General features: G+C 41.4%; 1 protein-coding gene across 1 annotated transcript; it reads right to left on the minus strand.

The window, feature by feature from the left end:
• Window positions 1-67,907: 67,907 nt before the first annotated feature.
• On the minus strand, window positions 67,908-242,335 carry cacna2d3.S (calcium channel, voltage-dependent, alpha 2/delta subunit 3 S homeolog). Its single transcript, NM_001085711.1, is given in 13 exon segments — window positions 67,908-69,238; window positions 75,401-75,514; window positions 82,149-82,238; window positions 97,211-97,285; window positions 100,785-100,935; window positions 101,023-101,083; window positions 102,709-102,840; window positions 118,606-118,768; window positions 132,428-132,487; window positions 155,312-155,428; window positions 198,531-198,542; window positions 241,490-241,571; window positions 242,037-242,335. Coding segments are annotated over 13 exon segments (1,185 nt in total). The 5' UTR covers window positions 242,156-242,335; the 3' UTR covers window positions 67,908-69,229.
• Window positions 242,336-265,869: the final 23,534 nt, after the last annotated feature.

Raw genomic sequence — 265,869 nt, forward strand, 5'->3', positions numbered from 1 at the left:
GAAGAATATTAGTACTGAGAGTGGGTCATTGGTCTAATGTTTTTGGTGGGTCCCTGGTCTAAGGCTTCTGGGTGGGCCAATGGTCTAAGGTTTCTGGGTGTGCCCCTGGTGTCCTAGTCGGACACTGAAGGCATTGTATCAAGCAGTTAGATAACATTTGAGGGAAAGATCCCCAAAATGACACCATTCCTGTTTAGGAGGAATTATTTATTTTTTTAATTTTAGTAAAGCTTGCTGATTTGGTTTGTTTAGTAATATTCAATGAATAAACAATGGTGGGAATATTTGGGTATTGACAGCAAAGGGCGTAAAGTCCTCACCAGCCCATCTACTACTGTAACGCATTCATCGCCTTTTGTTCTTGGTCACCCAGATCCCACAGTGTTGGGTTACTCAAGGATATCAAGGCTGACTCATGTGTAGGACATCCAGCCAATCAAGCATCAGGATTAGAGGCAAACCATCCTTTATGAGTCCATTGTTGGAAAATCTATAGACAGTATAAACTCAACTATGCTTTAAAACTACAGCAGAAAGATCATTGGACTGGCCTCTGGAACATCACCGATAAAAGTACAAAGCACCAGATTGTATAAGATATCTTCCGTAAATATGCCAAGAATGGGCAACTTGCAGTTCTCTAGCTTCAGGTTAGACATTCCAGCCAAGCCTTCCTGCCTTGCCTCCCTACCCATCCAATCCTGGCCCTGGAGTTTCCATACATTCAATACTAGGATTTAGTTCTTAGAATAAAATAAAAACAGCAAGGGGCACATTTACTATGGGTCGAATATCGAGGGTTAATTAACCCTTGATATTCGACCATCGAAGTAAAATCCTTCGACTTCGAATATCGAAGTCGAAGGATTTACTGCAATTACTTTGATCGAATGGTCGAACGATTAAATCCTTCAAATCGAACGATTTGAAGGATTTTAATCCATCGATCGAACGATTTTCCTTTGATCAGAAATTGCCTAGAAAGCTTATGGGGAAGGTCCCCATAGGCTAACATTGGTGCTCGGTAGGTTTTAGGTGGCGAAGTAGGTGGTCGAAGTTTTTTTTTAAAGAGACAGTACTTCGACTATCGAATGGTCGAATAGTCGCACGATTTTTAGTTCAATCTTTCGATTCAAAGTCGTAGTCGAAGGTCGAAGTAGCCAATTCGATGGTCAAAGTAGCCAAAAAAATACTTCGAAATTCGAAGTATTTTTCATTCGAATCCTTCACTCGAGCAAGTAAATGTGCCCCCAAGTGTTTGTGAAGTATAAACATTACCAGTAGAAAGCAATATCATAAGAGCCCGATGGACTTCATATTGGATATGAGAACATTATTACCAAATGTCCATGTATTTGTAGCAGCAGCAAAGGAATAGGCAACTTTCTCCATCTGCACCTGTACTTTTTTGCTTTTGCTTGAGGGCTGTGTACTGTCTCTTCCAGCAAAGAGCCTGTTGACTCAATGCCCCCAAATATTGTATTCATTGTATATAGGGTCTCACCCCCTGTATGTAGGGTGAAATATAAAGAGTGGGGAAAGATTATCCACTTGTTTACCGAAGTTGCCAAAAAATGAAATCTCCCAACCATGTGGTGTGCCCAATTGGGATGTTTTTATTGATTGATCCCTGAGTCCATTGATAAGATCACATGGAGGGACCATGCAGATGAGGCTCTCAACCAACTGGATTTTCTAGAAATCTGCTCTGGGTTTTATATGGATCATGATTGTGCCGGTGATTCCTCACTTGTTTAGGTCCAAAGCCCCCCTGAACTTGTTTATATTGATGCACAGGAAGATTCAATCTGAGTTGTCCAGATGTCAAATTACGATTGTCAACATGGTTTCCATCAGTTCCTTTAAGGGAAACATTCATTTGGCACAGAAGGATTAACAGGAGCCCCTTCTGTTCTCATTGACCCTAATGCACTTGAACAGGGATAGCCCTTAAGGCAATGGATTAGCAGAAGACTGACATTTTAATAAACAAGAATAAAATTTGCCAGCTGTGTTATATCCAGTGTACGGCACAGCTTTTATTGCACAGTTGTATGATTCTGAGATCTGAGAGCCCCATCCCAAACGTCACCAATATGCACTTGCACTTTATTACTATCCTCATTTATATAATACCAGCACATATATGTTGCATTTTATATAGACTGTTCATTATTTACATTAGTCCCTAACCCCAGTGGAGCTTACAATCTAAGGTCATACACTGTTCGCCAACATTTAACCCTCCTGTATAGAAACCAGAGTACCCAGTGGAATCCACTCGTACATGAATGAGAATTTTCCAAATATGGGTCAGAATTAAACTGGGAAACCTCTGTAAGATGGCTCAATATATGGGGATGAGCCAACACTCAAATGTCACCATCTTGTCCTACTGTATAACCCTACTTCTGAGATCTAACAATAAGAATAGCAGACCCTACAACTGATGGTGAGCCCAAGAGTTTAGGGGGGACAGTGAAGCCAATAAAGATGTTCAATTAAAAAAAAAAGAAAATTGTGATAGAGGTCATCTTTCACATATAGTTATTCCACTGTCTCCTGAACTATAGTCAGGGCTGGATTTACATAGTGGGCGCCCCTAGGCCACTGCTATTCGTCGCCCCTGTCCCCTCCTCAATACGGGTGTGGTTAGTCAACATGCCACCACCTAAAATCCTGCTGCCCTAGGCCCGGGCCTTGGTGGCCTTTCCACAAATCCAGGCCTGACTATAGTCATCTATCCACATATTCCTACAATGCGCAGGGCCCAGGGCAGTCAACCCTATCTGCGCCGCCATGTTCCTCTATATTTATCCTTGCCTGGCACTGTTATATTCATGATCTGCCCTTCCAAATTATGGGCTGTCATCCAATGATCCATTCCTATGGGAAAGGAGACTGGAGAGTGCAGAAGAGAGTGCAGGAGATTAATAGCCCGGAGAACCAGCGATTTATCGCTAGCGATTAATCTCCTGGTGTGTCACTGCCCTTAAAGCTAATACTAAGGGAATTATTTATCAAAATCTGAATTTATCTAATTTTTATCTGAAATATTCTCCAACCAAATGCGCACGGGTTATTTCCCCTTATTTATCAATACATTTTCGCGAAAAATTCGAGTGCGGGAAAAAAATATAAAATCATGAAAATCGGCCAAAAATCGAAACTTACAAATTATTGATAGAACACCGCAAAATCTTTGGATTTTTGCAGATCAGGACATCTTCAGGACTTCTTCCATTGACTTATATAAGGTCTGAGATGCCGGATTTTCAGATTCTGACTTTTCCCTTCCTCTGGTTATAATAAATCATGGAAAATTCAGGGGGGTTTACACAAAAAAAATTGGATTTTATAGTAAAAAAAAATAGATTTTTTTAGTTTTGGCCATTTACAACACTGGAATAGTGTAATGGTGCGGCCTCTTGCAATAGCTCTGATATTATAGCACATGGTCTGTACATTTAAGAACAAACTCTCATCATTCCCTCTTACCCTAATTCTTCATTATATGATATCTACTTATCTAGTGGTTCTGTTTATTTTTCTCAAGGTGTTTGGGGACTTTCCGTGGGAACATTAAGGCATCTCTTGAAATGCAACTGCTCTTTTATACGGAATCTTACCCATTTCCAGCTAGAAGAGGCACGATCCTTAAATATTTCTCTAGCATCGCATTACTTTCCGTTCTATAATGTAGAAATTAAAGACAGTTCTGAAAACAAAGTCTGATTGAGTCAATTAATATGAAGTACTGTTGTAGGCCAGCAAGTCCCACCACTCCTCGTTAACTCTTGTATAGAGGGGTCAGGACGCTCTTGCAGTCTGAATGCATACAGTCTTAATCTGGTCAATGTTCCCTTGAGCTTTAGCCCTAAATAGAAAATAAATCAACAATTGGTTGATTTAATGTTTTACTTGTCCAGGGCAGACCTTCATATAACTGAGACCTGTGCAAACAGTCCACCACCATCACCAGGGATCCTCCACCCAAAAACAGGTTTTCTTGCATAACGGAAAAAGCTTCCAAGTCTAAACTTGAAACTCAAATGAAACATTTTTATTTGTTTTATTATGTTAAAAAATGTTTTGGGTAGAGGCTCCCTTTGCAAACTATACGATGGGGCTAAAGAACCTGTCAATGACAGTTAAAAGCTTCAATCGTTCGAGGTAGACAAGTGATACGATATCAATGGAAGTTTGAGCTTCTCATTGGCCGATTTGTATTTCTATACAATACAGGTGTAAGCTTATAGTAAAATGAGCAGCACTGTTGTTCCAACTTGTAATATGTGCCCTGGATGAGACCTTCATTCTTACAGAACAAGCCCTCACAACAGTGTGGAGACAGGGTAGAGCCCACAGTAATAGTAAAAGTACAGGCACCAGTGGTTCTTACAACAATAACTGAACTGGTTTATTAACAGAGATCCACATGGGAGAGCAGCAATGCCATACAGAGCATATATATGTATATTGTATGATACACACATACTCACAATGCAGACCAATTGCAGAGTTGTCCCTCTAATAGAGCTTGTTTTCTCTGGGGACACTTCTTACGGGATACTCAGGGGGGATCTATCCCAATCCATGTTGCCCTGTCTCTGGTTCCCCTAACAAGGCAACAATGCCCTTGGGATCTACTCCCTTCTATCACTCCTTGAGGGAGCTCAAAGCTGCTCAATATAGGTAGCCCTAATCTGGCATTCTCTCTTTTACAGGATCTAGCTACCCCTTACTAGTCCTGACTAATGATGGCTCCATGGGAGGCTTAAATCCACTTAGAAGAGGTTCAGGTAACAACCCTGACCGAAAACCTCTGGCAGAAGCCCCTGAAGCCACATGGCTAAAGCATTATATATTATACTTCCACCTTTTGGCCAAACCGGGGTAACTATGACCCAGGAAGTGGGGGGTTACTCCCTTCCGTAGACTAGAGTCCCCTTTGGGCACAAGCTTTAGGGGAAGGCAAAGTAAATGGGGATATAATCATAAGATCCCTACACAGGTATGGAATCTGTTATACAGAAAAGTTCTGCATTACTGAAAGGATGTCTCCCATAGACTCCATTATAATCAAATAATCCAAATTTTTTTAAAATTACTTCCTTTTTCTCTGTAATAAAACAGTATCTTGTACTTGATCCCAACTAAGATATAATTAATCCTTATTGGAAGCAAAACCAGCCTATTGGGTTTATTTCATGTTTATATGATTTTCTAGTAGACTTAAGGTATGAATATCCAAATTATGGAAAGATCCATTATCCAGAAAACCCCCAGGTCTCAAGCATTCTCGATAACTTTTCCCACGCTTGTATATATTTATCTTTACTTGGAGCAATCTGCCAAGGGGCCCCCATGTGGTGCCATGTATTCCAAGAACATCCCAGATCAACCAGCCAAGGCCCCAACCACCTTATAGTATTGGCTCCCTGGGCTGGGACCAGCCTATAATCAATATGAACTTTTATATCGCTAGACCAACCTGTATCAGAGGATTCGAATTTTCAAGAGGCGGCCTGTAAGCAATTAGAGAATTCAAGCAGTCACATGGCTAGAACAAACAGTAGAGAACCTTCTCTCCAGGCTGAGACAACGATGTCTATTTAATCCCATTGCCCACGTTGCAACTGTCACTTGTGTGGTTTTTACTAACCAGTAAAAATGGCCACAATCAAGTCAGACGCAGCGTAACATTTATATAAAATATTTGAAAAAAATCTGGTTGTAGAAGAAATAATAACCCAACTACGAAGGAACAGATTTACTAAGATTCTAATTCAAATTTTGGAATATTTTTTTTTGGTCAAAATTTACAAATTTGAATTTAAAACCACCATCTTAAATTTAAATGTGAGACTAAGCACGACCCTGGAAACAGTTTTGATTAGACTATTCTCCACCTAAAACCTGCAGAGTTCATGTAGAAGTCAATGGCCGACATCCCATGATCTATTAGAAGATGTTGATAGTAGTGATGACAAAATTTTTTGCCAAGTTTCTCTTCTAAAACTATGCCCCATAGACTCCAATGGGAGAAAAAACAATTACGCGCGTCAAAATTTGACGCACAAAAGTCACATTTCTTTCCGAAGGAAAACTCGATTCAAATGCAAATCAAGTTTTGGGGTCGAAATTATTCAATCAAATTTTAGACGTAAATTTTTTTCAGAAACAACATACCATTCGAAGTGTGGAAAAATTCTAATTTATTAGAGTTTAAAAAAATGCACATTATTCAAAAATTTTCCCACACAAAGCAATTTATTTTTGTTGAACTTTTCAACCCCTCACGTAACAATTAAAGGGGCAGATGTATAGATGTATCAAGGGTCGAATTTCGAGGGGTTAAATCCCTCGAAATTCGACTGGGGAATAGGGAATTCGGGCGAATTTACGCGCTGGCGAATAGTCGAATGGGCGAATAATCGCCCGGTGAATAGTCGCACGATCGAATATTCGATCGAAGGAGATCCGTTATCTGGAAACTTGTTATCCCAAAAGCTCCAAATTACAGGAAGACCGTATCCCATAGACTCCATTATAACCAAATAATCCAAATTTGGAAAAAATCCTTTTTCTGTGTAATGATAAAACAGTACCTTGTACTTGATCCCAACTAAGATATAATTAATCCTTACTGGAAGATTTAAAAACAGCCTATTTATTTAATGTTTAAATTATTTTTTAGTAGATCCAAATCTGGAAAAGCCCAGGTTCCGAGCATTCTGGTTAACAGGTCCCATACCTGTATAATATTATCTGGAACATAACACTGGTTGATTCAGATACATTTGAACAGGTATGGAATGCGTTATCCGGAAACCCATTATCCAGAAAGTTCTGAATTACGGGAAGGCCATCTCCCATAGACTCAAATTTCATTCTAGCCGGCGGGAAGGAAGGAAAGGCAGTTCAGGGAGATTAGTCGCCCCTAAGAAGAGGAGATTTGTCACCAGGCAACTAATCTCCCCGAATCTGCCGTGTCTATCTGACTTTAGAGGTAATTTGCACCAATCATTTGTGTTTTATCTGCTTTCATTGTGCTGTGATTATTTAACTTGATTGCTTTTTGTCAGTAACCAAAATATTAGGAAATTTGCAAATCTTGACCAACCTGTAGCCCATTGGGCTATTAGAAATTCACAGGAGCAGATCAACCTGCAGCCAGTGAAACAATTACAATATCTTACACATTTAGGCCAAAATGACAATTTAAAAAAAAAATCTGTCATACTTTTTGACATCAAGTCGACCTTGGAGTTCCAGTCTTTGGTCAGGGACCCCTTACCTGATACAAGACTTGCAAATATTGGAAAATATTTCTATAAATCTAAATGCCCCTTGGTTGCTTTGGGTTACTGAACCAGGACATTAAGGGGCAGATTTATCAAGGGTTGCATTTTGAATTTGAAAAACGTAGAAATTCGAATTCAAAAAGACCAAACGAAATTAAAGTGAAATTTTTTTTTGGCGGAATAGGTCCATTTTCGATCGAATTAGAATCGAAGTAATAGCGCATTCGAATTGTACAAGTGGAAGTTTTTCGATTTTTCAAAGCCCACCAATTGACTCCAAATATGTTCTAGGGGGTCCCCCATAGGCTAAAACAGCAATTCAGCAGGTTTTTGATGGCGAATGGTCAAAGTCAAATTTTTAAAGAGACAGTGATAAATTTCAAAATTCAAATTTTTTTCAAATTCAAATCAAATTTGGACTATTCCCTAGTCGAAGTACATAAGAATTAGCTTGAAATTTTAATTTTTTTCAAATCTGAATCGAATTTGGACTATTCCCTAGTCAAAGTACACACAAATTAGCTCGAAATTCGAATTTTTTTAATTCAAATTTTCACTTCAACCTTTGATAAATCTGCCCCTAGTTGTTGGTAAAACGACTTAAAGGCAAGTTGTTCCCTAGAGAGTAGAAGCAGCCTGTCCCCAGATTTCACCTAAACAAGCGGCAGATGGAAACCCTCTCCATAATTATAAACTAACACTTCTCTCTGGATGAAATAATTCCAAGGGAAAATGTTCCATTTCAAGCAACTCACAAAGAAATCTTTCATTTTCCTAAGAATAAATAGTTTTTATGCCTTTCCTGCCTAATTACTTAATAAAAGTCCAAGAACATTTATGGCTTTGCAGCTGGGGGGGGGGGGTCTGATACATATAAACTGTCGGCTTGTATTTGATGGAATGCAAACTCCATAAATTCGACAATTTTTTAGCCTGAAAAACACGGATTAGTCCTTATTGCATTTATTCTCCCATAATAACGAATTCAGTAATTGTGTTTCATCACAAATAAAGCAGCAGAATATTTATAGTCCTGGCCATGAATGGAATGACCGGGGGCAAGATGTTAAGTGTCACATCATGTTCCACATGTTTCTAACGCCGCTTCTAAAGGCTCTGGAGGCGATTAAATATAATGAACCATCTGCGATGAACTGCAAATATAATCCATTGTTCTCTGGTGCCATTTCATACAGATGCCATTCCATGTTCCTCCCCATGTGCAAATATCTGACAGTTTAACAAATAATCAATACTCATGGAAAGTGCCATCTCATTAAACACAAGCACTGGGTTCCCTTTAAAGGGGTGGTTCACCTTTGTATTAACTTTTTGTATGTTATAGAATGGCCAATTCTGAACAACTTTTCAATTGGTCTTCATTATTTACTTTTAAAAGTATTGAAATTATTCTTCTTCTCCTGACTCTTTCCAGCTTACAAATGGGGGCCGCTGACCCCATCTAAACATAGTAACATAGTAAGTAAGGTTGAAAAAACACAACCTTTTAGGTTTTTTTTTTGTTTGTTTTTTTTAAATCCACCTAACTGCCAGTTGATCCAGAGGAAGGCAAAAAAAAAAACCCATCTGAAGCCTCTCCAATTTGCCTCAGAGCGAGAAAAAATTCCTTCCTGACTCCAAAATGACAATGGCACCAGTCCCTGGATCAACTTGTACTATGAGCTATCTCCCATATCCCTGTATTCCCTCACTTGCTAAAAAGCCATCCAACCCCTTCTTATACCTATCTAATGTATCAGCCTGTACCCCTGATTCACTTCCCAGCTCTCCCTGTAACACCCCTTTCCCTCCTCTAATCTCATTGGCTCCCTCCTGTCTGCTGGGAGGAGCTACTGGTGAATAAATCATCCGACCCTTCCTTGTACCAATCTAATGTATCAGCCTGTACCACTGATTCACTTCCCAGCTCTCCCTGTAACACCCCTTTCCCTCCTCTAATCTCATTGGCTCCCTCCTGTCTGCTGGGAGGAGCTACTGGTGAATAAAGCATCCGACCCTTCCTTGTACCAATCTAATGTATCAGCCTGTACCACTGATTCACTTCCCAGCTCTCCCTGTAACACCCCTTTCCCTCCTCTAATCTCATTGGCTCCCTCCTGTCTGTTGGGAGGAGCTACTGGTGAATAAAGCATCCGACCCTTCCTTATACCTATCTAATGTATCAGCCTGTACCCCTGATTCAGGGAGACAATTCCACATTCAAGGAACCTCTTTTCTTCTAATCGGAATGGGTGACCTCGTGTCAGCTGGAAAGACCTACTGGTAAATAAATCATTAGAGAGATTATTATATGATCCCCTTATATATTTATACATAGTTATCACATCTCCCCTTAAGCGCCTCTTCTCCAGAGTGAACATCCCCAATTTGGCCAGTCTTTCCTCATAGCTAAGATTTTCCCTTTACCAGCTTAGTTGCCCTTCTCTGTCCCCTCTCTAATACAATAATGTCCTGTTTGAGTGATGGAGACCAAAACTGTAGGGCATATTCTAGATGGGGCCTTACCAGTGCTCTATACAGTGGGACCCCCTCCTCCCGTGACTCTCTGCCCCATTTAATACAAGTCAAGATCTTATTTGCCCTTGATGCTGCTGACTGGCATTACTTGCTACAGACAAGTTTATTATCTACAAGGACTCCAAGCTCCGTCTCCATTATGGATTTGCCTAGTGCAGTCCCATTAAGGGTATAAGTGGATATTGTTACATCCCAGGTGCAGGACTTTACATTTATCAACATTGAATCTCATTTGCCACTTAGCTGCCCAGATTGCCAGTTAGTCAAGATCCTGTTGCAAGTGCCACATCCTGGATGGAATTAATTGGGCTGATAGTTTTGTGTCATCTGTAAACACTGATACATTACTTACAACACCCTCCCCTAAGTCATTAATGAACAAGTTAAATAAAAGTATAATACATAAACATAAGTGCTCTGTAAGGCTACACATGTATTGTTATTGCAACTTTGTATTACTCATCTTTCTATTAATGCCCTTTCCTAGGCATACCCTAGTCTCTTATTCAAATCAATGCATGGTTGCTAGGGGAATTTGGACCCTAGCAACCAGACGGCTGAAATTGCAAACTGGAGAGCTGCTGAATAAAAAGCTAAATACACAAATAATAAAAAATGAAAACCAATTGCAAATTGTCTCAGAATCATACTTAAAGTTAAGTCAAAGGTGAACACCCCCTTTAAAGGAAAGGTTAAAAGTAAGTAAGATTTATGAGAAAGGTCTATATAAATACACCAGTAAACCCTCAAAGTAATGCTGCTCTGAGTCCTCTGTCAAAAGAAACAGCACATTTCTTTCCTTCTATTGTGTACTCATGGGCTTCTGTATCAGACTAACTGTTTTCAGCTTAAACCTCCAGGGCTAGGGCTTGAGCATGCTCAGTTTGCTCCTCTCTCCCTCCCTGCTGTAATCTGAGCCCAGAGCTATAAATGAGCAGGGAGAGACTCAGGCAGGAAGTGATGTCACACCAAGCTAATATGGAAGCTGCTATCCTAAACAAACAGAGATTCTAGAGCTTATTACTTGGGTATAGTAAAGCCTTCTACAGAATAAATAAAGCATTCTATTTTGCACTAATGCAGCTAATCTATTGGCAATTCCATGCCTCAGTAGCTTTCCTTCTCCTTTGAATCATATTCTATGTTATGTACAAAGTCTGTTCCACTCCTCTGGGTTTAAGCACAGTCGGCCAGACAGCACACTGGTGAATGGATACGTGGGGATTTGGGAAAGAGGGCAGGGAAACTGCTCATGTGAGTACTGACAGCAACACATTTACAATAAGGGGCAGATTTAGCAAGTTCCAAATTTTTATCAGTATTTCTAAAACAAAAATCCAAACAACTCCGAATTCCCAAATGTACCTTATTTATCATTCAAAAAATAGGTTCGGGCAAACTTCGGACCTTTGCCCGACTTTTCTGTAAAAACTATGAATTTTCTGACTTTTTGGGGCAAAATCCCAGAAATCATCGGATATCGGTACTAACAGCAGCGCAGACACTGGGACCTTCCCCATTGACCAATACAGGACCTCGAGAGCTTTGAGATGCCGGGTTTCAAATTCTGAGTTTTCATACCATCGGACTTTAATAAATCCTGACAAATTCAGAATTTTTTTTTTAGGTCCGAAAAATCTGAATTTTTCGGTTTTCAGGTATTCTGAGCTTAATAAATAACCCCCTTAGTCTTTTGAAACAGCAGAGTCGGCAAATGTCAATAATAAGACCAAGTAATGCCCAATGAGAATAAAAATATACAGGTATGGGACCGGTTTTTGTTCTTTCTCCTTTTTTTATGTTGTATGATATTAAAATGGGTGTAATTATTGTAAACTAATTGTAATGGAACTTGCAAATAAAAATTAAAGAAAAAAAAAAGAATGCTCAGGTCTTGAGGTTTTCAGGGTAAGGGGTGTTTCCGTAATTTGGATCCCCATACCTTAATTCTATTAAAACATAATTTAAACTTTAAGGGGGTCTTTATAAAAATCTGCATTTTTCTGATGATTTAATTAAAAAAAGTGAGACCAAACTAGAATCCACCAGCTTTATTTTTTATTAAAAAAAGACAATATAATCGGATCAGGGAAAAACTCGGTAGAATCGAGCAAAAACTTGAATTGTCCATTTTTTTCAGATTTTTTTCCCAAACTGCTCGTTTTTTTCTGGCTCAAACTCTGAATGTTTCAGATTTTTGCCTAAAAAGTTTGAAATAGTAATAGTAATTTCAGCGCAGACCACAGAAACTTCCAAATAGGATAGGGACCTCTCCAATTGACTTATATACAACCTCGGCAGGTCTGAGATGCTGGATTTTCAGATTCTGACTTTTTGCAGCCTTGGCTTATAATAAATCCAGAAAAATCGACCTTTTGTCCACTAAAAATTTTGAGTATTTTGAGTTTTTAGCATTCGGAATTTAATAATAAAAAAAACCTAAATAGCAGCAGCTTTTCAGTGTTCTGGGCTCTGTCTCTTATTTAAGTTTCAGAAACATTGTATCTTTTTCTGGCTTCAGTGCAGGAGATCAAAAAGAAACTTTTCAAAGTAAACCCTGGGACTGCGGGCTGAGCCGTCAAAATCGGGACTGTCCTGCAGAAAACGGGACAGTTGGGAGTGATTATGTCACAGGCAGGGTCATGGCATAACAGGGAGATGAAGTGGCCATCCGCGATTCTCCGAATGCTGCATCAATCAAGGGTAACTGGGTTCAGAAAACTGGGAAGGCCAGAGTCGGACTGGGCCTGCGGGATACCAGGAAAAAACCCGGTGGGCCCCGCCGTCCCAGATCCACACCCTGGTTTTCTTACTTGCCCAGTTACGGCAATAAGCAGTAGGTGCGCTTGCATACATGCGTGTCTGGATTTGTTCCCGGACGGAAGGCCCTGAGGCAGCATCCCCTAGGGTCCGGAGGGGGGCCCTAAAGCAGAAACCCCGGTGAGCCTCGGGCCTCCCAGTCCGACCCTGGGGAAGGCAGTTCAGACCCGACAGCCCTTCTGAAAATCGGGCTGTACGGGGCAAAACCAGATGGGTGTCAACCCTAGATATTTATCACTTTTTCTTGTGTCTTCTCACTGTCGCTTTTTTGGTATAAATTTGTGAGATGAAATTAGCAGAGATTTCCAAAGAAACCAATAGGCTCATCAGCGCTTGTTTCCTCTTGTGTTGCCTTAAACATTATGGAAGAGTCCTGTGCGGGTCCATTTTTTGGAACCCGTACCCGCAATCTGCAATCCACAAGCCCGACCCGCAACCCGCATTCTTACCTGCCTGGACCCACTACCCGACCCACAAGTACCTTATCCACAACCCGGACCCGGGACCCGCTGACCATCAAGAATCAGGAAGTGCTGTCATTGTAAACCGGAAGTGACATCATCGGAAGTAGGCGTGATCAGAAAAAAATAGTAAAAATCGCTTTGGACAAGACCCGCGACCCACAAACCCGCATATACCTGCACCCGGAACCTCTACCCGCAACCCGCAGTTTACCCGACCCGCTGCAGGATTCTACATTATGGTCTACAGGAAACGTTTGCCAGAAAAATGTTCTCATTTTCACACTGAAGAAAATTCAAGAGACAAATGAGAAATAGCTAAAAACAGAAAAACAACATGAACAACATTGTGCCTTTTTCTGAGGCCTGAGCTGCACCAAGAATAACTGAGAGGTTTTACATCTTTCTTGTTATGAAACAGAGCCCTGTTATTTTTCATTTTAGTTGTCATTTTTTTTTTGTCATTTCCTTTTTTTTTTATATATATATATAAAAAGCATGAAATTCTGCAAATGAAATGGAAAACTTGCAGCCGCGGCGCTGGAGACGGATGACGAATCCTGAGCGATTCTTCTGCTTCCAACCGCGGATATAAAACATCTCAAACTGAGCTGCGGTCGAGCGTGAATGAATTGCCGGAAAAACTACAATAACTACTCGGAGGGAATGCTTGAGGCCATGGAATGTGGCTCATCCCCGCTGCTCTTCATTGAGTCGGCCCTGTAATATCTGGAGGAATTCACAAGGGGCCGCCAGTAATCCGCACTTACCTGGGGTGCACAGAACTCTATAAAGATCCATCACATTCTACAAACTACCATGGAAGTCATTACAGGACAATCAAATTGCTCATATGCGTTTCATTTAGTGGTAAAATCAATTTAAAGTCTGCCATAAGGAAATATATCATTTTAAACATGTGATCTGACATAAAGAGGTTGTTCCCCTTTAAATTAACTGTTAGTATGATGTAGAGAGACAATTTGCAATTGCTTTTTATTTTTTATTATTTGTTCTTATTTTTCAGCAGCTCTCCAGTTTGCAATTTCAGCCGTCTTGTCGCTAGGGTCCAAATTCCCCTAGCAACCATGCACTGATTTGAATAAGAGACTGGAATATGAATAGGAGAGGCCTGAATAGAAAGAGGCAACAACAAGACATGTGTAGCCTTACAGAGCATTTTTTAGATGGAGTCAGTGACCCCCATTTGAAAGCTGGGAAGAGTTAGAACAATTCAAATAATAAAAAAACTATAAAAAAGAAAAAATGAAGGTCAATTTTTATAAATTGCTTAGATTAACCATACAGTTAACTTATAGTTAACCCCTTTAAAACACATTAATCTCCATACAAGACAGGTGAATTAATCTTTAGGCCACACCAAGCTGCAAGCACTGGCAGAGCAAAAGAATAATTTAAGAAGCCTGTTAAAACTGCCTCATGGATCGCTTTTTGTATACTAGTTTTATTATTATTTTTACAAGACTTTACTTCCCCTTTAAAAGGGTGGTTTAGCTTTCAGTTAAACATTAGTATGTTACAGAAAGGCCAGTCCTAAGCAACTTTTCAATTGGTCTTGATTATTTTTTTTTTTTTAATTATTTGCCTTTTTCTTCTGATTCTTTCCAGCTTTCAGATTAGGGTCACTGACCCCATTTAAAAAACAAATGCTCTGTAAGGCTACACATTTATTGTTATTGCTACTTTTTATTCCTCATCTTTCGATTCAGGCCTCTCCTATTTATATTCCAGTCTATTATTCAAATCAATGTCTGGTTGCTAGGGGAATCTGGACCCTAGCAACAAGATTGTTGAAATTACAAACTGGAGAGCTGCTGAATAAAAAGCTAAATTACTCAAAAACCACAAATAATCATAAATGAAAACCAAATGCAAATTGTCTCAGAATATCCCTCTCTACATCATACTAACAGTTTATTTAAAGGTGAACAATGCCTTTGAGAGCAGCTATGGGAGAATATTGACGTTTGGAATTAATCTCAATTTCTTAACATTTTTTTTTTGAGGATTAGGGACCCACAGGGCTAACAACCCTACTGGTCCATTTCTCTATTTGTCTCTGGAATGTTATAACTAATAACTGTCTATAAATATAGTAGGTGGGAGCACATGGATTTTCCTTGTGAGTAGTGATGGGCGAATAAATTCGCCAGGCGCAAATTTGCAGCGAATTTCCACTTTTTGACATCGGCGAATAAATTAGTGAAACTGCTGAGAAAATTCACCTGCGAAAAATCGGGCTCGTCAAAAAAATTTGGGCGCACATCAAGATTATTGACTTTAATGCATTTGGACAAAATAGGTGCGCCTATAAAAATTGTCGCGGGCGTCCAAATTGACACGCATCAAAATAATTTTGGTGCCCATTGACTTCAATCGCAAATTTTTCACCATTTCGTGAATTTCACGGGTAATTTGCAAACTTTTCAGGCAAACGGGACAAATTCGCCCATCACTATCTGTGAGCCCTGCCTGTTCTACAGGGTGGATGCAACTGGAGAGCCTGGAAAAAAAGACCCCAATAAGGAAGATTGCCCAAAGACAGTCAACTCCATAGATAAAGCCGGGGAACAGGGACCCCCTGAAGAAGGTGTTAGTGCCAGAAGTATCCCCTGTACTAACGCACCTCAGAGGTATAAGACTGAAGGTATCACTCCCAGGTGATAATCTGCCTAAAGTGAATAGACACACAGCTGGGGACAAGTTGACCGTTAGCCTTCCAAGTGACATATCCTATGTGGCATCCGTGCCCAGTGTATATATTAAAGGAAAACTATACCCCCCAAACAATGTCAGTCTCTATAAAAATATATTGCATAAAACAGCTCATATGTAAACCCCTGCTTCTTCTTATTTATTTTTATAATAAATAGAAAATTTCCATTTTAAAAAATAAGGGCCGGCCCCTGGTATAGTACGATTCACGGTGCACACAAACATACCAACAAACCATACTTGTTAGGTCACACGAGCCAATTAACAGGCAGAGTTCTGTTGCTTCAACACTTCTTCCTGTGACAGTTAGAGCTGCAATATTTCTGGTCAGGTGATCTCTTCCTGTTACAGTTAGAGCCGCAGTATTTCTGGTCAGGTGATCTCTTCTTGTTACAGTTAGAGCTGCAGTATTTCTGGTCAGGTGATCCCTTCCTCTTACAGTTGGAGCTGCAGTATTTCTGGTCAGGTGATCTCTTCCTGTTACAGTTAGAGCTGCAGTATTTCTGGTCAGGTGATCTCTTCCTGTTACAGTTAGAGCTGCAGTATTTCTGGTCAGGTGATCTCTTCCTGTTACAGTTAGAGTTGCAGTATTTCTGGTCAGGTGATCCCTTCCTCTTACAGTTAGAGCTGCAGTATTTCTGGTCAGGTGATCTCTTCCTGTTACAGTTAGAGCTGCAGAATTTCTGGTCAGGTGATCCCTTCCTCTTACAGTTAGAACTGCAGTATTTCTGGTCAGGTGATCTCTTCCTGTTACAGTTAGAGCTGCAATATTTCTGGTCAGGTGATCCCTTCATGTTACAGTTAGAGCTGCAGTATTTCTGGTCAGGTGATCTCTTCCTGTTACATTAAGAGCTGCAGTATTTCTGGTCAGGTGATCTCTTCCTGTTACATTTAGAGCTGCAGTATTTCTGGTCAGGTGATCTCTTCCTGCTACATTTAGAGCTGCAGTATTTCTGGTCAGGTGATCTCTTCCTGTTACAGTTAGAGCTGCAGTATTCCTGGTCAGGTGATCTCTTCCAGTTACAGTTAGAGCTGCAGTATTTCTGGTCAGTTGATCTCTTCCTGTTACAGTTAGAGTTGAAGTATTTCTGGTCAGGTGATCTCTTCCTGTTACAGTTAGAGCTGCAGTATTTCTGGTCAGGTGATCACTTCCTGTTACAGCTAGAGTTGTAGTATTTCTGGTCAGGTGATCTCTTAGGCAGCACACAGACCATCATGAAATAGTGGTTCAAGGCAAGAGAAGTAAAAGCGCAAAATTTACTTAAATATATATTCCAGTTTGATAAGAATTGTTAATATGCCACTTAATATGATGTTAATAAGATAAACAATCTGTTGCTTAAGTATTCATTTTAAGGGTATAGTTTTCCTTTAATGCCACTACTATTCATTTTGTTCAATAAAATCTTTACTGAATGGTTAGGAATCACAGCATCCAAAATTCCATATTTACGATATATCCGGTGTTGTGCAATAACACCATAGATACCTTTCTCTTCGCATTGCCACCAGGGCTCATCTGAGAAAGGGAGTCCCCTGTATAATGGTGCTCTACTGAGGAGTAGCCAAATAAAGGGTTACAGAAGTTTTTCGCTGCCATGGATGGAATGGCAGATGAAATGTAAAGGGCATGGAATTTAAAATAAAAATGAAGAATACAATAAAAGCATAAATTAAATTAAGTTTTTGGGGGTGCCCCCAACAACCAGAGAGCATTTTTAGCTGGAAAGACGCAGAAGAGGAAGGGTAATAAATAAATACAAAACAAATAAAGAACAACTGAAAAGTTGCAGGTCCATCTAGAACATTCTAGTTATGCAAAAAACAAACCTTGCCTTCAAAATATTAAGTACAAGTTCAGTATGTATTACAGTGTGTAATAATTATTTCTGCAATGGCGTAAGGAAAAGTCAAAATGCAAAAAGGAAATTCAATCTGGAACATTTATGTAAATAATCTAAAAATGAGGTTACTCAGTTAATGGAATCAGATTATCTGACAGATACTGGAGAAACATACTGTATGGTTACTCTCTTGGTTCCACTGGAGAATCACTGGCATCCAAAATGCCATAGTGTAATAACACCAGGTCTTCCTCTATGCATCACCACCAGGCCTGGATTTGCAGACTCTAAGATGATAATGGTTTCTCTTACTTAGGTGCCACCTGGGTTGCATCCCAGTCCACTGGAACCAAGATTTCAAATTCTAAGACCATAGTGTTTTCTCTTACTTAATTGCCACCTGGGTTGCAACCCAGTCCGCTGGAACTAAGTTTGCAAAATCGATAATGGTTTCTACTACTTAGGTACCACCTGTGTTGCAACCCTAGCAACCCAGTCCACTGAAACCAAGTTTCCAAACTCTAAAACGATAATGGTTTTTCCTACTTAGGTGCCACCTGGGTTGCAACCCTAGTAACCCAGTCCACTGAAACAAGTTTGCAAACCCTAAGATGATAATGGTTTCTCTAACTTAGGTGCCACCAGGGTTGCATTTGCTCCCTCTCTTCAGCATTGCCCTAGTGATATCACCCCGTACTTTCTGCCCATCTACTATGGTACTAGTTCTTCTACTAATTATAAGATATATAAGTCAATGTTAAATAAACACACACACACACTTGGGTACTTTATCTCTGTAATGATTATTCTTTGCAACATTGAAATGCCAGCCAGATGACAATTGCCTAATCAGTAGACACAAGTAACCAGCACACACCAGCATATTCAACCAACCAGCAAAATTCCCCAACAAATTTCCTGGTCTGGTCTTTGAGCTGATAATGAAGGAGCCATGTAGTTCCTTCCAGCAGCATTTTCACTCCCCACAATTAGCCATTGAACTCATTTACTACCATGTCCATTTGTAATCAGAAGATTCCAATCAGAAGATGCCAATATCAGTTACAAGTTCTCAAGGCATTAGTGGTGTAGAGTTGAAAGCACATTGGATAATTGATGAGATTTTTTTCCACTTAAAATCTTGTCATTTTATTGGCCAAGTGAATGAGGCCAGGCTTTAGCTACTTACTGTGCTATCAACGTAAGCTTCTGTCCACACAACATCATGTTCCTGGTCAATGACTTTTGGACGGCTCAGGACGTGAAGGTAAGCCATGACATTTTCTTGCACATCCGCCAAGGTCGAGATCTGAGTGAAAAAACCTGTTGAGAGAAAGAAATTAACTGAGACATCTAATTCATTCTAAAGAAAACAAGAGCAGGACACAGTTTAATTGTACAATTTGTACTCATTCCATATTGAATAAATGTTTTATTATAGAAAAATAACTCTATTCCTCCCCTGGGAACGATAGAATGTTGGAAATATGTCGGAGAGGAGGTAAGCGCTGGGCTAATAAAGTAATTCAGCCACACAATGCACGGGGGGGGAACACTGTGGTCCCTTTCATTGGGGGTTTCTTACAAAAGAATTCAGTGTACAATATTCTAAATATCCCACATGGTATTTTCCTGAGATGCTTTGAACTGGGTGCCATATATTTACTCTGGTATGCAATGTTACTCATTGGCCTGAATGTTTGGCTAAGGTGATGTGACTGGAGGGACTGGTACAGACCCCTTGTGAGTCTCCTCTAACTTTATCTGTGACCTTTACCTCATTTTACATTAGATAGATAGATAGATAAGAGAGAGAGATGATGATGATAGATAGATAGATGAATAGATAGATAGATGATAGATAGATGATAGATAGATAGATAGGGATGTAGCGAACTGCCGATTTGGTGTTCGCGAACGCCGTTCGCGAACACCGGCAAAAAATGCGAACGTTCGCGAACAGTTCGCGAACTTCGAACACCCGCTAAAATCGTTCGATTCGAACGATCGAAGGATTTTAATCGTTCGATCGAACGATTTTCATTCGATCGAATGCTTACAATCGTTCGAACGAATGGAAATCGTTCGATTTTTAGCGGTCGAAGGAATTCGAATGGTCGAACGATTTGTATTCGAATCGAACGCGAACTCAAAATGCGAACGTCGAGCGACGTTCGCGAACATTCGGCGGACGCGAACGGTCGAAGTTCGCGCGAACAAGTTCGCCGGCGAACAGTTCGCTACATCCCTATAGATAGATAGATAGATAGATGATAGATAGATAGAGAGAGAGATGATGATGATGATGAAGATGATAGATAGACAGACAGACAGACAGACAGACAGACAGACAGACAGATAGATAGATATAGATAGATAGACAGATAGAGGTAGATAGATAGATATAGAGAGATAGATAGATAGATAGATATAGCGAGATAGATAGATAGATAGATATAGAGAGATGGATAGATAGATAGAGAGAGAGAGAGAGAGAGAGAGAGAGAGGTAGATAGGTAGATAGATAGATAGATAGATAGATAGATAGATAGATAGATAGATATAGAGAGATGGATAGATAGATAGAGAGAGAGAGAGAGAGAGAGAGAGAGAGAGAGAGAGAGAGAGAGAGAGAGGTAGATAGATAGATAGATAGATAGATAGATAGATAGATAGATAGATAGATAGATAGATAGATAGATAGATAGATAGATAGATAGATAGATAGATAAGAGAGAGAGATGATGATGATAGATAGATGAATAGATAGATAGATATAGAGAGATAGATAGATAGATATAGCGAGATAGATAGATAGATAGATAGATAGATATAGAGAGATGGATAGATAGATAGAGAGAGAGAGATGATGATGATAGATAGATGAATAGATAGATTAGATAGATAGATAGATAGATAGATAGATAGATAATAGATAGATAGATGATAGATAGATAGATAGAGAGAGAGAGAGAGAGAGAGAGAGAGAGAGAGAGAGAGAGAGAGAGATGATGGTGATGATGATGAAGATGATAGATAGATAGATAGATAGATAGATAGATAGATAGATAGATAGATAGATATAGAGAGATAGATAGATAGATGAATAGATAGATAGATAGATAGATAGATAGATAGATATAGAGAGATAGATATGATTTATGACGGGCTGCCAGGGTAAGAATTTAAAGCCTTTACATTGAAACGACTCTCTCCTAATCTTAAACCTTTTAGTGTTGCTGGAGACTTAAACCATATTGAAGGGCTTCTGTGCAGACAAGGGGTAACGATAACAATATGTGAATGGGCTAACGTATTTAGACGTATTTATGGCGAGCAATTGGAGCATTATTGTACAGCTCAGAAATCGAGCTCTGCAGGGTTTAACTCACAATCATACAGTGTGACAGCTGCTAAGAACCTTGAAAGACCTCTTTCTTGGCTACTCGCTACCTTAGATATGCTCTCATTATGATATATGACTAATCAAAGAGCTTTGCATTGGGGAAATTCACTTGGACCCTCTCGGAAAGAGAAGAAATTCATAAATAAAATATATGGACAACGGTGTATGATGACCCCATAAACCATTAGAATGGGACATTCAAGGAGCAGTATGAGGGTTGGACTGGGCAGGTGGGATATCGGGAAAAAACCCGGTGGGCTGCCAGCCCAGACCCGCTATTAGTGGTTCTCCCTTAACTCTGGGGCGTAACTACTGGAGGTGCAGGGGGTGCAATCGTAACTGGGCCACACCCCCTTGGGGCCCTCCGGATGCTTGTGCTGATGCAAAGCGGAAGGGGGTGGGGGGTGCGCGGCCTGACCCTGCTTAGTTACGTTACTGCTTGAAATGCCCCGGTTGCCATAGTGAGCAGGAAAACTGAAGGGGAATTTAGGGGCCCCAAAGCAGTAGCGCCAGTGGGCCCCAGACCCCCAGTCAGACCCTGAGCAGTATACACCTATAATAAGTTTTGTTCAACATTAGCACACTAGAAATGCAGTAGAGTATTTCTATCTGTTTTAATTCAAACACAATCCATATATTTGATAACGGAAAATTGTTTTGGTTTTCCATGAACTACCCCCCTCCATCCCCTGGAAACAGGGTAATTGAGATACTGAGCTCTGCATAAACAAGACCCTCCCTTTGTGAAGTCATAGTCTTTGCAATAAGGGCGAACTTATTAGATATATATATAACCTACTCCTTCGCAACAGTGAGTCAACAGTACCAGGAACAGAGACGAAATTAGAAAGCAAAAATGGTTTCAATTTCATAACCGAAAAATAAACAATAGATATTTTTTGCTTAAAGGAGAACCAAACCCTCCCCCGCACCAAAAGCCCCCTAAACTGCCTGGCATCCTTCACAAAATGTGCATTAGTGGAAAAAAAAACCCTTTTAAAAGATCTGCAGTTTAGCTCCCGGTCACCATCTTCCATCGCTTCGTATTGTCTTCGCCGAGACAAAGCAGGAGCAATTGGGCTAAATCAGGAATCGGCTTAAACTGCACATTTGCACCCAGACAAAAAAAAAGCTGTATAATAAAAGTCCTTTTCAAATCAAACATGAAATCCAATTTCTATTTTTAATTAAAGCATTCATAGCTGTTGTAAGATCATTTAAACATCTCAGCTGTCAATCAAATATTGTCTGCCCCTCCTCTATGCCTTAGGCAATTACTTTCACTTTCCATTCAGCACTTCCTACATGTCACTGCTCTCCCCACATTCCCCCCAATCTCTTCACCATTTAATTGTGTAACCAGGACATGGGGATGGACATCAGCTCCCCCATTCTGGTGCACAAACAAGATTCTGAGATGATACAAGACTTCTCTTAATAACAGTGTCCACAGAATGGCTCCTGCCTGCTTGTTATAATTATGAATTCCCAGACTGATGGAAACAAGATTCAAATAATTTATACAGTGTAATTAAAGTTCATTTTGCTTGACTAATGTGATAAAATAGGATTTTGAATAATTTTTTTTGGTGACAGGTTCCTTTTATGGTATGGGTGTGGTTCGTTTGCCTTTAAATCAATAGGCAAAAAGAGAGTATACTGGCCCTTTAAGGCTTCCAAGAGAAAATCATTTAATGGAATTCAGCAGAAAAACTATTTCAAATAACAAAAAAGAGATGTCAAGTCCCCGTACGAGTCCCACGTGATCACAAACAAGGCTCGGGGCGTCTAATACATCCATATTATTTATTAAAAAATGTCACAATAAATAAATCACTAAACCTCAAGCTCATCAGCATTTTATCAATCGCTCGGCCCAGATAAAAGACCCGGCCGCAGGAAAGCCATTAATACACAAGGTGCAGTAAATCAATAAATACACGGAACCATAAATAAATAGAAGTACTTTCAAGTCCAACAGAGAATCCAGTTTATAAATCAATTAACATATCAGTTCACTGTTATACACTCCCCCGAGCCAAAATTCATCCGCCGGATGGTTGATTGGGAACATAATGTGGAGGATTAGGGTAAAGGAAACGATGATAAGGGGGAATCAATAGCAGAAGCAGCAGTCAGTGTTGTAATGATATTGCCACATTCATAGACACCATTAGAGCCTGGGTAATAATGAACCACTTACAGCACTAAGTGGCACTAAAATCCCTTAAAAATCCACTTAAATCCAACGTACAGTAGAACTGAATAAAGGGTATGATTTTCTCCAGTCAAAAGAAGAGTTCCTACAATGCCTTGGATACTTCTGTCATTAGACTTGTTTTAGGTCTGGTAATCAAAAGAAAAGGCAAGGGGGGACATTCACTAAGATTCGTAGTTGCGCCAGGCGTAACTTCGCCACACTTCGCCAGGCATAGTTTTGCCAGCGCTCCGCAAATTCACTAAAATCCGAAGTAGCGCTCATGGGTACAAATAGTGCCCTTTGATGCACAACCGTATGGTTGCCACCGTTTTTTTTAGGGACAAAACTGTCTGCTTGGTTTTCCAAATTAGGATAACCAGTCAGGATTCCCTATGATTGACGCGTTGATCAGCCAATCGCTTATTGCCTTGTCATAGCCACACCCCTAATGTCATGACCTGCCCCCACAGTGTCACATACCCGCCCCCATTGTGCCATGGCCACGCCCCCTGCCCAGATTCAACCGGGCCAAAAGGAGGCAACCCTAGACTGCAGGGAAATTTGCCCCAACTGCAGTGGAGGAGTTAAATGCCCCCTACCGTCTATATAATACCGTATACCTGCCCCCTACCGTCTATATAACAGAAGCTAATTGCTACCAACGTTACCCCATTCACAGGGTCCCTTATCCCTGACTTCACTAAGGCTTGTGTTACTTTAGGGATTAGTCTTCTTACTAACACTAAGGGGCAAATTCACTAAAGCGCGAAGTGGCTAACGCTAGCGCAAATTTGCCAGCATGACGTCATTTCGTTACTTCGCCGATTTACTAACGGTCGATTTCGTAAATTCGCTAGCGAAGTGGACCTACTCTAGCGCTACTTCGCACCTTTACGCCAGGCGGATTTTCATGAACGTTAACTCTTGCGCCAGACTTGCCTTCGCCAACTGAGACCTGTCACCTACACATAAAAAGCTGCATAATGAAAGTCCTTTGCAAATTAAATATGAAACCCCCAAAAAATGTTTCATTAAAACATCCATACCTGTTATAAAGGTGTTTAAATTTCTAAACTGTCAATCAAATATTACCTGCCCCGCCTCTATGCCCATGGCATAGAGGAGGGGCAGTCAATTACTTTCACTTTCCATTCAGCAATTCCCACATGTCACTGCCCTCCTCACATTCCCCCTTCCCTCCTCAGGCTCCATAATTGTGTAGGGCACGGCACAGACATTAGGTCCCCCATTCTGGTTCATACACAAGATTTTGGGGTGATACACTATTTCCCTTAATAACCGTGTACACAAAATGGCTGCTGCCTGCTTGCTGTGATTGTATAATTCCAAGACAGAAGGAAACAAAATTTAAATAATAAATACAGTGTAAGTAAAGTTTATTTGCTCAACTAACATGATACAAAAGAATTTGAAATTATTTCTTAGGGTGACAGGTCCCCTTTAAGTCCCAAAAAATGCTGGCGACTTTTACTTTTTTAAGGGTGATAGGCTGAAAAAGAATTAAATTGTTTCCTTCCCTCCTACATTTCCTAACATATGGCACCTAAACTATACACTGGGCTCATGTGTAGGACAATATAACAACTTTATTTTATTTTATGAAGGTTTCCCAGGCTTGTGTAATGTAATGTATTTGCTGCTACATATACGTCCATTGTACTTTAACTTGGCACCGTATGCAAATTAGGCATCGCTAGCGTAACTTCGCTTTACTTGACGAATTAACGCTAGCGCAACTTCGCTACTGTTCACCTCCCTGAGCGCAAATTCGCATTTTATTGAATTTGCGCAGCGCCAGCAAAACTACGCATGGCGAAATGTGGCGGAGTGTGGCAAAGCTATTGCCGGCGCAACTTCGGATCTTAGTGAATTTGCCCCTAAGACTTATTACAAAACACTGTCATTCTAGGGGGGTATATTAAGTAAGAACCAGTAATATATTCTCAGTACAGGACAAGCCACACCAGTTTAAAGGGACAATCTTCCTCTTTTCAACAACAGCTGAATGAGTAGGGCTCGAGCTATGAAATAAATAATGAATTGGTCCCAAAGAATTAATCACCAGTCCACTGAGAAGCCCCTAATAATAAGTTTCTCAAAGGCTATTGCTTAGATAAGGGAGAGGTTTGTTTCTTTACATTAGATAGGTATAAGAAGGGATTGGATGGTGTTTAGCAAGTGAGGGAATACAGGGATATGGGAGAGAGCTCATAGTACAAGTTGATCCAGGGACTGGTCCCATTGCATCTTGGGAGTCAGGAAGGAACTTTTTTCAAATTGGAGAGGCTTCAGAAGGGTTTTTTGCCTTCATCTGGATCAACTGGCAGTTATGCAGGTTATATATAGAGTTAAAAGGTTGAACTTGATGGACGTGTGTCTTTTTTCAACCTAATTTACTATGTTACTATTAGTGATGGCCGAATTTGGGGCGTTTAGCTTTGCCAAAAAATTTGCGCATTTCCTGCAAAATTCTCAAAACTGCGAAAAATTCACTAATTGGCGCCGGTGTCTCGTTTTTGACGCCAGCGTCCATTTTTTTGATGCCGGCGTAAATTCGCTGGCAAATTTTCACGGCAGTTTCGTGAATTTATTTGCCGCGAATTTGCGCCTGGCGAATAAATTTGTCCTTCACTAGTTAATATATTTAAAGGTAGATAGGGAGCTATGAACAAAATTGCCTTGGGGGGGAATAAGGGAAATTAGTGCTTTATAATGGCAAAAAATATGCTTTTTTAAATCAAAACAATTGACAGAATGATATTTCGATACAAGCCCTCATTTGATGCAAAACTTGTTTTTAGGCGTATTTAAAAATATTGAAATACTGAATTGATCTGTCAGTATCCAGGCTCTTTCAAACTCATATCTAAAGCATTTTTTGTGAATCATAGAGTTTGTTTTGCACAAAACATTCAAATAAATCCACCCACTTCCATTATATATAATACTCCAAATTCCTCCGGCCCATTGAACTTGACTCTTCTTAGAGGCAGATATATCAAGGGTCGAATTTCGAGGTGATGGGAGTTTTTTTTTTAAACTCCCATCAACTCGAAATTCAAATAAAAAAAGACCAATCAAAATCTATTAAAAACATTGAAGTTTTTAACTTCAGATGAATTCGGGTATTCGAATCTAAGGTTTTCCGAATTCGAAACGAAGGATTTGCCCCCAAAAACTTTGGTTTTTCAAAGTCCACCAAATAACTCTAAATAGGAGGTCCCCCATAGGCTAAAACAGCAGTTCGGCAGGTTTTAGATGGCGAATGACCGAATGTATAAAGAGACAGTGCATGATAAATTTCGATATTCGAATGTCGAATTTTTTTTAATTCACTTCACTAAAGCAGATGCCTCAGAAGTGTCACAATATTAATTTAAAGCCATATGATCCAGTTTAACATCCCCTAGGATCAAGGAAGAAGATATTCCTTCATAAGGCAGGAAACAGAATAAAGACATTGGGAATTTCAGGGGATGTTATTATAATAATAATAATAATAATACTAATAATAATAATAATAATAATAATCGTAAAGGGGTGGTTGATCGTTTAGGTAAATTTCAGTAGGTTATAGAATGACTTATATTAAGAAACTTTTTTAACTGTCCTTAATTTTTATAGTTTTTGAATTATTTGCCTTCTTCTTCTGCCTCTTTTGCAGCTTTCAAATGGGGGTCACTGACCCCATCCAAAATGCAAATATTCTGTAAAGCTACATCTATTGTAATTGCTATTAGGGATCCACTGAATCCAGGATTCAGATCAGGATTCAGCCTTTTTCAGCAGGATTCGGATTCAGCCGAGTCCTGGTGCCGAATCCAAAAAATCATGTCATTTTTTGTCACACGGTTCTCTTTACTCTTTCCTCCCAAAAATAGAGGATTTGGTGCATTCTTACTTGTTATTCCTCATCTTTCTATTCAGGCCTCTCCTATTCATATTCCAGTCTCTTATTCAAATCAGTGCATGGTTGCTAGGGGGATTTGGACCCTAGCAACCAGACTGCTGAAATTTTAAACTAGAGAGCTGCTGAATAAAAAGCTAAATAACTCAAAAACCACAAATAATAAAAAATGAAAACCAATTGCAATAGTCTCAGAATATCCCTCTCTACATCATTTAAAGGTGAACAATCCCTTCAATTCCCTTCTGAATGGCCCCATATTGCTTTTTATTGGCTAGTGAGTATATGGGTGTATCTGTGTAAGTGTCTTAATTAATTATAAAAGAACCTCAATTTTGCACTTTTTGAGGGACATGGACAAGTGTATTGCACCAAGCAGGGGATACAAGTAGGTGCATTGTGTATCGGCACAATTAACAGGCTGTTTTCTGTGCCAGGCATTAATGAGAATCAATAATCAATGAGTCAGATCGTTAGTGTTGCTTCTGTAGCTACTATGGCTTGTTTCGTTTGCGTGCATGAATATAAGGAGACTATTTCGGCCTGGGTAAGCTCAGTTGTGAAGTGTTTGCTGCGAGTGCGAGGATCCTTTGCTTATTTGTTTATTCTCTATATACATCAGAGACCTTTGCATTGACTTTATTTGCACAGCTTGGAAACATTTTATAGCAGAATGATAAAGCGGGAAGCAGCCGTGATTACACTCGTCAGGCACTTGATGGGAATGAGCTGTGTTCAATTAAGGATCGGAGGGCAATAGCCTCGTCATTTAACTTTCCAAACTCTTCACGCTTGCCGCAGGTCGGGAACAAAAGAGAACGCTGATTTTGCCAGCCGTTCCGCTTTGGATTCTTTTCTACGTGTTGATGGGTTTAATGTGTTTAAAATGGGATTCTATCATGCGTCATTAAGCACCTTTCCCCAAATGATATGTCCTACTTCTGCATCGCATTTAGAGCGAGCTCTGGGGCTCTGCAGTCTCCGCAGTGCCAGAAGAAAAAAAATGGAGGAACAAAAACCAAGGTGGTCGTTGCTCCCTCGCGATTGATTTGCCGACACAAGGACTTTGCTGTCCAAAAGGCACTCGAGCAGAAACCTTGCAAACTGTCACCCACCATGTTGTTCACTCAAGGGGGAAATGAACCACAAGGAACAATTGATTTGAGGACCATGGACCTTTTAGGCAAGAGCGCGTTGGGCCCAATCAGGACTGCACTGCGGCAGAAAGTGTAAATGAGACCTGGTGCTTATGATTTGCTAGAGCTACACAAACATGAAAGGAATATGTGGTGCCGTCTTGAGGCCACAGACCAGGTTCGTTGGTTGCCGTTTTCTTGAAGCCTTAAAGAAGAAGATTTACCGAAGCAGTTTATTGCCAATAGATTAGCCACTCTCCCTGTTTGTTTAAGATATCAGCTGCCATATTAGCTTGGTGTGACATCACTTCCTGCCTGTGTCTCTCCCTGCTCACTCATAGCTCTGGGCTCAGATTACAGCAGGGAGGAGAGAGGAGCAAACTGAGCATGCTCAAGCTCTAGCCCTGGAGGTTTAAGCTGAAAACAGTTAGTCTGATACAGAAGCCCATGAGTACACAATAGAAGGAAAGAAATGTGCTATTTCTTTTGACAGAGGACTGAGAGCAGCATTACTTTGAGGGATTACTGGTGTATTTATATAGACCTATCTGATAAAGCTTACTTACTTTTAGCCTTTCCTTCTCCTTTAAACCCAGCAAGTGTTTCTATCAGTGTCGGCCTTGATAATGTCAGAATAAAACCCATAATAGAAATAGGGTTGGCAACTTTTGGTTAAATATGGGCAGGGCCGAGACGCAATAGAGGGGGGACGTGATGCTGCGGAGGTGGGTTGTGACATCAGGGGGCTGGGCTATGATGTGGAAATCATCGTCAATCAAAGGGAATCCTGCCCTGTATTTCTTTGATGTGTTTCGCTAATTTTTCACCATTATGCATATTTTCTTGTAATTTCGCAACTTTTTTGGAGAAACGGTACAGATTCATCACCTACAATGGTGTTAAATGAAAAGATGTACAAAACTCGGGGATTTCATTTTGTTCAAAATATAGTTTTAAAGGTAAAACATATTTATACCTGTGTTTTATCTTCCCTTTTTATTTTCCAAAATTAAGTACATTTTGAAGACATGGTTTACTTTGTGCCCATAACATTCCTTCCCTGTATATTTATATATATATATATATATATTTATGTTGCTCTCCGACCCCTTAGATGTTGCTCCCAGTGGCCACAAAGCAGGAGCTTCTTATTGAATTCCTAGCAAGGCAAGCTTTAATTGCATAAAAACCAAATATACTGCCAAAAAGACCCTCCTCTTGGCTTTAAGTCCACATAGGAGCTACCAATGCCCAAGCACAACCATTATTTGGAAGCCCCAAGAACATTTGCATGTTTATGTTGCTCTCCAACATTATTTTACACTTGAATGTGGCTCAGAAGTTAAAAAGGATGGGGACCCTTGACTTAGACAGTACAGTATGAGTGTATAGCTTATTGTGTGCCCAGAACATTCCTTCTCTGCATATTTGTATTTATACATATGGGAGGAGGAGGTGCCATATTGATTCCCTTAGACAGTACAGTATGAGGGTATAGCTTATTGTGTGCCCAGAACATTCCTTCTCTGTATATTTGTATTTATACATATGGGAGGAGGAGGTGCCATATTGATTCCCTTAGACCGTACAGTATGAGGGTATAGCTTATTGTGTGCCCAGAACATTCCTTCTCTGTATATTTGTATTTATACATATGGGAGGAGGAGGTGCCATATTGATTCCCTTAGACAGTACAGTATGAGGGTATAGCTTATTGTGTGCCCAGAACATTCCTTCTCTGTATATTTGTATTTATACATATGGGAGGAGGAGGTGCCATATTGATTCCCTTAGACAGTACAGTATGAGGGTAAAGCTTATTGTGTGCCCAGAACATTCCTTCTCTGTATATTTGTATTTATACATATGGGAGGAGATGCCATATTGATTCCCTTAGACAGTACAGTATGAGGGTAAAGCTTAGTGTGTGCCCAGAGCATTCCTCCTCCGTATATTTGTATTTATACATATGGGAGGAGGAGGTGCTATATTGATTCCCTTAGACAGTACAGTATGAGTGTACATCTTATTGTGTGCCCAGAACATTCCTTCTCTGTATTTTTGTATTTATACATATGGGAGGAGGAGGTGCCATATTGATTCCCTTAGACAGTACAGTATGAGGGTATAGCTTATTGTGTGCCCAGAACATTCCTTCTCTGTATATTTGTATTTATACATATGGGAGGAGGGAGGTGCCATATTGATTCCCTTAGACAGTATGAGGGTATAGCTTATTGTGTGCAGACTTTTCATATTTATACAAACTGGCAAAACTGCCACATGTTACAACCACTTACCTGACTAAATCATCTAATTAATCTAATTACAGAAGTATGATAAGCTTGGTATATGGGTTCTTTAATTTGGAGAACCATGCCTTAAGGAAACTAAAAAAACATATACATCTTAGAATAGAATAGTTTTGCAATCAGAATGCAGCAAGTTAGCCACTTAGTTATCATGAAGTACACTATGGGAAATGGCATTGTAATATAGTGAAATTTCCGGGTAACGAATTGCCAGATAATAGATCCCATTTCCATACTGTAATAACTTCAATGAGGTGGGACTTGTTAGAATTCTAATTAAAATTTAGACAAACAATTTTCAAGACAGTCATCTTGATTGGTGTGTACGTCACTTGCTGCACACTGCCATTATGGAATAGTCTAAAATTTAATAAATATATTTTATAAATGCACTTTTTGTTTAAAATTCCATGGACTGAGTAATTAAAAATTCTAAGCTACCTGGGTCCAACATAGTTTGAGCACAATTCTCTAAAATATCTATTAATTTCTCGAATTAAATTTTACTACTTTAATCCCCAACAAAACGCATGTATAAAATAAACACATGCTCACCTTTATTGGCGCAGGCCATCCATTTTAAATTATCAGCGAATGCGACTTCTCTTCCAATGAGGTAAGTAAATATTCGGACCTGTACGAGGAATGCAAAAATACAATTTTGGACTGGTTTTTTTTTTTCCAAACATTTTGAAACCCGTTGAAATATTTCCTGAAAATGTAACTAAACCACCAGCCCATCGCTGCGTGTTGCGTTGCTAACTGCGACGATTTTATGGCCGCTCATCTTTTAACAGAAGCAAAATCTATGAACTCCCAGGGAAAATATGCATCAAGCTTGAGACATGGGATTTCTTTCATTAGTTCAATCATCTGGTTTGGGCATTTACTGTGTATTAGAGTAGGCATTTAACTGTCATTTCCCTGTTCCATTCTATGGCCTTAAGTAAAGGGTTGGTGTGTGAATGGGTGGGCATGATGAATGTATTATACATGGAATTGGCCCTATATTTATCCTACCATGTGTTCTGGGGTATTATACATGGAATTGGCACTGTATTTATCTGCTGTGTGTTCTGGGTATTATACATGGAATTGGCCCTGTATTTATCTGCTGTGTGTTCTGGGTATTATACATGGAATTGGCCCTGTATTTATCTGCTGTGTGTTCTGGGGTATTATACATGGAATTGGCCCTGTATTTATCTGCTGTGTGTTCTGGGATATTATACATGGAATTGGCACTGTATTTATCTGCTGTGTGTTCTGGGGTATTATACATGGAATTGGCACTGTATTTATCTGCTGTGTGTTCTGGGGTATTATACATGGAATTGGCCCTATATTTATCCTACCATGTGTTCTGGGGTATTATACATGGAATTGGCACTGTATTTATCTGCTGTGTGTTCTGGGTATTATACATGGAATTGGCACTGTATTTATCCTGCTGTGTGTTCTGGGTATTATACATGGAATTGGCCCTGTATTTATCTGCTGTGTGTTCTGGGTATTATACATGGAATTGGCCCTGTATTTATCTGCTGTGTGTTCTGGGGTATTATACATGGAATTGGCCCTGTATTTATCTGCTGTGTGTTCTGGGTATTATACATGGAATTGGCCCTATATTTATCCTACCATGTGTTCTGGGGTATTATACATGGAATTGGCACTGTATTTATCTGCTGTGTGTTCTGGGGTATTATACATGGAATTGGCCCTATATTTATCCTACCATGTGTTCTGGGGTATTATACATGGAATTGGCACTGTATTTATCTGCTGTGTGTTCTGGGTATTATACATGGAATTGGCCCTGTATTTATCTGCTGTGTGTTCTGGGGTATTATACATGGAATTGGCACTGTATTTATCTGCTGTGTGTTCTGGGTATTATACATGGAATTGGCCCTGTATTTATCTGCTGTGTGTTCTGGGGTATTATACATGGAATTGGCTCTGTATTTATCTGCTGTGTGTTCTGGGGTATTATACATGGAATTGGCACTGTATTTATCTGCTGTGTGTTCTGGGGTATTATACATGGAATTGGCCCTATATTTATCCTACCATGTGTTCTGGGGTATTATACATGGAATTGGCACTGTATTTATCTGCTGTGTGTTCTGGGTATTATACATGGAATTGGCCCTGTATTTATCTGCTGTGTGTTCTGGGGTATTATACATGGAATTGGCCCTGTATTTATCTGCTGTGTGTTCTGGGTATTATACATGGAATTGGCCCTATATTTATCCTACCATGTGTTCTGGGGTATTATACATGGAATTGGCACTGTATTTATCTGCTGTGTGTTCTGGGGTATTATACATGGAATTGGCCCTATATTTATCCTACCATGTGTTCTGGGGTATTATACATGGAATTGGCACTGTATTTATCTGCTGTGTGTTCTGGGGTATTATACATGGAATTGGCCCTGTATTTATCTGCTGTGTGTTCTGGGTATTATACATGGAATTGGCCCTGTATTTATCTGCTGTGTGTTCTGGGTATTATACATGGAATTGGCCCTATATTTATCCTACCATGTGTTCTGGGGTATTATACATGGAATTGGCACTGTATTTATCTGCTGTGTGTTCTGGGGTATTATACATGGAATTGGCCCTATATTTATCCTACCATGTGTTCTGGGGTATTATACATGGAATTGGCACTGTATTTATCTGCTGTGTGTTCTGGGGTATTATACATGGAATTGGCACTGTATTTATCTGCTGTGTGTTCTGGGGTATTATACATGGAATTGGCTCTGTATTTATCCTGCTGTGAGTTCTGGGGTATTATACATGGAATTGGCACTGTATTTATCTGCTGTGTGTTCTGGGTATTATACATGGAATTGGCCCTGTATTTATCCTGCTGTGTGTTCTGGGTATTATACATGGAATTGGCCCTATATTTATCCTACCATGTGTTCTGGGTATTATACATGGAATTGGCCCTGTATTTATCTGCTGTGTGTTCTGGGTATTATACATGGAATTGGCCCTATATTTATCCTACCATGTGTTCTGGGGTATTATACATGGAATTGGCACTGTATTTATCTGCTGTGTGTTCTGGGGTATTATACATGGAATTGGCACTGTATTTATCTGCTGTGTGTTCTGGGGTATTATACATGGAATTGGCACTGTATTTATCCTGCTGTGTGTTCTGGGGTATTATACATGGAATTGGCACTGTATTTATCTGCTGTGTGTTCTGGGTATTATACATGGAATTGGCACTGTATTTATCCTGCTGTGTGTTCTGGGGTATTATACATGGAATTGGCACTGTATTTATCCTGCAGTGTGTTCTGGGGTATTATACATGGAATTGGCACTGTATTTATCTGCTGTGTGTTCTGGGATATTATACATGGAATTGGCTCTGTATTTATCTGCTGTGTGTTCTGGGGTATTATACATGGAATTGGCCCTGTATTTATCTGCTGTGTGTTCTGGGTATTATACATGGAATTGGCCCTGTATTTATCTGCTGTGTGTTCTGGGGTATTATACATGGAATTGGTACTGTATTTATCTGCTGTGTGTTCTGGGGTATTATACATGGAATTGGTCCTGTATTTATCTACTGTGTGTTCTGGGGTATTATACATGGAATTGGTCCTGTATTTATCTACTGTGTGTTCTGGGGTATTATACATGGAATTGGCCCTGTATTTATCTGCTGTGTGTTCTGGGGTATTATACATGGAATTGACCTGTAATTTAATCTGCTGTGTGTTTCTGCTTGCTGTGTGTTCTGGGTATTATACATGGAATTGGCCCTGTATTTATCTGCTGTGTGTTCTGGGGTATTATACATGGAATTGGCCCTGTATTTATCTGCTGTGTGTTCTGGGGTATTATACATGGAATTGGCACTGTATTTATCTGCTGTGTGTTCTGGGGTATTATACATGGAATTGGTACTGTATTTATCTGCTGTGTGTTCTGGGGTATTATACATGGAATTGGTCCTGTATTTATCTACTGTGTGTTCTGGGGTATTATACATGGAATTGGTCCTGTATTTATCTACTGTGTGTTCTGGGGTATTATACATGGAATTGGCCCTGTATTTATCTGCTGTGTGTTCTGGGGTATTATACATGGAATTGGCCCTGTATTTATCTGCTGTGTGTTCTGGGTATTATACATGGAATTGGCCCTGTATTTATCTGCTGTGTGTTCTGGGGTATTATACATGGAATTGGCCCTGTATTTATCTGCTGTGTGTTCTGGGGTATTATACATGGAATTGGCCCTGTATTTATCTGCTGTGTGTTCTGGGGTATTATACATGGAATTGGCACTGTATTTATCTGCTGTGTGTTCTGGGGTATTATACATGGAATTGGCCCTGTATTTATCCTGCTGTGTGTTCTGGGGTATTATACATGGAATTGGCCCTGTATTTATCCTGACGTGGGTTCTCGGTTATTATACATGGAATTGGTCCTGTATTTATCCTGCTGTGTGTTCTGGGGTATTATACATGGAATTGGCCCTGTATTTATCCTGACGTGGGTTCTGGGGTATTATACATGGAATTGTCCCTGTATTTATCCTGACGTGGGTTCTGGGTTATTATACATGTAATTGGCCCTGTATTTATCCTGTTGTGTGTTCTGGGTTATTATACATGGAATTGGCACTGTATTTATCTGCTGTGTGTTCTGGGGTATTATACATGGAATTGGCCCTGAATTTATCTGCTGTGTGTTCTGGGGTATTATATATGGAATTGGCCGTGTATTTATCCTGCTGTGTGTTCTGGGGTATTATACATGGAATTGGCACTGTATTTATCTGCTGTGTGTTCTGGGGTATTATACATGGAATTGGCCCTGTATAAATGTATTCTGTATTTATCCTGCCATATATGTTTTTGCTATATATTTCACAAATATTTCAATATTTAATCACATTTGCAAAAAATAGTACTTGAAATAGTCTAGAAAACACAACTGGTACTCCAAAATAAATAAGGAAAAATCTGCCCCTAAATAAAGTTACAACAAAATACAGAATGCTCGAGACCTGGGGTTTTCTGGATAATGGATCTTTCCATAATTTGGATAACAAATAAAACATTATAGGCTGGTTTTGCTTTCAATAAGGCAGTAGTCCCCAATTAGTGGCTCGTGAGTAACATGTTGCTCCTTAACCTCTTGGATGTTGCTCCCAGTGGCCTCAAAGCAGGTGATTATTTTTGAATTCCAGACTTGGAGGCAAGATTTTGTTGTATAAAAGCCATGTGTACTGCCAAACAGAACCTCCTTTATGCTGCCAGTTCAAATGGATTTAACAAATAGACAATCACCAGCCTATTTCATACCCCAAGGAACATTTTTTTATGCTTGTGATGCGTCTCAACTTTTTTGAATGTGGCTCATGGGTAAAAAAAGGCTGGGGACAATTGCAATAATGATTAATTATAACTTAGTTAGGATCAAGTACAAGCTACTGTTTTATTATTACACAGAAAAAGGAAATCATTTAAAAAAAAAACTGGATTATTAGGATAAAATGGCGTCTATGGGAGACGGCTCTTTCGGGTTTCTGGATAACGGATCTGATACAATTATAGTTTTACAACTCGATTCTATTTTTTAAAAAATCATATTTCCTTTTTTCCCTTGGAGGAAGTTGTCAGACAAGAACAATTTACAAATTAAAAAGTACATTAATATGAGAGTTTGCGTGAAGTGTTTTCCAATAGAAACAAATGAAATCCGTTTCTGTATTGACTCGAATACTAAGATTCTAAAGTCACAAAAGTTGCCGTTGATGAAAAAGCAATCCAAACGGAAGAAGCAGAACCCTTCATCTATTTTCTGCTCCGATATGAACTGACATAATGTTTCTCATTTCAATTTTAATAGAAATCCATTTTTTTTCACCTAACGTTTGGGTCTGAAAGCGCCGTTGATTCCCGGCATGGACGGAATACGTTGTATTATGATGATAAAAGTCAGAATTACAGCTGAAGCTTGAGTTACAGGCAGCAGCCGCTGGAATCAAGTCAGGACTAAGAGGGATGGGGACGTTTTTGACTGAATGTAGAGAAAATTTTAGTGCATTGAAAAAAAATATGAAAAGAAATGTAATTGCCTCTGAACTTTCTGTGCTATTTTCTAGAATTACCTTTGGCATTTTGAGGCTTTTTTTTAATGCACATAAAAATCCCCTGTATTTAGAAACAGATAAAAGCAGCCTCACTAATGCACTGCAAATACATTCCTTTTCGTTATTGCCATTTTTAATAGAACCCATTGATGGAGGACACGTATTATTTAGCAACTATTTATCAGGCTTTCCGTAGCCAGGCCAAGATATCACAAACATCACAGAGGGCTTGTTATCTTCCCCGGTATCTAATGGCTACAGCGCGCCAAGAAAAACGGATGCCGTTTGATGTGCGCATTCTGTGCCCAATTAGATAATTTCCATTTACAAACCTTTACAATTTCTACGCAATTTACTGTCAGCGAGAGGAATGTGCCAAAAAGTCGACACAAATCTGTTTCATCTCCTTTAAATGGAGAAGAATTTTAATTCACTTCATTTCCTGTGATCAATGTATTCTCGTTTCATTGGATTACATTGGGACAGAGATCCAAACAGAAAAGAACAATTGACTTCATGTATCGGCTCCAGCTGTGAGTTTCATTCACTGACAGGCGGCGATCTTAACTCACATGGAGTCTTTTGGCCCCTGAATAGAATATCACTGATATGGGGGTCTCATATCCCCTGTAATTGACTGTCACTGTGATCCCCATCAGCAAAAAGCTTTAATCTGCAGAGATGCTGTGCGTCTGTCAGTGCTACAATCTGATCATACTAAAGACTCATTACTGTCCCTGTCCTCTGCTACATCATTACAGAATGATAGCTAGAATCTCAGCTGCCATAAAGCAGGACAGGACTGCTGCTTACAATGGGGATCAGATAGGATCTGTGCAGCCACTGGGACAGAATGTTCTGTTATACAGATAGCTAGAATCTCAGCTGCCATAAAGCAGGACAGGACTGCTGCTTACAATGGGGATCAGATAGGATCTGTGCAGCCACTGGGACAGAATGTTCTGTTATACAGATAGCTAGAATCTCAGCTGCCATAAAGCAGGACAGGACTGCTGCTTACAATGGGGATCAGATAGGATCTGTGCAGCCACTGGGACAGAATGTTCTGTTATACAGATAGCTAGAATCTCAGCTGCCATAAAGCAGGACAGGACTGCTGCTTACAATGGGGATCAGATAGGATCTGTGCAGCCACTGGGACAGAATGTTCTGTTATACAGATAGCTAGAATCTCAGCTGCCATAAAGCAGGGCAGGACTGCTGCTTACAATGGGGATCAGATAGGATCTGTGCAGCCACTGGGACAGAATGTTCTGTTATACAGATAGCTAGAATCTCAGCTGCCATAAAGCAGGACAGGACTGCTGCTTACAATGGGGATCAGATAGGATCTGTGCAGCCAATGGGACAGAATGTTCTGTTATACAGATAGCTAGAATCTCAGCTGCCATAAAGCAGGACAGGACTGCTGCTTACAATGGGGATCAGATAGGATCTGTGCAGCCAATGGGACAGAATGTTCTGTTATACAGATAGCTAGAATCTAATTAGTAGGGATGTGTAGCGCCTTATGAATCAGGGTAGGATTGTGCTCATTAATAGTTATCATTAATTCTATAAAAAAGCTAATTATAATTGTGACCTTGTATTTCAAGGTGAATGGTAGTCACCCCACTGGCACTAACAGAAACTTTTCCAAATCGAGTGAATATTTCCATTTTCTGCTAAATTGTTTTTTTTTTCTCTCTCTCCTTTGGAAACCAAATTTATCCTCTCCTTAGTTTTATAATCCCATTATTTACTGCTTTGTTCTCTTCACTTTTATTATCCATTTACTTTGGAATCCTCACATTGCATCATTTAAACATGTTTTATCTTTTGTTCCCAGTTGGTTTATTTTATGTCCTAGAGAAGTTTGTCTTTATTCTGGCCTCTAGCTCGGCTATTATCTCTCCCATAATGACTCGCTCTGCTGGGGCCGAGATGTTTCTGCTTAATGTTTGTAATGTGGGTGAAACACATAAATATTCTTTTCTAAATCTGGAACTCGGGATGAGGGTAAAATGTTCCTTTTGTGTGAAAAAACTCATGTCCGTTATTTACAGTATTTGGTTCAAACATTACTGAATCCAAAGTCTTAGTTAACGCTGATTAGGCTCCAAACAGCCCTGAATGTTTACCCTAAGTTTGCTCATAGTCTGTACAGAGAGATCCCATAAAACAATGGCAGCATAGGTATTCCCTGTACTAAGCACAATTCAGCAGGAACAGTCCCCTAAGTTTGCTCATAGTCTGTACAGAGAGATCCCATAAAACTATGGCAGTATAGGTATTCCCTGTACTAAGCACAATTCAGCAGGAACAGTCCCCTAAGTTTGCTCATAGTCTGTACAGAGAGATCCCATAAAACTATGGCAGCATAGGTATTCCCTGTACTAAGCACAATTCAGCAGGAACAGTCCCCTAAGTTTGCTCATAGTCTGTACAGAGAGATCCCATAAAACTATGGCAGCATAGGTATTCCCTGTACTAAGCACAATTCAGCAGGAACAGACCCTAAGTTTGCTCATAGTCTGTACAGAGAGATCCCATAAAACTATGGCAGCATAGGTATTCCCTGTACTAAGCACAATTCAGCAGGAACAGTCCCCTAAGTTTGCTCATAGTCTGTACAGAGAGATCCCATAAAACTATGGCAGCATAGGTATTCCTCTGTACTAAGCACAATTCAGCAGGAACAGTCCCTAAGTTTGCTCATAGTCTATACAGAGAGATCCCATAAAACTATGGCAGCATAGGTATTCCCTGTACTAAGCACAATTCAGCAGGAACAGCCCCCTAAATTTGCTCATAGTCTGTACAGAGAGATCCCATAAAACTATGGCAGCATAGGTATTCCCTGTACTAAGCACAATTCAGCAGGAACAGTCCCTAAGTTTGCTCATAGTCTGTACAGAGAGATCCCATAAAACTATAATAACATAGGTAATACATTGTACTAAGTAAAATTCTGCTGCTGTTGACAGTAAAATCTACTGTATTGGCTATAGAGAGCCAGAGCATTACATGGTTCCAGTTTATGTTATTCAAAATTTAAAAAAAAAAAAAAGGCTGGCAAAATGGTCCATAAATAAATATAAATGTAATGCAGTTATGCAAAAAGAAGAATAAATAACAGTAATATTCAATTTCCCCTCCTTCAAACATGTCATTCAAATGTAATCTCCGGATCATGGCTGCTCAGTGAATAAACTAATCCATCATTTCCTCCGTTTCCAGCAAAATGTCCAAAGCCTATAAAATGGTTCTGACCAATCACTGAGCAGCACAACCTTGGCAGAGACTTCTACAAACCGACTGCCCTCCCGAAAAAAGGAGCTTTCCACCAGTTCAAGTGATATCAACCTGTCATGTTTATAAGTGTTGGAATGAAAAGGGTAATCGTTGGGTTTAATGGTGATTCCACATTATCAGATGCTTTTTGGAGACCTTTTCCAATCTTAAAAAGTAAAGGCAGAAAATATAATTTAGCCATAACTCAACTCTCCCATCACTTCCATAAATGTTCCCTTTTTTGCTACATTTCTTGCCTAAATAATACACAGACATATAGAGACCCAGAAATTGGTCACAATTAGCCTAAAACCCTACATTTTCCCAAATCCCTTTTCTTGAAGTCATTGGGTTAGAACACAAATCCCAACGCTCAATTAACGTCACATCTCATGATTAGTGATGGGCGAATTTGTCCCGTTCGCAAAACACGAATTTTGGCAACATTGGACATCCATTAAAATCAATGGCTGTCCATTAATCGTCCCCAGCATCAAAATTGGAGCTGGTGTCTGAACCATCACCAGCGGCAAAAAAAGTTTGATGTCGCCTGGCGTCAAAATATGTTCAACACCAGTGAATTCGCAAATGTGTTTTCCAGCGGCAAAACATGCGAATTTGCAGCAAAATAAATTCGCCCATCACTACTCATGATACCGAGCAAGAGCAGGTAAAAGTCGGTCACTTCCCAGGCTTTTTCTTGTGCCCATTGTTTCATAAGGTATTTAAAGGGGAAGTTCACCTTCCAACACTTTTTTCAGTTCAGTTGGTTTCAGATTGTTCCCCAGAAATAAACCCTTTTTTGCAATTACTTCCTATTTTCTATTTGTGAGTTTATCTAATACTGAAGTATAAAGTTTCATATTTCCCTTTTGCAGATTTCAAAATTTTCCAAACAATCATTATGGAACATGTTTTCCTTCTTATGTGTTTGCGAAGCATCTCGGAGGGGGGTCAGCGACCCTGTAACTGATCCATGAGTTGATCCATGTGTTTGTCGCTGCTGAGCAGAATCCCTGAGTGACATTAAAGGCAACTGTTAGACTTGATACAATAGTTACACTTATATTCCCCATAGATCCTACTGAGAAATGGACCAACTAATGGATCAGCCAATTGGAACAGGACCTGCACCTGCAATTACTTTCTATTTTCTATTTGTGACTGTGTATCTAATACTGAAGTGTAAAGTTTCATGTTTCCCCTTCTTATGTGTTTGTGAAGCATCTCGGAGGGGGGTCAGCGACCCTGTTACTGATCCTGAGTTGCCCCAGACTCACGAAACCAACATTCAACTTAAAGGGGTGGTTCACCTTTAAGTTAACTTTTAGAATGTTGTAGAATAACCAATTCTCAGTAACTTTTCATTTGGTCTTCATTATTTATTTTTTATCCTTTTTGAATAATTTACCTTCTTCTTCTTCTGACTCTTTCCAGCTTTCAAATGGGAGTCACTGACCCCATCTAAAAACAAATACTCTGTAAGGCTACAAATGTATTGTTATTGCTACTTTTTATTCCTCATCTTTCTATTCAGGGCCTCTCCTATTCATTTAAATCAATGCATGGTTGCTAAGGTAATCTGGAGCCTAGCAACCAAAATTACAAACTAGATATCTGATGATTAAAAAGATAAATAAGTAGAAAAAAAATCCACAAATAATACCAATTGCAAATTGTCTTAGAATATCATTCTCTACATTATACTTAAACTTAACTCAAAGGTGAACACTTTCATTTTGAGAAAAACAGTTAAAAATAAAAGATGGAAAGCAATTGAAAAAAAGTCTTTATTTCTGGTGAACAATCTAAAATCCACTGACAAAAGTGTTTGGAAGGGGAACGGGCCCTTTAATTGCACTTCCAAGGTGGACACCAATCCGTCAGATAATAAAAAAAAGAACAATGAGAAGAGATTATTTAGTTCAGAGCAGTAAATATTAATAAATAGAGGACCTGGCTCATAAGTGATTCACAACAATGTCTTATGGAGCAATTTCATATTTTTTGTCACGTAAGGCAAGCGTATGGGGCCAAACTGTCTCTGTTGTGTGAAAGGTCTATTATAGGTCCGCTGGAAACATACAGATTGCCATAGACGGTAACGGAGGGCAAGATATTCCAAATCACAGCAAGTTAGAACCATCAGAAGGTTTTGTCTGCTGTTGTTGTGAGTTGTGTAAGGTCTGAATCAGCACAAATAAGATGTTGCGTTGCTCTAGTTCTTATGGATTTCATCTCCAGTCCCCTCTGTTACACACGGAATCCCCTTATTTACTGCCCTTTGGCTTCATATCTCACTTGCCAGACCATGGCTGATTCTGATGGAATAATTGGCTTTCTCCCATATGTTGGACAAGAAAACCTTGGATACAACCTGCACTAACTGCCACCCCTCTGTATATACCAATGCTCTGATTGGTGGCAAGGTAATCTAACTCTGTGAAGATTCTAAAGTCTGATTGGCTAAGGCTCGGTCTGGCCCTGAGGACCATATAAGTTGCTCTTTAAACATCTGGTTATCTACGGGTTGGTCTAGTCTTGTGAACATTACAGTGATCTTATTAACTACAGCAGTGCTTGTTAGAATCTTAGGGTTCAAGCCTCCCTTCCAGGGCAAAACTTTGTTCAGACCCTCCTCTAAGTTCATAATCTTACTGATATATTGACTTATCATTCATTCATCATTGGTTCCCTTCAAGGAGAGCTAATAAGCATTCCATGCCAGTCTCATACTAATTGACTTTTTAGTTGGCCTTTCAGAGTATCAAATAGACATTCTACACAAGACCCACCCTAAACAAAGCCCTACGACTACTACAGGTTGGTCTAGCCCTGGCCATATGAAGGCTGCAGACAAAAAGTTGCTCACATTCCTCTGACAGAAATGAAAAGCTAAAAATGTTTACTTTTGCCTCTTTGTATGCACCTGCCCTGTGTTGTAACTAAAGTGCGCCGGGCCCCCCTGCAAAAAAATCTTCAGACGGGCACAGCACACTCCCATCCCCATCCTCCCGGGTATTTCCTGTCCTGCCTCCGCCCACTCACCCGCCCCGACTCCTCCCACTCAGTGCTGACTTGAGTCCCCCTTCCTCGCGCAGGTAAGAAAGCGGCTGGGAAGGAGGGGGTTTTCTTATTAGCTACAGAGACAGAAGACCAAGCAGTCCGGGCCCCTTTTCCCTGGGCCCCCCTGTGACTGTGGGGTCTGCTTCCTCTATAGTTACGCCCCTGCACCTTCACTTCTCCAGGGTTCCCTTCTCTTCCATTCACAAAACTCCTGTGAGACGTTTACCTGGTGGTCTAGTGAGGGTGCAACAGGGACACCCGTGTGCTGAACAGTAATGGTGCTCGCGAATGCGCCTCTTTCGGGTTTGATGCGGTGCTGCGTCTGCCGTTGTCGCACATTGGTACGAAATTTAAATATTTAAAGGGCTCAGGTTGGTAACTCATTGCCCAACATAAGGACCATTTACTTAGTTCCTGGGTGCGTTTTCTCTAGTGTTTCTGCTCAGTTTTGACCCTGCCTGTCCCTGACTTTGTCTAATTCTCTGCCTGTCCGGACCCTTGCTTGTTATTGTCCACCCTCTCAGATCCTGTTCTGTACTGTGATATCTGTGTGTTTTGACTTGGCTTGTGACCCAGACTACCCCTTTGTCTCCTGAATATGTACCACATTGTCTGACTGTTACCAACCTGGCCTGGCTTTTGACTAGGCTTTCCATTCCACTACTTCACACTTGGTTCTCTTGCTTGCTCAGAACTCTCTCCTTGGGCCAATCTTGGGAAATCTACAAAGACATTTATGCAGAGGGACAAGTACAATATTCTGGAGTCCCCCGACTTGAATATCATGGAAAATCTATGGGATGATTTGAAGCAGACTGTCCATGCTCGGCAGCCATCACATTTAACTGAACTGGAGAGATTTTGTATGGACCAATGGTCACAAATAGCCACATCCAGAATCCAGACACTCATCAAAGTCTATAGGAGGCGTCTAGAGGCTGTTACATTTGTAACTAAGTATTGATGGAATATCTCTGTTGGGGTGCCCAAATTTATGCTCCTGTCTAATTTTGTTATGATGCATATTTTCTGTTAATCCAATAAACTTTATGTCACTGCTGAAATACTACTGTTTCTATAAAGCAAGTTATATATTAAAAGGAAGTTCAGCCAATGATAAACAAAACTCCAAAGAATTAAGGGGGGTTCCCAAACTTTATCATATGACTGTATTTGCTAGAAAGCTTTTATGTTATAATTTATGCCAAGTGCTATAGTCCTGGGCACTTTTAAACGGAATACCCTGCAGTATTTTGTATTTTTTCTTGCAATGTGTGTGCATCTCTAATACATTTGTAATAATTAACATTTTTTCCCCCAAAGCTATTTTTCTCCAATTATGGCTCAGCTGTTAATAGAGCAAAGAGTCATTAAGAGATAAAATGGTCCAGACGTGACATCCGTTACAGAACTGGAACAAGCTCTTTCCCAGGACACTACTCGGCGTTCTTATTTATCCACTCTGAAAAAATGAAATATGACTTTGGAATCTGGAAGGAATACCTGATCCTTCGGTGAAATGAAGAAGAGCGAAATATTTAATAGACCGCCCTAATTAGCCACAAACTGTTACCTGACTTCTATCTGTGAGTGAAACTGAACGGACTGCGGAGGCTACAAATTAACCTTCCCATGTTCCAGCTAAGAGTGAAATTACAAGCCGTAATTAGACCATTCAAATTGCAGTTGAATAGGATTTTTATTATCTCCTTATTAAATGCCTAATACCCCCTGGGAAGAGGCAGATTGGCTGTGGTTGATGAGTTTTGCCTTGTCCCAGGCTCTTTCTGGCTCACATTTATATCAATTTCATGACAGACCTGATCGGCCGCCCCACTAGGGAACCATTGTATATTACACAGCTGTTTTGTGCTTCAGGCAACGCAACTGCCAAGGTTCTACCTTGTGTTAAAATTTCTACATTTTGAAAACAAATCACACGCCCCAAAGACCTCCACATACCACAGCAAAGTTCAGGCAGATATAGATAACAATGGGTACAACAAAAGAATTTAGGATATTTTGGATTTTGTATAACTTTGGGGTGCAATATTTTGAACGCTTGGAACTTGGGGTTCAGTGTCACAATGGGCCAATTAGGGTCAACCAGAAAACCTGAGTTTAAAGGCGCATTCTCTCAACAGTTTGTAGAAAGTGCTTAATTAGTAGGCTTATATAGAGGCACATAGACCTATGGAAGGGCCAGAACTGCTCCCTGCAGCTAACTCAGGCCTGATATTAGAGAAAACAACATGGGGCAGATTCACCAATGGGCAGATTTTTGCCAGCGTCAGCCTCACAACCTTGCACCACTTCGCCAGACGCAAATGCAATATGAATATGCTAATTCACTAAAATGCGAAGTTCCGTCCCGGGCTGCGAACGCTGGCGACTTTTCGCTATTGTTACTTCGGCAGTGCGAGTATTTCTTAGTGAAGATGCGCTAGTGTTCATTTGTGCCTACCGAAAATTGCTAGTGATCTTGTGCTTAGGTCAGTTTGCATAGGGCGGGTAATTTAAAGTTGTATGGACGTCTTTATTATAAATGTTGGTGCAAATACTTGAAGTGACCACTTTTTATTACAAATGTCCAGGGAAACTTAATAAAGACAAGAGAGTTAATATAATGCCCTACACACGAGCCCACTGTAAAATTAATGTTCCATATGTTATAAAATGTGTGGAGAAAACCGGTTACCCAAGAAAAGTTTGTTAGGACTTTTGCGCTAATCCTGCTAAAAAAAAAAGAAAAGTTGCCAGCGTTTTTTGAACTTTAATGCATTCCCAGCAGACAGGATATGATGTAAGTGAGGTGGCGAAGTCAACTCTGGTGAAAGATGTAGCGTTCAGTAAAATCTGCACTTTAGTGAATTTGCGGAGTAACAACCGTTCACCAGAGCAAAAAGTCACCTGGCGATAGAGTGGGAATGAACGCTAGCGACGATCCCTATCGCTAGCGAATTGGCGCCTGTTAGTGAATTAGCGATGTTCCCTGCGGGTGGCAATCCGATGAAATGTCGCTAGCCACTGTGCCCTTTAGTGAATCTGCCCCATTGGCTGGGAGGGGTCAGGTATGCAAGAGAAAATGGAGGGGTTGTGGAAGGGGTTTTGGTATAGGTAGGTGAGCTAGTGGGGGTATTGATAAGCCAGTTAGGTGGAAGAGTGGGCATCCTTGCTTTGTGTGCCAGCACCTCTTGGAAAGGACTGATGAGAATTATCCATGGCTGTGACCCACCAGGATGTAGTAATATGCCGACTTTTTCTTGACCCGCACCCAACCCTTACCCACCCACTCCCAGCCTGACTTGGCAGGTCCCCTCTATTTATAGATCCATCCCGACCCGCCCATCTCTGATGTCACAAAAGGATGAGCTCAGGCTCTGACAGGGCAGACGGGACAGCGGGGGAAAAAAACGGTGGACCCCCAGCTCTTGTGTGCCCCACGGACCCAGACCCGCTCACTGCACTTCTTCCTGCCACAACCTCTCTTCTTTGGGCCACTCGTGGCAAAAACAGTGCACGGGCCCAGGCCCGAATTTGTGGTGAGGCTGCAAAGGCCCAGGCCTAGGGCAGCAAAGTTTTAGGGGCAGCATGCCACCCAGCCGCATTAGGAGCTCAGCGATCCTGCACTGCGCTCGAGTGAGAGGGTGTGCGAGCAAGGACCGCAAGGCCTCGGATGGTGGGCGATAGGACCGCGAGGCCTCAGGCGTCATGGATGCAAATCCGACCCCACTCCGACCCTGGATGCGCTTTTATAAATAAAGGCTCGGAGGTGTAATCTGTCAGTATAACGTCACAGGCGGGATGAGCATAAGAAAGAGCTCAACCCAAACCCACCTCTGATTTGGAAATCTAGTACGGATGACAACCTGAACCAGCCCTACCCATGGATTTTAGGCTGATCCACACATCACTAACACTCTGGTAGCCAATCAGACTATAGAACTTTCACAGAGTTAGATTACCTTGCCACCAATCAGAGCATTGGAATATACAGAGGGGTGGCAGTTAGTGCAGGATGTATCAAAGGTCTTCTCATCCAACATATGGGAGAAAGCCAATTATTCCATCAGAATCAGCCATGGTCTGGCAAGTGAGATATGAAGCCAAAGGGCAGTAAATAAGGGGATTCCGTGTGTAACAGAGGGGACTGGAGATGAAATCCATAAGAACAAGAGCAACGCAACATCTTATTTGTGCTGATTCAGACCTTACACAACTCACAACAACAGCAGACAAAACCTTCTGATGGTTCTAACTTGCTGTGATTTGGAATATCTTGCCCTCTGTTACCGTCTATGGCAATCTGTATGTTTCACACAACAGAGGCAGTTTGGCCCCATACGCTTGCCTTACGTGACAAAAAATTTGAAATTGCTCCATAAGACATTGTTGTGAATCACTTATGAGCCAGGTCCTCTGTTTATTAATATTTACTGCTCTCAACTAAATAATCTCTTCTCATTGTTCTTTTTTTTATTATCTGACGGATTGGTGTCCACCTTGGAAGTGCAATTAAAGGGCCCGTTCCCCTTCCAAACACTTTTGTCAGTGGGTTTTAGAAAAATAAAGACTTTTTTCAATTGCTTTCCATCTTTCATTTTTAACTGTCTTTCTCAAAATGAAAGGGTTCACCTTTGAGTTAAGTTTAAGTATAATGTAGAGAATGATATTCTAAGACAATTTGCAATTGGTTTTCATTTTTTATTATTTGTGGATTTTTTTTCTACTTATTTATCTTTTTAATCATCAGATATCTAGTTTGTAATTTTGGTTGCTAGGCTCCAGATTACCTTAGCAACCATGCATTGATTTGAATGAATAGGAGAGGCCCTGAATAGAAAGATGAGGAATAAAAAGTAGCAATAACAATACATTTGTAGCCTTACAGAGCGACTCCCATTTGAAAGCTGGAAAGAGTCGGAAGAAGGTAAATTATTCAAAAATAATAATAAAAAATAAATAATGAAGACCATATGAAAAGTTACTCAGAATTGGTTATTCTACAACATTCTGAAAGTTAACTTAAAGGTGAACCACCCCTTTAAGTTGAATGTTGGTTTTGTGAGTCTGGGGCAACTCAGGATCAGTAACAGGGTCGCTGACCCCCCTCCGAGATGCTTCACAAACACATTAGAAGGGGAAACATGAAACTTTACACTTCAGTATTAGATACACAGTCACAAATAGAAAATAGAAAGTAATTGCAGGTAACGACGAAGCGCCTAACGCTAGCGTGAATGCGTCAGCGCATGGCATTTTCGTCAAAACGGACGCTGGCGTAAATTCGCTAGTGTTACTTTGCATCCTTACGCCTGGCGAATTTGTGCAACGGACGTAACTACGCAAATTCACTGACGGGCGAATTATTCTGAACGCTACCTTTTACACCAGACTTCCTTCGCCACCTCAGACCAGGCGAAGTGCAATAGAGTAGATAGGGATTGCTTCATAAAAAGTTAAGTTAAAAAGTCCCAAAAAATGCTGGCGTTTTTTCATTTATTATGGGTGATAGGCTGAAAAAGATCGAATTTTTTTTTGGGGTTCCCCTCCTTCCCCCCTACATTTCCTAACTCATGGCACCTTAACTATACAGTGGGCACATGTGTAGGGCAAAATAAACATTTGCTGTTTTAAAGGTTTCCCAGGCTTGTGTAGTGCTGCTACATATACCTCCATTGTAACTTCAATTTGGCGCCGTATGCAAATTAAGCATCGCTAGCGTAACTTCGCTTTGCTTGGCGAATTAACGCTAGCGCAACTTCGCAACCTTACACTTCCCCTGAGCGCAACTTCGGATTTTAGTGAATTTGCGTAGCGCTGGTGAAAATACGCCTGGCGAAGTGCGCCGAAGCGGACGCTGCCGCAACAACGAATCTTAGTGAATGTCCCACATAGTGTCTTTGTATCCCCGAGTACAAGCAAATCAGTCCAAAATGAAGAAATTGTTCCTTAATTAGATCTGTCTGTATTGGCAAGAGCAGCGCCATATTATGGGATTTTTAGAATAACATATTTCAGTATAATAGACTCAATAATTGTTTAGCATTTTACAAATCAGTTCATGAATATCATGCAGAAAAACAGAAGTGCATATGAATGCTTTGAAAGCGGATCTGTAGTAATAATCTCCGTGGGGCTGGGATGTTTGGGAAGCTCGATTTAAATGAGAAAGTTAACGGCGACAATGAAGCGTATTCCCAGAGCGTCACGTTATTTTCCATCCGTCCAACAAACGCTTCAATAATAGCTTTCAAATCGAAATGACTAAAGCACGAGCCAAGGATATGATTTGCAATTTGCATTTTCCACAGACTTGAAAAAAAAAAAGCAAATTAAAAGAATTAGAGCCTCAAGGAAAATGTGTTGTCAAATTATTAAGTGTTTAGCAGACGCTATAAAGAGAGAGGTGGCACAGAAATAAGGAGGGTACTGTCTCTTCTACCAAAGTCTGTAGAGGAAATATAATAATAATATAATCTTTAAATAGGGACTTATGCTAGAAATGCTGTATTTTATATACTGAACTTACTGTAGCAGCCCTATAACAGCAATGGTGCAGGGCTTCACGGGTGCCCCCAGCAGTTCCCCATCTCCTGATCTTGTTAGTGTGAGTCAGTGGCACTGCACATGCTCAGTGGGCTCTGGGGAGGAGCTAAGATTAGGAATTATGGGAAATCATCAAGCAGAGAGTGATGTCACATCTGTCAGAGAAGCTGATTAGTGATGGCCGAAAAATTAGCGAATTTCGCACAAAATTCGCGAAAAGGCGAAAAATTCGCGAAACTGCACTGGCGTCTCATTTTTTTCACCGGCGTCCGTTTTTTCGAAAAAAAAAATTTTGACGCTGGCAAATTTTTGCTGCGAATTTTCGCGGGCGTTTCACGAATTTATTCGCTGGCAGCGAAACGCCAATAAATTCGCCCATCACTAAAGCTGATGATACAGGGCTGATTATGAATCAATTCTGATGCCAACTGCACTGATTTCTATTCTACCTGAATCAACCTTGTATATTGTATATATTTGCTGTATATAGTGACTTTTACATTGTATATACTGTATATAGTGACTGTTACATTGTATATAGTGACTGTTACATTGTATATACTGTATATAGTGACTGTTACATTGTATATACTATGTATAGTGACTGTTACATTGTATATACTGAATATATCGACTGTTACATTGTATATACTGTATATAGTTACTGTTACATTGTATATATAGTGCATATAACGAGTGGCCCCTAAGCATAGGCAAGTGACAGCAGCACAGAGCATGTGCAGTGAATCAGCAGAAAAGAAGATGAGGAGCTACTGGGGCATCTTTGGAGACACAGACTTTACTGCTAAAGGGTTCTGGGGGCCTTGGTGTACCTGGTGGTCTAGTGGTGCGGGTGGTCTTCATGCGCCAATGTGCAAATGGTGCACAATCGCCAACTCAGGCTTTTGGCGCAATCCTTGCATCCGACGGCATCACGTTTGGCGCGTTATCCAAATATTTAAAGGGGCCTCAGCGAATATTTCATTGCCCAATGTAGGTCTATTTCTAATACTTCCTGGATGCGATTGTTTAACCTGTTCTTGACCTTGCATATCCCTGACCTTGTCTAAGTTTGCTGACTGGCCTGACTCTTGCCTGTTGGATTACAATTCTGTACTGCGCTACTGGTGTGTTTGACCCATCCTGTGACCTCGAATACACTCTTGCCTCCTGATTTGGTACCACTCTGCCAGATTGGTATTGGCCGGCCTGTTCCAGGACCACACTCCTAGTTCCCTAGTTCCCTTGTCTGCCCAGAACTCTCTCCCTGGTCCTCTCACTTTAAGAGCTGATGGCATCCAAGTAGGCGGAAGTGTGAGCTGAGGCCGGGACCTTGGGGTTTGGGGACCTGGATTTTGGTTACTATACGTAACACTTGGGCTCGTATAGAAGTCCAAAACATAAGGTGCTGCATTTCTAGCCTACTTTTTTGAGCTTTAGTTCTCCATTAAACATTCTCTAAGGTCTCCCTAGTACATACTTGGCATAGTCAGCTTTACACTAACCAACCTAAATAAGAGTGAGTGACAGAGGGAATTAGACAGAGAGATCCCTTCCTTTTAGTGGAAGGTCCGAACTGGGAATCAAAATAGGCCCTGGCATTCCAAGCAGCCCCCCCAGCAGCCCAATAAATAGTGACCATCTATGGGAACTTACAGCATCCCTTTTGGCATTTGCCACAACTCACAGATTGCCAGTCCGGGCCTGAGTGTGGAAAGGATAGCGAGTAAATGCTGACAGTTGGGAAGGCGACCTATAATCATTGGCTGGCACTTTTGTTTTCCATGATCATGTTCAGCACCTGAAAAACTCTCTGGTCCTGAGCTCAATTGTTATATAGTAGTGCAGAGTTACAAGTCTAGTAAAATAAAAAATGTTTTCTTTTTGGCACTGGACAGACAAGAGGCTTAGGAAGTGTCCTCTCTGCCCGATTTGTTTGAGTCGAGTTTACAAGAGACCGGAACAAACGGCAGATCCTGAACATTCCCATCAATTTGGCTCCCGGTACAGAACAGGCAGAATTGATTCGCAAACGGACAGACATTTTGCTGCAAAACATCAGCTCTGGTTTCTCTCGCCGTCAACAGATTAATACAGTTAATTTGATATATTAACTTTTTCCATGTTCCCATTATTCATTTAGGAAATTCGATTTCTAAATAGCAAATGCTTCCAATTCCCGACTAGCAGTAGGAAAGCGAATCCACTGACTGATAGGTGATCGTGTTACCTCTCGGCTGCTGGTTCAGTCTTCAGGCGCATGGAAGACAAACTTCCTACAGATTTACACAAATAAAGACTCCAAATCCTTGGAACGCTGGACAAGTTTCATGATCCCGCACTGCATGGAAAAAATTCCAGAGTACGATCTAGAGAATCTAGAGAATGGTTCATCACTGATATTGGGCTAATGTTTTATTTCGGCATTTGAGAGTGGGGTGTCATTTTATAGGTCTGGCCCCTTCATTCAACCAACACAGACCTATTATTATTATTATTATTGTTATTATGATTATTATGATTATTATGATTATTATTATTATTATTATTATTATTTTTAAGTGCCCCTCTTGGATGTGTTCCCATTTACTTAAGCAAACAGAATTTTTCCATTCACACCATCTGGAAGTTTTTATTTAGCCTTAGTCTTGTACATGAACTATTTACAAATGCTTCTCAAATCATAATGTCAATACAGGGATAGGACCTGTTATCCAGAATGCCTGGGACCTGGGGTTTTCTGGACAATAGATCTTTCTATAATTTGGATCTTCAAACTAGAAAATCATGTTAATATTAAATAAACCCAAGAGGCTGGTTTTGCTTCCAATAAGGATTACAGTAATTATATCTTAGTTGGGATCAAGTACAAGCTACTGCTTTATTACATGGGATCCGTTATCCGGAAACCCGTTATCCAAAAAGCTCCGAATCACAGAAAGGCCGACTCCCATAGACTCCATTTTATTAAATTAATTCAAATTTTTAAAAAGTATTTCCTTTTTCTCTGTAATAATAAAACAGTAACTTGTTCTTGATCCCAACTAAGATATAATTAATCCTTATTGGAAGCAAAACCAGCCTATTGGCTTTATTAAATATTCAAATGATTTTCTAGTAGACTTAAGTTATGAAAATCCAAATTATGAAAAGATCTGTTATCTGGAAAACACCAGGTCCTGAGCATTCTGGATAACAGGTCCCATCCCATACAAATTTTTAAAAAATTTGGATTATTTGGAGACCTGTATTACAGAAAAAAGGACATCTTTTTTAAAAATTTCAGTTATTTGGAGACTCCATAATTCAGAGCTTGCTGGATAATGGGCTTCTGGATAATAGATTCCATACCCGTATTATAATATTTAATTATTCGTCGGTATAATTAGTTACTACATGAACATGAAGGAGTAGCGATGAGCTGGATCTGACCAAAGAATTCGCAAAACTGCAAAAAAGTTTTCAAACAACGGCAAAATACTTGCAAAACACATTGCAGCCAATAGGCTTCAAAAAAAAAAATTCTCGCAAAAAAATTCTACACAGCTTTGCAAAAAAATTTGCAGATGGCAAAGTGCGGAATTTCGCCGCCAATCCATGCCTGGAAAAAAATTCATTCATTGCTATCAAGGAGCCGTCTCCATATGTTACATTTTGGAGGAAAAAAAACAATGGTCAATGTTCTCCTGAAACTCTGTCCTTACAATTCATATTTGTGGGACAGATGGGCAAAATAGTCTTTTGGTGCATTCAAAGCTCTGGGCTTAAACTAACAAACATCTTAGTTGTGGCAGATTTTCTGAATGGCTTAAATGGCTGCCCCCATGGCTACACAGCAGCTTGTTTATATAAACTATAGTAGTACTTATCTGTTATCTACTGTGTATCCTGTGCTTGAATGGCTGCCCCCATGGCTACACAGCAGCTTGTTTATATAAACTATAGTAGTACTTATCTGTTATCTACTGTGTATCCTGTGCTTGAATGGCTGCCCCCATGGCTACACAGCAGCTTGTTTATATAAACTATAGTAGTACTTATCTGTTATCTACCGTGTATCCTGTGCTTGAATGGCTGCCCCCGTAGCTACACAGCAGCTTGTTTATATAAACTATAGTAGTACTTATCTGTTATCTACTGTGTATCCTGTGCTTGAATGGCTGCCCCCATGGCTACACAGCAGCTTGTTTATATAAACTATAGTAGTACTTATCTGTTATCTACTGTGTATCCTGTGCTTGAATGGCTGCCCCCATGGCTACACAGCAGCTTGTTTATATAAACTATAGTAGTACGTATCTGTTATCTACTGTGTATCCTGTGCTTGAATGGCTGCCCCCGTAGCTACACAGCAGCTTGTTTATATAAACTATAGTAGTACTTATCTGTTATCTACCGTGTATCCTGTGCTTGAATGGCTGCCCCCGTAGCTACACAGCAGCTTGTTTATATAAACTATGGTAGTACTTATCTGTTATCTACCGTGTATCCTGTGCTTGAATGGCTGCCCCCGTAGCTACACAGCAGCTTGTTTATATAAACTATAGTAGTACTTATCTGTTATCTACTGTGTATCCTGTGCTTGAATGGCTGCCCCCATGGCTACACAGCAGCTTGTTTATATAAACTATAGTAGTACTTATCTGTTATCTACTGTGTATCCTGTGCTTGAATGGCTGCCCCCATGGCTACACAGCAGCTTGTTTATATAAACTATAGTAGTACTTATCTGTTATCTACTGTGTATCCTGTGCTTGAATGGCTGCCCCCATGGCTACACAGCAGCTTGTTTATATAAACTATAGTAGTACTTATCTGTTATCTACCGTGTATCCTGTGCTTGAATGGCTGCCCCCGTAGCTACACAGCAGCTTGTTTATATAAACTATAGTAGTACTTATCTGTTATCTACTGTGTATCCTGTGCTTGAATGGCTGCCCCCATGGCTACACAGCAGCTTGTTTATATAAAATATAGTAGTACTTATCTGTTATCTACTGTGTATCCTGTGCTTGAATGGCTGCCCCCATGGCTACACAGCAGCTTGTTTATATAAACTATAGTAGTACGTATCTGTTATCTACTGTGTATCCTGTGCTTGAATGGCTGCCCCCGTAGCTACACAGCAGCTTGTTTATATAAACTATAGTAGTACTTATCTGTTATCTACCGTGTATCCTGTGCTTGAATGGCTGCCCCCGTAGCTACACAGCAGCTTGTTTATATAAACTATGGTAGTACTTATCTGTTATCTACCGTGTATCCTGTGCTTGAATGGCTGCCCCCGTAGCTACACAGCAGCTTGTTTATATAAACTATAGTAGTACTTATCTGTTATCTACTGTGTATCCTGTGCTTGAATGGCTGCCCCCATGGCTACACAGCAGCTTGTTTATATAAACTATAGTAGTACTTATCTGTTATCTACTGTGTATCCTGTGCTTGAATGGCTGCCCCCATGGCTACACAGCAGCTTGTTTATATAAACTATAGTAGTACTTATCTGTTATCTACTGTGTATCCTGTGCTTGAATGGCTGCCCCCATGGCTACACAGCAGCTTGTTTATATAAACTATAGTAGTACTTATCTGTTATCTACCGTGTATCCTGTGCTTGAATGGCTGCCCCCCATGGCTACACAGCAGCTTGTTTATATAAACTATAGTAGTACTTATCTGTTATCTACCGTGTATCCTGTGCTTGAATGGCTGCCCCCGTAGCTACACAGCAGCTTGTTTATATAAACTATAGTAGTACTTATCTGTTATCTACTGTGTATCCTGTGCTTGAATGGCTGCCCCCATGGCTACACAGCAGCTTGTTTATATAAACTATAGTAGTACTTATCTGTTATCTAATGTGTATCCTGTGCTTGAATGGCTGCCCCCGTAGCTACACAGCAGCTTGTTTATATAAACTATAGTAGTACTTATATGTTATCTACTGTGTATCCTGTGCTTGAATGGCTGCCCCCATGGCTACACAGCAGCTTGTTTATATAAACTATAGTAGTACTTATCTGTTATCTACTGTGTATCCTGTGCTTGAATGGCTGCCCCCATGGCTACACAGCAGCTTCCTTCACTCTCCCTTCACACTCCCTTCCCAGAGACTATTATCCCACTGTTACTATAGACACCATCTCTCCCTACTATACCTGCTATCCCACAGTCACACTCCCTTCCCAGAGACTATTGTCCACTGTTACTATAGACACATCTCTCCCTACTATACCTGCTATCCCACAGTCACACTCCCTTCCCAGAGACTATTATCTCACTGTTACTATAGGCACATCTCTCCCTACTATATCTGCTATCCCACAGTCACACTCCCTTCCCAGAGACTATTATCCACTGTTACTATAGGCACCATCTCTCCCTACTATACCTGCTATTCCACAGTCACACTCCCTTCCCAGAGACTATTGTCCACTGTTACTATAGACACCATCTCTCCCTACTATACCTGCTATCCCACAGTCACACTCCCTTCCCAGAGACTATTATCCACTGTTACTATAGACACATCTCTCCCTACTATACCTGCTATCCCATGGTCACACTCCCTTCCCAGAGACTATTATCCACTGTTACTATAGACACCATCTCTCCCTACTATACCTGCTATCCCACAGTCACACTCCCTTCCCAGGGACTATTATCCACTGTTACTATAGACACCATCTCTCCCTACTATACCTGCTATCCCACAGTCACACTCCCTTCCCAGAGACTATTATCCACTGTTACTATAGACACCATCTCTCCCTACTATACCTGCTATCCCACAGTCACACTCCCTTCCCAGAGACTATTATCCACTGTTACTATAGACACCATCTCTCCCTACTATACCTGCTATCCCACAGTCACACTCCCTTCCAGGGACTATTATCCACTGTTACTATAGACACCATCTCTCCCTACTATACCTGGTATCCCACAGTCACACTCCCTTCCCAGAGACTATTATCCCACTGTTACTATAGACACCATCTCTCCCTACTATACCTGCTATCCCACAGTCACACTCCCTTCCCAGAGACTATTGTCCACTGTTACTATAGACACCATCTCTCCCTACTATACCTGCTATCCCACAGTCACACTCCCTTCCCAGAGATTATTATCTCACTGTTACTATAGGCACATCTCTCCCTACTATATCTGCTATCCCACAGTCACACTCCCTTCCCAGAGACTATTATCCACTGTTACTATAGACACCATCTCTCCCTACTATACCTGCTATCCCACAGTCACACTCCCTTCCCAGAGATTATTATCTCACTGTTACTATAGGCACATCTCTCCCTACTATACCTGCTATCCCACAGTCACACTCCCTTCACAGAGATTATTATCCACTGTTACTATAGACACCAGCTCTCCCTACTATACCTGCTATCCCACAGTCACACTCCCTTCCCAGAGACTATTATCCCACTGTTACTATAGGCACCATCTCTCCCTACTATATCTGATATCCCACAGTCACACTCCCTTCCCAGAGACTATTATCCACTGTTACTATAGACACCATCTCTCCCTACTATACCTGCTATCCCACAGTCACACTCCCTTCACAGGGACTATTATCCACTGTTACTATAGACACCATCTCTCCCTACTATACCTGCTATCCCACAGTCACACTCCCTTCCCAGAGACTATTATCCACTGTTACTATAGACACCATCTCTCCCTACTATACCTGCTATCCCACAGTCACACTCCCTTCCCAGAGACTATTATCCACTGTTACTATAGACACCATCTCTCCCTACTATACCTGCTATCCCACAGTCACACTCCCTTCCAGGGACTATTATCCACTGTTACTATAGACACCATCTCTCCCTACTATACCTGGTATCCCACAGTCACACTCCCTTCCCAGAGACTATTATCCCACTGTTACTATAGACACCATCTCTCCCTACTATACCTGCTATCCCACAGTCACACTCCCTTCCCAGAGACTATTGTCCACTGTTACTATAGACACCATCTCTCCCTACTATACCTGCTATCCCACAGTCACACTCCCTTCCCAGAGATTATTATCTCACTGTTACTATAGGCACATCTCTCCCTACTATATCTGCTATCCCACAGTCACACTCCCTTCCCAGAGACTATTATCCACTGTTACTATAGACACCATCTCTCCCTACTATACCTGCTATCCCACAGTCACACTCCCTTCCCAGAGATTATTATCTCACTGTTACTATAGGCACATCTCTCCCTACTATACCTGCTATCCCACAGTCACACTCCCTTCACAGAGATTATTATCCACTGTTACTATAGACACCAGCTCTCCCTACTATACCTGCTATCCCACAGTCACACTCCCTTCCCAGAGACTATTATCCCACTGTTACTATAGGCACCATCTCTCCCTACTATATCTGATATCCCACAGTCACACTCCCTTCCCAGAGACTATTATCCACTGTTACTATAGACACCATCTCTCCCTACTATACCTGCTATCCCACAGTCACACTCCCTTCACAGAGATTATTATCCACTGTTACTATAGACACCAGCTCTCCCTACTATACCTGCTATCCCACAGTCACACTCCCTTCCCAGAGACTATTATCCCACTGTTACTATAGGCACCATCTCTCCCTACTATACCTGCTATCCCACAGTCACACTCCCTTCCCAGAGACTATTATCCCACTGTTACTATAGGCACCATCTCTCCCTACTATACCTGCTATCCCACAGTCACACTCCCTTCCCAGAGACTATTATCCACTGTTACTATAGGCATCATGTTTCCCTATAGTCAGAGGGGTATATTTATCAAAGATTGAAGTTAAAAGGATGAACTTTCACTTTTACCCATTGATAAATAGCCTTTCAAAAATCCTATAGAAATATACCCCATAGTCCCTTCCTAAAGGTTGCTGGAGCTACTGCACAAGCAAAAGGTACATTTATAGGTGTTTATCTGAGTAACCGCAGATGTCTGGGGCTATGCAGGGCAGACACCCTTATAAAAAGCAACTTTGCACACCAGGTGCATTAACTCATTTCTAGGGATATTAAGGTACATAGAAATCTAAGAGTTGTCAGGAATACTTGGCTACGCACTCTTCAACATGCCAAAAGCTGCCAATAAATCTAATAAATGATAATTACAAATAATAACGTCTTGGAAATTGCTTTATAGTTCACTGTTGAGGCTTCTCCTGCCAACGTTCACTCCTGGAAGATGGAATGACCTTGGTCACGCTTGGGTAGTCACTTCTCTACACAACGGGACTCTGCTCAGTGCCCAGACAGGGCGGTTTTACTGCTTCATGTACTTCTGGAAAGGGAAAATGCCAACTGAACGATTCATTATCAAGTCCAACTTGGCAGAGTTCTACTGATTTATTAGTATACAAATTGCTGTCCAACATCAGTAAGTAGTGAGTCCTATGTTCTCCTCGTTGCATTTAATGCAGAGTCTGTGTGTGAAGCTCAACATCTCCACATTCCTAAATCTATTGTAAAGAAAATACGTTCGGCAGAAAATCCTATTTTCCCACAGTTATTGATATTTCTTCGATTTTTGGACAACATAATTGCATGATTTTTCTAACGTATAGGGGGTTATTTATCAAAGTCTGATTTTTTCTGGTCGTTTAAAGGGAAAAAAATTGAATTTTTCAAGATTTAAGAAACCCCAATGGTGTTAAAAGTCTGAATAAAAAAGTACTCCAACTCAGAGCTGCCGAGTTGTATCATGATTTGCGCTGGGTTTCCTTCAATAATCCAAAGATATTGTGGGTTTCAGGAGTCAAATTCAAAAAAATCTCCGGTTTTCTGTGTCAAATCTGAAAAATTTGCTGCATCCAAAAACAAATACAAAAAACAGTTGATTCCGATTTTTTTCACGATTTTATGGAGTCTTTTCCCACGCAAGAAATTTTTGTGAATATTTATTGATAAATAAGAGGGAAAAGTCTGTGTGGATTTGGTCAGAGTGGTTTTAAGAAAATAGTGAGAACATTTTTGGATTTTGATAAATAAGCGTCATAAGTACATGCTGGGGGGGACAGTTATGAGAATATATTTGTATTATAGGAAAGAATCCATATCTCCTCAGTCATAGGATTCACATCCTCATAACACACATATATTGGTAATGAGATCACGTGCTTCCTAATGATACCAAACAGGGCCAGCCTAGACCCACCAGTTAGGAGGGATAGTTCCAGGGGGATTGGAACATTAGGGTTGCCATCTTTTCATTTTGGGGAAAATGACCAGGAAGCAGGGCCGATGACATCGGGGATGGGCCAGTGATGTAGGGGGAGCATGTTGGTGATGTCAGGGGCAGGGCTGATGATGTCAGGGGTGGAACTGATGATGTGGCTATCAGCGATTGGCATCATTAAATTAAATTCATCTCCTATTGTCTTTTACAAGATTTTAACATGATTACATGATTTTTAAGCAGTTTATGAGCATAATAAAAGGTTTTGTTTTGCCTTTAAAAAAAATCGACCAGAAAAAAAATTGAGGCTTCATAAATAGGCCCCTAAGGACCACATTTATTAAAGTTCAAATTTTGTTGTCTGTCTTTTTGTCTCAAAAAATTTGAAAAAGTCACAGGAAATTCTGACTTTTTCAGGATTTATTATGCCACAAAACTGCAACAAATTCAAATCCAAAAACAGTCCAGTGAAAACTTGTCAAAGTCCTGTAGAAGTCAATGGCAGGCCTCCCTTTTACAATTGGAAGATGTGTCTCGTCTTCATGATCTTCGGGCATTTTGACTCTGGTTTTTCGAGCAACAATTCGAAAAAGTCGGACGATTCGAATTGTCTCATGATTTTGTTGCAACTTTTCCCATGCGTGCTTTTTTTTCATTCCGATTTTTTGTAAATTAAGGAGTCTGGGATTTTTTTTAATAAAATTGAGGAAAAAAACCAAGTTTAAATAAATAACTATTGTATTGTAAAACTGGCTCTGGTGCTTATATCTGTTGAGTTTTTAAAGAATAAGTTGCTTCAACGCATTTCCCTGGTTTTACATTTCCCCATATTTTCCTGGTCCACCGAAAAATCAAAAAATGGGGTCCTACTGTTGCCCAAAAAAATCTATTTGACTTATTGAACTCAACTTTGCCAGAATTCTACAGTTACAGACTCTCCCACTGATGGCACCAACCAGTGGAGTAACTAGATATTTCAGGCCCCCAAAATGTATAGAGGTGAGCAGTTTTATTAATATTTATTGGAATTGTATATGGGGCCCCTATTCCTCCTGGGCCCCCCTGCAGCTGAATGGTCTCCTTCCTCTGTAGTTACGCCCCTGGCACCAACTTATCTTAAAACAGATGATATTACACAGTCACTGCCCCTTTCACTTGGCACTAGGGTTGCCAGAATTTTAGAAAGTTATTACTGGCCAGTGGTGGTGGCGGGAACAAAAGGGGAGGTCCGTGATGCAAAAGGGGGCAGAGCCACATAATATGCCGCAAAAGGGGGTGGAGCCACATAATATGCTGCAAAAGGGGGCGGAGTCACACCGCGTGATGGCCAGAAGGCCAAAAAGGTAAGTTTTGAGCGAATTGGGAGCGGCCCAAGGGCTTTTTAAAGGGTATTACAAATTTACCGGCAACTACATTGTCGGTAAATTTGTAATACCGGCCCTGGCCTTGGCAGGTGTGTTACTGGCTAGGCCGGAAAAATACTGGCCGGGTGGCAACCCTACTTGTCACCAATATAATCTTATCATTCACATTATCCCACAATTACTGCACCATACCCAGGAACAACGTTTACAAAATTGAGCGATGTCTGAATTTTGTCCGAAATGATATAAATATAAAAATCCTTTTTACTTTTGGCTTTTACTGGAAGACATTATAGGAAATACCATATAAAGAATGAAATGTAGGCCCTGCGCTCACCCTTGCCCCCCACAACACCCTGATATAAGAGCAGTAAAGTCACACACTTATTTGTACGGTTATGGAAATGCGATTGGCTCTGGAGGGCGAGGATTACGCAGGAGATTAGGGCAGGATTTAGGCAATAATTTTAAATGTGGTTTAAATTTCCCAGATGGAAAGCGAAGTCCCTGCAGACACAACGTGATCTTTACAGTAAGGGCGCACTTTAAACACACAAATACCCTTGAACAGATGACATTGTATGTTTGATTTGTGGCCCCTACACTGATCCCACATTAATATTGTTTCCAGACTTTGCACATTCCATGAAACCATCACCCCAATGCCATTACTGAGGGCCAATCTCAGGTAACCGCGCTCACTGCCTGTGCCATAAGGTCCTGCTTTATAGGTGACTTGTTTATAGCCGGCACTTTGGGATAAGGAAACATTAAAAGTTTTTGTGATTTATAATGTGCCAACACAAGTGCAAGAGGCACCAATGTTATAAAGGTAACCAAACCGCAAAGCTGCTCAGCACTACTGTATGACACACGGCAAAAGCAACAGATTTGCAGAAATAGGTATAGGCAGGAGGCGGGGACAAGAAATAAACCTTTCTACCAATCATGTCATCCCTGTGGGACTCAAGCAATAAAAAAGAGAAATAAGTGATACAATGTAATCAAAAGATAAATGTAGAATAAATATTTGCAAAAAGGGGATCTTCACCAAAAAACATTTAAGCAATGTCCCAATATCCATTCTGTCTGCCCCTTTCTCTGCACTGCTGCCTCTGACTCCTGATACAACTTCCCAATATCCATTCATTCCTCATTCTCACTGGGTTTATAGTTCTGTGTAACTGTCATTGTGTCTGTCCCTTTCTCTGCACTGCTGCTTCTGACTCCTGATACAACTTCCCAATATCCATTCATTCCTCATTCTCACTGGGTTTATAGTTCTGTGTAACTGTCATTGTGTCTGTCGCTTTCTCTTCTCTGCACTGCTGCTTCTGACTCCTGATACAACTTCCCAATATCCATTCATTCCTCATTCTCCCTGGGTTTATAGTTCTGTGTAACTGTCATTGTATCTGTCCCTTTCTCTGCACTGCTGCTTCTGACTCCTGATACAACGTCCCAATATCCATTCATTCCTCATTCTCACTGGGTTTATAGTTCTGTGTAACTGTCATTGTGTCTGTCCCTTTCTCTGCACTGCTGCCTCTGACTCCTGATACAACTTCCCAATATCCATTCATTCCTCATTCTCACTGGGTTTATAGTTCTGTGTAACTGTCATTGTGTCTGTCCCTTTCTCTTCTCTGCACTGCTGCTTCTGACTCCTGATACAACTTCCCAATATCCATTCATTCCTCATTCTCACTGGGTTTATAGTTCTGTGTAACTGTCATTGTGTCTGTCCCTTTCTCTTCTCTGCACTGCTGCCTCTGACTCCTGATACAACTTCCCAATATCCATTCATTCCTCATTCTCACTGGGTTTATAGTTCTGTGTAACTGTCATTGTGTCTGTCCCTTTCTCTGCACTGCTGCTTCTGACTCCTGATACAACTTCCCAATATCCATTCATTCCTCATTCTCACTGGGTTTATAGTTCTGTGTAACTGTCATTGTGTCTGTCCCTTTCTCTGCACTGCTGCCTCTGACTCCTGATACAACTTCCCAATATCCATTCATTCCTCATTCTCACTGGGTTTATAGTTCTGTGTAACTGTCATTGTGTCTGTCCCTTTCTCTGCACTGCTGCTTCTGACTCCTGATACAACTTCCCAATATCCATTCATTCCTCATTCTCACTGGGTTTATAGTTCTGTGTAACTGTCATTGTATCTGTCCCTTTCTCTGCACTGCTGCTTCTGACTCCTGATACAACTTCCCAATATCCATTCATTCCTCATTCTCACTGGGTTTATAGTTCTGTGTAACTGTCATTGTATCTGTCCCTTTCTCTGCACTGCTGCTTCTGACTCCTGATACAACGTCCCAATATCCATTCATTCCTCATTCTCACTGGGTTTATAGTTCTGTGTAACTGTCATTGTGTCTGTCCCTTTCTCTGCACTGCTGCCTCTGACTCCTGATACAACTTCCCAATATCCATTCATTCCTCATTCTCACTGGGTTTATAGTTCTGTGTAACTGTCATTGTGTCTGTCCCTTTCTCATCTCTGCACTGCTGCTTCTGACTCCTGATACAACTTCCCAATATCCATTCATTCCTCATTCTCACTGGGTTTATAGTTCTGTGTAACTGTCATTGTGTCTGTCCCTTTCTCTTCTCTGCACTGCTGCTTCTGACTCCTGATACAACTTCCCAATATCCATTCATTCCTCATTCTCACTGGGTTTATAGTTCTGTGTAACTGTCATTGTGTCTGTCCCTTTCTCTGCACTGCTGCCTCTGACTCCTGATACAACTTCCCAATATCCATTCATTCCTCATTCTCACTGGGTTTATAGTTCTGTGTAACTGTCATTGTGTCTGTCCCTTTCTCTGCACTGCTGCTTCTGACTCCTGATACAACTTCCCAATATCCATTCATTCCTCATTCTCACTGGGTTTATAGTTCTGTGTAACTGTCATTGTGTCAAGTGAATCTCAGAGGCAGTATTTGTGCATCTCGCAAGACATTGGCACTTTCTTTATCCAGCCCATAAGTAACTGCCCCCTAGTGGTGAGAATCCACACAACTCATTCCTGGGTTTCAGAAAATGGGTCATAGATGCATAATGGGCAAAATCTGGAAGCAATGAGATATTTCTAGACATACAGTATCTGCTCATTGCAGGCAATTGTTTTCCTTTTTGGTTTTGTTAAATCTGATTATTTTTTCTGCTGAAAGCAGAGCAGTCTGCACATCTGTTAGATATATCTGACCCTCCGCACGAAAACTTATAATGGTGGGGGTAAAATAAACTGAATACTTCATGCTGTATTGTGTCTCTAATTAAATGAAGACATACTAATTTTTCTTGCTGTTTTGATTTTTTTTGCACGGCCAGTCCCGGATTTAATCAAATTTACCTTCACACACTCCATGTGGAGAGCTGAACCCTCTTGGAATACACTTGTGTAGGTCTCAGGTTCTAATACTGGAAGACTCTCACCTGCTTCGGGTCAGCTTTCTTTTTCTATATCAGCAGCATAATCAGGGTATTATTAATTGCCTCTATGTGGGGTGGGTAAGTGGAGGTACTCCTGCTTTATCCTGTCTCCCAGCATCAACATTGCCAGCACTGATTCTGTGAGCAGTTAGCACTATACTAAGCACTCAGATGCCGCAGGATATTACAGAAACAACAGGGCCAGGCATGGATTGGCGGCAAAATTCTGCACAAAAAAAAAAAAAAGAAAAACGCCCATTGACTTTAATGCATTTGTAGTGAGAAAAAAATGGTTCTACGTAAAAAAATGTTGATGCCTATTGACTTCAATGCGTTTCGCCTATTTTTTTTGCCATTTTCCCTCATCATTAGCATCGGAAGTGATGTAGGTGCAAGCGATGTCATTCAAATGCAACGTCATTCAGATGCAACGTCATTCAGATGCAATGTCATTCAAATGCGACATCATTCAAATGCAACGTCATTCAAATGGACGCATCCACACCTGAGGCTACAGATTCCATGCTGTATACATCACTCTGCTGATGACCATGGGCATGCAATATCAGATGTTTGACCGCAAATCATCCAAAATTGACAGATGGAATGCTGAGGATGGGAAAATAGGGAGCAGAGGTCAGAATCTGTTCTTGAAAAATTAGGGGGGGTTGACAGTTTTGCACTTACACCCCCCAAGATCAAGAATTCAAGACTTGGAAGACCACGTAACGGGGACAAAATTCAGAACTTCTAACATGGATTGGAGGACAAGTTCCCCACCTTCACATGGCATATTATACAGTTAGGCTCATAAATATTTGGGCAGAGACAACTTTTCTTTCTAATTTTGGTTCTGTACATGACCACAATGAAGTTTAACTGAAACAACTCAGATGCAGTTGAACTGCAGACTTTCAGCTTTAATTCAGTGGGTTGAACAAAAAGATTGCAGAAAAATGTGAGGAACTAAAGCCTTTTTTTAACACAATCACTTCATTTCAGGGGCTCAAAAGTAATTGGACCATTGAGTCAAAGGCTATTTCATGGGCAGGTGGGGGCAATTCCTTCGTCATTATCAATGAAGCAGATAAAAGCCCTGGAGTTGATTTGAGGGGGGGGGTGTATGTGGAACAGACAACATGAGGACAAAGGAGCTCTCCATGCAGGTGAAACAAGTCATCCTTAAGCTGCAAAAACAGAAAAAACTCATCCAAATAATTGCTCCAATATTAGGAGAGGCAAAAACTCCCTGAGAAAGAAAGAAATCACTGGTGAACTCAGCAACGCAAAAGGACCTGGACCTCCACGGAAGACAACAGTGGTGGATGATCTCAGAATCATTTCCATGGTGAAGAGAAAGCCCTTCACAAGAGCCAAACAAGTGAAGAACAGTCTCCAGGAGGTAGAGTCTCCATATCCAAGTCTACCATAAAGAGAAGACTGCATGAAAGTAAATACAGAGGGTGCACTGCAAGGTACAAGCCACTCATAAGCATCAAGAATAGAAAGGCTACATTGGACTGCTAAAAAACATCTAAAAAAGCCAGCACAGTTCTGGAAAAACATTCTTTAGACAGATGAAACCAAGATAAACCTCAAGCAGAATGATGGCAAGAAAAAAAGTATGGAGAAGGCGTGGATCAGCTCATGATCCAAACAATAGCACATCACTCTGCTGATGACCCTGGGCATGCGATATCGGCTTTTTGACCACAAATTATCCAAAATTGACAGATGGAATGCTGAAGATGGGAAAATATGGGGTGGAGGTCAGAATCTGGTAACTCCTGAAAAAATGGGGGGTTTGACAGCTTTTCACTTGCACCCCCCAAGATCAAGAATTTCCCCTATATTGACTCGGAAGACCACGTGACTGGGACAGAATTCAGAATATGGTTCTAATATGGATTGGAGGACAAGTTCTCCACCTTCACACGGCATATTATATATTGGCATAGATGAAACCTGAAGAACTACAGCTCCCAAAATCCCTCTTGTTATCACTTGGTTGGCTGGGGGGGGGGTGTGGGAATGTAATTCTACAACAGATGAAGTGCTTAAGCCATTGCCCTTTTTTTCTCATTTATTGCACCTCCGTCATTTTAAATAATTTGCAGAGTGGCGGATTAAGCCCCTTTAATGGAGGCCAGATAATAAATATCAAACAGATATGCCATGAAGTATGTGCCTGATGTTAGAACATGCGGCATTCATTACCCCACTCTGGATTTGCATATAATTGAATTAAGTGACGTTCCTCTGTCGTGCAGATTAAAGCCTGTAAGGAATAACCCCATGATTTCATCCGTGGCCCTTGCGGATATTTGGAATAAATCACGAGCGCAACATCGCTTGCAAAATACAAAGAAACCATAGTGTCCAAGTGTCATTCACTCTTTCCCACATGTTGTAACTGCTTTACAGGAGAGGAAATGATGGAGGACCCAATGTTTAAATGAGAAATAAAGCCTACAAAAATGGTGACTAGAAATGCTATCATTTATAAACGGAATTTACTGTACCACCCTAATAGTAATGCTGCCAGCCTTCACAGTTGCTCCCTTCCTTCTGATCTTTTGTGGGTCAGTGGCACTGCACATGCTCAGTGGGATTTGGGCTGGTGTTTAGGGGTTGTGGGAAATAATCAAACCATTATCAGAAAGTGAGGTCAAATCTGTTACAGAATTGGATGTTTCAGGGCTGATTCAATTCTGATGCCACTTTGTATCAACAGATTGGGCGAGAGGGGCAGGAAAAGATAAGTCCAAGGGTGGGAAAATGATGTTAAAAAGCAGGCGAGTGATGTCAGAAGGGGGTTATGACAACATCCTGTGATTGGTTGAATTGCATGTCAGTCATTGCAGAGTCCAATCTGGGGTTCAGACTTCTGCATTCCAGACCAGTAGTTCTGAAGCAAAGAACCCATGTAAAACTAAACTGTATGATCCAAAACTGGACAGGTGGCAACCCTACACACAGGGGCAGATTCACTAAAGGGAGAATTGCTTCGCAGATATCGCGCCACTTTGCCAGGTGCAAATTCAATACCACTACTCTAATTCACTAATAATGACTCAAGTGCCAGTGAGTCCCGAAACGCATTAAGCCCCACAGGAGAGATGCTGCTGTAATTTTTAATGGATTTATAATAAATTTTGACTTTTTTAACATATTATTTTGACTCTGCGGTGCTCCGTTCCTCTGCATATATTGTGTGTTCCAAATTGTATCACTTATGTGTGATTGTCGGGGTGGAACTCTAGACTGACTGTGTCTATTCAGCTCGAGATCCTTAGATGTAATATCTGGCAGGGAATATAATAAACACGTGGAACACTATTATGAGAAAGTTGTATCCTTAAATCTTCCTTTCTCTCTTGCTTTCAGGCCAACCTTTTTGTAAGGAAAGATAACTTATGTTCTCTATCTCTCTTGGCGCTGTAACAATAATGGCACATTCACAAGACAAAGGGGAAGAAAAATACGATGAATTTGTGGGTTTTCTATGGCAGCAATAACATTCCTTGTTTAAGTTTCTCAGAACACTTTGTAATATGTCCCAGACAATAGGGCTGTGGGGACATTTAATTTACTGGACTAATGTTCTGCCGTTGCACAGTCAGCATGTTCCGGAGCCAGGGACACAGTTGTGTAGAACCTTTGTTATATCCTGCGTGATGGACGAGGGGGGAAAAGATTTATTGTCGCCAAGGTTGCCCCCAGCGGAGTTACAGTATCTGTTTCTTCTTTGGCGTTTGCCACTGAGTCTGGTTTATCTCATGAACACCCACAAAGGGAAATGAGTTATATTGGCTATATTCTCTATAAATGCAGTTTAGGTCGGCCGGGTCACCTTGCTTTAGGCTAAACACTCTGCATAGAAAACGAATGGCGTCCAATATAGAAAGAACATAATTCGCACCAAGGACAAATATACTACATTATATCATGTACATGACACAGATGTACAGAGTATCCGGGATCTGTCATCAGGAAAGCTCCATCATATTGCAATGAATTTTTAAGGCAAATACAATACACAAAAGCTATGGATATCCTGTAAATTATATCCTTATAAATGATGCTTTGTGCTTAGAGAACTCCTCTGACTGTATACAACAGGGGGTACATATTTATAATGCACGAATAACATCACTGAGCACTGATTATAACTCATGACATCATCTTGTATTTTACTAAAAGAGGTACAGTCATATGAAAAAGTTTGGGAACCCTTGTAATTTTGCTAATTTGAATGCATGTAACTGCTCAATACTGATTACTGGCAACACCAAATTGGTTGGATTAGCTCGTTAAGCCTTGAACTTCATAGGCAGGTGTGTCCAATCATGAGAAAAGGTATTTAAGGTGACCAATTGCAAGTTGTACTTCTGTTTGACTCTCCTCTGAAGAGTGACAGCATGGGATCCTCAAAGCAACTCTCAAAAGATCTGAAAACAAAGATTGTTCAGTATCATGGTTTAGGGGAAGGCTACAAAAAGCATCTCAGAGGTTTATTAAACTGTCAGTTTCACCTGTAAGGAATGGAATCAGGAAATGGAAGGCCACAGGCACAGTTGCTGTAAAACCCAGGTCTGACAGGCCAAGAAAAATCCAGGAGCGAAATATGCGGAGGATTGTGAGAATGTTACAGACAACCCAAAGATCATCTCCAAAGACCTGCAAGAACATCTTACTGCAGATGCAGGTGTATCTGTACATCGTTCTACAACTCAGCACAATTTGCACAAAGAACATGTGTATGGCAGGGGGATGAGAAATAATTTAGTTATTTGCTCATAACAAAAGTGCTTTGAGGAAGAACACGACATTCCAAGAAAAACACCTGCTACCGACTGTCACATTTGGTGGAGGTCCCATCATGCTGTGGGGCTGTGTGGCTAGTTCAGGTGCTGTGTGGCTATTTCAGGGGCTGCGTGGCTAGTTCAGGGACTACTGAGGCCCTTGTTAAAGTCGAGGGTCGGGTGAATTCAACCCAATATCAACAAATTCTTCAGGATAATGTTCAAGCATCAGTCACAAAGTTGAAGTTAAGCTGCAGGGGTCGGATATTCCAACAAGATAATGACCCTAAACACACTTGGAAATCTACAAAGACATTTATGCAGAGGGACAAGTACAATATTCTGGAGTCCCCCGACTTGAATATCATGGAAAATCTATGGGATGATTTGAAGCAGACTGTCCATGCTCGGCAGCCATCAAATTCAACTGAACTGGAGAGATTTTGTATGGACCAATGGTCACAAATAGCCACATCCAGAATCCAGACACTCATCAAAGGCTATAGGAGGCGTCTAGAGGCTGTTACATTTGTAACTAAGTATTGATGGAATATCTCTGTTGGGGTGCCCAAATTTATGCACCTGTCTAATTTTGTTATGATGCATATTTTCTGTTAATCCAATAAACTGTATATCACTGCTAAAATACTACTGTTCCTTTTTTACTATTAAGAGTAAGTTGCTACTTTGAAAGCTCAGCCAATGATAAACAAAACTCCAAAGAATTAAGAAGGGTTCCCAAACTTTTTCATGTGACTGTACATTGTTCCCTATACATTGAAAAATTACTAAGAATATGTTAATGGTTGGAGTTCCCCTTTAAAATGAGAGCAAGGGTGTAACTATAGAGGAAGTTGACCCTGCAACTGCATGGGGGGCCCAGGAGGTAAAGGGGCCCCACGAGGCCCTACTTAATGAGCAATTTCAATATATATTGGTAAAATAGTTCACCTCTGAATATGTTGAGGGCCCTAAAATGAGTTTGCAATGGGGTCCAGTAACTAGTTTCACCACTGCATGGGAGAATACAGTGGTTTGGATGTAGGTTTATTTGCTGTGTATCCAAAAATGTTTCCTACAGAGGATGATAGATTTTTGATTTTCTTTGCATACAAAATCTGTGGGTAATTAGATTAACGATGGCGTACGATGACTATCTGAAGAACACAACCCACAGATGAACGGTTTCCTACATCTTGTCTTCTCCCACCCATACTCCCTGCCACTCACTGTGATATCCTTTAATCAGGCTCCACAATAAATGAGATCCAAATATTCTCTGTTCAAAATGATGGCACATAATTGTCTGAAGAACATCAAACGCCTCCGTGGTGACATCACCCCCAACACATTCATTTCTCAAGCAACATTGGAAATTGGTAAAACCTGGTACAAACGAACAAAGCTCCCCGAATCAGGCAATGGTTATATTTAATTACAAACAAATACAAACGCTATAAACATGTGCCACGAAAGGCAAAACATGTTTCCAATTCTGGAAAGCGAATTCATTGGGTTCAATCGTTATTTCCATTAACAATGTTTTAACTCATTGAGCCAACTCGAATGCCAGGGAAATTACAGCAAGTTCCCCTTAAAATCACTATTTATAACAAAATAAACTGCAATGTTCAAGATTTGCGTGCTCAGGGACTCATGTATATGTATTCTAAAATGTTCTTGGCTTCTATCTATAACTTCTTCATCATTCACTAAAAAGACGTGTTTTGTGCATGAGGCTCAAATACTTCTAGAACCAAATAAAATAAAAAAATTACGACAAATTGCAAATCATCTCAGAATATTGTTTCTATTTCAAGTGAAGTAACTGTTTAGGGAACAGTTCAGAAAGTGTTTCACAACGACTATTTAATGGGGGTTAGTTATCAAAGGTCGAATTTATGTGAATTTTTTTTTACTCTAATAAATTCGAATGTACTCACAACTCGAATAAATTTGAAAGTCTAAAATTTGATCCAATGGGAACGATCCGAAAACTCATTTAGTATTCAAATTGAATACGATGTCAGGACGGCTGGTCATTGGACCTCTGCCATTGACTTGTAAATGAATTCGGCAGGTTTTAGGTGGCGAATATTCAAATTAGAACTGTTTCCATGGTCGAAGTGTGATAAATCTCACATTCGAATTGGGGGATTACAATTCAAATGTTTGAATTTTGACACCAAAAAAAGTTCGAAAATTCAAATTTGAATTGACTATTCGACCTTCAATAAATCTGCCCCTACTGTATATGTCAAAGGCTAAAAAGAAAATAATAAAACAATATACTAATATATTAATAAATAATAACAGGAAAAGGGCAAATATTTAATAAACAAAAACAAATTTAGAAGAATAAGAACCAGTTGCACATGGACTCAGAATATCACAGTCTACATAAAAGTTTCTGTTATTTGGGCTGCCCCTTCAAGAAGGTTTTGCCCATTCAAAACCTGCCGAATTCCTGTATAAGTCAATGGGAGAGGTCCAGTGACCAGTTTGAAGATGTAACTAGCCTTCCTGACATTTGAGGGTTTTTTTCAGAGAAAAAACTTGAGTTTAGTCAAATTTGATTTGAGTTTTTTTCTTAAATAACCTTCCAATCGAATTTCAGGTATATTCTAATTCATTAGAGTTAGAAAAAAATTTGGAATTCGAACTTTCATAAATCTGCCTCTTAGAGGCAGATATATCAAAGTTCGAATTTTGAATTCATATGAGTTTTTTAAACTCTATTAAATTTGATTTTATTCTAAATTCGATTGTGGGCTTATTGTTAAAAAAATGGAATATCTAAAACTCGGAGGAATTCTCTTGACCCGAAAACTCGAATCGAATTAGATTCAAATTCGACCAAACAGGATTCGAGTTTTTTCAGGAAGGCTACAAACATCTCCAAATTGGTCAATGGACGTCTCCCATTGACTTATACATTAATTCTGCAGGTTTTAAGTGGTGAATAGTCTAATTTGAATTCTTAAAGGGCCAGAATTTAATAAATCTCGGAATCAAATTTTAATTTTTAAAAAAAAAATTCAAATTCAAAAAATTTGAATCAAGCTTGGATAATTCCCTAGTTGAATTTGACAGTTTTGACCATAAAAAACTAAAAAATTCAAAGTTAGGAAACGATTTATTGTGCTGCATTGATATAATTGATATGATTTTGTGCAATGACTCCCAGAAATGTGGTCAAACAAAAAAATATATCAGAGTCGGCATATGGCCAAAGACTATTTCAGCAATCTGCACCACTTCTGTTGTTAAACTATGGTTACAAGAAACCCCCCTGGATCATAAATGTTAACTTTACACCTGCCCCAAAAGCTCACCTCCCAACTGACCAGATGCCCAGATAAACCCCCCAACTTCCCCCCCCACATCCTGTTGAGTGAGTTTGTTACACATAAAATCAGTTTTATGGCTCCTGTAGAACCCAACTACAGTACACTTCTAAGGAAACCCTTTGATATGGAAGTTTGGGTCAGGGTGTGACTTGGAATGTAAGCTACATGGACAACTGTTTTCTTATTAAGTACACAGTAACATATACAAGAAAATGATACCAAAGCCAATATAGCAATTTCTTACAATTCTATGGGGGGAATTCATAAAAGTGTCGGTAAAATAAGTAACCCAGAAGTGGCGGTCGTACATACGGCAAATTGACAAAGGCAGATGTTACCGTCTCTGAATGTCTCGAAAGTCTGATAATTTTCTAATATGTCATTTTACCGAGCGTTTTCAAAAGACAATTTGACCGACATTCACTGTTTCAAAGGTGTCTTACTCGTCGGAAAATTAGCGGGTAAATGCTCTGTGAATTTGTTGGCTGTTACTACGACACTTTCTACAACAATTAAAAGACTTTTTTTTGTTCCTGACACTTTTGTGAATTCCCTGTGAAATTTCTGTTTGATTCATATCTTCCTCTAGACTGGGCCTCCAAAACGGACCTTAATATTTAGCATTTGTTTCTGTCTCATCAATGACCTTTAAGGTTTCAGTTTAACATCCAACTTTCTCTTATTATTATGTTTTTCCGTAATTATTATCCCTGAAGTCTTTTCTTCATTTGTCACTAACTGTAATCCAGCCATTCAGTCACAAATCCATACTCTATAATATTTAGTTGACAAGGCCCAATTTATAAACCCAACCACGCCCCATTACACTACACTAGGGGCCGATTCACTAAATTCGAGTGAAGGATTCGAAGTAAAAAAACTTCGAATTTCGAAGTATTTTTTGGGCTACTTCGACCTTCGACTATGACTTCGAATCGAAGGATTCGAAGTAAAAATCGTTCGACTATTCGACCATTCGATAGTCGAAGTACTGTCTCTTTAAAAAAAACTTCGACCCCCTAGTTCGGCAGCTAAAAGCTACCGAAGTCAATTTTAGCCTATGGGGAAGGTCCCCATAGGCTTTCCTAAGTTTTTTTGATCGAAGGATATTCCTTCAATGGTTGGATTAAAATCCTTCGAATCATTGATTCAAAGGATTTAATCGTTCGATCGAAGGAATAATCCTTCGATCGTACGATTGCAGAATTTGCGCTAAATCCTTCGACTTCGATATTCCAAGTCGAAGGATTTCAATTCCTAGTCGAATATCGAGGGTTAATTAACCCTCGATATTCGCCCTTAATGAATCAGCCCCCTACTCTTTGTTCCAACCCCCAATTGTGGGGTCTGTAAATCTAGACCATTGGAAAGTATTTATCTGTCTGGACTGCCCCCTGGAATCAGGACCCTGAGAGGATTCTCTCCTGTCCCCATTACAGTGGCCCTTGACAGAAATCTTTGGAATTTCTGTGCCTGACATGTAGTCATTAGCATTTAGCTTGGCTACATTTCAGATCCCTCATTCCGTGTCCATTCATCTAATTTGTATTATTTCACCAATTTAAACTCGGTATAGGCTGTTCCACAAAACCGTCTTTAACCTTGCTAAACCTTTCATTACCTATGGAAGCCTGAGTGATATGTATTTTTAGGGTTTGTAGCAGATCAGACGTTGTTCTGTCAGATTTGGTTCCACGCGAACTCTAAGAGGGTTATTTACTAAAATCCGAATTTTTGTGATTATTCAAAAAAAAAAAAAAAGTCCAAGCAAACTAGAATCCACAATTTGACCTTATTTGTTATTAAAAAAGCACAATTTAATCAGATCGGCGCAAAACTCGATAAAATCCCTAATTGTATGAATTATTATGAGGTTTTTCCCAAATCTCTCCATTTTTTGGCCTTTTCCCCGAAAGAGCCCAAAATAGTCAGCTTTTCGGGCTAATTCCAGAGCAGACCACAGATAATTTCCAAATAGGGTAGGGACCTCTCCCATTGACTTATATACAAGCTTGGCAGGACTGAGGTGGCAGATTTTCGGATTCAGACTTTTTGCAGCATCGGACTTAAATCCCGAAAAATGTGAGTTCTAAAAAAAAACCTGAAAAATTAGAATTTTGCACCAAAAAGCCTGACCGGACTTTAGTAAATAACCCCCTAGGTACATAGATCTTTCAGGGTTTCAAAACATTTCAGATGCAACACATGAACAGACAAAACAGCAAAAGAAAAAAACGGTGCATAAAAGTAATTGATTGGGTTGGGTTTAGGATTTAAAGTTTCTGCTACTGGAAAGTGTTAAACCACTAGAAAGAACTTGCCTCCGTCTCTGTCTGTATTACATATGGCTTTCTCTAATCGGCAACAGATGTCCTTATCTTCCATATTCTGTCTTTTTAATCAAGAACCAAATCCCCTGCTTCCACCTTGTGGCCATATAGAAAGAAAACCTACTCACCTTTCTGTCCGGCCAGTTGTACTTGGCAAATATGTTGTCGTATGTGTCAACCGCGCCGTCGGTAACAAGCATTATGGCTTGACTACAAATACTTCCTTCTCCTGAATGGTTGAACTGCAAAGACAAAAACTCAAGTGACCCTCGCATTCTTTTCCAAGTCGATTCATAGTCATTAAAATACATGTATTGGACTAAGCAGGAATGAAGGAGGTATATACAACATTATTCATAGTGCAAATGGCTTTATTGTAAGTACATTCCTATTCTTTTTGTTTAGGCCACAAGATGTGCCTACGGATGCACACAATATACAAGTATGGGACTTGGAAAACCTGTTATCCAGAAAGCTCCGGATAGCTACGGGAAGTTCATCTGACATAGGCTCCATTTTAATCAAATAATTCAAATTGTACCTGCTCTCAACTAAAATATAATTAATCCTTATTGGTAACTATTGGGTTTAATTAACATTTAAATGATTTTTTTAGCAGACTTAAGGTGTAGAGATCTACTGAAAAATCATTTATACGGAAAACCCAAGGTACCATTCTGGATAACAGGTTGCATATCTGTAGAATAGTGGGGTAAACATATTTTCACCTTAAAACAGGACACCAAACGTCATGGTAGTTTGTGATCCTTCTAGATCAGCTGTTAGCTCTACAGCCAATCTTCTCTACTCGTATGTTATAAAAAACAACAACCCAGAACGTCCTGACCCATTCCAAAATTTTAGGAAAAAGTGCTAAATGAAAGGGGTTAAGAAACAGAAGGAGAGAGACAATAAATTGGGGAGCTAAATTAGGGAGATAAATTCAGAGGAACTGAGAGGGGAAATGTAACACTGAAGGAGGAAAATGAGGGAAGGAAGAAGAGAAAAGAAAGCTGACAAAGGAGAAACATACAAAGCAAGTGGCAATGAGAAACAAAATCCAGAACAAGACAAAGAAAACAAGAGAAAACCAGAGAGGGCACAGCAAAATAAAGATATGGGAAATGTACATGGGACACACTGTACATGGGAGGAACATGTATCAAAAGTTTCTAGGTGGGCCTCCAGTTAGGCAGCCTAACGTAAAGTACCTCATCCAATCTAAAAAATGGACTCAAGATCACTTTATGGACCCAAGATTTAGAATCATTATGTATATTAAATAAGTATTTTCTTTTAACTATTATCTATTTCAGATGTTATTTTATTGCATGAAATGTTATTATGGAGGCCCACCTTAGACATGATGGTAAACTATATTTTTGTTCTGACCCATTATTTGAAAACTCCGGGTCTATAACTAGGGCAACACAGGTTAAAATGTCATCCAGCAAGTTCCTATCAGATGCAGATTGGTTGATATTATGGAAGGCAGATATAGTTTAGTGTTCTGGAGGCCAGGTCATTAAAGAGTTAGGAGTAGGACACTACAGCATTAAAATGGACATCCTGCCAAGTTTTCCAAACAGCACATTTCTTTCCTTCTATTGTGTACTCATGGGCTTCTGTATCAGACTTCCTGTTTTCAGCCTAAACCTCCAGGGCTAGGGCTTGAGCATGCTCAGTTTGCCTCTCTCCCTCTCCCTTTTCCCCTCCCTCCTCCCCTCCCTGCTGAGCCCAGAGCTATGAGTGAGTAGTGAGACTCAGGCAGGACGTGATGTCACAGCAAGCTAATGTGGCAGCTGCTATCCTAAACAAACAGAGACATTGTTTAGAGCTGTTTATTTAGGTATGGAAAAGTATGCTAAAGAAAAAAAATGGGGTTCTAGCTTGCACTGCTGTGCCTAATCTATTGCCAATAAACTGATTTGGTAGCTTTCCTTTTCCTTTAAAGGGGTGATTCACCTTTTGGTTAACTTAGTATATCATATAATGGCTAGTTCTACACCATACCAAAAGAATGACGGCACTCCATTCAAGGATAAGGCAGGTTTATTACAGACCCCACAGGGATCTCAAGCCCATATAATAGCTAGTTCTAAGCAACTTTTCAATTGGCCTTCGTGTTTTCTTTTTAATAGTTTTTGAATTATTTGCCTTTTTCTTTAGATTTTTTCGTTTTCAAATGGGGGTCACTGACCCCATTTAATAAACAAATGCTCTATAAGCTTACAAATGTATTGTTATTGCTACTTGTTGTTCCTCATCTTTCTATTCAGGCCTCTCCTATTCATATTCCAATCTCTTATGTTAATCAGTACATGGTTGCTAGGGGAATTTGGATCCTAGCAACCAGATTGCTGAAATTGCAAACTGGAGAGCTGCAGAATATAAAGCAAACGACTCCTTTAAGGCAGCCCAATCCTTCAAAAAAGCAAGAGAAAACATGTCCTTAAAACTCTAACAAGCACAAAAAGTTTTACATTATTTGAAAAAGTCTTACAAAACTCCATCTCCAAGCGTGGGGTGGTTTCCATAAAAATAATACAATGACAAATGTTTTATGATGAACTACAATTAGACTCAAAGTGATTCATCAGATTCTATGAGCCAAATTCAATACTTCCTGACATTTATAGCATTCGGGTGCGATTAGCAGTCTTTGAAATGTCACAGAATTCCATTTAATTGACTAAGAAAAAAAAAATGTAATCACGGCAAAGATTCCATTCCTCACCGAAACATGATAATTGCAGTTGCCACATGATCCACGAGATATAATAAAAATTGCCCAAACCAGTCTATATTGTTCAAGCTCTTACTAATACTGAATACATTCATGCTTGAAAAGACTGAATATTTTTAGATTTGGAATATATTAGTGTCCACAGATGAAAGTTGAAACATTGCAATTGCAGATCAGTAGAAAGGTGGCGTCGATCCAACCTCCTTTGTTGATGATGTGATTTACCCGTTTCCAAAAAAAAATAAAAGCCTGCACACACTACATGGCAGCGTCTAGCAAGGGCTGCCATTATTTTGACATCTAACGAGGAAAGATATTTAATCTGAATATCATTATTACAAATAAACCCTTGTTCTGACATCTAAAAATACTACAAACGACAGAAAGTGAAAATGTTACAAGAGCAGCTCAGCTTTAGGGCAAGGCCAAACGTGGCGTTTTTACGCTGCGTTTTTAAAAAAGCTCCGTCGGGCGTAAATACGCATCAACTGCACTACCACTGAAACTAATGGAAATGCACTATGGCAATAATAATAATCCACCATGGGACACCAGTATTGGCGTTTTTCAGCAGAAACGGCAATAGGTCAAGAAGCTACCAAATCAATAGACTCTATGGGATCTGCAAGTAATTACGCAGCATATTTTAAATATGGCGTCCAAATTCTCGCAAGATAAATGACAGATATACGTTTTTACAGCATATTAGGCCGGTGACTTAATTACGTTGCGTATTGGCGATTATTCCTGCTATTTCTATTTCTATTTCCAGCCAGCGAAATTATGGGGAATTAAAAGTGCATGTTGGGAAAAGAAACCTATGTGCTGAAGTGAAAAACGCATGTTGACGGTCGAGTGTGGTCTCAGTGGTGTATATACGCCTGACCACGTCTGGCCTTGCCCTTCAGGCCCAAAATATTCTCATAAATATCATTAAATTTAGTAACAAAGCAGAGTTGGGAAATAAATTGCTGCCGCACAATCGTATTTATAAATGGCCCAACTGTGGGTTTCATGTCACATTCAGTGTGTTTACTTTTTGCATTACTCTCTGGATAACAGAAGCACTCAGAAATATTTATATTTTATTTAAATATCTGGAATGGGCACAATCTTATGATGTGACTGATATCCCCAAATCCCAGTCGTGGATATTTTGGTATGGACTCGAGGGGTTACATCGGTCTTCTTCAGCCTCAGCTCGATCAATTTATCTTTACAGTACTCTTTACAGTTATCACTTTTCCTCCCGAATAACTCCGGATGGGGAGGCGGGGCCATGAAGATCGGCGATTCGCCAATCGTTGCATCAATCTCCACGACTCCTGCCCGGTTTTACTAATTTGGAAAAATGGTCAGGCAGTTTTGACCCAGACAGCCCTTTCAAAAACTGGGCTATCTGGGTCAGCCCAAGTGTTTTATTAATGCAACTGCACCATTATATTTTATTTAATGTAAACTCTAAGCACAATACAGGGGCAGTAGAAATAGAGGAATATACTATAAGAAAGTCCTATAAAGCAGTCCCTCTTGTTCTTTAGTCTCCTGCTATGGCTATATAAGTTGTACTCAGATTAGCAGAAGTATTTCTAATACAGTTTGCTTCTGGAGCATTCAGCAACTTTCCTCAGTCAGCTCATGAGCTGACACTTCATAAAGGTTAAATTTACACTCACTGTTCTTCTCTGAACCAATGAGTGTAATTTACTAAAGGAATAACAATTACTCTAACCCAGAAACTTGTATACAAACTGGGAATTAAATGTTTCTCCCATAGAAAACTCTGTTTTACACCTTTAGAGTGATGACTTACCTGTCTCTCATTTACTGTAAGTACTTCCTGGTTACATCACAGGACACTCCCCCTCACTCTCTCATTTGCAGTAAGTACTTCCAGGTTACCTCACGGGACACTCCCCCCCACTCTCTTATTTGCTGTAAGTACTTCCTGGTTACCTCACTGGACACTCCCCCTCATTTTCTCATTTGCTGTAAGTACTTTCTGGTTACCTCACAGGACACTCCCCCTCACTCTCTTATTTGCTGTAAGTACTTCCTGGTTACCTCACAGGACACTCCCCCTCCCTTTCTCATTTGCTGTAAGTACTTCCTGGTTACCTCACTGGACACTCCCCCTCACTTTCTCATTTGCTGTAAGTACTTTCTGGTTACCTCACAGGACACTCCCCCTCACTCTCTTATTTGCTGTAAGTACTTCCTGGTTACCTCACAGGACACTCCCCCTCACTCTCTCATTTGCTGTAAGTACTTCCTGGTTACCTCACAGGACACTCCCCCCTCACTTTCTCATTTGCTGTAAGCAGTTCCTGGTTACCTCACGGGACACTCCCCCTCACTCTCTCATTTGCTGTAAGTACTTCCTGGTTCCCTCACAGGACACTCCCCCTCACTCTCTCATTTGCTGTAAGTACTTCCTCTTTATATGCTATTATTCCTTTTCCTGTGCTTTTTGAACTGAGGCCCAGCTGCTTCTCTGTATTTCTTCATCCACTCCTCCAGCACTTACATACCTCCCTCTGACCCAAATCTGTGCAGACAGTCGTGCATTTCAGGGCCAGCTTCCCTAGCGCTGCATTAGGCCAGTGGCTCTGAACCAATGAGTGTAATTTACTAAAGGAATAACAATTACTCTAACCCAGAAACTTGTATACAAACTGGGAATTAAATGTTTCTCCCATAGAAAACTCTGTTTTACACCTTTAGAGTGATGACTTACCTGTCTCTCATTTACTGTAAGTACTTCCTGGTTACATCACAGGACACTCCCCCTCACTCTCTCATTTGCAGTAAGTACTTCCAGGTTACCTCACGGGACACTCCCCCCACTCTCTTATTTGCTGTAAGTACTTCCTGGTTACCTCACTGGACACTCCCCCTCATTTTCTCATTTGCTGTAAGTACTTTCTGGTTACCTCACAGGACACTCCCCCTCACTCTCTTATTTGCTGTAAGTACTTCCTGGTTACCTCACAGGACACTCCCCCTCCCTTTCTCATTTGCTGTAAGTACTTCCTGGTTACCTCACTGGACACTCCCCCTCACTTTCTCATTTGCTGTAAGTACTTTCTGGTTACCTCACAGGACACTCCCCCTCACTCTCTTATTTGCTGTAAGTACTTCCTGGTTACCTCACAGGACACTCCCCCTCCCTTTCTCATTTGCTGTAAGTACTTCCTGGTTACCTCACTGGACACTCCCCCTCACTTTCTCATTTGCTGTAAGTACTTTCTGGTTACCTCACAGGACACTCCCCCTCACTCTCTTATTTGCTGTAAGTACTTCCTGGTTACCTCACAGGACACTCCCCCTCACTCTCTCATTTGCTGTAAGTACTTCCTGGTTACCTCACAGGACACTCCCCCCTCACTTTCTCATTTGCTGTAAGCAGTTCCTGGTTACCTCACGGGACACTCCCCCTCACTCTCTCATTTGCTGTAAGCACTTCCTGGTTCCCTCACAGGACACTCCCCCTCACTCTCTCATTTGCTGTAAGTACTTCCTCTTTATTTGCTATTATTCCTTTTCCTGTGCTTTTTGAACTGAGGCCCAGCTGCTTCTCTGTATTTCTTCATCCACTCCTCCAGCACTTACATACCTCCCTCTGACCCAAATCTGTGCAGACAGTCGTGCATTTCAGGGCCAGCTTCCCTAGCGCTGCATTAGGCCAGTGGCTCTTCTGGCTGTCCTGCTGATATGACTAATGATGCCAGTGAGTGGCCATGTTGCTACAGGAGTGATTATGGCTGTAGCCCTGGAACAGGTATGATTGTATAATATCCCAGCAGAACATGCAGGTTGATACATTGGCACTGGATCAAATCTAAGTTCAAGATCTGGAAACCTGTCCTGGAATCATCTGATGATCTCATGTAGTCACCACCATAACTTTGTGTGAGTGATCAAACTCTCTGTGCCCCATACTGGAGGCAAATCCAATGTGGGACTAATTATTTGCACGTTGTGACTTATTCTGAATGGTAAATGGGCCCAATAATGTCCTTATCAATAGTCAATGATATCATGATATTTGCTCTCATCGAGTCAGCTGACACATATGAAACCCAATATAATTGAGTTGGTGTGAATGGAAACTACACACTGGTACTTACCTCACTTAACAAGTCAAAAGCCTCACTTAAGGCAATATTCAGCATTCCAATCCCTTTCGCATACAGTTTGTCCAAGTGTTCCCTGAAATGCTGAAATAGAAACAAAACATAAGAACCGCAGCTGGCATTGAATAAAAACACAAAAGAAATGTTCTTTATTAATGTGTTTAAAGGTGAGGGGGTCAGAACAGTAGGAAGTTCATGTTTTCTCTTGTTACAGCCTAGTTATATGTTATATTACAGTACAAGGCCGGACTTACAACATATACATAATGTGACATCAGAACACAAAGCTCACTGTTTGCCGAAAAGCTCTCATTTTGCCCCCTGTCCTATACCATCATTGTGCAATGGAAGATTTTTCAAGCAAGCCCAGAGAGGAGCAACACCTGCACAGGAGACAGTTCTACATGCAGGTAACCCAACCCAGGAGGAGCAAGTGACATCAGCAGGTATAGAGGGATCTATGGGAGGGTCATAACCCAAAGGGTCACTCTTGGTCTTACCAACTCTATGACATGGGGAAACAGTTTAAACCTAACTTTATATATATATTAAAGTACATCTCGCCCATGTCAGACTCTTGGCTCACACACAAACCAAGGGCAAAAAGTGTCGGACTGACCAGGAAATCTCCCAGCGGGTCCAGGTGTCAGTGATCCCTCCTGCTGCTAAACATTTGCCCCATGGTCATTCCCTATTTCTTTATGGGGAAAAAGAGGCTTAAAGGAGAACTAAAGACTAACTAAAGAAGTAGCTAGAAATGTTGTTCACGATGTTTTGTGCTTCTGTACCAGCCCAAGGCAACCACAGCCCTTTAGTAGTAAAGATCTGTGTCTCCAAAGATGCCCCAGTAGCTCCCCATCTTCTTTTCTGCTGATTCACTGCACATGCTCTGTGCTGCTGTCACTTACTGAGCTTAGGGAGCCAATCACAATATACAGTACACATAGAATAGAAATGTCACAATATAAGGCTGATTAGTAATTAATACACACAATTACTACATGGCAGCACAGAAACTAGTGCAATTAGCATCAGAATTGAATAATCAGCAAACCTGTAGCATCAGCTTATATTACAGCCAGGGAAGCTCATTTTCTGCTGGATAATTAGTGACGAGCCCTAAGCTTAGCTTCTCAACAGCCAATCAGAGCCCACTGAGCATGTGAGTGTCACAGACACTTTCCAAGATGGTGACCCCCTGTGACAAGTTTGAAGTCCTGGATCATTGCTGCTATTGACAAGCTCAAACTTTAGCCTCATGCAATAAATTCACTATATAAAATAGGACATTTTTAGCCACATTAATTTTTAGGGTTTAGTTCTGCTAAAATAATGGATGAACAAAGTATATTAAATCGATATAAAAGACTAGGAGAATAAAGAGGTTGAGTGAGGAGAAGAGGAACAATAGTTTGGGCTAAGATTTTCTGGTGGGTCCATGACATCCCAGTCCGACACTGAGGGCAGAGATACATAGTTTACATAAGCCAATGAAAGGAAAACAGCAGGTCTTTTACTTCCTGTTAACTAACATGTGAGTTTAGATTCATGAAAGGTCACTTTATAAATGATTTACAAGTTGTCTTTCAGATCATATGGTTTTTCTTTAAAAGTCCATCTTAAAATGAAAGACAAAATCGGGACATTTTAATAAAAATCCTGGGCTGCGGGCTGAGCTGTCAGAATCAGGACTGAAAACAGGACACTTGGTAGGTACAGTATGTGTTTGGACTGAGGCAAGTGCTTCTCTTCAAATCATTTGCCTGATAAGTGAGAACCTCCCAATAGTCTTGGTTTTTACGGGACACTACTGAGTCATGAACCACAAATGGTGAACCAATAAGCTGCTAATAAGCTTCTACAGATCTCAATTTTGGAGTTTACCTTTGTGCTACCAACAGAGAATCAAGATCACAAGGCAACCTGGAAACAGAATCCACGGCACAGACGAAATAAGGAGAAGTCTAGAAAGTGAATATGGGAGTTGAACATTCCCATGAATCCTTCATTTTATGCATCCACATGCTGAGGATGGCTGTATTTGAAATGTTTACTAATAATTATTTAAATTTTATTCCTGTTGGAATATTTAGGGGCAGATTAATTTAAGGTTCAACAGTTAAATTACAATTTGAATTTTCCAAAAATTTTTTTGTTCAAAACTCACAAATTCGAATTTTAAACCACCAACTCAAATTTGAATGTGAGATTTATCACAACTCAACCCTAAAAACAAATTCAGCTATTTGCCACCTAAAACCTGCCGAATTCCTATAGAAGTCAATGGCAGAGGTCCGTTGACACATTTGAAGATGTTAATAGTCTTCCGGACATTTGAGTTTTTTTCAGCGGGAAATTCGAATTCTAATTTCGCTCAAATTCAATTTGAATACGAATCAAATTTTTGGGTCGTTCCTATTCGTTCAAATTTTAGACGTTCACATTTTTTTTATAAATAGCCTCCCAATCGAGTTGTGAGTACATTTGAATTTATTAAAAATTCACAGAAATTCAAAATTTGACCTTTGATAAATAACACCTTAATGTGATATATGAAACAGAGAAATACTATACACCGCAGATATACGCTCTCATAAACATGGCCGACGTATGCAGAATGTCCATTTGCCTTTCTAAATATGAAAGTGGAAAAGCAGATTGGACAGAGACAGATTTGTTTATCTAATTAAGGACTAAAAAGTACAAACTGCAATGTTCTCGGCCTGAATGTTCATCTGTAATTAACTGCACCACTCACTGCACAGCTAAAGGGTAAATCCACCATATAATAATCCGAAAATAGGCAGCACAATGAGGATGTTTTGTTTATGATCATTGAAAATTCTCTCTCTGTATATTTGTATTTATACATATGGGTTTAATATGTATTCCCTATTATAAAGGAACATTTTCATATCATATTTTTTAATTTCATCTCATGTTTTTTTGAAATATAATTTGTGTTCATTTTTTGGAAATTATCAAAATGATTAAAATTTTTTTGCTAATTTACATTTGTTTTTTTAACCTTAAATTGTTCTTCTTTCAGAGAAATTTCCATTGATGCATGTAGCTACGGAATATGAAGCAGCCTTATACCCTGAATACAACTCTACTACCCATTGGTACAGGTATGGGACCTCAAATAACTGATTCCAGTACAAACAAAATGTAACAAAATAACTGCCTTTTGCACAAATTCTGCATGTAGAGAGACATGATGTCTGGTGAGTTTAATAGAGTGATCTCTAATACATCTTCTAGGCAAAAGGAGCCCCCCTATAAGATATATTGGATGTAACTGTCAGTGAATATCTGACACCCAACTGCTGCATGAAGAGAGAATGAAGAGAAACAGATGCTGAGAGAGGGATAGTGAATATAAACTTGATTATTTCAGAAACAGTACAGAATATTTAATTGATTATATTTAGAAAACATATCAGTATGCTGAAGCTTATATTAATTTTTCATTTTCGCGATAGTTCTCCTTTAACAAAAAGCTGGCTTTTTCATTCTACTGCACCTGCATTGGCCCTGGGATTGTGGAGATAGAAAAAGTGGAAGAAGAGGATCTCTCCGTGGTGCTTATTGAATAGGACCTGTCGCTGGTGCAGTTTTATACTAACAGTAGCACCGAGCCAGGATATCCGGTAATTGAATACAATCATTTAGGTTATTTCTAGAGATGTCGCGAACTGTTCGCCGGCGAACTTGTTCGCGCGAACATCGGGTGTTCGCGCTCGCCGGAAGTTCGCGAACGTCGCGCGACGTTCGCCATTTTGGGTTCGCCATTGTTGGCGCTTTTTTTTGCCCTCTCACCCCAGACCAGCAGGTACATGGCAGCCAATCAGGAAGCTCTCCCCTGGACCACTCCCCTTCCCTATAAAAACCGAAGCCCTGCAGCGTTTTTTCACTCTGCCTGTGTGTGCTGAAGAGATAGTGTAGGGAGAGAGCTGCTGCCTGTTAGTGATTTCAGGGACAGTTGAAAGTTTGCTGGCTAGTAATCGTTTTGATACTGCTCTGTTATTGGAGGGACAGAAGTCTGCAGGGGTTTGAGGGACATTTAAGCTTAGGTAGCTTTGCTGGCTAGTAATCTACCTTCTACTGCAGTGCTCTGTATGTAGCTGCAGTGGGCAGCTGTCCTGCTTCTGATCTCATCTGCTGACTGCTGCAATAACAGTAGTCCTTGTAAGGACTGCTTTTATTTATTTTTTGTTGTTTTACTACTACTACTACTACTACTATAAGAGCCCAGTGCTATTAGTCTAGCAGTGTTGGGGAGTGGGACTGGTGTGCTAATCTGCTGCTCCTAGTAGTTCAGCAGCACCAACTTTAATTTTTTTTTTTTAATATTCATTTTTTTTTTATTTTACTTTTTTTATTTTACTACCGCTGTAGTAGTGTATAAGTTGACCTTTTAGGCATTATTTGCCCTGTAGGCATTATTTGCACACTGTTTTCTTCAACCCGCCATCTAGCTGTGTGACCTTGTTCACATTCTGTCTAAATATCCATAATATTACCGTCTCCAGAAAAAACACCGGAGTGACTTTTTTCAAGCAGCCATAATATATTTTACGTAATCCGTATCCACCGCTGTAGTAGTGTATACGTTGACCTTGTAGGCATTATTTGCACACTGTTTTCTTCAACCCGCCATCTAGCTGTGTGACCTTGTTCACATTCTGTCTAAATATCCATAATATTACCGTCTCCAGAAAAAACACCGGAGTGACTTTTTTCAAGCAGCCATAATATATTTTACGTAATCCGTATCCACCGCTGTAGTAGTGTATACGTTGACCTTGTAGGCATTATTTGCACACTGTTTTCTTCAACCCGCCATCTAGCTGTGTGACCTTGTTCACATTCTGTCTAAATATCCATAATATTACCGTCTCCAGAAAAAACACCGGAGTGACTTTTTTCAAGCAGCCATAATATATTTTACGTAATCCGTATCCACCGCTGTAGTAGTGTATACGTTGACCTTGTAGGCATTGTTTGCCCAGTTTTTTTGGCCGCAGCCACTGAAGCACAGAGGCCAGAAAAAATATGCCATATAAATGCTGAAAATAGTAATTTTTTGCCATACGTTGACTCAACGTATATGGCAAAAAATGACTATTTTCAGCATTTATATGGCATATTTTTTCTGGCAACTGTGCTTCAGTGGCTGCGACCAAAAAAATGCATATTTTCTGCATTTATATGGCATAATTTTTCTGGCCTCTGTGCTTCAGTGGCTGCAACCAAAAAAATTTATATTTTCAGCATTTATATGGCATAATTTTTCTGGCAACTGTGCTTCAGTGGCTGCGACCAAAAAAATGCATATTTTCTGCATTTATATGGCATAATTTTTCTGGCCTCTGTGCTTCAGTGGCTGCAACCAAAAAAAATTTATATTTTCAGCATTTATATGGCATAATTTTTCTGGCAACTGTGCTTCAGTGGCTGCGTCCAAAAAAACTGGGCAAACAATGTCTACAAGGTCAACGTATGGCGAAAAATTACTATTTTCAGCATTTATATGGCATATTTTTTCTGGCAACTGTGCTTCAGTGGCTGCAACCAAAAAAATTTATATTTTCAGCATTTATATGGCATAATTTTTCTGGCAACTGTGCTTCAGTGGCTGCGACCAAAAAAATGCATATTTTCTGCATTTATATGGCATAATTTTTCTGGCCTCTGTGCTTCAGTGGCTGCAACCAAAAAAATTTATATTTTCAGCATTTATATGGCATATTTTTTCTGGCAACTGTGCTTCAGTGGCTGCGTCCAAAAAAACTGGGCAAACAATGCCTACAAGGTCAACGTATGGCAGTTGTTTAAAGAGAACAGTAGATTACTAGCCAGCAAAGCTACCTAAGCTAAAATGTCCCTCAAATCCCTGCAGACTTCTGTCCCTCCAATACAGAGCAGTATCAAGCAGATTACTAGCCAGCAAGCTTACTATCATCTGTCCCTGAAATCACTAACAGCTCTCCCCCTACACTATCTCTTCCAAGCACACACAGGCAGATTTTTCAGATACATTTTTGCCCTTGATCCCCCTCTGGCATGCCACTGTCCAGGTCGTTGCACCCTTTAAACAACTTTAAAATCATTTTTCTGGCCAGAAATGTCTTTTCTAGATGTTAAAGTTCGCCTTCCCATTGAAGTCTATGGGGTTCGCGAACCGTTCGCGAACCGCTCGCATTTTTGCGCAAGTTCGCGAATATGTTCGCGAACTTTTTTTCCGACGTTCGCTACATCCCTAGTTATTTCATGTGCAGCTTTTGGGTTTTTTGCCCACGTTAAACTGCCACTAGTTCACGTAACTACACGTAAATTGCTTTGAAAATCCTCTGGTCCTCACCTGACCAATATTATCTCTCCTTCCTCTTGTATTAATGGTTTGGAATGCTGCTTGTGCCTGTGGTTAATCTAATTGTTAATGAATTGTTCAGTATAAAAATAAAAACTGGGTAAATAAATAGGCTATAGTTAGTTAGGCAAAAATGTAAAAACCCATGTGCCCCCCCCTCTCAAGTCTCTAATTGATTACTGCCTGGTAACCAATCAGTGGAAAGCAAGAGAGCTGAAAAGCAGGAAGTAGTGTTCTGGCTATTATGTTACACATCCACTCACTCCAGCCTTTATACATTACATTTTTGCCTAACTAACTATATTAGAAACATCTTTTATTTTGCACAGCCTATTTATTTACCCAGCTTTTATTTTTATACTGAACTGTTCCTTTAAATATGAGATAAAGTGACATTGCTGATGTTGAGGAAAGATTAATCAAAATCTAGGATACAATCTGGTTACAAAGATGACTCCCAAAAATAGTAATATCCCCAAGCAAGGGGGTAATTTATCAAAATCCGTTTTTTTCTGATTTTTTAAGTAGAAAAGTCAGACCAAAGTAGAATCCACAATTTGACCTTATTTATCATTGGAAAAAATTGACAAAGTCGGTTCGGAAAAAAAAACCGCAAAAATTTTTTTTAGTGAAATCGATCGAAACCCCCACATTTTTCAGATTTTTGCCCGAAACTCAGAGCAGACCATGTTATCTTCAAATTTGAAATGGACCCTTTGCCACTGACTTCTACACGACCTTGACAGCTTGGAGATAGACTATTTTCAGATTCAGACTTTTAGAGGCCTCAGGGTTTAATAAATCATGAAATAATTGTGTTCCTAGTGAAACAAAAACTATTTTATTAACGTTTTTTCCATTCGAACTTTAATAAAATCAGGTAGCTGATTATACTGTAGCAACCCAGAGGTATAGCATCCCAAAAACAGTAATGATCCAGGCCCCCAGCAGCTCCCCATCTCCTGATCTTGTTAGTGTGAGTCAGTGGCACTGCACATGCTCAGTGGGCTCTGGGGAGGAGCTAAGCTTAGGGGTCGTGGGAAATCATCAGTTATAAAGTGAACTTCATCTGTAATAGAAGTTGATGCTACAAGGCTCTGAGCTCTAACGTAGAATGAGTTGGTTGTAATGTGAAGGTCAGTCAATTACTGCTTAGCCTTGTATTGCGACTGTTATATAGTGTGTATATATTTATATATATATATACTGTATACTGTGACCCAGAACATGTGCTGAGAATTAGTCCTGAGCAATGTGTCCCCATTTACTTTGCCGAGGAATTTGTGAAACTGTCAAAACATTTGCAAAACACATTGAAGTCAATAGGCAATTGTCACTTGCGACAATTCTTTTACGAGTGCGACAATTTTTTCTCACTCCAATTGCATTAAAGTCCATGGGCGCTTTTCTTGTGGTGACTTTTTTTTCGGAGTCTTTTTAGTCCAAGCGCATTAATGGGTGTTTTTTCTTATGGCAACCGTTTTGCCTCATCGACAATTTTGCCTTCGTGACTTTGCCTTTGTGAAATTTGTGTGGATTTTGCCATTGTAAAAAATGTAGAAGATGTAGAAGTCTCGAATTTGACAGCAAACGTATGTCTGGCGAAAACAAATGTATCATCACTAGTGGGAATCGGTAGAAGAGAAAATGGAGGCTAGTGGGGCATCTTCGGAGATCTTCACTGTTATAGGGTTGGGGTCACATTGGACCGGTACGGAAGCCCATGTGTCCATGTTGCCTAATGCTCCAAATCTTCCACATTTGCTCCTCGTCTGAGCATACCAAGTACAACCAAATTGGACTCAAGTGTGGATTGTGCTCAGACCCGGATTTGTGGCAAGTAGTGATGGGCGAATAAATTCGCCTGGCACAAATTTGCGGCGAATTCCAGCATTTCGCCACCGGCAAATAGATTCTCAAATATCCCATGAAAGTTCGGTGTTGAAAATTCACCCGCGTCAATTACCAATTTTCACAATTTTTTGGTGAAAATGTTCGAATGGCTCGATTTTTTTTAGCGAAACCCTTCGAATTGCTTGATTTTTTAGTGAAAAGGTTCGAATTGCTCGATTTTATTGTGAAAACATTTTAATTGCTCGAATATTTTTGTGAAAACGTTCGAATTTCATGATTTTTTTTGTGAAAACATTAAAATTGCACAATTTTTTCGTGAAAACGTTCGAATTGCACAATCTTTCGCGAATTGTTTGCCGTTTTGAGAATTTGGCAGGAAATTCACAAATTTTTTGGGTAAACAGGAGAACTTCGCCCATCACTAGTGGCGAGGCAAAATTTTAGGGGTGGCAGACTGCCCAGCCGTATCCTAAGAAGCACAGGGAAGCCGCAGCTCCCCAGTCAAACGGTGTGTGCACTGCAGGGGCCGATGTGCGTAACCAAGCAGGCACTAGGACCTGGAGGCTTAGAAGGTGAATTGCCCTTTAAGATGCAAGTCACCAGGAGACCTGCTTATCTTAAATTGTTACACTTGTTTCTTTGCTTATCTGAAATTGTTACAAATGTATCTAAGTGCAGCTGCCATGTATTCTGTGCTCTCTGCCAAAAGCCAATTAAGTTTTAGAAACGTTGTATCTTTTTCTCAAGTCTGTGCAGCAGGTCAAAGAGAAAGTCAGGACATTTCAGTAACAATCCGTGACTGTGGGTTGAGCTGTTGGGACAGTTGGGAGGTATGGCCTAGGGGTGTTGTAAGTGTAAATCCGGGCCTGATTGTGGTGGGGGAAATTCTGTTGGAAACCAGAGAAATCAATAGTCCTATGAGACGAAAAATGGAAGGTCCTGCCATAGAGCTTCTCGCCTCAGTATCTCAGTGGAATAGAGGGGCAGGCGCTCTAGGAACACATTAAACAAAACTCTTCTATTTGTTGGCAATGCAACACTGTATACAAAATAGATTTAATGCTCTATGAATAGTGATTGGCGAATTTGTCCCGTTTCGCTTCCCCAAAAAATTAGCAAAATTCGAGAAACACAAATTTTGCCACCCGCGTCAATTTTGACGCTGGCATTAAAGTCAATAGGCATCTGAATAATGTTGAAGCGCATCGGTTTTGACACGCGCAAACTTATTTGACGCCAGCAAATTTTCGCGACAGTTTAGTGAAAGTTCGCGGACCTTCACCGCAAATTTGCACCTGCCGAATTTATTCGCCCATCACTACCTATTAATGTTAACGAATCCATGTTTGTCGTTTGCGGCGTGACAGTCGCCAGCTGCTTCTCTGAGACAAAGGACGAGTTCATGAAATTCCTTTTTTTCCTTTGTTGTCTCTCCATCATTTATTCCTTATATACATAAATAGATATTGCAGCAAAGTGAAGGTAATTGTCAGCGGTGCGGTAAGATTCATAATATTGACGTTACCCATCAAACACTGCAGGTAACGAGTTCTAACAGGGGATTCAGCTAAAGATTGTCAGTTTATGGAAATGCTTGTGTGGGATTCAGTATCACTGTGTAACTTGTCGCCGATATAGAACTAAATGATGGTGATGATTCAGTAGAACACAGAATAAAAAGATGAATTAAACAAGGAAGAAGGGGCCTGTGTGCAGTGAGGGATGTTGTGTTAGATCTATTCACCATCTGTAACACAATGAATATGTCCCGTGTTTGCGCTGCCGGCATAGGCAACATCTGGCGAGAGAAATGCGAGTTTGCGGGGGGTGTAAACGCAATTGCAATATAATCCAGCCATCTTGTCATTATACCAATTAATGTTTATTCAATGGGGCAGTAGCACTTAGAGCAACATTTTACAAAATTGTAAGCTCTTGTGAGCAGGGACATTTTTGTTCTGTAACCCTTCTTATATTAATGTATTAACAGTTTATTATTAATTAATGTAAAGTGTTGCGTAACTTGCTGGCACTATATAAATAAATGATGGTGATAAACTAGATTAAATGGGTCGCCAGGTTATGCTTAGTACAGGGAATACCTATGCTGTCATAGTTTTATGGGATCTCTCTGTTCAGACTATGAGCAAACTTAGGGGCTGTTCCTGCTGAATTGTGCTTAGTACAGGGAATACCTATGTGCCATAGTTTTATGGGATCTCTCTGTACAGACTATGAGCAAACTTAGGGGACTGTTCCTGCTGAATTGTGCTTAGTACAGGGAATACCTATGCTGTCATAGTTTTATGGGATCTCTCTGTACAGACTATGAGCAAACTTAGGGACTGTTCCTACTGAATTGTGCTTAGTACAGGGAATACCTATGTACCATAGTTTTATGGGATCTCTCTGTACAGACTATGAGCAAACTTAGGGGACTGTTCCTGCTGAATTGTGCTTAGTACAGGGAATACCTATGCTGCCATAGTTTTATGGGGTCTCTCTGTACAGACTATGAGCAAACTTAGGGACTGTTCCTGCTGAATTGTGCTTAGTACAGGGGAATACCATTGCTGCCATAGTTTTATGGGATCTCTCTGTACAGACTATGAACAAACTTAGGGGACTGTTCCTGCTGAATTGTGCTTAGTACAGGGAATACCTATGTACCATAGTTTTATGGGATCTCTCTGTACAGACTATGTGCAAACTTAGGGGGCTGTTCCTGCTGAATTGTGCTTAGTACAGGGAATACCTATGCTGCCATAGTTTTATGGTATCTCTCTGTACAGACTATGAGCAAACTTAGGGGCTGTTCCTGCTGAATTGTGCTTAGTACAGGGAATACCTATGCTGCCATAGTTTTATGGGATCTCTCTGTACAGACTATAAGCAAATTTAGGGACTGTTCCTGCTGAATTGTGCTTAGTACAGGGAATACCTATGCTGTCATAGTTTTATGGGATCTCTCTGTACAGACTATGAGCAAACTTGGTGGACTGTTCCTGCTGAATTGTGCTTAGTACAGGGAATACCTATGCTGCCATAGTTTTATGGGATCTCTCTGTACAGACTATAAGCAAATTTAGGGACTGTTCCTGCTGAATTGTGCTTAGTACAGGGAATACCTATGCTGTCATAGTTTTATGGGATCTCTCTGTACAGACTATGAGCAAACTTAGGGGACTGTTCCTGCTGAATTGTGCTTAGTACAGGGAATACCTATGCTGCCATAGTTTTATGGGATCTCTCTGTACAGGCCATGAGCAAATGCATAAGGTGCTGTAGCTATGTTTGCATAATCCCAATTTTGATGGCTTTTGACTGTCACGCCTCAATTCAATGAAAACATTTCAAATGGGGGTCACTGACCCCACCTAAAAAACAAATGCTCTGTAAGGTTACACATTTATTGTTTTTAATACTTTTTATTACTAATCTTTCTATTCAGGCTTCTATTCACACTCCAGTCTCTTGTTCAAATCAATGCATGGTTGCTCAGGTAACGTGGACCCTAGCAACCAGATGGCTGAAACTGCAAACTGGAGAGCTGCTAAATAACTCAAAAACCACAAATAATAAAAAATGAAACCCAATTGCAAATTATCTCAGAATATCACCCTCTACATCATACTAACAGTTAATTTAAAGGTGAAGAACCCCTTTAACAAGTTCCCCACTTATATCTCCAAACAACTGATGTTATTAAAAATGCTGGTTCCCCCTTTTTTTGCTCACTTGACTTGTAGTCACCCCAAACTAGTCTCCGGGATCTCCCTGTAGCCATGGGACATGATTCTGTACACAGTAATGTATATCAGTGAGTTCAGGTGCTTTTGGCAATCGCAGAGTTAAATTAGCGACCGGAATTGAGCCATAAAAGCTGCTTTTCTGTCCTTTCTTTAGACTGGCCTGTGTCTATAAAAGCTGGAATAAAGAGCAGATAATGGGAGCTCACACATTATGTCTTATCAAAAAGCATCAGCCTGACATGAAATAAAGTTCATCCGACATTCGGAGACGGCGAGATTGTGTAAGAAATTGAATTGAGGGTCATTTTGTCGTTCACTTTCAGTGTCAGGTCAAGTCATTTGAGAGAAGAAAGAGCAGCGGATTCAGCAGCGTTTCTATGGCAGGAGCAACAGCAAAAGGAAAATGGATTTTCAGCATAAGAATATGGAAAGTGCTCTACGACACTGCTACTTTATTGACTGTGTTTCATCATAAGCTGTTCAAACAATAACTTATATTTACATGAGACATGATAATCATGAGAGTCATTAAGGTCATTTATTTTCAGGAGCATCCTTAAATGTAACCTGCCCCTTCTATAGATACTGTATCTATTGATTTCACTGTACAGAATCCTTTTATGATACTGTATCTATTGATTTCACTATACAGAATCCTTCTATGATACTGTATCTATTGATTTCACTGTACAGAATCCTTCTATGATACTGTATCTATTGATTTCACTATACACAATCCATCTATGATACTGTATCTATTGATTTCACTATACAGAATCCTTTTATGATACTGTATCTATTGATTTCACTGTACAGAATCCTTCTATGATACTGTATCTATTGATTTCACTATACAGAATCCTTTTATGATACTGTATCTATTGATTTCACTGTACAGAATCCTTCTATGATACTGTATCTATTGATTTCACTATACAGAATCCTTTTATGATACTGTATCTATTGATTTCACTGTACAGAATCCTTCTATGATACTGTATCTATTGATATCACTATACAGAATCCTTTTATGATACTGTATCTATTGATTTCACTATACACAATCCATCTATGATACTGTATCTATTGATTTCACTATACAGAATCCTTCTATGATACTGTATCTATTGATTCCACTATACAGAATCCTTCTATGATACTATATCTATTGATTTCACTATACAGGATCTATATCCTTCTATAGATACTATATCTATTGATTTCACTATACATAATCCTTCTATGATACTGTATCTATTGATTTCACTATACATAATCCTTCTATGATACTGTATCTATTGATTTCACTGTACAGAATCCTTTCCTAAACACAACCTGGTCCTTTCATTTCTGTAATGCAACTGTGGAGCTGCCATGTCTCCCTTGCACTTGTACTTTGCTTCTTTGTCCAGTGGGGGGAGCTCCTGCTGCAACAAATTGTATTATTTTTACAATCTGGCACAAACTATCAAGATTAAGGGAATATAAGAACCCTTAAAACCCTTTGTGGAACGGGGTCGCTGATCTCCTATACTGTTTGTATAGTGTGTTTAAACACTTCCATGGACCGTACATGATACAGTGCCTATATCCCTGCAGCTATGATGGTTATCACATAGCCAACATTTTTGAAACAGAAAGAGGGACAAAACCATAAACATTTTTACCATGCCATTTTTGTGCCCCCCTCCCAAATTAAAATGTTAATTTTACAAAATTTGGCCGGTTATGAAAGTTTGACCACATGTCTGTGGTTGTTATGTGTTATTACAGTTTTGCTAATAAAGGTGAATTGCCCTTTAAGCTGCAAGTCACAGTTTCCACCAAGAGTCCTGATTATCTTGAATTGTTACTATTGTTTTTTATGCGTATCTTAAATTGTTACAAAAGTATCTAAGTGCACCTGCCACGTATTCTGGGCTCTCTGCCAAAAGCCAATTACGTTTAAGAAACTTTGTATCTTTTTCTGTCTGTTCAGTGCAGGAGATCAAAGAGAAAGTCTGGACATTTCAGTAACAATCCGGGACTGTGGGCTGAGCTGTCAATATCGGGACTGTCCTGCAAAAAACAGCACAGTTGGGAGGTATGCTATCACTGAGGAAAGGTGGCTGCTATATAGATATGGGATCTGTTATCCGGAAACCCATTATCCAGAAAGCTCCAAATTACGGAAAGGCCGTCTCCCATAGACTCCATTTAACCAAATAATCCAAATGTGTAAAAATGATTTCCTTTTTCTGTGTAATAATAAAACAGTAACTTGTACTTGATCCCAACTAAGATATAATTAATCCTTATTGGAGGCAAAACCAGCCTATTGGGTTTATTTCATGTTTATATGATTTTCTAGTAGACTTTAAGGGGACCTTTAGCTAAATACTTAATCTCCAATCAAAGGTGTGGTTGCGGTTGGGGTAATAGTTAGTGATGCACCGAATCCAGGATTTGGTTTGGGATTCGGGCAGGATTTAGGTTTGTCCGAATCCTAATTTGCATATGCAAATTTGGGGCAGGAAGGGATACCACATGAGTTTTCATCACAAAACAAGGAAGTAAAATATTTTTCCCCCACTTTTTCCTTTCACTCCCCTAATTTGCATATGCAAATTAGGTTTTGGTTCGGTATTCAGGTGAATCTTTCACAAAGGATTCGGGGATTCGTCCGAATCCCAAATACTGTAGGTTGGTGCATCCATAGTAATAGTAGTTTTTTTCTTTTTTAAATGCCCCCCCGCCAGTGCTAGACTCCCCAACACCTCGAGGGAGCTCCTGGTTCGAGCAGCCATGTTGGGGCACACGCATGAACATAATGAACGAATGCTGCAACTGGGAGTTCCCTCTAGGTGCCGGTGGTAAAACAAAAATGACTGTTACCCCTAACCGGAGTGTGGGCTCTATTAGGCCTCAACTACTATATTTAGCCAACAGGTGCCCTTTAAGGTATGAAGATCCAAATTATGGATAGATCCATTATCCGGAAAGCCCCAGGTCCCGAGCATTTTGGATAACAGGTCCTATACCTGTATTTGGGGTTGCACCAACATTTGTTTTATCTTCTTCATCTGAGCTCTTACCTCCTTGTTGTTCCTGTCTGCTTGCACCAACGTTCCGTTCAAACACGGCTCCACATACTGGATTTCTGTGTTGTACTGAAACAGGAAAAAACAATTGGGAGATGCAGAAAATAGTACTTCTCAGTTACTACATGTCCCACCCAAAATATTAAGGAATGCAGCTTACGTGTCACTTTTTATGTCCTTTGTAAAACAATCAAGTGATCCTTCTCTATCTAACTGTGCAGAGAAAGTAACCCAAAATCTTACTGAAAAGGCAATTTTTGCACGACTTTTCTGAAATGAAAATGTCTCCACTTTTAAGTAGGTTTAAAATAAAGATGCCCTATATTCAACTGTAATTTGCAATGTAGAAATACCTATAGACCTTGTATACAAAGCTCCAGCGACACAATTAACACTGGCAGGGCCCGGGTGCAGGACATGGCTCTATACCCCCCTCCAGATCAATTTTTGCACCTGATTTGTATGTGTGGGAGGCTCTGGCAGGCCCCAAGGGGGTGCGGGTCCAGATAGAGTCCTGCAATGGGTCGGGTACCCGTGGGTTACCCGCAAAAAAAGCGTGCACCCTGCAGAATGAGGGGAGGATTTTCAGGTGCGGGTCTGGTCTCATCTAAATTTCCTATAATCTTATGTAATATTGTCTATATTTTACTCCTTTTAAAGTTTTACAAAACGTGTTTCTGTCCCGCCTACTTTTGACGATGTTACTTCCTGTTTGCAGCAACATCACTTCCTGTTTGATGGTGGTCTGCGGGTCGGGTTGCGAATAAGGCAGTTGTGGGTCCGGATCGGGTAGTGGATCAAAGTGGAAAAATATGCGGATTGCGGTTAGGGTCACGGGCTGCGCGTTGTAGGTTTTGGGTCGGGTCCGGGTCTTAGAAATTGGTTCCACACAGGATTCTAGGTCCAGGTGCAATTGCACCCCTGGTAGTTAATAAGTGTCAGCCTCTGCTCAATTAGACCAGTATAAAAGCACCATAAAAAAGCCTTGCAATAGTATGATGAGCCGTGCTTCCCAAAGCCATGCCTCGTTGTTCTATAGGTTTCACGTGCCCTAATTAGCCAGATTTTTTTAAATCATAACATTTTAGAATAGCAGCTTTGTCCTAAATCACAGCATGACAAATTCTCATTGTTATTATGTATCTTCATCATAACGATTCCAATAATTATTCACAAAGTAATTCAAGATTAATAAGGGAGATATATTCTTTTTTCCCCAAGCAGGCATTTTCCATATCTCCGAGTTAATGATTTGTATTCAGAAATGTCATTTGCACAAAGTCGGTAGTTTAACGGCGGGGCTTTAACTATTTAACCATCACGGCATTGATTTATATAGGAAGATGCATTGAAAAAGGCAGTCATTTCAGTCTATAAGTGGATTTAGAGGGAGGCAATAAACATGATACATACACATATAGTAATTCGCTTATAAGGGAATGTATTTCATGGTTCTAGCTGTTTGTATGGTGCACAATTAGGTACAATTAATTATCAAAATCACTTATTAATGTTTTAAAGCCTGGGAAGATAAGAACAGATATGGATGAAATGAAACAATACTCAAAACCTTTTGTTTATTTTTCTCATTCTGAAACCAAGTCGCCCATTCTGTGAATCACAGTCCGACAACAGAACCAATTGATTGTGCCAGGTGGGAATTGTTTTGCATGTGCCAGTTAGGTACAGGTATGGGATCTGTTATCCGGAAAACCCATTATCCAGAAACCTCCAAATTACGGAAAAGCCGTCTCCGATAAACCCCATTTATTCCAAATAATAAACAATTTCCTTTTTCTCTGTAATAATAAAACAGTAACTTGTACTTGATACTAAGGGGCAGATGTATTAAGGGTCGAATATCGAGGATTAATAGTGCTTCTCCCGGCAGAATTCTGCACTGAAATCCATTTCTCAAAAGAGCAAACAAATTTTTTTTATATTCAATTTTGAAATCTGACATGGGGCTAGACATATTGTCAGTTTCCCAGCTGCCCCTGGTCATGTGACTTGTGCCTGCACTTTAGGAGAGAAATGCTTTCTGGCAGGCTGCTGTTTTTCCTTCTCAATGTAACTGAATGTGTCTCAGTGAGACCTGGATTTTACTATTGAGTGTTGTTCTTAGATCTACCAGGCAGCTGTTATCTTGTGTTAGGGAGCTGCTATCTGGTTGGGGGGGGGGGAAAGGGAGGGGGTGATATCACTCCAACTTGCAGTACAGCAGTAAAGAGTGATTGAAGTTTATCAGAGCACAAGTCACATGACTTGGGGCAGCTGGGATATTGACAATATGTCTAGCCCCATGTCAGATTTCAAAATTGAATATAAAAAAATCTGTTTGCTCTTTTGAGAAAAGGATTTCAGTGCAGAATTCTGCTGGAGCAGCACTATTAACTGATGCGTTTTGAAAAAAACGATTTTTAGTTTGAATCATTCGATTCGCAGTCATAGTCGAAGGTCGAAGTAGCCAAAAAAACACTTCGAAATTCAAAGTATTTTTTCTTCTATTCCTTCACTCGAACTTAGTGAATGGGCCCCTAAGATATAATGAATCTTTATTGGAAGCAAAACCAGCAAATTGGGTTTATTTAAAGGCTATTCTAAGAAATTTTGCAGTGTGTACATTCATTATTTATTTATATTTAATTCCAAGATATTAAGGGATACATGTACTGTTAATATGAATGAATTGTGTTACAACAGCGCCACCTGCTGGTCAGTTTCCCACCAGTCTGACCAGCAAGTAGTCAAGGAAGTTGTCAGGAGAAAGAAAGAGGCTGATGTTCTTCTGCTAAGGAATAAAATAAAAACATTTCTCAACCAGCAGGTGGCGTTGTTGGAACAAAATTCATTCATATTTACAGCACATGTATCCCTTAATATCTTGGAATAATACAAAAGTGCTTAGAACAGCCCCTTCATCAATTTTACATTCACTTATTTTAAAAGTTTACTTATCCTTTAATGTTTACATGATTTTCTAGTAGCCTAAATATATGAATATCCAAATTACAGAAAGATTCGGAAAACCCCTGGTCCCAAGCATTCTGGATAATAGGTCCCATACCTGTTTTTCTCTTGTCAAATAAATAAATATCAATAAAAACTGACTTGAAGTAGGAAAATGAACTCTTCTGTGGTTTAATAGGGCCGTTAAACATATTAAAAAGTTTGTGAGAAACAGGAACTTATAAACATTCTTTAGAAGGGGCCAAATCCAAAGGCTTGATAGGACTTAATGCCAGTTCCAGACCTGCTAAACCTCACAGCAGTCTGCAAAGGTAACCAGTGACTTGTTTATTTTCCCTTTTAAATGTCAAAGTGCACCCAAAGAAGGGGAGATTTAGCCGAAAATAGTCAAGCATGTTGCTGGCTGGGTTGTTCCATTTGTGTTTTTATCAGCAGGTAATGGAAAAAGGTCTAGAGGAGGTCAACGCTTCCCTTAAATGAAAATCAGTGGAAAGTAGGAAGGAAGTGGCATCTTGGGGCCAACAGCGGGAACATGAACAAGCCTAGTTAAAAGGTTACAAAAGCAAAAGAATAAAGTCAAGGAACACAGGCCACTTACAGCGATTATGTTGAAGAAGTCATCATCTCCGAGGGTGTCCAGAATAGAAGACACAGTTTGCTTTGCAATTGTCAGACGAAGACCTTTCATGCTCCCGCTGACGTCAACTAAAATAACTACATCCTTCGGAGAGGTGGCTGCTTGAATGTACCTAGATCAAAATGCAATGGAGAAATCATTCCTTTGTATTATTTAAGGGAAAGAAGAATAGAAGAAATGTTTGACTGCAGTAACCTACCATTTACGGTTTCGGCAATCAAACGCTATAACTCCGTTTTCATCCGGCTCCCATTTGATACCTACAGGGAAAAAGAAAGATCTTTACAAGCAAAAGGAGACTGCTTAAACCCAAGGAAGGTAGAGCTCTGTGTTACCCAAAGAAAGACTCCACAGGTTCCAAACAACTCTTGTACTACAGACTCTCAGTTGAGGTTGGCTATGATTTTTATGCCATTTATAGGATTAACAGTATTGGTTATCATGCAAGAGAATACCGGGAAAAACTTGTAAAGAAGAGCAGTCGCAAAGTTTTCTGTTGAATAATAAAAAATAGTGTTTTAAAGAAAAGTTATCTATGTGGTACTCGTAGGGCAGTGAGGCATAGTGTTTGCCCTCAACTTACTGGAGAAATGCCTTAGAGAAGAGACAACAAGTTGCCATGGATCAAGATCTCTTGAATGATAACTATGGGGACAGGGTCAAGATAACTATGGGGACAGATGGTCAAGAAAAATTTGTCCAGGGAAAGAGAAAGAGAAGCCCAAGAGGAGTGTAGGGACCCGTAGGGTCCATTGTTGAGCACATGTTGGAAAATTCCCTGTTGGACTGAGCTACAGGGTTTCCCAGGGGCTGGACAATGGGGCCAGAGCCCTTGTGCTGGTGCAGCAGGGCAGATACTGGAGGATACCACAAGGTGTCGCTAATGCACCACTTTACTATAAAAGGGAGAGCCATGTGCTCAGACAGCCATTATTTATTAAGTTTTGGTCTTACTGCTGAGTTGTTATTTCACTGAGGAGAAAGTGAATCTAAACCAGCAAAATCTAGGCTAAAGTGGAGTTTGATAGGCCTGCCAAGGCTGAGGCAGGATCCTCCAATGCCTGGAAGCTCAACCATGCAGGTTTTGAGTCTGGAAATGTTGGTTTGTGTGCTCACACTACGGAGAGTGTTGGGAGTTGTAGTTCAACAATGGAAGTCTAAAGTGCTCGCGCTATAGTGCTGGGAGCTATGTCTGGAGGATAATACAAGCTGCATATGTTCATGGAATGGATTCATCGCTGTGGATGCTGCTCCAGCTCTGGGTGAGCCTGCCCGTCTGAGTGAATCCCCAGGGTAAGTGATGCCAGGGGAGGGTAGAAAAAGAGAGGATCCAGCATATTTCCATTTGTGACATGGGCTTTGTTTATGCCTGCCACGAGGGAGCCAATACTAAATCCGGAGGGAGAGGTATTTGGGCTGCTAGTGCTACTTGGGACCTTTTGTACTCATTGGGGATAAGGGACAGAGACTCTGATTCTGCCAATGGAGTAGTGCGGGACTTTGCCTGGCATGGAGGGCCAGGAAAATGCACAGGCTCCCAGGGAAGTGGGTCATCATTGTATGATGTAAATGTCGTTTTAGTTACCCTTTAATTTACACTTCTTTAGATAAAGTTGATGTTTTTTGTTATTCCTAATGGGCCAACCACAGGTTTATGTTTCCCAGTACCTTTCACTGAGCAAAGGGGACATCAGTAACAATTATGTGATGTACAACTTGGCACCAGGGGGGTGGCCAAAAATGGGTTACAGGAGCTATACGGAATGTTTCCAATGGATGTTACACCATATAGAATGTTAGCTTTGTTACAAGGCTAGCAGGAGATAATCCAACTAGTTCAGTGGAACACCAACAAGATGACAAACTATCCCTGTAGGTTCTTTACCTGGATACTGCCGAAAAAATCCTTTTGCACTTCCGAAATATTGCCATATCAACGATGGGTCACGTTCAAAGTTGTCCACAAAAACCTTGTTTAACGATTCAGACCAGTAAATGCCATTGACTATTTCTGGATCTATGAAGAAACAGAGAACCAAAGTGAAGTTCAGCGTCGGAGCAATAAAAAAAAACAGCTTTAAGTTGGAACTAAACCACTGGATATTTCCGTAGGATTAAAACTGGGCCTAAGATGGTGTAGGACACAACAACCTGCCTTAATTCAATAACTAATGTTTAAATGTTGGTCGATGGTGTTTTGCTTTAAGGCTACAGGTTGCCTTCCCCTTTAGTCATTTTTTTATAAATTAGAGAGAGCGGACAGAATTTGGAAAAGCAAGCGAATCAAAAGGGAACTGAGTGCAACGAGATACTCCCTGTTGGTGGGATCAACGGCTGAATGGATTTACCAACATGACTGTTTGAAAGCTTCATGATTCAGGACAGATTTCTACTAAAAAGTGAGTTGCTTGGATCCAAACATATTTGTAAAGCAGTTTTCGTTGGCCAACTTTATCTGCCCATGTGTTTCCAGCATAAGAACTTGTTTATTATTCAGAGACAAATTGGTCAATGAAAGAGTAAATTTGAAGAACACAGCAGCTCATGGTTACAGAATAGACATAGGAATGGAATGAAAGATCAGGGACGTGCGAAAATAGATAATCCCAAAGTTAGTGTTGGGGGGGGCGTGTTGTATAGAAAAGAAGGCAAGTTATCCTTGTAGTCCCTGGTAGCCATAGTGAACTCAGCTGTTGCTAATATGGCCACAGGTGCTGCGTATTGGCCATTGGTCTGCCTTAAAATGAACAGATACACTAAAAAATTAAAGTGTTTTGAAGTAATGAAAACATAATGTAGTGTTGATCTGCACTGAAACGACTGGTGTGTTTGCTTCAGAAACTCTACTATAGTTTATATAAACAAGCTGCTGTGTAGCCATGGGGGCAGCCATTCAAGCACAGGATACACAGTAGATAAATATACTATAGTAGTACTTATCTGTTATCTACTGTGTATCCTGTGCTTGAATGGCTGCCCCATGGCTACACAGCAGCTTGTTTATATAAACTATAGTAGTACTTATCTGTTATCTACTGTGTATCCTGTGCTTGAATGGCTGCCCCCATGGCTACACAGCAGCTTGTTTATATAAACTATAGTAGTACTTATCTGTTATCTACTGTGTATCCTGTGCTTGAATGGCTGCCCCCATGGCTACACAGCAGCTTGTTTATATAAACTATAGTAGAGTTTCTGAAGCAAACACACCAGTTGTACCAGTGCAGGGCAACACTACATTACATTATCATTCCATTAAAACTAATTTTTTGGTGTTACTGTTTGGTGTTAAAACCCCTGCTCTGCTCGGACTCCCTGCCCATTATAAGTCAAGTGTGCTTGGGCCTAGGTGCTCCGTTCGCTGCAACTGATGTTCCTTTGACTCCTGCTCCTTTCCTCTGTGTTACTTCTTGGTTCTGACTCCATCTTTTCCCTCACAATGCTGCTCCTATTATCTGTTTCTGACCGGGTTGTCTGACTACGTCCAGATCTTTCCTTACTGGCTCCATCCCAGTTCATCTCCCTTGCCTGTCCCTGTGGAAATACCAGATTCTCATGCGGTAAATCCTCGTGGCTCCCAAGTAGCTGAGGGCCAAGCCCAAAGCCAAAGGTGTCTGTTAAAGGCAGAAGAGCCCCACTAGACAGACCTTCTAAAAGTTTGGGTTTGTCATATGTGACATTTCCCTAATTCTTGTTTTCTGAGTGTCCTTCTAATATCTCATGTTCTCTGTTTCCACTTGTTCTTCTCAATATCTTTAGTTTTCTCATACACCTTTTGTTTCCTAAATTTTCCTTTCCCAATCCCAACACCCCCCATCTTCCCATTTTGTTTTTGGGCCTTACCAATAAAAATCGTACTTGATTCAGATCATTAGGGATGAAATGTAAACAGGAGGCCTCCTACTGATTCCATGTCTGTTTTATATTGTAATTCTATTTTCTATATCTGGTTCCATTTCTTTCTGTCCCACTTTTCTTCTCTTGTGATGTTTACCTTGTCATTAAAGGGGACCCGTCACCCAAAAAAAATATTCCAAATCCTATTTTATCACATTAGTCAAGCAAAATGAACTTTAATTACACTGTATAAATTATTTGAATCTCGTTTCCTTCAGTCTGGGAATTGATAATTATAACAGGCAGGCAGGAGCCATATTGTGGACACTGTTAGTAAGACAAGTCTTGTATCATCTCAGAATCTTGTTTGTGCACCAGAATGGGGGACCTGATGTCCATCCCCATGTCCTGGTTACACAATTAAATGGTGAAGAGATTGGGGGGAATGTGGGGAGAGCAGTGACATGTAGGAAGTGCTGAATGGAAAGTGAAAGTAATTGCCTAAGGCATAGAGGAGGGGCAGACAATATTTGATTGACAGCTGAGATTTTTAAATGAGTTTACAACAGCTATGAAGGCTTTAATTAAAAAAAAGAAATTGGATTTCATATTTAATTTGAAAAGGACTTTTATTATACAGATTTTTATGTCTGGGTGACGGGTCCACTTTAAGCTCCCCTACAGGCTTTCTTTTAAGCAATGTTTTCCCCAGCTCTTTCTTCTGCCATGTTTTTTTTTCCCTATCCCTCTAAGCTGTTTTTAATGTTCTTTTTGAAAGCGGGGAGCAGACATCTTTTCACACTGTTCTCAGTGATGACTGATAATTTTCAGAATTAATCCTTCAATGAATCTTTGGAAAATAACATAAAATTGTCAATTTCATAAGAGACTGCAAGTGAATACAACATGTAGCAGTTTATATTATCTCACGGAACACATTGGAAACTACAAGAAGGTTTCTCAAAGTAAATCATTTTTAATAGAATTTTAATTTTGAACATTTAATACAATTTAGATTAAAAAGGACATTATGTTTTTGCAATAATTAACAATATTTTTAATTTCTTTAAGTCCAGTTGAGGATAAAATATTTTTTCTCCACATTTTGTTTGTACATGTGTCTTTTTTTTTTTTTTTACTGTATTTACTACTGAATTGTTTAAATTTTCCTACTCTAAATAATTATTATTTATGGCAAAATGATTGTAAGTTTTCAAAATATTGATTTGAAAAGTTGGGGAAAAAAAATAATTAAATATAGAAGTAAAATAAGTCCCATTGTATTTACTGTGCTTGGCTAACAATATTTCACATTATTAATCATTAAAATTTAAATTGTTTAGGCAAAATATTTGGCCATTCCAGCAGATTCAGTTCATTCATTCTGTTACTGACTCACTCGGCACTAACTCAACCTTTAACTTGGAATTCTTTATTTCTCCACCATGAAGTGAAAGCCAAAAGATAAAATCCTTGGAAAATGGCACTGGTGCAAATGGTTTAAGCACATGGTTTAAGTAAACTTTGTACAAATGACCAAATATTGGGCATCAAACAGGGACTCGAATTGAACCAAAAATATCCAAAAAACCTCAGATCTGGGAGGTTTCGCTGAAAAACTTGTTGGCAAGAACAGATGAACAATTGTGCCCGCTAAGCAGCTTCTGTTGGGATTATATAACGAAGTTTGTGCTCCAAGAATTCTGACAACGCCTCCACCTGCTGAGAGCACCTCCTTAAAGCAGAAAAAACTTGGGGGGTTATTTTTAAGGGGCAGATTTATCAAGGGTCAAATTTCGAAGTAATAGGAGTTTTTTTGAACTCTTGAAATTTAAATAAAAAAAGACTAACCGAAATTTATTTTAAAAAATCTAAATTTTTTTGCGGGTGAATAGGTTGTTTTCAATCATTCAAATCGAATTAAGATCTGATTCGATCAAATTCAAAGTATTTTAAAAAATTCGGCAGGTTTTAGATGGCAAATGGTTGAAGTCGAAGAGACAGTACGTGATAAATTTCGAATTTCACATTTTTTACAAATTCTAATTGAATTTGGACTATTCCCTAGTCGAAGTACACAAAAATCAGCTCGAAATTCAAATTTAACTTCGAATTTTCACTTCGACCCTTGACAAGTCTGCCCCTTAAAGTCTGAATGCTAAAAACTTGTAAAATTTTAGGATTTTTTACTAGAAAATCAGAATTTTTACTGGGAAGAAAACCCCTCATTTGAGATTTATTAAAACCAGAGGATGCAAAAAGTCAGAATCCAAAAATACTTCGGGGCCCATTCACTAAGTTCGAGTGAAAGAATAGAGGAAAAATAGTTCGAATTTCGAATGTTTTTTTTTTGGCTACTTCGACCATCGACTACGACCTTCGAATCGAACGATTCGAACTAAAAATTGTTTGAATATTTGACCATTCGATAATCGAAGTTCTGTCTCTTTAGAAAAAACTTCGACCCCCTAGTTCGCCACCTAAAACATACCGAGGCCAATGTTAGCCTATGGGGAAGGTCCCCATAGGCTTGCTAACAATTTTCTGATCAAAGGATGATCCTTCGATCGATGGATTAAAATCCTTCGAATCGAACGATCATTCCTTCGATCGAACGAATTGCGCTTAATAATTGCGCTTCGATATTCGAAGTCGAAGGATTTTAATTCGCCAGTCGAATATCGAGGGTTAATTAACCCTCGATATTCGACCCTTGATACATCTGCCCCTTCATCTTCAACCTGTCGAGGTGCTGTAGAAATAAATGGCAGAGGTCCTATTTGCAATTTGAAGATATTATGGTCTTTGCTGGGTTTTGTATGATAATCCGAACATTTTGAGCTTTTCCCGTGATTTTACAAAAAATTCTGATTTTTTTTGTGTGACAATCCAAAAAGTTGCGGTTTTTACCGATCGGATTTTTTTGGTGGTTTTTCAATGATAAATAAGGGTAACTCATGGATTCTAGTTTGGTCTGACTTTTTTTTATTTAAAACATGAGAAAAATTCGGATTTTGATAAATAACCCCCTGGATGTTTCTCAAGCTGAGAATTCAGACTCCCATGCAAAGCTCACTAACCATTCTAGAGAGGCCCAAGATTACCCTGTGCTCCATTACAGAACATATGTAAAGTTGCTCTCCATTTCTCTATTGTTTGTAGGCACCTGTAGACTTGCGTAAGCATTCAGTGTTGGAAGGTTGAAGCATTGGGTGTTGACTATGGAAGACAAGTAGGCCCGATGTTTCGATCTGATCTTTACTCTACAGAATATTTCACTGTTACCACTGCCTTTGGTTCTTAGTGTAGACAGGAGGAGGTGCTTGAAGTCGTAGATTTAGTGGGCAGTAAGTAGAAGAAGGAAAACCACGTATGCCCATGATATATCTGTATGCAGATTCATTTTGTACCTCCTTCACTTTGAATGCCATTCTACTTATAGCTCAACCTCATGGTATCCTGCTGAACACAGGAGTGCATCCATAGAACAGAGGTGAGGACCAAATAGAAATATGTGGGCAAAACCAAATAAAGTCAAGGGAATGCACAGTTCAAGCAATGATGAAGCTTAGACCAATGCATTAGGGCAGACATCCATGGCAGAGAGAGGTCAGATGCCTCGGAGGCAGAACCTTGCCCTTTCAAAACCAGTGGCACCAACCAATTAAGTGATCTCTTATCAGAAGGGTATTACCTTGTGGGTCTCAGACTATCGAGGGACATTGACTGAAATACAAGTCAGTTTTGTGCAGAGGGTAAAAGGGTTGAATTCTGTGGTTACGTTGTATTTCTGCCTCCACTTAACATCCATGTATTTTCCACATTCCCTGAAGCTTTTGATGGGAAATGAAGCCAATGAAGAGAGGAAACGACTAAAGGAGATCAAGCCTATTGATTGGAAAGCAATTCTGGAGGTGACAACATTTCCATGGCTTGTGTTTCATAATCATGGGCAAGTTTGGTAGCAATATAATGTCTGAGGTTTCACTTCATGGACATGTGGCTTATTTCAGTGTCACCATGAAAGAATTCTAGTTTTTACAGCTGCAACCTATTGTACTCCAATGTACATTTAACCTGTGGAGAAGAAGTAATTCTTCCTGAAATCTCTCCATATTCTCCCCCGTGTCCTGCCGTCTCTTAGCAGGAAGAAAAGAAATACAATTCCTGTGATGTTCAGGTTATTTCACAGCAAAATAACCGCGCTGGTTCCCTGTAATTTCATGCACCAGTTCTCTCTGTACATGAAACACCAGTCTCTGCCTTCGCCTACACGAGGAATGCGCGTCTGCTCCAGATGTAATGCGCCAATTATGACTTGGACGGCTTCACGAAAATCTACATTTCTGCATAGACTGCAATGCATTACAACTCCAGCTTGCTTGATCTTTTTCTACATATAAATCACTAAGTGGAAATAAGGGATAAATGATAAGGCATTTGGATACTAATCTACTAAATCCAATACCACAGTTGGCTAATGTGCCCAGATTAAATTCCGCTGCTGCTCCGACTTTGTCTGACAGGGGAAGGTCCATATGAAACCGTTTTAACAGAGAGAGTGGAAATCTGGAAATTAAATACAAACGTTGCTAAAAGAACAGGGAAAAGTCCCAGAATGCAATTAGTAAAAATGGCAGCTTGAAAAAATGTGCCCATAGAAAACTGCTGATCAACCACACACTTTAGTGCTTGGTTCTTAACTACGTTTATACATTTATTGAGGGTCTATTTCTTCTCATCTCCTAACACCAATATCGGCCATATTGGATTGAATCTGGAACGTTCTGCATGACACCCAAAAGCCTGGGTTGTTCCTCAGCCTAGCAACCTTGGGGATCTAATGGCCATTGCATATTCTATTAAAACTCTTTGAGTAACATTAATGGTAATTAGTAACCCATGACCCAAGTGTTAAAGTATAGACCAATATCACTCCCCATTTAGCCTATTCTCCTAGCCTTGTGTGATGCAACACAAATAAGATAAAATGAAGTCACCATAGAGCGAATCAATTGGCCAACCACATGCCAGATTAAGGATATCCACTCATATGGATCCCGGCCAACAATCGAATCATAATATAGTTTGAAGGAGACCCTTCAGGGGAGAATAGATATTTCTATAGTCATTTACTCATTTAGGTGTGATTTTCACGAGATGCCCCAAGTTGCATTTGAATGGAAGTAGTTACCTATTCAGCCCCATTGAAGGATGAAGACGATAACAAACAAGAGCGGAAATCTATAGGAACCATCATATAAAAACAAAAGCAGTTGTCCCAAGTTGCAAGGCTCCATTTTATAAGATGTTGTTTCCTCCAAACAGCAGTCGGCCAGAAAGTGAGCTCCCAAAGAGACAGCCTGAGAGGAACAGACAAAATGACTGTAATTTCTACTCATTTTTGTCAGGTTGTCGAGTGCAATTTCCAAGTAATATATTGCCATAAAAAGACTCCAGGTACTCTGTGGTTTTGATATGAAGAACCTTCCAAAATCCAAGTCCAACATTTCATTGACATATTTCTCTGAGATCATCTTGAATACTGTTTGAGCCGGGGTAGTGCCCACCAGGAGATTAGACACTCTCAGTAGCCAGTTGTTAAGTAAGGTATCCCAAACCCAGGACAAACCCAAAGGTCCCACCTCGACTCATGCTTCCGCCTATAACAGCTGCCTTTCACTTTGGGAGGAGCCCTCAGCTAGTCGAATGCCGCCAGGTCTTAAAGTGAGAGGACCAAGGGGAGAGTTGTGGGCAGGCAAGGGAACAAAACGTGGAAGAACAGAGAACAAGGAGCATGGTTGTGGAACAAGTCGGGGACCAAATTGGGCAGAGCAGCACAAAATCAGGAGACAAAAGAGTAGTCAAGGTCATCGGCCAGGTCAAACACAAACAGTAGCGCAGTACAGAATTGTAATCCAAAAGAGTAGCCAATAAATGGGCTAAGGTCAGGACAGGCAGCAAACTAGGATTGGTCAGGGACAGACAAGGTCAGGAACAGGCAAGGCAACTAGAAATGGCAGCCAGGAACTATAGAAAGTAGATCTACGTTGGACAACATGAAAAGGAAGATGTACCTTTTAATATTTGAATTCCGCGACAAGCGCAATGACATCAAACGTGGACGATTGTCAAAACCTGGAAGCGGTTTGAGCGCGCGACAAACTAGAATCGTCCCCACCACCCCCTAGACTACCAGTTATTTTCAGACCAGTTACTCAAGGCAAGGTAAGGTGGAAACCCACAAATCAAGTGTTGCCGGAAAATGAATTTTGCCATTCTGTTATCTTTGCCCCGGCACAAATGTTTATGGTCTGTTTCTATTTAAGGAGCTCTGGGTATTTTTTCTGTGCCTATTTTTTCCAAACAGCCCCCAGTGGATATTCTTGTTGTGGTCACTTCTGACTGGTACGTGACATTTGCACCAGATTTACCTTGTAGGTTCCAGATTTCTGAAAGGAGGGTGGAAGAGTTTTCTGGGTACTGTTGATATTACTTTATAATACACAAAAGCCATGAATATCTTGTAAATGATATCCTTATAAATGGTGACTAGTGATGCCATCAGTTATAAATGGTGAGTTCTGATGTCATTTCTGTCACATGACTCAAATTTGTGTATTATAATAAATAAAGTACCCCCAGTTGTAAAATATGAAGATATTAGAAGTTACCTCGGAGTTCCATGACCTGTATGGTCATGAAACTCCTTGGTAACTTATAATATCCTTATATTTTACAAGAGGGGCTACTTTATTCACTATATATTTAATTGGCTGATTAAACAAATAAGCCCAGCGCAGTGTTAATCTTATCCCTATTCACTGTGTTCACTTGTGTTGGACATGGTTGATCGTGGCTCCTGTAAGTAAATCTGATGCTGGAGAAACAGAATGTTCCATCAGAACCAACCCGCCTGCCCAGAGCGGTGATAAGAGACAATGTGATTCTGTTCTCAGGCCGACAGACTGATGTCTCCGACGTATTAAGCTCACGCGCCAAGACATAATCATTATATATCGCAGTGCCCGGAGTTGTTTGGCACTGAGTTAAATACAATGTAGCCCCCCAGCTCCTGTCACTAAGACTAAAGCGATGGCAGCCAAGCGTCTCTGTGCCCCCGGCAAGATGGATTCCCATTAGCGACGTTTCATACAAGTACCGTGTGGAGCACCTCTGATGGAGATAAAGAGCGAGTTTATCAAGCCTATGACTAAGTGTCCTAGTGACACGAAACGTGTTAGGCATGAGTTGTTTATACAAATAAAATATTTATATATTTACTAATTATTAGGCTGATCTATGCGCGACCTACTTGAGTGCCTTGTAGTTGGACACCTCAGAGGTTGTTTAGAATACCCGGCAACTATACCTCCCTCCCTTCCTGGGTCCACTGGCATTTATTCTATATTATGATTTGCCCACTAGGTGGCAGTATTTGAGAGTATAAAGGGGTATAACCCCGTGTGCCAATGGTCTTTCCTGGGACCTCATCTCTCTGGGAGGTGTTACAGGCACAGGGCTATTGTTTGGTCTTCATGTAGGATTAGTTAGTGATAGTAAGTTTTTCTCATAGTTGCTCTAGGAGCAAGGGGAAGATACTGAGCAGCTTTAGTAACATACATAATAACATAGTCACTATTTCAACCTAGTACATAGTAAGTTGGGTTGAAATAGTGGGGTTAGGACCCAATGATGAGTCCACAACTAGTGTAGGGACTTCAGTGGGTGAGTTGAGGAGCAGTTATGGTGCCAAGATACAAGACCCCAGGCTGAGGATCCCTGTGAACAAAGCTCTACGATATGGGAGGAATCACCCTAGGAGTGGGGTGACCTAATGTATATCTTACTTATTTCACTTCTGGCGGGGATTCTACACTGAATTATATCAAAGTGCCTGTGCATCATTTATTGGACTGTTATACTGTTAATATACAAGTTATTGCTGCAAAGAAATCCTTGTGACTGGATTCCATCCTGCCAAGAGGAGCATCCAAGGTGCCGGGAGTTGCAGGGAGTTGCTCAAGTACTTGTGGGTCAGGGGTACAATACAAGACCTGCTTCTAGTCACACAGTATAATTCACTCAAGGGTGTGCTACAAAAAAAACCAAAAAGGTTTGGCAGCTAAATGCTGAATAATGTGTTTATACACAAAGTAGCGTACACTCACTGAGTGAGCACTCAAGGAAACCAATCACTGAGTAAGAACATTCCCAGTGCATCGCTTCTGAATGGTCTCAGTACATGAAGCCAATTACTTACAATGAATTAGTTTACTCTCAGTACAAAAAGCAGCCAGGTACAGAATCTGTTATCCGGAAACCTGTTATCCAGAAAATTCTGAATTAAGTGAAGGCCATCTCCCATAGACTCCATTTGACTGAAATAATTCAACATTTTAGACAAATATTTCCCTTTTCTGTTTAATAATAATAATAAAGTATCTTGTACTTGATCCCAACTAAGATATAATGAATCTATATTTGGGGCCAGATTGGCTTTTATTTCATGTTTAAATGATTGTTTTTAGCAAATTTAATTTATCTTATTTAACTATGGAGATCCAAATTACAGAAATATCCCTTATCTGGGAAACCCCAGTTCCTATAACTGTACTGAGCGGTCGCTGTCCCTGTGCATATGTCCCAATCTCTAACTGAATGAGCTCCTATACAGGTAGGGGACCTGTTATCCTGAATGACTGGGACCTGGGGTTTTCTGGGTAATGGATCTTTCCATAATTCAGATCTTCATACCTTAAGTCTACAAGAAAATCATATAAACATGAAATAAAGCCAATAGGCTGGTTTTGCTTCCAATAAGGATTAATTATATCTTAGTTGGGATCAAGTACAAGTTACTGTTTTATTATTACAGAAAATTTGGATTATGTTGATAAATTGGAGTCTATGGGAGACGGCCTTTCCTTAATTTGGAGCTTTCTGGATAAGAGGTTTCTGGATAACGGATTCTGTACAAGAAATAAGCAGTCAGCTGGGCAACAGCAGTTACTTTGATACAGCCCAATATTACAGGACTATAAAAAAAAATCTGCCAAAGCTCAGGTCCTGGTACATTTGTGTCATATGACAATAATGTGCCCCCTACAGTCATTTATAAGGATATTATAAGCCAATGAAGCAATAAGAGCATTGGGCTTATAGAGACTGGTCCCAGATCTCTGAGGTGCCTTCTGTTACCCTTGTAAGTTACAACTGGGGGTCCGACGCTCATTGTAATTAATTGGCTGAAGAATAATGAACATCTTCCCGCAGTGAAACCTTCCTGAAGTTAAGGGGGTTATTTATCAAAGTCCGATTTTATCTCAACATTCTCTGCTACAAACTCCAATCAAATCTGGTCAGGTTTTTTGCGCTTATCTATTATTACATTTTCCTGAAAATTTACTTTGCGGGAAAAAATCTGATTTTCACGTTTTTTTTCAGATTTTTCACCCAAAAACTCTGATTTCTTATGCTTTTTTGCCCAAAAACTTCAAAAATCTCGGGGTATTGCACGAAACCCAGCGCACATCAAAGAATCAAAGGCCACGGGAAAGACTCTGAGTGAAACAAGATGGACTTGAGAGAAAACCCTATTTCTTTGTATTTTTGCCAAGAAGTTGAAAGTAGGAAGCGACTGGGCAACAACTCCCTGCAGCCCTGACACCCACAGGCAGAAAATAAACAGATTCATTAGTAATGTTGCCACATTTTCCCACAGGATTCTGGGAAGTGAGATTAGCTGGGAAACAAAGGGTTACACATCTGTGCCCCATTGGGCTCTTCTAAAATCCAAAATCTGCCGTCCTACAGTATAAAATAATATTTGTATTTGTGATAGAACTGTAACGATGTATTTATTGTATTATTGTTTTATCATCAGAACATAAAGGGCATGACAACGAAACTCAACCCAAAAATCAGATTTTTTAATTTTAGGTATTTTTTCATTTTTTTATTTTATTTCTTTCATTTTTTAATTTTATTTATTTTTTCATTTCTTTATTTTATTTCTTTCATTTTTTTAATTGTATTTATTTTTTCATTTTTTTATTTTATTTCTTTATTTTTTTTAAATTTTATTTATTTTTTCATTTTTAAATTTTTATTTTTTCATTTTTTAATTTTATTTATTTTTTCATTTTTTTATTTTATTTCTTTATTTTTTTTAAATTTTATTTATTTTTTCATTTTTAAATTTTTATTTTTTCATTTTTTGATTTTATTTATTTTTCTAGGTAATTGTAGATAATTTATAAGATACTAATTAGTTCTCTCTTGCCCCTGGATTCACGTCATACTGCTGTAGTCGTATTCAGGCACTGACAGCTTGTGTCCATCCTTAGGATTGTGCGTGGGGGTGAATTTTCCAGAACATAAGCCGTTAAAGCAATTATTTGTCCCTCGTTAGTAAATGTATTACTGGCATTTGTGTTTCTTTTTTCAAGTTGGGGATCAGACGATTTGCATTTCCCCGAAGGCCAAGGTCGTTCCTGAATACTGGAGGGTTTATCGACTTTCCTCTTTCTCTATGAGGCTCTAAGGGCTCTTACTGACGAGCGGTTGTAGCTGCGCTCCCCAGCGTTCCATTTTTCTGCGTTCAGCCGCAGGGGAGCGCAGGAATAGACGCATTTCATTTTTTCCAATGGAGCTGTACTCACACAGGCGCGTGTAGGCGCCGAACGCAGGAAAAATACAGCATGTTGCGCCTCAACCTGCGTTCGGCGCCTACACTGACTATTGGGTTCCTAGTAGTGATGAGCAAGTCGAGAAAAACTGGACCCACTACCGACCCTCGAGAACCTGCACCTGACCGGTTAAGTCAGTCCTTACATCATTAGTACTGGATACACGGGGGATATTGGGCCCTGGATACACGGGGGATATTGGGCCCTGGATACAAGAGGGATGTTGGGCCCCTGGATACACAGAGATATTGGGCCCTAGATGTGTGGGACTATTAGTGATGTCACAGTAACATTTCCAGCCTCAGAAATCCTGGCAGGTCCAAGTGTTCAGTCTGGATCATTTAACCTTCCGCCCCCGAGGGATAGAAATACTTCATGTTATTAACCCCTACTTGTCTCAGCGCCGGGATAGAAATGGACCCTTTTGAATTCGAAAATTCACGTCGACCTTTGATAAATCTGCCTCTTAATATCCAAGTTTTCCAGTGCTAAAGCCTCAATTTATGTCTGGGAAACATACAATTCACAAATAAATCCAGTTTTTAATTGAACTGCAGTTGTCACTGAAACTGGAGGCAATTGTCCGTCTCTCTGTCCAACTCCTCTCAGAGCCGAGGGACAGCCGGAGTCTCCAGACAGTAAATCAGAATGAATGACGGGAGAACGAATCCTCCGAGTGTATAAATTGTGCTTGAAGAGATATTGAAACATGATGAAGTGCGGCCATCTTTCTGATGAGGTGGCCTTTTTCAATTTGTCAGTTAGAAGGATCTATGAATATCATTAAGTCCGACTTCCCTATCGACCTCTTGCAAGAGACTGTCGGACACGATCAGCTGTTTTCTGGCAAATTAGAAATTGGTCACAACTGGTGAAATAAGATTGAAATCCCCATGGAGACGCACACTCAGCAGATACATGCAAGGGACCCCAACTCACGGGGCCACACCCAATGGACTGTCAACACTTGGTTCTTTATTTTTTTGTGAAATTATTTTTATTGAACATTTTTATTGGCATTAGGGGCAGATTTAAAGTTTGAGGTGAATTTTTCGAATTCAAAAAATTTGTACTGTCTCTTTAAAAATTCGACTTTGACCATTCACCATCTAAAAAGCTGCCGAATTGCTGTTTTAGCCTATGGGGGACCTCCTAGAACCTACTTGGAGTCTGGTGGACTCCAACTTTTGAACTTTTGAACTTTTTTCAATTCGAAATTCGACCTGTGATAAATATGCCCCTAAGCGTTTCTTTCATAAACGTAGACAATGCCCAGTAGATGAATAAAAACAAAGGAAAAAACGAGGAAACCCAAAAGAACAATAGATAACCTGATAACCAGACTTGATACAATAGTTGCACTTATATTCCCCATAGATCCTACTGAGAAATGGATCAACTAATGGATCAGCCAATTGGAACAGAACCTGCACCTGGATCACTGAGCTGCCCCACTCACACTCACACTCACACTCACACACCAACATTCAACTTTAATATTGGAAAAATGGTAAACAAATAACTGTAAGTGAACAGGCAGGGCTGGCCGATGCCATTAGACAAGTGAAATACTAGAGGTTTAAAGGGGAAGTAAAGTGTAAAATAGAATAAGGCTAGAAATGCTGTATTTTGTATACTAAACATGAACTTACTGCACCACAAGCCTAATCAAACAAATGATTTATGTTTTCAAAGTTGGCCACAGGGGGTCACCATCGTGTAACTTTGTTATACATCTTTGCAAGACCAAGACTGTGCACATGCTCAGTGTGGTCTGGGCTTTAGTTGGGAATTTAAGCTTAGGGATCGTCATCAATTTTCGAAACAGAACAAGTCAAATAATATCTGTCATAGAAGCCGATACAGCAAGACTGATTAATAATCAGAATATACAGACTGCACTGAGTCTACGTATACAAATCTCTACACAGTCGCCGGCTGCTTTACAGGGAAACAAACAAAGCTGCTTAAGGTCTATGAAGTAAAGCTCCCCCTGCTGGTTGATTGTTTCCCTGCAGAGCAGTTAGGGACCGTCTGAAGTTTCCTATCCACAGCAGTCAGAGGAAGTAAATGAAGGGAGAATTTCACTGCATACAGTCAGGTTTCTTATAAAAACGGTACACATATTTTAATTAAAGTACACTGGAGATAGGTTTCTTTTTCATTAAAGGTGCAATAAAGAGAAGATTATTAACCTTGAATTTAATCATTTTAATGCCCCAACCATCAAGGGTTGGGGATTTATCAAGGGTCGAATTTCGACTTTGAAAAACTTCGGAATTCGAAAAGTTGAATTTTTAAAGAGACAGTACATGATAAGTTTCAAAATTCAATTTTTTTTCAAATTAAATTCGAATTTGGACTTTTCCCTAGTTGAAGTACACAGAAATTAGCTCGAAATTAGCTCGAAATTCGAGTTTTTAAATTTGAATTTTCACTTCGACCTATGAAAAATCTGCCCCTAGGAATCACCTGATGCCAACAGAATGGCAGCACCCATTAGAGCAGGGGTCCCCAACATTTTTAACCCACAAGCCCCATTCAGATCGGGTTGGGGAGCAACACAAGCATGAAAAAGTCCTCAGGTTGCCTAATAAGGGCTGGGATTGGCCATTGGGACAGCTACAGGAGACTCTGTTGGGCAGTAGTGATTGGCGAATTTGTCCAGTTTCATTTAGCCAAGCGAAACGCGAATTTTGAAGCTGGCGACAACTCCGACACCGGCGACTTTTGACGTACATTACAGTCAATGGCCATTGGCTTAATTGTCGCCAGCGTCGGAATAAAAAACTTTGAAGCCGCCAAATTCGCCCATCACTATTGGGCAGTACATCTGGTTTTTATACAACTAAAACTTGTCCCCAAGTCTGGAATTGATAAATAATCACCTGCTTTGAGGCCACTGGGAGCAACATCCAAGGGGTTGGAGAGAAACATGTTACTCACGAGCTACTGGTTGGGGATCACTGGTCTAGAGAATGGGAGTCAACATTGAACATTTTGGAACCATTTAAGGTTAATGTGAAGTTCACCAATAAGAACTAGGAGGGTTTAGATTTCTTACATGGGATTAATGAGATAAGGAAGCTGAGTTTTATAGAAGAAAATCAAACCACCACTCTCTGATGTATCCAATAATCTTTATAGAGGGAGATTCTGGGGTCAAAACGACTGATGAAACATTTGAATTCAAGAGGATTAGACGGAATAAATGGCGATTATTTGGGAGAAGCACGAGGGTCCCCAGTACTGACCTTTGTTGTAGACGTTGGTTGGCACTTGCACGTCACTTAGACTGACATTCACGGGCAGATTGTTGAAGTGATCGTTGGGCAGTAACAGAAACTCTTTCCCCAGTTCTAGGAAGTTGCCGTCCTCATCTTGTTCGTTAATCAGAACGGCGTTAAAGTATTCGTACTGATGAGAGAGAGACACCGTTATATTTACATGGTTACGCCAGGGGCACAGCACATACAGGGTTAATGTTTAATAAGAGTCTCGGCACCAGATTCTCTGTGTAATGATCTCCATTCAAACTAATTAAAACTAACTTAAAACTGCCCCATTGCCCTTCCCATAATTCCTCACTCAGGGTTGGGAAGGAATAAGGACTTGCTGAGCCACATTATTGCATTCATTATGGGATTTTTTTTATTTAATTTCCATTAAACTCACTATCACTATAACTGTAAATTCTTCTCCCATATCCACTGTGAGTCTCACCTCTCTCACCTGAATCCTGCACATCACCTTACTGTTCCTGCTGAATTGTGCTTAGTACAGGGAATACCTATGTACCATAGTTTTATGGGATCTCTCTGTACAGACTATGAGCAAACTTAGGGACTGTTCCTGCTGAATTGTGCTTAGTACAGGGAATACCTATGCTGCCATAGTTTTATGGGATCTCTCTGTACAGACTATGAGCAAACTTAGGGGCTGTTCCTGCTGAATTGTGCTTAGTACAGGGAATACCTATGTACCATAGTTTTATGGGATCTCTCTGCACAGACTATGAGCAAACTTAGGGGCTGTTCCTGCTGAATTGTGCTTAGTACAGGGAATACCTATGCTACCATAGTTTTATGGGATCTCTCTGTACAGACTATGAGCAAACTTAGGGACTGTTCCTGCTGAATTGTGCTTAGTACAGGGAATACCTATGCTGCCATAGTTTTATGGGATCTCTCTGTACAGACTATGAGCAAACTTAGGGACTGTTCCTGCTGAATTGTGCTTAGTACAGAGAATACGCATTTCGTGCCATAACAAACCATCACTTTCTCAGAGCTTGGGTTAAAAAATGTAGATATACAGTAAATACATAATATTGATTTGAAGCCGCCAGATTCCAGTACATCAGATTATTGTATGTAATACACAGTCCAAGCGTTATAAATAGAGAGAGAGAGAGAGAGAGAGAGAGAGAGAGAGAGAGAGAGAGAGAGAGAGAGAGAGAGAGAGAGAGAGAGAGAGAGAGAGAGAGAGAGAGAGAGCGCAGATAGATCAGGCACAGAGTAGCTGCAGGTTTCACTGAATATCCCCCAATTTACGAATCTCTCCGGTGAATGAGAACGATTGAGAGAAAGTGGCGCTTGAGTAGGAAACTCTAATCAGACTTTACAGAACTGCTTACTCGCCGGGCTCCCTACTCCACTGAGCAGCCATTTATTAGGAGTCCAGATAATGGATTTTAAATGACTATTTTAATGGGTAATTAATATTTGTAATGTACCTTACTATTGTGATTACTTTTATGCAAATGAGCAATGATAACATTCTGGGACACCGTAAAGTCCATCGATCATCGGCTCGGAGGAAGATTTACCCTTGAAAACGCTTCCCGTCTCCCTCGCCAGGCTCTTGGGTTGGGCTCACTGTTAACCCCTTGTGGGGCCGGAACTCAGGCTGCAATTGGGACAATAGTTTTGTATCTTAGCGGAGTCGTTACAGGGAGGAAGTCAAACTTCCTTTTACTGCCGGCACTTCCTCAATCACCTCTTTCATGTTCTTACACCTCGAAACCCCCATGTAATCAAAGAGTTAAATGAGTGCACTGAGGACTGCGGAGTATGGAATGTAGAATTGGGGTTCTGGTAGGATCCATGATGTAGCATGGGGTGGGGTGCACTTAATGGGGTGCTGAGTGTTTAACTTAGGGGTTCTGTGCGTGACACTGTTTAGATTGCTTTGGCCAATGATGCCCTCATGGAGGTGCTAGCCTTATAATCACTCGACTTGCTGGTTGCCAGGGTCACTGACCCTAGCAACCAGGGCGCATGATACATTTCAGTATTTAAGGTAGTGAGACTGAGTGTTTTCTTTTACAGATGTTGCTGAGAGCTGAGCTGCATGTGAAGAAGAGCCGGAGGGAGACACATCCCTGCTGGATACATAAAAATAACTACACAATGTGCTTAGATGTAGATGGAGCCCCTTTTTCATGTTTTTCATGTTCAAATTCAAGGTGAAATTCCTTTTCTCCCAGCCCTACATCCAACCCTATTGTTGGCACCAAAGCTTGCCATCTAATGTATTATTCCCTGGAATTCCGACTGCATAACAAATTTACGGACTGAAGCTCAGCGTTGCCATCTAGTGGCCTCCCATTGACACTGTACAAACTGCTCATTAATTAGCATCGCCCCAAACTTCCCAATTCTCAAAAAACCCCAATAATAACAGAAAGTTGGCTTGGGAGGGATTATTTCCCCTAGGAATGGGGATGTGAGGAGGGGTGAGAATTTGAAGTGTTTTCTGCCTGTGATCCAACGGCCGGAAGAGCCTGATTAGAATATTTCTATGGCTTGAGCCGCGGGTCCACTAGAACATTGAGATTTATAAAAAGCTGCAGAACCACGATAAGGGGATTTATTTATAGTGGGAAGCAATAAACATGATTTTAGCATAACCTGCCGGCGCTCACATTGTCGCCAGTTTAATGGCTTTATAGCCGGGCTCAAGGGGAACTCCGACTGGCCAATTACTTTGATTTATAATGGGGATTTTATTTAAAGTGATGAGAAACATTGTGAATCTCCTCTGAGTAGCTGCGCAGAGTAAAAGCAGCACAAAACTGCGGTGTGATGTCATTCCCCAGCAAAGCCTTCCTATAGGCAGCTCCGGTTTTTAAAGGGCAACTAATCATATAGAAATGTATGTTCCTAAATTAACATTCCTAAATGCCCACTTACCCTTGGCTGGTTTTTTCCCCTGAGCAGGTGACTAAAGAAGTGGGTGGGATTAAAACACTCTGATGGAAGCATACAGGGGGAGGGACTGGGAGTCTGTGACTCAAGAAGTGGGTGGGACTAGGACACGCAGGAAGTTTCGCTGGGAGTAAATGGCTTATATTGTGTCTCCCATATTCACGCTCAGAAGCAGCGAGCGGCACCGGAGGACCAGAATAAATATAATTATTGGCTTAGATAAGAGACACACTTTGGATAGATAGGGGAGAAAGAGTTACGTCTATGGCCACCATTAGAACAACACTCAATAGTAAAAACCCATGTCCCACTGAGGCACATTCAGGAAAAACAGCAGCCTGCCAGAAAGCATTTCTCTCCTAAAGTGCAGGCACAAGTCACATGACTTGGGGCAGTTATTAAATCGACAATATGTCTAGCCCCATGTCAGATTTCAAAATTGAATATAAAAAAATCTGTTTGCTCTTTTGAGAAATGGATTTCAGTGCAGAATTCTGCTGGAGCAGCACTATTAACTGATGCGTTTTGAAAAAATGTTTTTCCCATGACAGTATCCCTTTAAATAAAGCCAATAGGCTGGTTTTGCTTCCAATAAGGATTAATTATATCTTAGTTGGGATCAAGTACAAGCGACTGTTTTATTATTACACAGAAAAAGGAAATCAATTTTACAAATTTGGATTATGTGGATAAAATGGAGTCTATGGGAGACGGCCTTTCCGTAATAATAATAATAACAGGTTTCTGGATAATGGATCCCATACATGTGTGTGTATATATATATATATATATATATATATATATATATATATATATATATATATATATATATATATATATATATATATATATATATATATATATATATATATATATATATATATATATATATATTAATGATAAAAATATTAGATCTGTTCAATACACTTGCATAATTCCACGGGAGTCAAATGAAACAAGTCTGATTGAGACCAATTGCAAGTTGCTTTGGAAAGATTCTCGTTTTTGTGCTGCAGTTTGGAAATGCGACTGTCAGGTGAGAGCTCAGGTGTGAGACTGGCAGGTGCTGTGTAGCCCGGGTTATAAATATTATTAGCGGAGTGATTGGGAGGAGAGGTGAGTTAATGGAAGGAGCACTGAAGAAGCAGCAAATAAGGTGCAAGGTGGATAACGAGGCAAGTCCTATACAAGCCAGGGGTTAAAGGGGTGGTTCACATTTAAGTTAAGTTTTAGTATGTTATAGAATGGTCAGTTCTAAGAAACTTTTCAGTTGGTCTTGATTATTTATTTTTTATAGTTTTTTTTACTTATTTGACTTTTTCCATCTTTCATATGGGGTTCGCCGACCCCATCTAAAAAATAAATGCTCTGTAAGGCTACAAATGAATTGTTATTGTTACTTTTTATTACTCATCTTTCTATTCAGGCCTCTCCTATAGATATTAGCCAGGCATGAATTTGCGTTGAATTTCCGGGTTTTGCCACCGGCGAATAAATTTGCGAATTTGCAGCGGAAATTCGCCGGCATCAAAGCGACAATTAAAACGCACGGCATTGGCTTTAATGTGCGGCGGAATTGTCATGGGTTTCAGAATTATCAGTGGTGTCCATTTTGATGCCTGCAAATTGACGTCGGTGTAAAAATCACTGCAGGAGATCAAAGAGAAATGTAGGACATAACAAAAAGAATTCGGGATTGTGGGCTAAGCTATTAAAATTGGGGCTGTCCTGCAGAAAATGGGACAGATGGGAGGTTTGGGACTGGGGCAAGAACAGGACTGAAGCGGGAACAAGAGATCTGGAGCAGGTAAAGAATTGGAGCAGGCACAGGATTGAAACAGGAACAGGACTGGAGCAGGTACAGCAATTGAGCATATACAGGACTGGAACAGGCACAGAACTGGAGCACGTATAGGACTGGAGCAGGAACAAGACTGGCACGGGTACAGAACTGGAGCAAGTACAAGAGATCTGGAGCAGGTATAGAATTTCAGCAGGCACAGGATTAGAGCAGGAACAGGACTGGAGCAGGTACAGCAATTGAGCATGTACAGGACTGTAGCAGGAACAGGACTGGAGCAGGTACCTCCCTATATTTCATCTCTAATCTCCAAATACTCTCCTTCACGAAACCTACACTCTGCTTCTGATCTTCCCTCACTTCTCCTCTGATCACTTCTGCCCATTTTCATCTACAAGACTTCTCTCAGGCTTCTGCTTTTCTCTGGAACTCTCTGCCACAAGCTGTCAGACTTTCTCCTTCCTTCCAAACTTTCAAGCGCTCCTTAAAGACCCATCTGTTTAAAGAAGCTTATTCGATGTACCTTAATTAATCATTGCTGTATCAAAAATGACAAAGTGTTTATATAATCCTAATGTCTCAATTGTACCCTAACCTTTTAGTTTGTAAACTCTAATCTCTAGGTCCTTCTAACCCTATTGTACTCTGTAATCCTTGTTTGTTATCTACCATTTATTCACTGTTTGCTATAACTGCAGTAAAGCACTGCGTATCTTGACAGCGCTATATTAATAAATGATGATGAGGTACAAGACTGGAGCAGGTACAGAACTTTAGCAGGTACAAGACTGGAGCAGGTACAAGACTGGAGCAGGTACAAGACTGGATAAGGTACAAGACTGGAGCAGGTACAAGACTAGATAAGGTACAAGACTGGAGCAGGTACAAGACTGCAGCAGGTACAAGACTGGAACAAGACTGGCATGGGTACAGAAATGGAGCAGGAACAGGGCTTGTGCAGAAACAGGACTGGTGCAGGAACAGTACTGGAGCAGGTACAAGACTGGTGCAGGGATAGGATTGGAGCAGGAACAAAACTGGAGCAGGTACAGAACTGTAGCAGGTACAGGACTGGAGCAGGTACAGGACTGGAGTAATCAGGACTGGAGCAGGTACAAAACTGGAACAAGACTGGAGCAGGTACAGAACTGGACCAGGAACTAGACTGGCATGGGTACAGAACTGGAGCAGGAAAAGGGCTTGTGCAGAAACAGGACTGGCGCAGGAACAGGACTGTAGCAGGTATAAGACTTATGCAGGTATAGGACTGGAGCAGGAACAAAACTGGAGCAGGTACAGAACTGGAGCAGAAACAGGACTGGAGCAGGTACAAGACTGGAGCAGGAACAAAACTGGAGCAGGTACAAAACTGGAGCAGGTACAGAACTGTAGCAGGTGTGGAACTGGAGCAGGAACAAGACTGGCACAGGTACAGAACTGGAGCAGGAACAGGGCTTGTGCACAGTAACAGGACTGGAGCAGGTACAAGACTGGTGCAGGGATAGGACTGGAGCAGGAACAAAACTGGAGCAGGTACAGGACTGGAGCAGAAACAGGACTGGAGCAGGTACAGGATTGGAGCAGAAACAGGACTGGAGCAGGTACAAAACTGGAGCAAGTACACGACTGGAGCAGGTACAGAACTGGAGCAAGAGCAAGACTGGCATGGGTAAAGAACTGGAGCAGGAACAGGGCTTGTGCAGAAACAGGACTGAAGCAGGAACAAAACTGGAGGAGCCCTTTGCCTATTATAGATTACCCCCTTCCATACAAAAGAATAGGAAGACCCACAACAATCTATCACAAGAGCTGGCAGTCACATAGCCCTTTGCCTAGACTCTATAACAATTTGACATCCCATCCCTTCCACTATAAAATCTGATATTAAAACACATAGCCATGTGTTGAGATGTGCCAAGTAAGCCTCAACTTCCTAATCCCATAATAACATAGGGAGAGAACAACCCACCACGTCTTCTTCTTCATTTCCATATCAGTCAAAGTTGACCAATCACAAGAGGCTTTTCCGATCGATGTCAAAGACTGCCTGTCAACAACATAGCCCTCTGCCTATTATAGATTAACCCCTTCCATACAAAGAATTCAAATACCCACACCCATCTATCACAAGAGCGGTCAGCCACAAAACCCTTTGCCTAGACTCTATGACTATTTTACATCGACCAATCCTTTCCATGATAATATCTAATACATCAGCATGTGTTGAGCTGTGCCAAGTAAGCCTCAACTTCCCTATCCCATAATAACATAGGGATAGAACACCCCACCAAGTCTTCTTCTTCATTTTCATATCAGTCAAAGTTGACCAATCACAATAGAACTTTCCAATGCATGTCAAAGACTGCCTGTCAACAACATAGCCCTTTGCCTATAATAGATTACCCCCTTAAATAGAAAACAATAGCAAGCCCCACACCCATCTATCACAAGAGCTGTCAGCCACATAGCCTTTTGCCTAGACTCTATGACAATTTGACATCCCCCAATCCCTTCTATGATTAGACATTCCAACACATAGCCAAGTGTTGAGCTGTGCCAAGTAAGCCTCAACTTCCCGATCCCGTAAGCCATAGAGAGAGAACAACACACCAAGTCTTCTTCATTTCCATATCAGTCAAAGTTGACCAATCACAAGAAGACTTACCGATCCATGTCAAAGACTGCCTGTCAACAACATAGCCCTTTGCCTATTATAGATTACCCCCTTCCATACAAATGAATAGGAAAACCCACACCCATCTGTCACAAGAGCTGTCAGTCACATAGGCCTTTCACTAGACTCTATGACCATTTTACATCGCCCAATCCATTCCATGATAAGATCTGACATTCTAACACATAGCCATATGTTGAGGTGTGCCAAGTAAGCCTCAACTTCCCTATCCTGTAATATCAGAGGGAGAGAACAACCCACCAAGTCTTCTACTTCATTTCCATATCAGTCAAAGTTGACCAATCACAAGAGGCTTTTCCGATCCATATCAAAGACTGCCTATGAACATGATAGCCCTTTGCCTATTATAGATTACCCCCTTCCATACAAAAGAATAGGAAAACCCACAACCCTTCTATCAAAAGAGCTTTCAGCCACATAGACCTTTTCTTAGACTCTATGACAATTTGACATTGCTGAAACCCTTCTATAAGAAGAACTGACATTCCAACACATGGCCATGTATGGTGCTGTGCCAAGTAAGCCTCAACTTCCCTATCCCATAATATCATAGGGAGAGAACAACCCACCAAGTCTTCTACTTCATTTCCATATCATTCAAAGTTGACCAACCACAAGAAGACTTTCCAATCCATGTCAAACACTGCCTGTCAACAACATAGCCCTTTGCCTATTATAGATTACCCCCTTCCATACAAAAGAATAGGAAGACCCACTCACTCTAACAATTTGACATCGCCCAATCTCTTCCACAATAAGATCTGACATTCCAACAGATGGCCACATAGCCCTTTGCCTAAACTCTATGACAATTTGACATTTCCCAATAACTTCCATGATAAGATCTGACATTCCAACACATAGCCATGTGTTGAGCTGTGCCAAGTAAGCCTCAACTTCCCAATCCCGTAGTACCATAGGGAGAGAACAACCCACCAAGTCTTCTTCATTTCCATATCAGTCAACATTGACCAATCACAAGAAGACTTTCCTATCCATATCAAGACTGCCTGTCAACAACATAGCCCTTTGCCTATTATAGATTATCCCCTTCCATACAAAAGAATACGAATACCCACACCCATCTATCACAAGAGCTGTCAACCACATAGCTCTTTACCTAGACTCGATGACAATTTGACATCGCCCAATCCCTTCCATGATTAGATCTGACATTCCAACACATGACCATGTGTTGAGCTGTGCCAAGTAAGCCTCAACTTCCCGTAATATCATAGGGAGAGAACAACCCACCAAGTCTTGTTCTTCATTTACATATCAGTCAAAGTTGACCAATCACAAGAGGACTTTCCGACGCATATCAAAGACTGACATTGAAGATCCCTCTCCTCCAGAAGTCCTGGATTGCCAATATCTCGGTTTGCCGAACTCTTCCAAAACCCCCAAGAATGATGTTGACGAAAATTCTAAACCATTGGACAGACCAGGGATTCAATCCCAACTGATAGCACCTGTTTTTCTGGTTACCAGGGTATCAATTACCTTAGCAACCAGGGAATAGTGACAATGAGTGAGTAGAATAGGAAAGGGGCTGAGCAATTGCCCAATAACAATATAAATAGAGTCGGCCCTCAGAATGGAGCTGAGATTTGAAGGTTAGAGGGGACAAGTATGAAGGTTCTGAGCTGAATTTCCCTGTTGTGTTGGCCGTGTAAGAATTTCACTGAATGCGCCAGAATCTTCGAAGGCTTTCGCAGACCAACAGAATCAACAGCAAACAGACGTCACATGGGTTTGGGTGACGTTTTAATGTTTTATAATCTGATCCTGATTGCTCCTGCTTTGTTATTGTCTCTCTCTGCCACATTCCCACTCCCTCATTGTACGTTAGACTGTGAGCAGCCACTAACTGTCAGCTGTGACACTGTCAGCCATTTCTCAAGGCGTGCGGGGGGGGGGGGCAAGTGCTATGATTTTAACCCCCAACGTGCACAAACTGAATGAGAAATATCAGTAGTTTGTAAATAACAGAACTGCTCCTTTGTTACTATTACGAGTAGCAACTACTGAAGGAAAGCAGCACAAATAGACAGAAATGTGCTGGAAATCATTCCTGGAGAATCCAATGAAGATATTGAGTCCCAGCCCGGCAGCTCCGCAATAAAATACTATAAAATGATTTCTGTTCAATAAACTACAATAAAAGGATTAATTACTATGTTAGTATTACTCTCTCCCCGCTGTCTGCTCTCAGTTAAAATGGTCTCTTTTGTGGGTTAATGTTCCTTTAAATCTGTTTTTCCTTTTGATTTTATTCATCAGAAATGGCCTGACCGCACTTCACATAATAGACTGCCGGGATACTGGAGCAATTTCTGTCTGTATTTTCTGCCAGATTACTCTAAAGACTCAGCTTTACTTGAGTGCCGTATAATGGCTCGTGCGTCTGAAAGCCGATCTAATGGAGAGAAACTGTTCTGGGGGATTATTTTAGCTAATAGCACATTGCAAAACAAACACATTTACACAAAGGAGAAGAAAAACACTTCTACACCCAAGGAAAAATATGGAAAATGAACTGAGAGACGTAAAGGAAACATTTTTCATAGGAATTAGTCACGGGAGGGGGGTCAACCATAGCAACACGCTGCTTATTTATGGGGGGGGGCTCAGACAACAAAATCAGGAAATAAAGAGAATGCTGGATAAATAAACTTACAGTGAGTATCTCTCGAAACAGTGGGATGTGACTGTGGAGATAGTATGAAAAGATGGGGATAGTAGGAAAAGATGGAGATAGCAGAAAAAGATGGAGATAGTATGAAAAGATGGAGATAGTAGGAAAGTATGGATAGTAGGAAAGGATGGGGATAGTAGGAAAGGATGGGGATAGTAGGAAAAGATGGAGATAGTACTGTAGAAAAAGATGGGGATAGTATGAAAAGATGGGGATAGTAGGAAAAGATGGAGATAGCAGAAAAAGATGGAGATAGTATGAAAAGATGGAGATAGTAGGAAAGTATGGATAGTAGGAAAGGATGGGGATAGTAGGAAAGGATGGGGATAGTAGGAAAAGATGGAGATAGTACTGTAGAAAAAGATGGGGATAGTAGGAAAAGATGGAGATAGTAGAAAAAGATGGGGATAGTAGGAAAAAATTGAGATAGTAGGAAAAGATGGGGATAGTAGGAAAAGATGGGGATAGTAGGAAAAAATTGAGATAGTAGGAAAAGATGGGGATAGTAGGAAAAGATGGAAATAGTAGAAAAAGATGGGGATAGTAGGAAAAGATGGGGATAGTAGGAAAAAATTGAGATAGTAGGAAAAGATGGGGATAGTAGGAAAAGATGGAGATAGTAGAAAAAGACGGTATAGTTGGAAAAAATGGAGATAGTAGGAAAAGATGGGGATAGTAGGAAAAGATGGGGATAGTAGGAAAAGATGGAGATAGTAGGAAAAGACGGGGATAGTAGGAAAAGACGGAGATAGTAGGAAAAGATGGAGATAGTAGGAAAAGATGGAGATAGTTGCAGTCTGGCTTTATATAAATAAATGATATACTGTATATGTTTGTTCCTATTTTTCTACCAGTGAGGTACCTTAGGGAGACAATAGTTAGATTAGCTAGTTGTAGGTTAGACACATGGAGATTACTGGAGGTGGAAAGAGGTAGTAGTAGTATTGTAGTGATTACACCGCACACCCGGAATTTTACTCACTTTCGCTGCTCTAGTGGTGCTGGTTATCCGTTGACCCGACAAGGCCCCTCAGCAACAGCAATTCCACAATTATGGATCCGCACACACCAGTTTTCCTGCAGTGGGGAAGCCCCCTTTATTTTATTTATATTCACCACCAATATCAACGTTTCGGTGGGTACAACCTCCCTTCGTCAGGATATCCGGAATTGCTGTTGAAGAGGTAGTAGTAGGTCAGCTAGTTGAGCAATTGAGGTTCCAACATGGAGTAAGGAAGAGGCCAGTGCCCCGGGCAGGACTTCACCAGATAGGAACCCAGAGAAAGGGGATTTAAATAATACTAGATATAACTTAAGACCCTGATGCAAGTCTTACTCCTGTTTATGGCATTTGTAAAGTACAGAGCCCTTGGCCTGAAGAGATGGAATAGTAGAGGAGACATAAGGTGGGCTTAGCGGGGTTGTTCTAGCCATTGATATATGCTTGGGGACTTGTTTACTTGCAATACTGGTGACTGTGAGTAAAGTGTGTGTTCATCTGCAAAACCAGTTGATGCTCCTCCAATGGTGCAACTACAAGTCCCCTTTTGTCTTGTGACCCTAAAGTTACTACTAAGTGTTATTGGGCTCCTCATTACAGAACATGAGCATTTGGGACAGTCCTGCTATAACCAGACACAGTCACTCTTTATTAGGAGAACTTTTTGTTTTTAAATCTTGGTGCCAAATTATTTGCAGCTCCTCCTCCCCTCTGAGGGTCCAATGAAAACATTTATTGGGAGACCCTGTCGGTATAGGGACGTTTAACCCAGGGGGTTCAGATCCATTAGAAGGAGGGTGGACGGGGGTAACAGGCAGTTTATATCATACCAGTCCCCCTGGCAGTTTGACGCTGTATTCAGTCGCTGGAATGAATTATATATAATTATATATAATGAGAAATTATTTGGCACTGCCCCTAATTTACATATGCAAATTCGGATTCAGTTCAGCCAGGCACAAGGATTCGGCCGAATACGAATCCTCCTGAAAATAGCCGAATACTGGCCTAATCCCGAACCGAATCCTGGATTTGGTGCATCCCTAGTTGCAATATACTGTATACGCCATGTGATTACTGAGCCTCTGTCCCACATCGTGTGGTGAGTCATGCAGAGCAGTGCGATTATTTGGACGCGCAGGGAAACATGCTTTAAAATTGATCCTCTCTTGGTCCTTCCCTGCTGCCGCCTCGCTGCTGACACTTTATCTGACTTTAAGACAAGGACATAATGAGATTTTGGATAAAGGACGACAATGTTTAGCGAGGCTCCCAGGGTGGGGGGCACTGAGACTGAGACGAACCATTGATCAGCGTTAATGTTCCGTATCAGCCGTAAACACTAGGAGGAACACGCACAGGATCTCATGTGGCCCCCGCTGCGAAATATTCATGATAATGTCGCCCATAAAACCCACAGGGGCTGGTCTGACTGTCAGTTGTTCCACTGGTACCAAAATCTCTCCCAACCAAATACAGTTTCATAGAGCGCAGGGAAAGTGTCTCTTTCTGCACTGCTGGTTGTGACTCTTGAAACAATACAGCAGTGGATCAATAGACCAATGAAGAAGCTGCAAAGCATTGGGGAAGATCTTTGAGTCTTGGCTTGAGGAGAATGGACTCTGCTACCTTGTCAGAACTGTGGGAGCAGAAGTCTCTTCAAGAGGTTCCTCCAAAGACCCCCCCTATATTATTATTATTCTACCCAACCCCTAATTCCAGCCCTACAATTGGTATGATCTGCCCAGTCCCCCCAACAGCAACGACACTGCCCTGTCTCGATATGACTCAGTATAAACGGCGCCAGGACAAGAGGCTGCAATTATGGGTAATGATGAGCGAATGGCATGGATTTACGGCAAAATTCAGAATTTCAGCATTCAATTTTTTTTATGAAACTGCATCGAAAATTTTCAGCGGAAAAATTTGCAGTGAAAAGACACCCATAGAAAAAAGCCCATTGACTTTAATGCATTTGGAGAAAAAAAGTCATCATAAGAAAAAACTCCCCAAATTTTAATGAGTTTGAACAAAAAAAGTCGCCATAATAAAAAACGCCCCTAACTTTAATGAATTTGGACAAAAAAGTCGCCGGAAGAAAAAACGCCCATTGAATTTAATGCATTTGGATAAAAAAAGTCGCCATAAGAAAAAACGCCCATAGACTTTAATGCATTTGGACAAAAAAAATCACCATAAGAAAAAACGCCCCTAACTCTAATAAATTTGGACAAAAAAGTCACCATTAGAAAACAAACACCCATTGACTTTAATGCATTTGGACAAATAAGCCACCATAAGAAAAAACGCCCCAAATTTTAATGAGTTTAGACAAAAAGTCGCCATAATAAAAAACTCCCCTAACTTTAATGAATTTGGACAAAAAAGTCGCCATAAGAAAAAACATACATTTGGACAAAAAAGTCGCTCTGAAAAAACGCCTCTGACTTTAATGAATTTGGAGCAATGCGAGAAAATTGTAGCGTAAAAAAAAAAAGTCCAAAAAAAAAAAGTTTTGCAAAATGTTGCAGTTTCCTGAATTTGTTTTTTACAGTTTAGCACATTTTTCGGCTAAGCAAAACTGGACAGATTGACTCATCACTACTTATGGGGTGCAAGGGTCCCCACACTAATCTCTGGGGCTCAGTCGTGTAAAGGAATAAGAAGCGTTACCTGTAAATCTGCATCAAACTCGTGTTTCAGATGCGCATCCTCGGCCGCTTCCACCAGTCTCTGCAACATAAACAATCGACTGTCAGAAAAGGGAACTGAACCCCAAAAAAACTTTAATTCATTCTACGGAGCCGCGATATTTATTTAGAAACTTACAAAAGGAAATAGTGAGCCAGTATATAATCCTCTGGCACCTCCCATCTATATACTGCACATTTCTATTTATACAGCACAACCCCCAGTTTTCATTTCTCAGGGGACCAGGGGAAAAAATGTAAAATCTGAAAAAAAAATTGAAATGTGTTAAAGGGGTGGTTCACCTTTAAGTTATATTTTATTAGGTTATAGATTGGCCAATTCTAAACTTTTCAATTGGTCTTCATTACTTTTTTTTTTTTTTTTTTTTTTTATAGTTTTTGATTTCTTCTTCTGACTCTTTCCAGGTTTCAAATGGGGGTCGCTGACCCCATCTAAAACAAATCTGTAAGGCTACAAATGTATTTTTATTGTTACTTTGTATTCTTCATCTTTCTATTCAGGCCTCTCCTATTCATATTCCAGTCACTTATTCAAATCAATGCATGGTTGCTAGGATAAATTGGACCCTAGCAACAGACTGCTGAAATTGCAAACTGGAGACTAAAATAACACAAATAATAAAATAATGAAAACCAAATGCAAGTTATATACGACTATCACTCTATACATGATAATACAATTTCATTTAAAGGGGAACAAACCCTTTAAAACAAGTTTTACTTTGAGTTAAAGTGTTAAAAACAAAGTCACAGCATTAATGTTCTACAGAACCAGGGCAAAATATGCATCTCATTAGCATTTTAAACCTCTTTATGACATTAATAATAAGATTCATAGATGACAAACAGCAATTTTTGGGTAAAAGATGAAATTTTCTATGTAAAATCCAAAAACATTATATAAAATAAGGGAAAAGCACCGATCAAATTGCATAAGAAATTGGTCCAACCAAAACTTAAAGTCAGGGTATGTTGAATTGAGGTTTCACTATAGACAGATATATAGGTATGGGACCTGTTATCCACAATGCTCAAGACCTGGGGTTTTCTGGATAATGGATCTTTCTGTAATTTGGATCTTAATAATGAGGGATTGTTCTGTGACCATATAAAGACACAAGGCTGCAGGCTGAGTTATACAGGGAACTCAGAGTATCACTCATGTATTATAAGGGATAATGTACCCCCTACTGTAAATGATAAGGATATTAGAAGTCACTGAGGGGTTGTTCTGTGACCATATAAAGGCACAAGGCTGCAGGCTGAGTTATACAGGGAACTCTGAGTATCACTCATGTATTATAAGGGATAATGTACCCCCTACTGTAAATGATAAGGATATTAGAAGTCACTGAGGGGTTGTTCTGTGACCATATAAAGGCACAAGGCTGCAGGCTGAGTTATACAGGGAACTCGGAGTATCACTCATGTATTATAAGGGATAATTTACCCCCTACTGTAAATGATAAGGATATTAGAAGTCACTGAGGGGTTGTTCTGTGACCATATAAAGGCACAAGGCTGCAGGCTGAGTTATACAGGGAACTCTGAGTATCACTCATGTATTATAAGGGATAATTTACCCCCTACTGTAAATGATAAGGATATTAGAAGTCACTGAGGGGTTGTTCTGTGACCATATAAAGACACAAGGCTGCAGGCTGAGTTATACAGGGAACTCTGAGTATCACTCATGTATTATAAGGGATAATGTACCCCCTACTGTAAATGATAAGGATATTAGAAGTCAATAGGGGTTGTTCTGTGACCATATAAAGGCACAAGGCTGCAGGCTGAGTTATACAGGGAACTCTGAGTATCACTCATGTATTATAAGGGATAATGTACCCCCTACTGTAAATGATAAGGATATTAGAAGTCACTGAGGGGTTGTTCTGTGACCATATAAAGGCACAAGGCTGCAGGCTGAGTTATACAGGGAACTCTGAGTATCACTCATGTATTATAAGGGATAATGTACCCCCTACTGTAAATGATAAGGATATTAGAAGTCACTGAGGGGTTGTTCTGTGACCATATAAAGGCACAAGGCTGCAGGCTGAGTTATACAGGGAACTCTATTGTACAAGTGTATAAAGTAGTATATTGAGGTAATATTAAGGTGAATATATGAAACATGAAGATACTGATATAGGGGATAAAGGATATATGGAAAGTACAATGGCTTCACATCTGTATCAGTATTTCCTAATATAAGAAATGATGTTTATGTTCATCCAGTTATTACTTCCCCCCATGATCTGGTTTATTGGTTCCCCATCTTGCGGCTCCTCTCACAGTGGTGAATAATATTTTTATTGGAGGAGGGTAAAGGAGAAGCGTCGGGGGAACAAGGAATAAATATCACATCATATATGTAAACGATAAACATCCCAGTGAATTACACTCACAGACTTATATTAGAGGAATCAATAGGAAAGTGTAGAAGGACATCATTGAAGCAGATCAATATTTTCCTGGATTTGCCTATAAAGCAACTGCTCAAATTAACCCTCATATTCTCTCCCTGTTCTATTGGTGAATGAGACCCCCCTGTGCTGATATTTACCCTCAACAATGTTATATGGGACAAACCGTGAGCTTTCAATTGTGTATTTTAACACATTGTAAGACAGATCTTACACTTTTAAAGGAACAGTAACACCAAAAAATAAAAGTGTTTTAAAGTAATAGAAATATCATGTAGTGTTGCCCTGCACTGGTAAAACTGATGTGTTTGCTTCACTAACACTACTATAGTTTATATAAACAAGCTGCTGTGTAGCCATGGGGGCAGCCATTCAAGCACAGGATACACAGTAGATAACAGATAAGTACTACTATAGTTTTATATAAACAAGCTGCTGTGTAGCCATGGGGGGCAGCCATTCAAGCACAGGATACACAGTAGATAACAGATAAGTACTACTATAGTTTATATAAACAAGCTGCTGTGTAGCCATGGGAGCAGCCATTCAAGCACAGGGATACACAAGTAGATAACAGATAAGGTAATACTATAGTTTATATAAACAAGCTGGCGTGTAGCCATGGGGGCAGCCATTCAAGCACAGGATACACAGTAGATAACAGATAAGTACTACTATAGTTTATATAAACAAGCTGCTGTGTAGCCATGGGAGCAGCCATTCAAGCACATGATACACAGTAGATAACAGATAAGTACTACTATAGTTTATATAAACAAGCTGCTGTGTAGCCATGGGGGCAGCCATTCAAGCACAGGATACACAGTAGATAACAGATAAGTACTACTATAGTTTATATAAACAAGCTGCTTATATAATCCCCTTTTTTTAAATTAAAAAAAAAAATCTGTTTCCTTTTTCTGTTTAATAATAAAACAGTAACTTGTACTTGAACCCAATTAAGAATAAGATATAATTAATCCTTATTTGAGGCAAAACCAGCCTGTGGGGTTTGTAGATGTATGCATTTGTAGTAGAGTTAGGATAAGAAGTCCCAAATTATGGAAAGATCTGTTAACCAGAAAATGCCAGAGGGCAGAAAAATTTGAAAAAACTTTTCGGTTCGGTTTTTGACTTCGAATTTTGACGTTTTTTCAATTCGAAATTCGACCCTTGATAAATCTACCCCTGGTCTTGAGCATTCTGCATAACAGATCCCATACCTGTATTGTGATATTTTACTTATTTTTACCTTTATAGGGCCTTAAGACAAACGCAGTATAACTAAATAAAATCAGTCTCAATACATTATCTGAATAAAAACATGTTCCACAAATAAGACAAAAAAGTTGTTCTATTCCCGCATTGGCCGAGATGAGCAGCAGCTGAAAGGTGATGGGACTGGAACGCCCTTGAGCGCCACGTTCTGGGAGGAATTGAGGGCGTCTCTCTATAAGGACAAGTGTGTTAATCAGTGATGTTCAGTGAAGCTCGGGGCTGCCACAGCCGGTGTCCTTGAGGTTAAAAGCCGGACATGGGCAGGTTAATGGCTACAAAATACCGTTTTACATTCAGTGTCAGCAAAACAGAGGAGATTAATCATCTCGGGGTAAAGAATCGTCCATTTTTCATATTTCCCCCTCAGGTCTCATATATTGAACTAACTGTCAGATAAATTTCATTTAAAGGTTCATATTCTAAGGAAACGATTATCCTGCAATGTCCAAGTTTTATATTAATATTTTTATTTCATTCTGTATTGGGCAGGTCTCTGCACCTCCATCCAGTCTTCTACAATAATAATAAACATTTGTTCTATATCTTAATCCCTCTTATAATCAGTCTCAGCGCTCACAATACTGCAGTGATATTTACCTCTTCCAATTCTCTTCATTTGCCCTACAGTCTCCAACTTGCCTACAATCTCTATCATCTCATGTTGTCTCCATCTCTCCCTACTGTCACCATCTCTCCCTACTGTCACCATCTCTCCCTACTGTCACCATCTCTCCCTACTGTCACCATCTTGCCAGATAAAGCCCTGCTGTCTCATTTTCCTTGCTCTTGACATCTTGCTTTACTGTTTACTGGTGCTTGAGGTGTCTCTTACTGCACAGTTAGTATTTAGGAGAATAGCAATGTATCTTCATTTACTGACCCCCTCAAAAACAGGATATACTGATATAAAGTCTAAATATTACATTTCATTCTCTTACATATTGTCCTACTGCCCCTATCTTGCCCTACTGTATTAATTTATGACTATTTACATGTTCTTCTACTGTTTCCATGATGGCCTATTGTCCATCTTGTCCTGCATTCTCCATCTTCCCCCACTGTCTCCTTCTTCTCTTTTTCTCTTCATCTTTCAACTGTTTTCATCTTGCCCTACTGTCTCCACCATGTCCTCTCCATCCATCCCAACTGTCTTCATCTTCTATGACTATTTAGATCTTCTTCTACTGTTTTCATCATGCCCTACTGCCACCATCTTGTCCTGCATTCTTCATCTTCCCCTACTGCCACCATCTTGTCCTGCATTCTTCATCTAGTCCTACTGTCTTCATCTTGTCCTCATGACCTCATCTTGTCCTACTGACTTCATCTTGTCCTGCATTCTTCATCTAGTCCTACTGTCTTCATCTTGTCCTCATGACCTCATCTTGTCCTACTGACTTCATCTTGTCCTGCATTCTCCATCTTCCCCTACTGTCTCCATCTTGTCCTGCATTCTTCATCTTGTCCTACTGTCTTCATCTTGTCCTACTGTCTCCATCTTGTCCTGCATTCTCCATCTTCCCCTACTGCAACCATCTTGTCCTGCATTCTTCATCTAGTCCTACTGTCTTCATCTTGTCCTCATGACTTCATCTTGTCCTACTGACTTCATCTTATCCTGCATTCTTTATCTTCCCCCACTGTCTCCTTCTTGTCTTATTGAAGCCATCATCTTACCCTACTGCCTCCATCATGCCCTCTCCATCCATCCCATGTCTTCTTCTTCTTCTACTGTTTCCATCATCCCCTACTGCCCATCTTGTCCTGCATTGTTTATCTTCCCCTACTGTCTCCATCTTGTCCTACTGTCTCCATCTTGTCCTACTGTCTCCATCTTGTCCTACTGTCTCCATCTTGTCCTACTGTCTCCATCTTGTCCTACTGTCTTCATCTTGTCCTACTGTCTCCATCTTGTCCTACTGTCTCCATCTTGTCCTACTGTCTCCATTGTATCCAACTGTTTCCATTTTGCTCTACTGTCTTCATTTTGCCCAACTGTTTTTATCTTGCCTTACTGACTTCATCTTGATTTATTGTCACCATCTTTCTCTACTGTCTTCATCATCTATCACTATTTACATCTTCTCCTGTTTGCATCTCGTCCTACTGTCTCCCCCTTGTCATGTGGTGATGGAAAGACGTGATCTGTGCCATTGTGACTCAACGCTCTGTTATAAAGAAAGCTAAGATTTAGCCATAAAGCAGAGAAGAAGTGCTGCTGTGAAATACTAACCAATGAGACATACGATAATCCCACTATGTAATCACAAAAATCAATATAATGGTTTCAAAATTAAAAAAAAGTATTTCAATATAAATAGGAAACATTGCAGCAAGCGAGAGCAATTTGTTGTTGATTAACCAAATTAGACTGTACGCAAATCTGAAAATTCCTCCGCAGGGAGCGAGCTGTTGAAGCAATTGTGCTATTAATTAAATCCACACTCTATTTACAGCTCCAGAAAGCCTAATTACACATCTTAACACCCTCTCCTTGGCTCCAGCAATCCCAATAAAAGGTCAATTTGGTCTCTTGACTGATGAAGATCAGATGGGCTTTTTCTTGTTACATTATTAAAGGAATATTTACCTATTAAAGATAAAAGAATTGACGTATTATAGAATAAGACCTGAAGGTTCTTTGGTTACATTTATGAAATGGAAAAGTGTCCAGAGCTGTGACCAGGCCCGGATTTGTGGAAAGGCCATCTAGGCCCGGGCCTCGGGCGGCAGGATTTTAGGGGGACGGCAACGAATGGCAGTGGCCTAGGGGCGCCCACTATGTAAATCCAGCCCTGGCTTTGGCTCATTTTATCTGGGATATACTTGGTCTGTCCATCTCCAGGCAGCAGTGTAATGCAAAGGGTAGAAGGGACCAGACTAAAATAACCAAGTAAAAGAGAAAAGGGTCGCTAATTTGTTTAAGGCAGTTGTGTGTAGAAAGTCCTAGGGGGACATATAACATCACTCCATCACCCTTGAGAAAGTCGGGACATGGTGAAGTGTGCGGGAACAGATTTAACAGAGATTTTAGATGAATCATTCTCTGCTAAATTGTAAGTGCAACTGTGCAATATATCTGTATTTGAATAAAGGTGCTGATACAATTTTACACGATGGGAGCTCCTTCTTTTATATTTATAAAATAACCTAGTGCTGTGCAACCTATAGTTTTTATTAAGCTACTTCTACTTTGCTCTTTAAAAAACCAAGATGATACTGATATAAAGCCTTACTGTACTTTCTTGACTGACTGTCTACATCTTACCGTACTATTTCCATCTTGTCCCACTATTTCCATATTCACCTAAAATCTCCATCTTGCTGCTATTTTATCTTTTCTTTACCCTATTGTCTCCATACTGACAGTAGGACAAGATGGAGACGGTGGGACAAGATGGACATAGGACAAGGTGGAGACAGTAGAGTAAAATGGATACAGTAGGCCAAGAAGTCGACAGTAGGGCAGCAGGGAGAAAGTTGGACAAGAGGGAGACAGTAGGGCAAGGTGGAGACAGTAGGACAAGATGACGATAGTAGCACAAGATGGAGACAGTAGGGCACGATGGGGACAATAGGGCAAGAGGGAGACAGTAGGACAAGATGGAGACAGTAGGACAAAATGGAGACAGTAGGACAAGGTGGAAACAGTAGGACAAGGTGGTGACAGTAGGACAAGGTGGAGACAGTAGGACAAAATGGAGACAGTAGGGTAAGGTGGAGACAATATGGACAAGGTAGAGACAGCAGAGCAAGATGGAGAAGGTAGAGCAAGACGGTTTCAGTAGGACAAGATGGAGACAGTAGAGCACATTGTGGACAATAGGCCAAGGTGGAGAAAGTAGGGCAAGAAGGAAACAATGCAGCACAGTGGAGACAATAATGCAAGAAGGTGGCAGTATGGGAAGTTGGAAGATTTCGTAGGGCAAAAAAAAGTTTGTTTTGCCCCAGTCCTTGATCTCACTAAAGAGAGCACTGAGTGGCAGTCACTGGAGCACCACGACGCTCAATAGAACTAAGAGTCTATGGTAGGAGAGCACAGTTGCAGATAAGAGATAGTGAGCTGATGTGATATAGACAGGCTTCTGCCTAGATAAATCCAACCCTAGATCCTGCAGAAACATTTTTATTTACTGTACAACCTGCTATGACTTGGCCCGTGTGTAACAAGCCGACCTCTCTGAGAAAGTTGGGCTTTATTTAATTCTAATTTTAGTGGTGACCCAGCGGGAGGGATAATGATTAGTGTAAATAGAACCGCATATAAATCAATGTCAATGGGATTTCTCCTAAACCTCCAGCGGAACTCACTCCCATTACAAACCCCTCTCCATCCATTATTAACCCCTTCATAAAGAATCCTCAGCCCCCAGCCTGCTCTTCCACAGAACCATTGAGTGATATGATACATAAAGATATAGACAGGGCACCCTATATACTACACTCTATATACTATATCATTTGCTCAACGCAAGTATATAGACAGGGACAGGTGTACATATATTACATTTCCCCTTTAAAGCTTGACTTTTCTGCATGATATTATTGGAGTCATCACCAAACGTAATAGAAACAAAATTCATTATCTTAAGTTTTATAAAACATTTTGATATCAACGGCTTCCACCTTAAATACAGCCGGGGAGGGATTCAATATAAAGCAATGCAGAGATATCACTGGTGGAAACAATAGAAAGGCAGAGAGAGAGGATGTTTCTGGCCAATCACAGATGATTAATTCTACAGTCAGTGCAGTTTTGTAAAGGGGAACTTCTCATTGTTCCTTGGCAATGAAACAAGTTTTCAAAGAATCCTTGGAAGGCGACTCTGCTCCCGGCTGCTTTAAATGCTGGTTTAGTGCCACAATCACTGTGTAACTTCATTTATTATGGATTACAGGATAAAGTCTCCCGTCCTACGTGTGTGAAAGGAACCGCGTTACATAAGTCCTGCTTCTCCCTGAGATACTGCGGCAAATTGGATGACTGGGTTTATTTAAAGAGAAAATTCACCTTGAAAATCACTTTCAGTATGGCATAGAGTGTAACATTTAAACACAATTTGAAGTTGTTATATTTTATTTGCTTGATGACCCATATTATCTCCTTGTATGAGCAAAGTAAGGGACTGTTCCTGCGGAATTGTGCTTAGTACAGGGAATACCTATGCTGTCATAGTTTTATGGGATATCTCTGTACAGACTATGAGCAAACTTAGGGGACTGTTCCTGCTGAATTGTGCTTAGTACAGGGGAATACCTATGCTCCATAGTTTTATGGGATCTCTCTGTACAGACTATGAGCAAACTTAGGGACTGTTCCTGCTGAATTGTGCTTAATACAGGGGAATATTTATGCTGCAATAGTTTTATGGGATCTCTCTGTACAGACTATGAGCAAATTTAGGGACTGTTCCTGCTGAATTGTGCTTAGTACAAGGGAATACCTATGCTGTAGATTCTTAGTGGAACCTAGTGGGCAATAAAGCAAAATTAAACTGATTGTAGCCCCTAGAATAAATACTTAGGGGTTCATCACAGTGAGGACAGTGAGGTTGGGGAATGCACTGCCGGGTGATGATTCAGTTAATGACTATAAGAGGGACTTGGATGATTTTTTGGACAGACATAATACAAAGGCTATTGTGATACTAAACTCTATAGTTAGTATAGATATGGGGATATATCATTTATGTGACAGTAGGGAGGGGTGTGTGTATGGGGCTGGGTTTTCATTTGGAGGGGTTGGACTTGATGGACTTTGTCTTTTTTCAACCCAATTTAACTATGTAACTATGTAACTATGTAACTATATTCTATAGAAGTCCCTGAACCCTGTTTCTGGGCTGCACATGCACAAAGTCAGCTCTTCTGAATGTTACTTGAGCTTTAACAATATTATTATTTGATGTGTGGAACTTTGGCTGCCACAATAATAATAATAATGATAATGATAATGATTATTAACGGCACAATGAGAAGAGCACTTTATGGCAGGCGTGGGGGAAGTCAGGGTACTTAATATGCAGAGCAAAGCTTTTGGGCTGTGAATGTATCTGCAGTATTTTATGTAACACAACAAGCAGGGGATGATAATTACTGAACCATTCGTGTCTGAACAGCAGCAAGGAGACCGGCACCAATTAATGGAAAAGTCTTTATTTCTGGGGAACGGTCTGAAACCAACTGAACTGAAACAAGTGTAGGAAGGTGAACATCCCGTTTAAAGTAGAAAGTCCAGCTTTTTCCAACTCACTGCAACACTCCGTTTTGCCCAGTAGGTGGAGCACAAATAAACCTGCTTGTAAACTCTGCTTCCTGTTCAAACAGTGGGCGGGGGTTCAGCCCACAAGCAGGAAGTTGGATCGTTAGAATTGTATGGATATCCGGAGTTTTACTGGTACTTTCAGTGCATTTGATCCATTCAGATATTGCACAGCTTTGTATGAGCACAATTGGGATTTCTAGTTGCTGCACAACAACAACAACATTAAAGGGGTGGTTCACATTTAAGTTCTAAGTAACTTTTCAGTTGGTCTTCATTTTTTCTTTTATTTTTTTAAATAATTTGCTTTCTTCTTCTGACTCTTTCCAGCTTTCAAATGGGGGTCACTGACCCCGTCTAAAAAACAAAATGCTCTGTAAGGCTATTGTAAAGGTTATTGTTACATTTTATTCCTCATCTTTTTATTCAGGCCTCTCCTATTCATATCTCAGTCTCTTATTCAAATCAATTCCTGGTTGCTAGGGGAAACTGGACCATAGCAACCAGATTGCAAAAATTGCAAACTGTAGAGCTGCTGAATAAAAAGCTAAATAAATGAAAACCAATTGCAAATTGTCTCAGAATATATCTACATTATACTAACAGTTAACTCCACGGTGAACAACCCCTGTAAGTCCATTACCAGTGAGTATGAGGAAGGGGCAGTTGTGAGTAGTGATGGGTGTATTTATTAGGCAGGCGAATTTGCAGTGAATTCCCGCGATTCAAAAACTAGATGCCAACACAGTTTCGCGAATTTTACACAGTTTCACGAATTTCGCTGGAAATTCTCAATTTTTTTGGCAAAGCGAAACGCCCAAAAATTCGCTCATCACTAGTTGTATTTTGCTGACTTATAAATAATAATATAATATTATAAATCATATACTAAACACTGGGAATCCCTTACCCCTAGTGATGCAGGGAAAAATTCACCAAATGGCGAAAAATTCACGAATCGGTGCCGGTGTCTCGTTTTTGACACCGGCACCTGTTTTTGATGCCGGCGCCCGTTTTTGACGGCAGCGTCCGTTTTTCGAAAAAAAAATTTTGACGCCGGCAAATTTTTGCCGCGAAATTCGCCCATCACTACTTACCCCCTGAAGCAGGGTCTTTTGGCCACAGAATCAGCCTTAATGTCCAATGACATAAGGAGAGACACAACCTCACTCCACTTCTCAGCCTCGTATATAACGGCAAGTGATTATTTGGACCAGTGAGTTTCCGCTGTGTCTCTGATTGCGCTGCCTGTTGTTACACTGAATAGTAACCACCTCTCACGTAAATGTATCGCATGTACTACAAGGGGTGACAAGCAGTGGCCATGCAGAGTCAATGGCAGGGGGCACAGGCACTTTTAGGCTGGCTGAGCCATTTGTGTAAAGTCACCATAAAAAAGGAAGAAACAATTCAATTAATGTTCCCAAACACTGAACCCGAATCCAATTTCTCCTCCCGACCAGAAACAAAGAGACTGAGCAGGTACAGTAACTCAACTGATCAACTGCCAACTTGTATCTCACTGCACAGCATGAAGGTCACACTTCTGCCCAATAAAGATTCATTAAGTATGAAATACAATATCAGCATTGTCTTTGCTCTGACCTGAGAGCTCCGATTGACTCCGGGCCCTTCAACTTCCCACAGAGAGGAGAAAGTACATCACATAAACTTCCCTCATTAGAGCTACCGACCCAGTGTTTCTGTAGGGAACTGAGAGCAGACAGTAACCCTTCCAACACTTTCCTCTTGTCTCTACATATTAGGTACCTATCTAGTGTTACCAATCCCTATTTCTGTAGGGAAATGAGAGAGAGCAGACAGTAACCCTTCCAACACTTTCCTCTTGTCTCTATATATTAGGTACCTATCTAGTGTTACCAATCCCTATTTCTGTAGGGAAATGAGAGAGAGCAGACAGTAACCCTTCCAACACTTTCCTCTTGTCTCTATATATTAGGTACCTATCTAGTGTTACCAATCCCTATTTCTGTAGGGAAATGAGAGAGAGCAGACAGTAACCCTTCCAACACTTTCCTCTTGTCTCTATATATTAGGTACCTATCTAGTGTTACCAATCCCTATTTCTGTAGGGAAATGAGAGAGAGCAGACAGTAACCCTTCCAACACTTTCCTCTTGTCTCTATATATTAGGTACCTATCTAGTGTTACCAATCCCTATTTCTGTAGGGAAATGAGAGAGAGCAGACAGTAACCCTTCCAACACTTTCCTCTTGTCTCTATATATTAGGTACCTATCTAGTGTTACCAATCCCTATTTCTGTAGGGAAATGAGAGAGAGCAGACAGTAACCCTTCCAACACTTTCCTCTTGTCTCTATATATTAGGTACCTATCTAGTGTTACCAATCCCTATTTCTGTAGGGAAATGAGAGAGAGCAGACAGTAACCCTTCCAACACTTTCCTCTTGTCTCTATATATTAGGTACCTATCTAGTGTTACCAATCCCTATTTCTGTAGGGAAATGAGAGAGAGCAGACAGTAACCCTTCCAACACTTTCCTCTTGTCTCTATATATTAGGTACCTATCTAGTGTTACCAATCCCTATTTCTGTAGGGAAATGAGAGAGAGCAGACAGTAACCCTTCCAACACTTTCCTCTTGTCTCTATATATTAGGTACCTATCTAGTGTTACCAATCCCTATTTCTGTAGGGAAATGAGAGAGAGCAGACAGTAACCCTTCCAACACTTTCCTCTTGTCTCTATATATTAGGTACCTATCTAGTGTTACCAATCCCTATTTCTGTAGGGAAATGAGAGAGAGCAGACAGTAACCCTTCCAACACTTTCCTCTTGTCTCTATATATTAGGTACCTATCTAGTGTTACCAATCCCTATTTCTGTAGGGAAATGAGAGAGAGCAGACAGTAACCCTTCCAACACTTTCCTCTTGTCTCTATATATTAGGTACCTATCTAGTGTTACCAATCCCTATTTCTGTAGGGAAATGAGAGAGAGCAGACAGTAACCCTTCCAACACTTTCCTCTTGTCTCTATATATTAGGTACCTATCTAGTGTTACCAATCCCTATTTCTGTAGGGAAATGAGAGAGAGCAGACAGTAACCCTTCCAACACTTTCCTCTTGTCTCTATATATTAGGTACCTATCTAGTGTTACCAATCCCTATTTCTGTAGGGAAATGAGAGAGAGCAGACAGTAACCCTTCCAACACTTTCCTCTTGTCTCTATATATTAGGTACCTATCTAGTGTTACCAATCCCTATTTCTGTAGGGAAATGAGAGAGAGCAGACAGTAACCCTTCCAACACTTTCCTCTTGTCTCTATATATTAGGTACCTATCTAGTGTTACCAATCCCTATTTCTGTAGGGAAATGAGAGAGAGCAGACAGTAACCCTTCCAACACTTTCCTCTTGTCTCTATATATTAGGTACCTATCTAGTGTTACCAATCCCTATTTCTGTAGGGAAATGAGAGAGAGCAGACAGTAACCCTTCCAACACTTTCCTCTTGTCTCTATATATTAGGTACCTATCTAGTGCTACCAATCCCTATTTCTGTAGGGAAATGAGAGAGAGCAGACAGTAACCCTTCCAACACTTTCCTCTTGTCTCTATATATTAGGTACCTATCTAGTGCTACCAATCCCTATTTCTGTAGTGAAATGAGAGAGAGCAGACAGTAACCCTTCCAACACTTTCCTCTTGTCTCTATATATTAGGTACCTATCTAGTGTTACCAATCCCTATTTCTGTAGGGAAATGAGAGAGAGCAGACAGTAACCCTTCCAACACTTTCCTCTTGTCTCTGTCCATATATTGTATATACAGTTGTGTTCATATAGCAGGGTGAATACAACTCCCAATCCTTATAACAGGTTTTATTTCCATCCAGACAAATACATTGGGAACACTGCACATTCTATTCCAAATCAAACCAGGAAGAAAAATGGCTGAAATGTGTTTTATTCCTTTAGAGAAAGTGACTATTAGTCCCTCATTGTTCTTTCCCAACTCATTGACTGGATCAAGTGAAAGATGTTTGTGCTGCTTTGAATGAGGGAACTAATATTGAGTTGGAGGGGGGAATAACGTCAATCTTGTTGGGGTGGAACCAAGATGTTGCTCAGTTACTGGGGTGTTTGGGCTCGTTGTCCCCCCATTTCAAGGGCATTTGCTCTTGGGCATAAGGCAACATGACAAGTATTTGGATTGAAACTGATCCATGACCCCTGGTGTAAAGGGATAAATAGACCCAACACCAGAGTATGAGAAACACCCCCGCGCCATTTCTCTTTAGGCCAATCAATGTGTTCTTTGGCAGATTGTAAGCTCTTCAGTACACCAGCACAGGGCTTTCTTGCTGATAGTTTGGCTTCACATAGTCACTAATTGTAACAGTATCACAGAGAACTTTACTCCTTCTTTCATCTTCCTGGAGCTGATCATTGGCTGAGTCTGTGCCATTTTGGCTATTCTTCTATCCATTCCAATGGGTGTTTTCATATATATATATATATATATATTGCTTTCAATCGCTATAACAGCAGGAGGGTCTCATTTCATTCCAGGCAGATGGGATGTGACTCGCTGGACGCAGTTAATTTGCATTGTTCTGGCAGTGGAGCTTCGCACTGATATTTAACCCGAACATGAGAAGCTCCAGGAGCAAGAAAAATGAAATGTAATCTCCACGGAAACAATACGCTTGACTGATGATGACTGAGCTGCAATTACCAGGTATCGGCCGTTATCTCTGGGAGCCTGACAAAGGGAAAGGAATTCATTTCTGTGTAAGTGTCAGGCGTCGCTCTGTGTTACCAGCCCCGGAGACGCACTGTGTAGGTTGGGGGTGATACTGTTCTGTGTGTGTTCAGTTCTATAAATGATATCAATCTCTTCTACACAGTAAATCTAAGCAAGTGAGTTGTAAAGGGGAACTAAAGCCCCCCAGGATTTAATAGAGCTGGCGTGCAATTCCCCATGTCCTGCCTGAACTGTTCAATAAATACAAAAATGTGCAGAGAGCAGAGAAGAAAGGAGACCACCTGAATCAGCTTCAAGAACAACAAAAAGCACACCTGTTAAAATATCATATTAATAGTGTAAAACTGCAACTATCACCAAAACAACAAAGTGCAAATGTCTGTCCCCTTTAAGAAAAACCGTTATTCTGGCTATTTCCCTTCTCTGCACAGAAACGACAGAGAGGGAAAAGAGTCGTCAGCTCCTTGTTTGACAAAAGACGCAGTAATTTAGGTGTAAATAGGAACTTACAGCTCTGATAATAATAATAATGATAATAATAATAATAACCGGAATGGAGGTTTGTGAGACAATTTCATGCTCGTCTCTTTCGCTGGAAATGTAGTGAGTCGTTAATATCAATAACCACTGGAATAAAGGGAAAATAAAGAAGGAAGAAAAACTGTAACCTTGTGATTTGACTCCAGAATTGGGGTCGCAGGGGGTCAGTGGGAGTCATTAAGTAGGAAGTTATTTAAACTTGGAATAAGCCAAAATGAATAACTTTGATATATATTCAGCTAATAAAGAGGAAATGCAGTTAATATTAGTCTATATATTCAGCTCATAAAGAGGAAATGCAGATATTAGTCTATATATTCAGCTAATAAAGAGGAAATGCAGATATTGTTCATGTATATATTCAGCTAATAAAGAGGAAATTAAGATAATATTGGTCTATATATTCAGCTAATAAAGAAGAAATGCTTGTCTTGCGGTCTCCATCTTGCCCTACTGTCTCCATCATGCCCCACAGTCTCCATCTTGTCCTACTGTCTCCATCTTGTTCTACTGTCTCCATCTTCACCTACTGTCTCCATCTTATTCTACTGTCTCCTTCTTGTCCTACCGTCACCATCTTGCCCTACTGTCTCCATCTTCCCCTACTGTCTCCTTCTTGTCCTTCTGTCTCCTTCTTGTCCTACTGTGTCCTTCTTCATCTATTGTCTCATTCTAACATTATTGTCCATATCTTGCCCTACCATCTCCAACTTACTCCTGCTGTCTCCATCTTGCCCTACTTTCTTCAACTTGCCCTACTGTTTCCATCTTCTCCTCCTGTCTCCATCTTGCCCTACTTTCTCCATCTTGTCCTACTGTCTCCATCTTGTCCTACTGTCTCCATCTTGTCCTACTGTCTCCATCTTGTCCTACTGTCTCCATCTTGTCCTACTGTCTCCATCATGCCCTACTGTCTCCATCTTGTCCTACTGTCTCCATCTTTCCCTACTATCTCCATCTTGCCCTACTGTCTCCATCTTCTCCTGTCTCCATCTTGTCCTACTGTCTCCATCTTGCCCTACTGTCTCCATCTTGTCCTACTGTCTCCATCTTGTCCTACTGTCTCCATCATGCCCTACTGTCTCCATCTTGTCCTACTGTCTCCATCTTTCCCTACTGTCTCCATCTTGCCCTACTGTCTCCATCTTGTCCTACTGTCTCCATCTTGCCCTACTGTCTCCATCTTGTCCTACTGTCTCCATCTTGTCCTACTGTCTCCATCATGCCCTACTGTCTCCATCTTGTCCTACTGTCTCCATCTTTCCCTACTATCTCCATCTTGCCCTACTGTCTCCATCTTCTCCTGTCTCCATCTTGTCCTACTGTCTCCATCTTGCCCTAATGTCTCCATCTTGCCCTACTGTCTTAATGTTGCCCTACTGTTTCTATTTTACCCTACAGTCTCCATCTTGCTCTTCTGTCTCCAACTTGTCCTACAATCTCCATCCTTTCCTACTGTCTCCATCTTGCCCTTCCCCTCTTGCTTACATACCTATATATATGGCAGCCCCCTTTACTTGTACAGTGCCCTTTGTTAAATAAGGCAATATTAAAGAATGCTCTGAAGCCTCCCTGACATTATAAGATATTACACAGTCTCTTCAGCAATTACCCTAACAACAAGGGAACATTTCTGAATGCAAGATAGTTAAAGAGATACAGACAATAACCTTTGTTATTATCTACCATAACATTATTTTTGAATGCTATTTATAATTTTGTCAGCTTTAGAAACTTCAAGTGCCAATTACTTACAGAAGCAGAACTATCAGCGAAAAACGCATGATCTACGGGTAACTTTTAATGTAGAATAATATTTTGAAAAGAAAATGTTTAGTGTTGGTATCACTTTGTGTATGAAAAGTACAAGAAGCCATATGAATATGAAAAATATGAATAACAATAAAATATAAAACGGACTGTAGTTGTGGGGGTCACTGACCCTGACAGTATTACAGCCACAGGATGGAAAGAGCCAGAATAAGTCTAATAACTGTAAAGGTGAGAACCTTGACTGAGGGGCCCCTCTGGGTCCCCCCTGTTTCACCCCTGATTTGCCCAAAGCTCTACCCATTTCCCTGCTGCCCCATTCCATTCTGGGTGTATAAACCAGGACTATCCTGCAAATATCTGGACCACTAGGGAGTATTTATGCAGAATCCCAGCCATAAAGCAAGACAGGACTGCTGCAAGTATACATATAAACATAGTCACATGACTGATTGTCCATGTTCAACAGATGGAGACACAACAATACACAGGTGTCTGGTTATTGAGCACCATTGTCTGATGTGATATAATATATCCACATGTAAATGAAAAGAAAGCAATATTCAGCGACCCTGTGTTTGCTGGGAGCACTATCCACAACACCCTTAGGCTCATAGTGTCACGCAGCCTCTCCCTCCTCCTGTTCCATTGTGAAGTGATGGATTCTACGACCCCTCTGCTTCTGTAGTAGATAAGGAACCAATTCTCTGGAAAACAAAAGGACTGCAAGTCCCAGAATCCATCACTTCACAATGGAAGAGGCTGCATGACACTGTGAGCCTAAGGGGGAGTGGGAACTTGCTCCCAGCCAACACCTGCTTTTCTTATTGCATTTTTTGTGCAAATGAAAGCTGTCGAAGTGCAAGGAGTAAAGTGCTAAATAATAATAACAAATAAGAGACATAACACTTTAAAGGGGAAGTTAAACTAAATATTAAAGCTAGACATACACAAGGTACGTTGCACTTCATTTGGGTCAGCGGCTGGTGCAAAGGGCAGAGGTCCGGACTGGGGCATAATACTTGGGGTTCAGCTCATAAACCCTGATATTTATTAATGTCTATACACGGCACAGGATTAAAGCAGCATCTGATCCCGTCACACTGGATTAAAGGAGAAGTAACTCGGAGCCTGCAGGAGTCTCTCTCCATCCGTATAATCCTTGGTTTTGGGTCACAGACAGGGATTTATTTTTTTATCAAAGGAAGAAATATAAGAAATTCACCTACTCCACAGAGAAAGGACAAATTAGCCATCCACAAATTTCCTCTATTTAATCAAACTCCTCTGTTGCTATGGCACCCTAAAGGGCCCGACGAGATAAAAGGGGGAACTAGATGTGCAATTGGCTGGAACATGAAAGTTGCGAAGGGAGAGAAAGGAAACGACTGCACCAAGTGGAATTTCAAAGATAATTGCTGTCGATTTTACAAATAGGAGGAAAATGAGGACGCAAAGTGAGTGTGATTAAGGCGAAGGTTCAGCTCAGAGTCTGAAAGCAAAGAAAGGCGCCAATTTGCTTCCAAGGCAGCGTCTCCCTGGCTGTTCCCTAATGAGAAGATGTTTATTCTGATGTTCCCCGGCAGGAGCGGTCTCACTGCAAATGCCCTAAACTGAAGAGACAGACGAGCGCAGTGTTAGGCGTCACCTGCAATTAGACACGAGGCATCAGCTGAACTAGGAACCTCCCCCTGATTCTTACACTTCCTGCTTTTGGGCTGCTCTCTTTCCCATGGTCGGGTACAGAGCAAAATCTCCCTGTAATTCTGCATCTGGGTCGCTCTCTTTCTTACGATCAAACAGGAATCTCCCACAGAATATCTGACTCCAAGCTCCCCAGCACCAGGTACAGAGTTCCAATTCTCTGTACTTCTTGCTCCTCGGCTGCTCTCCTTCCCATGGTCAGACATCAACTTCTCACAGAATTTGTGACTCAAATTTCCCCAATACTTTCCAGGGTACAGAGCTTACATTCCCTGTAATTCCTGCATCTGGGCTGCTTTCTTTCCCACAATCAGTCAGGAATCCCGAACCTCCTGCAGCTACTGTTTCTACTGTACCCACCCCTAGTGACTCCACTTACCCCAATATACAGTCATTATATCTGTCCCTTTCTCTGCACTGCTGCCTCTGACTCCTGATACAACTTCCCAATATCCATTCATTCCTCATTCTCATGGGTTTATAGTTCTGTGTAACTGTCATTGTGTCTGTCCCTTTCTCTTCTCTGCACTGCTGCTTCTGACTCCTGATACAACTTCCCAATATCCATTCATTCCTCATTCTCACTGGGTTTATAGTTCTGTGTAACTGTCATTGTGTCTGTCCCTTTCTCTTCTCTGCACTGCTGCTTCTGACTCCTGATACAACTTCCCAATATCCATTCATTCCTCATTCTCACTGGGTTTATAGTTCTGTGTAACTGTCATTGTGTCTGTCCCTTTCTCTGCACTGCTGCCTCTGACTCCTGATACAACTTCCCAATATCCATTCATTCCTCATTCTCACTGGGTTTATAGTTCTGTGTAACTGTCATTGTGTCTGTCCCTTTCTCTGCACTGCTGCCTCTGACTCCTGATACAACTTCCCAATATCCATTCATTCCTCATTCTCACTGGGTTTATAGTTCTGTGTAACTGTCATTGTGTCTGTCCCTTTCTCTTCTCTGCACTGCTGCCTCTGACTCCTGATACAACTTCCCAATATCCATTCATTCCTCATTCTCACTGGGTTTATAGTTCTGTGTAACTGTCATTGTGTCTGTCCCTTTCTCTTCTCTGCACTGCTGCTTCTGACTCCTGATACAACTTCCCAATATCCATTCATTCCTCATTCTCACTGGGTTTATAGTTCTGTGTAACTGTCATTGTGTCTGTCCCTTTCTCTGCACTGCTGCCTCTGACTCCTGATACAACTTCCCAATATCCATTCATTCCTCATTCTCACTGGGTTTATAGTTCTGTGTAACTGTCATTGTGTCTGTCCCTTTCTCTGCACTGCTGCTTCTGACTCCTGATACAACTTCCCAATATCCATTCATTCCTCATTCTCACTGGGTTTATAGTTCTGTGTAACTGTCATTGTGTCTGTCCCTTTCTCTGCACTGCTGCCTCTGACTCCTGATACAACTTCCCAATATCCATTCATTCCTCATTCTCACTGGGTTTATAGTTCTGTGTAACTGTCATTGTGTCTGTCCCTTTCTCTTCTCTGCACTGCTGCCTCTGACTCCTGATACAACTTCCCAATATCCATTCATTCCTCATTCTCACTGGGTTTATAGTTCTGTGTAACTGTCATTGTGTCTGTCCCTTTCTCTTCTCTGCACTGCTGCTTCTGACTCCTGATACAACTTCCCAATATCCATTCATTCCTCATTCTCACTGGGTTTATAGTTCTGTGTAACTGTCATTGTGTCTGTCCCTTTCTCTTCTCTGCACTGCTGCCTCTGACTCCTGATACAACTTCCCAATATCCATTCATTCCTCATTCTCACTGGGTTTATAGTTCTGTGTAACTGTCATTGTGTCTGTCCCTTTCTCTTCTCTGCACTGCTGCCTCTGACTCCTGATACAACTTCCCAATATCCATTCATTCCTCATTCTCACTGGGTTTATAGTTCTGTGTAACTGTCATTGTGTCTGTCCCTTTCTCTTCTCTGCACTGCTGCTTCTGACTCCTGATACAACTTCCCAATATCCATTCATTCCTCATTCTCACTGGGTTTATAGTTCTGTGTAACTGTCATTGTGTCTGTCCCTTTCTCTGCACTGCTGCTTCTGACTCATGATACAACTTCCCAATATCCATTCATGCCTCATTCTCACTGGTTTTACAGTTCTATGTAACTGTACTTCCCATTTGGAGTTCCAAAGGGGAAGTAAATACTATACAATACTAATATAAAGGCAAAATGTAATCCCTACAATATTAATTTTATGGGTTTTTTTTTGCCGATATGAGAGTTACTAGTGTTTAACAGGTTAACTAAACCTCCCCCATTCATTTAAACTTCAAAATGCAGGGTATCGCCTGTCCATGTCACAAAGGACTTCATGAGTTAGGTATTTTCCCCACTCCCAACCACAGTATGGTTTCCATACTCCAACAAGGCACAGTCACACATTGTAGAGGCTGAACCCATCTGCAACTTTTTGGCAACACTGACAATTCCCATCTTGTCCTATTGCCTTTATTTTGCCCTACTGCCTCCATCATGACCAGCTGTCTTAAACTTGATCTACTGTTTCATCTATTTCTATCTCTATCTGGCACTACTGTCTCCATCTTGCCCTACTGTCTCCATCTTGCCCTACTGTCTCCATCTTGCCCTATTGCCTCCATCTTGCCCTACTGTCTCCATCTTGCCCTATTGCCTCCATCTTGCCCTACTGTCTCCATCTTGCCCTATTGCCTCCATCTTGCCCTACTGTCTCCATCTTGTCCTACTGTCTCCATCTTGTCCTACAGTCTCCATCTTGTCCTACTGTCTCCATCTTGCCCTACTGTCTCCATCTTGCCCTACTTTCTCCATCTTGTCCTACTGTCTCCATCTTGCCCTACTTTCTCCATCTTGTCCTACTGTCTCCATCTTGTCCTACAGTCTCCATCTTGTCCTACTGTCTCCATCTTGCCCTACTGTCTCCAGTTACTGTCAGCATTTCCATATTGTCACCATATTGCCCCTGTCTTTATCTGGCCTTATAATTACCAACGGTTTCTATTGCTGGTGTCTTTCTCTTATATGTCCCTGTTTTCTGACATTTACCAATATTTGCTCCCCATTACAAAGAGCCCAAGCAATGAGAGCTCATTCACTCCCTGCAGAGCAAGTAAATAAGAAGTAAATAAGAAGTGCAGGTGTCTGGGTTACAATGAAGAAGTGGCAGTTGACTTCATTTTACGTATATTAGTCCCCCCCCCCCCCCCCGTGTGTGTTGGATTAGGTGCAAGTGCTCTGGCTCTGTCCCCGGATAATAGAAATTCTGCTCATGGAATATTGTGATAAAAGCTTCCCAGGCTTCTGTATATGAGCCGCGCTGGGGCACTCGAGCGTTAATATCAGAAATTGAATGACTGTACAGCAATTACTTTCTACAGCACCGCCATAATGACCCAGCGTAGAATGAAAATGAAAATTCTGATGTTTCTTGTGTTTATCAGAATCATTACGTGGGTTACACAGTCCAGTAATATCTGCTCCACCTGAAGGTTCTGACTGACATGGAGCAGCTCCCCCTCCTTCCCTAGAGGGGCGCGTGATATAAATCCCAGGGGAGCGAGTGCGTCTGAGCAGAAGTTTTGCTTTACAAGTATAAAAATAAGTTGTGGATTGTGGAGTCTAAACATGTCCGGTTATACAAGTCAGTGACAGGGAGTTTGTGTGAATAACTAATGTTTGTGCATCTGAGCAGAAAGCAAAGCTGCTGAGTGAGGGATTGGGGAGCGACGGGCGCCAGATAGTGATCATATAAAGTGCCACGTAAGGAAATCGCATTCGCTCACTCTCATTGGATATTTCTGCCTGAGCGTTTGTCACGTGTCTGTCATTCACGTGGCGAGTGCACTTGGGGCAGACAAGGGTCTTGGGGGACCCACAAAGGCTGAACCCCACTACATTTTTTACCAGAGTCCCATGAGCCCAGTCTGACCCTGACTATGGGTTACTGCCCATGTGTAAATATGTCCCTCATTTATTGAATATGAATTCAGTGATAAAAGGCTGAAATGGGATAGAGAGAAAGGAATGTGAATGAAACCCATCTACACTCATGTTGCTCCAACCTTCCATCAGAACATCCCTCAGCTTTACCTACCCGCACGGCTTCTGATTTTTTATGAAACATTTCTTCCATGTCTTTGGCCAACTTCTTAACCAGCTGCAGCCCATCGATCTCCTCAATAGTCACGTCCTTCTCAAACTCCTTGTACTTCTGCAAGAGAAAACAAACGGTTCTTTCAATTACTATTAGAACTTGTGGCTCTGGTCCAATTTATTCACCAAATCTGAATGTGTAATGTATTTGTGCAGCCACTGGGACAGAATGTTCTGTTATACAGATAGCTAGAATCTCAGCTGCCATAAAGCAGGACAGGACTGCTGCTTACAATGGGGATCAGATAGGATCTGTGCAGCCACTGGGACAGAATGTTCTGTTATACATATAGCTAGAATCTCAGCTGCCATAAAGCAGGACAGGACTGCTGCTTACAATGGGGATCAGATAGGATCTGTGCAGCCACTGGGACAGAATGTTCTGTTATACAGATAACTAGAATCTCAGCTGCCATAAAGCAGGACAGGACTGCTGCTTACAATGGGGATCAGATAGGATCTGTGCAGCCACTGGGACAGAATGCTCAGTTATTTTGTGCCCTAAACCAAGCCCTGATAACTGTCTGAGAACTGGTAGGTCTGGGCTGCATAAATGAGTACCAACCCCATGGGCAGATGAGAGGAGTATTAATGGCAGGTCCCTGAAAGAATAAATAAGAAGTGATCACTGATTGGCCGAAATGCCCAGACTGGATGGGCTGCCAATTGATATTCATGTATATGTAATTAGACAGAAATCTCTCAGTGCCGCTGATTGCGCTACAAACACATTAACAGGTGATAACATAAAACAATTAGTCATTTCCAAGCCAAACATTCCCACCAATCACATTGCGCGATGGTGGGATGTGTTTCTGTGACCTGTTTGGAATGGTAATTGCAATCAGGGAAAAATACGGATAATTGCGCGGCTTTTAATTGTGGGATTAAGTGGTTTCTATGCGGCGCTGTTTGTACACAGGGAAATGGAGGAGAGTTTTCTGCTGAGATGAAACATTGAGACCCTGCGGTTCTCTCCTGAGTAGGGCACAGCTGGTTAAACCCTGAGGCACATCCTCCCCACACCCCTATAGGCTCTCATTATATTACTCTGCACATTGATACAACACCTGCCCCAGGTGGGGCCACATTAATAACGTAAAGCTTCCCCTTGTTAGAAATAAACTGAATTGCCTTAAGAAGGTGTGAATGGGGGAGGGATGACCTGGGCTCCACCATACATTCCCCAGCACCATAGAGCATTACATGCACATTCAAGGAGGGGGATGGAAAATTTTAATATAAGATGGTAATTGAAGTGCATAAGATGTAGGACAAGATGGAGACAGCAGGGCAAGATGGAGACAGTAGGACAAGATAAAGACAGTAGGGCAAGATGGAGACGGTAGGGTAAGATGGAGACAGAAGGACAAGATGGAGTCAGTAGGACAAGATGGCGAGGGTAGGGCAAAATGGAGACAGTAGAACAAGATGGAGTCAGTAGGACAAGATGGAGACAGTAAGACAAGATGGGGACAATACGACAAACTGGAAACAATAGGGCAAGATGGAGACAGCAGGGCAAGATGGAGACAGTAGTACAAGATGGAGACAGAAGGACAAGATGGAGTCAGTAGGGCAAGATGGCAATGGTAGGGCAAGATGAAGACAGTAGGACAGATGGAGACAATAGGACAAGATGGAGACAGCAGGGCAAGATGAAGACAGTAGGGCAAGATGGAGACAATAGGACAAGATGGAGACAGCAGGGCAAGATGAAGACAGTAGGGCAAGATGGAGACTGTAGGACAAGAGCGAGACAGTAGGGCAAGATGGCAATGGTAGGGCAAGATGAAGACAGTAGGACAGATGGAGACAGCAGGGCAAGATGAAGACAGTAGAGCAAGGTGGAGACAGTAGGGCAAGATGGAGTAAGTAGGACAAGAGGGAGACAGTAGGGCAAGATGGCAATGGTAGGGCAAGATTGAGACAGTAGGACAAGATGGCGATGGTAGGGCAAAATGGAGACAGTAGGGCAAGATGGAGACAGCATGGCGAGATGGAGACAGTAGGGAAAGATGGAGACAGTAGGGCAAGATGGAGACAGTAAGGAAAGATGGAGACAGTAGGGAAAGATGGATACATTAAAGCAAGACGGAGACAGTAGGGCAAGATAGGGACAGTAGGGCAAGATGAAGACAGTAGGGCAAGATGGAGACAGTAGGACAAGATGGAGACAGTAGGACAAGATGGAGACAGTATGGCAAGATGGAGACATTAGGACAAGATGGAGACAGTATGGCAAGATGGAGACATTAGGACAAGATGGAGACAGTATGGCAAGATGGAGACAGTATGGCAAGATAGAGACATTAGGACAAGATGTCCATGTTTGGCTGAATAGGGGAGTGGCTTGTGCAAGATGATGGTTAATTGATTTTCATGGTTTCTAATGGTCTCACTCTCAGCAGGGACCATCCCATTTCAGCATTCTCTCCAGCAACTATTAAGCAGATGTATCACGTGACCCAAGACCACCTTTTTTTTTTTTTTACAGAATCAGGACTGTGCACAGTGCACTTTTGCAGTAAAATACACCCACACTGCTAGAATTTGCCCAAAACATTTTTTTAGCTTTTTTTTGGAAGGGCCCATGATTTATTCATAGTGAGTATTATTTCCCCTTTATTCAAGTAAGTATAAATTAGCTGCACATTCTGAAACGGGTTCTACATATAAAACTTGAAATCCGCGTTGCGATACCCATGTGTCAGCCCCCCCAACTGCCAGTTACTTGTCCCTTGTAAGGGTAACCAGACCTTCATTATGTCCCATTTCTGATCTGTATCTACAGAATAGACACTCGGATTGAGACATCACAGAGCCCAGAGACACCTGCAAGTGCCCGGCGATTGGGAGAGACGCAAATCCACGTGTCCCAATAACAAAGAGCAAATTAATTTTCGGGGAGAAAATGAGATCTGTGTGTTCAATCAGACTGAACATGAAAGAGGGTAATTAGATTCATGCCGGGCTCGTCGGCTCTGTCTCTTATTTAAATATAAAACCTGCAGGAACAGCAGCGAAACGGAGGAATAAAATGTCTCGTATTTGTATTCGTGTCAGCGCCCGACTCGTCGCTCTTCCCTTAAAATGATAATCCTAATTGTGTGTATTATCCTCATCTCTCTGCCTTTTGTGCCGCTCTTAGAATTTCCCTCCCGCTGAACAATCCCCCCCGGCACCATTACAACAATCAGAACCGCGAGCATTTGGGTAAGGTCATGGCTTCTGCCGAAATTAGCCCCCCGCTCCTCCACCAATGGGGAACATTTGGCAACAATTTAGCAGAAGCTCATTTATGGACCTGTCTTTGGTTGGAGGGGAACTGAATTCTGCTACATTCCTTCAGAACCAGCAGTTTAGAAAGGGACTGATCCAATCGTATATTCTTTATGCCATAACAAACACACAGTGTACCGTTTAACCATTTTAATTGATTTTATTTAATTTTGGAATACAATAAAAAAGTTTTACAAAAAAAAAAAAAGAAAGGGACTGATTCCATATAATTTATAGGGGCGTGGGGCGTATTTTATGGAGATTAGAAGCAAGAATAACATTCCCATGTGCAATGGCTGCAGTGGGTAAAGGCACCACCAATGGGCTCTAGAACTGTCTGTTGCGTCTCAGTATCTGCCATTCTGATGGGAAAGTCTGGGTTTGGCAGATGCCAGGGGGCAAATTCACTAAGATTCGTAGTTTCGCCAGCGCTCCGCAAATTCACTAAAATCCGAAGTTGCGCACAGGGGTAGCGTAAGGTTGCAAAGTTGCGCTAGCGTTGATTCGCTAAGTGAAGCGAAGTTACGCTAGCGAAGGTTAATTTGCATACGGCGCCAAATACAAATTTCAATGGAGGAATACGTAGAATCACTACAAATGCCTGGGAAACCTTCAAAACATCAAATAAATTTTTTTTTTGCCCTACACATGTGCCCACTGTATAGTTAAGTTGTCATAAGTTAAGAAATGTAGGGGGGAAGGAGGGTAGCCCCAAAAAAATGTTCGATCTTTTTCAGCCTATCACCCATAATATAGAAAACACTCTATTGCACTTCGCCTGGTCTGAGGTAGCGAAGGAAGTCTAGCGTAAAAGGTAGCGTTCAGTACACTGCGCGCGTTAGTGAATTTGCGTAGTTATGTCCGTAGCGAAAATTCGCAAGGCATAAGGATGCGAAGTAACACTAGCGAATCTACGCCAGCGTTCGTTAGTGAATTTGCGAAGTAACGAAAATGCCCAACGCTAGCGAATTGACGCTAGCGTTCGGCGCTTCGGCGCTTAGTGAATTTGCCCCCAGGAGAGCAGTGTCAGACTGGGCCTCCAGGACAGTAGGAAAAAACCTGATGGGCCCCACCAGCCCAAGTCCTCTCCTATGGTGTGGGCCACTCCCTCGGCAATCTCATCACAGTGGGTTTTGGGTTTGAAGCAGTTTCCGACTGGGGTGAGGTGGCAAGTGCGGGTTCCTTCCCTTTTTGATGATTGATTTTAAAAGGTAAATAAGTTATTTTTATGCAGTACATCCTCTGGTTTTGTACGTGGACTGGATGTTTATGCCAACTGGGCGCTCGATTTAATGTGTAACATGGAGTGAGCTGCAGTAAGACGGTTATTTGTCTGCTCCCCGTATCAGGTGGCTTCCCTGGTGGCCCCCGGACATTCCAGTCTGACACTGCAGGAGACACTACCTGCCCGGATGTATAATGCCAATGGAACTGTTCAGTGGAGGAGGAATATGGGGCTGAGGCTGTTGCCATGGTTTGGACTCCTGGTTCCAGGGTACAATGACATTCCTGACAATTCCGTGCTTCCTACTTTGTGGAACAGTTTGGGGGACCCTTTCCTGTTTCAGCACAATAATGTCCCCCATGCACAGAGCTGGGTATCTACAGAATGGATTTGCTGAGATGGGAAGAATCTGACTGCACAGAGCCCTCAACCCAACTGAACCCCTGTGGGATGAACTGGAACCCCGACTGTGAACCTGATCCCCAACATCAGTGCCCAACCTCACTATTATGGCTGAATGGAAGCAACTCCCAGCAACAATGTTCCAACATCTAGTGGGACCTTTCCAGAAGCACCAGAGCAGTTATAGCAGCAAGGGGGGGGGGCTAACATAACTGAACCCCTGTGGGATGAATTGGAACCCATAATGTGAGCCTGATCCCCAACATCAGTGCCCAACCTCACTCTTGTGGCTGAATGGAAGCAAATCCCAGCAACAATGTGCCAACATCTGATGGGAACCTTCCCAGAAGCACCGGGGCAATTATAAATCCATGGGGGGGGCCCAACTGAACCCCTGTGGTATGAGCTGGAACCCCAACTGTAAGTCAGGCCTGATCCCCAGAGAGAGAGACAGTATAGGAGTAGAGTGTGCTCAGTAGAGTCTAATATAGTGTGTGTCATTCCACTGGGGGAGTGTTTCTCTGTTCCACACACATGTTCCACACACACGTTACACACACATGTTCCACACACATTTCCATACATGAAATAATGAATGAGTTCTGGATTAAAGATGCAAATGATATGTTTCCTGTTCATGTAGAGAAGTAATTGTCAGCTTTGTGGTTCTCTGGATCTCAGTTGCACAACTGGGAATGTGGGTCACACAGATGTGCCGCTCCGCATACAACACACGGATATATTTATAGAACAAGGGGATGGAATTGGACAAGCTCCTATAATAAGGCAAACTCCTTCCATCTCACCTTAATTAGCATCTGCTCAGAATTAGGGAGGGAAGGTGCCGGGGGCCGTGGATATACAAGTAAATACATTTCTGTGGAATATTTATGAAGTGAGATCCGGTGAGGACGGTGCAATTTGCACATTATAACTTGACTTCTAGGCCTGATCACATGGGGGAAAATGCTAATTGATTTCAACATTCAATGAATTGATTGATTCGATAAAGGACACCCACTTCCAATATATATGTCCCATCTCCATAGGAACCAAAAAAAATTGATGTTGTTCTAAAGTGCCAATCTTGTAATCCTTCTCATGGCACCCAGTCCTTCCTTGAATCTAATGTATCTGCCAGTACAGTAAGGCCTGTTTCCCACCATAAGATGAAACCTCCTTTCTTATAACAAGGGGGAGCCTCTTGTGTCCTCTTGATCAGTGATCCCCAACCAGTAGCTCATGAGCAACATGTTGCTCTTCAACCCCTTGGATGTTGTTCCCAGTTGCCTCCAAGCTGGTGCTTCTTTTTGCTTTAGTTGCATAAAAACAACATGTATACTGCCAAACAGAGACTCCTGTCAGCTGCAAGTCCACATAGGGGCTACCAATACCCAACCACAGCCCTTGTTTGGAAGCCCAGGAAACTTTTTGAATGCTTGTGTTGCTCTCCAACATTATTTTATACTTGAGTGTGGCTCATGTGTAAAAAAGGTTGGGGACCCCTGCTCTAGATCTACCATTGAAGAACCGCACATGCTATTGTATGTTCTCTTGATATGTTCCATATTGTCCGGTGATGCTTGGCATCATGAGACACAGCTATCAATATCCACTTCCAAGCTTTTGTGCAGTATTTGAAGATAAGTGAAAGAAAACTTTTGGAGGACCATTGTTGCACTTCACCTGTGAGCAACATTCAAAATGGAAAAAGGAGTTCGGGAGCCACAGTAGCATGAAAAATGTTCTTGGGCTGCTAAATAAGGGCTGTGATTGTCTATTTGGTAGCCCCTGTGTGGATTGTCAACCTACTGGAGACTCTGTTTGACACTACATGTGCTTTTTATGCGACCATAATTGCCTCCAAGCCGGGAATTCAAAAATAAGCATCTGAGTGAGAAACATGTTGCTCATGAGCCACTGGTTGGGGATCATGTCCTTAGACTTTCACGCCAACGCCAATCCAAGTTGGGCATTGTGCTCACTGATAAACCTGCCCAAACTATTTACCCTCTCAGACAGTGGCTCTTTCTCATCCCATGATGCAACATTTTGGAAATGTCACCTGATCTCCCATCCAACCTGTCCCACTAAGGAACAAAGTCTCCTCAATCTGTAAAAGAGAAAACAGCAGGCACTCACAGATATACAAACAGGTTTGTAAAAAGAACTGTAGCCCTGCAGTTTTCTATGCAAATACATTTATTACCTTGTTTTGTGGATTAATAGTCACTGTTATTCAGAGCTGCAGCAGTGTAAATATTAATGTGAATCAGGAGACTACAGATCCCAGAAGGCCGTGCTCTGCAGAGGAAGTGGGAGAAAGGAAATCCTCTAGATCAGTGCTGTCCAACTTCTGTGGTACCGAGGGCCAACATTTTACTGGCCTATGTGGAGGAGGGCTGATAATGGGAGTCAGTGTTGGCCACTCCCCCTTTTAAACCACACCTACTGTAAACCACACCCATATTACCACAATAACTTTTATGATCATATCCCCATTAACAGTGGTAGCACCCCAAAAAACCAAATGGTTGGTGCTCACTGCCCATAAATCCATATGCCTCATCCTCCCCTGTGGATAATACAACAACCCCCCCAACACATGATTAAACACCTTAGGGGCCCTTAACAACAATTTCCAAATGCGAACAAACCTCAAGAACAAACCCCTAACAGGCTTACATTCCACAGGTAGCGTAGGGCAAGCAGAGAATGGCACACACAAGCAGCACTGGGCAAGCAGAGAATGGTATAGTCATTACACTACTATATCAAGTCATACCCTTGGGTAGGCTACAGAACTGAGAACTTTATTCAGGCCACAAAGTAGATAAATACAAAGCCTTTCACGTTTCGTGCCGGTAAGCACTTAAAACTAAACTTTCTAGGTTCTTACATTGGCATCTTTTCTATAAGTATATGATTAGCCACAGCTCCTCTATCTGTAGCCAAGATTGACTTTGTTCAGTGTCGGACTGGCCCACCAGGGTACCAGGAAAACTCCCGGTGGGCCAAGGTGTCAGTGGTCCCTCCTGCTGTTAAACATTTGGCCTATTTCATGGTCATTCCATATTTCTATGAAGCTAAATAGATGGAATAATAATTTATAGTATGTAAAGAATAGAGACTAGAAGAATAGAGATTGAGTGAGGAGAGGAAGAAAAATAGTACTGAGAGTGGCCCCTGAGCTAAGGTTTTTGGTTGGGCCCCTGGTGTCCCAGTCAGACACTGACTTTGTTCCTTGGTAGGACAGGCTGGCCAAGTAGAAATTCCAAAAAGTTGGAGTAATTTATGAGTTAACAGGCCCTAGGCATGATGGTATAATAATCACTTATTCATGGATCAGACCTATGTGACAGACACCTGCTCCTCCAATCAGTGAATGGAAATGATGAATGATACTGTCGTTGGCCTGAGCTTCATGAAGCAGAACAAGTGCTACAGAGAAATCCCTCGTTTCCCTTTCTTCTTCATATTTATGCCCCCCCCCCCCTCCTGAAGGTTTTCTAGAAAACTCAATGACAATACCTTTCCTTTTCCCAAGAAGCACCTCTATTCCCGCTGTTATTGGGTTAAAGCCCGGAAGCAATTGTTATCTGAAATGATTAAAACTGTTAAATGACAATGATGATGATGATGAATGAGGTTTCTCTGAAGAAGAAGAAGGGACCTCACTCATCGTCCGACCAGCGATGAGCTTCGTGCAGCGTTTTCCTTCTCTCGTTGATAAACGCGCCCCGCGGAGTCGATCATTTCACGCAGCGATGAACATAGAATTTCCCTGGCACCGTGGCCCCAGCACAGGGGGGTGAAGATTTAGAAAAGAAAAGAACATTTATGTGGCCTTTAGCTGGGACCTGGGGATTTCTGCATAAAGGGTCTCTCTATAATTGTAGCAATAAGGGTTGGTATAAAACATCCGAAAATAAAAAGAAAACCCTAATTGGGTTGTTTTACGGCAGCTTTATTAGTAAATGGAATTTCTGTACTTTGAAGCTTTCTAGATAATAAGTTTCCAGATAACAGATCTTTTATTTCCACAGAAACGATCTGAAAATGGCTAATTCTAAGCAACTTTTCAATTGGCCTTCATTTTTATCATTTTTTTAATTATTTGCCTTCATCTTCTGACTTGTCCCAGCTATTAAAAAGGGGGTCACTGACCCCATCTAAAAAACAAATGCTCTGTAAGGCTACAAATGTATTGTTAATGTTACTTTTTATTCCTCATCTTTCTATTCAGGCCTCTCCTATTCATATTCCAGACGGCTGAAACTGTAACCTGGAGAGCTGCTGAATAGTGATGGGCGAATTTATTTGCGGCATATTTTAGCGTTTCGGATAATTTCACCGGCATCAAAGATTTTTGCCGCCGGTGACAATTCCGACGCCAACGCGGACTCCCATTTACTATAATGCGCGTCAAATGTCGCCAAAAAAAAGTGTTTCAAAAATTTTTCACCCTTTTCACGAATTTCACGGGAAATTCGCAAATTTCTAGGAGAAGCCTGGACAAATTCGCCCATCACTACTGCTGAATAAAAAAAATAATAACTCAAAAACCACGAATAATAATAAATGAAAACCAATTGCAAATTATCTCAGAATATCCCTCTCTACATCATACTAACAGTTAATTTAAAGGTCAACAACCCCTTTAAATTTAGGTTTTCATTCAAGATATAGCAATATGTATTAGATGCTCAGATTTCATATAATGGGGTATTTTATAGAATGCATTGCTTTTCCTTTTTCTCTCTCCCACTCCCATAACTAAATCAGTCGCAGGCATTGCTAGACAGCAGTGCTGTAAGCATGATCCTCATAACACAATGCATTACAACATGCCGTCTGTTTTTACCTTTATAATTCACATATCACTTTCCCTTTTCATATCCAAATGTATATAATACATTAAGCAATGGCAGTGAATGAATCATTTACTGCAATGAAGTAAAGAGGCAGAAGTGAGCGGGGGGTGAAGGGCAGAGGAATCTGATATCCTTAACCTTGTGCGACTGCGGAAGTCCATTAAGAGATCATAGGAAAAAAGCGAGTCCTCCCGGAGGGATTTTGGTAAGTGACCTGCTGTATGTCAGATACTAAATATAGGCAAATCCATATATTGCCAGGCCGCTTGGGGGCTACAAATGTTCCTTTTATGGGGCGTTCGCTGACGGAAATGTTTTAAAAAAATATTTTATTTACAAATATAAATCAGTTGGGTCCATTTAATATAAATGTACAGGTATATATATATATATATACACACACACACAATTTAGGAGTAGTGGTCATGTTCAAGGCTGCACTTGCCTCATACTATTAGTCAGTAGGGCTCATCCTGCCCAGAGGAGGCAAGTGGAACTAGCCCAAGAGGCCTATCCAATATATAAACCCTCAGAAGTTTTGGTTCCCCCAACAATCTTTAGCTTGGCAACAACTATAGGGCAGGTTTATCAGTTTTTGCCTGTCTGTGTTTAGGCAACCCATTGCTGAAAAATCGGATGAGTTCCTGAATCTGCTCTATTGTTCCTCAATTGCTCTGACGTCTGCCAATTGGATTCTTAAAAAGTTAAGAATTTTTCGTGTGAGTGGGGTTTTGACAAAAAAGCTCAACACCTAAATCCTGGGCAATCAGCTGCCTGAACACAGATGAAGATGACAGAATTGTTATGTCAATTTCCTGTACTGTCCCATCTCACCCTACTGTCTCCATCTTACTCAACAGTCTCATCTCACCCTACTGTCTCCCTCTTGTCCTACTCTCTCCATCTTACTCAACAGTCCCATCTCATCCTACTGTCTCCATATTGCCTCACTGTCTTCATCTTACCCTAAGGTTCCATCTCACCCTACAGTCTCCATCATACCCTATTGTCTCAATCTTTCCCTACTTTCAGCATCTTGTCCAACTGTCTCCTCTTACCCTACTGTCTCCATCTTACCCTTTGGTCCCATCTCATCCTACTGTCTCCATATTGTCCTAATGTCTACATCTTATCCAACGGTCTCCACCTTTCCCTACTGTAGCCATCTTACCTAATGCCTACATAATGCCATAATGTTATAACCTCCAGTTCTTACATAGTTAACATAGTTAAATTGGGTTGAAAAAAGACAAAGTCCATCAAGTTCAACCCCATCAAGCCCTATTGTCACCAGTGTACCATTGTACTATCTCAGTCTTGCCCTACTATCTCTATCTCATCCTACTGTCTCCATCTCATTTGACTTACACCATCTTCTCCTACTATCTACATCTCATCCTTCTGTATTCATCTTGCCCTGCATTCATCATCTCCTCTTACTTTTACAATCTTACCTTACTGTCTCCATCTTGTCCTACTGTTTCCATAATACCGTTGTGTTTTCCTACTCCCTCCATAAAGCCATATTGTCTCTCTTTTCCATCTTGCCCTACTGTCATCTTTACCCTATTGCCTCCATTTTGGCCTTGATTCTCAATATTACCCTACTGTTTCCATCTTGAATACTGTTGACAACTTACCCTGCTCACTCCACATTTAGGCAGTATCTACTGTCACCATTTCCTATGATATGGACCATACCACACTCTTACAACTGCTGTTTTTGGAGGCTCCACAATATGTGTGGAGTTCAACACTGTCTTTACCTTGAAAGATTACTCTGAGAAATCCAATTTTCATTTTTAACAGCAGTGTTACCAGTACTACATTATTTTCTATCAAATAGGCTAATATTTTACATAGATACATCAGGGCTATGTCTTTGTTAGTTAAATGAATCATGGGCATCACTGGGCAGCAGAGCTGTAACTGTATCTATGAGACTAAACAGTAAATGATTGTGGTGTGGGTGTTGGGAGACTACAGCTCTCATCCTAGGTGTAAATCTACAATCCCTGCCATAAAGCAAGACTGAACTCATCACTTTTTGGCCACTAAACGTTGCTAAGAACGAGGAACCAATAATGCAGCATTTCAAGGTTCTTTTTTCTATTGCACATTATTTGTAGGTTCAAACACAATATCCGTCAGCCAATTCTTTACTGCAGGAAATAAGTAGAAAATTCAGACTTTAAATCTTAGGAAAAGTTTATCTGATAATTGATTCTGGAAAACTAGTGGTATTGTAGCAAACCTATCGCTGCCTGTAACCGCCAGCATTCGCTACGTGAAGTCCATTTTAACACGGCTAAAACCTTCGGAATTTTATTACGGAATAAAATGATGCGTTCGGCTGAGATTCAATGGGGCACATTCACTAAGATGCGAAGTTGCGCCAGGCGCAACTTCGCTGCACTTCGCCGCACTTCGCCAGGCGTAGTTTCGCCAGGGCTCTGCAAATTCACTAAAATCCAAAGTTACGCTCAGGGGTAGCGTAAGGTTGCGAAGTTGCGCTAGCGTTGATTCGCTATATAAAGCGAAGTTACGCTAGCGAAGGCTAATTTGCATACGGCGCGAAATTCAAATTTCAATGGAGGAACACGTATCTGCACTACAAATGCCTAGAAAACCTTCAAAATCAGCAAATAAAATTTTTATTTTGCCCTACACATGTGCCCACTGTATAGGTAAGTTGCCATGAGTCAGGAAATGTAGGGGGGAGGAAGGGAGCCCCAAAAAATTTTCGATCTTTTTGAGCCTATCAGCCATCATGTAGAAAACACGCCAGCGTTTTTTTGGGACTTAGAAAAAAAATTAACTTTTTTTTAAACAATCCCTATCTACTCTATTGCGCTTCGCCAGGTCTGAGGTGGCGAAGGAAGTCTAGCGTAAAAGGTAGCGTTCAGTACACTGCGCAAGTTAGTGAATTTGCGTAGTTTCGTCGCTAGCGAAACTTCGCCTGGCGTAAGGTTGCGAAGTAACACTAGCGAAACTATGCCAGCGTTCGTTAGTGAATTTGCGCAGTAGCGAAAATGCCAAACGCTAGCGAATTAACGCTAGCGTTCGGCGCTTCGCGGCTTAGTGAATTTGCCCCAATGTATCTGTCGCCTCTAATTTCCTCTACTGAGTAATTAATGCTCTTGTGATTTACATACGATCACATTTATTCTATTTACAAATATCATTTCCTTCTGCGCGAGGAGCAGGATTTGCCATTAGCTTCATATGTTCACACCTGGTTTATTATTTAATGTCGTTATTTATCCACCTTCCCTCCCAATCAAACGACTCTCAGCATTTACTCACTGGAGCAAAAATTAACGTTTTCCTTCATGGCCTCGTCTTTCACTACCAAATCAATAAAGAATTCATTTAAATCAGCCAACACCATCTCCATAATCTCTAAATACCAGAAAAACTGAGGTTCCTGCCCAATGAAGAGACTAGAAATAAATACATTAAATTGCTTAATTATAGAAACTCTACGTTCTGATTCTCCTGCTCTCAGTTACTTTCATTTAGGCCTTTATTGTACAGTCCCATTTACCATTTACAAATATTTTATAACATTGTCAATATAATTATCTGTTCCATAAAACATTCAGATTTAGTTCAGTGTTTTTGTTGCTCGGTTATAAAAACCCCTCAATGACTTCTAATATCCTTATCATTTACAGTAGGGGGTACATTATCCCTTATAATACATGAGTGATACTCAGAGTTCCCTGTATAACTCAGCCTGCAGCCTTGTGCCTTTATATGGTCACAGAACAACCCCTCAGTGACTTCTAATATCCTTATCATTTACAGTAGGGGGTACATTATCCCTTATAATACATGAGTGATACTCAGAGTTCCCTGTATAACTCAGCCTGCAGCCTTGTGCCTTTATATGGTCACAGAACAACCCCTCAGTGACTTCTAATATCCTTATCATTTACAGTAGGGGGTACATTATCCCTTATAATACATGAGTGATACTCAGAGTTCCCTGTATAACTCAGCCTGCAGCCTTGTGCCTTTATATGGTCACAGAACAACTCCTCAGTGACTTCTAATATCCTTATCATTTACAGTAGGGGGTACATTATCCCTTATAATACATGAGTGATACTCAGAGTTCCCTGTATAACTCAGCCTGCAGCCTTGTGTCTTTATATGGTCACAGAACAACCCCTCAGTGACTTCTAATATCCTTATCATTTACAGTAGGGGGTACATTATCCCTTATAATACATGAGTGATACTCAGAGTTCCCTGTATAACTCAGCCTGCAGCCTTGTGCCTTTATATGGTCACAGAACAACCCCTCAGTGACTTCTAATAGCCTTATCATTTACAGTAGGGGGTACATTATCCCTTATAATACATGAGTGATACTCAGAGTTCCCTGTATAACTCAGCCTGCAGCCTTGTGCCTTTATATGGTCACAGAACAACCCCTCAGTGACTTCTAATATCCTTATCATTTACAGTAGGGGGTACATTATCCCTTATAATACATGAGTGATACTCAGAGTTCCCTGTATAACTCAGCCTGCAGCCTTGTGCCTTTATATGGTCACAGAACAACCCCTCAGTGACTTCTAATATCCTTATCATTTACAGTAGGGGGTACATTATCCCTTATAATACACGAGTGATACTCAGAGTTCCCTGTATAACTCAGCCTGCAGCCTTGTGCCTTTATATGGTCACAGAACAACCCCTCAGTGACTTCTAATATCCTTATCATTTACAGTAGGGGGTACATTATCCCTTATAATACATGAGTGATACTCAGAGTTCCCTGTATAACTCAGCCTGCAGCCTTGTGCCTTTATATGGTCACAGAACAACCCCTCAGTGACTTCTAATATCCTTATCATTTACAGTAGGGGGTACATTATCCCTTATAATACACATTGTTTGTAGTGTGAATTAACCCTTTATGGTAGTGCGAAGATAAATGGAGCCAGCCTGGGCAAATACCAAACAAACAAATAAGAAACGTGACATCAAGCAAATATATATCCCTCAGGGGCCCATTTCTTAATCATTCCTAGGCCAGCTATAGACGTCAGTGGGACGTCTGACCTTTATCCCTACTGTATGTCCTTATGTGAGTGTGGCCTGGAGGGAGCAATATATAATATATATATATATATATATATATATATATATATATATATATATATATATATATATAGATAGATAGATAGATACACACAGACACACAGTAAAATAAATGTATATATACAGTAAATAAATAAATAAATATATACAGTAAATAAATAAATATATACAGTAAATAAATATATATATATACAGTAAATAAATGATATATATACAGTATAAAGAGAGTGTGTGAGTGAGGGAAGTCAGTATAATATAAGTGATAATAATGGAGACGTGAGACAATTAGGGGCCGACATGCTGAGCAAACACAAAGTACAAATGTCGCACTCACACAATTTATTTATTGGAACAGAACCACCTGCTATTTCACATTATCTCTGTTTCACAACGAGGGGAGAAAATAATGGAAATGTATATTATTCTCTCTCTCAGATCCCCTGACCTTGCAGTCAGTTTGGGAGAAGCAGATTGTGGTCAGTTTGTCGCAGGATTGGACGTAACGTGTGTCACATTCTCTCAGTGACGCCCTGAGACATAGGGGGAATATCGGGGGACAGTTACTGTTTCACAGCAAAATCCCCTGGATCAGGAGAAGTGAGATTTGTTATGTTATTCATCATTGGGAAAATATCTCTTAAGTGTGTTCTGCCCCCAAGATTAATTAGATCTTTGATTAAGAGATGCAGGAAAAGTTCTACACAATCTTTTAATTGGTTATCGCTACTTGCACCACAGTCTAATTTCTTATCCCAAAGAGGAGAGAAGAAATATAGAAGGGGAGAGAAGAGGGAGGATGGGGGAGAGTAAGGCCAAACAGTTGGGGGAGAAAAGGAAAGGAGAGGGGATGAGAGACAGAAGGAGAGAAGGGAAAGGGGGTTAGGGAGTAGAGAGACAAATGGGGGAGAAGAGAAATATAGAAGGAGAGAGAAGAGGGAGGATGGGGGAGAGTAAGGCCAAACAGTTGGGAGAGAAAAGGAAAGGTGAGGGGACGAGAGACAGAAGGAGAGAAGGGAAAGGGGTTTAGGGAGTAGAGAGACAAATGGGGGAGAGGAGAAATATAGAAGGGGAGAGAAGAGGAGGATGGGGGAGAGTAAGGTCAAACAGTTGGGAGAGAAAAGGAAAGGAGAGGGGATGAGAGACAGAAGGAGAGAAGGGAAAGGGGGTTAGGGAGTAGAGAGACAAATGGGGGAGAGGAGAAATATAGAAGGGGAGAGAAGAGGAGGATGGGGGAGAGTAAGGTCAAACAGTTGGGTGAGAAAAGGAGAGGGGATGAGAGACAGAAGGAGAAGGGAAAGGGGGTTAGGGAGTAGAGAGACAAATGGGGGAGAGGAGAAATATAGAAGGGGAGAGAAGAGGGGGGATGGGGGGGAGTAAGGCCAAACAGTTGGGGGAGAAAAGGAAAGGAGAGGGGATGAGAGACAGAAGGAGAGAAGGGAAAGGGGGTTAGGGAGTAGAGAAACAAATGGGGGAGAGGAGAAATATAGAAGGGGAGAGAAGAGGGAGGATGAGGGAGAGTAAGGCCAAACAGTTGGGAGAGAAAAGGAAAGGTGAGGGGACGAGAGACAGAAGGAGAGAAGGGAAAGGGGTTTAGGGAGTAGAGAGACAAATGGGGGAGAGGAGAAATATAGAAGGGGAGAGAAGAGGAGGATGGGGGAGAGTAAGGTCAAACAGTTGGGGGAGAAAAGGAAAGGAGAGGGGGTGAGAGACAGAAGGAGAGAAGGGAAAATAGATTTGGGAGTTGATGACGGAGACTAGAGCAAAATGGGAGAACTTGGCTAAATTAGATTAATTCTTTCATGGTATGTGCGCTATTCTTGAAGAGAGAAGATTGCAAGCTCCTTTGGACAGGGACAGCTTTAAATGAATATTTTTTCTTGCATCAGAATGATCTATAAAAGGCCAATAACTGTACAAATAAAGCGATGTGAGGTGGAACTTCCCCTTTGACTTTGGTTGTTCCCCAAATCCCTAATGCATAGTGGTGGGCGAATCTGTCCTTTTTCGCTTCGCCAAAACTGCAGAAAAATTGGCAAAACGGCAGAAAATTTGTTAAACGCATTGAAGTCAATGGGTGTCAAAATATTTTAGACACGACAATTTTTATACGAGCGACTATTGAAGTCAATGTTAAAGTCAAAGTTAAAGTCTGAATTATTTTTTTGTTGCAGCGGATTTTTTTCCGGCGGATTTTGCCGCAGTTTCACAAATGTATTTGCCCATCACTACTAATAAATAAATAATAAAGAGGCTCTGGTATAACCCGTGGGGCACAGTCATTACTTTAATGAACATATTTATAAGATTCTGGTTTCTGATCTCACATCCCAGTGAGTGAAGGGTCTGGAGTGGGTACGGAATCTGCTTAAAGGACAAGTCATCCCACACTAATAACATTTAATAACCCCCAGTCAGCATGAAATAACAGCATTTATATATAAGAAACTTGCAGAAATTGGCATTATGGGCTGAGGTGTAATTTTAGCCGGTCAGATAGCGAGCTGCACTGTAATGTCACCATAATGAAGGAACAGACAAATTACATTTCAATTTTGTGTTCCTTCTCCTCGCAGCCGCTTTTACTTTCCCCTTCTGATGCTTTTATAGAAAAGAAAAAATGTGCCCTAATAATTATGAGCCTGACATTATATAATGTACTCCCAGTAATAGTCGCTGGATAATAGGTCTCAATATTCACTGCCCCCTCTCCCTGATGATAGAAAGACTCAAATGTCAGGCTCAGCAGTGCAGGGAGTCATTTACTGGAACTAGTGGAGAAATGTTCATTAATGGTAACTTAAAGGAGAAATAAACTCCCAGTCCCCTAAGTTTGCTCATAGTCTGTACAGAGAGATCCCATAAAACTATGGCAGCATAGGTATTCCCTGTACTAAGCACAATTCAGCAGGAACAGCCCCTAAGTTTGCTCATAGTCTGTACAGAGAGATCCCATAAAACTATGGCAGCATAGGTATTCCCTGTACTAAGCACAATTCAGCAGGAACAGTCCCTAAGTTTGCTCATAGTCTGTACAGAGAGATCCCATAAAACTATGGCAACATAGGTATTCCCTGTACTAAGCACAATTCAGCAGGGGTATATCAAGACTAAAGTTTGGAGAGTAAATACTCTGGCACAAAACAATGGTTGCTATGTGTTTGCCCCTGGGTGAGACTCAGTAGAATTAGTGATGACCTGAGATACTCCTGGAGTCTCATTACAGAATACCATGACTAGGGGTTAATGTATCAGAAGTGCACGAGTTGCTCCGCACATGAAAGAACCATTAAATCCATTAACTGCACAGAAGCTGCGCTTTACTGCAGAGTCCCTGACACATCACATTCTGACTCCGGCATGAGATTTCTATTGGATTCTTATTGAGCGACGTTCCATCACCGGAGGGGTTTTGTTTCATAAACAGAACCAGTTTCCATGTTAAAAAAGTGTTAAACTGCTCAGTGGCCCCGGGTGCGTTTTACAATGTTCTGGTGATTAGGGATTTAATTGTGTTTGTGCGTTGGAAAATAAAGTGTCGCTAAGAAAATAAATCTCCTGCAAGAATAAATACTGTGTAAACAAAACAATGAAACGCGACATTCACTTTAGTACATCTCACCTGTTCAGCCGGGAGCTACACCGGAATTGGATTTTAGGCCCAGACTGAATTTCACACTGACAGCTACTCCGAAATCACATGATAATTATTCAATTTGTTTAATATATATGAACAATAATAACATAGAAATAGACCTGGGGCTGTTATTTGCTCTGTTATACAGATAGCTAGAATCTCAGCTGCCATAAAGCAGGACAGGACTGCTGCTTACAATGGGGATCAGATAGGATCTGTGCAGCCACTGGGACAGAATGTTCTGTTATACAGATAGCTAGAATCTCAGCTGCCATAAAGCAGGACAGGACTGCTGCTTACAATGGGGATCAGATAGGATCTGTGCAGCCACTGGGACAGAATGTTCTGTTATACAGATAGCTAGAATCTCAGCTGCCATAAAGCAGGACAGGACTGCTGCTTACAATGGGGATCAGATAGGATCTGTGCAGCCACTGGGACAGAATGTTCTGTTATACAGATAGCTAGAATCTCAGCTGCCATAAAGCAGGGCAGGACTGCTGCTTACAATGGGGATCAGATAGGATCTGTGCAGCCACTGGGACAGAATGTTCTGTTATACAGATAGCTAGAATCTCAGCTGCCATAAAGCAGGACAGGACTGCTGCTTACAATGGGGATCAGATAGGATCTGTGCAGCCACTGGGACAGAATGTTCTGTTATACAGATAGCTAGAATCTCAGCTGCCATAAAGCAGGACAGGACTGCTGCTTACAATGGGGATCAGATAGGATCTGTGCAGCCACTGGGACAGAATGTTCTGTTATACAGATAGCTAGAATCTCAGCTGCCATAAAGCAGGACAGGACTGCTGCTTACAATGGGGATCAGATAGGATCTGTGCAGCCACTGGGACAGAATGTTCTGTTATACAGATTTAATATTCGGAGAATTCAGACCTGGAAATGGGGACATTTCTTCTAATTTACTGATTAAAGCAAAGAAGAAGCGGCTTCTGTTTCTCGTTGTTGCCAATTAGTGAGTCAGCTGATCATTATACTCAGCACTGGGTTAAATAAAGGCTGATGGTGATACTTGTATTTAACTGATCATTTTACATTTTTATTCTCAGATCTGTTCCCAGCGGATCATCTTGTCTATTCACCGACTTATAATTATTCCCTAATAAATAGATTAAGTTGTTAACGAACCGAGCGTCTTGGGAAAGCAGCCCCTCCCCCTATCTGATTTGTCGCTGGGGCTTTATTGTGTTACTCAGCGTTTGTGCGACTTACACAAGTCAAATCAATAAAACACATTACCTGCCCGGGATCCCATTGTCCAACAACTAAACTGCGATTGTGGGACACACATTCAGGCTCTGACCCCCCCACCTCTCCATTTAACTCTTCTCCCCCCCCCGATTCTCTCTTATTCTTATCCAAATCTTCTGTGACACCCCCACTGTATATTTATGTATAGGATCCAGTTACAAAGACACTCCTGTATAAGAAACCAGAGATCCAGGTAAAGGGGAAGTAAACCCTCACCATTAAAGCACACACACTATTTCTGTAGCTCGTTGACCCCAAATTGGAGACCTGTGCAGGGTCTGATTAGGTGTCCTGCACCCCCTCATTTTACCCCACTGCCTGGCGCACAACAGCTTTATCAGCACCCCAATTTGTTGACTTTCACTCACCACAAAGGAAAGAGTGACATCATCATCCTAGAACTAGAAGTGATGTCATCAAAGAGCAGAATCAGTCAAGAGAAGGGCAGGGGTGAATTTGGTAGAATTAACTTGTATCCAGATTTCTCTCTACCCACCCAATGCCCAAAGGTACCCGAACCTCAACCTGAAACTACATCACTATAATAACATCTGGTGCAATAAATGCAAAAAATGCAGGGGGGCCCAACGCTATCAATGAGCCAATGAAATGCGCAGAATAAGTGGGATCACTCAGAGATATTGGAATTTAAATAGTGATGGGCGGACTTATTCGCCAGGCGCAAATTGGTTGGCAAATTAGCGCGTTTCGGTGCTGGTGAATAAATTTGTGAATTTGCTGAGAAAATTCGCCAGCATTAAAGTTTTTTTGACGCCGGCGATGGAATCGATGCCGGCAACAATTTAGACACCAGATTAACGCACATTGACTTTCATTTTCATCGGCATCAAAATCTGCGTCTCACAAATTCTTCGTCCTTTTTGCAAATTTCACAGGAAATTCGCAAAATTCGTGGCAAAGCGAAACTGGACAAAATCGCCCATCACTAGATTTAACTAAAGATATCAGATATTTGTGTCCTAAATATTTATGTATCCCAGGTTCTACCTTCAAACTCCTCCTGCCCCCCAACTTCCCTGGTTACATATACCCATTGACACCAGCACAAGGAGGCCCCAAGACTTTTGAGGGTCCCGGAGGTATAAGGGGTCCACAGAGGAAATAACTGATAAGCAATTCCAAAATGAGTTTCTGAAAATGACTAGGGGCCCTAGAAACTATTGTTTACCCCACTGGCAATGGACAAGGGTGTAACTACTAGGGATGCACCTAATCCACTCATTTGGATTCAGCCGAACCCCCTGAATCCTTCGCCAAAGATTCGGCCGAATACCGAACCGAATCCTAATTTGCAAATAGAAATTAGAGGTGGGAAGTGGAAAACATTTTTTACTTCCTTGTTTTGTGACAAAAAGTCACTTGATTTCCCTCCCATCCCTAATTTGCATATGTAAATTAGGATTTGAATTCAGTTCGGCTGGGCAGAGGGATTATTCACGAATCGGAATCCTGCTGAAAAAGGCCGAATCCTGAACTGAATCCTAATTTGCATATGGAAATTAGGGCTGGGAAGGGACAAAAATATTTTACTTCCTTGTTTTGTGCCAAAAAGTCACTTGATTTCCCTCCCACCCCTGATTAGCATAATCAAATTAGGATTCGTTCAGGATTCGGCCTTTTTCAGCATGATTCGGATTCGGTCAAATCCTTCTGCCCAGCCGAGCTGAATCCTAATTTGCATATGCAAATTAATTGATGGGAGGGAAAACACATGATTTTTCCTCACAAAACAAGTAAAAATATTTTTCCCCTTCCCACCCCTTAATTTGCCTATACAATTTAGGATTCGGATTCAGTTTGGCTGGGCAGAAGGATTCGACTGAATCCGAATCCTGCTGAAAAAGGCCGAATCCTGAACCGAATTCTGTATTCAGTGCATTCCTAGTAACTACAGAGGGAGCAGACCCTGTGGCTGCAGGGGGGCCAAGGAGGTATAGGGGCCCCATGAGGTCTTAATTCAAATACAATTTCAATAAATATTGGTAAAACAAGTCAATCTCTAGACATTTTGGGGGTCTGAAAATTTATTTTCTGTGGGGTCTAGTTACACCACAGGCAGCGGGGTAAAATGAGGGGGTGCAGGACACCTAATAAGACCCCGCAAAGGTCTCCAGCTCTTTCCCTTGCCCAGCGATGTGCAGAGCGGAGGATGACGGCAGCAGGGGGGGGAAGATGTGCTGCAGAGCGGAGCAGTTTGCTGTATAGATTTGGCAAAGCCAATGAAAGAGCTGAATTCCCCTAGGGGAAGAATTGGGGTTGACAGCAGGATCGTCGTCTTCTTACAGTTGCAGGGGGGACGCAGCACACTCAGCTCCTGCCTATGAGAGCGTGACAGAGCCTTCTAATGGGTCAGGGCTCATGTTATGGATGAGGAAGACGAAGGTGCTGCCAGCTGGGGCACGTTCCTGGCACGCGCTAGTGAGGCTGAAATCACAAAAGCTTTTTATCTCTACTGTCTCCATCTTACCCTACTGTCTGCATCTTGCCCTACTGTCTCCATCTTACCCTGCTGTCTCCATCTTGCCCTACTTTCTCCATCTAACCCTACTGTATCCATCTTACCCTACTGTATCCATCTTACCCTACTGTATCCATCTTACCCTACTGTCTCCATCTTATCCTGCTGTCTTCATCTTGCTTTACTGTCTTCATCTTGCTTAACTGTCTCCATCTTGTCCTACTGTCTCCATCTTATCCTGCTGTCTTCATCTTGCTTTAACTGTCTTCATCTTGCTTAACTGTCTCCATCTTGTCCTACTGTCTCCATCTTGCACTACTGTATCCATCTCACCCTACTGTCTTCATCTCACCCTACTGTCTTCATCTTACCGTACTGTCTCCATCTTACCCTACTGTCTTTCATCTTACCCTACTGTCTTCATCTTACCCTACTGTCTCCATCTTACCCTGCTGTCTCCATCTTGTCCTACTGTCTTCATCTTGTCTTAATGTCTTCATCTTGCCCTCCTGTATCCATCTTACCCTACTGTATCCATCTTACCCTACTGTCTCCATCTTGTCCTACTGTCTTCATCTTGTCTTAATGTCTTCATCTTGCCCTCCTGTATCCATCTTACCCTACTGTCTCCATCTTACCCTACTGTCTCCATCTTGTCCTACTGTCTTCATCTTGTCTTAATGTCTTCATCTTGCCCTCCTGTATCCATCTTACCCTACTGTATCCATCTTACCCTACTGTATCCATCTTACCCTACTGTATCCATCTTACCCTACTGTATCCATCTTACCCTACTGTCTCCATCTTATCCTGCTGTCTTCATCTTGCTTTACTGTCTCCATCTTGTCCTACTGTCTCCATCTTGCACTACTGTATCCATCTCACCCTACTGTCTTCATCTTACCGTACTGTCTCCATCTTACCCTACTGTCTCCATCTTACCCTACTGTCTTCATCTTACCCTACTGTCTCCATCTTGTCCTACTGTCTTCATCTTGTCCTAATGTCTTCATCTTGCCCTCCTGTATCCATCTTACCCTGCTGTCTCCCTCTTGCCCTAATGTCTCCATCTTGTTCTACGGTCTCCATCTTGTCCTACTGTTTTCATCTTGCCCTACTGTCTTCATCTTGTCATACTGTCTCCATCTTGTCCTACTGTCTTCATCTTGCCCTACTGTCTCCATCTTGTCCTACTGTCTCCATCTTGTCCTGCTGTCTCCATCTTGCCCTACTGTCTCCATCTTGCAGTACTAATCCTTTTTACCATGGTTGGTCAGTGGGGCCTCAGGATCCTAAATTGTCGCCCATATTTAAACCCCCTAAATTTCTACTCTGTGTAGAGGTGCCGACTATACCTGACAGATCTGGGACATCTTGTTGGGCAATGGTTGGACCCCTGTGCTGCCAATCATTCAGCTAAAGGTACCGGAGCTTACTGAGCACTAATAAGAAGTGGTACTGTTTCAGTTTGAGTTCTGATCCACAGAGAGTGATTTGCAGGGAGATTTCGCATGAGAAGCACAAAGCTCCTTATATAATATATTCATAGTCCCCCGGCCATGAAATAAGAAATAAGAATTCCATTCTCTGATTAACACGTGTAAGAAAATCAGTTAAAAGGTATTTACCAGGGTTTCTGCTGAGCTCGGACTATTTACTGTACGACTTAGGTCTCCTTGCAGGGCGGGAAGTGAAGCGGAACAGTCAATGGGTAATTACAGGAGGGAACTTTACACAATGTAAGCGCTTTTTCTTTTCTGGGGTGAGAATGATAGAAGAGTCCATTAGACAATGCGGCTTTCTTACATCTCCTAGGGATTGATTCCGATGCCAAACCTCCGGCCATTGAGATCAATATGGTGATTAGTCTTATTGACGGATTATTTTACACCGGGGGGGGGGCTCACGGCAATAACTCGGCCACGTGGCAGCAGAATGGCCAAACGCCATGAACATCTGATTCAAATCATCTCTCTTTTCAGTCTGTGACGACAAGCGTGAAATTAATTGTTCCACTCCAACTAAGAGCGACATTATCCTATAGACAATCACTTGCTCCTGTGCAACTCCCTGCACCCACGTATTGCCCTTATTTCATTTTCATCTCCCTCACCCCTTGACCCCAAACACGCGATGAGAAGAAACTCAATTATCATTCTATCATTATCACATTAATCCTCTTAACCCCTAAATACAACAGTATCTTCATTTTAATCTAAGGCTGAAATTTCCATTAAACATCAGTTATACTAATCAGTGTCACTCATGTATTATAAGGGATAATGTACCCCCTACTGTAAATGATAAGGATATTAGAAGTCACTGAGGGGTTGTTCTGTGACCATATAAAGACACAAGGCTGCAGGCTGAGTTATACAGGGAACTCTGAGTATCACTCATGTATTATAAGGGATAATGTACCCCCTACTGTATATGATAAGGATATTAGAAGTCGCTGAGGGGTTGTTCTGTGACCATATAAAGGCACAAGGCTGCAGGCTGAGTTGTACAGGGAACTCTGAGTATCACTCATGTATTATAAGGGATAATGTACCCCCTACTGTAAATAATAAGGATATTAGAAGTCACTGAGGGGATCTGGGTGTTACAGTTTGACATATTCGTTGGTACATTTCTCAGCAGCTGGAGCCCCTACTGTACTTTCTACTCATGTCCCATTCCTGCCCCAGGGTTCTCCTTATACACATATAATATTTAAGGCTGCAGGTAATTAGAAGACCCTGTTGTTATTAGGAGACCCCAGACTGAAGATTATCCGCACTCTGCTAAAGAGCCATCAGAGAGATAAAGAGTAAATCACTTATGGGGAACCATCAAAGCTTTTCTCTCTCTCCAAAAAATACAATTATGGAGAAGCCATTAGGAGGCCTGAAATTACAGGGAGGATAATGGATTATGATTCAGGGCTGATCACGGGGCTGTGTACAATAGTCATTTTATTAAAGAGATTAATAGAAAAGTGTTGAAATTCATAGGAGAATCAATGGAGCTCACAGTCCAACTGATGCCGCATTTCCCCTCGGTGCCTCCGGATAAAACCCTGTTAATGAAAACTGCCAGATCCTCAGTGTGAGAGCAGGAGCCGTATCTCACCATGATCTCTGTATCTGATATTGGCCTGTCCCTGCCCCCTGAACACTTCACTCCCTAAAATATATATCGGTGGGGACCACATTGTCCTGCGCCAGGCAGAACTGTAAATCCCACTTTTATTCCATAAACTCTGTTATTCCTGCTGGAGATTGGATATAGGAATGAATATAGGAATGATAATGACAGTCCCCAGTATTTGCACAAACAGATGGGTCATTGCTACAAACGGCAAATTCAATTTAGGACGGGGGGGGGAAGGTCCCAATTGTAAGACGTCAGATCGGTGTCAGGAGTCAGATGTGACTGTAGAACGTGTCAGTGTCACTTTAACTGGATTTTCCCCCGTGTCCGACAGCTGAGTGGCCCCGGCGGAGCCAAATATTCAGGAGATTCTGCCGGAGAACATACTCTTCCCTGTGATATGAATTAAATCCCCAATTTGTCATTAATATTCTGTAACGTCCAATCCATTCGCTCCCCCTCGATGTCATACAATCATCAGCCCAGAATTATTGACCGCAGAGACATATGAATAATACTAGACATCAATACGTCAGATTTGCAGCCTTTGTTCTCTGAAGATTATTGATTTCCAAATTCAAGCTACAAACAAAGGATACTATTCCGCTTTTATGTCCTTAAGTTACCCCCCTTACTCAACAAAGTGCAAGCTCTATGGGACAGAGAGTTTATTAGGGTAAACTATGTGCATAGATAGAGTCAGAGGAGTAAACCACAGAACTTTACCCAATGTGATTCACCCAGACTGTCCCAGCTGTAAATGGTCTGGCTAAATGTAGATATTATAGCACTAAATATATGTTACACTGGGAGGGAATCAGTTATGGGGATTGTTACACTGGAGAAGAGACAGTTAAGGGGGATATGATCACTATATATAAATATATAAGGGGATATGATCACTATATATAAATATATAAGAGGGATATGATCACTAGATATAAATATATAAGGGATATGATCACTATATATAAATATATAAGGGATATGATCACTATATATAAATATATAAGGGGGATATGATCACTATATATAAATATATAAGGGGGATATGATCACTATATATAAATATATAAGGGGATATGATCACTATATATAAATATATAAGGGGGATATGATCACTATATATAAATATATAAGGGGATATAAGGGGGGATATGATCACTATATATAAATATATAAGGGGGATATGATCACTATATATAAATATATAAGGGGGATATGATCACTATATATAAATATATAAGGGGATATGATCACTATATATAAATATATAAGGGGGATATGATCACTATATATAAATATATAAGGGGATATAAGGGGGATATGATCACTATATATAAAATATATAAGGGGGATATGATCACTATATATAAATATATAAGGGGTATGATCACTATATATAAATATATAAGGGGATATGATCACTATATATAAATATATAAGGGGATATGATCACTATATATAAATATATAAGGGGATATAAGGGGGATATGATCACTATATATAAATATATAAGGGGGATATGATCACTATATATAAATATATAAGGGGGATATGATCACTATATATAAATATATAAGGGGATATGATCACTATATATAAATATATAAGGGGATATAAGGGGGATATGATCACTATATATAAATATATAAGGGGGATATGATCACTATATATAAATATAAGGGGATATGATCACTATATATAAATATATAAGGGGGATATGATCACTATATATAAATATATAAGGGGGATATGATCACTATATATAAATATATAAGGGGGATATGATCACTATATATAAATATATAAGAGGGATATGATCACTATATATAAATATATAAGGGATATGATCACTATATATAAATATATAAGGGATATGATCACTGTATATAAATATATAAGGGGATATGATCACTATATATAAATATATAAGGGGATATAATCACTATATATAAATATATAAGGGGATATGATCACTATATATAAATATATAAGGGGATATGATCACTATATATAAATATATAAGGAGATATGATCACTATATATAAATATATAAGGGGATATGATCACTATATATAAATATATAAGTGGGATATGATCACTATATATAAATATATAAGGGGATATGATCACTATATATAAATATATAAGGGATATGATCACTATATATAAATATATAAGGGGGATATGATCACTATATATAAATATATAAGGGGATATGATCACTATATATAAATATATAAGGGGGATATGATCACTATATATAAATATATAAGGGGATATGATCACTATATATAAATATATAAGGGGATATGATCACTATATATAAATATATAAGGGGATATGATCACTATACATAAATATATAATGGGAATATAATAACTATATATAAATATATAAGGGGACCATAAAATAAACTCTCTGATGATTTATTCACCAGAAGCTCCTCCCAGAAGACAGGAGGGAACCAATCAGATTAGAGGAAAGGAGATTTCATGTTAAGGAGGGAAAGGGGTATTACAGGGAGAGGTGGGATTTCCTCTGTGAAACAATAGTATTTGCCGATACATTAGACAGCTTTAATGATGTGCTGGATAGTAATAGAGGTTGCTATAAATATATATATATATATATATATATACAGTATAGTGTATATTCCAAGTCACAGTTGCTAATTAAATCTGTACTTTGACTGAGCAGAAAGGAAGAATATTCTGTATTGGGGATAACTGGTGTTCATTTAATTCTATGATCTGCAGAATCTTCTCTTTTAACCCCCCCTCCCGACGCTCATCTAATCGGAGTCGGCAGAATTCCGGCAGAGTTAAATAAAGTTTCACAGAAATATTGATTGGGAAAGGTAATGAGCCATGAAAGGCTTAAAGTACTTGCAATCAATTCATCAGTGCAGGAAACACATGAATAATGTTATTATATAGCGGGACGAGCTGATTGGCTGGAGCAGATATTATAGGGCTCGGGGCTGAAACATAAGGAGGAATAAGAACATTCCGTGGTCACAAACGACTTCAGACAAAATGTACACGAGAGGGAAAGTACATTTCTGTGTTATTGGCAACAAGATCACATTCTTCCTCAGCTTCATAACTAGAAATAATCACCATAATATCGGTAACATTAACCCCCAGTCCCATAAGGTAATGGAAGCCATTGCCTTTACGGTTAAATGGATCGACCCTCGAAATCAATTTGCTGATTGGGAGGAGATACATCAATCCAAATCCCAAACAGGAATGTGCAGCTCTTGTGCAAGAGTCCAGTTAAAGGCCAAATATTCCTTCCTTCACATACGAACTCCACCAGTGCTGCCCATGTGCAAATAAAGTGCAAATACTCACATATACAATATATATATATATATATATATTATACACACCACATGGCTCCCAACATTTCAAAAATGGAAAGAGGGACAAAATTCTGCAGCGAGGTAAAAATGTCTTGACCACGCCCACTGTATGACCCGAATAACCCCGCCCCAGTTTATAAAATTTGGCAGGTTATAAAAGTTTCAACAGATTTCTATGTGTTATAACAATTAATAAAGGGGATATTGTCCTTTAAGCTGTGAGTCTCCCAAGAGATCATCTTACTTATTTTATTAGTTACAATTGTATCTTTGTGCATCTTAAATTGTTACAAATGTATCTCAGTGCAGCTGCTGAGTGTTCTGTTCCAAAAAGCCTCTTATTTTAATTAAGTTTGTATCTTGTTCTGGCGTCAGTGCAGGAGATGGAAGAGAAACTCTGAACTTTTTAATAAAAATCTAGGACTGGGGGCTGAGCTGTCAAAATGAGGGTTAGACAACGGTACAGATGGGAGGTAGGGAGGTCATGTGACGCCTCACTAGCATATTACACATATTATATCAGATATTATATAGATACAAAAGGGATTGGGGAAAGAAAGGGATTTGTCTGTGGCTGGGGAGACCCTCTGGTATTTTTTCAGGAGAGTCCAGGTATGGGATCTATTATACAGAATTCTTGGGTCCTTTGGTTTTCCAGATTTTGGACCATTCTGTAATTTGGCGGTAAAGGAAATTATTTAAAAACAAAATAGAATGTTTTGCTTGAAATGGACTTTAAAGATGGGCTTTCCATTAGTGATGGGCGAATCAATTCGCCTGCCACAAATTTGCGGCGAATTTCCATGTTTTGCCACCAGCGAATAAATTCGCAAACATTCTCCGGCGTCAAGAAATTTTGGACGTGTGTCAACACTATTCAGAAACCCATTGACTTTACCGTCGGCATCAAAAATGACACAATCGGCTTTTCAAACGTGCGTCCAAAATTTATGCGCCCTCAATTTTTGAATTTTCACCAATTTTTTTGTGAATTTTTTGCCGTTTTGCCAATTTTGCTGGAAATTCGTGAAAACACAACAAATTCGCCCATCACTACTTTCTATAAGTCTAAATGCTTTTTAAACATCAGGTTTCTGGATAAAAGATCCCAATCCCTGTAATAGAAAAAGAATTACAATGTGAATTGAAGAGATAGCAGAAGTATTTCCCAATAAAATCCCTTTACATCGTCAGTACAACAAAGAGCGGAGCGACAGGGAGCCAGCGCAGCGCAGGAGACGTTCCCTTATTTTAATCATTCTGAATTAGACACACAAACTGTCCTTTCATCCAAATTCAAGCGATGAGAAAAGTTTCCCAAGTCGGCTCTGCGTTCCACCAGCTTTCATCCAGAGAAGAAGTGACTGAATAGACAGAGAGTTATAGTTGGGCCTGACACTGGCGCTGATCAATTCTGCTCTTCAGGAGAATAAGATTAATAATAAAGACCCAAATCTCAGCACATTCTCCAACACCCGACAATGATTTTATAAAGAGTTTCTGATTCAATGATAATGGGCCCCGCTCTGATGGAGCCCCCGTTATCGACTTATTATCAGAGAGACGCAGGGAATTGACTTCATAGGAAACGGAAGGAACTTCAGAGTCTCACATCAAAGGCCTAAATGTCATCTGCTAATGAGAAATACTCCCAATATCTCCTTAACTTTCACTGCAGCACCCAATAACTTTGCATTGGAGCCCTAATACAGGTATAGGATCCGTTATCCAGAAACCCATTAGCCAGAAAGCTCTGAATTATGGAAAGGCCATCTCCCTTAGGGGCAAATTCACTAACAATAGTAGTTTCGCCAGGCGAAACTTTGCCGCGCTTCGCCACACTTCGCCAGGCGTAGTTTCGCCAGCGCTTCGCAAATTCACTAAAATCCAAAGTTGCGCACAGGGGTAAAGCGAAGTTACACTAGCGAAGGCTAATTTGCATACGGCGCCAAATTCAAATTTCAATGGAGGAATACGTATCAGCACTACAAATGCCTAGAAAACCTTCAATTCATCAAATAAAAATGTTCGATCTTTTTCAGCCTATCACCCATAATGTAGAAAACACGCCAGCGTTTTTTGGGACTTAGAAAAAATGTTGACTTTTTTTGAAGCAATCCCTATCTACTCTATTGCGCTTCGCCTGGTCTGAGGTGGCGAAGGAAGTCTAGCGTAAAAGGTAGCGTTCAGTACACTGCGCGCGTTAGTGAATTTGCGTAGTTACGTCGCTAGCGAAAATTCGCCGGGCGTAAGGGTGCAAAGTAACACTAGCGAAACTACGCCAGCGTTCGTTAGTGAATTTGCGCAGTAACGAAAATGCCAAACGCTAGCGTTCGGCGCTTCGGCGCTTAGTGAATTTGCCCCTTAGACTCCATTTTATCCAAATAAATTTAAAACATTGATTTCCTTTTTCTGTGTAATAATAAAACAGTCGCTTGTACTTGATCCCAACTAAGATATAATTAATCCTTATTGGAAGCAAAACCAGCCTATTGGATTTATTTAATGTTTATGTGATTTTCAAGTAGATTTAAGGTATGAAAATCCAAATTGCAGAAAGATCCCTTATGCAGAAAACCCCAGGTGCTGAGCATTCTGTATGACAGGTCCCATACTTCTACAAGGAAATAAGAAAATAAATTGTGAAATTGAGTTTTGTAGCAACTGAAGTGGTTCAACTGTCTCCTGTAGGGATGCACCAAATCCACTATTTTGGATTCAGTCAAACCCCCAAATCCTTTCGTGAAAGATTCGGCCAAATACTGACCCATAATGTGCATATGCAGATTAGGGGGAAGGGGAAAACATTTTTTACTTTCTTGTTTTGTGACAAAAAGTCACGCGATTTCCCTCCCTGCCCCTAATTTGCATATGCAAATTAAGATTCGGATTCGATTCGGCCAGGCAGGAGATTCAACTGAATTCTGCTGAAAAAGGCTGAATCCCGAACCGAATCCTGGATCCCTAAAAAAAAGTTAAATTCATTTGTGATATCGGCAGATTTGCACTTTGAGTGAATTCTTATACAGGTATAGAACCTGTTCAGCGTTGGGTTGGGCCAGCGGGAAAAAAACCCGGTGGGTCCTGGCCCTCATGAGCCCCTGCCAGGCCAGCCCCTCTCCCCCAATCTCCGGGACCCCCTAATAAAATGAATTGCGAGTTAACGCATGTGCGCCGAGGTGCTAACACTCACATATGTGCGTTGGCGTAAGCGCTGTCGTTCACGCATGCACGTGGGAGGGCCCTGAGGTTAGTAACCCGGTGGGGCCCCCCCATGTCCAGTCCAACGCTGGACCTGTTATCCAGAATGCTTGGGACTTGGGGTTTTCCAGATATCAGATCTTTCCACAATTTGGATCTTCATACCTTAAGTCTACTAGAAAATCATATAAACATTAAATAAAGCCAATAGACTGGTTTTGCCTCCAATAAGGATTAATTATATCTTAGTTGGGATCAAGTACAAGCGACTGTTTTATTATTACACAGAAAAAGGAAATTATTTTTTAAAAATTTGAACTGTTTGATTAAAGTGGAGTCTATGGAAGGGGCCAGTGTTACGGTAGAAATGACTCCATGTTGGCGAGCGTTGCCGTGACACTATTACAGAGCGCAGTACGAGGGTCTGACAAGAAGTCAATAGACTAATTAACATGTGGCTGAATCTACAGTAAAGACTGTGCCTGGAGATTACGGCTGGAGAACAAACTGATGACGGGGGGCTTTTCAGTGAAGGAGGCTGAAAGCTTTTGCCCTTTCCTGCACCTTCAACTTCATTTCTTCACTATATACTGGAGCCAGAGAAAGGGGAACGTATAATTAAACTCTAGCATTATACACCCGGTTACACTGCATACCTCCCAACTGTCCCGTGGGACAGTCCCAATTCTGACAGCTCAACCAGCAGTTCCAGATTGTTACTGAAATGTCCCGACTTTCTCTTTGATCTCCTGCACTGAACAGCCACAAAAAGATACAAAGTTTCTAAAACTTAATACATGAGTTCCCTGTATAACTCAGCCTGCAGCCTTGTGCCTTTATATGGTCACAGAACAACCCCTCAGTGACTTCTAATATCCTTATCATTTACAGTAGGGGGTACATTATCCCTTATAATACATGAGTGATACTCAGAGTTCCCTGTATAACTCAGCCTGTAGCCTTGTGTCTTTATATGGTCACAGAACAACCCCTCAGTGACTTCTAATATCCTTATCATTTACAGTAGGGGGTACATTATCCCTTATAATACATGAGTGATACTCAGAGTTCCCTGTATAACTCAGCCTGCAGCCTTGTGCCTTTATATGGTCACAGAACAACCCCTCAGTGACTTCTAATATCCTTATCATTTACAGTAGGGGGTACATTATCCCTTATAATACATGAGTGATACTCAGAGTTCCCTGTATAACTCAGCCTGCAGCCTTGTGCCTTTATATGGTCACAGAACAACTCCTCAGTGACTTCTAATATCCTTATCATTTACAATAGGGGGTATTTAACCCTCTAATAGAGTATTGCCCATGATGAAAGGCAGTCCAACAAACTTCATATTTTACTTTTTATAAAAGGTAAATACTAGGCCCATTTAATGATGAAACCCAAATATTTCCCAGTATGAGATCAATGCAGAGCTGCAGGGAATCAAATGTAAGACCCCATTATATCAATAGCGGCCCCTCTGGGAGGAGAGCCGGTGTTATCGCAGGTTTCCAGAGGGAGATAATGAATTGACGCTTATTGATGAACCCCTGAACTTGTTTAACTGACTATTGAATCTTTTTGTACATTATTTACTGGGCATTTGTCTCCTGGAGGTTTATTTAATTCTCCCGTCTGTCCGGTCAGGATTACTGCTATGGAGAAGGAATATCGTGATTAATAGCATCGAGACAATAAGCGGCCGGCGTCTATTCATCGCTTTTACTTCCAGTTCTTTTGTATAAAATATTCCTGGCAATGAGCAGGAGCCGGGAGTTGTGCGTCGGGGCTGACAGTGTGATTAATGGGGTTCCCATCTGAGTTGTTCTCACAATAAGATCAGGGAAAGTGACGTAAATGTCACTGGTGCGACCCGAGCGACGATTTCTTTCTGAACTTTATTAATAAAGGGAAACAAGAGTAGGGTTCCCCCGGCCCCCGGTTCTTCATTACTGATTTCAAGGTGGCAAATTATTTCAGATTATAGCTGGAGCCAGACTCTCTCAGCCCTGCTAATACACTGGGCCATATAATTATAGTTAGGGTTAAATCTAAACCTATTAACGCTAATTACCCTAACCCTAATAACCCTATTAAACCTAATAACCCTAACCCTAATAAATCTAACCCTAATAGCCCTAACCCTAACCCTAATAACCCTATTAACTCAAACCCTATTAACCCTAAAAATATTAATCCTAATCCTAATTACCCTAACCATATTAACCCTAACTCTAACCCTATTAACCCTAACCCTAACCCTATGAACCCTAACTCTAACCCTAATAACCCTATTAACCCTAAGCATAATAATCATAAACCTAATAACCATAACCCTAATAATCCTAACCCTATTAACCCTATTTTTTATACCCTTAACCCTAATCCTAATAACCCTAACTTCTATTAATTGCATCTGTAATTAAATGGCCAATCCCATTAATGGCATCATAGAAATGAAACTGGCCTAACACAGTTAACCCTAAACCTAATAAACCTAACTCTAATAAACCTAGCCCTAATAACCTTAACCCTATTAACCCTAACCCTAATAACCCTAACTTTTATAACCCTAACCCTAATAACACTAACCCTAAAAACCCTAACTATAATAACCCTAATCATAATAACCCTAAACCTAATAACCCTAATTCTAACCCTATTAACCCTAACCATATTAACCCTAAACCTAATAACTCTAGCCCTAATAACCCTAACCCTAATAATCCTAACCCTATTAACCTTAACCCTAATAACTCGTTTATAACCCTAACCCCATTAACGCTAATAACACTAACCCTAACAGCCCAAACCCTAATCTTAACCCTAATAACCCTAACTTCTATTAATTGTAACTGTAATTGAATGGCCAATCCCATTAAAGGTATCAAAGAAACAAAACTGGCCTAATACAGTTAACATTGGACCCTCCTTGTGGTCTAATTAGACTTAACCCTAACCCTATTAACCCTAATAACTCAAATAAGCCTAGCCCTAATAAACTGAACCCTAACAACCCTAATTTTTATAACCCTAACCCTAACTTTTATAATGCTAACCCTAATAATCCTAACATTTATAACCCTAATAGCAATAACTTCTATTAATTGAAGATGTAATGGCCAATCCCATTAAAGGCATCATAGAAACAAACAGAAACAAAACTGGCCAATCCAGTTAACATTGGACCCCCTTGTGATCTAATTCGACTTGTCCAACCAATGGAAACTGATAGTTTATTATGTGGGGGTTACTTGCAGTAATAAAAAGAATTTGCCATGGGTTGTACATGTCTCTGCTGGAAGAGGGGGCCATGAAGAAATTCTACCTGCTGAAGTTTTATTTATGGTGATGGAATATGCTCCCCCCCCCACAGCCCATCCATAACCCCCAATAAATCCTGCCGCTCAAGATGTTCTGCAGCATCACTCAACCAATTCTGCTGTGACCATGAAATCCGTTCGACTGTGACCAATCCCCACAGAGATCAGAAAACACTCTCAGTGTCACATCCAATCTGTGTGATAGACACAACCTGCAGCACAACTCTGATTAACACTAGAGAGACAGGGTGCAGGGAGTTGCTTTTACCTTCAGAGACTCCCAGTCAGGTATATACACCACTATACACTCCTTTCCCATATAAACTCCAGTCTAGGGCATTATTGGCCCATCTGCTCAGCTCAGTCTTTATCTTATCTTCACCGCTCTGGACTATATCTAATGTCTATCGCTTTAAGATACAGAATGTGTGGCCCCTGTGTGAATAGAGTGAATATATAACGGTATGTTCCCTGTACATAACATTAGGGACACTGAGTATTCACGTTAGTATTTTACACATTGCTCAGACAGATTCTTTGGTACATTGGCGAATAAAGAGATTCCTATGAGTGCAATTGGTCTAATATAATTAATTAAAATTATACTGACATGCCCTCCATTTTGATCTACTGTCTTCATCTATCCCTACTGTCTCCATCTTGCCCTGCTATCTCCATATTATCTAACAGTCTCTATATTGCCTTTCAGTCTCCATCCTTTCCATCTGTCTCTATCTTGCTGTACAGTATTCATCTTGCCCTACTGTCTCCATCTTGCCCTACTGTCTCCATCATGTCCTACTATTTCCATCTTGTCCTACTGTCTCCATCTTGCCCTACTGTCTCCATCATGTCCTACTATTTCCATCTTGCCCTACTGTCTCCATCTTGTCCGACTATTTCCATCTTGCCCTACTGTCTCCATCTTGTTCTACTGTCTACATCCTGCCTTACTATCTTCATCTTGTCCTACTATTTCCATCTTGCCCTACTGTCTCCATCTTGTTCTACTGTCTACATCTTGCCCTACTGTCTCCATCTTGCCCTACTGTCTCCATCTTGCCGTACTGTCTCCATATTGTCCGACTTTTTCCATCTTGTCCTACTATTTCCATCTTGCCCTACTGTCTTCATCTTGCCCTACTGTCTCCATCTTACCCTACTGTCTCCATCTTGCCCTACTGTCTCCATCTTGTCCTACTGTCTCCATCTTGTCCTACTGTCTCCATCTTGCCCTACTGTCTCCATCTTGTCCTACTGTCTCCATCTTGTCCTACTGTTTCCATCTTGTCCTACTGTCTTCATGATGCTTTACATTCTTTATCTTGCTCTACTCTCTCCAGCCATAGTAATAATTTTCTAGACTTGGTCCCCAATGGGAATTATATATAATGTTCTTTCCCTGTGAGCATTGCTCTGATGCTCTTTGTTTTTAGCTGTATCCATCCCAGCCCAGCTCATATATTCAGGGTTTCCTGGCCCCTCTCTCCCCAATCTAAACCTTAAAAGCCCCTCAAAACTGACAGAAAGAGCCCCAAAATTGATGTGAGAAGAAGGCTACATGAGGTGATGGAGTGGCTCTGCCTTGCAAAACTTTCATTGCATTTAGAAGTTTCTTCTAATGTATAATTATTATCCACATTCTCCAGAGTCCTCTGTGGCTGCCATGGCAACAGGGACATTTTTGCAATGCCTGTCACTTGGGGAAGGATTCTGCTTGTCTCAATACCAGCCCCTTATTCTGCTCATCTCATGAGGGACCAAGAATGGGAGTCTGGAGGGTCTGGAGGGTTAAGTAAAATATAAAATAACACACAGACATAACAAGAAGAAGTTAAGATCACTATGTTTGACCTGATTTAGATGTGATTTAGATACACGTGGAACTCCATCTATAGTTCTGGTGCTAGCACCATTGTTTCCCGAAATGCAATGGAGTTTACCCAACATACATAGAGCAAAACATAGTTATACCAACAAATATAGGTGCATTAATCAGTGGTGGCCAGAAAAACACTGTGTTATGTGATTCTTGTTCCTAATTTCTTATGGCAGCTCCAACTTAGATACCTACTTAGATACCTTAGGTACCTTTTATATAGATACTATAGGTACCTAATATATAGAGACAAGAGGAAAGTGTTGGAAGGGTTACTGTCTACTCTCTCTCATTTCCCTACAGAAATAGGGATTTGTAACACTAGATAGGTACCTAATATATAGAGACAAGAGGAAAGTGTTGGAAGGGTTACTGTCTGCTCTCTCTCATTTCCCTACAGAAATAGGGATTGGTAGCACTAGATAGGTACCTAATATATAGAGACAAGAGGAAAGTGTTGGAAGGGTTACTGTCTGCTCTCTCTCATTTCCCTACAGAAATAGGGATTGGTAGCACTAGATAGGTACCTAATATATAGAGACAAGAGGAAAGTGTTGGAAGGGTTACTGTCTGCTCTCTCTCATTTCCCTAAAGAAATAGGGATTGGTAACACTAGATAGGTACCTAATATATAGAGACAAGAGGAAAGTGTTGGAAGGGTTACTGTCTGCTCTCTCTCATTTCCCTACAGAAATAGTGATTGGTAACACTAGATAGGTACCTAATATATAGAGACAAGAGGAAAGTGTTGGAAGGGTTACTGTCTGCTCTCTCTCATTTCCCTACAGAAATAGTGATTGGTAACACTAGATAGGTACCTAATATATAGAGACAAGAGGAAAGTGTTGGAAGGGTTACTGTCTGCTCTCTCTCATTTCCCTACAGAAATAGGGATTGGTAACACTAGATAGGTACCTAATATAAAGAGACAAGAGGAAAGTGTTGGAAGGGTTACTGTCTGCTCTCTCTCATTTCCCTACAGAAATAGGGATTGGTAACACTAGATAGGTACCTAATATATAGAGACAAGAGGAAAGTGTTGGAAGGGTTACTGTCTGCTCTCTCTCATTTCCCTACAGAAATAGGGATTGGTAACACTAGATAGGTACCTAATATATAGAGACAAGAGGAAAGTGTTGGAAGGGTTACTGTCTGCTCTCATTTCCCTACAGAAATAGGGATTGGTAGCACTAGATGCTTAATATATAGGGAAGGGGAGTATAAAAGATAAGTAGCACTATAAATGAAAATATACATAGATACATATACAAAATGTACAATCCTTAGCGAGCTGGAATAATCTCATCCAGTGAATTTTCAGATGAAGGAGGAAGCCATTGGCACATGGTGAGGGAAAGTTGGCATGTTGTGGGTGCTAATGTACCAGCTGACAGATGGGCTGATGGGTAGGTCTCTAATTAAAGGAAAGGTCATAGAGATGTTTAGGAAGAAATGTAACAATTTATTAATTAGCACTCTTCCTTGTGGTCACTGCCTTCTATTTGCATATTGACTGAGCACTTTGCCCTAAATAACATGAAGAACTGCTAATTATCACACAAATTGGGGCTTTCTGGAGCCTTCCAGCACCGCGGGGCAAAGGAAGAGACTGGATTTAAATATCTGACGGGTCCCTGTGCTAATAAATGTGTATAAAAGAGGATTAATGTTTAATCGCCTGCATCTCAAGGTCAATTATTTATAGAACTAAATTAAATAGTCATAATGTTCAAATTTTATTTTGAGGTGGAAACATGCAATTTCTACTTGTCTGGGCTTATATTTAGCTCTGTGCCCAATAAGCACATATTCCTGGGTCACACCTGCACCTCCAAAATGTCAGCTCTTTCCTCAGCTGCTTGTGGTGTTACCTAAGGAAATCCATATATTCACTGATTGTACAGTATATATATTCTCTTCTCTTATGTATATAACAGCAATAGGATAGACTGAAAGTTCTTTACATATAAACCACAAATCCCAGCATCCCTTGCCAGGTAATATAGTAGATTCAGATACAATCTCAGCTGCCATAAAGCAGGACAGGACTGCTGCTTACAATGGGGATCAGATAGGATCTGTGCAGCCACTGGGACAGAATGTTCTGTTATACAGATAGCTAGAATCTCAGCTGCCATAAAGCAGGACAGGACTGCTGCTTACAATGGGGATCAGATAGGATCTGTGCAGCCACTGGGACAGAATGTTCTGTTATACAGATAGCTAGAATCTCAGCTGCCATAAAGCAGGACAGGACTGCTGCTTACAATGGGGATCAGATAGGATCTGTGCAGCCACTGGGACAGAATGTTCTGTTATACAGATAGCTAGAATCTCAGCTGCCATAAAGCAGGACAGGACTGCTGCTTACAATGGGGATCAGATAGGATCAGTGCAGCCACTGGGACAGAATGTTCTGTTATACAGATAGCTAGAATCTCAGCTGCCATAAAGCAGGACAGGACTGCTGCTTACATTTCCATGTATGGACAGCTTTAAGGGTAACTAAAAATTCATCTTTTCAATAGACTTGATTGCAATTAATACATGGGGGGGGCATGAGTTTGATATTCCCAATGCAGAAGCTTCTTGTCCCTCAGATAAACACTGTCCATTCCCTCCCGGCGCCCTGAGACCTGATTCCTTTCCTCTTCTCTGCTCTTCACTATAAATTCAAAATCAAATCAAAATAAAATCTCATCCAGTTTACAGACTGGAGAGTCAATAAAATATCCATTTTCGGGGCAATACACGAGTAAGTAAATGTTACGTTATACTGTACCTCTAAAATTGCTATTTTCTGCTTTTTATTTATTTGGGAAAGTGCCGCAATCCCTCGCCATAATAAAGTGCGTCTGGAATGTAACAGAAAAGTATTCACACCCCTGAATCCGTGTGAGCAGATATTTTACCTTCTTTTCAATGATTAAAACAAAAGTGTAATGAGCAGATACCCCCATTTAACAGAACATTTGGCACATAAAATACACAAAATATTTAAATTCACAGACCATTAAAATTACAATTGTTACTTTCAGTGGAAATCAGTCAAGTCTCCTGCAATTGCCAGCCAATTGCTCAGTCAATCAATAGACAGATGCTAATTGTAATAATTCCCTATTATATGATCTAAATGTGAGTCACTAATCATATGCGTGAGCTCCTGCTTCCAACTGATATTATTCATTTCCTATTGTCACACTCCATAACAACTTAGTAATGGCGGAAACAACGAGATCAGAAACTCTCTGACCTTATTGCCTCTTAGAACATATAGTGAAATATAAGTTATAATCTACTTAGTATCATCAGTGTAATGGTCTTGGGATAATAGTCTCTGGGAAGGGAGTGTGACTGTGGGATAGCAGGTATAGTAGGGAGAGATGGTGCCTATAGTAACAGTGGATAATAGTCTCTGGGAAGGGAGTGTGACTGTGGGATAGCAGGTATAGTAGGGAGAGATGTGTCTATAGTAACAGTGGATAATAGTCTCTGGGAAGGGAGTGTGACTGTGGGATAGCAGGTATAGTAGGGAGAGATGTGTCTATAGTAACAGTGGATAATAGTCTCTGGGAAGGGAGTGTGACTGTGGGATAGCAGGTATAGTAGGGAGAGATGGTGCCTATAGTAACAGTGGATAATAGTCTCTGGGAAGGGAGTGTGACTGTGGGATAGCAGGTATAGTAGGGAGAGATGGTGTCTATAGTAACAGTGGATAATAGTCTCTGGGAAGGGAGTGTAACTGTGGGATAGCAGGTATAGTAGGGAGAGATGGTGCCTATAGTAACAGTGGATAATAGTCTCTGGGAAGGGAGTGTGACTGTGGGATAGCAGGTATAGTAGGGAGAGATGGTGTCTATAGTAACAGTGGATAATAGTCTCTGGGAAGGGAGTGTGACTGTGGGATAGCAGGTATAGTAGGGAGAGATGGTGCCTATAGTAACAGTGGATAATAGTCTCTGGGAAGGGAGTGTGACTGTGGGATAGCAGGTATAGTAGGGAGAGATGTGTCTATAGTAACAGTGGATAATAGTCTCTGGGAAGGGAATGTGACTGTGGGATAGCAGGTATAGTAGGGAGAGATGGTGCCTATAGTAACAGTGGATAATAGTCTCTGGGAAGGGAATGTGACTGTGGGATACCAGGTATAGTAGGGAGAGATGGTGTCTATAGTAACAGTGGATAATAGTCTCTGGGAAGGGAGTGTGACTGTGGGATAGCAGGTATAGTAGGGAGAGATGGTGCCTATAGTAACAGTGGATAATAGTCTCTGGGAAGGGAGTGTGACTGTGGGATAGCAGGTATAGTAGGGAGAGATGGTGTCTATAGTAACAGTGGATAATAGTCTCTGGGAAGGGAGTGTGACTGTGGGATAGCAGGTATAGTAGGGAGAGATGGTGTCTATAGTAACAGTGGATAATAGTCTCTGGGAAGGGAGTGTGACTGTGGGATAACAGGTATAGTAGGGAGAGATGGTGCCTATAGTAACAGTGGATAATAGTCTCTGGGAAGGGAGTGTGACTGTGGGATAGCAGGTATAGTAGGGAGAGATGTGCCTATAGTAACAGTGGATAATAGTCTCTGGGAAGGGAGTATGACTGTGGGATAGTAGGTATAGTAGGGAGAGATGGTGCCTATAGTAACAGTGGATAATAGTCTCTGGGAAGGGAGTGTGACTGTGGGATAGCAGGTATAGTAGGGAGAGATGGTGCCTATAGTAACAGTGGATAATAGTCTCTGGGAAGGGAGTGTGACTGTGGGATAGCAGGTATAGTAGGGAGAGATGGTGTCTATAGTAACAGTGGATAATAGTCTCTGGGAAGGGAGTGTGACTGTGGGATAGCAGGTATAGTAGGGAGAGATGGTGCCTATAGTAACAGTGGATAATAGTCTCTGGGAAGGGAGTGTGACTGTGGGATAGCAGGTATAGTAGGGAGAGATGTGTCTATAGTAACAGTGGATAATAGTCTCTGGGAAGGGAATGTGACTGTGGGATAGCAGGTATAGTAGGGAGAGATGGTGCCTATAGTAACAGTGGATAATAGTCTCTGGGAAGGGAATGTGACTGTGGGATACCAGGTATAGTAGGGAGAGATGGTGTCTATAGTAACAGTGGATAATAGTCTCTGGGAAGGGAGTGTGACTGTGGGATAGCAGGTATAGTAGGGAGAGATGGTGCCTATAGTAACAGTGGATAATAGTCTCTGGGAAGGGAGTGTGACTGTGGGATAGCAGGTATAGTAGGGAGAGATGGTGTCTATAGTAACAGTGGATAATAGTCTCTGGGAAGGGAGTGTGACTGTGGGATAGCAGGTATAGTAGGGAGAGATGGTGCCTATAGTAACAGTGGATAATAGTCTCTGGGAAGGGAATGTGACTGTGGGATAGCAGGTATAGTAGGGAGAGATGGTGTCTATAGTAACAGTGGATAATAGTCTCTGGGAAGGGAGTGTGACTGTGGGATAGCAGGTATAGTAGGGAGAGATGTGTCTATAGTAACAGTGGATAATAGTCTCTGGGAAGGGAGTGTGACTGTGGGATAGCAGGTATAGTAGGGAGAGATGGTGTCTATAGTAACAGTGGATAATAGTCTCTGGGAAGGGAGTGTGACTGTGGGATAGCAGGTATAGTAGGGAGAGATGGTGTCTATAGTAACAGTGGATAATAGTCTCTGGGAAGGGAGTGTGACTGTGGGATAGCAGGTATAGTAGGGAGAGATGTGTCTATAGTAACAGTGGATAATAGTCTCTGGGAAGGAGTCAATGGAGCTCTATGCCTTCCCAGAGGAACGGATTAGTTGCTCTTTGGGAACCTTTCAGCAAACAGTAGGAATGACCAGTTAAATACAACTTTTCGTTATAACATTGAAATAAAATCTAACAGTTATTACAAGAGAACAGACAATATGTGACATTTAGTTAGAGGATTTGCTGTGAGAATAAAAAGGAAACATCACTCACCGTGAAGACACTCTGAGGACAGGGAGAGAAAGAGAAGCAGAGAAAGATCAGAACAATAAATACAAGATGATTTAGTATCAAAAATGCCCCCCAGTCCAATTCCCACCTCCCTCCCAGCAGTTCATATTCATATAACACAATGGGAATAATCAAATCCCAGTAGTAAAGTCATTCAGGATGTCAAAGGTCCCACATCCATTAAGTTCAAACTATTTTCCTAAATGAAACTTGCCGGAGTCACCGCTGATACAGAGGAAACCCATTGAATCTCACTCTGCTTGATTGGGGCTAAACATTCCTACCTGACCCCATCTGAACAAGTCCCTGGATCATATTTGTGCTCATAATTAGGGAACCCTTTATTTTCCCACTTTCTAAAAAAGGCATCTGTCCCTTCCTTGTACCTGTCTAATGTATCTTTCAGTTCAGCTGCTTCATGTAGAGCAGGGGTCCCCAACCTTTTTTTACTCGTGAGCCACATTTGAATGTAAAAAAGAGTTGGAGAGCAACACAAGCATGAAAAATTCCATGGGGATGTCAATTAAGGGTTGTTGTTGCTTGTTTGGTAGTCCCTTCATGGACTGGTAGCCTACAGGAGGCTCTATTTGGCAGAACACCTGGTTTCTATGCAACCAAAACTTGCCTTGAAGCTGGGAATTCAAAAATAAGCACCTGCTTTGAGGCCACTGGGAGCAACATCCAAGGGGTCGGTGAGCAACATGTTGCTCGCGAGCTACTGGTTGGGGACCACTGATGTAGAGAATCCCACAACTTCCCAACTCTCCCTGCAACACCCTTTTTCCTCTTTAACATGGTACCTCCTTTACTCTTATCTGATTGGCTCCTCCTGGCTGCTGGGAGGAGCTACTGGTGAATAAACAAGATTCGGCCATTGCCCTGCTCCTTCCCACTCAACTGCCCCAAGGCCACAGCACAACCACCCTCTAGTAGCCCATACTCAGAGGTCCCATAAATGTACTTTACTAGGGGCCTGGGTTTACACCATTACACCCCCTGAAGGTTTATAATACAAATTAATTGACAATCTTTATGTCTCAGTCTGTCCTATGGTTACTGAGTTCTTTTGTATCTTCATTATCTTTATTATACTGTACAGCCCCTACTCAACATGACTTGCACCAGGTTCTACCAGTTGGTTTCCTTCAGCTACTCTTCCTCTGAGGTTCTGTTAGACTGTGAGATGTGTAACATAAAGAATCGAGGGCTGCTACACATGTGCTCTAATGCCAAGTCTTTCACATTGACTTTTAGATTGCAAGCTCTAATGAGCAGAATCCTCTCTACTTCCTGTAAAGTCTCTACATGAAATGAGCTGGCTCTGTACCCCCGACTATTCCCACAGCAGGACGGGGCTAAATGGAGTGCAGAGGGGTTTGGGTTCTGCTTGGGTACCCCCTTTATTGTTGCACTGCAGTTACAATGTGATTTCTCAGACTAGGGCTGAGCATTTGTATCCAGGAGAGTGAGTGGCAGTTAGTGCTAATCAGTCATATGTGATAACGAGCGAGCAGAGTGGGGCACACGGAGCGTCATGGGCAGAAAGTATCAGCAAAATGACGCAAATCGTCCTCACTGCACCCAATGTTGTAAGGCCTGTTCTGTCCAAGTCCATCGGTGTGAATGTGACCTTAGATTGTAAGCTCACTGGGGCAGGGACTGATGAGAATGTGATAGGGACCTTAGATTGTAAGCTCACTGGGGCAGGGACTGATGGAAATGTGATAGGGACCTTAGATTGTAATCTCACTGGGGCAGAGACTGATGGGAATGTGGTAGGTACCTTAGATTGTAAACTCACTGGGACAGGGACTGATGGGAATGTGGTAGGTACCTTAGATTGTAAGCTCACTGGGGCAGGGACTGATGGAAATGTGATAGGGACCTTAGATTGTAAACTCACTGGGACAGGGACTGATGGGAATGTGATAGGGACCTTAGATTGTAAGCTCACTGGGGCAGGGACTGATGGAAATGTGATAGGGACCTAAGATTGTAAGCTCACTGGGCAGAAACTGATGGGAATGTGATAGGGAACTTAGATTGTAAGCTCACTGCTGCAGAGACTGATGGGAATGTTATAGGGACCTTAGATTGTAAACTCACTGGGGCAGAGACTGATGGGAATGTGATAGGGACCTTAGATTGTAAGCTTACTGGGACAGGGACTGATGGGAATGATAGGGACCTAAGATTGTAAGCTCACTGGGACAGGGACTGATGGGAATGTGATAGGGACCTTAGATTGTAAGCTCACTGGAACAGGGAGTGATGGGAATGTGATAAAGACTTTAGATTGTAAGCTCACAGGTACAGGGATTGATGGGAATGATGTATAATATTTGTACAGCGCTGCAGAATATGTCAGAAGTATATCTAATAAAATATATATAAATGATAACGTTTGGAAGAAAGTTGAGTGTGGCGCAAGCTCATAGGAATTGGCTGCAGATAAACTTTGTTCACACTTGTGTTGCTGTTTCTCAGGTGCTGCCACCCAGTGGCTCAATGTGGTACAACAGGTGAACGCAGGGAAATTAAACCAAGAGAGGCCAAATAAAAGTTCTCCCTATCAGATTCTTATGGGCAAATAAAAAATGTCACTCAAATAAAAGAAATGTAACAAATCAGGAAACAAGAAAACAGGTTCATGTTGAGACAAGAATGAAGATGTTTTGGGCTTTGGTACCGGCACTTTAGCAGGGGGCACTTGCTCTGGGCCGTTAGGTGAGCGCGGGGGAAACATGGCGTCACTAGGGGCAGCACAAACAATTTTGGTCTCAAAACAGAGAAGCTTCTCTCCCCAACTTTAATTGATTTATTTTATTTTACATTTTATCTCTCTCTCCAGAATCAGAAGCCTCAAATGAATACGTTTAACTTTCACCGTATTTAAACCTGCCATTTATCAAAGTGACACTTGTGTAATGAATAAATAGGAAATGTCATTAATTCAGCTCCCCCCCCCCCTGCGCTTTCTGCTTTATTTTGATCTGCAGCAATGAGAATATGTTTTGAACAGACCCTTCCTCTGTATATCTGCCCATTATACTGCACGGCATGATGTCAGAGGATCAGAATGATGTCACAAGTTGCATTGTGCCCATTGTGACATTAACATGGGTCACAAGATGAGCAAAAGAGTTGTTGGCTGGTGATGACTCAGGGTGATTATCTGTTTTAAGTCAATTATATAAAATGCTGCTTAAAGGGGATCTGAAGAGCTTGTGGGCCCCAAAATGATCCATGAGATTCATGTCTTCTTCACTTTCCCAGAATGCACTGCTCTGCCTCTCAGTGATGTAACTATAAGGGCAGAGACAGGAGGTATAGGAAAGAGGAACAGAAGGTTCAGAGCAATGTTTATATTGAGCTAATAATGTATAACAGGGAGGGGAGAGGCACATCAGGAGACAGGGGAGGGAGTCTGAGAAATGTGCTCAGGGCTGTTTCTGCCAGAAAAGATTCACTAGTCCTGTGAGAGCACTTATACCTCCCTCCTTATGTAAACACACAATGTAAATGTATTTTACTGTTACTGCTGTTAATTCCGCTCTTTATATAATCCTTCTACTCTATAAGCCAGTGGGTCCCTAGGGTCCAAAGCTGCCCACAACTGCAGTGGTAGAATTGAACAAACTTAGAGTAGGGGCTGTTCCTGCTGAATTGTGCTTAGTACAGGGAATACCTATGCTGCCATAGTTTTATGGGATCTCTCTGTACAGACTATGAGCAAACTTAGGGGACTGTTCCTGCTGAATTGTGCTTAGTACAGGGAATACCTATGCTGTCATAGTTTTATGGGATCTCTCTGTACAGACTATGAGCAAACTTAGGGACTGTTCCTGCTGAATTGTGCTTAGTACAGGGAATACCTATGCTGCCATAGTTTTATGGGATCTCTCTGTACAGACTATGAGCAAACTTAGGGGACTGTTCCTGCTGAATTGTGCTTAGTACAGCGAATACCTATGCTGCCATAGTTTTATGGGATCTCTCTGTACAGACTATGAGCAAACTTAGGGACTGTTCCTGCTGAATTGTGCTTAGTACAGCGAATACCTATGCTGCCATAGTTTTATGGGATCTCTCTGTGCAGACTATGAGCAAACTTAGGGGACTGTTCCTGCTGAATTGTGCTTAGTACAGGGAATACCTATGCTGCCATAGTTTTATGGGATCTCTCTGTACAGACTATGAACAAACTTAGGGACTGTTCCTGCTGAATTGTGCTTAGTACAGGGAATACCTATGCTGCCATAGTTTTATGGGATCTCTCTGTACAGACTATGAGCAAACTTAGGGACTGTTCCTGCTGAATTGTGCTTAGTACAGGGAATACCTATGCTGCCATAGTTTTATGGGATCTCTCTGTACAGACTATGAGTAAACTTAGGGGCTGTTCCTGTTGAATTGTGCTTAGTACAGGGAATACCTATGCTGCCATAGTTTTATGGGATCTCTCTGTACAGACTATGAGCAAACTTAGGGACTGTTCCTGCTGAATTGTGCTTAGTACAGCGAATACCTATGCTGCCATAGTTTTATGGGATCTCTCTGTACAGACTATGAACAAACTTAGGGGCTGTTCCTGCTGAATTGTGCTTAGTACAGGGAATACCTATGCTGCCATAGTTTTATGGGATCTCTCTGTACAGACTATGAGCAAACTTAGGGACTGTTCCTGCTGAATTGTGCTTAGTACAGGGAATACCTATGCTGACTCATTTCAAGGTATCTATAAAAGGTTATGTAAAAAGAGCAGATAGAGGACAGTGGAGGATAAGAGACTGTATGTACAATGGGCTCAGCTTCCCTCCCAAACAGCCCCTGGCTCAGGTTTCACTACCCACGACCCCGTCTGTTTATTTCCGAGCAGTGAAGCCATTAAACATGAAAATATTCCTTTTTGTTGTTGTTCTGACTCTGCACAATGTGAGATTCTCGGCCACAAATGGTTCCTGAGCCGCCTGGAAATGTTGGGCTTGTGATTCCGATCTCCCTCTATTAGTACAAGTCTCTGTACAGATCCAGTGATGATAAATGAATGTTCCGCTGGAGATATTAACTCTGGAGCTTGACTCAGTGGAGCGAGAAGTCTTTGTCTTTTCAGCAGCGGGGGGGGGGGGCATGAATTGTGCCGGGAATGAGTTGCTGCAACTCTGCCACTAGCCTGGGGTCTAGGGATTGGGCTAATTGTCTGGCTACTGTGAATGCAGAAAGGTTCCTATTACTGATGGGCAACTTTGTCCCAAAAAATTCACAAAACGCATTGAAGACAGTGGGCGTCAAAAGTATTTTGACACAAGTAAATTCAGCGCCTGCGTCTATTGTTGTACGCGCGCCTATTTTGGCCAAATGCCAAAAGTCAATGAGCGCCCGAATAATTTTGACGCTTGACAATGTTTATGCGCGCGACTATTCTGACACCCGCCCAAAGTTTTTCGATGAGATTTTTGACTGGCTAATTTTTGCTGCAGTTTACCGGATTTATTTGGCGGCGGCGAAATGCGGAAATTCGCAGCAAATTTATTCACCCATCAATAGTTCCTATAAGACAAATGGGAAATAACATTGACAGGAGGAACCATGGCAGCATAGGTATTCCCTGTACTAAGCACAATTCAGCAGGAACAGTCCCCTAAGTTTGCTCATAGTCTGTACAGAGAGATCCCATAAAACTATGGCAGCATAGGTATTCCCCTGTACTAAGCACAATTCAGCAGGAACAGTCCCCTAAGTTTGCTCATAGTCTGTACAGAGAGATCCCATAAAACTATGGCAGCCACACTATGAGTACGGTCAGTCATTGTTTAAAGGAAAACTATCAATGAGTAGGTTACAGAACAAGAAATTACATCAGGAAAGAAGCAGAGTTTCCCTCTCAGAAGGAATTGGCAGGAGCCGACACTATATCATCAATTGTGTTTAAGACTCAGAATATAGTTTTATTAAGTTTGTGCTCTATTCTTATTGTCACTTAGCGACTATCAAACAGCTGTCAAGGCTGGCTGCCATAGAAACCAAAAGTGAGTTGAAATTACAGTGACAGCCGAGATTGAAGATATTTAGTTTTGTTGCAATTAAACCTAATTTAAATATTTTTTAAAAAAACGGTTACATTATTTCTTATTGAAAGTGATGTAACAATGGGCAAGATGGGTCAGTTCTGTGCGGTTATTTCCACCAGCTTCTAAATGTGACGGTGCCACGTGACCCCTATGAGTAATGTGCAGTTAGTAAAGGTTTCTTCAATAGTGATGGACAGAGAACATTTGCATTTTTGCCTAGTTATTCTCTCAACTTTTCTCCAATATATGATGACACATGGGGCACAGACGGCCCTTGATTTCAACCATATCTTGACCCAAGACCTATGTTCCTCAGACCAGCTTCTTGCTGGACTTTAAGCCTAAGAGTGAGTTGGGTAGACCGGCCTATGTTTGTAATCTTGACCCTAAATCTACAGTTTCAAGATCAGCCTCTTGTGTGATCTTGACTCTAAACCTGTGTTTTCACGATTGGTCTGTCACTGGGACTTTAATCCTTGATCTTTCCCATCAAGACCAACCACTTGCTGTAACTCCTCCCCAAGCCATGGGTTATCATCTTATTGATGTGAACTCCACCATGGACTTATTTTAGCTACATCAGTCTTTCAGTAGAACCTTGTTCCTAGGTATGGGATGTCATAGACAGTTATTTAACTTTACACTTATGTTCTCCAGACCTTAACCTGAAACATGTGCTATCAAGACCAGTCAACTTCAACTCAACCTTTTCTTCTTCTGCAACTACATTTCCAGGCCAGCCACCTGCTTTTTGTATTGTCCAAAAAAACTGTGTCTGTTCCCATGAACTTGGCCAAGGATATACATTGCCTAAACTGGACTTTTGATGGGAATCCAACCCTAGACCTTTGTTTCTACTCAAGAAATTAAGCCCAGGAATAGATTAGCCCACCAGGGTAATATAAAATATCTGGTAGGTCCAGGGTCCATCAGTGTCTTCCTCTGTTCCTCCTTCTGGGCTAATACCAAGATTATTCCCACTTTCTAAATAAGAAAGGAGAGAGGAAATGAAGGAAAAGAGAGAAGAAAGGTGGAAAGAGAGCAAAAAATAAAGAGCCAAGGTCAGAAGAAAAGGACAAAGGCGAGAAGGTGAAGAGAAAGACATAAACCAAGAGAAGGAGCAATAAATACTTGCCACTTAATACCCACAATCCTTTTTGAACTCCTCCTGCAATGCACAAAAATGTAAATAAGTTGCCAAAGTACTAAACTGAGACTAAAGCTCCTCTGATTGTTCCTCACACATGACCCAGACGAACCCTCTTGAGTTCCAGCAGAAATCTATCAATGGCAACAACGCCGTAATAAAAGGCTCTTACAAAGGAACCAGCCGGCAACAATCACTTGGTCTGTGGGGGGTCCCGGAAAACATAACAACATTAGAATGGGGCTTTGGTGATGAATGCTGAATCGACACGAGTTGGGAGAGATTAAAGACAAAGACAGAGACAGATTCCAGTTATGAGTGGCTGAGGCGAAGGAACAAATTGGGGCTGTATCCTTAAAATAAAAAAGATTTTAGTAAGGGAAGTCCATTTTTACCCTACAATATTGGGACAATATAGTCTAACGTTGGCCATATACAGGCTCGGGGCGGCTTATACAGACTAAAATCTGATTGGAGCTCAAGCAATAATTTAAAATAATGGTTACAAAACCTTATTTTCTGAAGTCACATTGGGGCTTTGCTATAGTCTCCTCCCAATGGTTCTGATTGGGTTTGTCTATTAAACCCTAAACAATATAATTTGGACCTGGTCTGGCCCACCAAAAAGACAAAGACCCTCATCATATATGTGCATCCATCTTAACAAGCAGGCTTAACTAGCAGGCTTAACTAGGCTTAACTAGCAGGCTGGTGTGCGGGTAAGGGGCTTTCAAGGAGACACCACTTTCTGTCCACCATGTGCCGGTCATTACACTGGCGGCACTTCTTGGACACTCCATATCGGTTTAACCACTTTATATCTATCTTCCTTGTTCCTACCTGAGCCCTATCATCCACCTCTGTTGCCTAGGTTTCCCCAAAAACTCATTAACATGAGCAGAGATGTACCAAGTGTTGGACTGGGATGCCAGGGGCCCATCAGAAAACCTTAGACCATAGGTCCACTTTCCAAACTATTATTCCTCCTCTCCTCACTAAACCTCTTTATTCTCCTAGTCTTTTATCTACTTACTATACTCGATTCTTCCATTATTAAATGGATAATTTCAGGGAAAAAAATGTTGATCAGTGAAAAGACGCATCAGTTAATAGTGCTGCTCCAGCAGAATTCTGCACTGAAATCCATTTCTCAAAAGAGCAAACAGATTTTTTTATATTTAATTTTGAAATCTGACATGGGGCTAGACATATTGTCACTTTCCCAGCTGCCCCCAGTCGTGTGACTTGTGCTCTGATAAACTTCAGTCACTTTTTACTGCTGTACTGCAAGTTGGAGTGATATCACCCCCTCCCTTTTCCCCCAGCCAGGGTCGGACTGGGCCGGCGGGCCCCTGGCTCTTGTGGGCCCCGCCAGCACAGATCCGCTCGCTGCCGCATCTCCCTTTATCGTGCAGGTCATGGTAAATACAAAGTGTGCGCACGCACAGTGCATCGGGTGGCAGGCTCCGCAGGGTACACAGCAGGGGGCCCACTTGGCAGGGGGCCCATCTCAGCAGGGGACCTGGAGGGGGGGCCTAAAACAGCAGCCCAGTGGGCCCAGTCCAACCCTGCCACTAGCAGCCTAACAACAGAACAATGGGAAGGTAACCAGATAGCAGCTCCCTAACACAAGATAACAGCTGCCTGGTAGATCTAAGAACAACACTCAATAGTAAAATCCGGGTCCCACTGAGACACATTCAGTTACATTGAGTAGGAGAAACAACAGCCTGCCAGAAAGCAGTTCCATCCTAAAGTGCTGGCTCTTTCTGAAATCACATGACCAGGCAAAATGAGCTGAGATGCACCTACACACCAATATTACAACTAAATACACTTGCTGGTTCAGGAATGACATTTTATATTGTACATTGAATTATTTGCAGTGTAAACAGTGTCATTTAGAAATAAAAACTACACCATAAAAATCACGACAGAATCCCTTTAAGGACAGAGTGCTGGAGTAACTTGTGTGCCCTACTCCTTCTATGTATGACATAAATAACAAGAAAGGGCAATCCAGGGGCACCAGTGCCTCCCCATCTTCCACCTTCATTTAGTGCCAGGAGGCCTGGCCAGTGCTACATAAACAGATGGTGCAACTCTTTGAGGTCAATTCAAGTGCTGCCAAAGTCCATTATGGGCAAATATGTGGCACTGTAGCGTAACTAATGCAAGTGTATAGCGCTGAGACCACAACAATGCACTCACTCAAGGCTATCCATTAAACATATATATATATGTATCAGCATATAGACCATCCCATCTCACTATTATATTATATCCCATGACCAAAAGCTCTGCATTAACGGCTGTCTGTGCCCAAACCCCAACTTAAAAGCAACGTCCGTGCCTCGGAGCCGCAGCAATTTATTGAGCAGATTTCTAGATAAATGCGGCTGCATGCACCATTGCACACGGATAGAAATATTTGCTTTTTCCATATTTGGAAGGAAAACTGTACAAAAGAAAAAAAAAAAAGAGCATTTTCACTTCTCTTTGTTATAAAAACCAGTTTATTTCTGTCAATGAAAGGGGAAAGGGAAGAGCATTTCATCTGCAACTTTGCTGTTCTCTCCAAGCGACTATCATCGGGTGACAGCTGCGCAATGTCTATGACCGGCGACTTATCCGCACGAGATGTTATCACGTTACATTAATAGAAAAATTCTCCTATAATAGAAACTGGTAGGAGGGAGAGAGAAAAGATTTCCCATTATGAGCCACATCTGCATCAAAGGGATTTATTGCCTCTCACAATGGCTCCATTTCCCTGCGTCGCCAACAAGGCCGAGAGATCCGCGCGGCAGCAGCGCAGCTATAGTAAGTCACAGCAGAGGCAAGAAATATTGCCCATTACATTCCCCTGACATCCCAGAATAAAGCAGTCGGCCGTGCAGGGAAGTAATGGATTTCATCAGGGATGGAAGAGATTTCGGGTGAGACCTGAGGTCGGCATCACTGGGAAATCTGCATCAATTCTGCTCCATATTTGTGCCTAACATAATGCAATTAAAGGAGAAGGAAAACTACCAAAGCAGTTTATTGCCAATAGATTAGCCACAATAGTGCAAGCTATAATATTATATTAATTCTGCAGAATGCTTTATCATACCGGAGTAGCAGCTCTAGAATCTGTCTCTGTTGGTTAAGGATAGCAGCTGTCATATTAGCTTGCTGTGACATCACTTCCTGCCAGAGTTGCTCCCTGCTCGCTCATAGCTCGGAGCTCAGATTACAGCAGGGAGGAGGGAGAGAGGAGCAAACTGAGCATGCTCAAGCCCTAGCCCTGGAGGTTTAAGCTGAAAACAGTTAGTCTGATACAGAAGCCCATGAGTACACGATAGAAGGAAAGAAATGTGGTGTTTCTTTTGACAGAGTACTCAGAGCAGCATTACTTTGAGGGTTTACTGTTGTATCTATATAGACCTTTCTGATAAAGGTAACTTCATTTTAGCCTTTCCTTCTCCTTTAAATCAATGGCAAATCCATGATATAGTGACTCAAAGTAGAGTCCTGCATCAGGTCCAGTACCCACGGGATACCCACAAAGTGGTTGGGTTTCGGGCAAAAAGTCCCTGATTCCTTGGCCGGTCGGGATTTGCCTACACAGGACTCTCTGATGATGTACAACGCCCAACTGCTTTGTCAACATTATGTGAATCCTACTTATTCACCTACAGTGGAGACAAGAGCTTGAACTTGTGGACAATGGGCTTTTAGTGATCAAGGTCAGTCTGCAGCAGCTAAAGGCAGCAAGATATTATTCTCCCCATAGTATTGTACTACAAGCTACAGGCTGTAAACAATGTGGTAAGTGCAATGCTGTACAACACACACCAACACCATATCTGGAAAAAGGTAAACAGATGTACCAAGTATAACCAGCCAGAAGTTATTGTAAGAACTGTCTGCCCAACAAAGCTGGTTATCTTGGAGATGCCCTCAAAGAGGACCAGCACTGGGCCATAGACTAAAGCTGGGGTGCAAATAAAAATGAATCGGATCCTGCAGTTGCTGGGGGGTCGGGAGTGTAGTTCGCCCAGTAAAACCCTAATTAATGAGCAACGTCAATATATCTGGGTAGATCGGGTCAATTTAGCAAAGTTTTGGGGCCCTAACTTGAATTAGGGGTCAGCACAATAAGTGGCTGCTAGGGATGTAGCGAACGTCGGAAAAAAAGTTCGCGAACATATTCGCGAACTTGCGCAAAAATGCGAGCGGTTCGCGAACGGTTCGCGAACCCCATAGACTTCAATGGGAAGGCGAACTTTAACATCTAGAAAAGACATTTCTGGCCAGAAAAATGATTTTAAAGTTGTTTAAAGGGTGCAACGACCTGGACAGTGGCATGCCAGAGGGGGATCAAGGGCAAAAATGTATCTGAAAAATCTGCCTGTGTGTGCTTGGAAGAGATAGTGTAGGGGGAGAGCTGTTAGTGATTTCAGGGACAGATGATAGTAAGCTTGCTGGCTAGTAATCTGCTTGATACTGCTCTGTATTGGAGGGACAGAAGTCTGCAGGGATTTGAGGGACATTTTAGCTTAGGTAGCTTTGCTGGCTAGTAATCTACTGTTCTCTTTAAACAACTGCCATACGTTGACCTTGTAGGCATTGTTTGCCCAGTTTTTTTGGACGCAGCCACTGAAGCACAGTTGCCAGAAAAAATATGCCATATAAATGCTGAAAATAGTAATTTTTCGCCATACGTTGACCTTGTAGACATTGTTTGCCCAGTTTTTTTGGACGCAGCCACTGAAGCACAGTTGCCAGAAAAATTATGCCATATAAATGCTGAAAATATAAATTTTTTTGGTTGCAGCCACTGAAGCACAGAGGCCAGAAAAATTATGCCATATAAATGCAGAAAATATGCATTTTTTTGGTCGCAGCCACTGAAGCACAGTTGCCAGAAAAATTATGCCATATAAATGCTGAAAATATAAATTTTTTTGGTTGCAGCCACTGAAGCACAGAGGCCAGAAAAATTATGCCATATAATGCAGAAAATATGCATTTTTTTGGTCGCAGCCACTGAAGCACAGTTGCCAGAAAAAATATGCCATATAAATGCTGAAAATAGTCATTTTTTGCCATATACGTTGAGTCAACGTATGGCAAAAAATTACTATTTTCAGCATTTATATGGCATATTTTTTCTGGCCTCTGTGCTTCAGTGGCTGCGGCCAAAAAAACTGGGCAAACAATGCCTACAAGGCCAACGTATACACTACTACAGCGGTGGATACGGATTACGTAAAATATATGAATGCTGCTTGAAAAAAGTGACTCCGGTGTTTTTTCTGGAGACGGTAATATTATGGATATTTAGACAGAATGGGAACAAGGTCACACAGCTCGATGGCGGGTTGAAGAAAACAGTGTGCAAATAATGCCTACAAGGCCAACGTATACACTACTACAGCGGTGGATACGGATTACGTAAAATATATTATGGCTGCTTGAAAAAAGTGACTCCGGTGTTTTTTCTGGAGACGGTAATATTATGGATATTTAGACAGAATGTGAACAAGGTCACACAGCTCGATGGCGGGTTGAAGAAAACAGTGTGCAAATAATGCCTACAGGGCAAATAATGCCTAAAAGGTCAACTTATACACTACTACAGCGGTAGTAAAATAAAAAAAAGTAAAATAAAAAAAAAATGAATATTAAAAAAAAAAAATTAAAGTTGGTGCTGCTGAACTACTAGGAGCAGCAGATTAGCACACCAGTCCCACTCCCCAACACTGCTAGACTAATAGCACTGGGCTCTTATAGTAGTAGTAGTAGTAGTAGTAGTAAAACAACAAAAAAATAAATAAAAGCAGTCCTTACAAGGACTACTGTTATTGCAGCAGTCAGCAGATGAGATCAGAAGCAGGACAGCTGCCCACTGCAGCTACATACAGAGCACTGCAGTAGAAGGTAGATTACTAGCCAGCAAAGCTACCTAAGCTTAAATGTCCCTCAAACCCCTGCAGACTTCTGTCCCTCCAATAACAGAGCAGTATCAAAACGATTACTAGCCAGCAAACTTTCAACTGTCCCTGAAATCACTAACAGGCAGCAGCTCTCTCCCTACACTATCTCTTCAGCACACACAGGCAGAGTGAAAAAACGCTGCAGGGCTTCGGTTTTTATAGGGAAGGGGAGTGGTCCAGGGGAGAGCTTCCTGATTGGCTGCCATGTACCTGCTGGTCTGGGGTGAGAGGGCAAAAAAAAGCGCCAACAATGGCGAACCCAAAATGGCGAACGTCGCGCGACGTTCGCGAACTTCCGGCGAGCGCGAACACCCGATGTTCGCGCGAACAAGTTCGCCGGCGAACAGTTCGCGACATCTCTAGTGGCTGCATAAAGCACAACAGGGTGGAGGGTGCAACTTGGAGGAGGCAATAAGTTAGAGACCAGCATGGGGGGATGTGATCAAGCAACCAGCAGGGGAGGAGCTACGCAGTAGGTGTGGTTGCAAACGATCAATGGCGGTAGAGAAGGTGGTTGTGATGATGTCAGGCCTTGTGCACCAATAGAACTTGGCCCAGCAGGGTCTGCCTCCTTTATTTCTTCATCCGAGGCTCATTACTATTCCCAGGACCCCACTCACATTGCCAGCTACCCATTAAATTTACCATTGGGGGTAAGAGTCAAACCACCCCCACCAAATGCAAGAGTACCCCCTTATATGAGCATATAGAGAAGGAGGGTGGCTGGTGTTGCCACTCATTGGTCACTGACACTGATAAGCCACAGAGGCCCCCACAATTCCCTATCAAAGTAAACTGAAACTCCAAGCCAAACAGTCAATGGGAAGTTAAAAGGTGGACATTTGCTTGTTAAGTTCACAAAACCAGACATTATAAAGGTTAGAGAGTGCAGAGAAGGGCAACTAAGTTAATAAGGGTAATACATTATTTCTCTTTTTCACGTCTCTCCACTCTCTAACCTTATAATGTCAATTGGTCATTATGAATGTGCAACACAACAGGATAATTTCATCTTATCGGGCAGAATTGAGATAAAGCCGCTTGTGTTTCAGGGATGAAGGCAGTTGCCATTGGGCTGAATGGAATTCCCCGGGGAGTGAGCCAGGAACTGGGAATGACAGGGCTTGGAGGGAAGCGTAAAAGGAGGTTAGGGATTATGGGGGTTGTAGTTCCTGCCCACCCTCCCCAGAATAAAGGGGTAGTTGGGTAATGGGAAAGTGTTACGGTAGTTAATGTTGCAGCGGGAGGGACTCCCCTAAGGGGGGAGCTGGTGAGAGTGGTTACAACATACCTCCCAACTGTCCCTTTTTCAGAGGGACAGTCCCTCTTTTGACAGCTCAACCCGCAGTCCCTCATTTGTACTGGAAAGTCCCTCTTTTCTCTGCACTGAACAGCCAGAAAAAGAAACAAAGTTTCTCACTTAATTGGCTTTTAGCAGAGAGCCCAGAACAGCTAACAGGTGCAAATAAGATACTTTGTAACAATTTTGAGACACAAAAACACAGTTTAGATAAGGAGAAATATTTTCAAACTTTCATAACCTGCCAAATTTTGTAAAACAAACATGGTAATTAGGGGGTGTGGCCACATAAAGGGGTGTGGTCAAAAAATTGCTGCGCTTTGTGCGGGAAAAAAATTTTTTGTCCTTCTTTTTACTTCCAAAATGTTGGGAGGTATGGTAACAAGTGTAGGGTTAGACCTGGGGCCAAAGTGATGGAAAGGGCCCAGTGGAAGCGGCGTCAGTTATGGATGAAAGTTGCTCCTAGAAAGGACAGCAGGTGGGCCCCTCACTACTGGGTACAATTCTTTGCAGCATTCAGCAGCTATCAGATGTCAAGTAAGTTAAAAGACCAGTAACATAAAAATGTTTCTTTTTAACAAAAAAAAAACCACCAGTCAGTAAGTAATTTCTTAATAAAAGCTTTGCAAATTAAAAGTTAAAAACTGTCTTGGTGTGTTTTTTTTCGTTAAAAAGAAATGAATTTTTAAAAAAAATAATTATGTTACTGGTCCTTTAATAGTTAAGATATTTGATAAATGTGATGGTACATTGCCCTACACTCAATGCATTTGGTTGATAGCGGTTATTTATGTGATTTAATAAATAAACTGCGGCCTTTTTCACCCAAGATTTCAGATGTAGTAACGGGCAAATAAATTCGGGAGGCACGAATATGCAGTGAATTTCTGCATTTCCGTCAAAAAATTTTGGACGCTCGTCGGAAAAGTTGCTCGCGCCAAAACCGTCAGATGTGATTGGTCTGTTATTTAAGGAAAGGGGACGAAGCTTGGTGTTGTTGGGAGGGGAGTTACCGAGGAGTTTCATGACCATATAAAAGTATGAGGCCCAAGGCCGAGTGTTTTTATACAGGTCATGGAACTCCGAGGTAACTTCTAATATCCTTATATTTTACAACTGGGGGTACTTTATTTATTATAATACACAAGTTTCAGTGAGTCATGTGACAGAAATGACATCAGAACTCACCGTTTATAACTGATGACTTCAGAACTCACCGTTTATAAGGATATCATTTACAAGATATTCATGGCTTTTGTGTATTATATATATATATATATACACACACACACATAAGTTCTCAAGAGTTCAGCGGGTGTCTGTATACTGAAAACTTTACTTGGCCATAGACCTGCAAATTTTATCCTTGTATCCAACGAATGATCGGACGTCCCAATCTTCTCACCTCACCGTTCAGATGAAATAAATTAGTAAAAGAGACAAAGTTCTGCCCATGACAGCAATCGTAGGAAAGTTATGTCTGACAGATAGAAGTGACGGTCAGCCATTGATATGGTCACATAGGCAATGCAGAGATATTATCATTAGCCAACAGAAATCTAATGGTTAGACCTGGGGCTAAACAACCGATCACCATGGAACGAAAATGTTACGACAGTTCACACACGGTCCGAAAATTGTACGAAACAAATTTCCATGTGACTTTATCTATTCATCCAGCTAAAATCTTAAAGGGTTAAACTTAAGGTGGCCATACTTTTATCGTTCTGCGATGAACGTTCGTTTCGTTAAACGATCGCCTGACGATTATTTTACCATACGATATGCCATCCACGGAGAACGATCATATGAACAGATATAACCGTTGTTCAACAAACGAGGAGTGGCGCTGTCTGTAGTATATAGTCAGTATCTCCTTCCCTGCTCCATACAGACATATGGATTTATATCTTGCTATGACATAATAAACTTCTCTCACATATGAGTTGATAGGGTGATATTCCTGCAGTCGCTAATTTATTTCTTTACATAGTTCATATAGTTACAAATGAAGTTTTGAGCAAAGAACGTTCAGGTCCTTCCGTTTATGTTCGTTGTTCCGTATATGTTCGTTGGCTTGTGCTACAATCCTGACAGGCGCAAAGACGGATTTAACCCTGAACGACTAAAATTCATCCGATCAATTTTGCGAACGATAATGTTGCGATCGTTCGTACACCATCAACTATCCGATAACTTACCGATATTATCGGAACGTTCTAAAATCAGACGTTTGGAAGTAAAAAATGTGCCCGTGTATGGCCACTAGTGATGGGTGAATTCACGGTGAATTTGCGGGATTTGCCACCGGCGAAAAAATTTGCGAAAAGCCCGCAAAAATTCGCCCGCGTCAAAAAAAATTCGCAATTATGGACGCTGGTGCCGTTTCGCAAATTTTGCGGGAAATTCGCACATTTTTCGGCGAAGCGAAAAGGCGCAAATTCGCCCATCACTAATGGCCACCCTTAGATGAATTAGAAACAATCTCCAAATAAATAAATGTACAAATATACAGGCCGGGATTTGTGCAAAGGCCATCAAGGCCAGGCCTAGGGTGGCAGGATTTTAGGGGGGGGGGCATGTTGCCCAACTACACTCCCATTGGTTCAGAAACACTGGGGATGCGCTGGAGATTCAGTAGATATTTACATTTCCTGTGTGCAAATCCCCATTGCTCCGGTCCCAATGATGAAAAATTGCTCAAATAAAGGGGAGAGGACAAGGGCGAACAGCATTGGGCCTAGGGGGGCCCGCTATGCAAATATAGGACATTACAAGTGGACCCCTAACACGTATCGAAACAGGCACGAAACGCGTTAGGCGTCCACTTGTAATTTCCTAATAAATATATTTGTACATTTTACTACTTTTTGATTTATTTTTTGGCGTAAAAACTCACAATTTTGGAGATTGTTTGTATATTTGGACTGGGATGAACTGCGAATATATTCTCCGTTTATGATTTTTGTTACTTTATTAGATTTATTACACTTTGGTACTGTTAGGAATCAGCTTCCATCCCTGTTTATAGATGAATTAGAATTACATGAAACTTTAGAACAAAGATGATTCAATCTGCCACCAACCTGTACGAAAATATTGAAATGGTTGGACCAATAAGTAGCCAATGAGAGCACTGGAATCCCCACATGGATAGACCAATCAGTAGCCAATTGTCATTTTTGTGGGGCTAGATGAACCTACAGCCAATCAGAGCAGAAGAATTCTCACAATCAAACATTAGGGGATAGAAAAGATTTTGCAGTGGGACCAATTTACGTTTTGTTTGTCATGTGATGGGGGGGTCCCTTATTTTAGGAATAATCTTTATTATTTATACACTCCCTTCATAAAGCAATGACCCCACACACAGAAACACATTCATCTGGCGTCTTGGTGCCTTTAATTCTCCAACATCATAACTCATAGGAAGAAATCATAATTTGCGGCATTCTTCCATTTACCATTTGTTTTAGGTAATTGGGTTGTCACCTAGCAACGGCTGCTGGAAGGATCCGAGATGAGGCTCCCGGTTCAGAGGCTGCGGTGGAGCTGCTCTTGTCTCTGCACATCATGGAGGTGCTCCATCTGCAATTGAACGGAACCCTATACTTTGGGGAACACTGGGGTGCAACGTGTGACACTGAACCCCTCTTGGTGCCAGAGCCAATCCCAGTCAGCAGAACCACCTCATCTCCTCATTTAACCTGATTCAACGGATCATAAGAGAATGGAGGTCCAACTCTAGAACTGGGACTGAATCTAGAATAATAACCAGATTATGAAGTGCACTAAATGAAATGGTGGAACCCTAATCCAGAAGCCTTACCTTATTCAACACTAGGAGACCAAAAGTAGATTTGCAGCCCCCCCCCCCCCCCCGCAAAATACTATTTTTTAAGCAGCCTTACAACACGGCATTCCTTGTCCCTTATCCAGAAAACCCCATACATTCTGCATAAGAGATGCCATACTTGCTACTAATATATAGGGTCAGAGCACAGGCTCATATTCATGTGTCGCCCGGTGACAAATCTCTTGTTCTTGGGGCGACTAATCTCCCCGAACTGGGATGGCACTCAGAGCGATTTGTTTTCTGAAGTCGCCCAAAGTTTCCTTGTGAGGCGACTTCGGGCGACTACGGAAAGCAAAGCGCTCTGATTGCCACCCCGCTGGCAATTTACATTCTAGGCAGTTCGGGGAGATTAGTCATTCAGGGAGATGAGTCCCCCAGAAAAAGAGGAGATTTGTTGCCGGGCGACTAATCTCCCCGAATCTGAGCGTGTGCCCTGACCCATATAGTATATTTATAAAATAGTGTCTATCTATATATAGACACTACCCCATGGGATAGAGTTTCATATGATACAGCCAGAGCTCGGCTTCCTCCCAATACAAATATCCCTGCTCATATCTATAGTTTCCTTCTACAGACTGAGGGACTGAATTGCTACATAATAACACGCAGCTCCCTTCTACTAATTGCTTTCCCAATTACCGATTCAGTCCCCTACAGACAAGATTATCCATGTGATCATTATTTTGACTGAATCAGTAGGGTGCTATAGACAGCGCCGCTGCACCGCAACTAATAGAAAAGAACTAAAATCGACTCCACAAAGTAATTAAAATAATATGTGAAAAATTGGCACATTCAAATAGACATTGATAAATATGTCGATTCTCACTTCTCTGACTGTATAGCACACCTATCCCTTAGCTTGCTTTAATATATACGGCTTTATATATTGGTACCATCAGCATAGGAAGGGGTTCTTTACTGTAAGGGCAGTCAGGTTATGGGATTCCCTACCAAGAGAGGGGGAATGAGTGATTCATTGGTGGGGAGGAAAGGAGATCTCACCATCAGCATAGGAAGGGGTTCTTTACTGTAAGGGCAGTCAGGTTATGGGATTCCCTACCAATAGAGGGGGAATGAGTGATTCATTGGTGGGGAGGAAAGGAGATCTCACCATCAGCATAGGAAGGGGTTCTTTACTGTAAGGACAGTCAGGTTATGGGATTCCCTACCAAGAGAGGGGGAATGAGTGATTCATTGGTGGGGAGGGAAGGAGATCCCATCATCAGCATAGGAAGGGGTTCTTTACTGTAAGGGCAGTCAGGTTATGGGATTCCCTACCAAGAGAGGGGGAATGAGTGATTCATTGGTGGGGAGGAAAGGAGATCTCACCATCAGCATAGGAAGGGGGTCTTTACTGTAAGGACATTCAGGTTATGGGATTTCCTACCAAGAGAGGGGGAATGAGTGATTCATTGGTGGGGAGGAAAGGAGATCTCACCATCAGCATAGGAAGGGGTTCTTTACTGTAAGGACAGTCGGGTTATGGGATTCCCTACCAAGAGAGGGGGAATGAGTGATTCATTGGTGGGGAGGAAAGGAGATCTCACCATCAGCATAGGAAGGGGGTCTTTACTGTAAGGGCAGTCGGGTTATGGGATTCCCTACCAAGAGAGGGGGAATGAGTGATTCATTGGTGGGGAGGAAAGGAGATCTCACCATCAGCATAGGAAGGGGTTCTTTACTGTAAGGGCAGTCAGGTTATGGGATTCCCTACCAAGAGAGGGGGAATGAGTGATTCATTGGTGAGGAGGAAAGGAGATCTCACCATCAGTATAGGAAGGGGTTCTTTACTGTAAGGACAGTCAGGTTATGGGATTCCCTACCAAGAGAGGGGGAATGAGTGATTCATTGGTGGGGAGGAAAGGAGATCTCACCATCAGCATAGGAAGGGGTTCTTTACTGTAAGGGCAGTCAGGTTATGGGATTCCCTACCAAGAGAGGGGGAATGAGTGATTCATTGGTGGGGAGGAAAGGAGATCTCACCATCAGCATAGGAAGGGGTTCTTTACTGTAAGGACAGTCAGGTTCTTTACTGTTGAAGTAGAGGCTTTGCCAGTACAAACAATGTAGCAGAAGTCAGAGCATAACATGAAATCAAAGTCCCCTGAATGAGCAGAGCTTTCTCCTCATCATTACAGTAAATACTCTCAGCAGATCCCCAATTGCTGGAGAATAACGAGAGCAATGCAGTCTGAGGCATGTGATGTACAAACTGCTGATTCACAATATGAAAGAGTCAGCGCTTTGCAGCCTGCAGCAGCCCATGAATAATTAATAAGTTGCTACAGTTATGGAAACATCACATTATTCTCCCACAATTCCACTGGAAACACTGTCTGTGACCTTCCTGCTAAGGTTAAGTACTGGAGACACAATGTAGTCAATCAACGGCTCGCTGAGGATTGTGGGAATTGTAGTTTCCTTCTGCAGAGGAGAAATCTATAACTAAGTCTGCAGCCACATCCATATGTTCTCACATTAACAGGAATTTCAGATTTAATTCCTTCTTTATTATTAGCGATGTCATTTGTAGAGATGCACCAAATACACTATTTTGGATCCCCCCCCAAAACCTTTGCTAAACATTCGGCCGAATACCGAACCAACTCCTAATTTTTATATGCAAATTAAGGGTGGGAAGGGGAAAACATTTTTTACTTCCTTGTTTTGTGACAAAAAGTCACATAATTTCCCTCCCGCCCCTTATCTGCATATGGAAATTAGGATTACGATCGGCCGGGCAGAAAGATTCGGACAAATCCGAATCCTGCTGAAAAAGCCAGAATCCCGGATACGGTGCATCCCTAATAATTTACCTTTTTCCTCTCTTCCAATTTAAATTAAACCTTTTTTTTCGTATAGCACAAAGTGTCATTCTATGAAAATCTAAATGACAGGTAGGTGTGGGAGGGGCTTGTGGGTACTTACAGCCAGTGGGGCTGCTGGTGGCCAATCAGGGCTCTGTTTGAACTTTTCATCCTTTTGGCAATAGCCGCACACAAATACAAAAAGTGAAAATACATGGGGGCAGATTTATCAAGGGTCTAATTTCGAAGTAAAAAATACTTCGAAATCCGACCATTGAATTGAAATACTTTGAATTCGAACTTTTTTCATTGAATTTGGGTATTCTGCGGTCGAAGTATAATCGTTCGATCGAACAATGAAATCCTTCGAATCGGACAATGCGAAGTATTTCATCCATCGACCAATCGATTTTACTTAAAAAAAACTTTGAAAACTGCTCTAGAAGGTTATGTAGCACTTCGGCCGGTTTAAATTGGCGAAGTATTGAATTCAAAGTTTTTTTAAAGAGACAGTACTTCGATTATCGAATGGTCGAATATTAGAACTATTTTACTTTGAATCTAATTCAAAGTCGAAGTCGTAGTATCCTATTCGATGGTCGAAGAATACAAAAAATTAGTTCGAATTTTTTTACTTCGAAAATTCCCTCGAATTCACTTTGACCCTTGATAAATCTGCCCCATGGTGTCACTCAGCCCTAATGTTTGGTTGGTTCTGGAGATCTCCTCCTTATCTGTAAAGCCGAGACACGGGCAGCAACCAGGGTGGATTATACTAAGGTTAGAGCCACACAAATGGCTACAGCACTCAGGAGATGAAAGTAGCAATGGACAGAGCATGGCGGAGCTCACAGGCGGTGGAATTGGGGGGCTGGGGATTTCCCTGGTTCTAAAAGTTGTTGGGGACAGGCGGGCACACAGCCGGGAGGCAAGAAACCTTTAAGTTAACTTTTAGTATGTTATAGAATTGTCAATTATAAGCAACTTTTCAATTGGTCTTCATTATTTGTTTTTGTTTTTTATTTTTTTTTATAGTTTTTCAATCATTTCCCTTCTTCTTCTGACTCTTTCCAGCTTTCAAATGAGGGGTCACTGACCCCATCTAAAAAAAACAAATGCTCTGTAAGGCTACAAATGTATTGTTATTGCTACTTTTTATTCCTCATTTCCATGCAGGCCTCTCCTATTCATATTCCAGTCTCTTATTGAAATCAATGCATGGTTGCTAGGGGAATTTGGACATTAGCAACCAGATTTTTGAGATTGCTGCAAACTGGAGAATGAAAGGCTAAATAACTGTCCCACAGGATTGGTAATTGAGGCCTATGGTGTATTCTGAGCCACTAATGTCCAGTCTATGGGGAAATGCCAACTGCCACATTCCCCAGCATGCACCTCTACTACCAACTGCCCAGAGCCTAAGGAAAGTACTTGGGGGGGGGCACTTATTTAAAGGGACATTGAGGCAGCACATGACAGTCTCCCACCCCCATATGTCTTCCATCAAATGGGAATAACCCTACAAACAAAGCCATTAGTGATGGGCGAATCTGTCCCGTTTCGCTTTGACTAAAAATTTGCAAAACTGCTGAAAATTCGCAAAACAGCGAGTCAATGGCGTTTTTTCTAATGGCAACTTTTTTGTTCTACGTGTATTAAAGTCAATGGGCGTATTTTCCTATGGCGACTTTTTTGTTCTACGTGTATTAAAGTCAATGGGCGTATTTTCCTATGGCGACTTTTTTGTTCTACGTGTATTAAAGTCAATGGGCGTATTTTCCTATGGCGACTTTTTTGTTCTACGTGTATTAAAGTCAATGGGTGTTTTTTCTTATGGCGACTTTTTTGTTCTACGTGTATTAAAGTCAATGGGTGTTTTTTCTTATGGCGACTTTTTTGTTCTACGTGTATTAAAGTCAATGGGCATTTTTTCTTATGGCGACTTTTTTGTTTACGTGTATTAAAGTCAATGAGCGTTTTTTCTCATGACGACTTTATTGTTCTACGTGTATTAAAATCAATGGGTGTTTTTTCTTATGTGCTTTTTCCGCAGCTAATTTTTGCTGTAGTTTCGCAAAAAAAATTTGCACATGGAAAAACATGGAATTTCTCCACGAATCGATGGCTGGTGAAAAAATTCGCTCGTCACTAAAAACCACTGCCCATTCGCTCTACTTAAAAAGATTTTCTCGTATTCAGTTTATCTGTACAGAGGATTCTATTGCCCCACAACAAACGTATCACGTGCCCCCCATTTCCTCGTGTCCCCATTGTGTGTGAATCTGGGATTTTGGAGAGAATAAAAATAAAGTGCATGTTTGGTGCCGCAGCCCGGTGACCCGGTGAGAGCACTCCCAATGGAACAAATGGAATTCCCCGCATGATCCGTGCAGATTTTTCTGCTTCAGTAACAGTAAAGCGAGTGCAGATGGCCCCGGGCCCTAACCCACTTACAACGATACGTGAGATGTTGGTGGAAAACATCATGTTCGGAGGAACAGCGTTCGGAGGAACATCACATGGACAAGGGATTGTTTTCCCTCCCTAATTGAAATGTTATTGACTCCGGACCCTACGGATGATGAGAGTCATTTTTGGATGAAACATAATTAAGTGCCTATAAAGATGAGCTTTAACGAGATCATTAGCTTCTCTGGATTCATCAGATTGTATATTCAGTGCCTTGAGGCTCCCCGGGCACAAAGACAAAAACTCCCAGGAGACTCTCGAGCAATTCAACATGGCAGCCCCCGTGCTAAACGCTCTCCCGTTGAGGCTTTTTGGAGCTTAGCGGCAGATTTGCATATGTTCCTAATGAGAATTAGTTTCATTTATATGGAAATGTGGCAAATATTGTGGATTGTCAGTGCAGAAGGGTCGGCCCAGATCACTGCAGGGAGATGTGGCAGAAGCAGGAGGAGGAGGCTGTTGTGCACTCGGTATTGAACTTCATTTGGGGACAGACAGACCTGAGCTCAAGGCACAGCACAAAACATCCAATGCACAAAAAGTGCAAAAACAAAAATATGCAAGAGGCGCCCTACCAGCTCTCCTTAAAAAAGAAAGAGCCCACCCCAACCCCAAGGCAAAAGGACCTAAAGGACAAGGGTCTGTGGATCTGCGTTTGCCTCACCCCTTTGCTGTTCAGACTCTCTCTTTGTCCTTTTGTCCCAATCCCTACAGACAAAAGGAATTTAAGGGAAAGGACCCCAATCTGGATCCTGAAGGTCTTGTGCACCCATGGTTGGGCCAGATTTCGGGAGGTAAGAGCCTAATAGCCACCCATGCCCCACTTCTAGATCTTGAGTGCTCAGCCCGTATGAGGCGGAAGTACTTCAATTAAAATAAATAAAGTGAAACACTTGTCCAGATTGTACCCAGATCGCTAGGTTTTTGGAAGGGCTGCACAGGTGAAAACTTCCAGCTTCGATTTCCAAATTATGAAATTCGGACAGGACATTGAAGTGAATGACATGACGATCAGCGATCATCAGTCCCGCCTCCCCACAGCACCTGCCCCCGACATCCTAAAAAAAAAGTGGCAACCCTAAGTGAAAGTGATGCACAGTGTACGGCCTCAGGCTATTGGCCGGGGGATAAAGTGCAATTCCGCCATAAAGTGAGGATGCTTGTGATAACTAGGTGCTGAGTCTCTGCCTCATTCAGCAGAAGCTTTATAATGTATACAATGTTCTCTATATTTAAATAGTGAACACAGGTATGGGACCTGTTATCCAGAATACTCAGGACCTGGGGTTTTTCGGATAATGGCTCTATCCAAAATTTCGATCTTCATGCCTTAAGTCTACTAGAAAATCATATAAACATGAAATAAAGCCAATAGGCTGGTTTTTGCCTCCAATAAGGATTAATTGTATCTTAGTTGGGATCAAGTACAAGCGACTGTTTTATTATTACACAGAAAAAAAAATATTTTTTAAAGTTTGGATTATTTGGATAAAATGGAGAGACAACCGTTCTGTAATTCAGAGCTTTCTGGATATAGGGTTTCTGGATAACGGATCCCATACCTGTAGTGGTTCTAATGACACAATAGAAGGAGACAAGGTGGTGGGTAACACACAGGGGGGAGACAGGAACTGACAAATAACACACAGGAAAAGTCCAGACAAACACAAACACAACATCAATTTCCTATCACAAGTGCTGAAGTAACTGTTATATAAACAAGATCTAATATTGTACAATATACAAGATGTCTCCCATATACAGGGCTAAAGTTGCCCATACACCGTAAGATTTGCTCATTTGGTGGGGTCGGTGAAAAAGATAAGAAAAGGCAAAGTTTATTCTTTAGCTCTTGGGTTTAGAACTGAAACAATCTGGTTGCCAGGGTCGCAGACCCCTTGGAATAAAACCCTTTGGTGTTAAATAATAGATCACGTGTACATACCGCTAACTGAATGATCAATTCATAAAATATTTAACAAAAACGACAACAAACAATAAAGAAATTCATTTTCCAGCTCCGCAAATAACATCTCCAGATTTTAATACACAAAGTTTTCTGAGGTTGAACAAACTGTATATTTGCTGAAGAAGTGGGAAGGCGAAGTCGTTATTAAACGGACGCATTGTGTAATTACCTGCGCTACTTTCCTGCCAGGTTATTTATAGGCATTTCTTTGTGAGGAGGGAATGTAATTATTACGTACGTGTGCGAGAGATTCATTGCGGAGATGTGTCGGGAGATATCTGCCTCTTCATTAAAAGCAACAATCGCCTACTTTTATACAGGAAGATTCTTTTGTACGGGAAGATTCGGGAGAACCTGTTGCCTTGGTGCAGAGGAAGAGCAAATGAAATATAACAAGAAAGACATACAATGTTGCTCTGATAAACCATTGATTTACTTCTAGAAAGTTACACTTTCTACTGGGGGATTATTCCCTGGTACTCGTGTGACTGTCTCTACTTCCTTTGCACGAGGGACTGTATTTCCTGGTACTCATGTGACTGTCTCTACTTCCTTTGCACGGGGGAGTGTATTTCCTGGTACTCATGTGACTGTCTCTACTTCCTTTGCACGAGGGACTGTATTTCCTGGTACTCATGTGACTGTCTCTACTTCCTTTGCACGGGGGAGTGTATTTCCTGGTACTCGTGTGACTGTCTCTACTTCCTTTGCACGGGGGAGTGTATTTCCTGGTACTCGTGTGACTGTCTCTACTTCCTTTGCATGGGGGAGTGTATCTCCTGGAACTCATGTGACTGTCTCTACTTCCTTTGCACGGGGGAGTGTATTTCCTGGTACTCATGTGACTGTCTCTACTTCCTTTGCATGGGGGAGTGTATTTCCTGGTACTCATGTGACTGTCTCTACTTCCTTTGCACGGGGGAGTGTATCTCCTGGAACTCATGTGACTGTCTCTACTTCCTTTGCACAGGGGAGTGTATTTCCTGGTACTCATGTGACTGTCTCTACTTCCTTTGCACAAGGGACTGTATTTCCTGGTACTCATGTTACTGTCTCTACTTCCTTTGCACAGGGGAGTGTATTTCCTGGTACTCATGTGACTGTCTCTACTTCCTTTGCACGAGGGACTGTATTTCCTGGTACTCATGTTACTGTCTCTACTTCCTTTGCACAGGGGAGTGTATTTCCTGGTACTCATGTGACTGTCTCTACTTCCTTTGCACAGGGGAGTGTATTTCCTGGTACTCATGTGACTGTCTCTACTTCCTTTGCACGAGGGACTGTATTTCCTGGTACTCATGTGACTGTCTCTACTTCCTTTGCACAGGGGAGTGCATTTCCTGGTACTCATGTGACTGTCTCTACTTCCTTTGCACGGGGGAGTGTATTTCTTGGTACTCGTGTGACTGTCTCTACTTCCTTTGCACGGGGAGTATATTTCCTGGTACTCATGTGACTGTCTCTACTTCCTTTGCCTGGGGGAGTGTATTTCTTGGTACTCATGTGACTGTCTCTACTTCTGTGTAGATGCAGGTGCATGTGACATTGCATTTATTGCAACTTGCACCCCTCCGGAAACCCCTTGAGCCCAGCCTTCTCAGGGCACGCGTGTGCATAGTTTTCTTCGCTTTTTGCCCGGGGGTCCCGTTGGCCAAGTCCGACTTTGTGCACCAGAATCAATGCAAATTGGATTCCGTATGTCAAGCTGTTTGCTAGTTGTGATGGACAGATCAGAAGGGAATCCAGTACTGGTGTGAGATCTGTCAGTAGCACCTCCTCATACAACCTGCAAGGGAACCCTACAATTACTGCCCCTCCAGGCTGGGGAGGCTCCTACTCCATAAATGCACTGGTGTAGAATTCAGCTACAGCTGTGAGAAGCTTTTGCATCAGACAGGACACTCCCCTTCCCCCATTAATAAGGTTATGAGGCTGAGTGTGCACTCACTACATCTGTATCCTTGTTGCACATGTGAGTCAGTAATGGGGTACACCGACAGAGCAAGGGGCCCCTGTTTATACTGACAGCCCAGTCTCAGCGTGTGTCCCATTTACTGACCCTCTGTCTCACTCCCGACCCTGGAATGGAATGTGCCGATAGCAACACTGTGTCACACATTGGCCCAAGCACAATATGCACACAATAACATGTGTATAACTATAACTCACTGCAGAGAAATGTCTCTATATCTGTCAGCGTTTTAGCCTGTTTCTGGCCCGACGCAGGAGGAATAAACACAATCGGTCGTAGCACTTTATTAAACTTTTACTTCAGCATTTTATGGCACAATGATCCGTGGAAGCCCTACCCCCAGCATTTCATGGCACACAATAATAATAACCTCATGTTTTCAGCCAGGGAGTGACTTGCTCTTTATTACTCGGACTATTTCAGGTGAAATCATTAGGGTTATGGATCTGGATGAGGTTACACAGCACATATGACTGACACACAAACAGCGGAGAGAGAAAGGTTATGATTTCTGTGCTCTCTCTGTGCCACAATGCTGCAAAGTAAAGCCCTTTAAATAATAAAAGGAACATGAAAGCTGCTGAGCTATTTAACTACAGTTCCCTTCATCCTCAAACAAACCCCGATACCTTTTTCTCTACAGGATTTTTGTTTAGTAATTACACTAATTGCTCCATGAGTTCATCTCTCGTCAACAAAGATCAAAGGAGAAATCACTTCATCGGTTTATTTTTCACAAAGGACATTTACATACAGTAGTAATTGGAGATGCACCAAATCCAGGTTCTGTTCAGGATTCCAGACGAATCACAGCACTTTTTGCACAATTCAGATTCAGCTGAACCAAATCTGATCCTTAAATGTCATGTTATGGTGAAACTCTGTAATTGTTTTCACAACTGAAACTATAAACCCAGTGAGAATGAGGAATGAATGGATATTGGGAAGTTGTATCAGGAGTCAGAACCAGCAGTGCAGAGAAAGGGACAGACACAATGACAGTTACACAGAACTATAAACCCAGTGAGAATGAGGAATGAATGGATATTGGGAAGTTGTATCAGGAGTCAGAAGCAGCAGTGCAGAGAAGAGAAAGGGACAGACACAATGACAGTTACACAGAACTATAAACCCAGTGAGAATGAGGAATGAATGGATATTGGGAAGTTGTATCAGGAGTCAGAAGCAGCAGTGCAGGGAAGAGAAAGGGACAGACACAATGACAGTTACACAGAACTATAAACCCAGTGAGAATGAGGAATGAATGGATATTGGGAAGTTGTATCAGGAGTCAGAAGCAGCAGTGCAGAGAAAGGGACAGACACAATGACAGTTACACAGAACTATAAACCAGTGAGAATGAGGAATGAATGGATATTGGGAAGTTGTATCAGGAGTCAGAGGCAGCAGTGCAGAGAAAGGGACAGACACAATGACAGTTACACAGAACTATAAACCCAGTGAGAATGAGGAATGAATGGATATTGGGAAGTTGTATCAGGAGTCAGAGGCAGCAGTGCAGAGAAGAGAAAGGGACAGACACAATGACAGTTACACAGAACTATAAACCCAGTGAGAATGAGGAATGAATGGATATTGGGAAGTTGTATCAGGAGTCAGAAGCAGCAGTGCAGAGAAAGGGACAGACACAATGACAGTTACACGGAACTATAAACCCAGTGAGAATGAGGAATGAATGGATATTGGGAAGTTGTATCAGGAGTCAGAGGCAGCAGTGCAGAGAAGAGAAAGGGACAGACACAATGACAGTTACACAGAACTATAAACCCAGTGAGAATGAGGAATGAATGGATATTGGGAGTTGTGATCAGGAGTCAGAGGCAGCAGTGCAGAGAAAGGGACAGACACAATGACAGTTACACAGAACTATAAACCCAGTGAGAATGAGGAATGAATGGATATTGGGAATTGTATCAGGAGTCAGAAGCAGCAGTGCAGAGAAGAGAAAGGGACAGACACAATGACAGTTACACAGAACTATAAACCCAGTGAGAATGAGGAATGAATGGATATTGGGAAGTTGTATCAGGAGTCAGAAGCAGCAGTGCAGAGAAAGGGACAGACACAATGACAGTTACACAGAACTATAAACCCAGTGAGAATGAGGAATGAATGGGATATTGGGAAGTTGTATCAGGAGTCAGAAGCAGCAGTGCAGAGAAAGGGACAGACACAATGACAGTTACACAGAACTATAAACCCAGTGAGAATGAGGAATGAATGGATATTGGGAAGTTGTATCAGGAGTCAGAAGCAGCAGTGCAGAGAAAGGGACAGACACAATGACAGTACACAGAACTATAAACCCAGTGAGAATGAGGAATGAATGGATATTGGGAAGTTGTATCAGGAGTCAGAGGCCAGCAGTGCAGAGAAAGGGACAGACACAATGACAGTTACACAGAACTATAAACCCAGTGAGAATGAGGAATGAATGGATATTGGGAAGTTGTATCAGGAGTCAGAAGCAGCAGTGCAGAGAAAGGGACAGACACAATGACAGTTACACAGAACTATAAACCCAGTGAAAATGAGAAATTAATGGATATTGGGAAGTTGCTTTGAATAAAATCTTTCTTTAGGCAAATAAAACATCTTTGGGTGTAGTTCCCCTTTAAAGCACTCAGTAATGTGCGCCATGTATAGCAGTGACTCCATATTTCTTGCTAAACTCACTTCACTGAACAGGGATAATATTTCCCAAGTGTCTCTGCTTCTCTCTTAGCACCATTATGCACACTCCATATACAGCAGCTTATTATGGTGATACTCTGTATTAAGACTTATCTCCTGCTCTCTGTATTTACAAATAACCCTCATTGGTGTAAATGCGGACCAGACCTCTCTCTTTCCCCTCATATACTAGAAATACCTCCAGTCCCCATCTTTACTTTAAATCTTCTGTGCTGTACTTAATAGGCCATTTTTCTTCAGCTTTATTCCCCTTTGCTGGCTGTTAGCATCATCTAAGTGTCTAAGGGCTCTTACACATGAGCGTTCTGACCTGCGCTCCCCTGCGTTCCATTTTTTGGCGTTCAGCCGCAGGGGAGCGCAGGAATAGACGCAAGTCATTATTTGAAATGGGGCTGTACTCACACAGGCGCGTGTAGGCGCCGAACGCAGGAAAAATGCAGCATGTTGCGTCTGAACCTGCGTTCGGCGCCTACACGCGCCTGAGTGAGTACAGCCCCATTTCAAATAATGACTTGCGTCTATTCCTGCGCTCCCCTGCGGCTGAACGCCAAAAAATGGAACGCAGGGGAGCGCAGGTCAGAACGCTCATGTGTAAGAGCCCTAAGCCTCTGTCCTCTCTGCCCACAAGCTTCCTAAGCTCCTCCCAATCCTACAGCCTCCTGTTTTGTTATAATCCTTTTTAAGGAGCTATGGCTCAGTAACTAGAAGGTGTTGTTTGATATAAAAGTGGGAATAGCTGGATGAACTGAACCATAAGTAGAATAATCAGTAGCAGGGACAAGTCACCAGTTCTCTATAAACCTGTACACAAGCTTATTATTATAGCCTAGTAATGGCATCAGTATTCCCCTGTACCAGGCACAATTCAGAGAGTTGTTTAAATCATTAGAATTGAGCAGGGTAATTCCATAAATCTCACTTTTTGACTTTCTCAGGGTTCTGGGAGTTTCAGCGGGGGAACTGGAGGGCTGCAGCTGGATTAGGTGCAATCTGGATCATGGATAGAACATGTCTGCACCGTCGGTCCTCACTATTCACATCCCGGGGGTCAATATCGGCCTCACATTAGTAGCTACTGCCTGAACCTGTTAACTGTTTCCGCACACCTGAACATAATTAGCATGTGAACTGGTTAATGCGGGCGCCACTTGCAGAATATTGATTAGTATTTACTTTGCTTAACATAAGCCGAGCTCCTTGGGGCGCCATCTACTCCCCGATCTCGTCGCGCTGTCAGGGAGATTTGTATGGAAATTGGCAGTTTTAACCTTGAACTGGTTCTGTTTTGCGATACAGGATACAGAAAGCTCCAATGCATGAAATTAGCATGCGCATCTGCTGCTGCACCTACCTCTTTGCTAATCCGCACACACATAACAGAACCTTAAGACACAGAGTTGGGGTATTTCAGAGTTTGGGGTATTTCAGAGTTTGGGGTACATATCCGCCAGCTGCTACTGCCTCTGGACGCCAGAACTTTAGACACTCAGTCTCATATGGATGCAATGGGGACCCGACAGGTGCTATTGTTGCACTAAAACTCTCAGCACCCCCAGCATGTTATAAACACAAGTGGGTATTGGAAGTATAATAACAAGGAAAGGGTTGCAAGCAGGGCAACCTCATAAAAATGGTTCCATTTGTGTGCCCCTCACCATCTTGCCCTATTGACACCCTTTTGTCCTATTGTCTCCATCTTCCCCAACTGTATTGCCATAGTAACCAACCAGAGGTCATCATCTTCCTTTATTGTCTCTATATTGCCCTGCCAGTGGGGTAACTACATGTTACTGGGCCCCACAGCAAACTCTACAAGTATATACTGAAATTGCTCATTAATTAGCCTTGCTGGGGCTTCCTCTACACTACTGGACCCACTGGATTTGCAGGGTCTGATTCTTCTGTAGATATAACCCTGTGTCATACTGGTGTCTCCCTCTTGCCCTGTCTTCATCTTGCACTACTGTCTCCATCTTGCCCTACTGTCTCCCTCTTGCCCTACTGTCTCCCTCTTGCCCTACTGTCTCCCTCTTGCCCTACTGTCTCCCTCTTGTCCTACTGTCTCCCTCTTGTCCTACTGACTCCATCTTGTCCTACTGTCTCCATCTTGTCCTACTGTCTTCATCATGCCCTACTGTCTCCATCTTGCCCTACTGTCTCCCTCTTGCCCTACTGTCTCCAGCTTGCCCTACTGTCTCCAGCTTGCCCTACATCTCCATCTTGCCCTACTGTCTCCATCTTGCCCTACTGTCTCCATCTTGCCCTACTGTCTCCATCTTGCCCTACTGTCTCCATCTTGCCCTACTGTCTCCCTCTTGCCCTACTGTCTCCCTCTTGCCCTACTGTCTCCCTCTTGTCCTACTATCTTCATCTTGTCCTACTGTCTTCATATTGCCCTACTGTCTCCCTCTTGTCCTACTATCTTCATCTTGTCCTACTGTCTTCATCTTGCCCTACTGTCTCCCTCTTGTCCTACTGTCTTCATCTTGCCCTTCTGTCTCCATCTTGCCCTACTGTCTCCATCTTGTCCTACTGTCTCCATCTTGCCCTACTGTCTCCAGCTTGCCCTACTGTCTCCATCTTGTCCTACATCTCCATCTTGCCCTACTGTCTCCCTCTTGCCCTGTCTCCCTCTTGCCCTACCACCCCAGCTTGCCCTACATCTCCATCTTGCACTACTGTTTCCATCTTGTCCTACGGTCTCCATCTTGCCCTACTGTCTCCCTCTTGTCATACTGTCTCCATCTTGCCCCTACTGATACTATCTAGTTTTGAACATACAGTATTACAGTCAATTTTGCTCATAAAATGGGGGCAATTATCAAAATTAACCTGTGAGTGTCAGAATTCATGCAGTGCCTATTTCAGCTTGGATATGCGGTGTACGTTTCCCATAAGTCCCTATATAAAGGGTGTTTTGGGGGGGGTTGATAAACTGATACATCAAATGTGGGGGCAGAGATTTCAGCACATTTCCCATAAATATCTATATAAAGGGTAATGTTGGGAGGAAACACCTAATTTGGGGTGCTGAGTCTGTAGCCACTATATGAAGGGAATTTGGGGATATATAAAACTGCAGGAATGGGTAATGAAGCCAGTTGGCATGCAGCCCTGCTAATTGCAGTTTTTCTAATTATCCTTATCACATGAAATGCTAAAACATCAAACTGTTTCTCAGCAGCCGCTACTTCAACCGGCACATCAGGCCTTCAGTGAGTTCAGGAGTTGGAACCTGCAGAATGTCATCTCTCAGCTTGTACTCACAGTCCAGATGCATCAGTATCACTGTCCTTTAATCTGTCCTTTAATCTGCTATCCAGTTGCCAGTGTCAATGGTCCTAGCGACCAGGCAGAAGATGAAATTCCAAACAAAAACAAAAAAAAGGACCAACTGCAGAGATGCTAAGACAATGTTTGCCTAGTGAAGGTCCCCTTTAATCGCAGTTAGGGAGGATAGTGATAGTTTTTGTGCCTGAGGACTGAGTACTGGCTGCACTTTCCTCTGATCCGTGTCCCTTTCATGTGGATGTTCTGAATTAATGAGAAATGTAGAGGCTGGGGGGGGGCACGCAATTGGTATTTATAGAGAGCGATTCTGCCCGTACCTTCCCCTGTCTGCCCCAGCGCCAATAATGATGTTTAAAGAGCAAATAATAAAATTGCAATTAATGTCAAGAAAAATTAACTATTTTCACTAAATCAATACAAGATGGACTTTTAAATTGTCGGTAAGTGCGTCGGATCCGGCGAGATGGATGGAGCGCGTGAATGGAGCTCCCCGGCTGAATGCTGATTTATCTAAATTACCCGGATAGTAAGGGGCATTTATTAGCGGACACAATTTGCCATGTTTTTTTACCCACAATGCAGCTTTTTTATCTCAGAATTCCAGCATAATAATGAGGTTTCTCCATCGCAATTGAACCCCATCAAACACACAACTATACGTTCATTTTTCTGTCAATCAGGTGGGGTTACGATTCTGCTGGGCCCAAGACCCCCAGTCCAACTGTGATTTTGTGTCCTGTATAAAGGGTCGGACTGGGCCAGCGGGACATCTGCATAAAACCTAGTTGGCCGTTATGGACCCTGCTGGGCTAGAACCGACCCCCCCAGGTCACGGAACTCCCTCCCCCGATGTGCAGGCAGCCCTTGGAGGAGGCTCTGGGGGCCCCTTGGCGAGTGTGGGGCCCCCACACTCACCAGTCCAACTCTGTTGTATATTAGCCTGGTTTTATTCTATTCATTAAAGTGGTAATATAATATAGTGGGTTCTGGGGGGCTGCACAGTTTTTAGAGGCGCCCCATTCCATGCATTTGATTGGCTACAGCCTGGTCTAGTCCTGTAATACAAGATGATTAAATCAAAGGTGACACAGTGGATTATGGATTCGTGTCCTTGACACCAGGCCCATGTCATTCTACGTGAACAAGTTCTGTAAGTTGAGCCCAGTATTTCATTACAGCCCATTCTATACCATAGACACAGCTGCCAATCAGATCTCTCTGGGAAAGGAGCTTGCACTGTGATTGGATAATGCTAGGGACATCTACAAAAATTTATTTGGGGGGCTGTTTTGCGGTTTCAGGCCACTAAAGAGAAGGGGCAGCTCTGTATGGAGTGTGGGGAACAGAATGGAAACACGACAGACGTTTCTTTCTTTATTGCCCGTGACTATAGATTGCACCTCAGCTCATCGGCTACTAGAAGTTGGAGGGGACACAATTCTGTCGCATTGACGGGTACAGTCCAAAAGAGAGAGTAGAGGGGTCACCGGCAATGCAGAAAGGCTGGCGCCAACATTTACTCAGAATTCGACTGCCGGGGGGGTAATAAGATATTTTGGGGTGCACATAGAAGCCCCTACCCTGGGCGTTGCACATAGTGGGAAGTTTAGGAAAAGCTTAGGAAAGCTAGCTCTACATGCCCAGATTTGTTTGGACAACAGAGGAACTGGGAGTTGTAGTGCAACAACAGAAGTGGGTATGGTTTGGATATTACTACCATTGCCCCTAGTTCCAGCCTTGCTTGGCTACCATGGAACCTTCCTACCAGCAGTCGGTGCAGAGGAATCTTCCCGGGGGGGAACCAGTTAAAAGCAGCACATGGATTTCCTATAGCTCAGGTCTGACACAGGCATAAAAGCTTTTCACTAAATATTAATGAGTGTAACCCAATCCTCACTCACAACTTGCACTCGCCTATAGATTTAATGTAAGAAAAGCCGAGACTCTTATTATCACTCCCAGAATTCCCACCCTCCTCAAACGTGACTCCTCTTCTTGATTGGTCTGTCTTTCTGTCTGTCCCTTTCTCTGCACTGCTGCCTCTGACTCCTGATACAACTTCCCAATATCCATTCATTCCTCATTCTCACTGGGTTTATAGTTCTGGTTGTAACTGGTCATTGGTGTCTGTCCCTTTCTCTTTTCTGCACTGCTGCTCTGACTCCTGATACAACTTCCCAATATCCATTCATTCCTCATTCTCACTGGGTTTATAGTTCTGTGTAACTGTCATTGTGTCTGTCCCTTTCTCTTCTCTGCACTGCTGCCTCTGACTCCTGATACAAACTTCCCAATATCCATTCATTTCCTCATTCTCACTGGTTTATAGTTCTGTGTAACTGTTCATTGTGTCTGTCCCTTTCCTCTGCACCTGCTGCCTCTGGACTCCTGATACAACTTCCCAATATCCATTCATTCCTCATTCTCACTGGGTTTATAGTTCTGTGTAACTGTCATGTGTCTGTCCCTTCTCTGCACTGCTGCCTCTGACTCCTGATACAACTTCCCAATATCCATTCATTCCTCATTCTCACTGGGTTTATAGTTCTGTTGTAACTTCATTGTGTCTGTCCCTTCCTTCTCTGCACTGCTGCTTCTGACTCCTGGATACAACTTCCCAATATCCATTCATTCCTCATGTCTCACTGGGTTTATTAGTTCTGTGTAACTGTCATTGTGTCTGTCCCTTCTCTTCTCTGGCACTGCTGCTTCTGACTCCTGATACAACTTCCCAATATCCATTCATTTCCTCATTCTCACTGCGTTTATAGTTCTGTGTAACTGTATTGTGTCTGTCCCTTTCTTTCTCTGCACTGCTGCTTCTGACTCTTAGTTTGTGACTGTCATTGTGTCTGTCTTTCTCTTCTCTGCAACTCTGATCCATATCATTCATTCCTCATTCTCACTGGGTTTATAGTTCTGTGTAACTGTCATTGTGTCTGTCCCTTTCTCTCTGCTGCTTCTGACTCCTGATACAACTTCCCAATATCCATTCATTCTCATTTCACTGGGTTTATAGTTCTGTGTAACTGTCATTGTGTCTGTCCCTTTCTCTGCACTGCTGCTTCTGACTCCTGATACAACTTCCCAATATCCATTCATTCCTCATTCTCACTGGGTTTATAGTTCTGTGTAACTGTCATTGTGTCTGTTCCTTTCTCTGCACTGCTGCTCTGACTCCTGATACAACTTCCAATATCCATTCATTCCTCATTCTCACTGGGTTTATAGTTCTGTGTAACTGTCATTGTGTCTGTCCTTTCTCTGCACTGCTGCTTCTGACTTCCAATATCATTCATTTCTCATTCTCACAAAATAAAACTGTCATTGTGTCTGTCCCTTTCTCTGCATGCTGCTCTGACTCCTGATTCCATACATTCTCACGGGTTTATAGTTCTGTGTAACTGTCATTGTGTCTGTCCCTTTTCTGCACTGCTGCTTCTGACTCCTGATACAACTTCCCAATATCCATTCATTCCTCATTCTCACTGGGTTTATAGTTCTGTGTAACTGTCATTGTGTCCGTCACTGTCTGTCTGTTTTACTTCTCTCCTCCTGCAACTATATCAGTCATCAGCTCTTCAGCAAAGACACCAGTTCCCACAAGGCCTTAAACTTGTCCCAGAATTTCTCAGATTAAACTTGTCAGGCTGTTAAATTCACATTAAGAAACACATTTTTCCTCAGAAAACTCAATGCAGGAGCTTTTATTAATTTCGATGCTGTTTCTACTTGCCCTTTAATTGGAAATACACAATCTGATTGGTTACATTTGGGTCCTAGTCCTGTCCACAGATGCTCATACCCCAATTAAAATGTTAATTGAAACTTAAATGGGCTCATATAATCAAGTTCCAGATACAAAATCAGGCCCCATCTCTGTGTCTCCCCCTTGGGACATGAGTGTGTGACTGGGGGTGCAGCTGCAATTATCGCTGTGTTGGTGCCGGGGAGCAGATAAAAGCTGGTTCTGGAAGAAGCAGATTATGTCATTTTGCCTCTCGCTGGATTGGCAGCCAATTCACTGGGCCCTTCACAAACACGGCGCTGACAATCGGCTGACTAACACATAATTATAACTTGCGCACTGCTCAGAGCGACTACTGAAAAATCCATAGAGCGAGTGCGGCAACGGAATGCACAGTAAATAAGTGCACTTGGCTTTGTTCTACACACAGACTTGCTCTGCTAATGGAAATTACACATTTATACCTTAATCTCATATCCCACAGGATTTCCTACTTCAGTATCTTACATTTATTAGGAATGTTCTGGGCACACAATAAGCTATACCCTCATACTGTACTGTCTAAGGGAATCAATATGGCACCTCCTCCTCCCATATGTATAAATACAAATATACAGAGAAGGAATGTTCTGGGCACACAATAAGCTATACCCTCATATTGTACTGTCTAAGGGAATCAATATGGCACCTCCCTCCTCCCATATGTATAAATACAAATATACAGAGAAGGAATGTTCTGGGCACACAATAAGCTATACCCTCATACTGTACTGTCTAAGGGAATCAATATGGCACCTCCTCCTCCCATATGTATAAATACAAATATACAAAGAAGGAATGTTCTGGGCACACAATAAGCTATACCCTCATACTGTACTGTCTAAGGGAATCAATATGGCACCTCCTCCTCCCATATGTATAAATACAAATATACAGAGAAGGAATGTTCTGGGCACACAATAAGCTATACCCTCATACTGTACTGTCTAAGGGAATCAATATGGCACCTCCCTCCTCCCATATGTATAAATACAAATATACAGAGAAGGAATGTTCTGGGCACACAATAAGCTATACCCTCATACTGTACTGTCTAAGGGAATCAATATGGCACCTCCCTCCTCCCATATGTATAAATACAAATATACAGAGAAGGAATGTTCTGGGCACACAATAAGCTATACCCTCATACTGTACTGTCTAAGGGAATCAATATGGCACCTCCCTCCTCCCATATGTATAAATACAAATATACAGAGAAGGAATGTTCTGGGCACACAATAAGATGTTTGGTTTGTTTATATTACATTAAGTTTTTTTATAAAGAAGATTGTCTATTGCTCGGTTTTATAGTTGTGTGTTATGTAATAAGAATTTGTTACTTTGTTATAGTATTTTCTTAATTCCTACCCATATGTGTATGCAGAGCCGGGCCAACCCGGGCAACACCCTATGTAACCTGACGGGCCACGGCACCGCCTCAATACGCGCTCAACTGCACATGTGCGAAACTTCGCTCCAGTGCACATGTGCAGAAGCGCAAAAGATACCAGCGGCAGTCGGGGAGAGACGGGACCGGACATGGGGTAGGTGACAGAGCAGGTACTTGCCTTGCGCCCCCCAGTTTTGCGCCCTAGGCACGTGCCTACTCTGCCTACCCCTAGTTACGGCCCTGTGTATATGTAAGTGGGAAGGCTGAAAGAATCACACCTGACGTTGTATACATGTATGTATGTATGTATGTATGTATGTATGTATGTATGTATGTATGTATGTATATATGTATATATGTATGTATGTATGTATGTATGTATATTTTTATTTGTATAGCGCCCCTTGAGGGCAAAGCACTGTACAGCTAAACAATAAATTAGTAGTAACAAACCAGGGGTCACTGCATTAATAAGTAATAAGTGCATTATTAGAAATACAATTGACATAAATATAAATGGGAGGGTAACATACAGACACAATTCAGAGGGGTATTAAGGTGCTGTGAGTTACAGTTTGTTACACTGATATATAAGTGCCAGTTCAGCTGTTATCCAGGTGCTCCCAGAGGGAGTCTTTGAGTTTTGTTATAAAAACACTGAAAGAGGATTCTCTCCTGAGAGATTCAGGAATGACATTCCAAATATAAGGAGTCACAAGAGAGAAGGGTTTGATACGGGAAACAGCAGTAGTAGTGGGGGTACAACCAAGCGGTTGCTCTGAGAGGAGCGGAGGTTTCGGGCAGGAACATATAGAGAGACAAGAGATGAGATGTAGTGAGGTGCAGAGGAATGAAGGGAAGGTTATGAGGAGGAGATTATAAGTTATTCTTTGTTTTATAGGAAGCCATGATAAGGACTTCAGCAGCGGAGGGGCCTGTACCTTTTGGATGAGAGGAGGAGAATTCTGGCAGCAGTGTTTAATACAGACTGTAGAGGGGAGAGATGGCAGTTAGGGAGGCCAGTTAGTAGAAGGTTACAGTAATATAGTCGGGATAAGATGAGAGCATGCATGAGTGTCTTGGATGTATCAGGTGAAAGGAAGGGACAGATTTTGGCAATATTGTGTAAGAAAAAGTGACAGGTTTTGACAGTGGTGTTAATATGATCAGAGAAGAAGAGAGAGGGGAGTCAAAGATTCCCCCCGGACAGCGAGCTGAGTTGACAGGATTAATGAGCCATCAATAGAGATAGTAAATAGGGGAGTAGGACCAGGCTTAGGTGGAAGATGATAAGTTCAGTGTTGGGTTGAGTTTAAGGTGACGCTGGTTCATCCAATTTGAGATAACCAGGAGGCAGTTAGAGATCTGAGCCTCTGTTTCAGATGTTAATGAAGGGGTGGATAAATATATTTGGGTACATCAGCATACAGATGATAATTAAAGCCAAATGATTAGATGAGATCTCCCAAAGAGTAGGGCTACGGTAATGTGGACCCTTAATTTGGACCCTAGCAACCAGATTCTTGATCCTGCAAACTGGAAAGCTGCTGTATAAAAAGTTAAATAACTTAAAAACCACAAATAATAAAAAATGAAAACCAGTCTTAGAATATCCCTCTCTGCATCCTACTAATAGTTGATTTAAAGGTGAACAACCCTTTTAACATACCTGGAAGCAAACTGAGTTTTGCTACACTGTTTCAGGAGTCAGACCCAGAAATCAGAAAGGAACGTAGTTGTGAAGAATTTCAATTTTATTTTCAGAAACCTCTTTTTGGTTGTAGTTCACCTTTAAGTTAACTTTTACTTATAGAATGGCCAAAAACAAACTTTTTCAATTGGTTTTCAATTTTTATTTTATTTCGTTTTTGAATTATTTGCCTTCTTCTTCTGACTCCTTCCAGCTTTTAAAGGAGAAGTTCCCCTTTTTTTCCTAACTGCAGCTAAATGATTGCCTCTGTAGGGCTCATTTAGTATTTGAAGTTCTTTTTGGCAAGTGATTGTGCCATCCATTGACAGCGGGGAGGGGGGGGCACCTGATTTTTTCCAGCATAATTATCATAATCATAATATGAGCGGAACACCTATTTATAGGACAATGGTATAGACACACCTGGGCACTTACTTCCCACCCGGCAACCATGAAAGGGTTACCACCAGGTAAATGATACTCTCCGAGTACAATTTCACCATTACAGAAAACACAAGAAAGGGGGTGCCCCTATGGCAGCTCCGTTAGCATAATCCGCAGCTCCCATTACTGTGCCACTCAGCAGATCAGAGAGAACTCACAGACCCAGCGCCATTTCCATTACCGAAGCTTCTCATTACCTTCTGTCATTTCCCACTCACGTGAGACTCTCAGCTCAGAGCCATCTGCAGGCAAATTCATCTGCTTAATAAGGTCCGACCGCACAGCAAAAATACCACATTTTGTCTTTAGTATATACGGGGGAAGACAAATCATAATAAATATACAAAGAATTTGTATCAGGACAAAGTACTTTTAAGTGCTATGTGGTGAGGAGAAATAGTGGGAAGGAGGTCCCTGCCCCGTAGAGCTTACAGTCTAAGTGACATGAAGGACAAGCTCCTTTTTTCACTAAATCTAAACCTGCTCAGGGTTTTAATTGTTTACATCAAAGCAAAAACACTTAAGGTTACTGCCCCGCAGCTCAGGACCTATGGTGCTCCCCCAAATGTGCACCAGCTGCTGACGGCACTTCCATTTCGCTCCAATAGGAGGTGCTAGCAATGCTGATACACCAATCAAACCAAATATTAGAAAACCTTCTGCAATTAAAGGGACCACCTCCCCTTCGCTCTCCACCTCTCTCTCGCCTTTACCCTTTCGGCCAGTATAATGTATACAAGCCTATACTGACTGCACAATCAGGCCACCTATGCAGCATGAATATCCTGGTATAGGGCCTGTAGGTGACTATTTATATTCAAACTCCAGGTGCCAGATAGGCATAATACCCACATAGTCCTTAATACCCAGCAGGGCACAGACAGTCCTTTATGCACAATAGAATATGGGTAAAGTCATTGCTGAATAAATGAAAATACCAATTCTCCCAATTTTCCCACCACACTATATATTTATTTTCACTCCCTTTTTAAGGTTAATTAGAAATGTATTTGAAAACATCGTCTGTCATACAGCTGGGTCTGACTCTTGAAACAGAAGTCAGAACCAACAGTGAGTGCAGGGAATAGGATTACATTTGCAAATAAAACACCATTAAAAAAAAATCATTGCATATTAGTAACTGGATAGCTTTCATTCATTGGTCCAATTTGTATTTTGGGGTTCACCACCTATTAAAACATCTCCAGCTATGACTGGCGCCAGAAGACGAGGGGGCAAAAAACATTATGCCTCAAAGGATTATTAACTAAATTATAAATGGCCTAAAAGTGTCATTAATTCATAAAGTTCCTGTTCAGAGCAGGGTTGATTCCGACTTCAGAACAGAGCCAGGAGATGCCCCATATCGATAGGGAGCTTATAATCAGTGTTTAACAACCTCATTAAGAGCGGCAATAATTTGGAGTGCGCGACTCCCAAGTAGAAACGCGACTTTCCCCCCTCCCTTGGTTTGTTCTGTACAGCTGTGCAACAAGATAACCGGAATTCATTTCCCCTTATCAGGAATGATGTGCAGCACCCGGGCGCTGGTTGGGGGGGGGACTAATGCATTCGCGCGTCTGCAGTCGCCCGCCTCCTCTGCGGTGAACTACTCGCTCCAGAATGATAACAATTAAACCAAAAATTTGCCTTGGAAGAAACAAGCAATCCCTAAATTAGTTGGCAACCCCTCTTTTTTATGGCTTTTAGGGGGATTATCTGCCACTCAATCCCCCCACAGATCTGCAGTTGCAGCTTGCAGGCAGGTTGAAGGAAATTGAGAAAGGGTAATAGGAACATGGAACAGCCTTCAGGCAGAGTTGGTGGGGCTATTACAGTAAAAGCATCTAATGGGCACCCTATTTTGTGCCATCGGATTGCCATGGAGGGACACAGGACTGTCACCAGACCCCTTGGTCAGTCTGTTGATTCCTCATGCCTTATAATTAAACCTAATGAGTTCTTTTTAGCTAGAAGCCAGAGACGGAGAGCGGGGAGACCCCTGGTGGTGCAGGGTATTATCAGTAAGTCAGCACTTACCTTCTGCAGGAGCTGAGAACCTGAGTACTTTGCTGCTATCGATTTGATCTCGCCGCCAAATGCTGAGGCCCAGAGCTTTACCCTACAAGAGACAAGACACAGAGAAACATAAGGCGACAGTTTGGCTCTGGAGCGAAACAGCTGAGATTTGTATTTTTGTAACAACACAGCAAATCCGCAGTGGCAGCAGCAGCCTCCAACCCACCAGATAAGGCCCTGATTTAACATCTGCTGCAACGGCGACAAACCATCGTCAGCCCTGATTGCTAGTTCTGCACCGCTCCCTGGCGTTCCCTACAATTGCCCCTTTTTTTTTATTATAAATGAACTGGAGGCAAACGGGTAACTGCGGCAGCCACGACCCCGCCAAAAAAAAAAAAAAAAAGCGATGGCAGGGTCGGAGATGCTAGAGCGCAAGGTGTATTGCATGAGTGCATTTCACAGGATGCGAATAAAGGGGGGAATGGAAAAAAAAAAACATCTGCGGCAAACTTGCTGCACCACGGGGCAAGTGAAATCCACGCAGCGCTGTTTGCCTGTCACTTACATTGATAAGGGGATATGCTGCTCCGATCCAGCTGCCCCATTAAGCAAGACATTCAGGGCAACAGAGAAGGAAAAGAAAGGAATCCAGAAAGAACAGAGAATAGTTCCAATTTGGGGCATTTTGCCGGTTGTTCCCAGTCCCTGGAATGAAATAAAAAGCGGCAGTTGCTCGGCACAGTGCTCGGTCCCCTCTCCCCAGGCAGCCGGAGACTTGGAGAGATCAGAGTTGCTCGTTTATCATTGGGATAACTGCTGATAGAGTATCAGGAGAGAACTCGGAATGGGAATTTGCAAACTATTGTGTCCTTGGTAACGGGAAGGGGTGCTGGTGCTGATGTTAGTGTTGCAGTTGGATGTGGCAGTTGGAGGACTCTGCAGTGAGTGCTGCTCCCGTCTGTGACCTACTGGAAGCCCAAAGTGCCCTTAGCTGGAAGGAAGCAGACTCTATTGATTCCGAATGTGCAGCTGCCTTCGCTCAATTACTGCTCACTTTCCCAAATGGAACGAGCTGCCGAGAGGACTCCTTTATGTTCCCTTTCACCTCCAGCCCTTAGAGCCCCCTCTCTGGCCATGTGGAGCCGCTTCACTGAAGCAAAGGGCACATTCATGGGAAAGTGCTGACTATCCACAAAGCAGAGATTTAAAAAAAAAAAAAAACTTAAGGGAGATGAAGGGAGAGAAGGTGGGGGGATAAAAGTCAAGAGGGGCAATTACAAAAGGGGACGAGTAAAAAAATACGAAGCGGGTGCAGAGAGGGCTGCCCGCTGAATACTTGTCGGTGGTGTCAGGATAACAATGACTCAGGGGGGAGCTGAGGAGGGTGGGGGGCGAGGATGACACAAGGGACAGTGAACACCCACCGTTAAGTTGTTTTCTCCCCCCCTTCCCAGTTCATTGGAAGCTACACTGCAGAACAGCCCTCGCCGAGGAGGAGGAAGCGGCACCCAGGCAGGGAGGCAGCCGGCAGTTGGGGAAAGTGCAGTGGAGAATGGAGCCCTCGCTCGTCTCTCATGGTGGGATTGTCACTTGTATCACAGTCGACTCATTAAACCATGTCACCGGCAGCCCCCCATCTCCTGCTCCAGTCACAGGATCCCTTCCCCTCGGCCTCGGCTTTCCCTGCACTCAGGCTGGTGGGGGGGGGATTAAAAGGCTTTCTGTAGGGAAGGAAATGCAGTATGGCTGACTCAATGCTGGATAAGTGACTCCAGCGCATGAATAAATGATTAATTTGGGAAGCAGAGGAATCCCTGGGCTAAAGTCAGCCACCGGCCAATCAATTCTCTCCTTTATTTGATTGTTGGCTACTTTTTGCTGTTTGTTGACGAGGCTCAGTCCCCTGCCCAAGTCCGTCTCTGTCTGCCGGCAGCCGACCATCTGCAACTAATGCTGTTTGTGCACCGGAGAAGTCTCTCGGGTCCTGTAACCATTACGGCTCCCTGTGTGTGTTTCTCAACCGTGCCAGACAGCATGCTGGGAGATGTAGTGCAGCTTCCTATATCTGATTTAGAGCGTAAGCCTGACCCCCACTTTCAGTTCAAATGCAATGGAGACCATAAGGAAGGGAGAGTCGTTTAAACAAAAGGGGGTCAATACCTAATACTGGTAGCCCAAAGCAAAATTAGGCTGTGGCACTTTACTGATGGGGTAGAAGGGAACTGAAACAGCACAATCACCAGCAGGTGTGGCACAATCACAATTAAAAGAAGGGAACAACATTGATCATTATAGTTTATGTTCCATCTTCATTAGGCTGTAGCTCATCCATTATTTCTGTATTGGTATTGGGTTATATGGGTGAAAGCTGCAGTCATTTCACTTCCACTCTGCTGCATGGCAGCTCCTACCCATATGTATAAATACAAATATACAGAGAAGGAATGTTCGGGGCACACAATAAGCTATACCCTCATACTGTACTGTCTAAGGGAATCAATATGGCACCTCCTCCTCCCATATGTATAAATACAAATATACAGAGAAGGAATGTTCTGGGCACACAATAAGCTATACCCTCATACTGTACTGTCTAAGGGAATCAATATGGCACCTCCTCCTCCCATATGTATAAATACAAATATACAGAGAAGGAATGCTCTGGGCACACAATAAGCTATACCCTCATACTGTACTGTCTAAGGGAATCAATATGGCACCTCCTCCTCCCATATGTATAAATACAAATATACAGAGAAGGAATGTTCTGGGCACACAATAAGCTATACCCTCATACTGTACTGTCTAAGGGAATCAATATGGCACCTCCTCCTTCCATATGTATAAATACAAATATATAGAGAAGGAATGTTCTGGGCACACAATAAGCTATACCCTCATACTGTACTGTCTAAGGGAATCAATATGGCACCTCCCTCCTCCCATATGTATAAATACACATATACAGAGAAGGAATGTTCTGGGCACACAATAAGCTATACCCTCATACTGTACTGTCTAAGGGAATCAATATGGCACCTCCTCCTCCCATATGTATAAATACAAATATACAGAGAAGGAATGTTCTGGGCACACAATAAGCTATACCCTCATACTGTACTGTCTAAGGGAATCAATATGGCACCTCCTCCTTCCATATGTATAAATACAAATATATAGAGAAGGAATGTTCTGGGCACACAATAAGCTATACCCTCATACTGTACTGTCTAAGGGAATCAATATGGCACCTCCCTCCTCCCATATGTATAAATACACATATACAGAGAAGGAATGTTCTGGGCACACAATAAGCTATACCCTCATACTGTACTGTCTAAGGGAATCAATATGGCACCTCCTCCTCCCATATGTATAAATACAAATATACAGAGAAGGAATGTTCTGGGCACACAATAAGCTATACCCTCATACTGTACTGTCTAAGGGAATCAATATGGCACCTCCTCCTCCCATATGTATAAATACAAATATACAGAGAAGGAATGTTCTGGGCACACAATAAGCTTTACCCTCATACTGTACTGTCTAAGGGAATCAATATGGCACCTCCTCCCCTATGTATAAATACAAATATACAGAGAAGGAATGTTCTGGGCACACAATAAGCTATACCCTCATACTGTACTGTCTAAGGGAATCAATATGGCACCTCCCTCCTCCCATATGTATAAATACAAATATACAGAGAAGGAATGTTCTGGGCACACAATAAGCTATACACTCATACTGTACTGTCTAAGGGAATCAATATGGCACCTCCCTCCTCCCATATGTATAAATACAAATATACAGAGAAGGAATGTTCTGGGCACACAATAAGCTATACCCTCATACTGTACTGTCTAAGGGAATCAATATGGCACCTCCTCACATATGTTGTTCAACAACCATAGTGCCATATTGTTAGCATCCCTGGCTTAATCCTACCTAAGACCCAATGGGAAACTGAATGATTTGCTCCTTGTGACACTAATTCACATTTATATACAGATTTCTGTGTCCACCCGAGATCCATCTGAAACTTACTATCCGGGTTTCAGCCGTGCTCTCAAACTAATTTTAATTTCCTATTCCTAAAAACCCTGCATGTTACCGCTCACTGTGCAAACGGTTAATTATTACATGGATAGACTGCAAAATTGCGCAGTTCTTAAGTTTACACAAAAGCGAGGGTGGCTGGAAGAAAATCAATTAAACGATGTACAAACGAGTGAGCGGTGGGGAGAAAGGGGAAATAAGCTGACGGGTGGATATTTATTACACGCTAGACGAAATCTGACATTTACGTGAATTACACGCTGCTCAGGTTTGCTAGGGATGAGCACTTTCTCCTGGTTTATGACACTGCACAAATCTAGCCTCCAATATGCAATAATCAGGAACATCCAACATGCGGCCCTCCAGCTTCTTGTGTCTTGCCCCTAGATATTCACATGTATTCAGTGGGGCTCATTTATAAACACTGGGCAAATTTGCAACCGGGGCAGTAACCCATAGCAACCAATCAGTGATTAGCTTTGTTCAGCCAGTTGCAGGTTGACCAGTGAAAACAATCATCTGACAAAATTACTCTGCACCCGCTGCCCTGAATCTGCCCCCTATTTACCGTATATACTTGAGTTTAAGCCGAGTTTTTCAGCCCCCAAAATATGCTGAAAAACTCTACCTCGGCTTATACTCTGGTCAAGTGCAAAAACGGTCGCCTGCGTCTAAGAATAGTCGCCGGTGTCCAAGAATAGTCTCCAAGAATATTTGCCGGAGTCCAAGAATGGTCGCCGGAATCCAAAAACGAGACGCCGGCGCCTCCAATAGGAGCAGAAACCCTCAATTTTTTGATTGAAACTTACCAGAAGCTGCTGCATTTCTCACCCTAGGCTTATACTTGAGTCAATAAGCTTTCCCAGTTTTTGGAGGTAAAATGTTAATGTTTATATGATTTTCTAGTAGACTTAAGGTACGATCTAAATTACAGAAAGATTTGTTATCCCAAGCATTCTGGATAACAGATCCCATACCTGTACTGTATTTAAGCAACCTGGAAATAAATGCTTCATTGGGGTGAGGTGTAAAGATTGATCTGTTTATGAGTAATCAGAGTGTCAATAAAGACATAGAGCTGTGATGGGTGTCCAATTTGGAAATATTTGGAGCCCTCAGCAGTCTCAGTGTTGGTCCCCCTGAGCCTGTTCATGATTCTCACTCATCTGGTTGATAAACGTTTTTGTACAACGTCACTGTTTCAAATTTTTCAATGTATATGTATCAAAAAGTGACATCAGGACCAGCACTCCCTATAAAATATATTTATTTATTAAACACATCAAAATCAAATATGTTTTATAGGGAGTGCTGGTCCTGATGTTACTTTTTGATATATGCAATTTGAATCCCCACTTTTATCTTCTTTCACTAGAGTGCATTAGAGTGCAGGAACTAAAGGAACTGATAATATAAGAAAGAATTTCCCCTTTAAAATGCAGTGTATCCCTTCCTTGCGGGAATGAGATACCACCTATAAAACGTTATTACCTACACGCTGTATCCCCTGCTGCGCATTGACGCGACCAATGAAAAAACGTTCTCTGATTGGAGTTTAGAAGCAGTGGATGGGACATGATTTTATTCTCATATGCATTGGTTTGTTGATATCACCCACTTCGTATCAAGCCTGAAAGACACCTGATTCCTATCACAAAATGATTTCAGATGATCTTTAAAGGGATACTGGTGCCAAATTGAAGGGACATATCTGACAAGGCACAGAATTATGTACAGCTGTGAAATAATAATAGGGCCAGTCCCTGAATCAGCACTATACTAAGCATCCGTCCCTTCCTTAAAGCAGTCTAATATATCAGCCAGTACAGCCGCTTTAGGGAGAGAATCATACGACTTCACTACTCTCCCTGTAATAATCTCTCCTGAGATCAGAAGAAAGGATGTTTTTTATCATCAAACATTTCCCCCATGTGACGGCCTGTAGTATCTGAATTCTCTCAGTTGGAAACATCACACAATTACTGCACATTCCAATGTTAAGCCTCGTACAGACTTCTATACTGAACAGCCAAAATGATTCTGTAATGTTCCAGCAAAATATATTGTTTCGAAAATGGGTAAATCCTATACAATTATACCCTGAATATTGTTTGTAATTAAGTGAAACTCTTGCAGAGTGGCAAGAAGAAGCAGAAGGATTAAATAAAGCTCAAGGGAAGAAAAGTGAAGGAATAAGACATAAGCGATAAGAAAATGGGGTTAGAGGAGCACATAGAAAGGAGAGGGGGTGAGAGACAGAAGGAGAGAAGGGAAAGGGGGTTAGGGAGTAGAGAGACAAATGGGGAGAGGAGAAATATAGAAGGGGAGAGAAGAGGGGGGATGGGGGAGAGTAAGGCCAAACAGTTGGGGAGAGAAAAGGAGAGGGGAGGGGATGAGAGACAGAAGGAGAGAAGGGAAAGGGGCTTAGGGAGTAGAGAGACAAATGGGGTAGAAGAGAAATATAGAAGGGGAGAGAAGAGGGAGGATGGGGGAGAGTAAGGACAAACAGTTGGGGGAGAAAAGGAGAGGGGAGGGGATGAGAGACAGAAGGAGAGAAGGGAAAGGGGGGTTAGGGAGTAGAGAGACAAATGGGGTAGAAGAGAAATATAGGAGGGGAGAGAAGAGGGAGGATGGGGGAGAGTAAGGCCAAACAATTAGGGGAGAAAAGGAAAGGAGAGGGGATGAGAGACAGAAGGAGAGAAGGGAGAGGAGGTTAGGGAGTAGAGAGACAAATGGGGGAGAGGAGAAATATAGAAGGGGAGAGAAGAGAGAGGATGGGGGAGAGTAAGGACAAACAGTTGGGGGAGAAAAGGAGAGGGGAGGGGATGAGAGACAGAAGGAGAGAAGGGAAAGGGGGTTAGTGAGTAGAGAGACAAATGGGGGAGAGGAGAAATATAGAAGGGGAGAGAAGAGGGAGGATGGGGGGAGAGTAAGGACAAACAGTTGGGGGAGAAAAGGAGAGGGGAGGGGAAGAGAGACAGAAGGAGAGAAGGGAAAGGGGGTTAGGGAGTAGAGAGACAAATGGGGTAGAAGAGAAATATAGAAGGGGAGAGAAGGGGGAGAGTAAGGCCAAACAATTAGGGGAGAAAAGGAAAGGAGAGGGGAAGAGAGACAGAAGGAGAGAAGGGAGAGGAGGTTAGGGAGTAGAGAGACAAATGGGGGAGTGGAGAAATATAGAAGGGAAGAGAAGAGGGAGGATGGGGGAGAGTAAGGCCAAACAATTAGGGGAGAAAAGGAAAGGAGAGGGGATGAGAGACAGAAGGAGAGAAGGGAGAGGGGGTTAGGGAGTAGAGCGACAAATGGGGGAGAGGAGAAATATAGAAGGGGAGAGAAGAGGGAGGATGGGGGGAGAGTAAGGACAAACAGTTGGGGGAGAAAAGGAGAGGGGAGGGGAAGAGAGACAGAAGGAGAGAAGGGAAAGGGGGTTAGGGAGTAGAGAGACAAATGGGGTAGAAGAGAAATATAGAAGGGGAGAGAAGGGGGAGAGTAAGGCCAAACAATTAGGGGAGAAAAGGAAAGGAGAGGGGAAGAGAGACAGAAGGAGAGAAGGGAGAGGAGGTTAGGGAGTAGAGAGACAAATGGGGGAGTGGAGAAATATAGAAGGGAAGAGAAGAGGGAGGATGGGGGAGAGTAAGGCCAAACAATTAGGGGAGAAAAGGAAAGGAGAGGGGATGAGAGACAGAAGGAGAGAAGGGAGAGGGGGTTAGGGAGTAGAGCGACAAATGGGGGAGAGGAGAAATATAGAAGGGGAGAGAAGAGGGAGGATGGGGGAGAGTAAGGCCAAACAATTAGGGGAGAAAAGGAAAGGGAAAGAGAGGGGATGAGAGACAGAAGGAGAGGGAGGAGGAGGGAAAGGAGGTTAGGGGCCATCCCACTTTATAGTAGGGATGCATCGAATCCAGGATTCGGTTCAGGATTCTGCCTTTTTCAGCAGGATTTGGATTCTTCTGCCCAGCCAAACTGAATCCAAATCCTAATTTGCATATTCAAATTAGTGGAGGGGAGGGAATTCGTGTGACTTTTTGTCACAAAACAAGGAAGTAAAAAATGTTTTCCCCTTCCTACCCCTAATGTGCATATGCAAATTAGGATTCGGATTCGGTTCGGTATTCGGCCGAATCTTTCACAAAGGAAAGGGGGGAATCCAAAATAGTGGATTCGGTGCACCCCTACTTTATAGCCACACCCCTACAGACCATGCCCATTTTATATCTACATATTGCAAAGTCGCCCAAAGTTTCCTCGTGAGTCAAGTTTGGGCGACTTTGGAAGAGCAAAGTGATACTTTGGTTTTAGTGCCAGCGATTTCAGTTATTTCCAATAGAGACTCCTTTTCAGGAGATTCATCCCCCTTCAGTTATTGATGTTTATCCTGGGCGACAAATCTCACCGTAAGCCACTGCCCTAACAACTAGTCTGCCCCCAGATATAAGAATCCGTCAGTGAGGCTGGTGATGGGGAAATCCATAAAGCTAGACGGGCCCTGGAACTTTCTATCTCAGCCTCTCTGCTTCACCCTCCTACAGTGAGACTTCAGCAGCTTCTCACCTACCTCATTCCCCTTTTCCTCAACTTCACTAAGGCCTCACCTCTGTTCCTTTATTGGGTCCTGGCTCCCCAGCAGACATGCTCTCTGTTCCTCAGGTGTAGCCCAAAAAGGAGGAGCAACCGGCTCCCAATTACTCCATTCAACTCAACAGGAAGTGGTCACCACCCACTCAAACCAATAGGAATCACTTCCTGCCCAGGTATCCAGGATACAGGTGACAGGGGATTTCCCAAACCAGTAGTGTCCCTACAGAACTCTCTCAGGTGGGTCAGAAATGTCAGAATTGGGTGTTACAGTTTATTTGCTGGAATGTGCTGCTCCCCTTGGGATCTCTCTGTGCCTAACTCTATCCACTTAACTCGATCCACTTACATGACCTTTAAATTAACTTCTGACACAATCTGTAATCTGTTTGCATTTTTTATTATTTGTGGTTTTTGAGTTATTTAGCTTTTTATTCAGCAGCTCTCCAGTTTGCAGTTTCAGCCATCTGGTTGCTAGGGTCCAAATTCCCCTAGCACCCATGCACTGATAGGAATAAGAGACTGGAATATGAATAGGAGAGGCCCTGAAGAGGAGTAATAAAAAGTAACAATAACATTTCATTTGTAGCCTTACAGAGCATTTGTTTTTTAGATGGGGTCAGTGACCCCCCCATTTGTAAGCTGGAAAGAGTATAAAGAAAAATGCAAATGATTAAAAAAAACTATAAAAAAAAGAAGAAATAAAAATGAAAACCAATTGAAAATTTGGTTTGGTTTAGGCATTCTATGTTGACTAAATCTAACCAAATTTTCAATTGGCTTTCATTTTTCTGTTTTTTTTTATAGTTTTTTAAATATTTGCATTTTTCTTTAAACTCTTTCCAGCTTTCAAATGGGAGTCAATTTATCTTAAAGGTAAACCACCCCTTTAAATTCCTGAACTGGCAGGTGATCCCAATGGAATTAAGCTTTCTGCATCCCCCCATTAGGGTTGCCACCTGTCCGATTTTGACCCTTACAGCCCGGTTTTTTGAAAGGTTGCCCGGGTCAAAACTGCCTGCCCGGTTTTCCAAATAAGGAAAACCAGGCAGGATTTCCTAAGATTGTCACGTCATAGCCCGCCCCCTGATGCAGTGACACTCCCCCTCGTTAGAGATGCACCGAATCCAGGATTCGGTTCAGGATTCAGACTTTTTGGCAGGATTCGGATTCAGCCGAATCCTTCTGCCCAGCCGAACCGAATCTGAATCCTAATTTGCATATGCAAATTAGGGGCGGGGAGGGAAATTGCATGACTTTTTGTCAGAAAACAAGGAAGTAAAAAATGGTTTCCCCTTCCCACCCCTAATTTGCATATGCAAATTATGATTCGGTCCGGTATTCGGCTGAATCTTTAGCAAAAGATTCAAGGGTTCGGCTGAATCCAAAATAGTGGATTCGGTGCATCCCTACCCCTTGTTTCATGGGCCCGCCCCCATATCACAGCCCACCCCCATATGTCATGGCTCCGCCCCCTGCCCAGAGTTCGGCAGTAAAGAAGGTGGCAACCCTACCCCCGTTGGTCCTCTGGCTTTTCTGCTCTTACCCCTCAGCCTGACCCCATTCTTAGAATGACTACACTAGGTAACCCTACCTACCTCTTCTACAGGCAATGGGGGTAGTGGTAAAAAGTGAATCCCAGGGTGGGGTTTGGGATGTGTCACACAAGTTTTATTGAGGAGAACTTCTAGTGCTTTGACCCCTTAAATCCTCCACATAACAAATATAATGTTCTCCTGTGCAGCAGATATAGGGGACGCGTCTGCATCTCAAAACACCGGTTTTCCTTCAATCCATGAACCCCAATAGAAGAGAGAGAATAGTAATTAGTGCTACAGGCTAATTAGCAGAATTACTGAGATAAATCACTGGGGCAAATATAAATAAAGCAACGTTATGTCGGGGAGGTAGCGCCAACCTGGAATTTCTTATTTTTATCTGGGACTTTGATGGAGACACAATAGAGAAAAATCTCATTAATCTTCTTTGATAGATTTGGGGCAAATCCTAGAATGCCTATAAAAAACATCATATTTTACCACTCCCTCTGTGCTGTTCTCTAGACGCTCTTAATTTGGGGTTCATGGGGACTTTATAGTTCAGAGTTCAAGGGGTGGGACAGCAGAAATGTCCTGATCAGGCTCCATTTGATAGACTTGGTGCAAGTCACTGTTCTGCAAATCCTCTTCAATGCAGACAGAGAGGCCAAAGAAAGAATGATAATATATATGGGAGGGTACAGAGCCTTCCAGAGAATTTGTTCTTTAGATGGGGTCAGTGACCCCCCATTTGGAAAGGGTGTGAGAAGTCTGGATGAGGGGTGTTATTGCATGTATCACAGGGCTCCTGGCTGTAAATGTCAAAAATGTTTCCATTTAATTCAAACCCTTTTCAAAAACTGAATGACTGACGCCATATCTGCTTATGGGAGTTGGAGGCTGTAAGTCTGTAATGTAAACAGGACTATCCCGTCGGAGTCTTTGCCATTTGCTTTATTGGGTAAAGTTCTGAGAGGAGGAACAAGCCCATACTTGAAAAATCAGCACCGCAGCTCCAATGAGACCTAATGACCTTTATTAGTAATTTAGCCACACCCTCGCCTCTATGTGTAATTAAAGGGTCGGGTCACTGCCCAATTCATAAATACTGTGTTATATAAGGAACCCACCCCTGACCTCTTGAGCTGCTTCTGTGTGACCCAATGTAGAAATCAGCACCTAACTGGGGGGATCTGCACCCGACCCAGACCTGCAAGCCTTCAGCCTCACTACTTGACTCACACAGAGGGTTCCCATCTTTTTAGAATAAAATTACCGATAAGCAGGGGGGCAGCAACAAAAATGGCGGTCTGTGAAATCAGGGGAGGCAGGGTGATGGCAAAGAGGGTGTGGTTATGATGTCACAGTATCATCGAAGGAGAAAAAAGAACAATAAAATTAGTGTGGGGTGGATCGGAGGGTTAAAGGAGAACTGAATTCTAAAAATAAATATGGCTAAAATGCCCTATTTTATATAGTGAACTTATTGCACGAGGCTAAAGTTTGAGCTTGTCAATAGCAGCAATGATCCAGGACTTCAAACTTGTCACAGGGGGTCACCATCTTGGAAAGTGTCTGTGACACTCACATGCTCAGTGGGCTCTGATTGGCTGTTGAGAAGCTAAGCTTAGGGCTCGTCACTAATTATCCAGCAGAAAATGAGCTTCCCTGGCTGTAATATAAGCTGATGCTACAGGTTTGCTGATTATTCAATTCTGATGCTAATTGCACTGGTTTCTGTGCTGCCATGTAGTAATTATGTGTATTAATTACTAATCAGCCTTATATTGTGACATTTCTATTCTATGTGTACTGTATATTGTGAGTGGCTCCCTAAGCTCAGTAAGTGACAGCAGCACAGAGCATGTGAATCAGTGAATCAGCAGAAAAGAAGATGGGGAGCTACTGGGGCATCTTTGGAGACACAGATCTTTACTGCTAAAGGGCTGTGGTTGCCTTGGGCTGGTACAGAAGCACAAAACATCATGTACAACATTTCTACTTACTTCTTTAGTTAGACTTTAGCTCGCTTTTAAGGCAGCAGGTCAGGACCTGAGTGCAGTAGATTTGCCAGCAACTATATTACCGGTAAGTTTTTAATACCAGCCCTCACCTTGAAGGGTGTTGTACCTGCAAGGCCGGTAAATACCAGAGAGTGGCAACCGTACCCACATATTGACACACTACCCACCACACTTGCACCTATTTGCTCACTAGCCCAACTCCTGAATCTGGGGCAGTGTCAAACTGGGTTGTAGGGACACCAGGGAAAAATCTATTGGGCCCTAGCCTGTGTAGGCTCCGGCGACCCAGCCCGCTCCCCTGCCAGAACATAACCTCCCCCCCACCCGGATGAAGGAGGTGCAGATAAGCAACCCTCTGGTGGGGGGGGGCTAGGGTGGACACCGGGCTGCTGGAAGAGATCGCTTTGGTCACCCTTGATGGCCCAGTTCAACCCTGATCTTGTGCAAAAATTTGCACCTAATTCAGGAATTCTGGAAAGGAATGTTGCATTGTAGGATTTCAACTGCTTAAAGAAAAAATATACCCCCAAAATGAATACTTGAGCAACAGGTTTATATCAAATTAAGTGGCATATTCAAGAATCTTACCAAACTGGTGCAGTATATACATTTAAATAAATATTGCCCTTTTACATCTCTTGCCTTGAACCACCATTTCATGATGATCTGTGTGTCAGATCACCTGACCAGAAATACTGCAGCTCTAACTGTAAATAGGAAGAGATCACCTGACCAGAAATACTGCAGCTCTAACTGTAACAGGAAGAGATCACCTGACCAGAAATACTGCAGCTCTAACTGTAACAGGAAGAGATCACCTGACCAGAAATACTGCAGCTCTAACTGTAACAGGAAGAGATCACCTGACCAGAAATACTGCAGCTCTAACTGTAACAGGAAGAGATCACCTGACCAGAAATACTGCAACTCTAACTGTAACAGGAAGAGATCACCTGACCAGAAATACTGCAGCTCTAACTGTAACAGGAAGAAGTGTGGAAGCAAAAGACACAACTCTGTCTCTCAATTGGCTCATGTGACCTAATAAGTATTGTTTGATTGTTTGCACCGTGAATCATAAGATCCCAGGGGGCAGCCCTTTTTTTTTTTTCTTTTTTTTTTTTAAATGGCAATTTTCTATTTATGATTACCCAATGGCACATACCACTAAAAAAGTATCTTATTATGAAAATGGTACATTTACATATGAGCTTTTTATGCCACATTTTCTTATAGAGACCTACATTGTGTGAGGGGTATAGTTTTCCTTTAAGCCAATGACATGAGCCCTATTTGTCTCTATAGTTCCACAATGCAGAGATGAAAGGGGCTGGTCAGTGGGTCAGCAGCACTTTATAACTGGACTTCTCTTTATTTAATTCCACTGGGCAAACTGTTCCCGTCACTATGGTGCGTCCGGCTCACCAACAGTTTGATATCTCTCTCAATTATTTGAATGGATATTGAGTGCGACTGAGAAAATCTGTTGATTGTACTGAGCTCTGATATAAGGCTCTAAGTGACTGACCTAACAATACATTAGTAGCCTCGTCTCATTCACCAGAGTCAATTATCTCCCTCACTATAAAATCCTTTGCTGAGCCCCTGGGGGGTTTCTAAATAGGGACAGTTTGTGCACTTTCCCTCACTCACTCACACTCAATCATACACTCACACACACACACACACACACACACAATCACACACTCACATACACTCACACACAATCACACACACACTCTCACACACACTCACACACACACACTCTCACACACACACACTCACACACACACACTCACACACACTCACTCACACACACTCACACACAACCACACACTCACTCACACACAATCACACACAATGGGATCTCAGCGGTGACTCCATCTGCCTCATGTTTCCCCATAATAGACAAAAACATTAATTACCACTCCCCCCCACAAAAAAAATCTTTACTTTAATAGCTGCTATTACATTCAAAGGGGTCGGGGGCTATAAAACAGTCACAGATAATTAAAAAGAACATAAACAGCAGCTGTTTTTTTAGTCTTTCTATATGAATACAGAGAGTAGATTCTAAAGCAAATACAAGCTGTTCAATTGCACCCAAGGCCAAGCACTGGTATAGCTATCTGTATGGCAACTCCAGCACTGAATATGCACATGGGCTTTCTTGCCTTAGAGACAAGCAGGAGAATACCACCAAGTATCACTCATGTATTATAAGTGATAATGTACCCCCTACTGTAAATGATAAGGATATTAGAAGTCACTGAGGGGTTGTTCTGTGAATATATAAAGACACAAGGCTGCAGGCTGAGTTATACAGGGAACTCTGAGTATCACTCATGTATTATAAGGGATAATGTACCCCCTACTGTAAATGATAAGGATATTAGAAGTCACTGAGGGGTTGTTCTGTGACCATATAAAGGCACAAGGCTGCAGGCTGAGTTATACAGGGAACTCTGAGTATCACTCATGTATTATAAGGGATAATGTACCCCCTACTGTAAATGATAAGGATATTACAAGTCACTGAGGGGTTGTTCTGTGACCATATAAAGACACAAGGCTGCAGGCTGAGTTATACAGGGAACTCTGAGTATCACTCATGTATTATAAGGGATAATGTACCCCCTACTGTAAATGATAAGGATATTAGAAGTCACTGAGGGGTTGTTCTGTGACCATATAAAGGCACAAGGCTGCAGGCTGAGTTATACAGGGAACTCTGAGTATCACTCATGTATTATAAGGGATAATGTACCCCCTACTGTAAATGATAAGGATATTACAAGTCACTGAGGGGTTGTTCTGTGATCATATAAATAGTCACAATGAGCACTGACATTTATTATGCAAAATAAAGGCTTTATGGGAGGAGATTCCTAACGTCTTGTGTGTCAGTAATGAAGGCATAAGGGACTTAGAAATTTACACACACACACACACACACACACACACACACATACACACACACACACACACACACACACACACACACACACACACACACACACACACACACACACACACACACACACACACACACACACACACACACACACACACACACACACACACACACACACACACACACACACACACACACACACACACACACACACACACACACACACACACACACACACACACACACACACACACACACACACACACACACATATAAAACAAGGGAAAGTTGTGCTCACCACTAGTTTTTAAAACCATCAGGCGGGGGTGCAGCGAGGCTGTGACCACAAAATACATATAGACAATTACAAAAGTCCTCAGTGCTGAGGACTTTTGTAATTGTCTATATATATATATATATATATATACCCATTGTATTGTATATTTGTAGATAGGGAAATACTGCATTGTACTTAGAAGTTTCATTAAGGGTCTGACAGAAGTCCTCACAGCATCAGTATTCCATTCACTAATGTAAACATAAATCAAAGATGATAAATCCTTATAATAAATCAAATCACCACCATTTGTGCAGCAGTGATCTCTATTGGAGCACACAGGAACTGCAGACATTTTCCAGTAACGTGTAATACTTAGGGAAATGCCAAACTTGCCATGATTATTCCCTCCCATAATTGGCATAATGCTATATAGGGGCTGCATACACAACTGTCACCACTAATTGGTCATTAGTTCCCATTCTGTGGGACTGGTCTTCATAAAGTTACACTAAAGCTATTCTGATGTCTGGAACTATAGCAGGGTGACACCCCAATATTTCTATATATCTGTAACCTTGTTATGAGCTAAGGGGGCACAGTCTCAAGGTCAGTTAGGGGGAGATTTGGGGTGAGTGTTTATTTGTACCCTGGGTACCCCTGTAACTATAGCAGGGTGACACCCCAATGTTTCTAAATATCTGTAACCTTGTTATGAGCTAAGGGGGCACAGTCTCAAGGTCAGTTAGGGGGAGATTTGGGGTGAGTGCTTATTTGTACCCTGGGTACCCCTGTAACTATAGCAGGGTGACACCCCAATGTTTCTAAATATCTGTAACCTTGTTATGAGCTAAGGGGGCTCAGTCTGAAGGTCAGTTAGGGGGAGATTTGGGGTGAGTGCTTATTTGTACCCTGGGTACCCCTGGAACTATAGCAGGGTGACTGTTACCCCAATGTTTCTATATATCTGTAACCTTGTTATGAGCTAAGGGGGCCCAGTCTGAAGGCCAGTTAGGGGGAGATTTGGGGTGAGTGTTTATTTGTACCCTGGGTACCCCTGGAACTATAGCAGGGTGACTGTTACCCCAATGTTTCTATATATCTGTAACCTTGTTATGAGCTAAGGGGGCCCAGTCTGAAGGCCAGTTAGGGGGAGATTTGGGGTAAGTGCTTATTTGTACCCTGGGTACCCCTGGAACTATAGCAGGGTGACTGTTACCCCAATGTTTCTATATATCTATAACCTTGTTATGAGCTAAGGGGGCCCAGTCTGAAGGCCAGTTAGGGGGAGATTTGGGGTGAGTGTTTATTTGTACCCTGGGTACCCCTGGAACTATAGCAGGGTGACACCCCAATGTTTCTATATATCTGTAACCTTGTTATGAGCTAAGGGGGCCCAGTCTGAAGGTCAGTTAGGGGGAGATTTGGGGTGAGTGCTTATTTGTGCCCTAGGTACCCCTGGAACTATAGCAGGGTGACTGTTACCCCAATGTTTCTATATATATATGTAACCTTGTTATGAGCTAAGGGGGCCCAGTCTGAAGGTCAGTTAGGGGGAGATTTAGGGTGAGTGCTTATTTGTGCCCTGGGTACCCCTGGAACTATAGCAGGGTGACTGTTACCCCAATGTTTCTATATATCTGTAACCTTGTTATGAGCTAAGGGGGCCCAGTCTGAAGGTCAGTTAGGGGGAGATTTAGGGTGAGTGCTTATTTGTACCCTGGGTACCCCTGGAACTGTAGCAGGGTGACTGTTACACCTAAGAACCCATAAATCTTAAATGTCTTATTTCTCTTTTCAAGTACAGACCTCCGCTTTTAACTGTGACCTAACACTCATCATGAGTTCAATCCCAACCTGAGCACTACCTGCAATGAGTCTCTTCTTCCCAAATCTTCATCAGTTTCCTCTCACTCCCCAAAACATAGCAGCAGATTAACTGACTCCTGATGAAACTGACCGTATTGCGTGTACATCAGGGAAGTGGGATCCCTATATAATATAGCTGTAGTTTATTCCCTTTACTTGTGCCCAGATTGAGCCTCTACCAAATTGTCATGCAGCTGGCGGTGTTGTTGGTTAAGCAGAATGTAAGTAACATTTACTCATCTAATGTTAAAGGGATACTGTCATGAGCAAAAAATTTTTTTCCAAAATGAATCAGTTAATAGTGTTGCTCCAGCAGAATTTTGCACTGGAATTCATTTCTCAAAAGAGCAAACAGATTTTTTTATATTCAATTTTGAAATCTGACATGGGGCTAGACATATTGTCAATTTCCCAGCTGCCCCAAGTCATGTGACTTGTGCTCTGATAAACTTCAATCACTCTTTACTGCTATACTGCAAGTTGGAGTGATATCACCCCCTCCCTTTTCCCCCCCAGCAGCCTAACAACAGAACAATGGGAAGGTAACCAGATAACAGCTCCCTAACACAAGATAACAGCTGCCTGGTAGATCTAAGAACAACACTCAATAGTAAAATCCATGTCCCACTGAGACACATTCAGTTACATTGAGAAGGAAAAGCAGCAGCCTGCCAGAAAGCATTTCTCTCCTAAAGTGCAGCCACAAGTCACATGACTTGGGGCAGCTGGGAAATTGACAATATGTCTAGCCCCATGTCAGATTTCAAAATTGAATATAAAAAAATCTGTCTGCTCTTTTGAGAAATGGATTTCAGTGCATATTTCTGCTGGAGTAGCACTATTTTTTTCCCATGACAGTATCCCTTTAAGGACATTGCAGATTAGGAACCACATACAATTTCTCAGCTGAAAAAGCATTTATTTCCCTGGGTGAGTTTCTTTATCAGTGGCAGATTTATTTAAGTTGAGCCGAGTGCAAGGAGAGTGTTGCGTCCGGTGCTACGAGTCTCCTCTCATATTGTTTCCATATATCTTCATTTGTTTCCAATCAGCCCCAACTATCCCACTCCTTATCTCGCGCATCAGGTACCAAAACCACAACAAAAACACAGGCGACAGGGGAATTATTCTGGTACCTGTTTAGATATTCCTGCTCTTCCCAATAGTCGAAAATTAAAGCCAGTGGCGGAAATGAGATGCCACCGATGACTAATAGGGAACATTACGGGCCCAATGGTTTCATGTGATTGGATTTAAAAATACCCACGGAATGCGACAGATAACATTGCCTTACAATTGCTTTCATTTTATTTTCTACCCCCCCATTCTTTATAGAAATGATCAGGGGAGAGAGCATTAGGATCTGCAGCCAATAAAACATTTCTAGTTTTTTCAATTATTATTTCCAGTGGCGTAACTAGATATTACTGGGCCCCACAGCAAATTATTTTTCAGGCCCCCAAAATGATTAGAGGTTGACTTGTTTCTCCAATATTTATTGAAATTGTATATGAATTAGGGCCTCGTGGGGCCCCTATACCTCCTGGGCCCCCCTGCAGCCGCAGGGTCTGCTTCCTCTATAGTTACACCCCTGATTATTTCCCTTCCCTTTTCTAAATAAGACTGAGCACTGGGGTTTCTCTTTAGTATTCCCCCCTATACCCAAAACTCAGGGCTAAGCACCTGGATCTATTTCCCTTAAGGATGAGCAGATTCTGCACCCTGTCCCTTACACATTTGGTGCGTATAAATTATTAAGCATTACTTTTCAATAATTATTCTACTATTTATTGTATCTGTATTTCTTCCAGTGTTTGGCATTAACATTATGTTTAAAAAAATGCACATGAGCACTTGTCTAATGGCTAATTAACTATGTACCACAAATGAGATACATTTATCTAAGGGTTAATCAACTATTTATTATGAATTTGTAAAACCCAACTTAATGAATGATTCTTAGATTTCTCACTACTATTCACAAACGTATCATTCATTGGATGAATGTTTTTGTAACGACCGCGTTATCTGGAACCTTGTTCAGCGAAAGTACCTGCGGACGCACAGGTAAACCCTGTGGGTTCCGGTGTTCCCCGACGCCCTTTTGGGACCCCGGGCTTTCTGTTGCGGAAGCCGACAAGGAGGTGCGTAACAAGTCCGTAAGCGAGGTACCGGCAAGGATTTAGAGAAGACATAGTCGAAGTCAGGCGAAAAGTTAAAGACAGGCAGCAGGAATCGTAGTCAAGGGTCGGGCAGAAGCCAAAAACCAGAAATTCAAAGTCACAATAAACACTTCGGCAGGAACAGTGGAATTTGAACAAGCTTGGGCATTGTAAAAATGGACTGGCCTTTTAAAGGGGATTTGGCGCCAAGGATTCGAATCTGGCGCCCAAGGATGACGTCATGACACCCAGCGTCCATAGCAGGAGATGGGACGCCAGCATCAATGGGATCCTATTGCGCTCAACCCAGAAGTACGCGCCTGCGCACTAGGATTTGAGAAGAGACGCGCCAGGAGGTAAGGGAACGGAGAGATCTCCCGTCGCGTCTTGTTTTGAAATAGTAATCAACTGATTGACTTATGGATTACTTGATTGATTCTTTGACTTATTTATTGACTAATTAATTCGTGAACAACAGTTAATAAATTAATGTATTATTCTATTCTGTTCCAATTAATTGATAAATTAATAAAATATATTATTAAATTTTAACTCAATTAATGAATTGATTATTTCATTAAAATGTATTCAGTTGCTACATGACCAAAATTAATTGATAAATGAATTAAATATATTATTACATTTTAACTCAATTAATTGATTATTTCATTAAAATGTATTCAGTTGCTACATGACCAAAATTAATTGATAAATGAATTAAATATATTATTACATTTTAACTCAATTAATGAATTGGTTGTTTCATTAAAATTTATTCAGTTGCTAGATGACCAAAATTAATTGATAAATGAATTAAATATATTATTACATTTTAACTCAATTAATGGATTATTTCATTAAAATTTATTCAGTTGCTACATGACCAAAATTAATTGATAAATGAATTGAACACAAGAATTAAGGAATTGGTGCATTAAAACTGTATTAGCCATTTTTTTAATTGATAGCGAAGATACTCATATGTATGTAAAAATGTGTACCAGTTAGCTAAAAATTCACTTTATATTATAGGAAAGCACCGTAGAAATCAGTAAGATTATACAACTGCCCAAGGATTACAGATTTCTGTGTTATAGAATTGCATATAGTGGGGGAGAAACTAGAGTTTGTGCAACAAAGGGTTATTAAGTAGGTCTCTGACTAGATAATGCCTGAAAAGTGTGTTGCGATGTGTATTGTGTACAATAGTGTTGTTTGGGGAAAGTAAAAGTTAAAATTCACCAGAAGAACAACTTTGTCAAATAACTTTCTATTTGTTCCTATGGGATTTTTAGAAATGTATTTATCAAATAGTAAACTCTCATTCTCACTCATTGCTAAATACACTTTTGAAAAATCCTATAGGAACGAATAGAAGGTGAGCGTGTTTTTCTGCAGTAAACTCCAACCTCACTTTTTGATATTTCTGCCCCTAGTATATATTGAGTAGAATGTCTCTACTTCGTTTGGTGAACTGTGTACAAAGTACAGGGCCAAGAGACACAAGAGAGCTCTGGTGAACTGTGTGTAAAGTACAGGCCACGAGACACATGAGAGCTCTGGTGAACTCAGTGCAAAGTACAGGCCAAGAGACACATGAGAGCTCTGGTGAACTGTGTGTTAAGTACAGAGCCAAGAGACAAAAGAGAGCTCTGGTGAACTGTGTGTTAAGTACAGAGCCAAGAGACAAAAGAGAGCTCTGGTGAACGGAATGCAAAGTACAGGCCAAGAGACACATGAGAGCTCTGGTGAACTGTGTGTAAAGTACAGGCCAAGAGACACAAGAGAGCTCTGGTGAACTGTGTGTAAAGTACAGGCCATGAGACACAGGAGAGCTCTGGTGAACTGAATGCAAAGTACAGGCCATGAGACACAAGAGAGCTCTGGTGAACTTAGTGCAAAGTACAGGGCCAAGAGACACAAGAGAGCTCTGGTGAACTGTGTGTAAAGAACAGGCCAAGAGACACAGGAGAGCTCTGGTGAACTGAATGCAAAGTACAGGCCAAGAGACACAAGAGAGCTCTGGTGAACTGTGTGTAAAGTACAGGCCAAGTGACACAAGAGAGCTCTGGTGAACTGTGTGTAAAGTACAGGCCAAGAGACACAAGAGAGCTCTGGTGAACTGTGTGTAAAGTACAGGCCAAGAGACACATGAGAGCTCTGGTGAACTGTGTGTAAAGTACAGGCCAAGAGACACAAGAGAGCTCTGGTGAACTGAATGCAAAGTACAGGCCATGAGACACAGGAGAGCTCTGGTGAACTTAGTGCAAAGTACAGGGCCAAGAGACACAAGAGAGCTCTGGTGAACTGTGTGTAAAGTACAGGCCAAGAGACACAAGAGAGCTCTGGTGAACTGAATGCAAAGTACAGGCCATGAGACACAGGAGAGCTCTGGTGAACTTAGTGCAAAGTACAGGGCCAAGAGACACAAGAGAGCTCTGGTGAACTGTGTGTAAAGAACAGGCCAAGAGACACAAGAGAGCTCCGGTGAACTGTGTGTAAAGTACAGGCCACGAGACACAGGAGAGCTCTGGTGAACTGAATGCAAAGTACAGGCCAAGAGACACAAGAGAGCTCTGGTGAACTGAATGCAAAGTACAGGCCATGAGACACAGGAGAGCTCTGGTGAACTTAGTGCAAAGTACAGGGCCAAGAGACACAAGAGAGCTCTGGTGAACTGTGTGTAAAGAACAGGCCAAGAGACACAAGAGAGCTCCGGTGAACTGTGTGTAAAGTACAGGCCACGAGACACAGGAGAGCTCTGGTGAACTGAATGCAAAGTACAGGCCAAGAGACACAAGAGAGCTCTGGTGAACTGTGTGTAAAGTACAGGCCAAGTGACACAAGAGAGCTCTGGTGAACTGTGTGTAAAGAACAGGGCCAAGAGACACAAGAGAGCTCTGGTGAACTGTGTGTAAAGTACAGGCCAAGAGACACAAGAGAGCTCTGGTGAACTGTGTGTAAAGTACAGGCCAAGAGACACAAGAGAGCTCTGGTGAACTGAATGCAAAGTACAGGCCATGAGACACAGGAGAGCTCTGGTGAAATTAGTGCAAAGTACAGGGCCAAGAGACACAAGAGAGCTCTGGTGAACTGAATGCAAAGTACAGGCCATGAGACACAGGAGAGCTCTGGTGAACTTAGTGCAAAGTACAGGCCATGAGACACAAGAGAGCTCTGGTGAACTGTGTGTGTAAAGTAAAGCCCATGAGACACAGGAGAGCTCTGGTGAACTGTGTGTAAAGTACAGGCCATGAGACACATGAGAGCTCTGGTGAACTTAGTGCAAAGTACAGGGCCAAGAGACACAAGAGAGCTCTGGTGAACTGTGTGTAAAGTACAGGCCATGAGACACAGGAGAGCTCTGGTGAACTTAGTGCAAAGTACAGGCCATGAGACACAAGAGAGCTCTGGTGAACTGTGTGTAAAGTACAGGCCATGAGACACAGGAGAGCTCTGGTGAACTTAGTGTAAAGTACAGGGCCAAGAGACACAAGAGTGAATGAAAAATTCTCCCTTCATGTTTATTTCCTACACAAGTGACTTCCTCTTACTAATCTGCTTGGAAGATATTTTATGAAGGTGGGGGGCACAGTGGGGTGCTGCTCGGAGAGATGTTCTCCACTGTGTATGACAATGAAATTGCTTCTGTGCTATGATGAGGAGACAGAGGAGAAGACGAGGTGAGGGATGTCTGTGTCACGCACCATTACTGTCTGAATTAAACTTCGCCAATAAACTGTGCCAATGCGGCAAATATGAGCCGAGCGGAAGCCATTCTGTGCCGTGCGCTGGGGGAATGAGGATGAGACGCTGATTTAAAGATCCCAGTTTCAATGTCGTTTACACAGAGGTGGATATACAAAAAATGGGGCCCTAGGTACAGTTGTGATTTGGGGCCTCCAATGTAGATAGTAAGATCTTGGAGCACAGGATAGAAATGAGCAGTAGAGTTGGAATGAGGAATCATTGGACCGTCACATAAAGTGGCATCAAGGGCAAGTCCTCGGCTGGTACACACAGACGCTACAGACTGGAAACTCAGGGCAGAAATACCCCAAACTGATTTATATAAATTTCACAGGTTATTGTCTGTATCTGAATCCAGAGGCACGGGGACTCTCAGCGTTTAATGGCTCAGTTCAATCTAGTCAGTGGCTGACTCAGGATATGATTCATAAAGCTTTAATAAGAGTTAATGTAAACAAGGCTCCAGGGCCTGATGGCATACACCCCCGGGTTCTAAGAGAGCTTAGTTCAGTTTTAGATCAGCCCCTATTTCTGCTTTTCTCAGATTCACTTTCATCTGGTATGGTGCCTATGGATTGAAGAACAGCTGATGTTATTCCAATATTTAAAAAGGGATTACGATCTCAGCCTGGCAATTAAAGGCCAGTAAGTTTGACATTGGTGGTGGGCAAATTATTTGAAGGCTTGTTAAGGAATCACATTCAAAATGTTGTCCTAATGAATGTCATTATGAGCAACAATCAGCATGGCTTTATGAAGGATAGGTCATGTCAGACAAATTTGATTGCTTTTTATGATGAGGTAAGTAAGATGCTGGACAGTGGGGGGCAGTAGATGTGATCTATTTGGATTTTGCCAAAGCATTTGATACTGTGCCCCACAAACGACTGCTTTCTAAACTAAGGTCTGTTGGGCTTAATGAAGTAGTTTGCACATGGATAGGAAACTGGCTACAGGATCGGGTACAGAGGGTGGTTGTTAATGGGACATTCTCTACTTGGAGTAAGGTTCTTAGTGGGGTCCCTCAGGGCTCAGTATTGGGGCCACTTTTATTTAACTTGTTCATTAATGACTTAGGGGAGGGTGTTGTAAGTAATGTATCAGTGTTTGCAGATGACACAAAACTATCAGCCCAATTAATTCCATCCAGGATGTGGCACTTGCAACAGGATCTTGACTAACTGGCAATCTGGGCAGCTAAGTGGCAAATGAGATTCAATGTTGATAAAT

This window comes from Xenopus laevis, chromosome 4S, assembly GCF_017654675.1.
Source record: "Xenopus laevis strain J_2021 chromosome 4S, Xenopus_laevis_v10.1, whole genome shotgun sequence".
Lineage (NCBI taxonomy): Eukaryota > Metazoa > Chordata > Amphibia > Anura > Pipidae > Xenopus > Xenopus laevis.